Genomic DNA, 288,358 nt, shown 5'->3' with positions numbered 1-288,358 from the left:
ATTTTACGAGTCAGTTGAAAAGAGCTTAAAGAAGACTCGTCTTTTGAGGAACGAGTGATAAACAGGGTTAGCAGCTGATTCCAGGTACAGGTTGGAATTTTCCAATCACGGCAGTGTCACAAGGATGGCTAGGTGTAATCACTCTTCGCAGCTGTTCCTCAAAATGGGTAAACAATCATATGGAGGTGAACGATCAGCCAAATGAAAAGTGGAGGTGACGGTGCAAACACGACCAAGGCTTTAATGGCTGATGATATTACATTCACAGTGGTTATTTACCGGGATAGTTCATTTTTTAACGAGCTTAAACGCGGGAAAACACTTGCTCGATCTTATGTTTATTTTTTAACAATCATGAACTATGTGCTAAAACTGCTCGGATATTGCGTTTATTTTATAACGAGCATGAACTGTGTGCTAAAACTGCTCGATATTATATGGTCAAATTTTGATTTTTTACCATAACTAGCTTTGCCCTTTTCAAAGATAGTACTGTATCCTCAATTGCTGCATCAAACTAGTTAGAAATGAACAACATTTGCTTGAAAATGAGATTAGAACCCTAATATTTCGCTTTGAACTACGTAAAAAGCTTAAAAAGTGTTTTTACCTCTCATTTTACCATTTCATTTGAACTTGGTTTATTGGAGCTTTGGAGGTGCCTCTTCCCCCTTGATTTTCATCAGCTGATTTAGGGAGATTCTGCAGACGATTTTCAGCGCCATTTGGACCAGGTAGGAGCTAAACCCTAGCTCTTTCTTTTCATGGTTTCGTTTTTCCATTCTGTGCCTGTTTTCCTGTTCCCCTGAGCCCCTGGGGTTTTGTTAGGGCGCTCTGCCATCAGCGCAGGCAGTTCACTCGAAACCTGCGTTGAATGTCAAGCTGCATGAAGGCAGTTTGACCTTCAACGCAGGTGGAACACTAGCCAGTTGCGTTGGGCATAGAAAAATAGTTCTGTTGCACAGTTTTTGATGAAAATTTTTCCAGTTTCTCATCAAAACCAGGATCTTACTCTTTCTCTTGTTTGTTTTGCAGGGACTTTTGAGCAAAATGACCCTTACATGGCGAGAACGAGAACATGAAGAAGAGGACATGATTGCCTCCATGACCTTGTCACGGTGAACGCGCTGCGGGACTGTGGCCTGCTGAAGTTCTTCCGTATCTCTAGTATGAGAGCACAGATCTCCTTACTGCAGTATATGCTTGATGCTTGGGATCCTATCAACCAAGTATTTCAGATCAGGAGAAAATCCATCCCTTTGACCGTGGTAGACATTTACTTCTTGACTGGTTTGTCGAGGCGGGGTGCCCCAATTTCTTTGTCAGGTTCGGCTCGAGGGAATGACTCCGTGAGAGATTATGTCCGCCAATATTGCAGGGAAGGATCCCAGCCGAGTAGAGACGGCAAGTTTGTTATCTGTGAGATTACCGACAGGTCTCTCAGGTCCATTCTGTATACTATCGGTAGGATGGCCGGTAGCGCATCTCTTCATGTTGCCAACAGATCCTATGTGCAGCACGCCTTGGAGTGCCTCCAACCGAAAATATTCAACTGGTGTGATGCAGTACTTCTTTAGATGAAAAGTCAGTTGAACAAGGTAAAGGACGGGAAGCTGAAGAACTTTGGATTTGGTTCTATTCTGACTGCCTTTGCCTTGGAGAAAATACCACTGATGCAGCCTCAGTATATCGCACTCGACTTGCCTTCTCCTACCGAGCCACGCATGCAGAGATGGGTTGATCACATGTCTAGGCATGCTGGTCAATCTCAGATTTCTTTCACTGATACCTTCTTCAGGTGGTTCGAGCGTCAGGAGATGGTCTATTCCGAGTATCCATATGTTGGTATGGATTTCCGAGGTGATCCGGACTTGGTACTGCCGGATGGCAAACAGTGGGGCGCTATTGGTAAAATCTTCGACCATATCACTGTTTACTGTTTTTATTTATAATTTCCTTGTGCTTTATTCTATCAAGACTTTAATCAAACTCATGTGCGCATGCAGATGTTGGTCCTGTTCGTCCAGCAGTTCGCCCGAGAGCGCCAGTCGCTGCCCCAGTAGGGGAGACTGCTGGGAGGGTTATTCTTCGCGACCTTGACGTGGCCGAGACCCTTACAGCTATGCAGGAGCAGGTTGAGAGGCTTACTCTCGGCATTCCCGATGTGAGGATTGATGAGTTACCTTTACAGTTGCAGCGGCATACTACTGGTGTGCCTAGACGATGGACTCGTCTCTTGCGCATGATTGCACAGGCCGTGACGTGCTATCATGAGCATCACTAGGCTAGGGTGCCCCCTAGCATTTTGAGTTTTTGGGTCATGCGACCGATTTTTGTCTTGGTTACAAAACATTATGTACAAACGATAAATAACTTATATATATATTTTGATTTTCGGGGTTTATTTTGGTTGAGTTATATGATCCATATGTACAACATTGATGATGTGTCTCTTTTTATAAATGTCGCAAATGTCTATCTAACACATAGTTTGCTAATGAGTCGGTTAATGTGTTTAAGTTTCTGGAAATATGCTGATATTGAATTAAATCAAATTGTCTTTCCAAAATCTTAACCCTTAGAAACATGCGATAAATAGCTGGGTTGCGGACGGAATATATACCATTGAGTTGTAGTATTACGAGTTGTGAGTCTAGCTTGACGATTAGTCGGCGTATACCATGGGTGATGGCATCAGAGAGTAGCTCTATCAACGCGCTATACTCAGCGATGTTATTCGTTGATTGTCCAATACATACACCTCTGAAACTTACTAACTCACCGCTTGGATCAAAAATGGCCCAGGCTGCGGAGGACAGGTTCCGCGAACTACGACTCGCTCCGTCGGCATATCCAACACATGTCTCCAGAAGGTTTGACATTTGCAATAAATGTAAAAAGGTGGATTACTCGATCAAAACAAACACTTTAGCGAAAAAAAAATACAACAAAAGCATACAGGTTACTATTTAAGCATAGTAACGCTTGAGGTACAACCCATTACGGGGTTGCGCCAGTGGAATTCCGTCATAATCCATTAACTCGTAGGCTCCTTTTGCTAACACTCGTTTAACAATATAGGGGCCCATCCATAAAGAATTAAATTTACCTGCTCCCAATTTGTCGGATTCTTGGTCATAAAGCAAGACCAAGTCACCTTCTGAGAAGACACGGGGTTTGACATTTTTGTCGAACTGCGCCTTGACTCGTTTCTTATGGGCTTCATTAGCCAAAGCGGCGTCACGACGGGTTTCATCCAATTGGATTAATTCCAAGAAACGGGCCTCTTCTTCCGAAGTTCCGGAGAGGAGATCAATTGCGAGTTTAAGAGACGAGATTTCACACTGGGTTGGCAAGACTGCTTCCAGGCCATACACCAGTTGGAAAGGTGTGAACCCGGTCGCATTCCTTACCGATGTTCGGTAAGCCCACAAGGCTGAGTACAGGATTAGGTGCCAGCTTCTTTTGTGAACTCCGATCATCCTTTGCAACATACGCTTCAGGACCTTGTTGATTGCTTCAACTTGTCCGTTGGCTTGCGGATAATACGGGGTACAGCTGTCGTGAGATAGCCCTAGCTTGGCAGCTAATTCAACCATCATGTGATTGCGAAAATGTGATCCATGATCTGTAACTATAGCCTGTGGTACGCCGAACCTGGCGACTACATGATTGAAAAATAAGAGGGCAGTTGTTTCACCAGTGTTATCTAATGTAGGCATCGCCTCGGCCCATTTGGTAAAATAGTCAACGGTGACTATAATATACCCATGCCCCCCGGTCGAGGTGGGGTTACATGTCATGAAATCGATGCCCCATTTGGCGAAATGCCCAACAGCAACTATTGGCTATAAAGGTGCGGGAGGTCTTCTGGTTTTGCTATCGAAAATTTGACAAGCATGGCAACTTCTGACTGCGGTTATGCAATCTTTGAACATGGTTGGCCAGAAGTATCCTTCTCGTAAGATTTTCTGTGCTGTAGCATATCCAGATTGATGCCCCCCACACGTGCCTGAATGACACTCATTCAGGGCTTTTTCGGCCTCTTCATGGGTAAGGCACCTCCTCAGAACTGTATCGATACCACGACGGTAAAGCGTATCACCGACGATCATGTAGTCTTTCGCTTGGTATCGTATACATTTTTGTTCTGATTGAGAGGTGTCAGGCCTGAACTTTTGGGTTTGGAGATAAATGATTATATCTCCATACCACTCATTGCTTGTAGATATCAGAAACAAACTTTCGTCCACGATTGACTCTTCGGATGTTTCATCGTTGGACGACGATGGGAGATCGCACAATAATTCTGCGAAAACTAAAGCTTTCTTTGATTTGGATTTTACAAATTCCAGATCAAACTCTTGAAGGATCGCTATCCATTTTGAATATTTTCCCCCCAGCAACTGTCGTGACAATATATAAGTCATGGGGTTGCAATCTGATAGAATGTAGTTTTCCGAAAGAGGAAATAATGTCGAAATCTTTGTATCGCTTGAACAGCAGCGAGTGCTAGCTTTTCAACGTAAGAATATTTGCTTTCTGTATCATTCAATTTTTTGCTTAAATAATATATAGGATGTTCAATTCCATCAACTTCTTGAACTAAAACCATCGCAATGGTCATATCTGCTGCAGCCAGATACAGGTTAAAATCTCTTTGATAGTCCGGGGCATACATTAATGATGCTTTTACTAGAGAATCTTTCAGAGCATCAAAGGAAGCTTGCGCCACCTGATCCCAGACAAAAGGTACATCCTTTTTCAAAAGACGAGTATAACCTTTAGCAAGTTCTGCGTAATTTGGAATGAACCTCCTCAGAAAGTTTGCTTTCCCTTGGAGTTTCTGAATCTGAAGCAAATTGGAAGGTGGAGGCAAATTAATGATTGCCTGAACCTTGCAAGGGTCGAGACGAATCCCATCCTTAGAGACTACAAAGCCAAGTAAACGACCATAACCGACGCAAAACACACACTTGTGTGGATTGAGTCTTATCTTGTAGTGTCGGCAACGTAGAAATATCGCTCTTAAATGCTGCGGATGATCAGTCCCCTTTCGCGAATGAGCCGGAAGGTCGTCGTGATAAGGTTGAACGATGTTTTTGATGTCATGGAAGGCATAATTCATTGCCCTCTGAAACATCGCCCCTGTGTTCTTTAAACCAAAGGGTAATTTTCGATAAGCGAATGTGCCCCACGGACAAATGAATGCAGTCTTTGACTGGTCCTGTGGGTGGATATTTATTTGATTATACCCGGAAAATCCATCCATGAATGAAAAGATTTCACATCCGGCGCATTCATCAATTATCTGGTCGATGAAGGGTGTAGGGTAGTTGTCTTTCGGACAAGCTTGGTTTACATCCCTATAATCGACACACACTCTAATTGTCCCTTGTTTCTACATAACAGGGACAATATTCGATACCCAATCGGTTAGAGGAACCGGGTAGATGAAACCAGCATGGAGGAGCTTTTCAACTTCTGCTTTAATGGCAGCGGCTTTCTTGGGGTGCACCTGCCGAAGCCGTTGTCTTACTGGTTTGACATCAGGATACATCTTAATTTCATGTTCAACGATACTCGAGTCAATGCCTGGCATTTCATCATATGACCAAGCAAAGACATCTCTGAATTCGCGAAAAAGAGCGTTATATATTTCCAGTTCTGAAGGAGAACAACCTTTGCCGACATAAATATTCTCTACAACATTTGTTTTAGTCGAGATATTTATGGCTATAGTCTCTTCAATATTGGATAAGTTTCGCTCGGAATCCACCGTATTTACAGTATTTGATAGGAATTCAAAAACTGAAGGGTGATAAAGGTCATGTTGAGTATCTTCTTCATATTCTGGAAGAAGGGAACGATGGTGGCAATCATTCCATGGTGCCCCCTCAATCAACATTGATTGTAGGATTCCTTCGTCAGTCCCATGTACTTTCGACCAAGGATCTAATGGGGTACCATATTCTCTGGACCTATCTACCCAAACGCTTGAGGAGCGTTGATTTGGGTTCGCCTCCCATGCTTGAAACATTGATTGCTACAATATTTCTATTGGGCTTGGGGGCAAAACCATTGCATGATCCATGGCGATATCGTCTTCTGAGATCTTCGTGGAAGATATCATGTTGCAGGCTCCTACCAATGCTACTTCTCCTATATAGATTGGAGGTGGAAGTGCGAAAGTTCCCATTAATGTGGGGTCTTTTAGTAGGCCTACTCCGATATCTTGAAGCGAATGGTTGCTTCCATGGATCATGGGAATGCTTCCTGTAACTTGTGAACCATTAGGGAGGAAGTCTTGTTGGTCGACGATCGTAATCCCTCCTTGAAAAGGGAATGCGATCTTCCTAAAATAAGTCGACACAACAGCTGCCATGGCATAGATCCAAGGTCTTCCTAGTAGGATGTTGTAGTCAAGATTCCCATCGATGACTTCAACATCTATTTCTACTGTTTTTCCTCCCAGTTCAACTTTCAAGTTATTAAGGATACCGCACGGGGTATATGTCCTTCCGTCGAATGCTTTCAATGTCGTCGAAGATCGCGACAAGGTCGGAGACCCTAAAGTTTTCCAGAAACTCATCGACATAATACATGTAGATGCCCCCTCATCAATAATTGTTCAGTGAACAGTTTTGTTGAGGGCTTTCACTTGAATAAGGAAAGCTAGTTGAGCTGGTAACTGAGGATCATATCCTTTGTGGTCGAAGGATACAAGATTGGAATCCTTAGGGTCAACCCCACCAATAGCCGATAACAAAGCCTGCCTTTGGGATGGGCAATTTTGTAGTACTTCAAGAGTCGACATAGCGGATGGCGATTGGGCCAAATCTTCCATTATGTTATAATGCTGCGCCGCTCTGGCACGAGGATTAAATGTTGACTTGTGTACTACTCCCTTTGGCGGTTTTATCATTAATTCAGGAATGATGGGCGATACAACTTCTGTTGAAGTTGTTGTCGAACTACTTGGTTGATCTTTACCTTTGTCGTTCGACAGCTGCAGATTCCCGTAATCTTTGTTCCTTGTTGAAATCAAAGCATCATTCTGCTGTTTTGAAACCGACAACATAAGCACTTGCGACGGGGAAGCATTTCCACTATCAACCAGATTTTGACCTGGATTGGGAAACGGATCAGTTAACACAGCTGAGGTTTGCGAACTTTTGAAGAACCTTTTAAGCTCAGCTTTGTACGGACATTCTCCTGTCCAATGATCCTCATCACATATTTGACATGGATATTTCAGTTTCCTATTTCCAGGAGGGTTTGAAGAAGTTTTTTCAGGAGATGACTCACCCTGTTTCTTCTTCTTCCCTTTGTTTTGCTTCTTCTTGCTCCCTGGTTGTTTGGTTTCTTTGCCCTTATCTGCTGATACGACATTTACTTCTGAAGCAAGAATTTCTTCTTTTGCATTTTGATCTGAAGTCTTATGGGCTTTCTTAGATGAAGCCTTTGTCGATTTCGTGTTTGCCGTGCCAATCACACCATCGCCGGCATGAGAGTCACTATTTGATTTAGGAGGAGGAGGAATTGAGAATTTCGGTCTAGGGGCGTCAGGTATTTTGTCGTAGAGCGTGCCAGACTGAGTGTAGACTAAGTCTAGATATTGTGCACGAGCAATAACTTGCTCCTCCGTTACGACTCCCCCCTTGGCCACATCTTCTGTTATAGCAGGAAGTAACGACTTTATAAACCATTCAACTAACAGCTGATCGGCAATGTACGTTTTTACCATCCTACGACGACGACGCCACTCATGTATATGATCGGATATATGAGTGGCCGTAGTCTGCTTGAAGTTGGTTAAGATTTCCGTTCCCATTTCATACCTTATCGGTAATTGAAAATGGGTTAAGAAAGTCGTGGCTAGGGAGCTGAAATTGTCGAATGAGGCTCTAGGTAATTCAATATACCATTTAGCCGTTGGACCCGTTAACATCCTCTGAAAAAGGCGAAGCCTTATCGAATCATCGTTCAGGGTGTTTGATGAACACCACAGATGAAAAGTCATCACGTGATTCGATGGGTCTTCACCTGGATTTCCATTGAATTTAGGAATGTCAGATGGAAGTTTGTGAGGAATCGCTGGCCACCAAGGGGCGTAAGCAATCAGATCGTTGGTTAACCGGTGTAAATCGAGTAACTCTAAAGTTTCCACGAATGGTAACTGTTGATTCAGGTTAGGTGAAGCATACCCAGGGTACGATGGAATCGCTTGAGTAGTGGGCCTTTGCATACCAGCATAATGTAATTGATGTTGGTATGACTGATACGGTTGGTGGACTTGACCACTGTAAAGCGGTTGGTTTTGACCGTTTTGAATATACGGTTGTCCACTGTTCGCAAAGATCTGCTGCTCAGAACCTTGGTACAATTGCTGGAATTGTGGTTGTTGGTATTGCACCAGCCACGGTTGTGAAGCCATGTTCTGTTGCGCTATATTAACCGTTGGACCAAGGTGTGGGGTGATTGTACCCGTTTGGACCTGTGTTGCCCCACCAGTAGGCGATTGTGGTTGAGTCACAGGGTCAAGGGGCTGTTGCATTACAACCTGAGAAATCTGAGGTTGACATACAACAGGCAACGTTTGAACTTGCGACACTGTCACAATGGCCGGTGTGGTCGGGATGTTCGACATAGGTACACACTGTTGCATTGAATATACAACCCTTGGTTGTTGAGGTAGCATAGGTACCCAACCACTTGATGTAACTCCAGTATAACCTGAATACTGTCGTGAACTCCCGTATGGATACCCTCCTGGAGGGGGTAATGAAAGGGCATACCGCCCCCCATACGGTAGCAACCCGGAACTCAAGGGGATTGTTTGTCCTTGGGGACTGGATTGCCCAAATTGACCTCCAAATGGATCAATCTGGCGAGTCTCAACATAAGAGTTGCCGGATATTATTCCGGAGGAACAAACTGGAACGGACCACACTATCGAAATAGTCCCTTGGTAGACTCCTTCTAGCGGTTGTGAGCTAGTCGGGACAGATGGTATGCCGGCAAACATTGTCGGAGTGACGACAGGGGCTTCTGATGTCGCTGTGTTGACGGTTGTTCAGACATTTTGAGTCTATCCAATAGATTGCCTAGCGATTCTACAGGAACTTCCACTAGTGATGGACTAACTTCTAATGTCGAAGGAAATAGAGTGACCCCGACCCCAAAATGAGTTGGAGTACTTGCTTGCGGATCTTCTACAATTTCCTCTATCGCAATCAAGCCAGGTGGAAGGGGAAGACCGTCAGGTCCGTAAAATATTTTTGGTGCCGAAGAAGGGGTTGAATCGACAGTGACAGTTGTTTGAGGAGCAAGACTCTCTGAACCGGTTATAGATGGAACTGGTTCAGTAACGCAAGTATTTGCTCCCAGACTAGGATCAGTGTTACTGTCCCTATGTGGCTGTTGAACTTCTTCTATAGAGGCAGGGTTTCCAGAAATGTTTGGAGTAACCGGAATCTCAGATGTTGTTGGAACACTTGTTCTAACTTTGATAGGAGATTTCGAACCGGTTAAACGAGTTCGCTTTGTCCGTAATGTTTTCGATTTTGGAGACAAAGACGGTTGACTCGTAAGCCTCCGCGAACGACGGGGTTTCAATTGACTTTCTTCCACGATTGCGGATTACTCGATCAACCAAAATACAAAGGGGAAAATGTGTTTCTGAATTAAATGAATTTTTAGACGCTTTTAGACACAACTTGCTTTTTCACTTTTAAAGATTCGAGAAAAATCTAAAGATGACTCTAGTCTCCTTCGATGTTTTAACGAGCCCGAAGCGACAAATGCTCGAATGGAATTTTTCCGTTATAGAGTCTGAAAAATGCCAAAAGGAACTGCTCTGGAGTTCTAGGCAGAGGGTGTGCCAAACTTTTCGTAAAACCGCAGAATACTTTTTAGGGTACGGGTGGTCGATCTTCCTGAATGCTGTGTTCAGTGCATTGCGATCAGTAGGGTGGCCGACATGGCTTCCTAAGGATAAAGGTTTTATGGCTATAGGGGTCTCCCAATATATACGCGACGGTACGTGGGAGCACAATCCGTACTGGCGCTATCGTCCCTCAGGAGGAATCACCCACCATCCACGAGATCGACAGTCACCAGGCTTTATGACGCCGGAACACGTCTCTAGCCTAGACCTCTATGTTGTGCGTTATATTGCAAAGCGTTGTTAAGTTCAATCAATTTATTTTGGGTTGATCTTTTTAGAAGTTTGCCTTTCAAGGTTCACCACGAGATGTATGATACAATTCCTAAATGAAGTCTACAGATGATAAGCAAGCTTTATATCTTTTCAACTTTGAAAATCCTAGCTACTAAGGGAAAAGAAAGACACCATCTTTTCTCAAAGAGCAATCACCACACTCTAATGCACTTTTCCTAAATCAAGCATGCAAACTATCAAAATGCAAATGCACAATGCAGGTGTTTGTTTTCCGCTTTCTTAGTATTGATTCCTACAAAGAAAGCTTTTTGTACAACTTTGAATTTTCTTTTAAATGACAAATACAAACAAGTTTACTTTTTCGAAATCAGAGAGGGTAGAAGAGATTACAACACTTAACGATTTTCGAAATGAATACTTGTTTCGACACTTAAAAGAGACAAACTCAAACCAATAAGCAAGAGCAAATATATAATCAACTGTAAACAGCCAATAAACTCTCTCCTAAGATCACAATCAATAGATCTGAATCAAGGGCTACAGGATGACTATTTCACTCATGCAAAGGAAAACTGTAAATGATGCCACAAACACATAAGAACACTCACAGTCTTTTTGTACAAAAGGAGGTGAAATTTAAGCAGAGAAAAGGAGTTATCAGACTGGTACCTATGCTGGTTACAGGCTGCAAAAATCAGAGATCAAAACAAGGCAAAACAGAGCAGAGAACCCCAGCTGCACAAGGCCAAACTGGTTCAGCGCAACCTCAACACAGGGGTTTTGACATTCAGCGTAGGTAGCCTTCACGGGACCTACGTTGAAATGCAGAATCCCTTCACTGGGTCTGCGCTGAAGGAGAAACTCTCGTTTCCCACAGGTTCTGGGTCACAGATTGCTATTTAATCTGTTGTTTCAGGCCAAATAAAAGCAACAAGCAAGGTGCAATCAAAGGGATGTTTTGAGGGGGTACTAAGATATATCACAAAGGATCATCAAATCATTTGTGAGTCCATTGTTCAGATCATAGACAAGTCCAGTGATTGGATCAAAGCAGCAACTGTCTACTTTGCATCTGGGAATAGCAGATGCAGTTCGATTGTTGCTGTCAAGTCTATGAAACAAACAATGATAGAGATACAAATAAAATGACTAAGCAAATCTCCCCAGTGGAGTCACCAATTTGTTGTGGGGAAAAATGCCTATGCAGGATGATCCTATCCACCTAAGGTGTGATAGTGCCTTAGCAACAAACAGAGACAACTATTCTAGTATTCTTCCTTTATGAATTAAGAATGAAGAGAGAGATAGATGGATTAACCGGTGTCTTCCGTTTGTCCCTCGATTCGGCTTCTCTTCTCTTGGAGAGTTCCCAGCTACTTGCCTTCTCGCTCGCCCAACTTCAAGAGGTTTCTGCAAGATCACAAGAAGAGAACACTACACAAGACATGGATTCATATTCATAACTAGTTCAGGATTAGAAATAAACTAAACATACTAATGCAATCATACATCAAAAATACATCAGTATATATGAGAAACCAAGATAGCTTTATTGATGAATAACAAGGTTCAGTAAGAGATACAACCCAGAGGGCTCCAATCCAACATCTCCTTCCCAGCAAATGGAATTCCTATCTTCACCCCCTTCAAAGCATTAAGCACCCAATGATTCCAATCTCAAACAAACAACAATTCTTTGCAATAACAAAATTCCAGCCTCTAGATCTCATGGAGGAGAGATCCATATATAGATGTTTGGAGAGAGGATGAGTCAGCTTGAGATCTGACTAGTGTCCTCTCCCTCTGTCAGTTCTTGATTCCACTTGGAGGTTCCTGCTTCCACTTGGAGATTTGGAACCTCTTACTCATCACCAGTTGAATTCCCTGAGGCAAGTGTCATTTTGGAAGCTTCCTGGTTTTTGACACCTTGAGAAATGAACTTGCCACATGTCCACTCTCGTTAAACGCAGGTAGCCAGTGTTCCCTTTGACATTCAACGCAGGTAGCCAGCGTTGGCTTTGACATTCAGCGCAAACAGCTAGTGTAGCCACTGAAATGATCCTGAATTGACTTGTTTTTTAGCAGTTTCTGGTGGAGAACTTCTGTGAATTGCTGTGGTTTGTTAGCCTTGTTCCTCTAGGGGTAGGAACAACATGTTTAGGGACTTTGGATCCCTTAGATTATGGACATTTCATGCTCAATGCTGTAAGGCACAAAAATGTCTATAACAACATGTCTCTCAAAAAAACCACCAGGAGGAAAGAAAGACCTAGATATCTACTGTTGTGGGTTGTGCTCTCTATAATCCGCAGCCACTCGCGCCACCCGCCTCAGAAGGCGGTGCATCCTAGGTTCTACTCCCACTGTATGGATCTGAGATGCTATGGGGACCTCCTCTATCCCCTGGTAATCTGGAATCCCTGACAGCAAGCCCTCGAGGTTCCGTATCACAGTCTCCATCGTATCATCTCCCGGAGGAGCCAGGGCCAGAGCTCCAATGCCCTGTGCATCCCTCCGCGCCTCTGGGGCCAGGCCAAGGGGTCTCGTCAGTCCTACATATGCATACCATAGCATTCATCGTTAGGACATGTACATGAAAAAATCAAAAACATCACAAAATGAAAAAATCAAAAAATGAGATCAAGTGTCTTACCACCGTCATCCCACTGCTCTCCAGCAGGCAACGGCATGTCTGGGTCTCCACGAAAGTCTAGGCCAGCATATGGCCAGTCCTCCACAAAAATAGTCTGCCTCTCCAACCACTCTCGGAAGTATACTTCCCATGCCACTGGTCGACCGCCACCTCCTCATGGCATGACGTGGCCCTATCGTGTGGTCCTCGTCTCTCGAGGGCCTCTAGGTGGGTCCATGACCATATCCTGCAGCTGCAATGCTGGTACCCGCTCCAGCATGAGCGGGACTAAAATTGACCCGTAGCCAAACTGCTTCGACTCACCACGACGGCAGTTGGTCAGCTGTCTCTTCATACTGGTTGTTACTACCGCTGCCCAGTTGAATATGGTAGGATTCAAGCTTTCGAGAGCCAATCGAAGATGGACCTTCGAGGCCTCGTGATTGGCCAAAGAGCCCGCTGCCCGAGTCACCATAAAGAGTATAGTTCGAAGGATGATGTCCTCCACTGTAGGAATAACTACCTTCCCGCTCCATGTCTTGCGTGCCTGTGGGCACACCTGGGCCATCAGCATGTCTAGAGTATCACCAACGGGTCGCTGCCCCTCCAGAATAGGCATCTCACCTCGACGTGATAACCCGGTCAAAAAATAGATATCTGTGTAGTCCAAATCGATGTCTCGGCCTCGGATCGCAAACTTCCCATCAGTGGGATTCCAGGCTCTGATCAAGAATTCAAGAAGGTCAGGCTGTGCTCGCAGGCGCGGAGTTAAGAAGAATTTAAACAACCCGCACGATCGCAATGCATTTCGGCACCCAGCATCGGAAAATGCCGCTATGTCCTCATTATCATGAGCTTGCTCCTGCCAAACGAATGCCATTTTACCCTGCATGATCAAAAAATTTCATTAGGACCCTGTCCATAAAGTTTCATATGTTCAATTTGTCAAAAAACTTGTTGCGCGGCGTCAGCGCGACTGTTTTTAAAACAGTCGCGCTGATCATGGCGCCCTTTGATATTTTTTCTGGGTCAGCGCGGAAGTACATCACTCTTCCGCGCTGATCCGGGAGTGGTTAGTGGAAGTTTTTTTCGATCAGCGCGGACCCGATAAGGAAATCCGCGTTGACCGAGAGTGGAATGAGTTTCAAAAAATCCGCCCAAACCGCCACTTCCCACCGTTAAAATGCAGCTAAAACACTTCAAAATGGAGTGTAAAGGAAGATAAACCTACCTGGAACAAATTGCAGGATGGTTGATGCACGTACAAGGTGGAATTTGGCTCATCAACCTCACAGCTCCAAGTCGTTCTCCAAAGCTCCAAATGGTAACAATGGTAAAAAAATTTGTTTACCCCCTTATTTATGGTAAATTTTGAAAATTAAATATTATTTTTCATAAATGTGGGTTTTTTATGATGGTTTTTACCATGTGCTTGGTTCTGATATAGTTTTTCTATGTTTTTATGCATGTGGTCCATATTATTTCGAACAGGTTTACGCGTGCAGTGTTCCTTGTGAAGATTCTCATGCTGGTGGAATTACGACAGTTCTATGCACACTTGGTCCCGAAACGTCATCTTTAAGCTCTTTTTCGACGTGAAATAAGAAAAGATAGCCGAGTCTCCCTCTCGACTCGTTAAAGCAAGCAAGAGGCGGTCGCTTTTAAGCTCTTTTTTCGACCGTTTAAAACTTAAAAAGATCGCTGGGTTTTTTGTCGTTTCGAACTCGTTATTGGCTACAAAACAACGTGCTTCTGACCGCTTTTTTACTTTTTCGGGTCGGAGTCACTACCTACGAAAGGTACTCCTTGATCATACTGGTCAGGCGGTTCTTTCGAGCATCTTTTTATACTTTTTTGGGCTCGAGAGACACAACTTTACGAAAAAGGACCCCCCTGGAGTTCACTTTTCTGCTGTCTTTTCAGACTCTCTAAACAGGAAAAGACGCCGAGTTCTTCCTTTGTCAGACTCGTTAAAACTTAATGACATCGAATGACGCCTTTCAAGCATATGTTATCCCCGTCAAGATTGTCATCAAAAAATAACCAGGGTACTCGCCAGCAATGGTGGGGAAAATGGAACCACAATCATTGTCGTGTCGGCAGTATGTCGCTCTTGAACATGGCACTTGTCTGCATTCGTGTCTGGGTGGGAACATCTCATCTTAATTTTACACTTGCCTCCATGGGTTTGGGTTATCTTGTTTGACCTCTCATCTGCTCACTGCCTTGTTGCCATGACCCCTGATCATTTAATGTCAAATACTGCCAAGTTCACTGTTGTGCCTTTGATATGTTCAAGAGAAGTTGACCTCTGCAAGAATACTCAACCTCCCTCTGATACCTCACACAAAATATCTTATCCTTCTCTTTCTCGTGTCGATGATGTGGGAAACATTATGGCCCACCTTCGATCAAGGTCACTTCCTGTCGACTTTAGCTCATTATCCAGGAAATTGACCTAGAGATTCCCTTCACGTACCTTGGAGCCTGCATGCCTCAATGGCGGGTTCTTCGTGTTCGACGCGAGGTTTTCATCATTGGCCTCCGATCGAATGATTCTGCGGGTGTTCGACGTCAGCTCATTGATTCACACGCCGTAGATTGTACCTATAGTACCTTAAGGACCATTGTCATTATTGGTGGTACCTCTCGCGTTTGTTAACAGTTTTCATCATTGACTGGTAATCAGACGATGTTCTTGCATGTTCGACTTCAACTCCCATATTCACATGTTTGAACTTGTACTTTGTTCGGGTCGAGATGGAGCACAAGACCCTGGATTTTGTCTCTTGAGATCCAGGTTGCGATTTTGTGGATTATTATGATCATTACATGACTCATTGATGGATGGCTACGCCCATACCTGAGTCTTCATGGATGGCTGCGACCATACCTTTACTATCATTATGGTCTCATCAACTGGGTGGCTGTGTCCATACCACAGACCTCTTTCATATGTCTTTTGGATGGCTGCACCCATGCCTAGACTACATGTACTGGTTACCAGAGATATCAGTTGTACATACGTGCAGGTTCTTCCTGGTGGTGTTCCAGTTCAGTCGGTTTCATAAAGCATTTCACCCCTCCCACTCTCTCGGGCTTCATGCTTTAGGGGGCATCTGTTACACAGTAATTTGTCACTGTCTTCCTACCAGTCGTCCTACTGTGTCATGATTCCAAATCATCCATGATCATGCTCTCTAATGTTGCCAAATGACCCACTTTGCCAAAGTTTTGCCATCATCGCGACTGTTGTAAAAATAAATGCACTGATGAGCGCTCCAAAACAGACCGAATGCGCTACCAGCGCGGAAGTACACGTGATTCCCGCGCTGATCGAATTTCATGAGACAGCACGTCTGTTATTTATATCTAATCGCGCTGACATGACTTTCTTCGTTATTCAGCAGCGATGTCAGCGCTCCAGAGTAGCTATGCACCCGCGATGATCCAGTCTGGGCGAGTTTGTTCTAACAGCCAGCCTTCCAGATGACTCCAGACTTGGTTGTTGGCCTTGTAAATGTCGCCCTCCCTTCTCTGGCATGTCTGTTTCATCATTTGAGCCACCTTCCTTGGAGATAAGCTCATCTTCCCACCATTCATGGAGACTCCTTCTCCTATTTAAGCCTCCACCATTGCCATGAGCTGCTAGTTTGGAATTCATAGTGCTTGGAGTGTTGCTGCTAGTGTGTGAGCTTGATAGGTAGCTGGTGTGACAAGTGTGGGATTGCTAGAGAGCTTAAGGAAGGTTGTCAAGTGTTTCTTTCTTGTGTAAACTTGTGTGAGAGAGAGCTTTTGTCTTGGGAGATCTACCTTCAAGGGTGAATGCTTGAGAGACTTGTTGGCTAGACCCTCTTGAGAAGGATTTGACGTCAGAACTATGGTTGTATTCTTCTTTGTTCATTAATAATAGACGACTATCATTATGGTTCCACTCTTATTGTCTTTATGATGGTATTTGAGTTATATCCTTTCTGACTAATATATAGTTGCATTTACTGGATTTTATGCTTGTGTTTGTATCATTCTTTACATGTGCAGGTGTCCTTGCACGAGGATCGTGAGGATTGTGACCAACCGGGGCAAAGGAATGGGAGCATCAACTATTCTACAAGTACTAGCATTGGAATCCAGGTAGGCCTTCATCATTTGTCTTTTATTTGTAATTAGGAACCTGCGTGTTAGCATTGTTTGATTGTTGCTAGACCTTGTTTGGACTAGTAGGGATCGCCTCTGTCCACAGAGGGGATTTACCTCCACAACAACGAGAAGGTACTTGGACATGAGAAGAAGGATGTTGATGACCATGGGTCAGCAAATCATGAAGGTGGTGGAGAAGAGCCTCCTCCCTTTCCTTTTTCAAGTGATAGTTCTCATCACTCTCATCAAAATTCCAAGTAGAAATCTAAGAAACTATTCTTCAAGTTAGACGTAAAGTTTGACCTGCCCATGTACAATGGAGAGTGTAGTGCAGAAAAACTTAATAAATGGATAAGGCAGATAGAGGTTTACTTCTCGATCCAGAAGATCAAAGAAGATAAGGCAAAAGTCCAATTAGCATCTCTTTGGCTGAGCGGCACTGCTCTCGTTTTATGTGAGAGTAAGTTGCAGAAGGGAAACACAAAGTCAAGTAACCTTCTGTCCTCTTGGTCTAGTTTTATTTCTGCATTGAAATACCTTTTTTACCCTTTGGGTTATAAACAAAAGGCACTTATGGAATGGAAATATCTAAGGCAAGGTAAAGGCCAAAATGTGAAAATCCTCACTGAATAATTTCAGAAACAAGCATTTAATTTGGGCATCTCATTAGATTCGCTCGAGAATGTAACTACGTATGTAGGTGCGCTACATAGTTACATAAGACACTCACTGTTACTATTCAGCCTACTAAAATTAATGTGGCCAGCATAAAGGCTATTCATATTGAAAGCCGAGGCAAGAATGACAGAGATGATCAAGCCAATAAGATGTTGTTCAAATCTCAGCATGGTAAATTCCAGAAGAAAGGTAAAGGGAAGGATAATGAGACAGTCACAGCTAAGAAAGGGGATGGAGAAACACCATCTTGCACTCATTGCAAGAAATATGGTCATGACGAGTACCACTGTTGGAAGTTGCATCCGGAGATAAGACTGAAGAGATTCAGCAGAAAGGGGAAGTAGAAGACAATGGCAACAATGCAGGACCCTCGATCAAATTCCAGTGACGAGACATTGATCACAACTATGGGCGCAAGAGGTACTCTTTCTGTTAATGATAGTTTTGATTCGATTTCAAGTACTAGTTATTTGAATGAGCCTGTAAGTAATGAGCGAAAGAGAATTGAGTTATTCCACATTAGAGTTGTTATAAAACATACAAAGGTGGAAACTTTGTTCGATTCAAGTTCCCAAGAAAACTTAATCTCAGAGTCCTTAGTGAAAATGTTAGGCCTTGAAACTAAGCCTCATCCGAGTCCATACCCGCTTGGTTGGTTAAGCGATAAATCCAAACTACAGGTAACCAAGAAGTGTAGGGCTAGATTTATTATTTCTTCTAAATTAGTTGATGAGGTAGAGCTAGATGTTGTGCCTTTGGACATCAGTGGAATCATCTTGGGAAGCCTGTATGTATATCACAAAAAGGTAGTTTTCTTTCGACATGAAAACAAATACCACCTCACAAAGGATGGGGTAAAGTATATAGTTAGAGCTCAGCATACAAAAGTTAATGCTAGCCTCGTAAGCATAGGGTAGATTACATGACTGGTTAATTCTAACAAAGGGTGCATGCTCATGATAGTGAGAGCTAAGGAAGCCGAGATGGTTGACACTTTCAAAGGTTGTAATCCTGATCATAAGAAAGAATTGTTTGAAATTATTTTTTATTATGATGGACTGTTTCAGGAACCGAGGGGATTTCCCCTGAATGGGAAATCCAACATGAGATCCATCTACAACAGGATGCTCCTTGACTGAATTTTGGCATGTACAGGATGGATTCTATCGAGATGGAGGAGATCAAGAAATAGGTGTAAGAGTTGTTAAATCAGGGAGTCATCAGACCAAGTTCTTCTCCTTGTGGCTCACTGATTGTGTTGGTGCCAAAGAAAGATGACACATGGAGAATGTGAGTAGACTATAGGGTGATAAACAAGATTACGGTGAAGAATCGATACCCTCTCCCTCGCATTGATGAATTGTTAGATCAGTTGAAAAATGTTGTTTATTTTACAAAATTGGATTTGCGAAGTGGATATCACCAGGTTAGAATTGCAGAGCAAGATATTTGGAAGAATGTGTTCAAAACCAAACAGGGGCTGTTCAAATGGATGGTGATGCCATTCGGACTGTGCAATTCTTTGACAACGTTTATGAGGGTAATGAATGATCTATTTAGGCCTTTTCTTGATCATTTTGTGCTTGTATATCTCGACGATATTCTTGTTTATAGTAGTACATTGGTGAACATGTATTTCATGTGAAGAAAGTGCTTGATGTTTTGAAAAATGAAAAATTGTATGTGAAACTATCAAAGTGTGAGTTTGGGAAGATCTCTCTAGTTTATTTAGGCCACATAGTTGGTAATGGGAAATTGAGGATAGATCCCTCTAAAGTAGATGCGATTATGAAATGGCCTGAGCCCACAAATGTTACAGAGGTCTAATGTTTTCTGGGTGCATTATAGTATTAGAGAAGGTTCATTGCGAACTTCTTTGTTATTGCAACCCCCTTACACACATTGACTAGTGTGATGCAAACCTTTCAATGGGGAGGGAAGTAGCAGAAATCCTTCGACACATTGAAAGATAATATCAGCACAACACCAGTGCTAGCCTTACCATACTTTCACCATCCTTTTGAGATTGAAACAGATGCCAGCAGATATGCCATGGGCATTGTATTGATGCAACAAAGAAAGCCTGTATGTTACCATTCAGAGACTTTCACCCAGGGTGCTGTGAATTATCCCACGTATGATAGGGAGTTGTATGCATTGGTTCAGAGTGTAAATAAGTGGAAACACTACCTGATCAGTGAGGAGATTATCATCCATACGGATCATCAGCCCTTGCAGTACCTGTTATCACTCCAGGAAACTCTCCTAGGTTGCAGCTCGGAGATGCCTGGTAACGTATAATATTCAATATTATTCTCAGAACTATTGGAATGGATGATGGTTTAGGTCAAGTTAGATGACCATTTCATCTCTATTTTCACTCAAGACATGCATGAAAACCCTCAACAACACAAGGCTTTAGACCACTAATGCTCAATAGTTTGTAGATTTAATGGATAGTTGGAGAATACTGATAGTACCAGAAGATTACATACATGAACATATATGAATGGCTAGCTACATGCAGCAAATGATCTTACTGACTATACTGGTAGATGCATGTATAATAACACATATAAATGGCTAGCTACAGACAGTAAAGAAGCTTGCAAGTCTAATTTATCAACACAGAGATAAGATGACATTTTTCTTTCATTAGATCTAGAAGAAACATGAATAAACTATCAGGTGCAAGCTTAGAATAGAAGATAAATGGACATTGAACATATAACAACCAAAGAAGCTTGTATTACTAAAGAATGCAGATGAGAAGATAGAGGAGTAGAGTCTCCACAGTCTCCAAAGGTTGAACCCTTGTTACATCTAGTTTTCAAATATTTATAGCCTTTACAATTATATTCAGCCTTCTGAGGCTTGAGAGGTCTTAATCGATCACTCTGTCTTGTTTAACTGTTTGATTACCTGAAGGCCAGCATGGCTTGGAGGTTTTTCTCCTTCTGACAGAGGAATAACCGCATTCAAATATTTTGGATAGTTTGCTACGTTGTCTAGGAGCCTTCTCATGCTAGAGATGCTCCATAATGTTTGTTGGTGTGGCTGTTGCACTGTTGATGCCTCATGGCCGATTCTGTTTCAAGCTAGTTGTGCGTGCTCCAGGACTGCTTCTGTGTTGCGCTGTCTGTGCTCCCTGATCACCTTCTGGCTTCTGCTTTGTGGTGGAATGGCTCTTCGGGCCTATGAAACCCCTCTAAAATGTGGACAACAACTGGTTTTTGTTTAATACATAAAAATGATGTAATACTGTGAACTCCCACCTTCTCTGTGTACTTTGGAAATACATGAAAAACATTGAAAAATAGGAAAAATCGGAAAAATCGGCCTCGACAGACTTGAATATATATATATATATATATATATATATATATATATATATATATATATATTGCTTCCCGAACCCTTTCGGGTCTGGGCTTATCGCTACCACAATGCCCCAAGGATCCTTTGTATTTCGTTTAAACAACGAAAATACACAAAATATATTGAAAACAGGCCTTTGGCAGATTTGAAAGATTATAAAATTTCATTCTCGAATCCTTTCGGGTCCGGGCTCCATCGCTATTGGCGCGGTCTTCCGTTCCCTTTGTATTTTGTTGACACAACGAAAATACACAAAAAAGTGAAAATTCTTGGGCGCGGATCTCAAAATTTATGAATTCCCAACTATGATGTCGTCGAGTCCGGGCCATCGAGCCGCCTGTATGTATGTGCACAGGCCCGCCCATGTATTGTCAATGGGACATAGCGATGCGATAAATCGCAATTGCTAATTGCTTAACGCCTGGGCCTTGATACATATTACAAATGCTCCCTACTGATCCTATCATCGACAATCACTGATCGGCGGTGTCATGCGCCTGCCTTTAGACTGTCCCCTCTGCTCAATCGATATGTGATTTGCCGCTTAGATCTGGGCCGTTGAGCGGCTAGATCTAACAGTTGTTGTGCGATGCCCAGTTTAAGCCTGCGATAATGGTTTTCATGGTTTTAGAGTGTTTTGAGCCTCCCGATAGAGTATTTCCACCCTTCCAAGGGCTTTCCTCCTGTGACCATTTTGACTTTGAACAATCCTTAAGAGGATTTTGAAGAATTTTGGGGCATACTTGGATCGTTTTTGGACCATTTTCCGACAAGGCTAACACTAGCTCCCTCTGGGGATGAAAGCCTCCCTGTGAGGTTTCAAGAACTACATATCAATGCCTTTCCTGTAAAAACAAAAATTAAATCTTCCTTCTAGTGTTCCATTGGGCATGGAGTCTATTTTGTAATGAAATAAAATTTGGAAAAACATATTTACAATGACAAGGCCTTAAAGCCTTAAATGAAATAAAGTTTCAAGAACCACCCATTTACTGGGCTACCAAAAGTATCTTCTCCTTCTAGACTGTGCAGAATGAATGTATTGTTCTGCTGAGCTTGAGCAATGACAAAAGGACCTGTCCATAAGGAGTCAAACTTTCCATTATTTCCTCTCTTTTCCTTAAATGCGTCCTATTTAAGCACTCAATCACCAACTTGGAAATTGTCCACTTTTGCCTTCCTGTCAAAGGTTTCTTTGATTTTCTTATAATGAGTTTTTGACTTCTCAACTAGTTGTTGTCTGATCTGCTGTAGTTCAACCAGGTTATTCATTCTTCTTACCATATCATTCTCGTCATCTTGTTCTTATTGCAAGAACTTAGCCACAGGGAGAATGAGCTGGATGGGGAAAACAACATCAATGCCATAGACTAGTTTGAATGGAGAATTCCCTATGTACTTTTTGATGGTAACTCGGTCAGCCCATATGTAAGAGCCCTATCCTAGGGTCTACTAACAGATCTACTTTCTTCTGAAATTCAATGTGATCCGAGGCGATAACTTACTTACTTACACGACTTTTAAACAAATAAAATTTTATCATTTCATTCTAATCAGCATAAATTAAGGTGAATCTTTCATTATGATAAATGTACAAGAGTAGTCTATGGAGGAATACCTGTACCGGTGGCTGATGGAGATACCTTTGTCCTGCTGCTCCTGTTGAATGCTCATCTTGACAGACCCAATTGGATTTACCTCCCAATCAACTAGGAAATAATCCCTAGCCCAAGAAACCTCCACAGGTTCCCTAGCCCTCTGAGCCAAGTCCAACCTGATGTAGTGTGTGTGTCCAAGATGAATGATCTAGACCAAGATAACAATACTTCCCTCATCTCAACAACCCAAGAAACCTCCACAGGTTCCTAAGGTCTCCAAAAACACAACAAGTCCAAACAATCACAACCAACCCCACAATCATAAGCAAGACCCAACCTCCCCCTTTTCTTCCTTCCCCCTTCCCTTTTTATACCCTTTCTCTCTTCTCTATCTTAACCACCCCTCATTGATGTCATTAACTTCTCATCCATCCTTATAGTTGACTTGTCTTCTCCCAAGTAAAGCTGGGAGTACATTTGGAAATGTGACATGGATATAAAATTGGGAAATTAATGGGAGAGGACTATGTCTTCTCCTAAGTAAATCTGAAAGTACATTTGGGAATGTGATATATATATATATATATATATATATATATATATATATAGATATATATATATATAATTGAATGGAGAGGACTATGTCTTCTCCCAAGTAAGTGTGAGGGTACATTGGGGAATGTGAGATGAATATATATATTATTTGAAGTAATGGAACCATACCCTACCTAAGATTCAATTTGAGAAGGTAAGTTGGGAATTTGAATAATAGAAATCATGAATTTCATATTAGACCAATATTTCTCAATATTGTCAGATAATGTAAACATTAATAAAATTTGCAGGATTAGATTTAAGTGGGGCATTACATACACCCCTCCTTCATAAAACTTCGTCCTAAAGTTAGAATGAAAAAGATACAAGGAGTTTGAAAGCATAGCAAACCAGAGAGAGTTATAACATTAAAATTTGATAAGTCAGACAATGACATTACTTTCCATCAAGAGTCTCCTACTGATCTATATCCTCCTATCCATCTTGGCCTACTTCCATTCCTGCCCTATCCGTCCTCCGCTACTTTATTAGTGGAAATGGCCATACTAACCACTGATAAAACTGACATGGTGGAAGCGTCGTATACATTGACCTAACTTCCCCAGCAGGCAACTGGCAATCATCATCACACGTCTAGGGGAGCATGTCCACCACTGCCCTCCCATGATTCCAGGTTTCAGAGGATACACAGTAGGAAATGCCTCCACCCCTCCTTTAGAACTAGTGTCCACACCCTAATATGGACCACACTACAGAGCTGGTTGGAATTGTCATCGAGTAATCCAGTCAGGTCGTCTTGCCACCTGCCATTTTCATTTTACTCGTGCCATAAGAGTGCATATCAAGTATATACCAAATGTAATAGAACAATTTACATCGTACCTTTCCTCATTGGTCGTTTCGACCTTCCCCAATGGAATAGTAGATCTTGGTTATCACACAGTTCTTTCCAATCTATAGTTTAGTTCTCATCCATGCATATATATAACCACAAAATAGATATAGATAAATGATATTAAACATCATGTTTATTAAGCCTAGTGTTCACGTGTCAATTTTTATTGTTCATACTGGAAATAAATCTTACATCAGATAAATCATAATTTCACTAAGTCATTGATTAGATAAATCATATCTAGATAAGCCTATACGATGCAACAATAACTCTAACAAGTCATGCACTAGATAAATTGTAACCAAGTAAATCATACATTTGGTCATACATCCAACATTTCCATCATCAATACCAAATCCATCAATTGATTTTCACGTGTCCAACCAAATGTATATATTGTTCATAAATAACAACATGGAACTACAAAATAGAACCTTAACATAGGTGGCTATCTACATTAAAATGGGCATATGTGCTCATGTGACATCCTTGTGGAACCCTTCAATAACAATTAGAGTTGAAACAAATTCAACTATCCGTCATGGAAAATAGCATTTGAATCTGGATATGCTATAAGGTGGTACCAAAACCAAAATAATGGCAAGCAACAGATTAGTGCACTATCAATTCCACTAGAAGGTGCTAGTATAAGTTTTATGCATATAATTTCTTTAAAACTATAGTGAATATAAAAGTCCCACTCTTCCAATTTGATGGTTTTTCATCTTCCAAACCCATTTAGTTAATCTTGAAAGTAAAAGACTCAAAACTTCAGAAATTGTTTCCAACATGATCTTCATAGTTTTTTTTTTGTAAATTGAGAGAAATGTCCTCTAAATGCCAAAAGGTTCAAATTTATTATATTTTTATTCATTTTTTACTAGTACTAAAACAGTTTCATGATATATACTGCAGCTCACAATATGACCAAACTAATGAGAAATAATTAAATGAATGGAATAATTTCCTTTGCCCTGCTACTATTAGTACTTCCCTTCCAAATGGCACCGCATCCCTAAAGACGCCTACTCCTTTCACAAGTGGCCAGTGACCACAAAAGTTGCGAAGAAAGTTGAGGGTCCTTTTATTCAAAACTAGAGACACATTATTTTTCACGGCATTTTTATTCAATACTAGAATAAGGATAAGAGTGTATTCTAATATTTTCACTGTTCTTTTATTGACTAAATAAGCTTCCATTTTAAAATCCCAAATCCTTGGAAGGTTCCTCAAATCAGCATTTGTTTCCAACTGTGATTTCCCAACAATATGGCACAATTGGATGGGTATTTGAAAGATTTTTAATCATTTGCAAGCTGAGGAAAGCTTGCTTTGCATGCACCAATACATTTTCTCTTCTTTCATATCACTGTGAGGGCATAAACTATGAGGCATAAGCATTGTTTTCCTTTAAACAAGGACCATTGTCCTCCCCCTCACAAATAGTAGCATAATGAAGAGGTGTTTGGCATTCTTGTTTTAATGTTTTATCTTTTCATGGCCAACAATGGTGTCTTATCCACATGAGCAATCCTTTCAAACATTGACAATAAATGAATACAATGCAAGAGAGAAATAAGAATTAACATAAAATATTCCTTGAAAGAGTTTGATTCAGTTATTTCCCTATCTCTACAACCAACATCAAACAACTATTGATAAAAATATTTAGCATTTATCAACTCAATCATAACATTAATCAAGTTATGAATCTCTGTCAGGTTGAGATTTAGGACGGGTCTTCTTAAGCTTAGTCCTATGCTCAACAGAGTGATATCTTCCAAGATTGTCTCCACCAACTCTCATGTTGCCCCATTAATTTTTGTCTGGAAAACACTTTCTTTAACACCTGAGCTTCAATTTCCACATGTCTAATACAAGGCATGTTCATAATTTCTGATATTTGAAAGACCATCGTTGATTCGTTTTCTTGTTCCTAGGCATTTTGCTTCCATCCATTGTTATTCTATTCAAGTCAGATCACTCAGTGGATATTACAAATCTCCATGACCACCTTAATTTACCAATTTTCTAGGTCTCACATGATTTTTCTACCTAGCTCTTGATTCTCCTTGAGTTGCTTTATATACAAGTGATTTCCTTGCTCTCAGATCACATCTCTCAAGTCAGAACTATGTATCTTATTGTCCCAACCTAGGGTTTTTATTTGGTGTACTCTACTCTTTGAGTCGGTACGTCTGTACTACTCATTATCAATACTATCATGGATTTTTATTCTCAAGTCATATATACATATATGCGTGCTCTCAGGTGTCACCTGGATAGATTTTCACTACTAGATCCATGATATTCCATTTCTATCATTGTACTCCCTAGAACAACTCTTGTTATTGTTAACTTCACTTTTCATGATATTGCATGGTTTCTTTTGACGTACTCGCTTAACCCTCAGACTCTTAATCAATTATATGGATAGTATTTATCAGTTCATGAATGCTATTATTCTTGAATTGGATTGATATATTTCAAATTCTCTACTCTGGCATTCCAATGCATAATCTTAATGCATACTGTTCTTGGGAAGAAGGTCTAATTTGAACAATAATGCGTAGCTCTGGTATCTTCTGACTTGTGCTATTGATTCCCTATCAATATGCCCAGGTTTGTACACTTTGAATTCATTATTCTTGTAACTGCCCCATTCTTGTGCAAATTAAGTAACACATGTTGCAGTCTGACTTTTGCAACCATTCTAGATTCACTTATTTGGAAGATTATGTAGCTCATCGTAACTCGTAACTATGCATTCCTCTGCCTCAGGATTATTAATGCCATTTTGTAAGTACTTATTGATATATGTAACGTTCCACACAGGTCTAAAGACTAAGGCAATATTTCCTTTGAATAGTAATGGCTTGGGCCTTCTCTTCCTAGGTAATAACTCTGTCAATACAAATGTAGATGCCAGACTGTGTAACGATTCATGCCAATATAGTATTGGCCAGCGCTGGTTTCATAACATTTCTACTACCATGTTGAATAATGCTAACACTCTGATCCATGCAACACTACCATTTCCATAACATTGTCATCTATGCCTACTAACCCAAATTTAGGTTGTAGTGTTTTTAGAGTGAAAATTATCGTTTCTAACACAGACTTGCCCAAATTCTTTGGTAGATTCTATGTTAATATGTGGGCAATGTGATTTGCCTAATTCCTTTGTGTTTTATTTATTTGAGACAAGGGAGTGTCGTCGTCATCTACTTTATCTAGTTCATCACCATTAGATTCATCGTGTACATCTTTATTCTCTGTTGACCTACTGCTTTGGTCATTGGTGGACATTAAAATAATTAGATTTCATTTATCTATGTCTATAAATGCAATATAAAACTCACAACAGAGGTCTGTTAAGAGTCTAGACTGCTGAATATCAACAAACAAAATGTATGTCAGATTGAGTAAGACTTTAACTGGATATTAACAAAATTGAATTCGATAAGTTTCTATGCCTAATTCCATTCAATGACTCGTATATTGTAAACATAAACACCAAGTGATCAACCACTCTCAGGTAGGCTTCCTATTGTGGATTTTTCTTTATCCATCATTATCTAGAGAACTTACTTACACAGGGAAAACAGACTGCGTTGGGGTTGGATTTGCAAAGAGTTGATCTTTGTCTTTGATATTCAACATATGTTTTACTTGTAATCATCAAAAGGCATGGATAATGAATGAAGGTTGGGCACCTGGTCTATAGATTTCCTCTCTATTTTGTGTATCGATCTCTATTATTGATGTTTACAGCCTTCTCATTCAAATCTGATTAAGTCAATTTTATGAGATTGTGTGGGTCTCTCTCCCCTGGTTTAATGGAATTGTTATGAATCTGAGCAGTTTTCCTTCACCACAAAGGTTTGTAGCTTAGGACATTTGCCCCTGATATGAGTTTGAGTGACCAGGATAGGACTTTTCCCTTGCCCATGATACCACTTGTAACAACCTACCCTTGGGATACTTTTCCTTTTCTGTATACATATACATATATCTCAAGATGTAATTTAGTTGATGGCATACAAGAAAGTAGGTGAAGATATTCCCCTTAACCTTCAACTTTCCCTAATGGACAACCAAGCAGATTTAACCCAACCATTGACCAACAAGTAGAATGCCCTAGAAAGGTATGTCAAAGGAAACCCTAACCCTGAGGCGGTATTAATAAACCCAGCAACATTTACTTCAATGGGATCTCATTACTCAATAAACTAGCCAGAAGTTTGCTATGACTCTAGATTAGTATTTGCTGCATGTGACTAGCAAATGCCTAGATCAACTTTACTGGCACTTTGTAGTATGTAATCTCTCACAACTCTAACAGTAATCTGGAACACCAAGATGTTACACATGGGGTACGATAGAAAACTCAACCAGTGCACACAAGGTTTATTTCTTGCAAACAATGTTTTTATATCCAACCAACTAATCCACTGGATAGACCAGAACCATAACAGAATTCTAACCCTTATTTGTAATTATCTGTACATGCCAACCAACAATTTGCAATCTACTAGAACTCAGTCTATCTTCAATATATATATATATATAGCCTGAACCATAGTAGAAAAATAAAACCTTAGTTGGGTCAGCTATAAAAGTTACTGTGTTTATTTTAGTGAACAAGGATGAGTAACACATTTCTGATCTCCTCCTATAGACAATACTGTCCATATAAGGTTCATGACGAGAAGGATTACACACCTTTGAATAAATTGCAGAAAAGTGGCTTGGCATATCTCTGAGTTTAGTTACAAACTACTTGTAACTCATTAGTCTTCATATTGCTACAACTGCATATATGATGTGTATGATCATACTGTGTTTCAAGGACAAAGTCTAGCTACAAGAGTAGTCACAATCAAGAAATACAAAGAATTGTAATTATTGGTAGGAATACCAGTTTTAGCTATTCAAACCTTCCCATAGCCAGATTCAAAATCTCGAAGCAAGCCAAAAGCTCAATAATAAATCTAAAATCTAACCAACTACTAGAACTAATCCTTGTAAGGGTTAATTGTAACAGTTCGAAAAGATAGTTCATGGACAGTTAATAGTTGAGAACTCAAGGAATCACTTATGAGCTTGAAAAGCATGTCAATATCGGTTTCCCTACTAACAAATTTAATTTTGATCTTGCTACATAGACAAGGTGAAATAGCCTACAGTAACAGATGATTTTTTTTTCATGATATTTCTTTGGATTAAATATATTTCTAAATAGGTACAATGAAACACATGAGCAGGGTCCTGGAAGGATTGCAGAGACTCATGCAAAGGAACATCAGCTCTTTACATGAAAATAGGAAGGCTAGGAAGATGTTCTCAACATGCAGGAATTTTTAGATTGGTTATTTTTGCAAACAGGTCGAGTAGAAGAAAACTGCAGAAAGAAATGCATGCGGTTGTTCAGTTCAATATGTGAAGCTTTGCCTGTTGGAAAAAGTGCTCATTGGTTCAAGTCGAAGTTAACTGAATGTGTAAATGGTTTAATTAGTGCCACAACGACACTGCAATAACTGAAATCTAATACTTGAATGTTGCTGCCAAAGTGGCATTGGTATGCCCTACCTACAAGCTGAATGCTAGAACTAAATTTTTCTGTGGATATAAGCCAATAAACAATATACATGGACTGTCATGTCGCAAATGATTTAAATATGGTCATGGAATTTTGAATTCTTTGAGGCATTTCAACGAGTTTTTCTTAGTGAAGCATCTACAACACTTTATTCATCTCTTTCTGCAGCAATTTTATATGATGCTGGTCCCCTTGTCCTATGATTTGCATGTGGAATGTTTCAAACTTGGCTTACTATGGATTAATTCTTGTTAAATGAACAACTTTATGTTATATGTACTGTTCATAGGCACACTCTCACAGTAGATTTAAAATTCAAAATCATCTCCACATCTTGTATCGCATACACTTGTGGTCCAACGGAATGAAATTTGGTGAAATTAACATTTCTCTTGTTGACATTACAAATCTGCAACACTCAAATAGCATTCTCGTGGTTGAATGTTTTTTTTTTATAGTTTTCATATATGAATACCTTGCTGATATCAGATTCTGAAATCATCACCATTTTTGGCACCCACGTGGTCATTATTATTTGGGGAATTAATGAGGATCATTTTGCTCTATTCTCAAGTATTTCACATAAATAAAATTTTCAAATTACATAGGCATCCATTGGGGGGTTTGGACCTTCACTCTGGGAAATTTTCTTACATTTGATGTTAGATCCTTGAGGGAGCTAGATAGGGTTTGGACATACAAAACTTGGAAAACCGGATCTCTTGTGTAAAATCTCTAGTACCCTAAAGCAACTTAGAGTTGTGAAGTCATTCAAATGAAATAGATAATTTATAATTAGAGTTGTTATCTCAGAACTCAAAATTAATCACTTTGTCGTTTGGTTCAGAATATGCATACACTCTCAAGGTGAATGAGAAAAGTGACATCTACAGTTTTGGAGTGGTGCTTCTGGAGCTAGTGACAACAAGCAGCTAGTAATTCAGGATTTTGAGGAGAGTAAAGACCTTGTAATGTGGGTGCGCACTAGAATTGAGAAGCAAAATGATTGGTTACAGGACATACTGGATTCTAGAGTAATGGTAGATTGCTTCAGGGAAGAAATGGCTGCAGTCCTCAAAGTGGCTCTTCTCTGTACCAGTGCTTTTCCCATCAATCGGCCATCTATGAGGAGAGTGTTGGAGTTGCTGCATGAGGCTGGCCAACTGCACAATGCTAAGGATGTTGTTTCCAAGGATCTAAATCTATACCATGTTAATTTCCAGACCATGAAAAGCAGATTCTGCACTTGGAAAGAATAACCTAACTCCAACTTGAAAGCTTCGATGAAAATAGCAAATCTATGCATGCTAAACTATAAACACATACTGCTGAATATTCAAACAGTGAATACACATCTGAACTCTCAATTACATCTATCTTCTATCAAATACTGAAAGAAGTAAATACATTGCAATAGCTCCAAACGAAAAACTCACTAACCAACATGGTGGTGCAACCTGCATCTCCTTTATAGAATAGAAGAAGAGGGAAGATACAATGTATCTGATCACATGCATCAGTGCTCAAGATGACTCAGACCCTCACCCTAGTCTAGTCACCTAAGGCACCCTAGTTGCAGGGATAAGAATTCCGAGCAAGTCCACCTCAAATGGAAGACAAAATGCAAGCATATATCCCCTTCATAGAAAACCAGAGTGTGCTTGATCTGAACCAAGGATGAACCTTAGCGGTTGATGAAGGATAAGATCTAATGATGGATCGAGATCTTAAGGCTTGAAATGAATTATCATTATGTGGTTTGATCATGTATAGCCTAGATCTGAATACTGACTCATGTGTTATTCTGTAAATATTATGAACATGGTATAACTTAAGTTTGGAATAGCTGCAGAATTATGAATTAATATTTGCAAATGTATACGCTGGTTGGCTTTGATAAAAGCACGTATACATGCAGGTTTGACACATGGAAGTAGCATATACCTTATAAAGTATGTTTCAGTTTTCTTTTGCAAAGTTCTAGGTTCTGGTTACTGTATTCTGGTGACAGTATTCTAAAATGATCAGATTGATTGTGATTTAATGATGGGTTGTCAAAGTGATTGATTGATTCAGTTTTGATTGATTCAAGAAGTGATCATTGAGTCTCATTGATTGGTTGATGCAGATGTATTTGATGATTGAATTGCAGTTATGATGTTGTTGATGGATCCAGTCTGAAAATTTATGAAACGTGGTCCTTGGAGGAAGAAAGAATGTCGTAGCCTTCTGTAGGTCACCACCTACGTACTAGTAAACATATAAGCTAGTACAAGAGTTAGGGGGTTGTAGCTCCCTTCCAGTAGAAGCTGGAGAATGAGAGAAGGTTGTAACCTTCTGCAGGTAGAAGGTTGTGTATTGGTATAAGCCTGCACCAGTACAAGATTGTAAACATATTTTCTTATTATTAAAAGAAGACATAGACGACAGCAGCAGATGGTTTTTACCGACATTAGGTTTCCACCTTATATCTTGGTGTTCATGTGTGTTGCTTATGTGTGATTCTTTATTCTTCTTTTATTGTATTGTCTAATAAATCTCTGATATACTGGTTAAAGTTTAATGCATGATAAATTAGTTAAATCAAAAGTTCTCTACATACACGTTGGTTGCTTTAAGTACAATCGTGTATATGCACTAGTTCACTTAGCTGAAGTAGCATATACAAATCTGTTTGGGAAATTAAATTATTGATTTGATAATACTGATTCACCCCCCTCTCAGTATTATTTCCAATAATTGGTATCAGAGCAGGTCCTTCAGAAGAAGCTTGATCGCTTGAAGGGATATCCATCATCATGAGTAATCAAGAAAGTGTGGGATCCATCAAACCACAAATCTTTGATGGGAGAAACTTTGTTTATTGGAAGATAAGAACCACAACCTATCTACAATCTCTTGGAACGGAAGTTTAGGAAATCATGGAAGGAGGATATACATTTCCATCAGTAATTCCTACAAATACGGCAGGTAAAAAGAAATATGAAACTAATGCCAGCGCTATCAATACATTATTGGGAAGTCTGTCACAATTAGAGTTTGTCAAAGTTATGCAGCTCAAATCAGCCAAAGAAATATGGGACAAAATCATTCTGAGCTATGAAGGAGACTCTTAGGTAAAACGTGCTAAACTTCAAACTCTCAGAATTCAATATGAAACTCTTAAGATGCACAATGATGAAAGTATAACCAGTTACTTCTTACATATAGATGAGTTTGTTAATTGTATGAAGAATCTGGGTGAATATATACAGGAAGTTACCTTAGTTGAGAAAGTTTTAAGATCCTTGTCTGCTAAATTCGAATCAAAAGTATCTGCCATAGAAGAAAAACAGGATCTGCAAACTATCACTATGACACAACTTCACAGAATCATAACTGCTTTGGGATGAGAAAAGGAGACCCATCAGATATGAGACAAGCCACATTTAAAGCTTTAGTAAAAGGAAAGGAAGAACTAAATGAATCAGGACATATTTCAGAAGAAGAAGATGAAGTAAACTTTATCAAGAAGCTTCAACGAGGTCCTGGAAGATTTAGAGGTAAACTACCTTTCAAATTTTTTGCCTGTGGTAGGGTCGGTCATTATGCTGCCAAATGTCCTCATAAAGATAAATATGATAAATGAAAGGAATCTGCAAAATGGAATAGAAAACAAAGTGTAAGTAAAAAGAGTTACTATACTCATGAAGATAGTGATGGTTTATCAAATAGTGATGAAGATGAAAACAATAATGACTATAGACTTCTAATGGCTTATGACGATGATAATTTTTGGGATGCTTTAGAAGAAGATGACCTTGATGAAGAAATCTCTAAACTCAAAATCTGTTTAGAAGAAAAGAATATGATTATAGATACCTTGACATACCAACTTGTTGAAAAAGAAAAACACAATGAAAAACTAGAATGTGAAATTGTGGGTCTAAGAAAGGATCTTGAGAAATCAAAATCTCTCAATCTTAGATTTGCTAAAGGATCAGAAACATTAAATGAAATTATCAAAGTGTAGCGTTCTCCTCTGATAAAGACAGGTCTTGGATATATTGAAGAAGCATCTCAATCACAGAAGCCGTCAACCTCCACTAAAAGTTATCTTGATGCAACAAAGAACAGTGAACAATATGACAATCATTAGCAAAGGCATAAAGCAGATCACCAGGTAAAACAGGCTCAATTTGCTTCAAGGATGAATAAAAGTCACAACCAACCTTAAGTAAATCATACTCAATTTGCTCCAAAGATGAATATCAATAGAAACTACAATCACCAGGTCAATAGATTCGATAATCGCAGGAACTTCTTTAATGGCCAATGTTTCTCATGTCATAAATTTGGACAAAAAGTTTCTCAACGTGTTGCTTACAAAACCATCATGAATAGAGAAGTATGAAATCAAAGAAATGTGACAAGGATCAAGAAAAGTTCCTATAATAACTTTTCTCTTATTGAAAATTAAATAGAATGCTCAATTTGTAACAACTTTGGCCATGAAGAATCTGAATGTAGGAGCAAATTTCGGAAAACATCTCAAAAGGAGCAAACTCCATCAAATCCCAAGATATGGAGAAGGAAAGAACCTCAAATAGAAAGATGTGGTATAGCCTTATATGCAGAAGGACAAGAAAATCAGTGATACATCGACAATGGATGCTCAAAACACATGAAAAGTGACAAAGAAAATTTTTACTCATATAATGCCTTAGAAAAGGAAAAGAGTGTCTCATTTGGAAACGAAACTCCTGTTGTCATAAAAGGTAAAGGCTCTATTTTCTTAAAAGAAAAGGTTAAAGCTGGGAATGTTATGTATGTAGACGGTCTAAAGCATAGCCTGTTGAGTGTCAGTCGAATGTGTGATCAAGGAAACGAAGTGGTGTTTAGATCAAACGAATGTGTTGTTCGTGAGCTTGATACAAGAGAAACCGTGATAGAGAAACCGTGATCAAAGGTACAAGAACTCCAAACAACTTATACATACTCAAGGGAGGACAACAACAATGCTATCTAAGCAAAATGATGAAAACTGGATATGGCATAGAAGATTGGGAAATCTAAGCTTTTCTCATATAAGAAAAGCATGCATATTCCAGGCTGTTTGTGATCTTCCAAATATTAGCATTCCTGAAAATACAATATGCAAACCATGTCAATTCGGTAATCAAACCAAATCTCACTTCATTGAAAAGGAAGGGTCAGATAGTAAGCCTCATGAACTTGTTCATACTCATTTATGTGGACCATCAAGGAAAAAATCACCTCGTGGAGAAGAATACTTTATTTTGTTCATTGATGATTTTTCTAGAATGTGTTGGATAGGTTTTCTAAAGCATAAATATGAAGCATTTGAAAAGTTAAAAGCCTTCAAAGCTTTGGTTGAAAATGAATCAGATTGCAAAATCAAATGCCTCAAATCTGATCGAGGGGAATTTACTTCAGTTGAACTCTTTGACTTTTGTGAACAACATGGAATAAAAAGGCAGTTCTCCACTACAAGGACTCCTCAGCAAAATGGAGTGGTAGAAAGAATGAATAGAACTATTCAACAAATGGCTCGAGCTATGCTAGATGAATCTAGAACTCCTGCAACCTTCTGGGGTGAAGCTGCATTCGCCGCCGTAACTATTCTCAACCAAGCAAATGTTCGAGTAAACATCACTCAAACTCCACATGAACTTTGGTATGGTAAGACTCCTACTGTAAAATACTTTAAATATTTTGGAAGCAAATGTTATATCAAAAGGACTAATGAAAAACTTGGTAAGTTTGAGCCCAGAGCAGATGAAGGTATTCTTCTTGGTTACTCTTCCTGAAGTAAAGGATATAAATGTTATAATAAAAGACTTGGGAAAATTGTTAAAAGTATTGATGTTGTAGTTGATGAAGCATGCAAAAATCCAAAACAGATAAAAACTAAAGATTATGACAATGAAGAAGATGGGGATTATTTTCCCACATCAAATCACAATGATTCTGAAGAAGAAACCAATGAATCACCAGAAGAAGAGATAATAGTAGAAGAAAATACTTTGTCCAGGTATGTTTAGAAAAATCATCCAGAAACTCAAAAATTAGGGGAAAAAGAGGCAGGTGTACAGACAAGAAGAACTATTACAAAAACCTCAAGCTATCTAGCATTACTATCCTCCACCGAACTTTAAAATGTAAATGAAGCATGAAAAGAAGAATGTTGGGTCAAGGCCATGATTGAAGAACCTGAGCAAATTGAAAAGAATAATACTTTGGAATTAGTTCCTAGACCTCATGATAAAAATATCATAGGAACTAAATGGATATTCAAAAACAAGCTGAATGAAAATGGAGAAGTTATTAGAAACAAGGCCAGACTTGTTTGTAAAGGTTATGCTCAACAAGAAGGTATAGATTTTGAAGAAACCTTTGCACCTGTTGCTAGACTTGAAGCCATAAGGATGTTTCTTGCTCTTTCTAGCTTTCAGAAATTCAAAGTATACCAAATGGATGTAAAATATGCGTTCCTTAATGGATATTTAGAAGAAGAAGTCTATATTGAAGAACTAGAAGGATTCATTCTTGGAAATGATGAAAAACTTGTATGTAGACTCAGAAAGGCTCTCTATGGTCTAAAATAGGCTCCAAGGGCCTGGTATTACCACCTTAACAAATATCTACACCAACAAGGTTTTTTAAAAGGGTCAGTAGATAGCAATTTATATACAAATATTGGCACTGATAAATTGCTAATAATTGTTGTTTATGTTGATGATATCATTTTTGGTAGCAATGAAGAATCCATGAGTCAGAATTTTGCTTCAGTAATGCAACAAGAATTTGAAATGTCCTTGCTTGGTGAACTTACCTATTTTCTTGGTATACAAGTTCAACAAAATAAAGATGGTATTTTTCTTTCACAAAAAAAATATCTCAAACAGATCTTGAAAAATTACGACATGGAAGATTCTAAACCTATATGTACCCCAATGGTAACAAGATGAAGTCTTAGCTCAAATGATGAATCAGCAGTAGTACATCAACCAACTTACAAATCCATGATTGGCAGTATACTTTATCTAACAGGTACCCAACCTGACATCATGCATGCAGTAGGAATAGTTGGAAGATTCCAAGAAAATCCAAGGAATCACACCTTCAGGCAGTCAAAAGGATTTTCAAATATCTTCAAGGAACACAGAACTTTGGTTTATGGTATCCTAGAGATATAGATCTTACTCTTCATGCATATATAGATGCAAATTGGGTAGGAAGCGTTGATGACAAAAAAAACACTAGTGGTGGTGCATTCTATATGGGTTCCAGGTTAGTGTCTTGGTTCAACAAGAAACAAAGTTCAATTGCATTATCTACAGATGAAGCAGAATATGTGGTTGTTGCATCTTGCTGCACACAACTACTTTGGATGATGCAAAGATTGCAAGACATTCAAATCACATGCACTCCACCCATCTCCATTCTATTTGATAATACAAGTGCCATCATTATTTCAAAGAATCCAGTCGTGCACTCCAAGACCAAGAACATACCCATCAAATACCATTTTCTATGTGAACAAGTGCTTGAAAAAAATGTTAAATTAGAATATGTTCCCTCCAAAGAACAGGTTGTTGATATATTGACTAAACCACTGCCTATAGAGACATTTGAATATCTCAGACAAACGTTGGGAGTAGTTGCTGCATCATCCTGCTGTTAAATCAAACTTTTCAGAGAAAGGTGATTATACGCGTGTTTCCTGAAGTGTGGTTGCGTACACACGCTGGTTTCTATGGGTCAAGGATTGTATATGTTTTTTCAGTCAAGAAAAACAGTGGGGCAGGCTCTGATATGGGTGATTTGACTGATATTGATGATTAATATGCTCTGTACATTAATTTTATCTAACTAACAAAGATGCCTTGATCTTTGACCTATTAACAATGCAACTCCATCTCTTCCTAGATGTATTTGTTTAGGTAGCCGCAGTATTTAAGTACCAAATGCAACTCAAAATCTTTGATACCCAACTGTGTGTGAAGGGTATGAAAAATGTTTGTGAATTCCACCACATTTTGGTCCTTTGCCTGCCACGACGTGGTCCACTTTATGTATTTGTCCTCATAGCTTTTGACAGGGTAGTACTGCTCCTTGATGGCATCCCGGAATGAATTCCAAGTGGGTGCAGCTGAAAATAGTGAGCACGTGCTTTCATTCTTTTGCTCGCAGTAGGTTTCCCACCAGTCCTTGACATGGGGGGATGCTTTGAGAAGAGCGAAAATAATCTTTTCCCAATTGGAAAAATCATGAACAGAAAAATAACCCTCTAATAGATTTAACCATTTATCTACAACATCTGCGTCTAGACCCTCGAATATGGGGATTTCAAAATTAACTTGTACCTTAAATGGTGTGGCATTTCCAGAGTAGCTGTTGGAAGCCGATGCATCGCCTCTGGGTAGCCATTGAAGGATCTGGCAAAGCTGTCCCATCGTACTTCTTTGTCGCTCGAGGGCTTCTTCGAGCAAGATTTTGATAGGATCTCCTAACCCCTTGTCTTTCTTTTCATTCGCCATGGGAGGCCATTAGGATTTGTGAGGCTGGTCTTGCAAAGGTTCGACCAGTTCAAGCCCTAACTCCTTATATCCCGATCTCGTTGGGGACATGTAAAGAAAAATAGAGAAAAAGCTAACCGCTCTGATACCACTGATCCATATTTAAACAAGAACACAACAAATTACAGATATAACAATAAATACAGAGATGCAGCGGAAATAATACTTCATTTCATTAATGTAAAATACTGAAATATGCTTACAAACAACAATGGAAATAAACCAGCTAGGGTGATGGTAGCTTATCTCTGAGAAGAGATGTGGTGGCTACATGCCTCTGAATTGTGTTACAATGATGCTCGAAGGCTTATTTATTGTTGAGAAACAATGGAAAACCCTAAACATCCAAAACCTAACCCTAGAAGATGAAATGCTAAACTATGGGCCCCATTTGGGTAAATTGGTACATCAACTTCCCGGGGTCGTAACTTTGGCATGCGATCTTCATTTGATGCGTACAATAGCTCGTTAGAAAAATCTATCCGAGAACTACAACTTTGGGAAGAGAAATATCAATCCATGGACCCATGTTACTCCCAGATTTCCCAAAAAATGTCGTTTAGGGCCTCAAAATGGCTTCAGAAGTTCAGGACCCGAAAAACTACTAAAAATAGCAAATTGTGCTACAATTACGGAAACTGAAAAACTAAAAGAGACAGATGTGGGGTCCAAGTGGGATTGGTGGGTGGCCACCAACATCCACCTGGATCATCCCTTGGTAGAGGCAAAGATAGAGGAAATAGAGGAAGAGGTCAAAGAGGCTTAGATCATCATCAAGCAGAACAAAGAATAACATAAAATTAGTCAAATCGCCCTAAACACTCTCAAAATCAAAGGAAATGTAGAAGATGGACAAAAAAACTGAAGTCCAATGTTAATACTACAAAAAGTATGGACACTGAAAGTGAATGTAGAAAGAAATAAGCAAATTTGAAAAAGGGTAGAGGTAATGTCTCCAACAATATAGAAGGGACATCTGAGATGATGTATATCTCATGTCAAATCAATGAAGAGGATCAAAACAATAATCTTTGGTTTCTAGGCATTGCTTAGAAAAATCATATGATAGGTAACAAGAAGTAATTTTAGATTATTGATAGCTCTATTCAACAAAAAATTACTTTAGGAGATGATTATCATGTCAAGGCCTTAACTAAAGGTGTTGTGCTAGTGTTAACCAAACAAAATTAAAATAAGGGCATTATTGATGTCCTTTATGTACACAATTTTATACATAATCTAATAAGTAATAGAAATTTAAGTCAACATGGTTATAATGTCAGATTCAAAGACTCTATAGGCACAATCTTAGATAAGTCACCTAGTAGAAATCTAATTGGAAAGGTTCAAAAGAAAAATAATAGAATGTTCCCATTAAATCTAAAATGTGTAAATATGTCACAATCATATACCTAAAATGTATTAAGCATAGAAGAGACTTCATTGTGCCATCTTAGGTATGGTCATCTATATTTCAGGTGTCTTATTCTCTTGTAAAAATAGTAAGTGGTTAAAGGAATGCCTAAGTTGAATGAATAAACCAACCCTTGTGAAAGATGCATTCTTGGGAAACATCAAAGAGACAATTTTCTAGAAGACTTCCACAAAGTTGAGGACCATATAGAACTTGTTCACACAAATCTACATGGATCCATGCTAACTTATTCCATTAAAGGAAGATTTTATTTCCTAACATTTATTGAGGATTTTAGTAAGAAAGATTGGATATATTTCCTCAAAAAAAAATGGGACATTCGTAAAGTTCAAAAAAATTAAGGATGTAAAAGAAAAGCAAAATGGAAAATATGTGAAAGTGTTAAGATCAATGGAAGATGTGCGTATCATTCCACACCAAATAGACTACACAACAAAATGGAGTGGTTGAAAGGAAGAATCAAACCATCATGAACATGGCAAGGAGCATGATCAAAACAAAATATTTGACCAATGAGTTTTGGGTTGAGGCTATTACTTGTTCAATCTACACACTAAATATATCTCCAAAACAATGTGAAAGGTAAAGTACATTAAGAAGCATGCAGTGGCACCCGTGTCTCTCATTTTATAATTTTTAGTTGTATTTCTTATGTCCATGTCCCAAAAGAGCTAACGACAAAACTTGAAAGTGGGAGTGAAAAATGCATTTTCATTGGGTATAGTAAAAATTTCGAAGCCTATAAATTATATAATCTAGTCACCAAGAAATTTGTGGCCAGCAGAGATGCAAAACTCTTGGAGGAAAAAAATTTGGAGGGGAAAATAAAATGGAACAATGGAAAAAAAATCATCTCTCCAAATAGAAGAAGAACACGTGGAAAGGTGAAGAAAACAAGTCCGTCCACCAATATTGTCGAGGCTACCACAAGTACAAACATAAGACAAAAAATAAAAAATAGTTCTTCATCTAGCAGAGAGTCAAAAAAATTATTGAGAGTCAAAAAAATTATTGAGAAATTAGACAAGTAATACTAATACTATTCTAAAATATATTTTTTAACCAACTTGTCTGTGCTGCTTGTTTGCCCTAAAATAGCAGGAGATCCGTGATCCCAGCAAATCTTGGAGCATAAACAGCGGCTTAAAAACCGCATGATAGTTGATTGTGGTTGTTGTTTGCCCTAAAATAGGGAGGGGAGCTGTGACCCCAGCAAATCTTGTAACATAAAGCAGCCAGCTGAAAACCGCACCAGAGCCGTAGTACTTCACGTCATGAATAAGCGTACTGTCGAGTCCCAGACAGCGTTTATGGCAACGAGAAACGCTCTGTGTCTTCCATTCTGCATTCTGTCACAAAGAGAGGAATGGCAGGCCCATACTGTCTGCCTGCACTTTTACGGTTCATTGGGATTCTCGACTGTTTTCTTTTTGTTGGTTGCCATTAAAATAAATCTCCCAGGAATCCACCAACGTTGAAAAAAGTAGATGAATATGAAGGGTAAGTAAGGAATCCACCAACGTTGAAAAAAGTAGATGAATATGAAGGGTAAGTAAGGATGGGCGTAGAGTAATCGGTCTCTGTGGAGTTTAGTCCTAGGCCATACGTTAAAATGTTTTTTTCAGAGAGAAAAAAGCTTATTATATTATATGAGGAATATAAAAGTCTAAAATTTGCTGAAATATATCTAATAGTTCTAATTCTGATCTGTATGCTGCATAGTTTTAAAAATTCCTATGTTCTATAGAGAAAACATAATATCTAAGTAGCCATAAAAACTATCTGCTATCAAAATCTCTGTAATTAGTACAGAGAGGACATGATTATAGAGAGAATATCATCTGGTGTGGCTAAATTTCCAAAACAGAGCACTAAAAGTCTGGTAAAACAAAATCTTGGATCTGAAAAGTGGATCCATCCGAAACTATCTCAAGATGCCAGAATCCAGGTGAGGAGGAAAGACCCATTTTAGAAAGTGCATCGGCTGTAGAATTTTTGTCCCTGCTGATGTGCTGAATAGTGCTATTCACCATGCGGCTCCAGTAGTAGTTGATCCTGTCTCTCCAACCGGTCAGGTGCTGCGCCAAAATGGTATTTCTCCTGTTTACCGAATCAACCAATAACTTCGAATCTCCATAGATAGCCACCTGCTGTATGTCTAGGAAAATACAAAATTTTAAAAGTCCTGTGAGAGCTAAGGCTTCAGCCAAATTGTTGGAGCCATGACCTCCGTGCCAGAATGAAGAAAATTGAGAAGATTCATTTATCTTGATGTGGAAACCACAACCACATTGTCCCTTTTGTGCGGCCCCGTCGAAGTATGCGGTCGGCTGAGAAAGCTGTACAGTTGATGACCTGTCTGGGCAATTGTTCTGGTACTTGATTTTCTTCTGAGGAAGAGATTCCAAACAAACAGAGATAGAATCCAAAGTTTTTGCAAATGAAAATTTTGAGCTGTCGAAGACGCAGTGGTTGCGCCATTTCCAAATATACCACATGGTTAAAATACAAATTCTATGCCATAGGATATGGCGCTCACTGCATTTTATGAACCATTTCTGGATCGAATCCTGCATTTCCAGCTTAAAGCCATAAACTTTATCTAATTCCTGCCAAATAAGATATCACTGCTTGCATTTAAGAAATATATGCAAGTTTGACTCTGGCTTTATCTAATTCCTGCCAAATAAGATATCATTGCTTGCATTTAAGAAATATATGGAAGTTTGACTCCTCGTCATCTCTGCATAAAGAACAGATGTTAGGTCCATTCCATCCCCTCTTCATTAAGTTCTCCCAAGTAAGGTTTCGATTGTGAATTGCAAGCCATGAAAAGAGAATCATCTTCGTAGGGCAACCATCTTTCCAAAAAATTTGTGGGAAAATTATGAGCAAGGGTTGATGATGGCATAAAGAACAGATGTTAGGTCCATTCCATCCCCTCTTCATTAAGTTCTCCCAAGTAAGGTTTCGATTGTGAATTGCAAGCCATGAAAAGAGAATCATCTTCGTAGGGCAACCATCTTTCCAAAAAATTTGTGGGAAAATTATGAGCAAGGGTTGATGATGGGATTTATTTTTGAGTAATTAAACTATTTCAAGAAATCAAATTTCACATAATTTTCATGATAATATTTGTAGATAGAAAAATTAATTTTTTATTAACATTGGGGTTAACCTTATCTAACTTCAACTTAATTTAAATGAAAACAAAAAAACAAAAAAGGAAATAATAAGGATAGTGATAATCCCCAGTTTTTTTGGTTCATTTATGTATTTGCTGCTTTAAAAAAACTCCAGTAAAAACCTGCACAATTTTTGCAAAAGTAGCTATGAAATTATGGCAACAAATACGTAGTCTACTAATAGAAAATATAACAAAGGCATATACGACCAAAATCATTTAATGCCCATGAACGAATTACTTATTTTCAATGTAAAATTATTACTTAGCATGAAAATAAATAGAAAACATGCGAAGGCGTGCGTACATGGACTTATCTCTAAGCTGCTACTGTGGATTGACATTATGAAGGGTTTGAAGATCTTTTGCTGCTCCACGTAGTTTTCATGGTTGTGCAGTACAGACTCAACCTGCATAAGTAGAGGTTAGATGTGAAAGGAAAGTGATCTGTTTTTTCCTAATTTGACTATTAAATATTGAAAATTAAATATTTACGTTATCATTGGCATCTATTTAATCCTTAAAATAGTTAAATTAATGGTTAAGGTGAAAATCTACCCATATCTATAGCGTGGGGTGCTATTGAGCGTATCGAAAAGTAGTGTAAGAGGAGATGTTTCGTACTCTATTTAGTGCATTTTCATTGAATCACTATTCTGACACGACACCTCTCAGGATACCTTTGAATGGTAGTTCATTGAATCATCATACCTTTGAAGGGTAGTTACTTTAGTTTAAATGGTAAATGCTATATAAATCATGATTATTACAGATACTCTTATTTAATGAATGAAAATATGATTGAAATGAATCAAAATCACTGAACTTATTTGTAAATTTATTAGTAATAAATTATTGGGCGAATCGATCCTAAATGTTTAATAGGTAAATGTTTAACATTTAACTTATTTAATCTAAAGTTAATGTTGGTTAATTATAGGGGTATATTGGTTAATTATAGGGGTATATGTGTATGAGTAAATGTGAGCAAAATTGAAAAAAAATAAAACATTAAAAGCAATTAAAAAAAAAATAATATAAAAGCCTATGCTTGTAAATATTTAAATGATGACTCAATTAATAATGAAAAGTTAAAGTTAAATTTAATTATATTTTGATTTTGTTATTAACTTGTGAATAGGCTTTGTTATTATACCATTAGCCAATACTCTGACTTATCAATACCACATGCCCAAAAACCATAACTTATTTCACAATCAAAATACAATATGACAGGATTCTTAACCATGGATATTCACCCCCACTTTAGTTTTATTTTAATTGAATTTTATAACATTTTTTTAGTTAAATCTAAAGGAAAAAAAGTTATCATTACCGGTAAGGTATATCTAAACCTTTTATCCTCACTACTATTAAAAAGATTCTCATAGAAATTAAATCAAAGTTTCAATAAAATTAAAAATGAGAATACTTTTATATATAATGATGTGAAATATAGGGGAAGATGTTCTGGGCTCTGACGTGGCCGCAGGCGGGCAAGTGGCACGTGCGCATCCATGCACCTGCACAGAGACAGAACAAACATTAACTCAGTAAATCTGGCACCCACAATAGTTGTTACCCTACCATATCGACCTGTCGACATCCGTTTACTGTGCGCACGGTCAACTATCTTCCTGACGGTTTTGGTGGGCGTTTCTGTTAATGGAAGAGATGGATATCGAAGAGGAGGCCCTTGATTATTCCCAGGATCCGTTCAAGGGACAAACCATATTTGGCAGTTGAAGCCCTAACCCTAACATTGACAGCTCTACTTCTCCTTACCCGGGTTCTTTGTCAATTGTCGCGCTTCCGGGATCCTTAGCCTTATCACGCTTACGAGATCCTCAGCCTCGCTGCTACGCTTTGGATCTCTCTCTCTGGAAACCTCGAGACTTGATTGCCTGTTGCTCTCCCCTAACACTCTCGAACTCCTCACTGCCATATTGCCTCCCTCGCCTGCATTCAATCCGCTCCCTCTGCATAACCCGGCACCCCCCCCCCTCCGGTTTTTGCAAACCCTAAAACCCTCCCTTCGGGTTGTTTCGACTCTCTGGTCATAAAATAAAAAACGGTGACTCCCCTGAAGAATGTGGGCTCAGATCCATTGACGAAACACCCATCGACGCCAAGAACAGGGAAGAGAAAGGTCAAGTGTGTGAAGACTTCAGCAAAGGACCTTACCATCACATTTGGTGAAGACATACCAATGGGCGAGGTGGTGGACAAGGCCAACAGAGTACTTGTTGGGCATGTGAGAGGAAGCGCTTACTCAGCAACCAGGCTCACAAATTGGGAAAAAATGATCTGGGGTGGCATTCTTCAGGAACTCCCAGAGATTCAGAGCCTCGCTCGGGGTTGATTTGCCCTACATTTCTCAAAGGCAGACTATACTGATCTGATTCTTGCAAAATAATGGCATTGGTCCTCCTCAAGCGCTAGTCACCGCTATTTGATCCGGAACATGAGCAAATTGGAGCAGGACCTATTTGGGTGCGATTACCAGGTCTTCCTCTACAATTCTGGTCTGAAGCGGTCTTTATTAGGATTGGAAATTCCCTAGGGGTGTATCTGTAATATGATAAGACCTATGTTCAGACAAAAAACCATGCGCTGGCAAGAATCCTGGTTCACTTGGACAGGAGGGAAGGTCTGGAAGAGAAGATCACCCTAAAATGGAGGCATTACACCAGAATACAGATCTTGGATTACGAGGGTGTTCCATTCCGCTGTAGAAGGTGTCACAAGGTAGGGCACGTATTCAAGGAATGTCCTCTGCTCGCGAAACCAGCTGATCCCCTCGGCTCTCCACCGCCACAAAAAGGAAAAGCACCTATGTTGGCAACTCGAGCTCCTGTGACGGCATCGCGAATCAGCATCCCGGTCCCAAATCTATGTAACTTGGGTGAATCCTCAAAGGATGCGGAAGAAGCCTACAAGCTGCCCTCGCCCCCTATGACTCAGGCAAGAGCTGCTACTACTGCGGAGATGGCGCGAAAATCGGGTACTACTCCTTTCTCTCCCCTAACCTCTCACTCAACTACATTATCACTTTCCGTTGTTTCACCATTGGATTTTAATGCACCTTTGGCTCCTGCTATTACTTGCGTGATTTCCATTCCTCTGCCCATCATAGCTCCCTCTTCCCTTACTATCCATTCGACCCCATCCTCACCTGGGGTTTCGACCTCTTCTCACCCGGTACTGCCTCACTCCTACAACCTTCGCTCTAGGCACATACCAGGTCCTTACTCGCCATCTGGGCTGGGGCTAACCTACCCTGGATCCCCCGGCACAATCTTCCCGAGGACGTAAATCTTTCCAGGAAAAGGCCATTCAAAAATCCGGCGCCAAGGTTGCATCTGGAAAACAATCTACCATGGAAGGGGTTCTTAGAGCATTGCAAACCCTAGATGGGGTTCCACCATGAAATGCCTCTCATTTAATTGCAGAGGTCTGGCTAGTACCTCCAAAAAACTAGCCATGCAGAGGTTGATTGAGAATGAACCGATCGATATCATTATGCTGCAAGAGACTTTGGGCAATGCTGATTCTATTGAGCAAACCCTATTTACCATCCGACCCAGATGGCACTTCCATGCACTGGATGTCGTAGGTAGAGCTGGGGGCTTAGCCATCGGATACAATCCCCGGACCATTAACGTATCTGCCACCTAGGGAGGAGTGGGCTTTATAGGTATGGATCTCTTCTCAGCTAAGCTAGGGGAGACCTTGAGGATTATCAATGTTTATGGCCCATGCCAGCGGAGAGGGGAATTCTGGCAATATTTTCTTGGATTAAACTTGACATCTATGGATCAGGTTATCATAGGGGGCAATCTAAATTTCTCCATGGGATATGGGGAATCCTGGGGATCACATGCCCAAGTTGACCCATTGTCTAATTTCTTTAAGGACATTTTGTACCAGCACCATCTTGCAGACATCCCCATGAACAAGCCTTTGCCTATTGATGAGCCCCAACAATGTACAATTATTTGGGCTCATTCAACTTCCTAATTTGACTTAATCCACCATTCTCATTTGTTTATTGCATGTTTGTGATTATTTTTATGTTAATAGAGTGAATTTGGTTAGTCATTATGCCAACAAGTCTAATGGGTGCTTTGTGTAGCCTTGTTGGTCAACTTGGAGACAAAATTGAAGGTCTTAATGAGCACTTGGCAGCCAAATTCGTGGGAGAACAAGCTAAAGGATTTGTAGGAAGGTGTCCCCCTCATTTATGGACCCTTACCTCGAATTCTCCACCATCAGCTCGGAGTTCAAAGGCCACCAAATTAATGAGCACAAGGGCAGCCAAGCAAGTCAAGTTGGACTACTGTTAACTCCAAGTCTTGGGCAGCCAAGTCCCTAACTTTTAGGAGGACTGTTGGGTCCTCAAATTGTATAAATAAGAAGGCTTGGGGCCTCATTTTGGTTAGCTAGTGGTTGGTCATTTTTGTTAGCTAGTTGGTAGTCATTTTTGTAGCTAGTTAGTCATTTTGTTTTAGCCATTAGTTAGCTAGCTTGTAGTTCGATTTTTTATGCAATAGATTAGCTTTGCTTTCAGCTCATTCTCAAGCTCTCCTTATGGACAGTTTTGATGTACTTTTCATTTCTTGATTAATAAAGATGGATCCAGCTTTGCACCAGCTCTAAATATTTCTTGGGAGGCTGTAGTTCTTGGGGTTGGGCCCATCTCAAGCGCCCAGTACCTCCCTTGTTCATCCTTATGTGTCTTTGCTGCATTCTCATAATAAAATTTGCTATTTAGATTTAAATGTTGTGTTGTTGTTTAGGTTGCTTTTGATGATTAGAAAAGGTTTTTAATGTTCAGATTTGCTTGATAGGTTAACCACAGGGAATATATTCAGAAAAAGGCTACCAAGTACTTTGGATCTCACCTCCCCTTCAGTGGAATCATGAGCTGGGACCAATGTAACCTTGCTGCCCACAAAAACACTTTCTTTGCTTCACCATGCAATCATTAGTGTTTGAATCTCATTTGCAGAACTTGATATCAGTTTGGATGCATGTTTGGGTTTATAAACACTTAGTTTCATAATTGTTTCACATAGGTTTCATTTCTTGTTTTCCATTTCTGTTCATAGGTTTCATGGCACAATCATCATAGGTTAATGAATTTCTCGTTTGGATGCATAAGTCATTTGTTTCATTTGCGCTGCTACTTCTCAAACCATTTTCTTCTTCTTCTTCTTCTTGATCTATCCTCAAGTCCTATTTAACCTCTGTCTCACTCATTTACCCTCCAAACGTCTCATTTCCCACATAGCTCCATCTCCTTCAACTTTCGTTGACATAGCCCTTTACCTTCCAACCTACTCCCTACACTCACTTCCCATCCTATTCTTTCACTTCTAAAGCCATCACCAGCCTTATTCCTACCTCACACATCTCCCCCTACCATTCCATTACTCCTCCATCACTCCAAACACTCACGGTAGGTCATCCTGTAGCCATTTGTAGACATCATGTAGAAAACAGAGTATCCTGTAGGATCCTCTGCAGGCATCCTGTAGGAGGCCACTCTCTCGGTTGCTGAGCATCTGAATGCGAGGAACCTCTGTGGATGGATGCTAAGGATCCCTAGGGACCTCTCCTAGCCTCCCCAACCTGTCCCACGCTTTCCTTCCTTCTCCATCCCATCTGCACAACCAAACCCTAGTTAGCACAAAATCACAATCATTCCACACACTTAAAGGAAAAATACAAAAACATAACTTTCATGATGCAAGTAGGTTAGATCCATGCATTTTCATTTATTAGAGGTAATGACAGCATTGGTAGAAGTTGCATTTACATTCTTTGCATTGTAGAGGTTAGACTAGTCAAATTAGGGTTTCCTAGGTTTACATGCTTTGATTTGCTTTCAGTTCATTTTTGTCAATTAAAGTAGCTTTCCTTTGAGATTAGCTTTCGTCCATCAATTAGCAAGCTTCTTCTGAGAGCCTATAGAAGTTGGCTTGAGCCCTAGCGGACTTGTGCCAGCTGACCAAGTGACAGCTGCGACAAGAGCTAGTACTTGTGCATATAGCACCGCCGCTTCCAAGTTTGTACGAACTACCGGGTTGATAAAATTAAGAGACAGGAAGCCCCAGGAGTTGTAGCATTATTGCTACAATACTGGAGCTCACCATCTTTTTGGCGCCGTTTCCGGGGAAGCGGCAGAGTATTGGTGATTGTTGCTATTCTTCTATTTTCTACTACAACCTTCTTCTAAGTAGTTTATTTCATTTCCATTATGCAATTTCATTTATGCAAAAGTAGATTAGCCTTTCTTGCTTTCCTAGATTAGTATTTCCTGCTTTCATAGATTAGCATTTCCTGCTTTCCTAGAATAGCCTTTCAATTCCGCATTTCAATTCTGCAAGCGTAGATTAGTGTTTCAATTTCGCAAGCGTAGCCTAGCATTTCATTCTTGCAATTTCATTTGAGCAAAATAGATTAGTCCTTCCCTGCTTTCATTTCAATTTCGCAAGATAGTTAGTTGCAGTTCAATCTATTTCATGCCTTGTAGGAGTAGAGATAAGTTAGAAAAATGATTGCACAACACCCCCACTGCTTCACACAGCCAACGTTCTTCTTCGATGGCTGTGATGAAAGAACCCCTGGGTGGACATCAAGACATATCTGAAGGACCTATAGGGGAGAAGAAGAAGAAAACATTCCTCTGAAGCAAATGGCTACAAGTAGAGATGTTGGGAGCAACATCTTGTCCAAAGATGAATTTGAAAATCAGATCAAAGATTTCAAGAGTATATGAGGCAGTTTCTTGCCATGCAACTGGATACCTTGCGGATCCAAAAGAAGCAAGAAGAAGCCAAGAGGGATTTGGTCATTTTTTGTCCTAGGTGCCTTAAAAAGCATCCTAGGAACGAATGTCCAATGCACTCCCTAGAAGTGTGTTTTGTATGTGAAGAATACCATCCTACAGATCAGTGCCCTTCCTTGCCCAGAATCAAAGTTGCATATCAGAGAGCCAAGGGAGCCACTGAATCACTCTATTATATGAACCAAAGGAGGCCACATGGACCTAGATCTTACCAGCAGGAACTGCAAGGGATACCCGAGACCTATTATGACCCTTATCAAGCCACTTTCATGCCTTCTTGGGATCCCCCTGCTCATCCTTCCTGGTCTACACCTCCTCCTTGGTCATATCCTCCTGGTTCCTTCACAGATCCATATTATGCCCAACCAGTTTCTCATTCATTTCACTCTTATGCTCAGCCACAGCCTCAGTGGAATGCACCTTATCAGGGGTGGAGCCCCCAGTACAACTCTCATCCCACTCATTTTCCTCCACCACCTGCTCATCCACAACCATCGCCTCCTCCTCCACCAAGGCAACCCCAAATGCCTACCCAACCACAATGCCATCCATCTCCATCTCAATTTCACACCTCCACTCAGCTACCCGTACCTCCATTTCCAAAACCATGCAATGGAGTAGCTCAATCCAATTGCAAATCTGAGGCACAACATGTGCAAATGATTCCTCGTGAGCTCAATGATGTTCACCAAAGCTTAGGAAAAGTAATGCAAAAAAGAGATCATCTTGAGAGCATTGAAGGATCACATCCAGCAAAAGGAGATTCAAAAGAGGAGATCAAAGAACCATGGGCTGCGCTTGATGAAGAAAAGAGATCAGAATCAGAGATCGAGAAAGCTTCCTCATGGTCACCATCAAATCCTCCATGTACTCAAGAGAAAGATCAGCAAAAAGAGGAAGATCAGAAGGTCATGATAGAAGGTGACATGAAGAATGATCCAAATCAGCAAGATGACCAAGGATATCAAAGCTATATTGAGATATGGTTTCAGAAGGTCACTAAGTTGCAGCAGCACTCTCCTCCTCAGCTATGTTTTGTACTCTCAAAGTCAGATCATTTTGTCTCTGAAAGTTGGATAGTTGTCCAAGCATGCATTTCGAGCCTTCACATCATTTTTTCCCTAATCTCGATGTGGACATGGCTCCATTGGAAGTATTATTATACTTGAGAATGAATTTGTTTTTCAAGTAGGGTAGGGTAGAAAAAAAAGAAAAAGAAAAAAAAGAAAAAAAGGAAAAGAAAAAAATGAAAAAAGAAGAAAATAGAAATCTAAGGTGAAAACCCCCTCGGAGGCGCCTTAGATTGGCTCATTGATTGAAAACCTCCATGAGGCGGTAAATGGGTTGGAAAGAAAAGAAAATAAAAGAGAAAAAGATCTTTGGGTGAAAACCTCCCTTGGAGGCGCCCAAGGCAGGAAATTAGGGTGAAAACCTCCATGAGGCGCCCTAGTTGTTTTTCAAAAAAAAAAAAGAGAAAAAAGAAAAAGGAAAATAAAGCTAATCATCATTGAATAATTTCATGTTGCAGCAATGACATTGCAGGTTAAAGGAGGACGTTTCATGATAGGAGGAGCACTCAAATCAAAGACAAAGGAGTTTTTGTGCCTTCTACAGGAAGTTTCGTATCTTCTACAGGAAGCTTACAAAAAAGCCAAATTGATCTCCAAAGAGGACCTGAAGGCTTGGAATATGTCCATGAGGCCTACACTCATCTATGTTTCCACTCCTCACCCCTTTTCCATCATTCTTTTCATGTCATTATGCTTCTTTCCTCCAAACTGTGTTTTCTATAGGATGCTCTATATTTCTACAGGAAACATCCTGTAGAACCTTTGGACGAGCCAAATTCAATCTCAAAAATGAATCTAATGGTGGGAATCTGTTGATTAGGCCTACAAGCACTGGTGTGTCCATCCCTTGCCTTTCTCCATCATTCGTCCACCTCCTTGTGCCTCTCATTGTGCTTCTACAGGATCTTCCTGTAGAAATTGTGGGAAACTAGGCATGCATTTCAAAAAGTGGTTTTGCAAGCATGGTAGCTTCCTCAAAGGTTCAAGAGTCCTCCTGCAGTCTTCCAACTCATCCTCCATCATCTCCATACCTGCATCACAGCAAAAATTCATTTTGTCATACCATGCAAACACATGCAAAATGCCTTGAAGCCAAAAACACATAGAGCAGAATTTGTTTTTGCCATAACTTGAGAACCATGCATCCATTTGACAAACCATTTTATGGGGGATTGTACAAGGTCGATGACAACATGCCTGAGCAGTTTCATGCAATTCCGGTGCACGGTTTCCAAGAAATCAGCCTCCATCACCATCAGCCATTTTTGCATTTTCTCCATAACCGTGCATCCGTTTCAAAACTTGTTTCATGGGGAGATGCACGTGGGTGATAGTAGCCTACCCAAGTAGTTTCAACCAATTCCGATGCACGGTTTCCGAGAAATCGAGCTCTGAAATCTTCAGCCATTTTCCAATTTTCTCGAAATCCGTGCATCCATTGATCACGAATTTGCTATGGGAGATGCATAATTATGGTAGGAACATGCCCACCAAGTTTCAGCTCAATCTGGTTTGCCTTTTGGGAGAAATGGCAAAAAGAAGTTCTGGTTTGGTGAAGATGCAGCAACAGCAGCTTGAATGTGCAAATCTGAACGTGGAAATGAACTTTTGTTGCATGCATCCGTCCAGAGGGCACCTGCACAAGAGAAAACAGCCATAAATCATCAATCAAGCTACCATACATGCAGCAAATGAAGATCAACACATGCATGCAGCAAGACGCTTCACAAAGCAACCACGCACGACTTGCAGGTACGTGACTTAACCTTGTTCCTCTGTTGCATGAATGTAATTCGAAGCATTGCATGAACGAATGAGATGGTTGTGGTTAAGAGAATCGGTGGCCAGCCAACTGGACACCCTCATCTAGTTCAACAGCGCTCGGTGGGTGGATACGCCACGTGTGCTCAGCCAACTCAGGAAGAAAATTGAAAACGGGCAGTGGTGAACAGTTAAACTTCAGCGTGCTTGATGGTAAGTGATTACAGGCAGAGGACTACAGTTCATAGTTAAACACTGCAGTGGAGATAACCAGTTGCATGGGCCAGCACACGTATGTGCCACCTCACTCCAAAAAAATCACGCAGAAATCCGAGCGCTCAGCTGTTGGTCAACTTGCACTTGCAACATGATTCACTCGAAGTGTATTCAAATTCAGGTATTGCTTCCCTTTTTGTGAAGTTACATACTCTGAAATACGAGCTCTCTCCTTGTGGAACAATGACCATATAGTCAGTTTGATAGCTCAAAATCGCAGTGTTCTTCTTCTACTAATTTATGAAGCTTTGGAAAAGAATACTCAGAGCCATTGGAACCAGACAGTTCATGGTTTGACATTGAATGTGAGAAAGATGTTCAGGGAAATGGATAGTGACCTTTCTCATGAGTGTCGGTGCATATTTCAAGAAAAGCAAGCAAAAGCGAAAGAAAATGAAGAAAAACGTGAACTGATCTGGAAACGTTTGGAAGAAGCTGCGGAGTCTAAAAGTGGAAGCAAAGAATCCTTTCCAGCCATTCAAGCATTAAAGATTCGAGGGTCAGATTGAACCAACTTTAAATGAGCAAGTTGATAGTTAACCTGATAAAGGAAACCCTTTAAAGTTGGTGAGATTTTTATAAGGACTTTGTTGTAAACCTTAACATGTTCAATATCTATGGAAGTCCAAAGAAAGCAGGCCTGGAGGAATGTGCTCTTCTTAAGATTGTCTTGTGAAAGAAAAGTGGATGGGCTGTTCTAATTTGAAGGAGTGAAAGGTCATGATCAGCTTGGCTTGTTGTCCAAGTGAAGGAGAATGTAATGTATCAATCTTGTCGTGTTCAGGTATGAATGGATTTCCATCACTAATTTTAGAGTATTGGTTGCAGTGTTCAAATTTGCTATTTCGGAATTTCTGTGCTGACAAATAACAAAGGCACTGCTAGCAGGCTATTGATTACAGATCACCCTTCTCATCTAAAGAGAATGGAAATTTCACATTTTGGGCATGGTAGGGCTGTGGATGAAATCATAAATGCAAGACCACGCATGGAAAACCACTCAGCGATAGCTAATGTTGGCAAGGGCATACTTTCAGGTTCTCAAGTAGAGTCCTATTGCCCACAACAATGCACAGCATAATGGTGTTGCTCCCACGTGTATTGCCCTTCCTCAAACAAGCTGTCAGGAAGAAAAGAGAGAATACACCAGAGGGGAATTTGCATGCCTCTTCCATTGCCGAATATGATCCTAATAATGAATCTTGTGGTCAACACCATGCAGTTAGAAACAAAATTGGGAAGTCTTCAGGGACTTGATAGCAGAAAGTGAAATGAAAGCCCTCACCTATGATATCAGTCCTTCTAACAGTGAGGAAGAGGAGCAGAGAAGGGGAGAAGATGAAGGTTGCCACAGCAAAGCTGAAAGGAGAAGGAACCCCCAACCAAGCAGACCAAAACAGTTGAAACGATTTCTACAGGAAGCCAAAACTCAGCTACAGGTCTGTTTCTACAGGAAGACAGAGTCTGTTTCTACAGGAAGACAGAACAGTTTCTACAGGAAAGTTTGAAAAGAGGGAAGCCAAAGGAGAAATCGGCCGAAATGCTAGCCAAGGAAGTCACCAAGGCCATCAAAGACAAGGGGAGAGATTCAGTTGCTCAGAGGATGAGCAACACTTTCAGTAGGGGGGTGATGATGAGCCCCAACAATGTACAATTATTTGGGCTCATTCAACTTCCTAATTTGACTTAATCCACCATTCTCATTTGTTTATTGCATGTTTTTGATTATTTTTATGTTAATAGAGTGAATTTGGTTAGTCATTATGCCAACAAGTCTAATGGGTGCTTTGTGTAGCCTTGTTGGTCAACTTGGAGACAAAATTGAAGGTCTTAATGAGCACTTGGCAGCCAAATTCGTGGGAGAACAAGCTAGAGGATTTGTAGGAAGGTGTCCCCCTCATTTATGGACCCTTACCTCGAATTCTCCACCATCAGCTCGGAGTTCAAAGGCCACCAAATTAATGAGCACAAGGGCAGCCAAGCAAGTCAAGTTGGACTGCTGTTAACTCCAAGTCTTGGGCAGCCAAGTCCCTAACTTTTAGGAGGACTGTTGGGTCCTCAAATTGTATAAATAAGAAGGCTTGGGGCCTCATTTTGGTTAGCTAGTGGTTGGTCATTTTTGTTAGCTAGTTGGTAGTCATTTTTGTAGCTAGTTAGTCATTTTGTTTTAGCCATTAGTTAGCTAGCTTGTAGTTCGATTTTTTATGCAATAGATTAGCTTTGCTTTCAGCTCATTCTCAAGCTCTCCTTATGGACAGTTTTGAAGTACTTTTCATTTCTTGATTAATAAAGATGGATCCAGCTTTGCACCAGCTCTAAATATTTCTTGGGAGGCTGTAGTTCTTGGGGTTGGGCCCATCTCAAGCGCCCAGTACCTCCCTTGTTCATCCTTATGTGTCTTTGCTGCATTCTCATAATAAAATCTGCTATTTAGATTTAAATGTTGTGTTGTTGTTTAGGTTGCTTTTGATGATTAGAAAAGGTTTTTAATGTTCAGATTTGCTTGATAGGTTAACCACAGGGAATATATTCAGAAAAAGGCTACCAAGTACTTTGGATCTCACCTCCCCTTCAGTGGAATCATGAGTTGGGACCAATGTAACCTTGCTGCCCACAAAACACTTTCTTTGCTTCACCATGCAATCATTAGTGTTTGAATCTCATTTGCAGAACTTGATATCAGTTTGGATGCATGTTTGGGTTTATAAACACTTAGTTTCATAATTGTTTCACATAGGTTTCATTTCTTGTTTTCCATTTCTGTTCATAGGTTTCATGGCACAATCATCATAGGTTAATGAATTTCTCGTTTGGATGCATAAGTCATTTGTTTCATTTGCGCTGCTCCTTCTCAAACCATTTTCTTCTTCTTCTTCTTCTTGATCTATCCTCAAGTCCTATTTAACCTCTGTCTCACTCATTTACCCTCCAAACCTCTCATTTCCCACATAGCTCCATCTCCTTCAACTTTCGTTGACATAGCCCTTTACCTTCCAACCTACTCCCTACACTCACTTCCCATCCTATTCTTTCACTTCTAAAGCCATCACCAGCCTTATTCCTACCTCACACATCTCCCCCTACCATTCCATTACTCCTCCATCACTCCAAACACTCACGGTAGGTCATCCTGTAGCCATTTGTAGACATCATGTAGAAAAAAGAGTATCCTGTAGGATCCTCTGCAGGCATCCTATAGGAGGCCACTCTCTCGGTTGCTGAGCATCTGAATGCGAGGAACCTCTGTGGATGGATGCTAAGGATCCCTAGGGACCTCTCCTAGCCTCCCCAACCTGTCCCACGCTTTCCTTCCTTCTCCATCCCATCTGCACAACCAAACCCTAGTTAGCACAAAATCACAATCATTCCACACACTTAAAGGAAAAATACAAAAACATAACTTTCATGATGCAAGTAGGTTAGATCCATGCATTTTCATTTATTAGAGGTAATGACAGCATTGGTAGAAGTTGCATTTACATTCTTTGCATTGTAGAGGTTAGACTAGTCAAATTAGGGTTTCCTAGGTTTACATGCTTTGATTTGCTTTCAGTTCATTTTTGTCAATTAAAGTAGCTTTCCTTTGAGATTAGCTTTCGTCCATCAATTAGCAAGCTTCTTCTGAGAGCCTATAGAAGTTGGCTTGAGCCCTAGCGGACTTGTGCCAACTGACCAAGTGACAGCTGCGACAAGAGCTAGTACTTGTGCATATAGCACCGCCGCTTCCAAGTTTGTACGAACTACTGGGTTGATAAAATTAAGAGACAGGAAGCCCCAGGAGTTGTAGCATTATTGCTACAATACTGGAGCTCACCACCTATGTGGAGGAATCGGAGAGTAGGGGATGCAGCCCTGGCTAGAAAACTCGACAGATTCCTGATCAAAATTCCCCTGCTACAAAGATTGACTAGATATAGACAATGGGTGGGGTCAGGGGGAAAATCAGATCATTCTCCTATTTACCTGGAGATTCTTGGACATGATTCCAAGCCAAAGGCACCCTTCAAATTCAATCATGTTTGGCTCCAAGATGAGGGATATACAAATCTAGTCAAGGACTTTTGGGTCACCCACCCTATAACAAATCACAGAACAACGGCGGAAGGTTTCTGCCACAACCTTTCTCAGCTAAAACAACTAACCATGGCCTGGGTAAAGGAGAAGAAGTTGAAGGATGATCAGAAGATTTTGGCCATTGAAGCTAAGTTGGAATTATTGTTGGATGACAAGAATCTTGGTTTTACCTCAGCAGCAGAGAAGACCAAGTTGATTGAGCTTGAGAAGCAAAAAGACAAGATACTCAAGGGGAGGGAAGAATCATGGAGACTGAAGAGTAGGGCCATTTGGTTAAAGGCGGGAGATGAAAACACCAAATTTTGCCAAAATTTTGCCAAGGGAAGAAAGACTACAAACACAATTTGGAAAATGCCACTTCCTAATGGAGAGCAAGCTAACAATTTCCAAAATCTCTCTAGACTGGGCACCTCCCACTTTCGGACTCTGTTTAGATCTCCCCATGAGGTAAATCTAGTAGATATCATACAAGTGGCTAGACTCTTCCCTTGTTTTGTAGGGGAGGAAGAAGCAAATGAATTGATTTCACCTGTCACTCTAGAGGAACTTGAGGGGGTATTAAAGTGGTTCAAAAAGGATAAAAGCCCAGGACCTGACAGGTGGACAATCAAATTCTATTTGGCTTTTTATGATCTATTAGCCTTGGATCTTCTACAGGTTGTGCAGGAATGCCGATCATCAGGTAGATTGTATAATGCTATCAACTCTACCTTCATCGCCCTCATCCCAAAATCTGATTCCCCTGCCTCCTTTGATGATTTTCGGCCCATCTCCCTCTACAACTGCCTTTATAAGATCATCTCCAAAATCATTGCGAATCGTATCAGGCCTATCCTTTCTTGGTATATCCTTTTTTAGTCAATTTAGTGTTCCTAAATTGATGTCATTAATTATCAACCCAGGGCTCGTAAGCTGATGAAGTGAGGGTGTACTATATGTACTTAAGCAACTTTCTTAGAGCTTTTGTCGTTTGGGGTGTTGTTTATGGTTAACTTATCTTCCTAAGATGGAGTGATGATTATAGACAGATGAGTGCAAGTGTGTGAAAAGTGAGTTCTAGATGAGTGAAAGTGTGTGATTGGTGATTTCTAATTACTTGCTGAATTTGTAAAGGAAAAGAACTTGAAAGAAATGAATAAATTGAAATGACTTGAAAGTAAATGACCACGTTCTAATGGCATTAGTCTCTATCCATATTGCTGCAAATAAAAGAAACAAGAAAATCACTTCAAGGATTGATGATAATGGTTATCTCCTCCTAACTCCGTGCTTCTACCAGATAGTACTGCGTAAAACACAATTAGGAGGTAGCTGAAGACAAATCCAAGAATTGATAAAAACTCTAATTGACAAATTGTAACACTACTAAGCCTTTTCCATCATACTGCTTCCTACATATGTGATTATGTGTAACAAGTGGAAAAAGTATTAGTGTCACAAGCCAAGACTACTCAAAGACAAGCTGCAATTAATTAGTGTTCTGTTCTCTTGAAAGATAAGCCATTCATGATAAAGAGAGCATAAATTAGTTAGCATCCAACTTGTAAAACTAAGCTAAAACTAATCTAGAAAACAGAGTAAAAAGGGCAGCATTATGAACAAGACAACTGCAACTACCATCAGATATTAAAGCAAATACAACACACTCAATCCCGGGTAAAAACCTGCAAAGAAGCAAATCTTATCAGTGAAAATAAAGGCTGCAGCAATGAAAAGAAATCAAGTTGTACATAACTCAAGAAAGGAAATTCTGTATGTAAAATAAAGAAATTGCAGAAGTATAAACATGAAATACTTTACAAGGCTAATACGAACAGGGGCCCTCCATTCATATCATCCCACAGAAAACTCAGATTCTCTAAAACTTCAAAACAACACTATTTCCATTACTTCATGTGCAAAAATACATAGTCAAAAGTGCTGAAACAGCTCTATAAAAACAGAGTTCAAAAACGTGCTAAAATTCTCACAAGTTCATAAACTACAACATCTAAAAAGTTAACATAAGCGTACGCAGACGCAAGTATATATAGGCATCTGCAAGATGGCCTAATGCGTAAGCATAAAACAGAAAATAAACTGACTGTCATGCGTATTAAAGGTGCAGTTAACACGTCATAGGCTTCATGGTCGAGCTGGAGGTCCTGGTCGATATGGGCAATGAATCCAGCATTAGATCATGTTCCCCACGGCTTTCAAAACACAGACAAGTCACCTTTTCCACCGACGTGATCAAACAGCTTACGTATCAACGTTAAGCTGCCTTTATTTGACCGTAACTTGACCCCCTTTGATCGGAGGTACAGATGACGTGGCTGGCTGAACTGATGGCACAGGAACCTCGAGCACATATATTCCAACATGCCCACGTGGCTCGTTCTGCAAAATAGCACGTGGAACCTTGAAATCAACAAAATGGCTGCGGGATCATCAGATGGCTGCGGAATCAGCAGATGGCTGCGGAATCAGCAGAAGGCTGCGGAATGCCTGCAAATACGTCAAAAACTAAGCAAAACAATTACCCATTAGCAAAGCTCACTTGATCATGTTTAATGACAACTAATGTAATGATCTGGGTGGAAAATGAGGCAAAAGAGAGAGGAAAGTGATGAAAACAGTAGGTAATGATGGATGATAAGGTGTAAAGTAGAGACTCTACATACCCCCACTACGAGGGCATTGCATGTCCTCATGCAAAAACACTGATCAATCAACCTGCTGTGATGCCTCTGCCAAGACATCCAATCTCCTCTTCTTTCGCTGTGTAGACACATTGACCCTTGGCTTCTTTACTAAGCATCTGAACTTTAAGTTGATCAAGGCTCTGTTTAGCTTTTTGCATTTCTTCCTTAACTTTTTGTTATTTCTTTGCCACAGGCCCAAATGTAACATGGTGTTATCATGAATCATCTTATCCAATTTAGCTTGCTCTTTCAACTTTTCATTTTCTTGCATGATATGTCGATTTAGAACCTCAATCTCAAAAATTTCCTGTTTCAAGGAGTGGACTTGTTGTTCTAAAGGTTGAACATTGCTTGGGCCAGCGGCTGCTTGCTCTAATGTTTCCAGATAATTATACACTTTTTGCTGCTCCGGGTCAACCTCAGGTGACTTTTTGGGACTTGGTTCATAATCAAATTCAGATCCATGTTCATGCTCAAGTTCATGTTCAAACGGACTTTCCTCACGTGGAGGACTAGTCTCAATATGCTCAGCGTGTGAAGGACTTTTCTCTAAGTCAGGACTTGTAGCACCTTTTTGAGGTGAGCTTAAGTCAATGAAGAATGACTGTTTACCCTTTGTGGCCCCTACTTTTCTGTTTTGTAATATGCTGCTCCTTCTTACAGAGGTGGTACTCTGTTTTTCTTTTGGTACTTTTTGCTTTTGTTTTTCCTCCTTTTTGGAAAGGGCAGTTTTATGAAGTTTGGCCATTCTTTGAGCTAAGGGCTGAGTGTCTTCCTCACTAGTATTCTCAGGAGTGAGGTGAGTTTCTTGGACTACAGATTTACCTTTATCTTGCTTTCGTTTCTTCCTCCCTTCTTTTCTTTTCTGAGCAATTTCTTGAGCAAGTTCTGAAAGAGTTTCAGAGATAATTCCTTGGGCTGCTTGGTTATCATCTTCAGTAAATCCAGGATCAATTTCCTGTTCAGGATGCTGTATATCAGTTTCCTCATCAAACTGGTCTTGAACAGTTTCCTCTTGGGCAGTTGTTTCAGGCATTGTGGTATCAGGAACAATGGTTTCTGTTTGGGCAATAGTTTCTTGGTTAACCCCCTCTCCTCTTTTTCTTCTACTTCTTTTTGGTACTTGAGGGGATCCTACAGAAGTTTCTCCTAATTCTTGAAAATGATTTCTTATGAGAAACCTCTCCCATGTGTCTCTTTTTGATTTTAATTGTTCCTCAACCAGCAATTTCACAAGACCGTGATGATATAAATGTGCTTCAATATTTCTGGGGTTCTTTTGGACCATTGCACACATTTTCTTAAGACTTGAAAATAGAAAGTATGGGAGGTTAATATCATCTCCTAGAAAATGCATCATAACCTTTGCATGATAAACATATAAGACCCCAAATCTTCCCTCACAAGTGAAAAATTTTTGCACTAACAAGAGTAAAGTGGTCCACTCCTCCTTAACATAAGAAACAGGAATCCCTTTGGTAAAGATACTGGTGTCCATACCTGGGTTTTTTAAAATTCATTTCCACTGCTGATCTTGAACTGACCGGTTCTTAAACCACCTTTCTCTGGTCTGTGGAAGTGAGGTAGCTTGTGCTATGCTGCTTTCATTGACTGTGAATTGTAAGTCCCCTATCTCCACGTGATTATCTTTTTCTCTGAAGGACCTTGCAAAGGCCTTTGTAACCTCCCTATGGTAGCCTCTGAACTTCTGTACGCATTGTAACCAGTTTGCCTTTTGTAATGCCTCTTTGACCTGAGGATAACCCTCCAAAAACTTTGAACCCTCCGGTTCTGCCCTTAAAAGCTTCCCCATTGGCTCTTTACGGCTCTGTTCTATTTAAAACACGGCTTAAAAACGGCTTTACACAGTCAATTCACGGCTTTGGTTTCAGAACACGGCTTCAAAACGGTCTTACACAGTCAATTCACGGCTTTAGCTCTAGATACGGCCGTAACAGACCTCCACTGGTGTTTAGAATTAGCGGAGAGGAAAAAAAACAGAGTATGGTGAATGGCAGCAGCGTAGTGAGCACAACATAACAGAGTGTGGTGAATGGTAGCAGCGTAGATGGAATGAAACATGTGAGTGGAAATGGGAGTGAAATGATATGAGTGTAAGAGGGTAGAAGGGTTATGGAATAATGAATGAAAACGGCTATGTCCTTAGATCTCGGTTTCGGAATTACACTTGGCTGCGTGAGTTAATGTCGTAGAGACGTAGTACATTAGGTTACATCACCTAAGTACGAGATCTTAATGGAAGAAGCAGCCGTAAGTGAAATTTAAAATCGTGGTAATCAAGGACTGATAGACTTGGGAGATACGTGGGTATATGGTCGCATGACTGGTAATCATTACGTTTAGTGGCAAGAAACATAACCTAGAAAACTTTGCATAACGAAATAACTGTAAGCTTAGGATTTGAACCATACCTCAGATTCCCGCTTAGATTTGCCTTTGATGACTTGCCACTAACCCTTCACTGATTTTTGCATGACTATTTTCCATTTATTATTGATGACTACTGAGCTGTAAAGAAATTTCAAACAGAATGTGTTTTTTTTTTTTTTATGCAGGTACAGAGAGCTGCGGAATCATTAGATGGTTGCAGAATCTTCAGATGGCTTCGGAATCTGCAGTAGTACCCTCCGGCTGCACAAACTAATTTTAGTTGTAAAAAAAAAAATGACTTTATTGATGAGATGGAATGTAGTGAGTGGATGGATGAATGAAAAAAAAAATGAGGTGGAGTGGAAAATGAATGAAATGGTGGATGAAATGGTAGTGATGATGAAATGAAATGAAATAAGGGAAGAAAGAGATTTATTTTTTTTTAGAAAACATGAGGTGTCAGGTGACCCTGATTTTCACCTCAGGTTTTCTGTATGAGACTGCCAATCAGAGATTGGTTTTCAGGCTCATACATTTATTCTTTTTTTTTTTTTTTTCCAAAAAGCAAAGCTTTAGGCTGATGGAGGAGAAGAATCCTTCTCCGCCAGCCTGATTGCAGAATCTTCTTTGAACAATCTGACAAACTCTTCTTTTGAAAATGGCTTTTGATAGATTTTCAAGCAGTGGCCATTCACAATAAGAGGAGTATGAAATTCATCGATAGTTTTTACTCGAACTGCTCCATTGCTAAAGACTTCATCAATCTCATATGGCCCAAGCCAATGAGTTTGAAACTTTCCTTTGAAGTCTTTGAATTTTGAAGCAAACAATAGAGCCCAATCTCCTTTCTGAAACTTTCTTTCCTTGATATGACGATCATGCCATTTAGATCTTTGGTGCTGAACTAGATCGGTCCTTAGAATTGCATCTTGTCTTATTTCATCTAGCTCATTTAGCTGGTCCATTCTATGTCTTTGAGCTTCTGAGAGGCTCATTCCCAACTGGACTGCCATCGTGAAGGTCTTGATTTGGAACTCAATAGGAAGCAGGACTTCCTTCCCATAAACAAGTTCATAGGGAGAATGTCCTGTTGTGTTCTTCCATGTGGTTCTATAGGCCCATAAGGCTTCAGGGAGCCTTTCCGCCCAATCTCTTCTATGAAGATGAACAGTCTTGGTGATAATGCCTTCAAGAACTTTATTGGTAGATTCCACTTGACCATTGGATTGCGGATGGTAGGGAGTAGATGTTCTATGCTTGATCTTATATTTCTCCATCAGCTTCTCCATCAAATTAGATGTAAACTGGCTGCCCTGATCTGTCACAATTTCCCTTGGGACACCAAAACGAGTGAAGATATCCTCAAAAAGAAATTGAACAACTGAATTTTCAGTGGCAGAAGGCAATGCTTTTGCTTCTACCCACTTAGTAACATAATCAGTACAAACCAGTATATATTTCTTTTGCTTTGATGGTGGATTAATTGGTCCGACGAAATCTAGAGCCCATTTCTCAAAGGTTTCGATGCATACCTGAGGCTGTAGAGGCATTTCATTTGAAGGAGTTGGTTTCCCAACTCTTTGACAGCTGTCACACCTTTTAACATACTGCTTTGCATCTTTAAAGAGAGAAGGCCAATAATATCCTAGAGAAAGGATTTTAAAGGCTGTCCTCTTGTCCGCAAAGTGCCCGCCGCATGGTTCATCATGACATGCCTTAAGGATGTCAGGCATTTCATCTTCCCGAACACACCTTCTGATTATACAATCTGGCCCTGTTTTGAACAATTCATTAGAAATCCAAGAATAATGTGAACTCTCCCGAATGATTTTCCTTTTCTCATTAGGAAATAAGTGTAGAGGAAGTTTCCCTGTAACAAGATAATTAGCCATATCTGCATACCAAGGAGTCTTGGTAGTCACTGCAAACAAGTATTCATCTGGAAACTTATCTTCTATTGGATAATCCTCATTAGTGTTTTGGATTCTAGACAAGAAATCAGCTACGGTGTTTTGCTTTCCAGGTCTATCTAACACAGTAATGTTGAATTCTTGCAAGAGTAAAAGCCATCTTGTAACTCTACCATTAGTGACAGGTTTGTTCATTAAGTATCTTATGGCAGAGTGATCAGTATGGACAAAGGTTTCATAGCCGGTTATGTAATGTCTAAACTTGTTGATTGCATGTACCACAGCTAAGAACTCTTTTTCTGTAACAGTATAATTTAACTCAGTAGGAGTCAAATTCTTACTTGTGTAATAAATGGCATAAGGGATCAAATCCTTTTGTCCCAAAACAGCTCCTAGAGCTGTATCTGAAGCATCAGTAGAGATGTGGAAAGGGAGTTTCCAATTTGGTCCCCTTAAGATGGGTGCTTCAGATATTCTAGACTTTAAAGCTTCAAAGGCAGATTGACACTCAGGATCCCATTTAAACTCACAGTCTTTGGTAAGCAAATTGAAAAGAGGAGATGCTATCCTAGTGAAGTTTTCAATAAATCTTCTGTAATACCCAGTAAACCCAAGAAAACTTCTAACATCCTTCTGGCAATTTGGAACAGGTAACTTAGAGATGACTTCAACTTTGGATTTATCGACCTTAATTCCATCACCTGAAATATGATGTCCTAAAACAATCCCTTCAGTAAAAATCATAAAACACTTTTCATGACTTAAAGAAAGATTTGTTTCCTTACATCTTACCAGTACTTTTTCCAAATTTTCCAAAGCTTCTTCAAATGTATTACCATAAACTGTGAAATCGTCCATGTATACCTCTACACAATCATGAATCAGATCTGAAAATATTCCTAATACAGCCCTTTGAAATGTAGCAGGTGCATTGCACAATCCAAAAGGGAGTACTCGGTAGGCAAAAGTTCCCCAAGGACAAGTAAATGTGGTTTTGTCTTGATCTTCAGGTGCTACCTGAATTTGATTGTACCCACTAAAACCATCCAAGAATGAGAAATACTTTTTACCTGCTAAAGTGTCTAGTACCTGATCAATAAAAGGTAAAGGAAAATGATCCTTTAATGTTGCCTTGTTCAATTCTCGATAATCAATGCAAACTCTCCATTTACCATTCTTTTTGGGCACTATAACCAAGGGAGAAACCCATTGGCTATCTGAAATGGGGTAAATGAAGTTTACCTTGAGCAATTTCTGGAGTTCTTCTTTCACAATTTCCCTAAGGTTTGGATTCATCCTTCTTTGTGGTTGCCTAATAGGCCTGCTATTCTCTTCAATGTAGATGTGATGAATACAAGTCTTAGGATCGATTCCTTTCATGTCAGTGTATTCCCATGCAAAGGCAGTGGAATGTTTTTGCAACAGTTTAGTTAATTCTTCTTGTTGTGATCTTCCCAAGTTTTTGTTAATGTTTAATGTTTTTCCTGGGAGGATTTCAACTGTATAACTACCAAACTCTTCCATTGAGAAGAGAGACATTTGTCTAGAGGAGAGATATTCAATGTCTGCATCTATCTGAACATGTTCAGAGTCATATTCTAAAGATACTTCAAAATTTTCTAATGTATTTAGAATTTGACTATCCTCACTGATCTCAGAGATGGTTAGAACTGGTTGTATAGTATCTTCATCCTCTACCCATTCATCTTCTCCTATTTCTGTTATAGCTTTTGCTGGGGGATACAAGTTGAATTTCTTGGTGGAATTACCATCTGATATATACATGTCTCCAGACCTACAGCTTATGAAAGCATCAGCTGTGGCCAGCCAAGGTCTTCCTAAAATAAGAGGATGTCCTCCTAGATTGTTCTTGGGAGTTAAAATCATAAAATCAACTGGATATTCCCAAGAATCTAGAGAGACTGGAATATCTTCCAATACACCATCAGGTTTAATGATTGATCTATCTGCAAGCTGCAGCAAGGTAGGTGTAAAGAGAAGGTTAGTAAGCTTTAACTGATCCATGGTCTGTCTACTCATGATGTTGATCGCGGCCCCTAAGTCAATCAGAGTATTTGGGATTTCAACCCCATTAATATGAGTTTTGACAATAGGGCTACCGGGATCTACATACTTTTGCATGGTAATCTTACCCATCATTATGTCTGCAATTTTTCCAACTAGATGTATCCTTTTAGTATCTCTGGTTCTTTTTACTGTTTTCTTCAAACTCAACTCCTTTATTGTCTTCGCTAGAATGGGAATTTCCTTAATGGCTTGTAACAAGGGGATCTTGATACATACATTCTTCAATTCATCTAGGAAGTTATAGTCAGGCACCCATATCTGCTTTTCCACCCCTTTATCAATTTGCAATCTTTCAGGAAAGGGAGGTGTAGCTGTAGGTGTAGGTTGCTCAACTAGGGGAGTTGTAGAGATTGATTCTTTTTCTTTTTCTTTTTGGATATTTTGGTTTTGAAGTGATACTTCAGAACCTTTATTGACTTTGAGAGATTCCTCCTCAGAAATGCTTGGTTGTTGAACACTTGTGGAAGGTTGATCTAGGATTCTACCTGATCTAAGTTGTACTTCATTAAGAGGAACAACCATATAGGTAGGGAATGGTTGACCTTCCATCATGTAAGCATTTTGAGGGTTCCTATTATTTGGATTTGGTAATGGCTGAGAGGGAAGTTGATTAGATTTCTGCTGGGATTGAAGTGCTAATTGAGAATTTTGATTTTGTGGAGGAGGTTGTTGTTGTTGAGGGTATGGCAATGATAGTTGTTGGCCTTGGTTTGGAAGTTGTGGAGCTTGCTGATTCTGAAATGATGGAGGATATTGATAGAATTGTGCAAATCTCCCATAAGGATTTTGCATGCTTTGCATCCATGCTTGGAAAGCATTTTGAGGTTGAGGCCACGGTTGTTGCCAAGGATTCCAACTTGGTTGGGATTGAGAATTCATAGAGTTGTTAAACCCTTGATTCTGTTGTCCTTGCCAAGGTCTCCTTGCAATAAAACAGAGAGATTCAAGTGTATCTGGATCCTCTTGAAAGACTGCTTTGAGGCCAGGGATTGAAGGACAGTCCTTGGTCTCATGAGTTTCTGAGCAAATTACACATGTTTCTACAACGTGTGCATCTAAGGGACATTCCCTTAAAGCATGTTTCTTTCTACATTTCGGGCAAAAGATAGCCAAAGCCTCAGCTTCTGCTTTTTGTTTATTGTGAATCTTAAGGGTATCAAGTTGTTCACTAAGACTCCCTAAGATGTCAGTTTTAAATTCATCAAGCATACTGCCGATTTCAGCCCTACTCACTGATCCTGTTGCAGATTTATTCGCCCTAAGGAGAGAAGGATCTCTAGGCCCTTTTTGAGTTTTTGATTTGCCCCTTGAGAGATGGATACAAAGTTCTGCTATGTCATTGAGAGAAAGTTGAGAAATATCCCCTTTCCCCATCATGTTTAAGATGTCTATCCATTCATCCCTGATGGCCTTTAATAAGAGGGCTTTTAAGGTCTCTTCATCCAAGGTATTCATTTTTGCTCTTTTCAAGTTATATTGAAATCTTTCAAGTAAATCTTCTAGACTCTCATCTTCTTTTTGTACCATTTTAAAAACCTCGTCCTTGTGATTAGTAGGCATGCAATAGTCTAAATACCTATCCAAAAATGTTTGTTTCATCTCATCCCAAGTCCTAATGGATTGAATGAGTAACCCCATGAACCATTTCAAGGCTTGATCCTTCAGTGTTGAAGGGAACAACTTGAGTTTCTGAGAGTCATCCAGGTAGTCATAAGTTCGACACACCACTTCAAACTCAAATAAGAATGTTTCAGGGTCCTCAGTCCTTAACCCATGGAAGTTAGGGAGGACAGATGGTGATATGTTTTTCATAGTGGCTCGGGAATCCTCATCAACAATGGGAAACCCAAATGAATTATCACCATTTCTATTTCCTCCTCCAATGGGACCTCTACCTCCATTATTGTTATTGTTGTTTCCTTGAAGCAGATGGACTTGTAAAAATTGAACTTCGAGCTCTAGCTAAAAACCGTCCTCTAGAATCTCTAGCTCTATGCATGTCATTTTTATTTTTTCCTTCAAGTCAAGTTAATAGTTCTTTTTCTGATCTTCCAGTTCACTTCTAGGTGCAAGAAGAGAGCATACTCAAGAAACTACTAAATCAATAACTTTCTCCTTTCTGATCCTCCAGATCACTTTGAAGTGCAAGAGGAGAGCATACTTGGATAGGTTATTAACTTCTTTCCTTGAAATTTTTATATTTTTTTTCTCTAAGTATGGCTACTTAATTTCACTTCCCCGGCAACGGCGCCAAAATGTTTAGTCAATTTAGTGTTCCTAAATTGATGTCATTAATTATCAACCCGGGGCTCGTAAGCTGATGAAGTGAGGGTGTACTATATGTACTTAAGCAACTTTCTTAGAGCTTTTGTCGTTTGGGGTGTTGTTTATGGTTAACTTATCTTCCTAAGATGGAGTGATGATTATAGACAGATGAGTGCAAGTGTTTGAAAAGTGAGTTCTAGATGAGTGAAAGTGTGTGATTGGTGATTTCTAATTACTTGCTGAATTTGTAAAGGAAAAGAACTTGAAAGAAATGAATAAATTGAAATGACTTGAAAGTAAATGACCACGTTCTAATGGCATTAGTCTCTATCCATATTGCTGCAAATAAAAGAAACAAGAAAATCACTTCAAAGATTGATGATAATGGTTATCTCCTCCTAACTCCCTGCTTCTACCACATAGTACTGCATAAAACACGATTAGGAGGTAGCTGAAGACAAATCCAAGAATTGATAAAAACTCTAATTGACAAATTGTAACACTACTAAGCCTTTTCCATCATACTGCTTCCTACATATGTGATTATGTGTAACAAGTGGAAAAAGTATTAGTGTCACAAGCCAAGACTACTCAAAGACAAGCTGCAATTAATTAGTGTTTTGTTCTCTTGAAAGATAAGCCATTCATGATAAAGAGAGCATAAATTAGTTAGCATCCAACTTGTAAAACTAAGCTAAAACTAATCTAGAAAAGAGAGTAAAAAGGGCAGAATTATGAACAAGACAACTGCAACTACCATCAGATATTAAAGCAAATACAACACACTCAATCCCGGGTAAAAACCTGCAAAGAAGCAAATCTGATCAGTGAAAATAAAGGCTGCAGCAATGAAAAGAAATCAAGCTGTACATAACTCAAGAAAGGAAATTCTGTATGTAAAATAAAGAAATTGCAGAAGTATAAACATGAAATACTTTACAAGGCTAATACGAACAGGGGCCCTCCATTCATATCATCCCACAGAAAACTCAGATGCTCTAAAACTTCAAAACAGCACTATTTCCATTACTTCATGTGCAAAAATACATAGTCAAAAGTGCTGAAACAGCTCTATAAAAACAGAGTTCAAAAACGTGCTAAAATTCTCACAAGTTCATAAACTACAGCATCTAAAAACTTAACATAAGCGTACGCAGACGCAAGTATATATAGGCATCTGCAAGATGGCCTAATGCGTAAGCATAAAACAGAAAATAAACTGACTGTCATGCGTATTAAAGGTGCAGTTAACACGTCATAGGCTTCATGGTCGAGCTGGAGGTCCTGGTCGATATGGGCAATGAATCCAGCATTAGATCATGTTCCCCACGGCTTTCAAAACATGGACAAGTCACCTTTTCCACCGACGTGATCAAACAGCTTACGTATCAACGTTAAGCTGCCTTTATTTGACCGTAACTTGACCCCCTTTGACCGGAGGTACAAATGACGTGGCTGGCTGAACTGATGGCACAGGAACCTCGAGCACATATATTCCAACATGCCCACGTGGCTCGTTCTGCAAAATAGCACGTGGAACCTTGAAATCAACAAAATGGCTGCGGGATCATCAGATGGCTGCGGAATCAGCAGATGGCTGCGGAATCAGCAGAAGGCTACGGAATGCCTGCAAATACGTCAAAAACTAAACAAAACAATTACCCATTAGCAAAGCTCACTTGATCATGTTTAATGACAACTAATGTAATGATCTGGGTGGAAAATGAGGTAAAAGAGAGAGGAAAGTGATGAAAACAGTAGGTAATGATGGATGATAAGGTGTAAAGTAGAGACTCTACATAATCTGATTCCCCTGCCTCCTTTGATGATTTTCGGCCCATCTCCCTCTACAACTGCCTTTATAAGATCATCTCCAAAATCATTGCGAATCGTATCAGGCCTATCCTTTCTTGGTATATCCTCCCTGAACAATTTGCTTTCCTTGAAGACCGCCACATTCATGAAGCTATTGGCAATGCTCAAGAAGCCATTCATTCCATTCGTGCCTGCAGACTAAAAGGTATCATCCTCAAAATTGACCTGGCCAAGGCTTTTGATAGAGTGAATTGGCTTTATATCAAAATGCTTCTTATCCACCTGGGCTTCCCCCTCTCATTTACCAATTGGATAATGGCTTGCATATCAACCCCCACCTATAGTCTACTCATTAATGGCTTTGCCTCTCCTTTTTTCCATGCTGAAAGGGGACTCAGGCAAGGTTTCCCACTCTCACCTCTCCTCTTTCTGCTTGTTATGGAGTGCCTGAGCAGACTCATTTATCATGAAAAGCAGAATGGCAGATTGTTAGGTTTAAAGATTATTGATCAGTGTTACTTGACGCATCTCCTGTTTGTGGATGATGTCCTCATCTTCTTGGACGGAAGTATTCGTGATTTGATCCCTCTTGATAAGATCCTTGCCACTTTTTATAGATCCATTGGTATGTCGGCAAACCACACAAAATCTTCTATTTCCCAGGCATATAGTTCTGCACAAGAGTCCAATCTTGCTTTGCATCGATTCCCATATAACCCTCAACCTCTAGACCAGGGCTTCAAATATTTGGGTTACTGGATCAAGCCTTTGGTACACAAGATAGCGGATTGGACTTAGATAATCTCCAAATTTGAGAAGAGGATTTCTCATTGGAGCCATCGCTTTCTATCCAAAGTGTTATCACCAAAATAGGACCCTGATAGGCTGCTGATCAGACTATCTCAGTGTAACTATTTCAAACCAACTTTTGGCTGAGACTTAGCCTCCTCAACCTGAGAGGGCTCTCTCAAAGGTTAATGATTTTGATAAAGATTAGATGGCTAACTCTATGAAACAAGTATGAAAAATATGAATGGTTGAACATGATCAGTAAAAATCCATTGGGCTTATGGAGTCAACAACACCTCAATATAACAATGAACTCAACCTTACATGGAAGTCAGGGCATTCAACGTTTAAATATTCAGAACATAAACTCATATGGGACACACAGTTTATGCATGTATACAGGAAGTCAGAGCACATTCAGTGAATTCTGAGTGATTATACATCCATACCACTGTAAGAATTAAGAAAAAGGACAACATCACATATTCTGAACATGAAAAACCCTTCATGAATCCTGAGAAGCAAAGTCAAGCATGTATTATTGAAAATGAGTCATACATATGCCAAATACAAGTTTTTCCATAAAAATTTCCAACCCTTTGTACATCAGATGTTCTTCTATATATAGAGCTCTTTACATGCTTGGATTCCTTCCTCCATCATGAGGGGAATTCGAATTTACCATCAGTGACACCTATTCTAACCATAAAACAAGACTTTAAATGCATTTGACACCTAACTAGCAGTCCTAGAGACCTAATACAACTAGGAGTGTAACTCCTTATTATGATTACAACAAACTTATCTAAACATTTAAAACATTCTTTGACACCTAACACTCCATGAAGTCGAATTTGATGAAGCCTCCCACGTGGTCACCCAACTGCTGATGAAAAACCCTAGACAAACCCTAGAAATTAGGGAACATGTTTCCCTGTTTTTAGGTTTAGATCCTTGAAAATTGCAGAGCCTTTATCTCTTCATCCGTGGCACATTTTACGAAACTGAAGGAGGTTTTTGTAGCCCATGTTGTCTAGAACAAAAGAATTTCCTGGTTTTTTAAAACATTCCTCCAGCTATTCAGAATCTGTCTTTGAAAAACACGTGTCAAACAGGAAACTGTCCCTTGCTCTGTTCTGGCTGAAAAATAGGTCTTGGGACAGAGGTCATAACTTCTCGTAAAAAATGTATTTGGAAAAACTGAAGGAGGTTTTTGTGAAAAAATCCGTGCTTAACAAAAACCTCTCTTGGTTTTTTGAAACATCTTTTCTACCGCCCAGAATGAGTCTTTGAAAAACAGGTGTAAAACAGGAGATGAAAAACTGCACCTACAGCAGTTTCGTAGCGCAACTTTGGTCCTTCATTTCTCCAAGATCATAATGGATTTGAAGAAAGTGGAAGAGGTTTTTGTACTTTAGTATCTTAGGAATAAAAAACTCTTTCAATTTTCAGAGATGAGTTTTCAACTGCTCAGAAAAGCTTCTGGAAGTTAACTAGTAAAACAGTTTTTTCTGCTGAAACAGGCTGCTACAGGGGTTTCGTAGCGCTATGAAAACAATGATTTCGTAGTGCAAAACAAGATTTTTACACTGTCTGCGCTACAAAAACGTGGATTCGTAGCTAGTTTCAAAATTTCTCCGAAATTATGTGAGATATGTCTTTTAAACACATGGTGAGGCTTCTAGGACATGGAATGAGGCTATCAAACTTTATTTGAAGATGGACATGAGACTCTAACCCTATGACTTAGACTCTAAAACATAAAAATGACTTCACCATGACTTGACCATGACTGATACAAGAATTGAGAAACCATGTAAGTTGTCCAAATTTTTTAAGGAAGTTTTACAGTGATAACAGTGGCTCCACTAGGGATAGTGTGCCCTTGTGGTACATTAAGAACCTGTAGCTCCAGTGCCGCTATCCATCCTCTAGAAGAAAACTTTGAAATTCTGCCCAATTTGCTCCTCAAGCCTTGAATGATTTTTTGTAAGAAGAATTCAAACTGTACCTACTGAAATAGATGCTCAGTCAACCTACCCCGAGCTTATTTGCACATTCCTACCTACCCTATCAGCTGCAAGCTCCACTTGTAGCTCAAGCAACATGATATTTCCAATAAAGCCAATCAATTGTCCTTTCTGATATGGAAGGCTCTTGACTGCATTCAACCTCAAAATAACCATGATAGTGAGATGACCAAATCAACTTATAATGTACCTGATCTTCATAATGCAAATGAAAATGAAATACTGGTGTGCAAAGCTTTGCCATGTATTCACTTATAGGGTCAAAGAAGACATGGTTATTTTGATGATCATAAGAACACTCTACATCTTTAGACAACTGATTCTCAACCACACAAAATTCTTTTGATATGCTATCCAACTGCTTTTCTGCATGATTCTCATAGACAATGCAATTTTCCTCACTATTGTGATCATTATTTGAAGTAAGCTGCTGCAAGCAATTACAAAATTGAACAATCTTTTCCTCTGCCTGAGGGCTATAAAAGCTATTTTCCAGTACTTCTTCTTGCTGTGTATAATCATTTTTATCTTCATTATGATTCGAAGACTGAGAATATTGCTGCATCTCTTCATTCATATCAAAGGATAAAACATGGTTTTCACAAGTAAACCCCTGCTTCTCTTCATGGTGCGTTTCATGGGATGTTATACTTTCTTCTTGGTGCTGGAATGCATTGTTATGAAGAGCCTCTAAAATTTCTTCATCCATAAATTCATCATCATCATAACAATCCTCCAAGTACTGAATAAGATTTAAAGAATGCCTACAGCAATCTTTAAGCAGCAATAAGGAAGGATAACATTCTTTATACATGTCATAGAACACATCATGAAAACTAGCAAGCGAATATATTGAACCATTTTCCAAACTTTTATACCAAGACCATGCTTTTCCTTCTAAAGTGGTCATGAACATCCTCATGAGACAATCCTCAGGAAAATGAACCTTAAGACTGCGTACATGCATATGGAATTTAACCAAATGAAGAGCAGCATTATCCTTCTTTTCATCTTTGAATATTGGAAGATCATCTAACCAATCAACCTCTGGCATAGGATTTGGAAAACCAGGGATATGAGACCGATTCATAGGAGCATACCTGGCATTCATTCTTGCAGTGGAATTCATCTTGAAACTTCATCAAGCTACTGATCTTCTAGCAGTGGAGTCACCTTCCAATTTCTTATTCGATGTGTGGAGTCGCCAAGGTAGTTTTGCAGCCTCAAAAAGATGTCTGAGCTCCTGCTACCTTCAGAAGTTCAGCCATTGATTTCGGGAATGAATAATCTTCAGACTCCCGGCAGATGCACCAAAATTTTATCACCAAAATAGGACCCTAATAGGCTGCTGATCAGACTATCTCAGTGTAACTATTTCAAACCAACTTTTGGCTGAGGCTTAGCCTCCTCAACCTGAGAGGGCTCTCTCAAAGGTTAATGATTTTGATAAAGATTAGATGGCTAACTCTATGAAACAAGTATGAAAAATATGAATGGTTGAACATGATCAGTAAAAATCCATTGGGCTTATGGAGTCAACAACACCTCAATATAACAATGAACTCAACCTTACATGGAAGTCAGGGCATTCAGCGTTTAAATATTCAGAACATAAACTCATATGGGACACACAGTTTATGCATGTATACAGGAAGTCAGAGCACATTCAGTGAATTCTGAGTGATTATACATCCATACCACTGTAAGAATTAAGAAAAAGGACAACATCACATATTCTGAACATGAAAAACCCTTCATGAATCCTGAGAAGCAAAGTCAAGCATGTATTATTGAAAATGAGTCATACATATGCCAAATACAAGTTTTTCCATAAAAATTTCCAACCCTTTGTACATCAGATGTTCTTCTATATATAGAGCTCTTTACATGCTTGGATTCCTTCCTCCATCATGAGGGGAATTCGAATTTACCATCAGTGACACCTATTCTAACCATAAAACAAGACTTTAAATGCATTTGACACCTAACTAGCAGTCCTAGAGACCTAATACAACTAGGAGTGTAACTCCTTATTATGATTACAACAAACTTATCTAAACATTTAAAACATTCTTTGACACCTAACACTCCATGAAGTCGAATTTGATGAAGCCTCCCACGTGGTCACCCAACTGCTGATGACAAACCCTAGACAAACCCTAGAAATTAGGGAACATGTTTCCCTGTTTTTAGGTTTAGATCCTTGAAAATTGCAGAGCCTTTATCTCTTCATCCATGACACATTTTACGAAACTGAAGGAGGTTTTTGTAGCCCATGTTGTCTAGAACAAAAACCTCTCCTGGTTTTTTAAAAAATTCCTCCAGCTGTTCAGAATCTGTCTTTGAAAAACACGTGTCAAACAGGAAACTGTCCCATGCTCTGTTCTGGCTGAAAAATAGGTCTTGGGACAGAGGTCATAACTTCTCGTACAAAATGTATTTGGAAAAACTGAAGGAGGTTTTTGTGAACCAATCCATGCTTAACCAAAACCTCTCTTGTTTTTTTGAAACATCTTTTCTACCGCCCAGAATGAGTCTTTGAAAAACAGGTGTAAAACAGGAGATGAAAAACTGCACCTACAGCAGTTTCGTAGCGCAACTTTGGTCCTTCATTTCTCCAAGATCATAATGGATTTGAAGAAAGTGGAAGAGATTTTTGTAATTTAGTATCTTAGGAATAAAAACCTCTTTCAATTTTCAGAGATGAGTTTTCAACTGCTCAGAAAAGCTTCTAGAAGTTAACTAGTAAAACAGTTTTTTCTGCTGAAACATGCTGCTACAGGGGTTTCGTAGCGCTATGAAAACACTGATTTCGTAGCGCAAAACAGGATTTTTACACTGTCTGCGCTACGAAAACGTGGATTCGTAGCTAGTTTCAAAATTTCTCCGAAATTATGTGAGATATGTCTTCTAAACACATGGTGAGGCTTCTAGGACATGGAATGAGGCTATCAAACTTTATTTGAAGATGGACATGAGACTCTAACCCTATGACTTAGACTCTAAAACATAAAAATGACTTCACCATGACTTGACCATGACTGATACAAGAATTGAGAAACCATGTAAGTTGTCCAAATTTTTTAAGGAAGTTTTACAGTGATAACACAAAGCAGGAAGGCTGGTGCTTATTAAATCAGTCTTGGAGGCTACACCTGCATTTTGGATGGCTTTAGCCTGGATACCTAGAGGTATTCTAGCTCGTCTCAAGCAAATTTGTTGCAGATACCTTTGGAATGGAGGACAGGATGAACAAGTTTTTGCATGGATTAGATGGGATAATACTGCCATGCCTAAAAAGTGGGGAGGATGGAGTCTTAAAGATCTATCATCCTTTGCACATGCTCTGGCTGCGAAAATGGGATGGACATTACTTACCAAGAAAAATCTCTGGACATCTATCTCATACCACAAATACATCTGGCCCCTACAAGTCATGGATTGGATTCGACTGCCTGGTTGGAACAGAACAGGCATCTCATCGGTTTGGAAAGCACTATTGTGCTCACTCCCCCTCATTCGTAGCCATCTTACTTGAAGAATCAATGATGGAACCAGGGCTCGCATTGGATTGGACCCATGGACCAATGGAGGAGGGAGATGTTACCTCCCTCGTGAGCTTATTCAATTACTTGATCAATAGAACATAAAAGTAATCGCCCATATTGCGGACCATGAGCATTCATCCATCTTCACACAAGCATGGAAATCGGTAGCGCAGCTAAATTTTCCACCTATCTGGCACCACAATTGGGAGGAATACACAAGCGCATTGAGTCAATCCCACATCCACATCAAGGAAGGCCCAGATGAGCTCATGTGGAGCAAGGCTGAATCTGGATACTACTCCACCAAGGAAGGTTACCTATGTCTGATTAATATCAAACAACCAAAAATCACTCAGAATTGGTGGAAGCTCATTTGGCAATTAAAGACTCCACCCCGAACCAGACTCTTTTTCTGGTGCATTCTCCGAAATAAGGTACCTACAAGGGACTTGCTTATGCACAGATCCATATATGGTCCCACTTGGTGCATACTCTACAAAAAACACTCCGAATTGACAGAACATCTTTTCCTTTCCTGCAATACCACAAAACAAATATGGAATGACGTGGCTGATGAAATCAGGTTCATGGGAACATGGGATGGTGATAACATCACAACAGCATGGGATGCCTGGAACCAAGCACATGCAAGAACTAAACTCCCGTGTCTTCCTCTCATCATTTGCTAGGCAATTTCGCTGGCAAGGAACAAATTGATCTTTGAAAATGGCCCGATCTGCTGGCAATCCATTATCACCAAAATAATAGCATCATATAACAAATTGTCTAAATATACTCTTCCTCATTCTCACAGCCAGCTACCCTCGATCCCATAGACCGCTCCTCACCATGGGCATTTTTCGATGGAGCTTCTCAACAACACAGATGTTTGGGGGGGGGGGTTTCATTCTATATCTATTAGAACAACATTATTACAAAGTCAAGATGGGCCTAAGCGTAGGAACGAACAACTTTGCAAAACTCATAACTCTTCGTCATCTTATGCATTTTGCTTTAAATAATGAATGCAGAGACTCACAGATATATGGTGACTCAAATATTATCATAAATTGGATCAATCAGAATACTAGATGTCACACTCACACACTCTTAAATATTCTGGACAAAGTAATGCATCTCAAATCTCAATTTAATTCCATTCTTGTTCGTCATATCTACAGGGAGCATAACCATAGTGCAGACGGATTATCCAAGGAAGCCACACACCTGCCAAGAGGACAATGGATAATCCAAGAAAAGAGGGGTACCTCACAGTACCAATACTACCATAGGCCTTATATAGATCAAATCTGCCATCATGTGGATGGTCACTAAATTTTTGAAGAACTATCGAACATATATGATGATGTAGATAGTTTAGTATTATTTATGATCAGCACCCTGCGAGGTGTAAATACGTTTATATAGAACACTATTACAACATCATCCTGCGTGATGATTTTTTGATTTTTGATACAACATCATCCTGTGTGATGATTTTTTGATTTTGACACAACCATTTACAGGAATGGTTTGTAGATATTATAGATATATGGGCTCAATTCGCATATGCTGAACAACATATACTACATGTAATTTTTCACCATATAATGAAAGATTACGATTTTTCCGGTGGGAAAAAAATAAAGATGTGAACTATATATAGATATAGATATAGATATAGATATAGATATAGATATAGATATATATATATATATATATATATATATATATATATATATATATATATATATATATATATATATATATATATATATATATATATATATATATATATATATATATATATATAGAACCAACATATATCCATCTTAACTAAGGATCCAATCGATGAGAGCAAACAAATTGAGTAACAATAATAGGGGTAAGATAATGCATGATTGTTTTAAGTTTTTCATTATTGTACTTTCTTTGATATGATTGATCCAAAATATAGGTTTAATATTTTACAATCAATTGATTTATTTATTTATTTTTTTAATTTAGATACTTTCTTAAACACAATATCATGGAATCAAATTTAAGAGAGAGAGGGGGGGAGAGATTAACAAAGCTTGAGGGCAAAGAAAGAGAAAGAGAGAGAGAGGGAGAGTGATGGGGGGAGAGAGAGAGAGGAAGGAAGAAAGAGGGGAGGGGAGAGAGAGAAGGAGAGAGGGAAAGAGAGATGAAGTTGGAGGGGGAGAGAGAGGGAGGAAATAACAAAGACATAGAGAGATATAGGTGGAGAAAGAGAGAGATACAAGGGAGAGACAGGGAGAGAATGAGGGAGAGAGGAGGGAAGAGAGAGAAGAGGAAAGGAGAGAGATAGGGAGAGAAGGGGAAGAGAGATAGAGTTGGGGGGGCAAGACAAAGGGAGGTGGGAGAGATGTCAGAGAGAGGAAGGAAGATAGAGAGGACTCAATAGAGAGAAGGAAAGAGAGAGAGAGAGGGAAAGAGAGATGGAGTTGGATGGGGGGTTGAAAGGGAGGGAATAAGAATGATACAGAGGGAGAATGGTGGAGAGAGAGAGGAGTGATAAGGGAGAGATGGAGAGAGAGTGAGGGAGAGAGGAGAGTGGGAGTAGTTTACAGTGCTGGACCCACCAACATGTCAGGGGATCTCCCTAGTAAGAAGTGCCAACTAGACTTCAGACCGTTTGGAGTAGGAATCCTAGCATTAGGTAATACGATATTGCCTTGACTGCGATTGTGCATAGAGGTAAGTAATATGTCCTTGTTGGAAGCAAGGGTCTAAACTTGTGGCGAGTCAACGAAGGTGCATGAAAGGCTCTAGCACATGGAAGGGGAGAAGAGTGCACCCCTCAAAATCCTGTGATAGCATGTAGCTTGAAAGGGAACACACGAGCTGAAAGACATCCTGAGATGGAAAGAAGGATAACGGATGATACAAAGTTATGAGTTATACTAACAATACGCTTCGATAATATTCATACAAACACATACAGAATAGTCCATAGATACATGTGTAAATTAGAACTACATGCATAGTTAAAGTAACCAAGATAACCGAACTACAATAACAATAAATGCATGAAATGTGTTGCCTTTGTTATATTAAAAGAGTGAAAGATCCAATCATACATACAACCATGACAACCACTAGCCCCGATAGCGAAATGTTACAGTCATTACCACCTGCTCCTCCAAAGAGATGTACTCGCTCTGCACTGTGGAGAAGCCAAGGCTCGTTACAATACACTCCAAGCTTTCTCTAAGTTATACCTATCAGAAGCTTGGCTCCCAAAAGCCTGTACAATGAGTTATGAGGTTCTATATATAGCAAAGGGTGGGGTGACCCTTGACATTCCCCTTTGTGACTCTTTAACTACCCTCATGACTCTTCACTACACGTGATTGTTTACATGTTTACAATACAATCCACACATGTACCCAAGTGAAACAAAAATGGGCTTGAGTAAGCCATGTAAGACATCACTGAGACTCGGACATCTGTGGAAATATTAATTCGTTGACATCCTCTTGGTGATTGATGGTGGCGAACTGATGCCAAGCTTGGTAGTTTGTTATGGTGTCCATGTACTCTGTGGTGAGATCCTTCTGAAAGTGAACTCTTGCCTCTGTTGCATCCAGGTACACTGATTTTTCACATATGTCCAACTCATTAGATAACATGCACATCATGGTCTTGAGTGCAACCAGACCAGTGACATACTAGTGCATAGTGTCTGCGTTCATCTACAAATATGCGTTGGTGGTTATACACATCAACTGCTCAAAGTACATGTCCAACTCCAGTCAAACATGGTTCTTTTATTTCACCTTGGTGAGTGTGCCAATGGATGGATGGTTTGGAGAAGGAGTCCCAGCAGTAGCTAGTACGGTATTGCCTTGATTGCGGTTGCACACAGAGATAAGTAAGATGTCCTTGTTGGAAGCAAGGGTGTGACCTTGTGGCGAGTCAACCAAGATGCATGAAAGGCTCTAACACATGGAAGGGGAGAAGAGTAAAACCTTTAGAAGCTAGTGACAACACATAGCTTGAAAGGGAACACACGAGCTGAAAGACATCACAAGATGGAAATAAGGATAGACGATGATACAAAGTTATGAGTTATACTAACAACACGCTTTGATAAGATTCATACTAACACATACAAAATAGTCCATACTGTTGTAGCGGCTACAACCACCCTCCAAAATTTTGGCTTGCATGAAAATTTTGGAGCCTACCTCAGATCCTGCAATCGATTATCCTTGGTCACTTGTTGATAAGCTGATGATTTCAAGCTCCCCTTCTTGATCCTAAAGACTTTTCTGCGTTCTCATCTTATGTAGCATATGTCATTTTCGGGCATCGAGGTTGTTGTTTATCATGCAAAGGGAATGTTGTCTTGCTTCAAGGGAATTGTGTGTGTATGAGTGGTTGTCATCACATAGACATGTTTCACACTCACCTCATGCACTCACATCACGAAGGTTGTTCCATCAAGAAAAGTATGTCCTATGTATTCTTGATGGTCTACGTTGTGTCACTAAGTGTCTGTGTGCGATCACAGTCGAGTCCTATCAATGTTTGCATATGTTTCATTGATCTCACACTTATCCATTTTCCCAAGCAACCTAGCCTTGTCCAGATTCCTGAAACTATGCACTTTGTTTTTGCAACCATCAAGATTCCTCCCTTTCTTTTTGAAACCCCACAGTGCGCAGAGACACCAACCTCCCTTGCCTGTTGAAACCCCACGGCTCATAAAGGCCCCAGCCAACACTACTCCCCATAAATGCGGAGAGCAGTCCAGCTGCACTGCACTCAGAAATTGTGCAGAGTTGTCCTCTCGGGACCCTTGTCCCGAAGCAGTGCCATGAACCTAAAAAATGTGCAGTGTTGTCCAAGTTGTCTTATTTGTCTTGCATGCAAAAACTGCGCAGACGGGCCTCCCGGGACCTCATTCTAGCAACAGTCATTGTCTGCTGAAATCACACAGGTATACCTCTGAGTGACTATATGCAAAGGTGACATGCTAAAATTGCTTCCAAGGAGTTGGGGAGAAGGACCAAGGAACTGGGTAATGGAAAATATTAGGACCGCGTGCAAACTCTGCCAGATGCATGATAATATTGACGATAATTATGGTAAGTAAAGAACATCTTCTGAAGTACGTCTCTTAGTTGAGTTTGCAGGATTGCTTTTCATTGTCATATCATCATGTCCTCAGTAACATGCATGTGTGAAATCACAAAAAGTCACTTTATGTGTTGCTTCTACATGTCTTGCTTCTTTTTCACTTGTTCAACCAATTGTCGTCTTTTGCACGTTGATTGCTATGTCATGCTTGCGACCATGTTCTGGTCATGCACAAGGTCTTCGCTTCATGTGTACATATTGTGTTCACTATGTAAACATTCGGCGTGCTCACACTCGAACTTGTATGCACTGTCCCGCAAGCATCGCCGTGGTTGTTCAATGATTTATCACAAATGTCGCGCTTGTCGCTCGCACCATCAGTCAGTCATGTTGAGCATGTGTGTCTTGATGGTTTGAGGAGTCTTGTCATTAAGTTATGTGAGTGTGTGCTTGCAAGGCCGCATATGCACAATTTCTCTCACTCACACACTTAGTCATTTTTTTTCTGAAGTTCTGATGACTAGATCACCCTCTAATAGCTAGACCTTTACCCCATCATCGACTCAATTGACTGTCATCCAAAACAGCGCAGAAGCATCCAATAAACCATTCCAAGCTACTCTTCCTGCAAGCTGATCAATCAACCCTCCTGCTGGTCAATCAGAGAGTTTGACTGGGTAGTCACCCCGGGATTGACTCCCCTCAAAAATTGCGCAGAGGCTGCAGACCTTTCCTGCTCCACTGACTTAGAAAATTGTTCAGACAGGTCAGACAATCACCCAGTGCCTGTCCTTGTCTCCCTCAGAAAACTGCACAGTTTTCTCAACCAATCACCTAATCTTCCGACCAACTGCTCACCCATAAAACTGTGCAGATTTCATGAGCAAGCCTCATGGAGCCCGGCAGTCCACTCAGCTTAGAAACTATGTAGAGGTGGTCAGCAGGTTAGCCTCCCAGCAACTGCACAGTTTTTCCCGCCAGCAGCTCCTAGCAACCCGCTACTAGTTCCCTCTAGAAACTACGCAGTTTTTGCTGCCAAGCTCCTGTAGCCCGCTGCTAGCTCCCTCCAGAAATTATGAAGATTTGTCTGCCAAGTCTTCCTGCAGGCCACACTGATTCCCTCAAGGAATTGCGCAGATCTATTCCCTAGCCGAGCCAGACCCTGCGAATAGTCACTGCCAATCGAGATTGCCCGTCTCCATCTCCCAGTGACTTCTGCGCATTTTTCACCAAAACTTCTTGGAGCCCGCATCCCAGCCCAAAACTTGCCTCGTGCGGTTTCGCAACCTTGTCCGCTCTCTCGGTCACCTGCATTCGAAAACGATCATGCATCATGGTAGGCTAGGATATTTTTGGATTTGATGTCATCTCGTCATGAGTGATTGTAGATACAGGTACATGAAGGAACATGACACGATGATAGATGGGATGAATAAGGGGAGTACATGAAAAAGGACATGTTCGCAAACAAACGGACAAAAGATGCATGCGAAGAGATGTCTTCACAAACAAATGACATGCGAATATGTTTTCGTGGATGGATGGATAGATGAACATGCGAAGATGTGTTCGTAGACAAATGAATGGACGAACATGCAATTTTCATGAAAGGATGAACATGTCAAGCATGCCAAAGCACAGGCAAGGAGCAACATGCACATGCAACATCAAGCGAAACCAATGATCATCAAGGACTCCGCACACCTGGCCATGCAGAGGTGAAGTTGTACACCGAGAGGACATCCATCACTCAGCAGCACTGTAGCTTGACATGCACACCAACAACAGCATGAACATACCAGTGCTATCATGTCGAGTCGTGTCATGAGTCATGTCAGGCCACATCACTACTGTAGGCCATACTGTGTAAATCAATGTAATGTAACGTGGAAGTCTAAGAGACCTGCTTTTAATCTAAAGGGTCATGAAAGTCAAACAATCATGAGGGAAGTTGAACTGTCACAAGGGCTAGTTTTACCCTTGGCTATAAATAGCCCTCATTTGTACATGCAAAGGACTTTTCACCTTGGCTCCTCCCACATAGCCTTGAGAGTCTGTAATCTTTTCTTTGAGGAGTGAGTAGTGGCTCCAATGTGCTACCCATGGGGTTAGTGATGAAATGGTGTACCAATGTGTCTTGGAACTTTCTCTTAATTCAGAAACCTGCTAATAGGCCAGCACGTTTTCACACGTGTTGTAATTGTTTGTAAGATTTATCATGAACATTTGTAATACATGTTGCTTTAACCTGTGTTAAAAAATTGAACTCATTCAGTTGTTCTAATACATGTATTTATGAAAATGTGTTGTATAAGTTGTTAACGTCGTCCTGCCCATGTTGGTTACCTCCCTGGACATCAAACAAAACCTTTCACGTAAACCTGTTATAACTGTTGGGTTGTGTTATATTCTTTCCACGACTGGCCCCAATAGTTAAGCCAGGAGGTTAAGGGGGGGCGGAACCACCCCTTCATTGTGCCAGGCACAACAGGGGTATGAAGGGGGCGGTAGGCCCCCTATGCCGCCCCGAGATTTTTTTTTTGACCCTATGTTAGGTGGGCCGACCTACCTATGGTTTTATGCATGGATTTTGCACATGGTTTTGGGTGCGATGGTTTTCGGTCCATGGTATTTTGTAGATCTGGTCAAGGGAAGTACGGTTATGTTCTAATCCATGGTTAATGGATGCTTCAACATGTATATATATGTATTGTAACATTGAAAGGAATATAATGAAAAATCAATCTGGTAGTCCCGATTTTGGGATCCAAGGGAAATCTCTGTGTATATTTGTTTTATGTGTTATGCTCTCGCGATTGTTTATTTTCTATTTTTAGAATTCGTATGCAGGTAATTTATGATCTATGGGGTTAAAACCTACAATAATGACCATCGCACTTGTGCGGACTGTCCCGTTGGGTGTTGTACGTGCTATCTTCCCTTATGTGTTGTGACTGTCACTTCCGTGTGGATTGCTCCTCTGGAATCTACGCATGTCCTGTTGGGTGTTCCTAACAGAGTTGGGCTTCCTACCATTTGACTTGGGACTGACTCCCACCCTCTCTCTCTATCATGAAAGAACCTTAACACAAGTAACACTATCAATCACCAGGCACATAAACTTCGTTGTTCGAAGACAAAGCAGACCACTCTCACGTGCTGACAAGAAAGAGCTAAGGCATATCTTTAACATAATGGCAACCAGGCCATTGTGTCGGATGGGAGTCCTACACCAAACGGTGTGAGGTCTAGTTAGGACTTCATACCCGGGAGATCCCCTGATGTTGGCGGGTCCAGCACCATCAACATTATCACACTAGAAGGAGGGCTAAATGATAAGTTGAGCCCTTACATCATGTTTTTAATCTTCACATATCTATCATGGATATCATTAGACTCATCCCTCTGTGATGTTTCTCTTATGAAAAAACTCTCAACATTGCAAGGAAGTTTTTTGATCTCTTGTCATAATGCATGTATGAAGGTGAAGGCGAAGTGGCCTAGCCTGAGTACTTACAAGACTTCTGTGCATTTATTGATGAGGCATATGACTTCTCTGATGAAGAGACCAGTTTCTTGATTTCACACACACTTCGTGAATCCCCACAACGATGGTGCAGCAGCCTTCCACCCGATAGCGTGCACTCACTTGAGCAGTTTTGTGATCTCATTGAATCTACTTTCCATCATTTTGATTCAGAACCTCTTGACAAAAAACTATTAAAAAAATGGAAGACTCCGCAAGAATCGCCTATGGATTTTTGGCAGTGCTTCCATGTATTGCAGTTTTAAGCTCTGAACTGTTAGATGAAATTTCAGTATCTCATGCACATATTTGAATATTGCCTTACCGAATCACTCCATCCCAAGATGAAGTTGAAGTTCAAACCCCGCTCAACATACTTTGGTGATGGAGTTGTGTAATCATAGATGGACATAGTCACTGTCACAAGTGACTGTCCGCCATCCCCTCATCAAATAACTTCACCACCGTAGAGTGATGTGAGAGAACATGCACACACGTATGTTCAACCGTCACATCAATCCAACATCACTTCTCTCAATTTTTGCACAAATTTGGTTGCGAAGCCCATGGGTTGTCACATGCATCTCTTACCTCAACCTCCGTCTTCGTGTTCTACTGATCCTCCAGATAGGACTATCTTGTGTTCTTCTGTTCTGGACTCTACACCTGTTGTGAATGAGGATCAATCCATTGATGGAGTTGGTGTTGCACAACCAACCTACACTGGAATTCATGAAGAGTATGACTGGGAGCCTGAACATCAACCCGCGGTGAAGGATGAACCCCTTCCGACCACGCATCCTCCACTTTTCCTTGACATGTTCGGTGATTCTTCCATCCCTGATTTTTCTTGTGTATCCCCGTCTACGGGTGCACCCATTGTTGATCACTCGTAAAACACACCGGATGACAGTCCATCATTTGACAGCGGAGACGACAAATCGTTCATTGAACATCCACTTGATTTTTCATCTACTTTTTCCAGAAATGCAAAAAGTGAATATTCTTGCTTCTCATCTACCCCTCTATGTGATTCATCAAATCATGAGGATGTTGATAAACATCTTGAATTTTCTGATCTTGGTTGTCATGATCTTTGTGCTTCTTCATCTAATCATGATGTTGATTCACTCGTTGTTAATCTATCTAAGACACTGGTATTTGATGATTTATCTATTGACGAGGTGGGAACCCCACAGGCTATCGAGGCACTTCAGCCTGAGCTGATGGTTATGTCAAGCCCTCGATGTTTTGAGGTTAGTTCCATTTCTAATCAGAAAATTTGCGAAACACCCGAGGCTCCTCATCACTCATCTGTATGCACTAAAGTAAATCCAACACTCAGATTTCGCTTCCTCCACTTAAACTACATGATCCTGTCGCTCATGCATTGGAGGAATCTTACACAGCAAGCACATGTGCACAATGCAAGTTGTCTTTGTTTCTCTCGTTTTCTTGCATGTCACAAACAAGAGTATGCGTATGCTTAACATCTACACATAGTGTCGCACAACACCATGGTAAGTCCACGAATTTCATGTCATGCACTTGCACTCACTTATGTTCTGTGGATGCATTTAAACTCAGAGTGTGTTTGTCTTCATTGTTATATATTTCGTATTTACTGCTTCGCACGGATGTGCTATTCACAAACCATGCCTTCACCAACGTGGGTCGGCTAATGCGCCGATGGCTGCATTGGAAGTATCACTTTACATGAGTAGAACCATGCACTGTTTAGCATATGAGTAGGAGTAGTGTTTTCTTCCTTTCTTTTCTTTGATTTTCATTTTGGTTTGCGTGTTTGCTTGCTTTCTTGCTTTTCTTACTTGTTTTTCCTTCGCTTTACTTCTGCTTTTCTCTTTTTGATTTCTTCGCTTTCTTGTACCCATAGGTTAGCCTCTTGTGAAACTGTGTTTGGCTCTTAATACAAGTTAGGTGAATCTAAGAGGACTTGTACATCTATCAACATTTGGTTATCTGTTGTCCTCTCTCTTATGAAGAACTTGTTGTCTTCAGTCGATGATGCCTTGATGAAAAATATGTTTTGTTCAGAGTAAGTCTTGGTGAAAATGCAAGGCTTGTGCTATAGCTAGTACCACCTACTCTAGTCGATTGTTTTGGGTTAACCCTTGTCATCTCAGTTAAGTAGAGTAAGTTGAGGGGGACAACCTTAACAGGTATTTTAGATGTATACATAACATACTTCTCTGAAGGATCAACCTCTTCTGCTCTCAATAATTCGGGATCCCTCTTCCGCCTATGAAATAAATAAGTGCCTACTCACAGTTCTTTAAAAAAAAGGAATAAGGAAAAAGAAGGAAAGGCTTCCTGTGCAGAGAGTTGATGCAAGTAATGCTGTCAGGGTACTTACCAAGCTTGCTGGTAGTAGAGTGATGCTTGTGTTCCTGCATGACTTCGCTGGGGTACTGTCCAAGCCTGCTGTTGAGCATTAGAAAAGGTATGTAATTGCCACCTATTTCCTTATCTTTTCCTTTAATTCATAGCTTCTTTATATTCTAAGATGGGCATATGATGAAGGATTATAGTAAAGTTAAAGAGATTTGTGATTAACATAAAATGACTAATTATTTCCTTTTTCTATGCAGAAAATAAAGAGAATGGAAGATCACCATTTTGGAGGAAAAGACAAGGCAAAACCAACTGCTGTCCCTTTGACAGGAAATCGCATCCAGACGAGGAAATCGAGATTGGAGCGCATGGGCTAGAAAACGGAAGAAGAAATGCCATATCAGCACAAGAGGACGAAGAGATAACTGAAGAATAACAATATGGTGAATCCCTTAGGATCCTTTGATCCTGAGGGATCGCTACCTTGAAACTATCTATATTTTTGGTATTTCCACCTGGCCACTATAAAAAGGGGTAGTGCTGCTAGCCCAAGGGGTGGATTGTGGTTGATTGATATAATTTGTTGTTCCAATTTGAACTTTGATCATCGACTCTCTTTAAAGAGCGATTACTGTAACTCTGTTTTTATGATTAATACATAAACTTCGTTGCTGTTCCATCTTTGATTCTGGAGTAACCGTAGCAATGCATCCCTGCTGGCTAAGGGCCCGGCCCTAGTGGATCACTTGCTTCCTATATCACTATTTTCCAATTACAAGTCGTGTGTGGTTTGGTTTTCTTTCCTTGCTTCATTCAGTAATCTGTTGTTCCTTGACATTTCGTTTACTGGTTTTGTTATATTTAATTCATAATTGAATAGTAAGATTATCATTTGCAGCTGAAATGTTATGCTATTCATTCTGAAATCATATCGCATTGCCATTCATTTACATATTAACATCACTGTGTAACATTGCTATTCATTTATAGATTGGCATTATTGTTCGTTTACAGAGTAACATTTCTGTTCATTTATACATTGGTATTGTTCTTCATTTAGCTACAGTTTACCTATAATTGTGATTGTTGTTCATTTGGATTACCATTCCATTGCAACTACAATTACTATTCCCTTATAACTGTGGTTAACATTTATTATGCTAAACTCAGATTACTGATTCCATCATTCTAGATTCGCTGTGTGTTTACATTTGATTTAGTTTGTTGTTCAATATTTCATAGATTTACTTAAGCTTGTTATTCCATTCTTGGTTTGTTGTTCAATTCATTTACTAGCTAAAGATTGCTGCTCAATTCCTTTAGATTACGATTGCTGCTTAATTCATTCCTGTAAGTTAAAGTTTGCTGTTCAATCTTTTCAATAGACTAGTTGTTGTTCCTTTTTCTGTTAATTGAATTGTGATTTCAGTATTTTCTTTGGCGTGAACAAAACGATCTGCAACTGTAGCAAACATTGATTATTGTTGTCTGGTTCCTAGATTGGAGATCTTCTCTTTGATTGCTTTTCGTTTGCATCAGTTTACAAAGGAAAGAGTTATCATTATTGCATCCTTGACTGATGATTGTTGTAGTTTCTTAAGTGAATGATTTAGTTACAAAGTATTTCAGTTTCTTGCTATTACATTTAGAGTTTGTTCCCAACATTTGTTTACTTTTGTAAAAGCACTATACTACTAGCATTACTCTTGACAAGTGACCGCCTTAGACTAAGTACACTCTTGAGATAACCAATCGTACCTGGATTGATAATTAATGTAGGGTACATTGAGGTTAAAAGGACCCTTTTTAATGACCAACATTTTGGCGCCGTTGCCGGGGAAGAGTGCAGCCATTTGTTTTTTTTTAAGAGAGAGTAGTGCAAGTACCTGCTAGGAGAGAATTGGGTTTTAAAAATGGAAGGTAAGAACCTGAGTACGGAGCATGTAACAGCCCTACTCCCCCTCCCGCTTTCCTGCAGATTTGTTGTTAGTTTGGGTAGAAATAAGCATTTTATTTGTGTGCATGACTAAGCAGAAAAAGCTTGAAAAGAATATTAAACCTCTACCCAAGCTTGATAAAGCTAAGGGGCCGGTGACCCTTGGCCGATCGACCTTTATAGACGAAATCCTTAAAAAAACAAAATCTCAACCTTCAGTAGGACCCAGAAAAGTTGTTTCTAGACAACCTACTAGTTCCCTTCAGGGTAAAGGATCACCATCTGTAGCCTTTGCTGAGGTGCACAACCAAACAGAGAAGCAAGATTTTCAAGAAATTGAGAATTCTAGCTCAAAATCATTACGAGAAGGGAACCTTAGTAATCTCTGCGAGGGAAGAGGAGAAATAGGGGAAACTGAAGAACCAAGATCCCCTCTTGGAATAGTTCAACCATTAAGCAGCTGAGATAAGGGAAGTGCTGTAAAAATCATCTAGAACGAAGCTGAAAAACATGAAGAGCTAAAATCCCCCCAGGCATTAATTCAACAAGGAACTCTCATCATCCCGGACAAAGGAAGTGTTGTTAAGGCCATTCCTGCTCCTTCTAGCTAGCCTAGGAATACCCTCCTAGAAATCCCAAAAAGCTATTGGAACATATTTGACCAAATGGCCCAGAACCAGCAAATCCCCCAAACCTCCACACTGCAGTATCCCATTGTAGATACTACAGTTAACACACCTATGAAGGCCATTCCTCTCTAGCATATCCCTACATTTCATGGCTTAACATTGGAAGATACAAACACATTTTTGTTTGAATTTGATGTGTTGTGCAAGGAGTACGGCTATACCACTGATCCCCAAAAGCTGAAATTATTTCCCTCTACATTAAAAGGGGATACTTTACAATGGTTTATGGGGTTAGGTGGAGGTGTCATAAATAACTGGGATCAAATGAAAGAAGCTTTCTTGAAGAAACATCAGGATTGTTATAGGTTTAGAGAGTTAAAGGATGAAATATTTCAGATGGTAGCTAGACCTAGTGAGACACTAGAAGAATATGTTGAGCATTTTCAGTATAATCTTCAAAGATCTCCTTATGCATCATTACCCTTACCTAATAATGTATAGAAAACAACATTAATTAAAGGCATGAAGGAACAATGGGATGAAACACTAAATATTATGGGAAAAGGAGACATTTATCAAGAAAATTTTGCTGACATTATTGACTTATGTATCAGGAGTTCGCGAGGCAACACAAGACTAAAACCAGCAGAACATGATAGGTTCACAAGGGACAAAAAAATCTCTGGAGAAGGAGTAACTCGTGCAGAAATTGGAAATTTATTGGAGAATTTCAAAACTGATATATTGGGGACTCTGAAAACGCAACTCGATATTATGCAAGTGAAACAAAAACAAGTAGAAGTAGAGCAAAATCTGGCAATATTCTGCCCTAGATGGAGAAAGAAACATAGCCGCAAAGAGTTCCCACTAGATACAGTTCAAGTCTGCGTTATCTGTACAAAAGACCACTCTACAGAAAACTGCCCCTCACTTCCTGGTCTGAAAGTAGTATACAAAGAAGTGGAAGAAGAACCAGAACCGGTGTACCTACTTAATCAGCACCGTCAATGGCAGCCGCGACAATCAGGTATGTCTCCCGATCCATCTTCTTCTTTCCAGCCTCCGCAATATTATGCTCAACAATATAATACAATGTGGCAAAATCAACCTCCCTTCTCAAATTGGTCACAACAACCATTTCCTTCATCATCACCATGGCCGAATCAAGCAAGCCAATCTAATTGGCCAAATTTTCCCTACGCTCCACCATATTGGCAAAACAATGCATATCCAACACAATGGTCCCCTCCCACTTCGCAGAGTCAAGCCTGGCAGACAAACTGGCAAAGACCGATGAATCAGCCAACAGGAACCATTCCACTCCCTCAACCTACACTGCCAGCACTACAACAAAATCCCCAGTCCAACTTAAGACCGCAACTCCCAGCCCAACCCAACCCGAACCCAAATAACAGACCAGTTCAATCCGTTCAAATAATTGAAACACTAGAACTAGAAACCGATCTAAGGGAGTGCAACGACCTTCAATTAAGATCTGGGTGCATTATAGAAACCGAGGGAGATAAAAATGTTCAAGTTGAGAATCAGTTACCCGCAGAACAACCATTACAACAAGAAGATGCAGTCAGAAAACAGACTCATGACCAAGCAACCATATCGTCCCCCCCATTCCCAAAACAATTAATCATACTGCGCCCTATAGAACATCCTGACTTTGATATTCTGGGAGAACTAAAAAATTTGTACATAAAAATCCCACTCCTCTAAGCTATCCAAGATATCCCAATATATGTAAAGACCATCAAAGAGCTATGTATAAAAAACAAAGGAGGAGAATAACAAATAACCCAACAGTCCAAGTATTTGGCACCTTATCCAATCTATTATTAGGAAGAGAAGCACCTATCAAATATGAAGACCCAGGAAATTCAATAGTGACAGTGCAGATTAATGGTCAAACCTTTTCAAATTCCTTAGTTGATTTAGGGGGCTGCAATCAATATTTTAACAACCACCACTTGTCAAAAACTGGGCATTACATCAATATAACCAACCTCCACCTTATTAGAACTGGCCGACCGATCAGTAGTTAGGCCAGAAGGTACACTACATGATGTCATGGTATCTATTGATTCCTAGGAATATCCTGCCGGCTTTTTGATAATAAACCCAAAAAATCGACTCGATGGACACCCATTAATTTTAGGCAGACCTTGGCTTGTGACCGCTGATGCTTACATTGGCTGTCGACAAGGCAGCATGACCATAACTAGAGAAAGTATTATCAAGAATCTAGCTCTATACCCTCCAGCCCAGCCAAGTGTAACAATAATAACAACTAACAAACATCCTGTATCATACCTCACAAAAGAACATTAGATCCCCATTAACCATAGAATATGTCCTCGATTTTAAAGATCAGACAAAGGATGATGTTATTAACAACTTCATTAACTATTAGGTCCCTATAATAATAGTGATTACCCCATTACTATTGCAGTTGTATCCCTTATTAATATTGTTGTGCCCCTGTTGTCCCCATATTGTTATTACTATGCCCCATAGAATCCCTCTATTATTATTTTTTTGCCTTTATATTATTATTGTTAGGTCGGCTGGGTTATATTGTGACTCCTTAGACTCCTATATATAGGAAGGAGGTTTTGTCATTTGAATCATCAAAGAATCATTAATTTGTGTAATGTAAAGGAGGTTTCCCCCTCGAAGAGGCTGAATTCAAAGGCGTTGATCTATATTTTCTATCCTTTTATGAGCTGGTTTCATAACATTTGGTATCAGAGCTTTGGATTCTAGGTTTTCGCTGCTCCAAATAGGTCATCGTGGAATTTTCGCTATAAAATTTTCTCTGCGATGTTTCAGAAGCGAAAACAAAAACCCATTTGAGATGAAATCTCACTGAACCTTAGGTCCGAGTTGCAGATATTTTCACGCTATATTCGTGGAGATATGATCTGAGGAAGTTGGTCTTTTTGCAGACTTCTGAATTACATTCCAAACAGGTGACCTGGGGAAAATCATCATAACATTCTCTCTGAGCATAGGATTGAAATTTCATAAAAAGGCACAAAAAGAGGACAAACTATAGTTTCTAGTATATATTTTTCTGAGCCAAAGGTCGAAACAGGGACACGTGGCACGTTGTACAAGTTCGCTCTACTGAACTAATCTATAATCAGGTCACTATGAGAGATTTGGCATAACTCTTCCTTGGAGAATCCAATTGGGATCAAACTGGTGGCATTGGAAAGAGGAAATAGAGGGCTACTATAGGTAGCAATTTCAAAACTGGATGATGCAAAATTCCAGAGATATGTCGAAGGCAATATCGAGCTCCTACAAAGTGAAAAAAGGTGTGTAGATTTTTTTAAATTTTTGCTTAAGCTTGGTTTGAAAAATTATTTTGAAGGAATTCAAAGGGCATAGTAGAGCATTATTATTAGTAACTGATGCCCCGAGTAAAGAAAATGAAAAAACACCTAGTAAGAAACCTGAAAGCTCTAGCATGACTCATGAAGAAGGGGAAGAAATGCTACATGATATCAAAATTACAAGACCAAGTGAAACAAATTTCTCTCTCACAAAAGCTCACAGAAGCTAAGATAAATGGCTTGGAATCTAAGATAAAGGGCATGGAAGCTAAGTTGAATGGCATGGAAGCTAAAATTGAGGATTTGAAGATAGATTTGAAGACAGATTTGACAAATTTTCTACAAGAAATACTTACTAATGGTGAAAGGGTAGCAAAGGAAACTCATGATGCAAACAAAATAAATGTTAATCATGATTTCATAGACTCTAATGTTGGATTGAAGACCCACCATATTCCAAAAATCCATATGAGGAAGTTTGATGGAAAGGATCCTGCAACATGGATATTACAGATGGAACAATTTTTCGATCTCAATAATGTGCAAAACACACAAAAGGTACATATTGCAACTTTATATTTGGAACCAAATCAGTTTGTATGGTATCAATGGCTTTGCTCTCGTAAACAAATTATCACTAGGGAAATTTTTACGGAAGAATTGACAGCACATTATGAGGATACAAAAAGCAACACTTTTTTTAGCCAATTAATAAGTCTCAAACAAAAGGGTTCAATAATGGAGCACATTGAGGAGTTCCAAAAATTGAACATAAGGCTAAAAAATATTCCAGAGGAGCATAGGATTTATGTGTTCATAGGGACTTTAAAGGATAATATCCAACATGATGTTCGCCTTTGGGAACCTGATTCATTAGAGAAGGCAATCAGGTTAGCAAGAAAAATGGAAAGCAAAATTATGGCAACCAGGAAGGATACCACTCACAACTATAAAGATGGAAGTGTTGTTGCCCCTAGTCTTCCACAACCTATAAGGTTGACACCACAACAACTGGAAGGAAAAAGAGCAAAAGGGCTTTGTTACAGTTGTGATAGCAAATACACTAAAGGTCATAAGTGTGCTGAGAAGAAATTATTCTACATAGATTGTGAAGAGGAAGAAGAAAAGGAGCAAGAAAGGTTAAAAGAAGAGGATATACTCCAAGAACAAAGCCTAGATAAAGAAGAAATTAATCCGACCATATCTTGTAATGCATTGGCTGGAATTACCACTCCTCAAACCATCAAGATAGAAGGACAAATCAAGAAGAAAAAGGTAATAGTGTTGATTGATTCAGGAAGTACCCACAATTTTATTCATTGTAAGGTAGCAAAAGAATTGAATTGCTTCCTATATCCAACACCAGAGTGTCAAGTGATGGTTGCAAATGGAGGAACAATAAATTGCTCTGGAAAGTGCCATAATATCAAGCTATCCATGGGAGAATATGTATTGACTATCCCATTGCTTTCCATTCCAATGGTAGGTGCTGATGTTGTACTAGGAGTCCAATGGCTACAATCCTTGGGTACAATAGCTTTTAATTTTCAAGAACGTTTCATAAAATTTTATGCAGAAGGAAAGGAAGTTGAATTAAGGGGTATTGCAGGGAAACCAAGAAAGATAATTAGCTCTAACGGTGTGACAAAGCTTCTAAAAAAGGAACAAAGAGGTATAATTGCACAATTATGTTCACTAGATGTTTCCACATCGAAATCATCTATTTCTCCAGATCTTCAAAAAGTATTGGACAATCATTCCAAGGTATTTGAGACTCCCAAAGGTCTCCCACCTATTCATGATCATGATCATACTATTCATCTGATTCTAGGAAGTGTTCCTCCAAACATCAGGCCGTACAGATATCCCTATGCCCAAAAGAGTGAAATTGAACGTATGGTTGCAGAAATGCTAGAGGCTGGTATAATTCAACCTAGTCAAAGTTATTTCTCTGCTCCAGTAGTATTGGTGCACAAGATGGATGGATCATGACACATGTGTCCAGATCATAGGGAGCTCAACAAGATCACTATTAAAGATAAGTTTCCCATTCCTGCCATTGATGAATTACTGGATGAATTGCATGGATCAATTTACTTCACGAAGTTGGATCTTCGTTCAAGATATCATCAAATCAGAATGAAGACTGAAGACATTCCGAAAACAGCATTTAGAACTCATGAGGGTCATTATGAATTTTTGGTCATGCCTTTTGGCCTTACCAATGCACCTTCTACATTTCAAGGTTTGATGAATTCCATTTTCAAACCCTTCCTTAGAAAATTTGTGTTAGTATTTTTTCATGATATACTAATTTACAATAAGTCTTGGAAGGATCATGTCAAACATGTTGACAGGGTGCTACAACCAAAAAGATCCAAATGTTTCTTTGGAGTACAAGAGGTGGAATATCTGGGTCATATTGTATCTCATGAAGGAGTTAAGGTAGACCCTAGCAAAATTAAAGCCATTAAGGAATGGAAAATACCCACATCCATAAAGCATCTTGAGGATTTCTAGGGTTGACAGGATATTATCACAAGTTTGTTAAGAATTATGGGAGAATAGTAGCACCTCTAACAACATTATTGAAGAAAGATGCATTTTCATGGACTCCAGAAGCAACAAAGGCCTTCGAACATCTTAAAGAGGAAATGTGCCAAGCAGCGGTCTTGGCTATACCGGACTTCACAAAAACCTTTATTGTGGAATGTGATGCTTCAGGAAATGGAATTGGTGCTATTTTAATGCAAGATGAAAGACCCATTGCTTTTGAAAGTCATCCAATCAAGGGAAAGTTTTTACACAAAGCTATTTATGAGAAGGAAATATTGGCAATACTACATGCACTTAATAAATGGCGACCCTACCTAATGGGAAGACACTTCAAGGTAAAAACGGATTGTGATAGCCTTAAATACATTTTAGAACAAAGATTATCCTCTGAAGAGCAACAAAAGTGGGTCACAAAGATGTTGGGTTATGACTTTGAAATCATCTACAAAAAAGGGAAGCAAAATGTGGTGGCAGATGCACTCTCAAGAAAGGATGAGGATGCAGAAGCATTGGTGTGTGCCATTTCTATTTCCAACCAGATTGGATAAACGAAGCAAGGGAGGAATGGAAGAATGATGAAGAAGTGTGGGAACTTATTCGAAAGTTACAACAAGATTCCAGCACATCTGATACATTTAGTTGGAAAAATGATTCATTATGGTACAAAGATCGCTTATACCTCTGTAAGAATTCCCAACTCAAACAAAAGATTCTTATGGACTTGCACACTTCTCCCTTAGGAGGGCACTTAGGATTTTTAAAAACTTACCACAAGGTTAAGAAGGAATTTTTTTGGGATGGCCTTAAATTGGATATTCAAAAGTTTGTGGCAGAATGTTTGGTTTGCCAACAAAATGAAGTTGAAACAATTAAGACCCCGGGTCTATTACAACCTTTATCCATTCCAAGCCAACGTTGGGAGGAGGTTTCAAATGATTTTATCATAGGTTTACCCAAGTATGAGGGAAAGAGTTTCATCATGGTGGTAGTTGACAGACTTACCAAGTATGCAAACTTTTGTGCATTATCACGTCAATTTAAATCTAGTATAGTTTCTACTGCATTTATGGAAACAATTCAAAAGCTACATGGAAACCCAAAGATTATTGTAAGTGACAGAGATCCCATTTTCAGTGGAAATTTTTGGACAGAATTATTTTCTTGTCTCAGTACTCAGTTAGCTCATAGCTCATCTTATCGTCCTCAATCTGATGGGCAAACTGAGATAGTAAACAAATGTTTGGAAGGATATCTTCGTTGCTTTGTATCTGATAAACAAACACAATGGGTCAAATGGTTGCCTCTGGCTGAATGGTGGTATAACACTTCCTTCCATACAACAAAAAAAATGAACCCATTTATGGCACTTTATGGATATCAGCCACCATCCATCACATCATATTTAAGAGAAAATTCTAAGTTTCAAGCAGTGGAACATCACATCGAGCATCAACAAGAAGTCCTCAAACTCTTAAAGGATAACCTCGTGTTGGTGCATAATAGAATGAAACAACAGGCAGATCAACATTACAACGAAAGAAGTTTTGATGTAGGTGATTGGGTATTCCTACGGCTACAACCATATAAAAAAATGTCCCTCAAGCAAGCTAAGAAGGATAGTAAATTATCACCAAAGTATTATGGCCCGTACAAGGTGTTGCAAAAGATTGGTACTATGGCATACAAATTGGAGCTTCCTGCAGCTTCTTGAGTGCACCCAGTTTTCCATGTTTCATGTTTAAAGAAGGTTATAGGCAACAAGCTTCCAGTTCAAACAATATTTCCAGAACTTGACGAAGAAGGAAAAGTTATATTGGAACTTGAAGCAGTCACAAAAACAAGAACTCGATAGCTACGAAATCGTTCAATTTCGGAGTATCTCATCAAGTGGAAGAACTTATCCGCTGAAGATTCGACAAGGGAGGATGAGAATTTTATACAAAAGCATCCAGAACTACTCAAGCGTTGAGGACAACACTTTTTTGAAGGAGAGGGGCGTGTTAGGTCCCTATAATACTAGTGATTACCCCATTAATATTGTAGTTGTATCCCTTATTAATATTGTTGTGCCCCTGTTGTCCCCATATTGTTATTATTGTGCCCCATAGAATCCCTCTATTATTATTTTTGTGCCTTTATATTATTAATGTTAGGTTGGCTGGGTTATATTGCGACTCCTTAGACTCCTATATATAGGAAGGAGGTTTTGTCATTTGAATCATCAAAGAATCATTCATTTGTGTAATGTAAAGGAGGTTGCCCCTCCGAAGAGGTTGAATTCTAAGGCGTTGATCTATCTTTTCTATATTTTTTGTGAGTTGGTTTCATAACATTAACCAATATGAATCTAGGTCCCATATACAATGTCACATGATAGAGGCAGCATTTGACAATGAATTAGAATAAGATCCTCTCAAAGACACTCATGATCAAACAATACACACTACCTCTGTTTCAAACAACAAAACTATAGATATAGAGCCAGGAAAAACCTTGAACATCAATAATAACCTAATTCCCAAACAAGAAGAAAAGTTGGTCCAACTACTGAGAAAATATAAGGAAGCTTTTGCATGGGATTATTCGGACATCAAGGGAATTGATCCCCAGCTGCGTACGCACCACATTTATACAGAAGAAGATGTTAGACCCATTCACCAACCCCAACGGAGACTCAACCCTCACCTGAAAGACATTGTGAAAGCTGAATTACAAAAACTTTTGGATGTAAACTTCATTTATCCGATCTCAGATAGCAAGTGGGTCTCTCCGCTAGTAGTGGTGCCAAAGAAGAATGGAAAGTGGAGGATTTGTGTAGATTATAGAGAATTAAACAAAGCAACCCAGAAAGACCACTTTCCCCTTCCATTCATTGATAAGGTATTAGACACATTAGCAGGAAAGAAATTCTTTTCTTTCTTGGATGGCTTCAGTGGATACAATCAGATTCAGATTGCCCCTGAAGACCAGGACAAAACCACTTTTACCTGTCCTTGGGGAACATTTTCCTACAGAGTCCTACCCTTTGGCCTATGCAATGCCCCTGCCACATTTCAAAGGGCCATCCTCAGCATCTTTTCAGATTTAATAAATGAAGGGCTCGAAGTATACATGGATGATTTCACACCATACAGAGATGATTTCGACCCAACACTTGACACATTGGAAAAGGTGCTGCAACATTGTATCGCCACCAGGCTTAGCTTGAGCCATGAAAAGTGCTATATGATGATGAATGAAGGACTCATCCTAGGTCATTATATCTCAACGGCTGGAATACAGGTAGGCCCGGCCAAAATTCAAATAATTTTGTTAATACCTACTCCTACCACACAGACAGAGGTATGCAGTTTTCTTGGATTTTTTGGTTATTATAGGAGATTTATAGAACATTTTTCTCAAATAGCTGCACCTCTGTATGACCTAACAGGGAATGTTGATTTTTTTTGGACAGATAAATGTGACCGTGCTTTTGAGGATCTTAAAAAACTTGTGTCAACAACCCCAGTACTCAGAGGTCCAAACTGGGACCTGCCATTTCAAATTTCATCAAATGCTTCAGACACAACTATTGGAGTAGTCCTTGGGTAGGAAGAAGACAAAAAACCATATGCAATCTATTATATTAGTAAGAATTTGTCTCCTACTGAGCTAAACTATACTATTACCGAAAAAGAGTTTTTAGCTGTAATACATGCTATAATTAAATTTAGGCATTATATCACTGGATATCCTGTTGTTTTATATACGGATCACTTTGCCATAAAATATTTAACAAATAAACCTATTACAAACGGTAGAGTAACAAGATGGTTGATTTTATTGCAAGAATTCGACATCACAATAAAAGATCGACCTAGGAAAGAAAATCATGTAGCTGATTTTCTCTCACGAATGCCGAAGCTAGTGGACGCAGCAGTAGTCGAAGATCAATTTCTAGATGAACATTTATTTGTTGTTACTGTCAAGACAACCTGGTACGCTGATGTTGCAAATTATTTAGCAGTAGGCAAATTACCAAAGCATCTAACCCCCAATGAACGAAAACATATTGTGCAACATAGTACCCGATTTTCTTGGATTGGGGGCTACCTATTTCATACAGGGGCAAATATGCACATCAAAAGATGCATCCGTGAAGATGAAATATTCGACATTCTGAAAACCTTTCATGACAGACCGTGTGGCAGTCATTTCGCAGATCGAAGAACTGGTCACAAAGTTCTGCAAACAGGGTATTATTGGCCCACAATCTTTAAAGACGCGAAGAAATTTGTTCAAGCCTGTGACAGTTGCCAAAGAGCAGGATGCCTCGGACAATCCGACAGAATGCCTTTAAACCCATAGCTATTAATCGAACCATTTGAGCGTTGGGCGCTCTATTTTGTTGGTCTGATCAACCCATCATCAAACTAGAAAACATATATTCTGGACGCAACTGAGTATGTGACCAAATGGGTTGAAGCAAAGGCACTTCCAAGAGCTACAGAGGACTCTATCATTCATTTCCTGTTCCAAATATTTGTGTGATATGGCCTCCCAAGAGACATAATCATGGATGGAGGACCACAGTTTGCAGGTAATAAAATCACTAAAACATTAAAAAACTATCATATTCAGCACAAAATTACCACTCTGTATCACCCACAGGCAAATGGCCAAGTAGAGAGCACGAATAAAGTGATAGAGGAAATATTAAAAAAAACCATTGCGTCACACAGATGTGATTGGGCTACAAGATTGCCAGAAGCCTTGTGGGCATACTGAACAACGTGGAGAAATACCATCAATTATTCACCATATCAGCTAGTATTTGGAAAAGAACCCATCTTTCCAATAGAGTTCGAAATACAAACGTTGAGAAAAACACATGACGTTGGTCTAGATTTAAATGAGGCCTAGACTAATAGATTACAGTAAATTAACGAGCTAGATGAAATTAGGCTCTTGGCTCTTCAACATACTGCATTAATCCAATAGCAGAGAGAAAAATGGCATGATGACCTTATCAAAAATAAAATCTTCCACGAAGGAGATTGGGCATTCATATACGATTCCAGGTTTCAGGATTTTTCGGGAAAACTTCAGACTCACTGGCTTGGACCGTATGAAATCCAGAAAGTGCATGACAATGGCACTATCACTTTGACTACTATTGACGGATCTAGACATATCTTTAAAGCAAATGGCCACCGAGTGCGACTGTACCATAAACCGCTTACTCGGGAATCCTTCTGCCAGCAATTCCGGGAAGATTCTGACATGCAAATTCTGGCTGAGGAAGAGAATTCTTCCTTGCCTTCAGTTCACTAAGTAATTTCATTACTTTTAAATTTTGTACATAACATTTTCTGTTCTATTTGTGTAAATTATTTTCTATATAGATATCTGCATTTCTACAATTTTTTTTACATTTTGTTGTTCCTTTCCGAAGGAACAACATTTTTTCCATTTTGCTGTTCCTTTTCGAAGGAACAACACTTTTGGATTTTGTTGTTCCTTTTCAAAGGAACAACATTTTCGCCATTTTGCTGTTCCTTTTCGGAGGAACAACACTTTTGCATTTTGTTGTTCCTTTTCAAAGGAACAATATTTTCGCCGTTTTGTTGTTCCTTTCCGAAGGAACAACACTTTTTGCATTTTGCTGTTCCTTTCCGAAAGAACAACATTTTCACCATTTTGTTGTTCCTTTTTGAAGGAACATCACTTTTGCATTTTCCTAGTCCTTTCCGAAGGAACAACATTTCCACCTTTTTTCCGTTCCTTTTTGAAGGAAAAACACTTTCATGTTTTGTTGTTCCTTTCCGAAGGAATAGCACTTCCACATTTTTGCTGTTCATTACGAAGGAACAACACTTTCATTTTTTGTTATTCCTTTCCGAAGGAACAACTCACCTACATTTTTGTTGTTCCTTTCCGAGTACAACATTTGTACATTTTTGTTTCGCGCTTGCTTTATTTGCTGTTCTAATTAAGGAACAACTGCTGTTCCTCTTAAGGAACAATAGTTCCGAGTATGTTTTTATTTTGCTTGTTGTTCCTCTTAAAGGAACCGCGGTTTTTGTGTACAAATATTCTTTTACTGTCCCTCTAAAGACACAACAGTTGTTCCATCTAAAGAACAACACTTTTTGAGTGCATTTTTCTTCTCTTTGTGTGATTTTTGTGAGCAATGGTCATTTAAGGCACAACTATACATTTATGCACGAATACAAAAACTAGAAGGATACTGAAATTAGAAAACTAACAAAAAATTGTTATCTTTAAAGAAATTGCTTTGAATTGATAAGAGAAAAAAGGAAAGGACACAACTATTTATATCACTTTGCTGTCTTTATTTTCACTAACACCAATTTGATTGATTATTGTTATCATGATGGTTTTTCCTAAATCCCCATAATTCTCTTTGATCATTATTATTGAATAAGAATACGGGCATATTTTCCTCTATTGAGATGTTCAGAATTCTTCCACCATCCCTATTCTTAAGGAGTGTTGAGCCACCTTCTGTATATAAATAGGAAAGTGCTATATAAAAGAAAAGAAGGAAAAGAAAACATACATATCTATATGATTACTAACATGATTTGTCAGATGAAGGATAGGGGGTCTCATCAAGAGCCAGCCTACCATGATCATAAGGAAGAAAGTGAAGTGGCATTCCCACTATGGCCACCACACCAGGGATATGATCCAAGAGGCACATCAGAAAAATAAAAAGTCCTTGGAACAGGAGGTCTCATCATGAGCCGGCCTGCCCATCTTTCACTCATTCCTGGTGAATGGCATTATGACTCATCTGGTTACCAAGCCAACACAGTGGCCTACAATCTGACATCACACAACACTTTCCTAGGCATACACAAAGGATTATGGTTCCAAGGGTGAAATAAGAAACTCTATCAAGGTTATGGACACCTGTGGGCAATAGAGCTTTGCCAATGGTATTGAAGTCATATTTTTCATACACCAATAGTCATTATAAACCCTTCTTCTTATATCTTTATAGTGATTTCAAATGAGATTATGTCATATAATCCTTTCAAACCTTTGATACATGAAACTCATTTACAAATCAATCATGATGGTTAAAGTGGATAATAACAGCATAAGAACTTTTACTCATGTCAGCTGTCCTATCCTTTATTTTTTGCATCATATCATGGCATTTCCATATTTATTAGTGATTTCCATCATAAGCCTCAATTTCAGTAATCTGCTCATTTTTGTAAACATGTTATATATCTATATGATGTTCCTTTATTCCACCGTATGATTGTAGTTCAGCATGTTGCTCCTCTATTTGACGACCGAGGATGGCCTATCACATTGTAGGGGGGCGCGGGTGATCTCCATAATTCACTAGCATACGTGTCAGCTCATTATTCAGAGGTATTATGACTTCACCAAAACTCGGGAATAGCAAGTCTAACGGTATTGTGTTTCCCAATATGCATGGCTTGCTGTTCCAACGCCATTTTCGTGTTTTTCTCTATAAAAATTAGCAGTGAGTTATAATTTGAACAGCTTGTTGTTCCATCATCTCCTCTGTGTTTTTAACAGTGAGCTAAAAATTTAAACAGCTTGTTGTTCCATCATCATCTCTGTGTTTTTATAGTGTGCTAAGCTTAAATAAGATGGGAGGAAGATCAATTCGCAGTGAGCCACAGGTGTTAATGGTCTCTGATGCTGCACACAAAATATTAGCAAGGGCAGGATGGATAACCTACCTTAACCATCTACAACAATCTAATGAGACAGTGGCAATTGAATTTCTGTAGAACTTGCAAGAAAATCATTCCATTGTAAGAGGGAGACAAATAGCAGTAACAGATGACATAATTGTTGAAGTTTCAGAACTGCCAACCATTGGACCTATATGGACTTTGAAAAAGGTGAGACTGCAAGACGCCATAACTATCTTCCAGGACGAAGGGCAGAACCTTACTGTCAAAGGAAAAGGAGTCTTGCCGGCAACCCTGGGAGAGCCTTGGGCAGAATTGGCTAGAATTATCCAAAGCTACATCACTTGCGATGGCAGAAAAAACATGGTAAGACCACGCCATCTCAAAATATTAGCTGTATTAAAGAACAAATGTGTTTTGAAATTGCCTGCGTTCTTAAATTTTTTATTACATGATGTTGCCTCAAGCATAAGAAAATCTCGCCATGTAGAATCAGTAGTAAGCCATCATGGTTTAATTCGGTTGATAGTCAGTTACAATCTTGCCCAACAACAGAGTAGTTGGGAAGAATTGATTTTCTCGATAGATGGGGGACTGGCCTTGCCAGCCCCAAAATGAAAACACATTGCTAGCACATCAATTAGACCATCAAAACGAAGACAATCTGTCAGATTGGCAAGAAGTAGAGGAATGCTGGGAAATGCCCAGGGAAACAGTAGCTAGCTTGTAGAAATACATGATTGAGAAGATGAGTAATCCCCACAACTTGAAGGAGGGGAAAATGAAGAAGAATTAGAGGAAAACAAAGAAGAGGAACCGGAAGAGGAAACTAAGCAATCCAGTCAGGAAGAAGGGGAGGAAGCATAGAAATGCAGCGAAAGTCCACTGCAAAACCCTCTACAAGAAGATGAATTGGCCCGAATTTTGGCCAACATGGGCGAATATGTCCAACCTTACAGCCCACTCAACCCCGATTAATAAAAATTTAATCAAAAAATAAATATTTTGGATTAATTTCCCCAAAATTTTGACTTTGACTTAACCACCAAGGTCCAAGAGCTCATTGTTTCTTAAAATAACCATTTTTTCCTTGGTGGGGGACCTCCAAAAATTAACCTCTTTTTGAACCATGAATTTTTCCACATAGAGAAATTAATTTCTCTATAATTATTTTTTGACTCTAAATTAATTAATTTTCTAGCTTAGAATTTAATTTTATTTTTGCAAGAAAAATTAATCAATTGACACTAGAGGGAATTATCTAATCTTCCACCCTCAAATATTTTATCCATGGTGTCTAAGTATGAGGGAACATGCACTAGAATATTTTTTAAATCAAGATATTACAATAATTCAACCCTCAAAGGGGGAATACCTCTTTACATATATACCCTCAAAATAATTACTCAATTCTACGACACAATATGATCCAGTAGACAAAGTGGTCTATATAGAATAATTTATCCAAATAGCTTAAATTGTTCCTAAACCACTTTTACAAATACTCAATATAATGCTAGGACTCACCTAAGACTTTGACTATGAACTCCACCCTAGCTTTGGGGATTAAGCTGGAAGGAAAAAACTTTGTTGATTATTCGTGTTTAGAAACACACATAATTCAGTGAGGTTAAAAAAACTCCTAGGATGAAATTCATTGCCAAATTCAAAGGCTTACCTAGGTTGTTACATAATTAAACGGTCATACTAGCATCATTTACATTACAATTTGCAGAATTTGGGTTTACAATGATAGATCAAAGTGTTGGTTGATGATTCTGAACTTTGAAAAAAATTGTACAACTTCATCCTTGGACTTGTGACAAAATAGGTGCAATAAGGCTGATAGTGGAGACCTTTCAGGATTCGAATAAGTGAAGGCCCTACCTTTGGGAAGAGGCTAGAGATTCTAGAATTCATGGCCTTGATTAGATATTATGAACTCATGTTCAAGTTGGAGTGTGACGATTTGATCCTATAGTTGTTTCAATGCTTCTTCAGCATTAGGAAACATCATCCTGACATGGTCATAACGCACATGCAGTCTATTTTGTCTTTGGTCATGGGAGGATGTGATGCCATTTGCAGGGATTTATCATCTATATTGTTGCCCATTTGGAGGGAGGAATATTTGGCTTCACCTACTACTTATGAACTAGTCGAAAGGTTGGTTGAGAAGAACATTGGGTTGTTCAGGAGACGAATGACCAGGAGGGATTGTAGTGGACTTGTTGTGACCAACCATGCAGCAAGAATGAGCTGAGGAGGAAGGGTCTTTGCTTCATTTGCAATGAACCTTGGGGACCTAACCACTCATGCTTTAGTGATGTGTAGGAGATGGCAGAGGTAGAGCAAGAGAATAATCCTTTTTACTTTCAAGATGAGGATTCTTCATTGGATGAGTCAATGTGAGTCCATGGGGTTAGATGAGGATCCCCCTAGGGAGCATGAGTAGTCATGTGGAGTTGTTGAAAATGGACCATATTGATATTCTAGTGTATATAGTGAACACTCATTGGACCCTATGGGAGACATTCAGGGTGATGAGTCACCAGTGATTGTTCGACATGAGCAGCGTATGGTGGAGAATGAGTCACTTGAGGAGGATGATATGAACAGTATGCATGATGAGCCTTTTATGGAGATCTAGTCTGGGATTCATGTTGAGCCCATGATAGAAGAGGATGAGCATCCATCTTTTGCACCAAGCATTGATGAGGAGCATACAGATGCACAGGCAGCTAGCAAGGTTGTAGTACTTGCAAACACTTATTGTTAGGGGGTGTTAAATTCTGACTGGATAGCTTTGTAAGAGGTTGGTATACTAGAGGATCATGGAGATCCATGTTAGGTGAGGGAGATGGTGGAACATCCATATTTGGGTCTACCCATTGATGGGGTGAAACCAGATGCAACAACATCGTGCAAAGTTGTAGGATTTTTGAGGTCCCAGGGGAGTTTTGAGGGGCTTTTATGGGATTCTATGGAATTCACTTAGCATATTCCATCATCTACACGACTTGCTTTTCGTTCTGTTACATTCCAACAACTTTCAAAAAATAGCATTATTATGGGGCCTAACTTAATTAATTATGCTTGAGGTGGCATTCTGGGAAGATTATTTGATGGAATGCTTTAGTTTAATAGCTTATTGGAACTGGAACGAGAAGATCTACAAGAAGGGATGCTAAGAAGTGACTTCTAGTGGTTGGAGAGAGTATGGTGACAATTTACCATTTTCCTTAATTAAAAATTACTTTAATTAGTCATTTAATTAAGTTAAAATAATTAATTGGAGGAAAAGGGCCAAAAGTGACTTAAGTGAAATAAAATTAAATTAAAAGGTTACTTAAGATAAATTAAATGGAGGGGCTTCTAGAACAATACTAAATTAAGATGCTTCTAGAGGCTTGGAGATCTATCATTAGATATATAAAAGAGGAGGAGGAGGTAATTTGGAGGCATCTTGGATTTGAGTTTTCTTTCTTGTGTAGTGGTTTCGAGAATCAAGTGTTACTAGCTTCAGTAGTAGTCCCAGGACAAAAAACCTCGGGTGATTTAGTGAGAGTGGGCGAGCACCCAGCTCTTCCCTTGGTGAATTCATCTAGAATTCACAAGTTGTGCTTAGCAGTTCAATTATTTTGGTGGCCTGATTTAGTGTTGTGGCAAATATCTTTTGAAGCCATTTCCAGTTTTGTACCAACATTTCTATATTAATAAAATAAGGCTAAGTTCTACTACATGTGCATTCTGTCAATTTTCAATTGTAGTTCATATTTTCATGTTTCCTGATTAATGTTATGGTTTCAATTTGTGAAATGTGTTTGGGAAATTAACAACAAAAATTATAAAGCAAATTTTCTAAAAAAAAAATATTTGGGATATTACAAAATGCGAATTTATCTTATATTTAGTGGTTTCATATGGATTTTATGGTTATAATTTCGTTATGTTATATCATTATTAGCATAAATGGAGATTTAGGAGACAAACCAAGCTAATGTCCCATATTTCCAATTTATTTATTCATTAAAATAAAAATAAAAATAAAAATAAAAGGCCTAATCAAATGGATAAATAGAGGGTCCCACCTATTAGAGTCAATTCCTTAATTAAAATTTATTTATAATCAGTCTTTAGAAGTCTCTCCTCTTTCTATCTAATCAGACTTACTAGAGATACAATTAATCTAATCTTTTAAAATTGAAAACTTCCAAAACTGTTTGGAGCCTCTTTAAAATGAGGAGAGATCCATGAAGTTAAAAAAGAGAAAAATGTTATGGGAGAGGTATGCTATAAATTTTTGCTTGTTATCTTTCCGCTGATTTTTATTTTTATTAAGATTTTGGGGCTAATCCTAATGGTGATAGCAGCCTTATATCACCAAGGGGTGACAAATTAGGTGACTCCATTGAAATTGCTAAAAATTTAAAAGGTATCTTGTAGCTTTCTGATTTGTTTATTTATGTTTGAAGGTTCTATTGACATGGCGAATTTTCTCTATACCAACAAGAGGAACTAACTCGATCATAGACCCCAATTAGATCTGCTTTCGTTTGGGATGGCTAGCTCCAATGGGTTTTAAAGGACCTCGTAAACTGTTAAAGGTGTTGAGAGTTTGCTTCCTTGAGGAAGACTTCAATTAAATCAACAAAAGAAACAACTAACTTATATGTATCAAATCCTATCTACACTACTGTTAACTACTCTAAGCTAGTCCTAACTATCCTAATCTATCATGCAGGAGCATAACAAAAGAGGTTAAACATCATATATAGATTCCAAGTCCAAATGAATCAATTACTAGTTCAATAAGAACAAGGTTGTATTAAATCCTAATTGCAATCCAATTACTTATACAGGAATATACATTCCCTTTCTTACAAATAACACTTGCAAATGATGTTTAACAAAGTCTCGAATCAAAAACCTTTCATGAATTAACAATGCTATTGAATCATATTCAAATAACCAGGAATAACCATGAATTGCTTGTTATCAATATGCACAAAGCAAATCAGATTTATCTTTATGCCAGCAACAACACATTGATTCTAAACATATAAGAGAAAAGGAAAATAGATCTGAAACACCAAGCTCCTTCTTGAACCAAACATACTTCTTTATTCATAATAAATAAAAGTTGTTCTCTCCAAACAAAAAGCCTTGATCTCATCTCTGGAGGTAATACTTATGCGGCCAGGAATGACTTTTCGTCTTCCCCTCTTTTCACCTCCTCTCTTTTCAATTCACAAATTAGAATATACAATCGTAGAACAGTCGGTGTAATCGCTGACACGTAAAGACCACATCTGCTAGAGTGTTTCATTTCCTGGGGAAATGAATAGATGTCGATTGAAAGGGGGAGGTATGCATGTCATTTCTTCATGATACAGACCGAGGCCACATATCCTTCATTACACATAGGTAACACATGGAAACATGACCGCCAACACCTAAAGCCAAATATTTAAATAAAACATATCAGTATATATAAACTCATCGGATCCGCTCATGCATATTTTATCTTAAGCCATACTTAAAGCTTATGCATCCATTCTTCGACCTCGCTTGCCTTCTCTTGGTCCTCACCTGCAGAGATAACCAACATCGGTCATACTTATGCAAATATGATAAAAATACTTAAAAAACACAAATCTTGCCTTCATGAAGTGTTTATAACATCAAAAGGAACAAGTGTGAAAGAATCACCCCCTAGTTTTTAACCCATGCATTGATTAAGTCCCGCAAGCGAAAATCCGATTTACACTGAAATCATTGCATAACACCAAACCGGATCCAAAATCTAGACTTGAAATATTATAGGCGGGGGACCCATACCCTATCAGGTCTGCGAAATACTATTGCATCGCATCGCGCCGTGTGGTTGAGCTCAAAGCTCTTCTAATTGCGACTTGCGATTGGCCGGACCCAAAACACATATATGTCATGGTTCATAATCCTTTGGGTTCACTGCATAAGACTTCCCTTTGACAAAATCCAACCCCAGCGTATTATCAAAAAAATGGGAAAACACGGGAAAACCCCATGGCTGAGCCATAGGGCCAGACTTGAAAAATTATGCACCCGAATTGATAGTGATTGGCAGGTCCGGTATATAGTGGTGTGCCTTATATATAAGCCTCAGAACCCATCGATTGCGATACGTGATAGGGCTCCAAACCCGACGTATGTATGTATCTATATCTATATCTATATCTATATATATATATATATATATATATATATATATATATATATATATATATATATATATATATATATATATATATATATATATATATATCTGTGTGTGTGTGTGTGTTAATACCACTGGCGGGTCCGCAATGTTAGACTTCCCTTTGAAAAACCCCAACCTCAATACTTTTCGAAAAACACAGGAATATATGGGAAAACCCGCGTCCGGCCATAAGGCCGGACTTGAAATAATATGCATCCTGGTCTATAATCATCGTCGGGTCCAGGTGGTAGCGGTGTGTCTTATATAAAGGCCCCGGACCCTGCCGATTGCGATATGCGATGGGGCTCCGGACCCGATATATATATATATATATATATATATATATATATATATATATATATAGATATATGTATATATATCGCCTAGGAATCCCGCCGATTGCGATATACGATGGGGATCCGGACCCAAAATATATACATTTTGGTTAATACAACCGTCGGGTCCGGTCCATGTTGCTTGGGAGCGGGGAGCGGGAGAGAAAACGGGAGCGGGAGCGACCATTTTCAGAAGCTCCCTGTTTGGGAGCGAATCCGGGAGCGATTTTTTAAAAATATATAAATTTTTTATATTTTTTAATTTTTGATACATATATGTCAACAAAAACATGTAGAATGATGAATTAGACATAAAAAACATAAAAAAACATAGATTGATCATTGAACCATATCACATCAATCATCTATAAATTATAATCGTCATCAACCATGTCCACAAGTTAGTAAAATACATATTACAACTGCAACATATTGAGTCTCATGAATCATGATTCATCAAATTCAATCTTAAAGTTTCAACTTCAAGCTTTCAAAATTGAAAATTCAATAACATTTATCATCATTGATCACCAAAGTTGTACTTGTAAGCTAAGTTTAACCATTACAAGAAGTAATATCTAAGATATTTCTAAATCCTAACTTCTAACTGTTAACATGATATGAAATGTTATAAATTTATAAAATGAAACATGAATAATGAAATGAAATGAAACAACTTTAGTCTTTCACGAAGCATCATATTCATAATTCACATCATTACCAATGAGTTATAATTGCCAAGGCCCAACTTCAAACTTCAAATTTTCATTGTCACAGTGATATATTGTTTACAAAAAATATCATTATGATATGAAAGAGTCAAGAGTCAAGAGTCAAGGACTCAAAACTCAATAGTTATGAAAACTAAAGTCTAATAGAAACTAAAAAAGACAAGTAAACTGTAAATCAGAATCTACATGTGGCCCTTGCCACGAGAGTCTCCAGGAGTATAAGCAGGTCGTGGTGGTTTTCTAGGAGTCTCCCGCACAGACCAACGACCAGAACTAGAACCTCCACGTGAGGGTGTAGATGGAGGTGGCGACAACAAAGGAACAAGACTCGGACCTTGAGCACTGCTACTGGATGGTGGAGGTGGAGGTGGAGGTGGCATGGCTGCTGCAGCTGCTTCAGCTTCATCCCTTACAAGTTCCTCTTCCAGTTCTTCAATATGTACAATGCCATCCTCCAAATTGTCATCCTCTGGGTGATTGTCTCAAATTTTATATGTGGGATCCTCATAAGCCCGATCACAGTAATGACTCAACAACCTAAAGTTGTAGTGCGCATAAACCAGGCTTTCTGCTCGGTTTTCATTGAGTCTGTTTCCTTTTCACATTATGTATGTAGCTGTAGGTGCTCCAACACCTCTCTGCAGAAGAAGTATTTACAACCTGTGAAAGAACTTTTTTTGCCAATTTTGGCAAAAGTCCATGTCCGCCATATGTTTTCCACCATGTGAGAGTATCAAATCTATCTCTGTCATCAATTGCATGGAAGTTACCATACAAACTAGTGCCACTGAAGTATCTGCCTATTTCAAGGTGCACAGCTGCACATTCCTCCCTGTCAGGTACCAACTTTTCTAATGCTTCCAAATATCCTTTAGTTACCTCTGGATCTAAATGGGGTTTGGTCCTAACTTCACCCCCTGCTACAGGTTGGCCCAACCAAGATGTAGAGTAGTATTTTGGCGTAAGGATATACGCCAAGCAATGTAGTGGAAGATTAAGCCTATTCCACCGTTCACACACACAATCATGAATCAGTTTGTACAAGTTGGGATCTCTATTATGAACAATGTCTTTTATTTCCCCCAACATGGTATCCATTTGCTCATACACCTCGCCAACCATTGGTTTGTCTGTATCTGCAAACCGAATCATGTGATAAATTGGCTTGGTGAAATCCAATACCTCCCTCACAGTTGTCCAAAACTGCCCATCAAGAGCGGCCTCCTCAACCATTTCAAAACCTGCCATGTCAGCTACATTTGTAGCCCTTTCCTTTAATACCTGCCAATGTGGACTTGATACCATGCTAGCTAATGCCTCTCTTACCTTCAAAAGGCACCTGAAGGTGAGGTAATAGCTACCAAATCTGGTCTTCGCAATCTTCAACAACTCCAATCTCGAGTGATTGCGAAAAAGGCCATGGGTATTGCTATGATTTGTAAAAAAATTTATCATTTGTTTGCCTTTCTTGTACAAATCACCAATCCATTGGTATTCTTCATTTTTGTTCTTGACAATATCATGCAACAGAAGGTTCAATGTGTGAACCAAACATCCAGACCAAAATATGTTGGGGTATTTATCCTCAATAATTGCTCCCGATGCCTTACAATTAGGAGCATTATCAGTTATGACTTGGATGACATTGTATGGGCCAATACGCTCAATTGTTTCAAGTAATGCTTCTGCAATGTTGATGGTGGTCTTGAACTTGTCTAAGTAATCATGTGCAGCTAGAAAGATGGGGCCACTAACAGACACAGCAAGAACACTTATCAATGGCTTGCCTTTTACATTTGTCCATCCATCAGATACAATGGACACCCCATGGTCAGTCCAAGAACTTGTCATTCTATTCAAAGAATGTGATATTTTTGCTTTTTCATGATCAAGGCCAACGGTTCTTGCCTTGTCATACCCAGGGCTCTTGTATCCTTTAGGGGCATCATTTATGGCAGAAACCATTTTGTGCCAATAAGGTGAGCGAAGAACATTGAATGGTATCCCACATGCATAGAGAAACCTGTAAACCTTTGAATCCACATCATTGCAACACCCCTCATCAAGGAAATCTGATATGGTTCTACGCCTTAAAGATGATGACCCTGTGTGTTACACAAATTTGTCACCATGACTATTTGCAGTTAGTATGGCTCTATCAACTGTCATACTATCCTCCTTGGCAAGCCTCATACCTCTGCTCTTCATGTCAAACTCCAAGAAAGAGAGAAAGTCTTTAAAAATCTATATATCTTTGGGTACGCAGTTTCTCTTAGCCTTACCTGCGTGTACGCACCCCAAGTTCACAATACCTGCATACTTGTACGCTCTGTCTGTAAAGGGGAGGGTGCGTACTCCTGTAAAGGTCAAAAGGCGCAAGTTTCACTCCAAAAAAGTTACTTGTGGTCATTTCTAGAGCATTCTAGAAGCTTGTTTGACGTGTATGGAGCGCCTCCAGATGGTTCATGTATCCCTATGAAAGAGGAACTTATCCCATCAAGAGGGGCTTATCCCATTGATGGTGGACCTGAATAACTTCCTCTAGAGCACTATAAATACAGGCATTGGGCCAGAGGGAGGGGAGGTTGAAAGCTGAACATTCCTAAGGGTAGATGCTGCTGGAATTAGGAATCCCTTGTAAAGCTTGAGAGGAGAGATTCCCATCCTTTCCTAGCCTTATTTGGAAGTGGGTGAGCTAATCAAAGTAAAGGAAAACTCTTGCTGGACCCTAGGAGGGACCTGCACAACACCAAGGCTCAGGTTGTAATGGTTTCTTTTGTTTCCACTTAATACAAATGAACTCATTTTTCTCAACAGATTGTTATTCATGATTTGTTTCATATACTCCTTGGTATGTATGATGGATATGTATTATTTTATAAGTTTATCAGGTGCTATTTAATATTTTGGCTTGTTAGTGAATGCAGGTTTCGAAGAGAATGAGGAGCTCATCCGGATCGGCGAGGCTGGACTACTACAAAGCGTTGGACTAAAGGTATGTTATAATCACCTGATTACTTGTATTCTAAATGCATGTTTAGAGAAAGGTAGTGTTTATTTGTCTTGTTTGTCACTAGAAAGCCTTAGCTTCTAGGGAGGTCGGTTTTGTCCGCATTATCGACTCTTTCCGCATGACAAAATGGCGACTCCACTGGGGATCCATTGATGTGAATGATTTTTCCTTTGTATGAAACTTTGATCTGAGAAAAGTCGTTTGTTTTCTGGTTTTTGGTTGTTTGACTGTGTATTTGGGTGGGCTAGCTTAGGGTTAAATTAGATTTTAGTTTTTCTTTGTTTTGCTAGAAGTACGCAGCCTCTGCGTTGAGCAAAGTGCGTACCTGTACGCACTGCAGCTTTGTGCACAGAGCGTACACGCACCTGTGCAAACAGGTTGCCTGCGTACCCTGTAAAAATTGAGAAAATTTCAATTTTCTTCTTTTTTGCCTTTTAGATTTTGTTTTTAATTTCTTTTTTCTGCCTAGATCCACTGGTTACCTACCATAAATCTTCACCTAAGCTTGTTTCGTCAGTGTCGAGAGTTTTAGTGAAATTCATAGAGATTTTGCCCTAGGGTTTGATTTTTGCACTGGTCTTGTAGTGACTTTGACTTTAGAAGTTGTAAAACCTTGGATCTCCCTAGTTTTGTTCAGTCTTCTTAGGAGTCGGACCTGTCATAGAATCCACCCTTGTGAGAAACCTACCTTTGTGTTGTCTCTTTGCCAAATCTCGAAAAATTTTGTTGATTGAACTTTGAATTTTATTCTTGAGAAAAAGAACAAAAGATTTTGATTTTTGTTTTTGACTGGTTTTTTATTCTGCATTAACTAGTCCTTAGTTACATTTTGACTAAGTAAAACATCCGGGAATCATACTTGATAGGCTTTTGCCTCATTAGATTTACTTTTAAGTGCATTTCTCTTGGATTTGCTTTTGAGTGAAATTGAGTTGATTTGATTGCCATAGATTTTTAAACTTTGATTTCTGTTAAAGTCAGTTTTACATGCTTTGTTAATTAAGAAAAAATACAAAACACTCTTTTGAAGAAAAGTTTGCTTTGGTAGCATTTGAGTCTTTGAAAGGAAAATGAATTTTCGTGAAGTAATTAGTGGTCATGTGTTGTATGTTTTGGAAAAGATAAAGAGTTTGTTTCTTTGATTTTCATTGCCAAGAAAGTTGTCTTTATATCAATTTTGCATTCTCCAACTCTCTTAGCTAGGGAATTCATTGAAAAAGAAAATTAGTATAAATCATCCTAAGTGCATCTTTTTAGTGGATTTGAGTGGAGTCTACACACCATCAGTTTCATCTCCACTACCTTTTGTCCTAAAGAAAAACCATAAAAATTAACGCTTAAAGTAAAATCAACTTAGTAACTTTTTATTTACTAGGGCTCTGAAACACCAATATAGATCAGGCTAGTGTCTTAGAGTAGGAGAGTAATTAACTCTCCAAGACAGTAAAACCAAACAAGTAGCTCATCTTGTGGTAGGATAAATCCAACTATTTCATTTGTACTCTGGGAAAGCTCCTCTTAAAGGAGAAGCACGAGACCGTGTCCGAACCAGTGAGGGGATCAATCCTCCTTCATTGGGAAAGACGCCAGATACGCACGTACTACAAACGGTAAACCTCGGATTATTGTCGAGGAGCCTGGGGTCACTTGTCCGTAAACCTTGGATTATTGTCAAGGAGCCGACAAGGGGATTGAGCTTGTTACTCTGCCCTTGCATGCTATCGGGTCGTAGACTGTTCCCCCAAGTATATTTGTTGCTGTTGGTAACCTTAGTGACCATTATCTTTAGGATTCTACCGAGGTGACGGTGGAGGGAAGATCCCACTGTACCTGGAGCAGACGTCGGCTAGACTCACTTGGATTTTCCGGGGGGTTCACTTCACTCGAGACGGTTAAAGTGGAGGAACTTGTGTCGGTCTATTCATTAAGCAGGTTGCCGGGGTAACTGTTCCACCCACCACTTCTGTACTGAATTCGGCGATGTTGGGTTTCATCTCCAACTAGTGTTTTCGGTCCGGAAGGCTACTGTTTGTGTATGGTTTGACGCCCTAGATTCTTTAGGCGTGTGATTCGAATTTGTTTGGTTCTTTAGAGACTTTAGGCGGTTTTCTTTGAGATTTTACTTTGTTTGCGTGTGTAGTAGTTAAAAGTTTTTAACTGTGGCTGAATTACCGAGACAGTCCCGTAGACTTCGGGGCAAGTCTCCTGAGATTGTTACCGTTGCCGATTTGTTGAGGAAGCCCCGTAGACTTCGGGGCAAACCTCCTGAAGAGGTCCCGGGTCATTACGAAGGTTTGAAAGTCCTTGTAACTCCTAGTGGCAGTAAAGTAGGTTCACCTGAAGAAGGAGAGTCATCGTTGGTAGTCCATCCAGATTACCAAGGTCTAGAAACAGGTTATAATCCTGAAGCTATTGCAGTTTCCGAGCTTGCTGGTAGTTTTTCATCTACTAGTGATATAGGCGAAGAACCTGAAATATCTGAACCTGTTACTCCAACTTCTAGTGCTCCTGAATCACCTAGGGTAGAAAGAGTCATCACCGAAAATCTTCCTGCTGGTTTGATAGCTATTGAAGAACTTGCTCCAGAAGAAGAATTTGGTGTCTCTATCCTTGAAGATCAACCTACTATTGATCTAAGGGAGCGTGAATCTATCTTTTACAGTCCTCCTAGAAGTACTACTTGGTACCTTTCGTTAACCAATTATTTGGACAACTCAGGGTCAAGTTTTTCTCCACCTCGTACTCCTTTTCCACCTGGAGGTATTTATACTCCTGTAAATATGTCTGGTCAGTCGTCCGCGTTCACTCAAACTCCTGAATCTTTCTTGTACGACAGTCCTTCTGTTCCCTCTGGGTACCAGTCTCTTTCTGGTACTTTTGCCGGAGCATCTCCTCAACCCGTTGAACATGGGTTATTAGCTGGAAACAATGGTAATAAACCGTTGGGTGTAGGAGACATTTACATGATGTCAGGTTCAGTTCCTGGTTCTCAACCTCAAGGTGGCCAATTACCGCCTGGGGGCAGCCTCAATTAACGCCTGGGGGGCAACCTCAAGGTACACAAATTGCGTCTGGGGGGCAACCTCAAGGACAGTATGTACCCATAGTACAATACATTCCTCAAGTTCAACCCCAACCTCAATATGTACCCCAAGGTCAACCTCAGTATCAATTTATAACTCAAGGTCAACCCCAGTATCAGTATTTACCTCAAGGGTATCTACCTCAAGGTCAATACTCGAGTCAAGGTTATCAACCACCCCAAAGTCAATCTTATGTTCAAGGTACGGGAAATGTACCTTTCAATTATCAATCCTACCCTCAATCCGGTTATGGATCTCAATATCCTCAACCTGTCATGGGTCAATACCCCGGAATGAACATAGTGTGGGATCCATCGCAAGTTCAACAGGTATTGCAGCCAAGCGTACAGTTGTCATCTCAAACTGGACAACCCTTAGTGTTGGGTGTGGAGCCTGATTATCTTCTATATTCAAAGGTATCGCCACATAGGACCCCAGTTCGAAATGGGGGCGGCAACGCCGCCCGTACAATATTCGCTGTAGGGGGGTCCAGGGGGGGCGGCTGCGACCTTTGGGAGCGCCCCGCTGGCAGGGGGTTTCGGGGGCAACGCCCCCGAAGCTAAAAACAACTGTAAAATTGCCTTGTAAAAGTATAGTAATTTCTAGTCAATCTGGGCCGTTCATTAGGCGGATGATCTGACGGTAGAACTTATGTTTAGTTTAGGGTTTTTTTCCCTAGAAGGAAACCCCTCTCTTTGTATGAGGGTATTGTATTTGAGGCTGTAAAAATAGAAGTGTATTCTGTGAGCGAGAAACAGAGAAGTGAGCCTGTGAGAGAAAACAGAGGATATTACAGCAGATTTGCTGTAGGTTGTGTCTCTTCATTTTGCTGGATAATAAAAAGGAAGGACTGGCTGTTCGGGGTGGACATAGCCCAAACTGGGTGAACCACGTATATCTGTGTCTCTCTTGTTTTGTGCGTTTTCTGTGTTTATATTTCTACAATATTTTATGTGTTCCATTGCTCCGTAATACATAATTTTCTAACAACTGGTATCAGAGCCGAAGGTCTATTTGGCTGATAAACTCGCAGGAAAGAAGGGTTCCTGGTTCAAGTGGGAGCAATGGCGGAAGATGGTAAGTTTAGGGTCGAGAAATTTAACGGCCAAAACTTCTCGCTGTGGAAGATGCAGATGGAAGATTATCTGTATCAGAAAGATCTATACCTACCATTGGGCGAAAAAACAAAGATGCCGACGGGTATGAAAGACGAAGAATGGAACCTTCTCGATAGAAAGGCACTCGAAACAATACGGTTGTGCCTTGCTGCATCAGTTGCCTTCAACATTTCGAAGGAATCCACGACAGAGGGTTTGATGCAGACGTTGTCGAAACTATATGAAAAACCCTCGGCCTCAAACAAGGTATTTCTTATGAAACGGTTATTTAATATGAATATGTCGGAAGGTGGATCTGTTGCAAACCATTTAAATGATTTTAATACAGTTACAAGTCAGTTAAGTTCTGTAGGGGTAAACTTTGATGATGAAGTTAGAGCTCTGTTATTCTTGTGCTCATTACCAGAAAGTTGGAATGGTTTGGTAATGGCCATTAGTAACTCTGTTTCTGGATCTAGTACTTTAAAGTTTGATGATGTTGTCGGTGCTATCCTTAGCGAGGAAATGCGACGGAAAAGCTCCGGTGAGACATTGGGAAATGCTTTGAGTGCAGAGTCTAGAGGAAGAAAAATGGAAAGAGGAAAGAGCTCAGGATATCGCAGTAAATCAAGGAAAGGCAGATCCAAGTACAGATCGGGGATAGTGTGCTGGAAATGTGGAAAGAAAGGACACCTAAAGAAAGACTGTAGATCTCGGAAGGGAAAAGAAGGAGATGCATAGCAAGAAAACAATCATGAAGCAAATGTGACAGGTGAGGTGTTACAAGATGCTTTGATTCTTTCTTTCGAAAATATTACTGATTCCTGGGTGGTAGATTCAGGGGCTTCATTCCATGCCACACCTGATAAGAAATACTTTCATGACTATGTTCAAGGAGATTTTGGACAAGTTCGTCTAGGTGATGATAAACCCTGTAAAATCGTTGGAATGGGTAAGGTTCATGTAAAACAGCAGAATGGAAACCAATGGCTATTAAAGGAGGTAAGGCATGTTCCAGATCTAAACAAAAATCTGATTTCAACAGGGCAGTTAGGCGGTGAAGGTTGTGTGACAACTTTCACAGATAAAGCTTGGAAGGTCACTAAAGGAGCCCTGGTAATAGCAAAAGGCGAAAAGGTTGGTACATTGTATTTATGCAATGGTATTTCTAACTCTGTTAATGCTTTAACTTCCAAAAGAGCAGATGCAGCATTATGGCATCATAGGCTCAGACACATGAGTGAAAAGGGGATGAAGATTCTTCACTCAAGGAATTTGTTGCCGGGTTTGAAGAATGTTGATTTGGACTTCTGTGAGAACTGCATTTATGGAAAACAGAAGAGAGTCAAATTTCTCAGAGTTGGGAAAGAAAAGAAGAACGAAAAATTAGAGCTTGTGCATACAGACGTATGGGGACCTGCTCAGGTATCATCTCTCGGTGGCTCTCATTATTATGTTACTTTTATTGATGATGCAACTAGAAAAACTTGGATTTATTGTATTAAGAATAAATCTGATGTATTTGATACTTTCAAGAAATGGAAAGCTTTGGTTGAGATTGAGACAGGAAAGAAATTGAAGTGTCTTAGATCAGACAATGGAGGTGAATATTGTAGAAAAGAGTTTGATAGATACTGTTCAGAGCATGGAATTCGCAGAGAGAAGACAGTTCCAAGAACACCACAAGAAAATTGTGTGTCAGAAAGGATGAACAGAACAATCATGGAGCGTGCAAGGTGCATGAGATTGCATGCAGGATTGCCTTTACAGTTTTGTGCAGATGTTGTAGATACTGCTGTTTATCTAATAAACAGAGGGCCTTCAAGTTCCTTGGATGGTGGTGTTCCAGAGGAAGCATGGACAGGTAAAAAGGTAAACTACTCTATTTTAAAGCCTTTTGGTTGTGAGGCCTTTGTCCATATTGATAAAGAAAATAGAACAAAGCTTGAGGCAAAGTCAAAGAAATGTACCTTTATTGGATATGGTGTTAATGATTTTGGTTATCGCTTATATGATTACAAAAATCACAAAATCATTAGGAGCAGAGATGTAATATTCAATGAAAATGTCTTGTATAAGAATCAGTTGCAGGAAAAGAAACAGGAAAAGGAAAACAAGGAATACGCAGTCCTTGATGAAATCACTGAAAAAGTAAAGGTGCCTGAAAATAATAATAATCAACAACCACAACAACAACAACCACCACAATAGCAACAGGCACCCCAAACACCTGAAAGTGGTGTTAGAAGATATACCAGGATAGGTAGACCCCCTAAACGATACTCTCCTTCATTATATTATTTATTGTTGACTGATTCCGGTGAACCCGAATGTTATGAAGAAGCAATGCAGGTTGAAAGCAGGAAGAAGTGGGAGGTAGCCATGGAAGAAGAGATGGACTCCTCAATGCATAACCAGACTTGGGATTTAGTCAGGTTGCCTGTAGGAAAAACTACATTGAAGAATAAATGGGTTTACAGGTTGAAGGAAGAAGATGGAGGAAAACAGAGGTATAAAGCTAGACTTGTGGTGAAGGGGTTTGCACAGAAGAAAGGTATTGATTTTGATGAAATATTTTCTCCTGTTGTTAAAATGACTTCAATCAGAACTATTTTAAGTCTTGTAGCAGCGGAAGATTTGCATCTTGAGCAGTTAGATGTAAAGACAGCCTTTCTCCATGGGGATTTGGAGGAAGAGATATATATGCAGCAGCCACAAGGATATGAGGTGAAAGGGAAGGAGAAACTAGTGTGCAGGTTGAAGAAGAGCTTGTATGGCTTAAAACAGGCTCTAAGGTAGTGGTATCTAAAATTTGACAAGTTTATGTCTGAAAAAGGTTATACTAGATGTCACTCTGATCATTGTGTTTATTTGAAAAAGCAAAATGATGGCAGCTATATTATATTGTTACTGTATGTAGATGACATGCTTGTTGCAGGATCTAACATGCAGGAAATAAATGTGCTCAAAAGAAAATTGGCAAATTCATTTGCAATGAAGGATTTGGGAGCTGCAAAACAAATCCTTGGTATGAGAATAACTAGAGACAGGAAAAATCGTAAATTAACATTGTCTCAGAATGAGTACATACAAAAGGTGTTGAAAAGATTTAACATGCACAATGCAAAACCAATTAGTACACCTTTTGCTAGCCATTTCAAACTTAGCAAGGAAATGTGCCCAAAGACCTAAGAAGACATGGATTATATGTCTAAAGTTCCATATGCATCAGCAGTTGGAAGCTTAATGTATGCAATGGTCTGCACAAGGCCTGATATTGCACATGCAGTGGGAGTTGTAAGCAGGTACATGAACAATCCAGGAAAGGAACATTGGATGGCTGTGAAATGGATTCTCAGATATTTGAAAGGTACCACAAATCAAGCATTATGCTTTGGTGGTTCAAACATCTCCCTACAAGGATATGTTGATGCAGATATGGCAGGTGACAGAGATAACAGGAGGAGCACTACAGGATATGTATTTACTATTGGAGGAACAGCTGTCAGTTGGGTTTCAAAAATCCAAAGTGTTGTTGCACTTTCAACAACAGAAGCAGAGTATGTTGCTGCTACAGAGGCTAGTAAAGAAATTATTTGGTTACAAAGGTTTATGGGTGAATTGGGTAAGGAGCATGATATGGGCACGTTATACAGTGATAGCCAAAGTGCCATTCATCTTGCAAAGAACTCAGCATTTCACTCCAGGACTAAACACATACAACTCAAGTACCATTTCATACGATCAGTGTTGGAAGATGGAGAGTTGAAGCTAGAAAAGATACACACTAGCCAGAATCCTGCAGATATGCTAACAAAAGTTGTAACCAGGGAGAAACTGAGAGTATGCTCAGTTTCAGTCGGTCTTCAAGGATGACGATGAAGATGAGAAACAGCCAGGTCCAAAGAGGAGTCATTGTCCAGCAAATGGAGCAGCGGTGGAGTTGCTACAATCAGTCTCCAAGTGGGAGATTGTTGGGTGTGGAGCCTGATTATCTTCTATATTCAAAGGTATCGCCACATAGGACCCTAGTTCGAAATGGGGGCGGCAACGCCGCCCGTAAAATATTCGCTGCAGGGGGGGTCTTGTATTTGAGGCTGTAAAAATAGAAGTGTATTCTGTGAGCGAGAAACAGAGAAGTGAGACTGTGAGAGAAAACAGAGGATATTACAGCGGATTTTCTGTAGGTTGTGTCTCTTCATTTTGCTGGATAATAAAAAGGAAGGACTGGCCGTTCAGGGTGGACGTAGCCCAAACTGGGTGAACCACGTATATCTGTGTCTCTCTTGTTTTGTGCATTTTCTGTGTTTATATTTCTACAATATTTTATGTGTTCCATTGCTCCGTAATATATAATTTTCTAACACTTAATTTCTGGTTCACCCCAGCAACCAGTCCAGTCTAATGTTCAAAATTCTGTACCGTCGCTAGTTACTCAGTCGCCCATTGCACCTAGTACTCCATCTCAAACGACTACTGCAACTACCGCAACATCTGTTCCTTCCACCACACTTACTTCTGGAGTATCGACAGCTCCGGTTTCTACTGTCTCTGCAACTACTCCTCATACATCTTTACCATTGTCTGGATCTACGATTCAAACTACGGTTCAGATGCCTGTAGGACAACCTGGTTTAAGTACTGTTGTTATTAGTCAACCACAATTCGTTTATCAACCGTACCAGGGACAGTACCAATACGGGCCTGCTGTCCAACAGCCAGTTTACTAGCATTAGCCGTATCCTGGGTACACTTATCAACAACTTCAACAACCCTAGTACGGTCCGGTTAATCCTAGTTTTCCAGGAGGATACAATATCCCGAATGCGATTCATATTCCAAGTTATCCTGGATATCCTCCTCCTGGGACTGGTCTTGTGACCCAGAGTTTTAGGGATCCTAATCGACAATTACCGTTTATCGCAACTTTGGATTTACCGGACTTGTCGCGCCTAACGAACGATCCAATAAATTATCTTCTGTTTTGGCTGCCAACGCCAAATAAGTTGCCCAGTGATATACCCAAGTTTGAGGGTAAGTCTGGAGAGGATCCGTCAAATCATGTGATGACTTACCACCTTTGGTGTGCTTCAAATTCCATCTCGGATGATTCGATCCGCTTACGTCTTTTCCAGCATACACTCATTGGTCTCGCGGCCAAGTGGTACATTGAGTTACCACGGGCCTCTTTTTACAATTTTAGTTAGCTACCTCGTTCCTAACTCATTTTTAGTTGCCGGTCAGATATGATAATGGCACGGAGCTACTAACTTCACTAAAACAGTCGACGTCCACTTATATTTCCGATCATATACATGAATGGAGACGTCGAAGGCGATTAGTGAAAGTTTTTATCCCGGACCAAATCTTAGCTGAATGGTTTCTTAAATCATTGTTACCGAAGATTACTGAAGACGTAACTAAGGCCGGAGTAGTTACTGAGGAGCAAGTGATTGCTCAAGCGCAGTACCTTGACTTAGTTTACACTCAGTCAGGTACGTTACACGAAAAGATCCCAGATCTTCCAAAGTCAAATCAAATCGCTGCTGCTCCTTCGGGATCTCATGCTGCTGATGGCATGATTGGTACGGTAAATACTAAAAGCAAGAAGAAGTCTTCAAATAATTCTTCGCCCATAATAACCTTACCAGACTCCCCGACAGGAGAGTCTTCTCCTGAAATTTCCGCTGATATCCACGCTGTAGAGTCATCTACGGCTAAATCCAAAAACGGTGGGAAGAAGAAAAGTAAGAAGAAGAATAAAGTAGACAAGACTCCAAAGGAGAAAATAGAAAAGTCGGAAACCAATGACGAAAAGCGCAAACCTCGATATCCTTGTCTTATTTGTGAAGAGGATCATTTTACAAGAGATTGCCCTCATCGGGCCGAGGTTGTGAAAATCGTCAAGGGTTCCCCAACTCCTGCTGTTTTGAAAGATCCATTTCCAAAGCAGGAGAGTAAGATGATAGGTTCTTCCTCGAGTGCCACTGAAGAACCCATATTGATGATGTCTCATGTAAGGATTGTGACTCGATCGCAAGATTATGGTAGTAAAAGTCCTGTTGATGGATCGAAAGAAGCAGAATCTTCTCATTCAAATCCATCAACCTCAGCTCCCGGTTCCGATCCACTACAGATCGAGAAACCTAACCCTGAATTAGTAATCAAACCGCCCGCCAAGGGTGTACTTCGAAGGTCTACTTTCAATCCACATGCGAGAGCGGCCCAGAATTACAACATTGTTGAGGATTTAGCTGTTTCACCCTCAACAATGTCAGCTTTAGAAGTGCTGCAATCATGCCCAGCACAGCGAAAATTACTTTTGTCGGCTATAGGAGCTGTTGATGTTCAGGACCCGAACCTAATAATCTTTGATCTAGAAAATAGTACACCGCGTTTGCCTCATCAGATGGCTTTCCAGATCCCAGTGATAGTAAAAAACAGGCCTATTCATCGGATTGTAATTGATGAGGGAGCTTCCACGTGTATTATGTCGATACAGTGTTGGAGATCACTTGGTTCTCCTTCACTAAATCAATCCCCGACAATTCTTAAGGCCTTTGATGGCCGTGGGTTCCATCCGTTTGGCATTCTACAAGATTTTCGTATAGGGGTTGAAGGAAAAATCGTTAGTCTAGATGTGGAGGTGGTTGATGCCCCTCTAGACTACAACCTTCTTTTGGGTCGAAGTTGGTCTTATGCTATGACAACGGTCGTTTCATCGGTCTTCAGAGTAATAAAGTTTCCACACAATGGCAAGATCGTAACCATAGACCAGCTGGCTTATTTTTCATCCGACCCAGCCTCTTCAGAGAGTATCCAGCATGTCGGTAAAACGACTATCCCTTACAGGGATGTTGGCGTAGGATTAGTTAAAGATGCTGGTTTACTGGGAACTTTTCCTTTTCCTCCAATCAACACCATGTCTTCATTTACATCTATTCATATGATTACTTCAGACACCATTATTTACGACGATCCTTGGATCGTTCCTTCTGAATCTAAGATAGACTCATTCGGTGATGCAATGCCTTTGAGTCCATATGAAATAGCCTATGAAGCCGTGCAGTCTTTTACTGACCCGAGTTCAACCAAAATCGACCAAATGAATGTGGTCCGTGAGGAATCCCTTTTCGCGTCAACCTCAGAGTTAATAACGTTTCCCGAAGTTGTGTCATCTGACGAATAGCTTTGTGAAGTCCTGTGCGTAGACGATTTACCATGGGAAGATCTCCATCATAGATCTTCGTTTTTACTTGAGGATGATCGTTTTGAAAACAATTTCTCATCAATCTTTACAGCTGAATATGTCAAAGACGCTCAGAGTCCAATGAAACATCCTGATTCAGAGCTGAATCTGGGAAACATTTCTCGTACTATTCCCATTGACATTTCAGTCAAGCCTGGAATTGTTGAGCACATTCATATAGGTGCCTCGTGTTCAGATGACGAAATTCAAACATACAAGGCCCTATTTCAAGAATTTCGCGACGTGTTTGCCTAGTCTTACGAGGAAATGCCAGGAATTGATCCCGCCATTGTTGTCCATGAGATCAAGACTTACCTGGACGTTAAACCCGTCCGGCAACATTTGCGTCAGATTCACCCACGAAAAGCGGCTGCGATTAAAGCAGAAGTTGAGAAACTGTTGAAAGCAAGTTTCATTTATCCGATCCCGTTAACGGATTAGGTATCGAATATTGTTCCGGTTAACAAAAAACAGGGAACAATAAGAATATGTATCGACTATAGGGATATCAATCGTGCTTGTCCCAAGGACAACTATCCAACACCCTATATCGATCAAATAATTGATGATTGTGCCGGCAGTGAAATATTTTCCTTTATGGACGGTTTTTCCGGTTACAACCAAATCAATATTCTACCTGCCAATCAACCAAAAACGGCTTTCATTTGTCCATGGGGGACATTTGCTTATTGCAAATTACCTTTTGGGCTTAAGAATGCCGGAGCCACTTTTCAAAGGGTGATGTCTTATGCATTTCATGACATCAAGCACATTGTGCAACCGTATCTCGATGATTTGCCCGCTCACTCCTTACATCGAGCTGATCACCTTATCCATTTACGAGCAATTTTTATGAGGTGTTGGCATTATCGTATACGGTTGAACCCACACAAATGTGTCTTCTGCATAGAAGTGGGACGATTGCTAGGATTTGTAGTTTCAAAAGCTGGCATCCGCATCGATCCCTCGAAGGTAGAAGCTATCATCAAATTGCCTCCTCCTTCGAGTCTTCGCCAACTTCAAAGTTTGCAGGGGAAAGCAAACTTTTTATGCCAATTCATTCCTAACTACGTCGAGATTAACAAGGGTTTTACCCGGTTGTTGAAACAAAATGCTCAATTCTCTTGGGATGAGATAGCTCAGAAATCTTTTGATGCGCTCAAGCACGCGTTAACCCATGCACCGTTGCTGCATCCTCCCAATTACAACCTGGATTGCTTTTTGTACCTCGCCGCCGCTCATTCCACCATTGGAATGGTCTTAGTCCAGGAAGACGAATTCGGAACAGAACATGTGATCTATTACCTTAGTCGGACGTTAAATCCCACTGAGCTCAAATATTCACATGTGGAGAAATTGGCCTTGGCAGCCGTTCAAGCTGTCCAGCGTTTTCGTCACTACATTCTTCTCCGTAAAAATACAGTTATTTCGGATTGCAACCCTATGATCTACATTTTGGCTAAACAATTGCTAGGGGGCAAGTACTCTAAATGGATCATTATCCTGCAAGAGTTCGATTTGGAATTTGAAAAATCTAAGTCTAAGAAATCTTTAGTTTTTGCAGAGTTGATGTGTGATTTCCCGCGTGCTGACACGGAAACTGTGGCAGAGGAACCCATTGCGGACAAATCTCTGTTTCTCATCAGCACTTTAGATCCGTGGTATGGGGATATAATTGTCTATCTCCAAACCCAATCCTTTCGGCCTGAAGTTTCAAAGTCGGAACGTCGGAAAATTCGATTCCAGTCCCAATAGTACAAAATTATTGGAGATACTCTTTATCGCCGTGGGGCGGACTTGGTTTTTCGCCGTTTCTTAACTCACGAGGAAGCTGAAAGGGTTTTGAATGACTGTCACTATGGAGCGTGTGGCGGTCATATGTCTGGGTATGCCACAGCCCAAAAGATATTGCGCGCTGGCTACTTCTGGCCGTCTTTGTTTAAAGACTGTATTATTGCGGTCTGGAAATGCCACAACTGTCAAGTGTTTAATCGCAAGATGCGCGCACCACCTGCTCCTCTCCACCCTATAATTGCCATTGGTCCTTTTGCTAAATGGGGTATCGATTTTATTACATGTAACCCTCACTCGGCCGGGGGGCATGCGTATATCATCCTTGCGGTTGATTATTTTACTAAGTGGGCCGAGGCGATGCCTAAATTCGAGGCAGATGGCAAGACAACTGCGATTTTCGTATTCAATCACATTATTGCTAGGTTTGGTGTCCCACAAGCGATAATCACTGACCATGGGCGCCATTTTTGAAACGTTATGATGACAGAACTTACAGGCCAGCTTGGTTTGCGTCACGATAGCTCAACTCCTTATTATCCACAAGCTAATGGCCTGGTTGAGTCTATCAACAAAGTTTTAGTTATCATGATCCGACGAATCATTGGCATTCATCAGTCGAATTGGCACAACATGTTATTTTCCGCGTTGTGGGCGTACCGAACCTCAGTGAAAACATCAACAGGGTTCACTCCTTTCCAACTAGTTTATGGTTTGGAAGCAGTGCTATCCATTGAATGCGAAATCCCGTCACTTCAAATGGCTGTCGAATTACTTCCAGCTACTTCCGAAGAGGAGAAGCGTCTATTATACTTAGCTCAATTAGATGAGACTCGACGTGACGCTGCATTGGCAATCGAGACTCACGCAAAACGGATGAAAGCTCAGTATGATCGTAACGTGACCCCTCGAAATTTTTCGGAAGGAGACCTAGTGCTATTATATGATCAAGCTAATGATAAATTAGGTGTTGGAAAATTCGTTCCTATGTGGCATGGGCCCTACATTGTCAAGCGAAAGCTAGCAAAAGGGGCCTATGAGCTGGTAGATTTTGATGGGGACTCTTTGGGTAAACCCAGAAATGGATTTTACCTAAAGAGGTATTATGCTTAAATGATGGGTATGGAGATTTAGTTAGCTTAGTTTTTCTTTCTAGCTGGTGTGTTTGTTAGTATAGACAGTGTGCTTAGCTTAGAGAGTGTGTTTTTCGTCATTATTCTGGCTTATCTTGGTTTTACTCTTGATATTGCAGATGTCGACGCCTCTCTAAACATACATTGGATTCGTTGATGGTGCTTGTCGTAATACACGGAATATCTCTTCCGCATCTTGGGTTATCTATTCGCCCTCTGACGAGTTAGTTTCTATGCTTGGGGTGAGCCTCGGTCAAACAACAAATAACATTGTAGAATACAGTGCAGCGATTGAATTATTGTCTGAATCTATTTCGTTTGGGATTCGGAGTTTGATAGTAAGGTTAGATTCTGAACTCGTTGTATTACAACTTAATAGAGTGTATGCCATTAGAAATCCAGTGTTATTAAGGTTATTTTTGAGAGTGCGTCTCTTGGAACGTGAATTTGATTACATTGAATATTAGCATATTCCAAGGTCTTTAAATACATTAGCAGATGCAATTGCTTCTCGAATGTTAGACAACCATTTGCGATAATCATACATGTAAATTTAAAAACATTTCATCACACATGTTTAACAAGATAAGCTGGTAATAATGATATATATAGATAGGAGTGTGTCAAAAATACATCGTCTTCGATCATAGGTTGAAAAACACCTTATGATCGGCAAAAATGATAAGTACAAAAAATCAAAATGTCACATGTGTCTACAAAAGTGGCCAGCCAGTCACTGGTGGTGCTCTCTATACGACACCACTGCACGCGCTACCCTACACAAGAACCTCCTAAAAGGTCCTGGGACCGCAACCACATAGCGCTGAAGTCTGATAGGAATATCGTCTATAGTCGTCTCTGGTATGTCTGCCGTAAGACGCTCTAGGTCTTGTTCCAACTCAGCTAGGGTCTCTACGGCCGCATCCTGTGGGGCCGATGCTGGTGCAATTGGTACTCTTCTCTCGAAAGGCCGGAGATTGGCCGGATGCTGTGGGCCTACATATGCATTTTGAAAATTGTCACTATCAGTTTTGAGACGATATAAAAACAAAAAAAAATAGTAAATAATTTAAAAACTTGTGGAAAATGAAGTACCTGTGTCGTCCCACTGTTCTCCCGGTGGAAGAATCATGTCCGGATCTCCGCGAAAATCAACTCCGGCATACGGAAAATCCTGTATTGAGAAGACCTGGTTCTCTAACCAGTGAAAATACTCCGGTCTAAATCGGACAACCTCCGTGCCCTCATCAGGATGACGGGCCATCACCGCAACCCATCGCATCAACTTAGGCTCTCGGGGAGGCCTAACCTCAACAGTGAGATGTTGTGGGATCAACATCGGAACCCTCTCTAGGGCAAAACTCACAACTAAAGGCCCATAACCAAAAGTCTTCAGCTGTCCGTTTTTGGTCCTAGTCAGTTGGCCCTTTAAGTTGGCCAACACAGCATCGCACCAGTTGAAAATGGTGCCCTGATAGCAATCAATCGCCATCCGCATCTGGGATCCAGTGGCAATGTGCAAAGCGGCATCCCCGCAAAGTCTGGTAACTGTAAAGGCAATTACCATAAGTTCAAGTCGAGATATCTTTTTGATTTCTATCCCCTTATCCTGGTTTTGGTTATTACACCACTCTAGCTGGAGGCTAGCAATGGACTGGCCACCCGGCCTAGTCCCGGACAGAGTCAATTGTTCGCCCCTCTTGGGCAAACCAGTGAGAAAGTAAATATCAGAGGGCTCTATCTCGAGCTGGTGCCCTCCAATGTAAAAGCACTGATCCTGAACGTTCCACCTTTCAACCAGCCACTCTAGAAAGCGCACCTGGGCCCTCATGCCAGGTATGGCCCAGTATTTGTAAAGACCGCATGCCTTCAAAGCATCAATGGAAGGTTGATGATTAATCACGGCCAAATCAACATCTTCGTGCTCTCTCTCGCGCCAATCAAGCATGGTGGGCAATCTACACACCATAAAACATCTGTTAGAGTCCATAAAATTGAAAGTTTTTGGTTCATTTTGGAGAAATTGGAGTTTAAAAATCCACTCCGCGGTGTACGCAGCCAGCCCTTTAGAGACAGGGCGTATGTACGCAGGGTCTCTTAAGGCAAGCTGCGTACGCCCGGCATTTTCCCAACTGAGAAAATGTCGGGGTACGCAGGTCACCCATGGGGCACCTGCGTACCCCGAAAAGCGGACCTTGAAACCCCCAAGGCCTCCAAAAAATAAAACTAAAGCTTAAAAACAAATTCTAAACGGATGGAAATGCAAGGGAGGATGTTCTAGAATACCTGATGAGACGGCGTTCGGTTTCGACGGTCGGATTCTCCGCAATGTCCACAGGAAGTTTCTTGCCAAAAGCCCTTTTTCTCTCCTCAACAGTAAAATGGTAAAAATGAAATGGTAAAAGCCCTTTTTATAGGTTTTTTGAGTAAATGAATGTTAAATTTGTTTATTTTCCACCATGAAAAGGTATTTTTCAAGTATTTTTATCTATCTTTAAACAGGTATGAGTAATGTGTTGGTTTTTGCGCAGGATGAAAGGATTTTCAGGGAAAATGTCATTTTTTCACAAACAAAAATATCAGAGTCACCTTTTAAGCCCTTTTCTGACTCCTAAAACATGAAAAGATTGCCGAGCGTTTCTTTTACACTCGTTAAAATGGAATTAAAAGACGGTCCCCTTATAGCCCTTTTTCTGACCGTAAAAACAGGAAAAGATTGCTGGATTTTTGTCGTTTCAAATTCGATACTGGAAATAAAACGACGTGTCCTTGATCGCTTTTTACTTTTTAGGTCAAAGACACTAATCATGAAAGTACTCCTTGGTCGCAAGATCAAGCGGTTCTCTCAAGTATTATTTTATACTTTTTCGGGCTTGGGAGACACAACTTTACGAAAAAGTTCAACCTGGAGTCTTCTTAAGTTTTTTCAGACTCTCTAAAAATGAAAAACGCCGAGTTTCTCCTATACTGGACTCGTTAAAATTTCACAGTAAAGGACCTGTTCGATTACAAACAGGAACGGACCACTCCTTCTTAGGGTTCGAATCAAAACTAAGTTGGACTCATCCGAAGGATGAGCTTATAATCAAGCATATGTTATCCTCCTCAAGCTTGTAAAAAATAAAGAGGTACTTGCCAGAAATGGTGGGGGAAAAGAGAGAAAAATGAGCCTATTTGTTATCTTTTGTCTCAGAAGAAGCCTTATCACCACTCTTGAACATGACACTTTGCATTCACCTGGGTTGGGAAATCCTTTGCCTCACAGTTGATAAAACCACATTGAAAGTCTTCAGCCGGGTATTAACTTTGGGTCAAATGTCTCCAAGCCATCTGTTGTGTCGTTATGTGTTCAAGAGGTCACTGCAAATAAACCATTCATCTGCAAAATACCCGTCATACATCTTGACCATCCTTGAGTCAGTCCTTACAGCTACATTTCTTCAACTTGATCTATGATTTCGTGTTGTGGGCTTGCCTGCAACGGGTCGCTTTCTATCGACATCAGCACATTATCTAGAAAGATGACCTAGAAATTTTCAGTACCTTGAAGTCTGCATGCATCAATGGCAGGTTTCTCGCCTTTGACGACGGTTTACATCATTGACTTTCGATCGAAGGATTCTGTGAAATGTTCGACATCAACTCATTCATTCACATCTCATGGATTGTACTAGGTACTTTGAGAACCATTGACATCACTGGTGGTCTCTCTCACACTTGTTAACAGTTTACATCATTGACTGGTAATCAAGTGGTTTCTACCATGTTCGACATCAACTCATTTATTCACATGGATAGAATCGTATCTTTTCGGGAAGTAGAAATGAAGACCCTGGATCTAGTTTTCCACCATCCAGGCTGCGAGGAGTTTTGTATTCATTATACAGTAGACCAATCATAAACAGATGGCTGTGCCCATACTGTGTCTACAAAAGTCTATGATTATGATGTACTGCGAAATCATTCCTGTATCAGAGCAGTAGATAGTTTGTTAGTTAAAGTTTTCAATCTGAGTATGGGAATGCCTACCTCAGCGATGATATGATCTTATATATGTATTTTTGTTGAATACTTGCAGGTTCCGACTGGGCTCTCCACAAGATAATCCTTGAAATGATAAAGTACTTCACCCTTCCTAGATGATATGAAACCCTTATCTACTACAGGCTTCTCACTTTAGGGGGCAATCTGTTACACTAAAATTTGTCACCATGACTATTTGCAGTTAGTATGGCTCTATCAACTGTCATACTATCCTCCTTGGCAAGCCTCATACCTATGCTCTTCATGTCAAACTCTAAGAAAGAGAGAAAGTCTTTAAAAATCTATATATCGCTGGGTACGCAGTTTCTCTTAGCCTTACCTGCGTGTACGCACCCCAAGTTCACAATACCTGTGTACTTGTACACTCTGTCTGTAAAGGGGAGGGTGTGTACTCCTGTAAAGGTCAAAAGGCGCAAGTTTCACTCCAAAAAAGTTACTTGTGGTCATTTCTAGAGCATTCTAGAATCTTGTTTGACGTGTATGGAGCACCTCCAGATGGTTCATGTATCCCTATGAAAGAGGAACTTATCCCATCAAGAGGGGAGCTATCCCATCCCAAGAGGGGCTTATCCCATTGATGGTGGACCTGAATAACTTCCTCTAGAGCACTATAAATACAGGCATTGGGCCAGAGGGAGGGGAGGTTGAAAGCTGAACATTCCTAAGGGTAGATGCTGCTGGAATTAGGACTCCCTTGTAAAGCTTGAGAGGAGAGATTCCCATCCTTTCCTAGCCTTATTTGGAAGTGGGTGAGCTGATCAAAGTAAAGGAAAACTCTTGCTGGACCCTAGGAGGGACCTGCACAACACCAAGGCTCAGGTTGTAATGGTTTCTTTTGTTTCCACTTAATACAAATGAACTCATTTTTCTCAACAGATTGTTATTCATGATTTGTTTCATATACTCCTTGGTCTGTATGATGGATATGTATTATTTTATAAGTTTATCAGGTGCTATTTAATCTTTTGGCTTGTTAGTGAATGCAGGTTTCGAAGAGAAGGAGGAGCTGATCCGGATCGGCGAGGCTGGACTACTACAAAGCGTTGGACTAAAGGTATGTTATAATCACCTGATTACTTGTATTCTAAATGCATGTTTAGAGAAAGGTAGTGTTTATTTGTCTTGTTTGTCACTAGAAAGCCTTAGCTTCTAGGGAGGTCGGTTTTGTCCGCATTATCGACTCTTTCCGCATGACACTGTGCCTCCATATCCACTGCCATGGGAGGATGCTGAAGGATTTCTTTGTGATTGTGAGCTTGGTTCAAAGAAACCCCTTGATTTTTTTGATCTGTGTTGGGCTTCTTCCTCTTCCCTTATGTATTTGGCTCTATCCGCCGCTGACACCACTGTACAAGTTTTGATTCCTATTTGTTTGTCTCCATCCCATGGCCTTTTCCCGCAGAGGTGTCTTCTAGCACGGGTATATGAACCTGTGTAATCAGTGTTGCAATGGGGGCAATGAAATTTAGTGGTTCCACCCCCTCTCCCTGTTTCAGCCCTGTTAACATATTTCCACAATGGAGTTTGGTCTTGTTTAGTTTTTTGAGGGTCATGTTCACCCTCCTCCAACTCCTCCTCACCGGGGTTTTCACCAATTTGACTTTCTCCAGCTTCTTCATCCCCCTCTTCAGCTTGGCCCCTTCCGTTTCCTACTCTCCAGCACCATAATAACCATAAAAGGGACCAGGAAGAGGAAAATGCCAAGAAATATAGCCAGGTCCATGGTGTTTGATGTTTGTAGGGTTTTGATTATTGAATCTGCAAATTAATTTAATTTATTGGGATTAATTAATTTAATTTATTAATTTAATTTAAATTTATGATTTTTAAACTCAATAGACTAAATTAAATTAACTAAATCACTACCTAACTAACTAAACTAACTAAATTACTAAGTTGCTTACCTCTGCAGGCTTGCTCCTCGCTCCTTGGCACTTGCTCCTCACTCCTCAGCACTTGCTCCTCGCTCCTTTTCTCTTGCTCTTGCTCCAAACTCTTGCTCAATGAAGTCACAATGAAATTTTTCTAGGCCCATTGGGCTTTTAAAACCTTCTTTTTTTTTTTTTTTTTTTTTTTTTTTTTTTTTAATTTGATTTTTTTGGCGTCCGCGGAAATTTTTTCCGCCGGATCGCTCCCGGCCTCCGTCGAAACGCTCCAGGAGCGATTTTTTACACCCGGGAGCGTTCGAGGAGCGATCGCTCCCCGATCGCTCCCGGGCATTAAAAATCGCTTCGAGAGCGACGGAGCGATCGCTCCCCGATCGCTCCCGGGCGTTAAAAATCGCTTCGAGAGCGACGGAGCGATCGCTCCCCGAAACACTTCCGAACAGGGCAGGGAGCGTAAATTTTTTTAGGGAGCGCGCTCCCAAAAATCGCTCCCATCCGAGATCGATTTTGGGAGCACGCTCCCGAGCCGCTCCTGAGCCGCTCCGGCCTGGAGCGCGATTCGGGAGCGAGTTCGAGGGGGGGGGCGCTCCCCCGCAACTATGGGTCCAGTGTATTACGGTAAGTATTGTGTTTTAATGTTGATTGTGGTTAAGTGAAAAAAAGGGTAAGTTGTGCATTTTTTTGAGTATTTCTATTATAAAGAGTTATAATGGGAATAAAGATGCGATAGAAGGTTTTGGGGGTTGAAAAGTCTGGATGAAGGGTATGAATGAAGGACTTAGAAAGGGTTATAGATGAATCATGCGGCAAAGGTTTATTAAAGGGGCTTAACCATTATGAATTGAAGATTTGACTCCCCAGAGAGTTAAAATCCCTAGGATAAAACAGATCATTCAGAGAGATGCAAGATCAACTTATAGGGGACCAATTCAAAATTGCTACCAAGGAAAATTTTAATAGGGTGGTGGTTGTGGCCACAACAGGTTCATCTTTCTTTTCCAGTGCTAACAACCATTGTTTGCAAAAAGAAATTTTCCCAAATATTCACCCACACGAAGAATTTCATTTGTATGTTATTCTCGCTTGTATGGTCTTACTACATTGCAGTGGTCTATGATTGGGTCAGTCAAAAGCTTTCGTAGAAGCTTTCCTTTTCAGGATTTTGGTTGTATTCTTTCTATTTAACAAAATCAACTTTTTATCTTTCAATTTTATTACCTAAGTGCCTCTTTGTTTTTAAACTCAATCTGATTTCAGAATTTATTTTATCGTTTTAACATCTTATGCTCTATAGGCCTTAAGGCATATGTCCAAACTCTAATTAGTTTGTTGTCCTAAAAATATGATTGAAATTTCTGGTTGCTTTTCTTTTTCCTTTTTATTAGTTTTATCATAAACATTGTAACTCTATTTATATAGTGTTCATGTCTTTGCTAATGGAAATATTTTGTTTTTGGTTTTCTTGCATATGTGTGAAATAAAATAAAAATATTTTAAACAAAAAAATAAATTCACCTAATTCTTGAGCACACTGTCTCATTATCTCGTTGTGATAACAAGATTCGAGGAGAGTATTTGTTTAAAGTCTGACAGTCTTAAAATAGTCATCAACATCTTTTGGCAACCATACTGGGGAGGGAGATTTTTTTTTTTCCTTAGTATATTATTTTGTTAAGCATGTGTGCTTCCTTTCATATTCTGATTGATAATTTTCCTTAACATCTTTACCCAAATTTCACTGATTCTCCTAATGAATCATTTCACAATCTTGTCATTGAGTTCTTAATTTTTTTTAATTTTGAAAGGGTTCATGACCTTCATACTGATTCTTGCCTATTTACTCTCATTCTTTTCAGAGAGATAGAAGACTGGTACCCTAATATTTTCGGGCCATCCTACTTTAACAGATTGATCCATGATTTCCCCCATCACCCAAGCCTCCCCAACCCCAGTTCTGGTGTACCTTTTGTGAGAGTGCACATGATCCTTCAACTTTCCAAATTCTCATCGAAGCTAGGAGTCGATACAAACTAGAAAGAGACAATGTTGTCGCTTCATATGGGTTCCAATATGCATATTTTGAAACCCCATTTTCTTATGGGTTCCAATATGTAGATTCCACAACATTTTCCTATAGGTTCCAATATGCAGATCTTGAATCTGTGTCTCTTATTATTTACAAAGAGACTGCTCCTCATCCTTGCCTGATTGGCTCGGGAACCTTATGTGATATCTTATCATTTAATGACTCTTTTATCCAAGAAAATATTGAATGTCATGTATACAATGACCAGTCTAAACCTCAATCCAATCTCAAACTTATTTGTCCTGAAGATGATGTTATCTGTATTGACTCTTATCAAAAGGTGTTGAATCATGGTGATGATTATACCCTTCTTGATCTGCATGACCAATATATTTTCTCATCTTCTAATGAAGAGGTTCCCACTCTCAATCCTAAGAACCCCCCTCATTTCTTGGATATCAACGATGATGACCATGTTATTTTTTATGCTTATGATGAAGATAGGTCTAATATTAGTCATTAAGAATGATTTCATGATATGATTGAAGATTAATTATTTCATGAATCTCCCATATATGATAAATACCTTGATCTTACGGTTAGTTTCGACCTTATTTATCCTAGTTGCAGTGTTATATATGATGATTCAAACTCTGGTTCTCAATGGTGTTTCCATGATATGAAAGACACTTCATCCTTGAATGAACCCCTCCCTAACAAATTCCTTATGAAGAATCGAGTCTTGAATATAAATATCCATGTCATGACATGAAAGATGATGAGTCATTTTTAAATCAATATGAAAAAATAACTTTCTGCCTTTGGCCTTGGGAAGGAATCTCATGTTCATGAAATGGATGATGAGACGTTTTGTGATGAACTCAAAAGGAAATCCACCTTTTTCCACCCAACGGATGCCATGGCTATTGTTATGATTGAATTTTAAGGATCTAAATTTGAGATTCCTAAAGTGATTTGCAATGCAAACATCGTCAATGATCATTTTCTAAATTTTGGCATTGTGTGCATAAATTACCTTGTTTACCCATTATGGTTTGTCATTGTTGTTGGAAACCATGACAATACTAAGAAGGGGTGTGAATTAGTATTATAAGAATTTTTTATCACTTTAAAAAATTTCTTTTGATTTGTGCAAGAACAATAGGACACCATTAAATACTTCAGAAACTTATTTAAATAAGCATGATAGGAAACAATATCGAAAATCAATGGAACAGAAAAGGAACAACTAAATTCTTTAAAACTACTCTTTAATTCATTTTCAAGGCAAGCTACAACTTCTTGTTACAATTCTTTGGCTACAACCAGCAAGAAGCTACAACTCCCTAATTTATTAGCAAAACTAAATAGAGCTACACCCCCAACTATTTATCAGCAGCAACCCCTAATTTTGCAAGCTACCACTTGCTTGATACTCAATGGTTAATTTTTCATCCATTTTCGCTCTAGAGCCATGAATGCATTCTCTATTTTAAAAATAAATTAATTTCCACAATCACCAATACCTTCAGCAATCTCTGATCACTGAGAAAACACTAGCAGCTTCACCATACCTCACTCATAGAACTCATATATGTTCATAGCTACAGTTAGTTTGCTCAATCCTACTTATATAGAATTTTGGTCGATATTTTTACCTTCTTTGTTTTTCTTTTATTGTTGCATGCATTCTTAGTTTTTGCCTTTGTCATGTTCATTTTAGTCCTCTAGATGTATTCACCAAGTTCTTAACCTTCAACAACATTTTTATATAAGTTAAATTGAGTTATTTCACTAATTTTGGCAATTCTAGCCTTTTACAAGTTTTAGAAATGCTTCTTCTAATTTAATATGCAATTATATTTGGCTTAACTGCCAAATTTTCTTCCAAACTTATAGCTCTTCCATTTTTAGATTAAGCCCCTTTCGTTGGTACCTTTACCTATTTTTTTTACCCATATGACCAGGTCTTTTTTACCATTGGATAGGCCTTCAAGTGCTTAGTATGTTTAAGCCCTTCGCGGGCCAAATCCCTGTGTTAATGGCTCCACACTATTGGTCTTCTTTCTATGCGAAACAACCAAAGACAAGCGCTAAGGTCGAAGCTCCCAAACCCGCCATTTTTATTTCTTCCCATTTGTTATTTTATCAAGCCCTTGGTCTATTTCTCACAAAATGACCAAGGGTTGGGCTTAGCCCATAGCCACTCTATCCCGACACTTTTTAAACTTGTGCCTCTTTATATATCCATTGGGGTCTATCCATCGGGTTGACGTGTCCCATGGAAACCTCCCACCTGCTCTTTGATTGGTTGTCGTTATCCTCCATGTCCCAGTATCTCTTCTCTCCTAAAACTTCTGCTTTGTGCACTTTAACAATCCTTTGAGATGAGCCTTGTGGGCTTAGCTATCTTGCGGGGTCCTCTTGGCTTCATTTAATTTGTTTTCCCTTGTTGACCTATTAATGTTGACATGTCCTAGCATTCCATCTACGTGAAACTTCCTCTCTATGCACTCTTAAAAAACTGTCAAGCTCCATACAGTAGGATGATTTCACATTGACATCACCTATACCACATCTCAACCAATGATTAGTGACACATGTCACCTAGAAATGGGCCTTTTGGTATCCCAAAAGTGGAAAATATTACTACCACGTGTCCACCGCTAATTGACCTATGTTGATGTCATCACTTGCATCTTATGGGCTAATTGTATGTTGCCACGTGTCTTGTCAGAGGAGAGAGAAAGGGTCCCTCAATCCTTGGTTTTGCAAGCGATTTCCTTTGTAAAACAATTTATAAAAAAAAACCATCGGGTTCATGCCATTTTTCTTTTTTTTTGTCAGGTCAGTGCTCCACTGCACTGCCTCTATGTTATGCCTGTGAGATTTCTTCTTTAGGCTCACCCTCAGCGAGATGAGTTGTCCGAGTGGGGATTGTTAGCCCTGTGGGCAAATGGCCCAAAAATGGATCCAAATATGCTCTTGAAGGTCTCCATAAACCAGTAAAATCATGCCAATGGATCCAAATTTGCTCTTCAAGTCTTCAAAATATTCACTAAGATCATTCAAAGAGTGAAACCATCACATGTCGAGAGCCCTTGGAAGGGCGGAAAAACACTATCGGGAGGCTAAAACACTCCAAAATAGTGAAAAAACAAAGTATTGCAAGCATAAACATGGCAATGCACAGCTGCTGTTAGATCTAGCTGATCAACGGCCCAGATCTAAGCGGCTAATCACATTAGCGGTGGCCATCGGAGGTAGTTGGAGTAGAGTCACGATGAGATCGGGCCGAGCAATATGCCGATCATCGATATCAGCAATATCGCTATCGGCGGGGAGCATATGCCATGTTATATGAAGGACTCGGGGAGTGAGCGATGCGCGATTGTGATTTATCGCATCGCTATATCGCATCGGCACTATACCATGGGTGGGGCCTATGCACAGGCATATGTGCGACCCGATGACCGGACCCGACGGCATTATATATGAGAGTTCATAAATTTTGAAGTCCGCGGGAAGGCCTGTTTTAAACGCATTTTAATGTATTTTGTTATATAACGAAATACAAAGGGGAACAAGGCAACGCCGATTGCAATGAAGCCCAAACCCAAAAGGGTCGGGAAGAAAAATATATATATTTTCAAATCTGCAAAAGCCCATTTTTTAATGTATTTTGTGTGTTTTTGTTGTTTAAATGAAATACAAAGGAACCTTTGGCCAGCGCCGATTGCGATGAGTCCCAGACCCGAAAGGGTCCGGGAAGTGAAATATATAATATCTGAAGTCCGCCAAAGCCATTTTTCATACATTTTCAGTGTTTTTACGTATTCCAGAATACAAAGAAAATACACAGGGCCAGGCCATCAGCGACTCGCGATAGTGACCCCAAAGGCGGACCCGATGGATATAAACCATTTTTGAGGACTTTTGAAGTCCGAAAAGGACACAGAGGGGTAGGATTTCTTAGTGTTGCTATGTTTTTTGTTTAAAATAGAAATATTCATTATTTTCAATAGAGGTCTGCAATAGGGCAGTGTTGTTCTGTTTTAACAGAAAGCATGCATTGTTAAACCATTGAAAGGGCCACAACACGCGTAGTTCCTCCTGAAACTGACATAGAGGTTGAGAAGCAGTACAATGCATCAATAGCCCAGCGCAGCTCATCAAACAAACATCATGGAGCATCTCTAGCACGAGACAGCTCCCAGACAACACATCAAACTACCTGAAGGTGGTTATTCCTCTGTCAGAAGGTGAAAACCTCTGAGCCATGCTTGCCCATAGAGGGAATCAAACAGTTAAGGGACAGATCAGACAAGATTAAGACTTCGAGCCTCTTAGAGCTTAGGAGCATTGTAAACAGGCTATAAATAGTTGAAAGTAAGATGTAATACAGGTTCAACTTCTAGAGATTGTTCCTCCTCTGTTCCTTCAAGCTTCTCATCTTCATTCTAGCAATATAAGCTTCTTTTGCTATTATATGTTCAATGTCCATTCTCTTTGTTGTTCTATGCTTGCACTTGAATAGGTTATTTAGGTTTTCTGCTGTGTCTAATGCCAGATAATTGTCATCTTATCTCTGCATTGATAAATTAGATTTGCAAGTCTCATTTACTTCTTGTAGCTGGCCATTCATATGTGTTTATGTATGCAATTTGCTGGTACAGTCAGTATTCTCCATCTATCCATTGAATCTATAAATTATTAAGCATTAGTGGTCTAAAGCCTTGTATTGGTGAGAGTGTTCATGCATGTCCTGAGTGAGAATAGAGCTGAAATGGTTATCTAACTTGATCCAAACCATCATCCATTCCAATAGTTCTGAGAACAATATTGAAGATTATATGTTACCAGGCATCTCCGAGCTGCAACTTAGGAGAGTTTCCTGGAGTGATAATAGGGACCTCCCACTCATTTTTCATTAGATGGTGCTCTTCTACCATGTCCTGACACCCACCACCCAACTCCTCTTTATGCGCTCTTTGTAAAACTATGCGGTGCACCCACTGGGGTAGGTTCGCTAGGATGGTATCACTCTTTGGCATCATCCTACTCATTAAATTTGAGGCCTATATAACAACATATGGGGTTTATCTATCGAGCTTGCTCCGTTGGGCCATGGTGTCAGATGGGCCTTGCCTATGCCAATGAGAATGATCCTATTTTTTGCGTTGTCCATCCATGTCATCCCATAACTCTTTTTCCTACTCGGCCTCCCTTGCCATCGGATTTGGTACTTCTGCCAACTTTGGTTATACACGAAGACTCACCAAACCACCTCTTATCTCTACTAAATTTGACTTGAGGTAACCAAAATTTGACTGGCTCTATCTTTTGATTGAGTTAAGTCTGCCAAACAAATCCCTACACTACTAGCACTTTTGGCATCAACCTAAGGAGTGCAGACTAAACTCTCACCCGAAGAAGTATGGGGGGGGTGATGTAACCAAGTTTTCGCACCCAGAGATGAGTGTGATGTTTTTTTATGCCCTAAACCTGTCTTCACGCATATCGATAAGCCTTTAAGGCTTATCAATATAACTTCCTTTAACCAACCTCTAGACCTTCGCAAAGGTCTATGACTGTCTTTCCCGGACCTTAAACAGGGGATTCAACCACTTACGTGCTTCTGCAACTACTCCTAATTTCGTATTTACTCAGATCAGCTTACATGTAAAATAACTTTAACATGCAACAAGATATTCTTCACATAAACAGTTATTATTACTTGCGTTCATATGGAAATATAAATCATGTAGAATCCCGCATCAATACTGTATTAATTCATAAACCCATCATTCAACATAACATAATAGTGCATTCATTCATAACAGAAATAAACAGCCAAAACATTGGAATTACTAGAATAATCTCTTTATTAATACTTCAGTTCTGCTTACAGACTCAAGACTTCCCTGTGCACTCAGATGCAGGGGTCCACACAGTCAACTGCGGATTCTACTCTAGGCCTTTGCGCACACAGCTGCAGGGCCTATCTTCTACTCTAAGACTTCTTCACTCTTACTCTTAATGACCCATTACATTCAACTTCATTCTTCATTACTTCTTAGACTCTCTAAGACTCTCCTTTTTATACAATCCCATGATCCGCATACCATGGGTAGGTCTATACAAGCCGACACAACTTACATAAAAGAAGGGTAAAACCCTTTATGACACTTTACCATCTACACGCTCCGCGACCACACCTTATGGAGACTTTACACTTTTTACAATAAGACTTGGGCTTTTGCTTCGAAATTGACCTTAGGGGACCCTGTCCCAACAGGCCCCCAACACAAATATCATGAATCACCCTCAAGTCACTCTATTTGTGCAAAGATCTTACTGCAGAAAACTCCCAGCTCTAATTGGGCTACTGCTACCTCAGTCGCGCTCTGCGTGGCTGCTTGTTTGATCTGTTCCACCAGCTACTCTATTGTTGGTCCTGCACTATCTTCCTTTATCTTCTGTTGCGTTCTCTACAGGCTTGCCAACTTTTCCTCAATGGTGGTAGATATAACATAGGCCTCATCTAGCCAAGGCCCCAATCTAGCCTTTAGGACCACCTCTTTCCTTTGCGCTGCCTCCACCTTTTCGAGAAACTGTTTGGCCTCATGCAGCTTGGCCTGTCGCTGTGATATAGCGATGGTGCACGCCATCATTCTTGCTTCATCATATTGTTGCTATAATTCAAGGGCTTTTGTGTTCAACCTCTGTAATTTAGCATCTTCCTAGACCATCATGACTACCTCCATGGACTGCTCAAAGAGCGCAGTGCAATCTACCACCACGGCATCTACTACTGCAACTCCATCCTTTACAGTTGCTTCGCATTGTTCTCTGACCTCTGGTGGAGTTGAAGGTTGTGACTTCAACTTGAGCTTTGTTATCTTCAAGTTCAATTCAAACTGAACCTTGGCCACTTCTGTTTTTTCGTCGCGCACACCTACAACCAACTTCCTGATCTTTGCATCCACGACACTTCCTCCAGGATATGCAGTTTAAGGACTTTCCTGCATGCCTTAGCCACTACAGTGGGAGTTTGTTCATTTTGCAACCAAAACTTCTTCCATGCTTCCAGCACTGTTGTTTTCTCCACGAACATATGTTCATTGTTGACCTTATACTCATTGATCATGCTCAACGCACGCTACTCTTGGGCCTTAATCTCTGTGATCAAACCTACTTGCAGTGTGTGAAGGAACTCACTGGTGAGCGCAACCAAGTTAAGGCCCACATTCTTCAAAGTGATGACAATGGACTTGTCAGCAATCGCCTCCATGCTCAAACCTCTATTAGGTAGCACAACTTTCTGGAGATCCATTGACCAAACCAGCTCTGCCGGTTGAGTGGTCTTTGGTGCCAAACTGGTTGATGCAGCGGTGCTCTGTCCTGCATCTTCCTGGAGTCAAGTTGTTTGGATCTTCATCTCACGGAAACCCATCTGTATGGTGACAAGTGCCTGCTTTTTCAACTGCTCAAACTACTGCAGAAGTTTTGTTGTTGTATCCTGTACCTTATCTCCAATATCATCCAAGTCACCCTTCGTCAAGGTAATTAGATCTAGCGATGACTTAGTGGCTTTTGTCTTTTTGTTTGGTCCTCCCTTTTCCTGCTCCCTATACCACTTAACTCGGAAGGGAGTGCTCTCCTACTAATTTTCGTCGCCTTGGTATGACCACTCTTCTTCCTTCGTTTGGGGTGAAGGAGATTTCTGACTTCGGTCAGAGCCACGCTCCTCTTTTTCTGCATGTTCCTTTGCAACACACTCCACTTCTACCTGAGCCTTCTCGTCGACCTCTTTCTTCCTCTTCTCAACCAACAACGAAACCTTTTGTCTGGCTGCTTCCTTTTCTTTTTCTCTGCAGACTTGCTAGTCCCGGTGGTCTCATCAGATGCAACATGCCAGCCTGTTGGCCAGTGCTTGATGACCTCTACAATAGCATCATCCATGGCTAGGTATGGTAAGTCGTACCATTTCTGGTCAGGGTCATTGCACACCTAGATGTAAATATGGTGGAAGTCCACTTTCAACTTCGCGTACCCTGACAGTTGCTCGAACACTGTTGGTGACAACCACGGATTTTGGTTGATGGTCATGCGAATACTCGCCTCCATCAACACCCAAAAGCCTTTTCATTTTTTTACCCATATAGCATCTTTGGTGGCCCAAAGAGATGCGAACTTTGCTGCATCTGGTAAATCCTTCTCCACAGGAGGAAATTGGCTATCCTCCAGCAAATCCCACATGACTGGCACAATTGAAAGCAACAGCCATGAATAGTGGAACGTATTACTGGCATTTTGTGCCTCTCTGCAGTTTGCAAGGAACTAGCTACACAGGTAGCATGCCCAATTGAACTATACACCTTCCGCGCACTGGATTGCCAATGAAACCATTGGTGTCGGCAGTTCGTCCATGCGGCACTTCGCATAACTCTTCCAGCCAGAATCTGCGTGGAAATATTGACCACGGGGTCAGTAATGCTGGTAATTGAATACCCGCACGGCTTTTTGACAAGTTTAAACTTGTCATTCATCTTCTTAGTGAGGTCACGCTCACTCATCTTTCTGCCAAACGCCTTTGCCGGATTCAGTCCAAAGTACGGTAATAATTTGATTCAATGGATCAACATATGTGATAGGGATCATCTCATTTAACCATAAGCACTCGTCATGCACCAGGCACAGCAACTGCTTAATGAAAATTAGGTTGATGTTTGACCGATGATAGTGTGGCACCCATAACAGGTTTAGCAACCCTGACTTGTTGACTCTGCGAATCCATTCCACCGGCTCCAATGCGGTGACACTAGACTCCTTGTAGAAAACCCTCTGCATGAAGGTGTTAGTAGCAAGGTGGGTGAACCGCTCGTGGTGCAAGAAATCCCAGTCTTCGAGCTTCAACAGTGGGACCTGCGCCAAGCACGAACCTTCAAAGGTGATATTCTATGGAAATAGAGGTGTGATGAGGGGGAACTATCTGGCATATGGGTCCTTCGGGACCTTCACCTTGTCCTTTCATGGAGGGATATACTTTGGTAGCTTAGAAATAGGGTCCACCCCCTCAATGTCAATATCTTTTGCACCCTCCTCTGTCTCCAGATCGACCACCTTCCCTTCTCCTTCACACTCAGCTTTTCTTTTCGTTGTCCCTGTGTAGCTGCATGCTTTCACGGTGACTCCCGCACCGACATTGACTTGTTTTTCTTATCCTTCTTTGGCCTGGGAACCTCTCTTGTTGGTGTGGGCTTCAACCTAGGTGACCTCAGCACCATAGGCACGGTTTCTGGAACCTCCATACTCACAACCTCAGGAGCAGCGCCCTCAGAGGCAATAGACCCTCCAGTGCTGGAAGTTTCTGCGAGACCGGGTCCTAACATGATATCGCGAATAAGCTTTCTGTCTGACTCAGAATACTGACCGAACATGGGACTTGCAATCAAATTCTCAAAGAACTCACGGTTCATGTGCAATAGACAACACAACTCAGAAATTCTCCAAATGCAAAGAGTATCTCATTGGACGGCCCCCTGTAATTTATAGGTGAATTTGAATTCAAATTCGACTGTTCCACCCAAAATTTGTCCATAAATGTTAGATTGGAGGTGGATTTCCAAATATTTCACTCTTAATTTTAGCCTTAAATGCCTTAAATGTCAGTCACCTGCTCCTCTTAATCGTCTTCTGGAAGTCAAATCGTGAATAGTGACAATAATGGTCACTTTCTAGCTGCACTGCGCGTGTCGTGGCGGAAAAAGTCGTTTGTGCGGACACAACTGACCTCCCTAGGAGTCTAAACTCTCTAGCGACAAACAAGACAAAATGGAGTGATCTTTCTCTAAATATACCTTTTAAAACATGAAAACTACAAGTGTTTAGGCTTACCTTATTCCAAAACGCGGTTGTTGTAGTCCGTCCTTGCCGATCCGGATGAGCTCCTCCTTCAAGTCAATTCCTGCAACCACAAACAATCAAACAATTACCAAGCACTTGCATTTCATATAATAAAACATATATTCAACATGCAGACCAAGGAACACATGAAATAACTCATTAACACAAGCTATTGAGAAAAATAAACCAGTTTGTATTAATAACGAAACAAAGAAACTCTTACAACCTGGCCTTGGTGTTGTGCAAGTTCCTCCCAGGGTCCATCAAGGGTTTTCCTCTACTTTGACAAAGCTCACCCACTTCCAAGTAGAATCAAGCAAAGACAATCTCTCCTCACAAGGTTCTAAATGGGAGTCCTAATTCCTGCAGCATTTACCCAAAGAAAATGTATAGCTCCAACCTCTCCTCCCTCTGGCTCAATGTCTTTATTTATAGTGCTGTAAAGAGGTTATTCAGGTCCACCATCAATGGGATAATCCCCCTCTTTGGGTGGGATAGCTCCCTTATTGATGGGATAAGTTCCTCCTTAATAGAGATACATGAACCAACTGGAGGCGCATCCAATTCATCAAACCGACCTCTAGAAAGTTCTAGAAGTAACCACAAGTAACTTTTTTAAGATGAAACTCGCGCATTTTGCCTTTTACAGAAGGACGCACCTGTCCCTTAACATACAGAGCGTCCAAGGACGCACCTTTTGTGAACATTGTGAGCGTCCCCGCAGGTAAGGCTAGAGAGAACCTGCGACCCCAGAGATAAACATATTTTTGACAAGACTTTCTCTCTTCTTTGAGTTTGAGATGGATAGCAGAGGCATAAGACTTGCCTAAGAGGGTAGCATGACTGTTGATTTGAGCCATACTAACTGTAAGTGGTCATGGTGACATTTTTTAGTGTAACAGATTGCCCCCTAAAGTGCGAAGCCTGGAATAGATTTAGGGTTTTGTAATTCTAGGAAGGGTGAAGCGCTTTATCATTTCAAGGATTGTCTTGTGGATGGCCTGGTTGGAACCTGCAATTTTCAACACAAAATACATGTATAAGATTATATCATCACTGAGGTAGGCATTCCCATACTCAGATTCAAAACTTTAACTAATGGACTAACTATTCTGATACAGGAATGATCTTGCAGTACATCATTTTTATAGACTTTTGTAGACACAGTATGGACGCAGCCATCTGTTTATGATTAGTCTACATAGATAATGAATACAAAACTCCTCGCAGCCTGGATGGTAGAAACTAGATCCAGGGTCTTCACTTCTACTTCTCGAATTGGTACGATTCTAGCCATGTGATTAAATGATTCGATGTCGAACATGTTAGAAACCACTTGATTACCAGTCGATGATGCAAACTGTTAACAAGCGTGAGAGAAACCACCAGTAATGTCAATGGTTCTCAAAGTACCAAGCACAACCCGTGAAATGTGAATAGATGTTTTGATGTCGAACACTTCACGGAATCCTTTGATCGAAAGTCAATGATGTAAACTGACGTCAAAGGCGAGAAACCTGCCATTGATGCATGCAGACTTCAAGGTGCTGTCGATTCCTAAGTCATCTTTCTAGATAATGTGTCGATGTCGATAGAAAGCGACCCGTTGCAGGCAAGCCCGCAACACGAAATCATTGTTCAAGTTGAAGAAATGTTGCTGTAAGGACTGACTCAGGGATGGTCAAATGGATGACAAGTATTTTGCAGATGAAAGTTTTTGCTTGCAGACCTCTTGAACACATAACGACACGACAGATGGCTTGGTGACGAATAACTCAAAGTTAATCCCCGGAACCCGGTTAAAGACTTTCAAAGTGGTTTGGTCAACTGTGAGGTAAAAGATTTCCCAACCCAGGTGAATGAAAAGTGTCGTGTTCAAGAGTGGTAATAAAGTTTCTTTTGAGACAAAAGGTAACAAACAGGTTCATTCTTCTCTCTTTTCCCCCACCATTTCTGGCAAGTACCTCTTTATTTTTAACAAGCTTGAGGAGGATAACATATGCTTGATTATAAGCTCATCCTTCGGACGAGTCCAACCTAGTTTAAATTCGAACCCTAGGAAGGAGTGGTTCGTTCCTGTTTGTAATTGAACAGGTCCTTTACTGTAAAAGTTTAACGAGCCCAGTATAGGAGAAACTCGGCGTTTTTCATTTTTAGAGAGTCTGAAAAAACAAAAGGAGACTCCACGTTGAACTTTTTCGTATATTTGTGTCCCTCAAGCCCGAAAAAGTATAAAATAATACCTGGGGGAACCGCTTGATCTTGCGACCAAGGAGTACTTTCATAATAGTGTCGTTGACCTGAAAAGTAAAAAGCGATCAAGGACACGTCGTTTTATTTCCTTATCGAGTTCGAAACGACAAAAACCCGGCAATCTTTTCCTGATTTTGCGGTCAGAAAAGAGCTAAAAGGGGACCGTCTTTTAATTCCGTTTTAACGAGTGTAAAAGAAACGCTCGGCGATCTTTTCATGTTTTAGGAGTCAGAAAAGGCTTAAAAGATGACTCTGATATTTTTGTTTGTGAAAAATTACAATTTCCCTCGAAATCCCTTTGTCCTGCACAAAAGCAACACATTACTCATACCTGTTTAAAATAGGCAAAAATACATCGAAAAACATCTTTTCATGGTAAAAAATGAACTAATTCATCCAAAAAACCTATAAAAAGACCTTTTACCATGTCATTTTTACCGTTTCACTGTTGAGGTTGAAAAAGGAGCTTTTGACAAGAAACTTCCCGTGGTCGCTGCGGAAAATCCGACCGTCGGAATCGAACGCCGTCTTATCCAGGTATTTTACACATCCTACTCTGCATTTCTATCCGTTTAGAATCAATTTTTAGGTCTTAGTTTCATTTTTTTGGGGGGTTTTGGTTTTGGAATGCGCCTCTCGGCGGACGCGGGTGCCCTTCGGGTGACCCGCGTCCCCCGACTTTTTCTCATACGGGAAAATGGTCGGAAGACGCGGCCCGCCTTCAGGCCAGCCGCGTCCGGGCGCCCTGTGCTACAAAGCCGGGGTGCGTCTTCCGAGAAGTGCGCATTTCAAAACCCCAACTCCCTCAAAAAACCACCAAAAATTCCCAAATCAATTTCTAATTGCTATTTTTGATGTGCAGGGTATTAACCATGTTAGATTGGAGAGAAAGAGAGCATGTAGAGGATGATGAAGTTGCAATAAATCATCAACCTTCCCTGGATGCCCTAAGAGCATGCGGATTATACAAATATTGGACCATACCGGGCATGAGGGGCCAGGTAAGATTCTTGGAATGGCTGGTTGAGCGATGGAACGTTCAAGAACAATGCTTTTACATAGGAGGGCACCAGCTCGAGATAGAGCCCTCGGATGTATACTTTCTCACTGGCTTGCCGAACAGAGGTGAGCAACTCAGTCTTGCGGGGACTAGGCCGGGTGGCCAATCCCTTGATAGTCTCCGCGACGAGTGGTGCACACCTGGGGCTCACCATTCAAAAGGCATAGAGATAAAACACATCACTTTGTCGGAACTCAAAGTCATAGCGTTCACGGTTACCAGAATTTGCGGCGCGGCCGCTTTACACATTGCTTCCGGATCCCAAATGCGGATGGCAATTGACTGTTACCAAGGCACCATTTTCAACTGGTGTGAAGCTGTGTCGGCTCATATGAAGAGCCAACTGACCAAGGCAAAGAACGGACGACTAAAGACTTTTGGATATGGGCCTCTAGTCGTGAGCTTTGCCTTGGAGAGAGTTCCAATGCTGATCCCTCAGCAACTCACTGTTGATATCTTGGGTCCTCGGGAGCCAAAGCTGATACGATGGGTTGCGGTGATGGCCCGGCATCCTGACGAGGGTGCGACAGTGGTTCGATTCTCAGATAGTTATTTTCACTGGTTAGAGGACCAGGTTTTTTCGATACAGGACTTTCCGTATGCCGGAGTGGATTTTAGAGGTGATCCGGACATGGTTCTTCCACCGGGAGAACAATGGGATGACAGAGGTACTTTTATTTTCACAAGTTCTCTAATTATGTATTTTTTTGATTTTTCATATATATCGTCTCAAAACTAACAGTAAAATTTTCAAAATGCAGATGTTGGTCCACAGCGTCCAGCCAACCTCCGGCCTTTTGATAGACTACATCCAGCTGCACCGGTACCGGCCCCACAGGACGCGGCTGCAGAAGTACTAGCTGAGTTGGAGCATGATCTAGAGCGTCTCACGGCAGATATACCTGAGACTACTATGGATGACATTCCTACCCGGCTTCAGCGCTTCGTAGTCGCGGTCCCTGGACCGTTTAGGAGATTTTTGCGTAAGGTAGCCCGCGCAGTGGTGTCATACAGAGAGCACCACCAGTGATTGACTAGTCACTTTTGTAGTCACATGTGACATTTTGACTTTTTGTACTATCATTTTGCCGATCATAAGGTGTTTTCAACCTATGATCGAAGACGATGTATATATTTTTTGACACACTTCTATCTATATATATCACTATTACCGGCTTATCTTGTTTAACATATGTGATGAAATGTTTTTAAATTTACTTGCATGATTATCGTAAATGTCTGTCCAACATTCGAGAAGCAATTGCATCTGCTAATGTATTCAAAGACCTTGGAATATGTTGATATTCAATGTAATCAAATTCACGTTCCAAGAGACGCACTCTCAAAAACAACCTTAATAACACAGGATTCCTAATGGCATAAACTCTATTAAGCTGTAATACAACAAGTTCAGAATCTAACCTCACTATCAAACGTCGAATTCCAAATGAAATAGATTCGGATAATAATTCAATCACTGCACTGTATTCTGCAATGTTGTTCGTTGTTTGACCGAGGCTTACCCCATGCATAGAAACTAACTCGTCAGAGGGCGAATAGATAACCCAAGCTGCGGAAGAGATGTTCCGTGTACTACGACAAGCACCATCAGCAAATCCAATATATGTTTGGAGAGGCGTCGACATCTGCAATATCAAGAGTAAAACCAAGATAAGCCAGAATAACGACGAAAAACCACACTCTCTAAGCTAAGCACACTGACTAAACTAACACACTTGCTAGCTAGAAAGAAAATCTAACCTATCTAAAAATTTCTCCATTCCATCATTTAAGCATAATACCTCTTTAGGTAAAGTCCATTTCTGGGTTTACCCAAAGAGTCCCCATCAAAGTCAACTAGCTCATAAGCCCCTTTTGCTAGCTTTCGCTTTACAATGTAGGGCCCATGCCACATGGGAACGAATTTTCCGGCACCTAGCTTATCGTTAGCTTGATCATATAATAGTACTAGGTCTCCTTCCGAAAAACTTCGAGGGGTTACATTTCTATCATACTGAGCTTTCATTCGTTTCGCGTGAGTCTCGATTGCCAATGTAGCGTCACGTCGAGTCTCATCTAATTTAGCCAAGTACAATAAACGTTTCTCCTCTTCGGAAGTAGCTGGAAGTAATTCGACAGCCATTTGAAGTGATGGGATTTCGCATTCAATGGGTAACACAGCTTCTAAGCCATAAACTAGCTGGAAAGGAGTGAACCCTGTTGAATTTTTCACTGAGGTTCGGTATGCCCATAGCGCTGAAAATAACATGTTGTGCCAATTCGACCGATGAACACCAATGGTTCGTCGGATCATGATAACTAGAACTTTGTTGATAGACTCAACCAAACCGTTGGCTTGCGGATAATAAGGAGTAGAGCTATCGTGGCGCAAACCAAGCTGGCTTGTAAGCTCAGTCATCATGACATTTCGAAAATGGCTCCCATGGTCAGTAATGATTGCTTGTGGGACACCAAACCTAGTTATGATATGATTGAATACGAAAACTGCAGCTGTTTTGCCGCTTGCGTCGAATGTAGGCATCGCCTCGGCCCACTTAGTAAAATAATCAACCGCAAGGATGATATACGCATGCCCCCCGGCCGAGTGAGGGTTACAAGTAATAAAGTCGATACCCCATTTGGCGAATGGACCAACGGCAATTATAGGGTGGAGAGGAGCAGGTGGAGCGCGCATCTTGCGATCAAACACTTGACAGTTGTGGCACTTCCTGACTGCAATGATACAATCTTTAAACATAGACGGCCAGAAATAACCAGCGCGCAACACCTTCTGAGCTGTGGCATACCCAGACATATGACCGCCACATGCTCCAGAGTGACAATCATTCAAAACCCTCTCAGCCTCTTCGTGAGTTAAACAACGTCGAAAAACTAAGTCTGCCCCCCGGCGATAAAGTGTATCTCCAATAATTTTGTATGGCTGGGATTGAAACCGAATTTTTCGACGTTCCGCTTTGGAAGCTTCAGGCCGAAAGGTTTGGGTTTGGAGATAAATGATTATATCCCCGTACCACGGATCTACAGTACTGATAAGAAACAAAGATTCGTCCGCAATGGACTCCTCTGCCACAGTCTCTGTGTCAGCACTCGGGAAATCACACATCAATTCCGCAAAAACTAAGGATTTCTTAGACTTGGACTTCTCGAACTCCAAGTCGAACTCTTGCAGGATAACAATCCATTTAGAGTACTTGCCCCCTAGCAGTTGTTTTGTCAAAATATAAATCATAGGGTTGCAATCCGAAATAACTGTAGTTTTGCGGAGAAGAATGTAGTGACGGAAACGCTGGACAGCTTGAACGGCTGCCAGGGCCAATTTCTCCACATGCGAATATTTTAGCTCAGTTGGATTCAAGGTCCTACTAAGATAATATATCACATGCTCCGCTCCGAATTCATCTTCTTGAACTAACACCATTCCAATGGTGGAATGCGAAGCTGCGAGGTATAAGAAGTAGTCTTGGTTGTAGTTGGGAGGATGCAATAACGGTGCATGGGTCAACGCGTGTTTAAGTGCATCAAAAGATTGTTGGGCAATCTCGTCCCAAAAGAATTGTGCGTTCTGTTTCAACAACCGTGTAAAACCTTTAGTGACCTCGGCGTAGTTTGGGATGAATCGGCGTAAAAAGTTCGCTTTCCCTTGCAAACTTTGGAGTTGGCGCAAACTCGAAGGAGGAGGCAATTTGATGATAGCCTCGACTTTCGAGGGATCGACGCGAATGCCGGCTTTTGAAACAACAAATCCCAGCAATCGACCTGTTTCTATACAGAAAACACACTTGTGGGGATTCAACCGAATTCGATAATGCCTACACCTCATAAAGATTGCTCGTAGGTGGACAAGGTGATCAGCTCGATGTAAAGAATGAGCAGGCAAATCATCGAGATAGGGTTGCACAATGTGCTTGATGTCATGAAATGCATAAGACATCGCCCGTTGAAAAGTGGCCCCGGCATTCTTAAGCCCAAAAGGTAACTTGCAATAAGCAAATGTCCCCCATGGACAAATGAATGCCGTTTTTGGTTGGTCGGCAGGTAGAATATTGATTTGATTATAGCCCGAAAAACCATCCATGAAGGAAAACATTTCACTTCCGGCACAATCATCAATAATTTGATCGATATAAGGCGTAGGATAGTTGTCTTTTGGACAAGCTCGATTTATATCCCTATAGTCGATACAGATTCTTATTGTTCCTTGTTTCTTGTTGACCGGAACAATATTCGATACCCAATCCGTTAACGGGATCGGATAAATGAAACCTGCTTTCAACAGCTTTTCGACTTCTGCTTTAATCGCAGCCGCTTTTCGAGGGTGAATTTGACGCAACCGTTGCCGGACGGGTTTAGCATCCGGGTAGGTCTTTATTTCATGAATAACAATGGCAGGATCAATTCCCGGCATTTCCTCGTAAGACCAGGCAAACACGTCGCGGAATTCTTGGAATAGGGCCTTGTAAGTTTGGATTTCTTCTTCAGTACATGCGGCACCTATATGAATGTTTTCCTCGATTCCGGGCTTCACTGAAATATCAATGGGAATAGTACGAGAAATATTCCCTAAATTCAACTCTGAATCAGAATGTTTCGTTGGATCCTGAGCGTCTTTGACATATTCAGCGGTAAAGATAGATGAAAAATCATTTTCAAATGCATCATCCTTAGGTAAAAACGAAGATCTGTGATGGAGATCTTCCCATGGTAGATCGTCTACACTTAGGATTTCGCGAAGTTGTTCGTCAGATGACACGACTTCGGGAAACGTTATCCGTTCTAAGGGTGAGGTGAAAAGTGACTCTTCACTGACCACATTCATTTGGTCGACTTCGGTTGAATGAAAGTCAGTAAAAGACATGAGAGCTTCATAAGCAATTTCATATGGACTCAAAGGCATAACATCACCGAGTGAGTCTATCTCAGAGTCAGATGGGACGAACCAAGGATCATCATAAATAATGTTTTCTGATGTAATCATATGAATGGTTGCAAACGAAGGATCTGCGCTGAGTGGAGGGAGAGGAAAAGTTCCCAGTAAACCGGAATCCTTAACTAAACCTACACCAACATCCCTATAAGGGATTGTCGTTTTACCAACATGCTGGATACTCTCTGAAGAGGCTGGGTCGGATGAAAAGTATGTCAGCTGATCAATAGTCACGATCTTACCGTTATGTGGAAACTTAATTACTCTGAAGACCGATGAAACGACCGCTGTCATAGCATATGACCAACTTCGACCCAAAAGAAGGTTGTAGTCTAGAGGGGCATCAACCACTTCCACATCCAGACTAACGGTTTTACCTTCAACCCCTATAGGCAATTCTTGTAGAATACCAAACGGACGGAACCCACGGCCATCAAAGGCCTTAAGGATGGTGGGGGATTGGTTCAACGAAGGAGAACCAAGCGATCTCCAACATTGAATCGACATAATACACGTAGAAGCTCCCTCATCAATCACAGTCCGATGAATAGGCCTGTTTTTGACTATCACTGGAATTTGGAAAGCCATTTGATGGGGGAGACGTGGTGTACTATTTTCTAGATCAAAGATCATTAGGTTCGGGTCCTGAACATCGACAGCTCCGATAGCCGACAAAAGCAATTTCCGTTGTGCTGGGCATGATTGCAGCACTTCGAGTGCCGACATTGCTGAAGGTGAAACAGCTAAGTCCTCAACAATGTTGTAATTCTGGGCTGCTCTCGCATGTGGATTGAAAGCAGACCTTCGAAGTACACCCTTGGCGGGCGGCTTAATCACTAAGTCTGGGTTAGGTTTTTCGATCTGTAGTGGATCGGAACCAGGAGCTGAGGTTGATGGGTTAGAGTGAGAAGATTCTGCTTCCTTGCCATCAACAGGAGCCTTACTACCATAATCTTGCGATCGAGTCGCAATCCTCACATGAGACATCATCAAAATGGGTTCTTCACTGGCATTCGAAGAAGAACCTATCATCTTATTCTCCTGCTCTGGAAATGGATTCTTTAACACAGCAGGAGTGGGAGAACCTTTGACTATTTTTACAACCTCGGCCCGATGAGGGCAATCTCTCGTAAAATGATCCTCTTCACAAATAAGACAAGGATATCGAGGTTTGCGTTTTTCGTCATTGGTTTCCGACTTTTCAGTTTTCTCCTTTGGAGCCTTGTCTGCTTTAGCCTTCTTCTTTCCTTTCTTCTTTCCACCGTTTTTTGGTTTGGCCGTAGATGACTCTACAGCGTGAATGTCGGCGGTGAGTTCAGGAGAAGACTCTCCTGTCGGAGAATCAGGCAAAGTGATAATTGGAGTAGTTGAAGCCTTGGAAGACTTCTTCTTGCTCTTCGTAGTCACGATACCAATCATACCATCAGCGGCATGAGATCCCGAAGGAGCAGCAGCGATTTGATTCGACTTTGGAAGATCCGGAATTTTCTCGTGTAACGTACCCGACTGAGTGTAAACTAAGTCAAGGTATTGTGCCTGAGCAATGACTTGCTCCTCAGTAACTACTCCGGCCTTAGCGACATCTTCAGTAATCTTCGGTAATAATGATTTGACAAACCATTCAGCTAAGATTTGGTCCGGGATAAAAACTTTCACTAATCTCCTTCGACGTCTCCACTCATGAATGTGATCAGAAATATACGTGGACGTCGATTGTTTTAGTGAAGTTAATAACTCCGTGCCGTTATCGTATCTGACCGGCAACTGAAAGTGAGTTAAGAACGAGGTAGCTAACTGGCTAAAGTTGTAAAAAGAGGCCCGTGGTAACTCAATGTACCACTTGGCCGCGAGACCAATGAGTGTACGCTGGAAAAGACGTAAGCGGATGGAATCATCTGAGATAGAATTCGAAGCACACCAGAGGTGGTAAGTCATCACATGATTAGACGGATCCTCTCCAGACTTACCTTCGAACTTGGGTATATCACTGGGCAACTTATTTGGCATTGGCGGCCAGAACTGAAGATATTGAATTGGATCGTTCGTTAGGCGCGTCAAGTCGGGTAAATCCAAAGTTGCAATAAACGGTAACTGCCGGTTAGGATCTCTAAAACTCTGGGTCACAATACCAGCCCCAGGAGGAGGATATCCAGGATAACTAGGAACAGGAGTCGCATTTGGGATATTATATCCTCCTGGAAAACCAGGATTAACCGGACCGTACTGGGGTTGTTGAGGTTGTTGATAAGTGTACCCAGGATACGGTTGATACTGGTAAACCGGTTGTTGGACAGCTTGCCCAGGTTGGTACTGTCCCTGGTACGGAGGTTGAACAAATTGAGGTTGAGTAGTCACAACCGTACTTATACCAGGCTGACCTACAGGCATCTGGACCGTGGTTTGAATCGTAGATCCAGACAACGGTAAAGATGTCTGAGGTGTGGTAACAGGGACAGTAGAAACTGGAGCCGTCGATACTCCAGAAGTAAGTATGGTAGATGTAGCGATAGTTGCAGCAGCCGTTTGAGATGGAGTACTAGGTGCAATTGACGGCTGAGTAACTACCGAAGCTACAGAAGTTTGAACATTTGGCTGGACAGGTTGCGGTTGCTGGGTTGGACCAGAAACTACGGGTTGTCCAGCTTGAGGAAGCATCTGTACACTTGGCTGCAACACCTGTTGACCCTGTGAGGGATCCCACACTAACATTCCAGGGTACTGACCCGTAACAGGTTGAGGGTACTGAGATCCATAACCAGATTGAGGGTAGGATTGATAATTGTAAGGTGCAGTTCCCATACTTGGAACATATGACTGACCTTGAGGCGGTTGATAACCTTGACTTGAGTATTGACCTTGAGGTTGATAACCTTGAGGTAAATACTGATACTGGGGTTGACCTTGACCTTGAGGTTGGTACCCTTGAGGTTGATAACTTTGGGGTTGATACCCTTGAGGTTGCCATCCTTGAGGTTGATATTGATACTGAGGTTGACCTTGGGGTACATATTGAGGCTGAGGTTGACCTTGAGGCAAGTATTGCACCATAGGTACATACTGACTTTGAGGTTGCCCCCCAGACACGATTTGTGTACCTTGAGGTTGCCCCCCAGGCGTTAACTGCGGTTGCCCCCCAGGCGGTAATTGGCCACCTTGAGGTTGGGAAACGGGAACTGAACCTGACATCATGTAAATGTCTCCTACACCCAATGGTATATTACCACTGTTTCCAGCAAATAACCCATGATCAATGGGTTGAGGAGATGCCCCCGCAAAGGTACCAGAAAGTGACTGATACCCAGTGGGAACAGAAGGACCGCCGTGTAAAAAAGATTCAGGACTTTGTGTAAACACGGACGACTGACCAGACATATTTACAGGAGTATGAATACCTCCAGGTGGAAAAGGAGTACGAGGTGTGGAAAAACCGACTGAGTTGTCTAAAAAATTGGTTAACGCAAGGTACCAAGAATTACTTCTAGGAGGACTGTAAAAGATGGATTCACGCTCCCTTAGATCAATAGTAAGTTGACCTTCAAGGTGAGAGACACCTATATCTTCTTCTGGAGCAAGTTCTTCTATAGCAATCAAACCAGAAGGTAGATTTTCGGTGATAATTCTTTCTATTCTTGGTGAATCAGGGACACTAGAAGTTGGAGTAACAGGTTCGGAAATTTCAGGTTCTTCGCCTGTTTCACTGGCAGATGAAAAACTACCAGCAAGCTCGGAAACTGTAACAGTTTCGGGATTGTAACCTGTTTCTAAACTTTGGTAATCTGGATGGACTACCAAGGAAGATTCTCCTTCTTCAGGTGAACCTACTCTACTGCCACTAGGAGGAGTTACAAGGACCTTTAACCCTTCTAAATTACCCGGGTCGTCTCGAGGAGGAGATCCCCTAAGTCTACGGGATCTTCTCAACAATTCGGCCACAGAAACAACTTCAGGAGACTGGCCCCGAAGTCTACGGGACTGTCTCGGTAATTCCGCCACAATTAAAGATTTTTAACTACAACACACGAAAACAAAGTAAAAATTTCAAATCAAACCACCTAAAGTCTTCTAAAGAAGCAAACAAATTTGAAGCACACGCCTAAATAATCTAGAGCGTCAAACCACACACAAACAGTAGTCTTCCGGACCAAAAGCGCTAGTTGGTGATTAGGCCCAACCTCGCAGGATTCAGTACAGAAATGGCGGGTGGAACAGTTACCCCGGCAACCTGCTTAATGAATAGACCGGCACAAGTTCCTCCACTTTAACCGTCTCGAAGTGAAGTGAACCCCCCGGAAAATCCAAGTGAGTATAACCGACGTCTGCTCCAGGTACAGTGGGACCTTCCCTCCACCGTCACCTCGGTAGAACCCTAAAGATTATGGTCACTAAAGTTACCAATCACAACAATTACACCTGGGGGAACAGTCTAAACTCCGACAGCACGCAAGGGCAGAGTAACAAGCTCAATCCCCTTACCGGCTCCTTGACAATAATCCAAGGTTTACCGATAAGTGACCCCTGGCTCCTCGACAATGGTTAATCCGAGGTTTACCGTTTGTAATACGTACTGTCTGGCGTCGTTCCCAACGAGGGAGGAATGATCCCCTCACTGGTTCGGACACGAGCTCGTGCTTCTCCTTTAAGAGGAGCTTTCCCAGAGTATAACTGAAACAATTGGATTTAATCTACTCAAGATAAACTATCTGTTTGGTTTTGTAGTCTTGGAGAGTTAAGTACTCACCTACTCCAAGACCCTAGCCTAAGCTATGTTGGTGTTTCAGAGCCCTAGAAAAATAAAAATTACTAGATTGATTTTAATTTAAGCGTTACTTTTAAGGTTGTTTCTTAAGTCAAAAGGTGATGGAAGTGAAACCAGTGGTGTGTTGACTCGACTCGAAACCACTACAAAATGCACCTAGGATGATTTACCCACTACTTTACTTTTTCGATGAATTGCTTAACTAAAAAGTTGAGAGAATGCAATCTTTATAAAAGCAACTTCTTAATTGAAGACAATCAAAGAAACAATTCGTTTGTCTTTTCCAAGCATAAAAAACATGACCGCTCTTTACATGCACGAAAAAACTCTTTTTCTCTTTCAAAAACAAAAAGCTACTTGAAACAAGACTTTTAAAGAAGATGTTTTTGTATTTTCCTTTTAATAAAGCAAATAAATCTAATATAACCAAAAATCAATCTTAACAACTAATAAAATCTATGAAAATGCACTCATAAGCAAACTAAAAGGTAAATTTACTCTAAGCAATCTTAACGAGGCCAAAACCAACAATGATTATTCTAAGGTGTTTTACTTGATCACAATCAAATCAAGGACTAGCTTATTGCAGAACCAAAAACTAGTCAAAACAAAACTCCAATCTTTTTGTTCTTTTGTAAAATGGAAATCAACACTTTATAAACAAGTAATTCGAAATTTGACCCAAAACAACTTAAATGGCAAGCTGCTCACACAAGGAGACTTTACGACAGGCCCGACTTCTAAGAAGGCTGACTAACCAGAGAGATCTAAGGCTGGACAACTTTCTACCGTCAAAGTCACTACAGGACCTATTGAAAAATCAAACCCTAGGCCTAAACTTCGTTGAAATCCACTAAAACACTCAAAGCTCACAAAACAAGTTCGGGTGAAAATTCTTGACAGGGTACTAAAGGATCTGGGTAGAAAACACTAAGAAAAATCAAAATCTAAAAGCAATTAAAGCAAAAAATGGAATTTTCCTAAATTTTACAGGAAGACGCAGGCAACCCGTTATAACAGGTGCGGGCCCGCTCTGTGCAAACGGCAACAGCGCGTCCAAAGACGCACTGTGCAGTACTCAGAGGGTGCGTCCTTCTGGAAAAGTTGAGAAAAACCAAATCTAACTAAATCTAAAGCTAAGCCACCCAAATACTAATTCTCACAGTCAAAAACCAGAAAATAAAAGTGATTTTCACAGAGCAAAGTTCACACAAAGGAAAAGACTCTCTCATTAATGGATTCCCCAGTGGAGTCGCCAATTTGTCGTGGCGGAAAAAGTCGTTTGTGCGGACACAACTGACCTCCCTAGGAGTCTAAACTCTCTAGCGACAAACAAGACAAAATGGAGTGATCTTTCTCTAAATATACCTTTTAAAACATGAAAACTACAAGTGTTTAGGCTTACCTTATTCCAAAACGCGGTTGTTGTAGTCCGTCCTTGCCGATCCGGATGAGCTCCTCCTTCAAGTCAATTCCTGCAACCACAAACAATCAAACAATTACCAAGCACTTGCATTTCATATAATAAAACATATATTCAACATGCAGACCAAGGAACACATGAAATAACTCATTAACACAAGCTATTGAGAAAAATAAACCAGTTTGTATTAATAACGAAACAAAGAAACTCTTACAACCTGGCCTTGGTGTTGTGCAAGTTCCTCCCAGGGTCCATCAAGGGTTTTCCTCTACTTTGACAAAGCTCACCCACTTCCAAGTAGAATCAAGCAAAGACAATCTCTCCTCACAAGGTTCTAAATGGGAGTCCTAATTCCTGCAGCATTTACCCAAAGAAAATGTATAGCTCCAACCTCTCCTCCCTCTGGCTCAATGTCTTTATTTATAGTGCTGTAAAGAGGTTATTCAGGTCCACCATCAATGGGATAATCCCCCTCTTTGGGTGGGATAGCTCCCTTATTGATGGGATAAGTTCCTCCTTAATAGAGATACATGAACCAACTGGAGGCGCATCCAATTCATCAAACCGACCTCTAGAAAGTTCTAGAAGTAACCACAAGTAACTTTTTTAAGATGAAACTCGCGCATTTTGCCTTTTACAGAAGGACGCACCTGTCCCTTAACATACAGAGCGTCCAAGGACGCACCTTTTGTGAACATTGTGAGCGTCCCCGCAGGTAAGGCTAGAGAGAACCTGCGACCCCAGAGATAAACATATTTTTGACAAGACTTTCTCTCTTCTTTGAGTTTGAGATGGATAGCAGAGGCATAAGACTTGCCTAAGAGGGTAGCATGACTGTTGATTTGAGCCATACTAACTGTAAGTGGTCATGGTGACATTTTTTAGTGTAACAGCGCGGTCTCCCCTTCTATAGTGCAACTGATCCGGGTGGATATTGGTGGCCACACGCCAATTACACTTGGACCCCCACCATTTCTTCTTTCTATTTTTCATTTTCCTTAATTGTAGCACAATTTACTATTTTTAACAGTTTTTTGGGTCCTAAACTTCCGGAGCTGCTTTGAGGCCCTAAACGACGTTTTTTTGCAAATCTACTGCCAACAACTTTCTGTCTAAAATCATCTTTTCCGTCGTAGTCCTCGGTGATATTTTTCCAACGGGCTATCATGCACGTCAAACGGAGATAATATGACCAAGTCATGACCCCGGGAAGTTGGTTGTCCAACTCACCCCAACGGGGCCCATAAACTCTTGGTGTTACATCTCCTCGGGTTAGGGTTTTGGTTGTTTAGGGTTTGCTCTTATTGTTCAATAATAAAAAGGCCCTTGAGCCTCATTGTAGTTGAGTTCAGAGGCATGTAGCCACCACATCTCTTCTCATAGATAAGCTACCATCACCCTAGCTGGTGTATTTCCATTTCTGTTTGTAAGCATATTTCAGTATTTGACATTAATGAAATGAAGTATTATTTCCACTGCATCTCTGTGTTTATGGTTATCTATGTAATTTGTTGTGTTCCTGTTTAATTCTAGATTAGTGGTATCAGAGCGGTCCACTTTTTTTCTTTGTTTTTCTTTACATGTCCCCAACGAGGTCGGGATATAAGGAGTTAGGGCTTGAACTGGTCGAACCTTTGCAAGACTAGCCTCGTAAATCCCGACGGTCTACCATGGCGGATGAAAAGAAAGATGAGGGGGCAGGAGATCTTCTCAAAATCTTTCTTGAAGAAGCCCTCGAGCAACAAAGGAACGTGATGATGGATAGCTTTGCCCAAATCCTTCAACGGCTACCGAGGGGTGATGCATCGGCTTCCAACAGCTACTCTAGAAATGCCACACTGTTTAAGGTACAAGTTAATTTTGAAATCCCCATATTCAAGGGTCAGATAGATGCAGATGTCGTCGATAAATGGTTAAATCTGCTAGAGGGTTATTTTTCTGTTCATGATTTTTCCAGTTGGGAAAAGATTATTTTTTCTCTTCTCAAAGCAGCCCCCCACGTCAAGGACTGGTGGGAAACCTACTGCGAGCAGAAGGATGAAAGTACAGGCTCACTATTTTAAGCCGCACCCACTTGGAATTCATTTCAGTATGCCATCAAGGAGTAGTACTACCCTGTCGGAAGCTATGAGGATCAATACATAAAGTGGACCACGTTGCGGCAAGGAAGAGATCAAGACGTGCTGGAGTTTAAGTTGGGTATCAAGGATTCGGAGCAGCATTTGGTACTCAAATACCATGGTTTCTTGCACAAGTACATCCAGGAAGAAATAGAACTCCTGAACATCTCCTCGCTCGGCACGGCATACTGATATGCCATCAAGGTCAAGAAAAAATTTAAACAAAAGAAGCGAGACTTTGGATCTGCGAATCCAAAGCAAAGGAAAGGTGCCTGTTACACAGCAATTTGTCACCGTTTGTCACCGTCCCTGTTACCCCTCACTTGTACACTGGAGGACTCATTCCGGGACCTGTGAGAAGTGACATGACCTGAAACCACTTGCATTATATTCCTCTGAGTATGAGTTTCATTTGCCCTGAAGACATCTCCTGCAAAATACTCATGAAAACAGCTCTTTTTGCATTAGCGCGGGTCCGCAGTTCACTGCCCGCGCCAATGAGGGAAATCCTCTAAAAAGGGCGCGTTGTTGGCGCTCTGTCTCAAAGTCGCACTCGCGCCAACCGAATTGAGTAAAGTTTTCAGCCACCAAACTCCCGAAGGTTCTCTTCAACCCATTCACCAACTGAATCTATGTTGAGCTAGGATGGTTTGGCTTCGAATCTCCATAGAAGGGAAAGTGGTTTTCCACCTTTCATGGAAGTTTCCAAGTGATAAAGCCAATCCCATGAATAATGTGGTTGATCCTATCTCTTTCCTCTCTATCTATAAAAGCTTGCCTCTATGCCTTGAGCAAGCTAGTGATAGTTGCAGTAGTTCTAGTCCCAGCATAGTGATAGAGAGTTTGAAGCTGCAAGAGCCTTCTTTGCACCCATAAGGCCAAATCTGAGTAAGGAGATTCTTGTTACCCAAAGAGAGAGAGGCTTTTTCCTCACCCCAACAAGCTTTGCAAGACTTGTGTAGCTGACTACCCAGCCAAAGGAGGATTTGACGTCAGAACAATGGTTGTATTCTTCTTTGTTATTTATTAATAATAGATGACTATCATTATGGTTCCACTCTCATTGTTTCATGTTTGATGTTGAGTTATATCTTTTTTGACTGATATATAATTGCATCTACTAGATTTTATGCTTGTTTTCGTGGTGTTCTTTGCATGTGCAGGTGTCCAATCACGGAGATCGTGTGGATCGTGACCGGCCAAAGCAAAGGGACGAAGGTGATATCTCTTCGACGAACACTAGCATTGGAATCCAAGTAGGTTCTCACCATCTACTTTTTATTTGCAATTAGGAACTTGCATGATAGCATTGTGTGATTGTTGCCAGACCCGGTCTGGGCTAGTAGGGATCGTCTCTGTCCGCAGAGAGGATTTACCTCCACAAAAATTTGGCGACTCCGCTGGGGAGATCTTGTTGTTTGATTTGTAAACTTTAGACGGAGCCTGAAGTACGGCCAGGTAGCCTTCGAAACGCTATTGTTTTGCATTAGCGAAGTAGATCAACGCCACTTCAGTCAATCTCCTGTTTGGTTTACGAACTAAACAACTTGGATTTTGTCTTGTCTCTTTGGTTTTTCTTGCTTTGATTGCTTAGATAGCTTTCTGGGTTGGATTTCTTGCTGTTTCTTGATTCCTGGTTTGCCTAGATACTGTTCTCAAGCCCTGAGTCGCTTGCTTTTGTTTTTGATTTAGCAAACTTGATTAGCGCGTTTTTTAGCCTTACAGTTGCGCCAATTGGCGTAAGTTGCTCAAAAACAACCCGCGCCAATTCCATAAAAGCGCAAGTTGCAGCCTGACAGTCGCGCCAGGCTTGTCAAACTTTTCAGTTTGCTTGTCCTTAAGCCCTCTGAGCTTGGATTTGTGTCTTGCTGTGTCTTTTTCAATTACTGGAGTGTGTTTGATCCTGGTTTGACTGGTTTTAGACCTTCATCTTTCGGGTGTCTGCCTTTTTCTATTGATTTCACATTTTAGCCCTAGGGCATCTAATGGCTTTGTGCGTCAAGCCTCCCGTAGGTGTTTTGTGTTCTTTGATCATCCAGTCAACATTGTGATTATCCTTTTTCATTCGCTCAGTAGTTGTCAAAGCTTTTTCTTGTTATTCAAGTGATTTGCTTCTTCTTCTCTTGGGTTTCACTTGGCTTCGTTTGGGCTTGGATCACATAGATCATAGAGGTCTTTGTACTTTTTTCTTGGTTTGAAGGACTGTTTTGGTGTTTTGGGGATTCGATTGTGTTCTCATTGAGTGAAATTGATCTTTTGCTCGGTGTTACTGTCTCTCAAAATTTGTTTAGTGCACTTTGCCATTGAAAAGAAAAACGTAATCTCTTTTGCGTTGCATTAGTTAATTGAAATTAGAAGCTTTTCATTGATTAAGTGATTTAAAACAAAAGAAAAGTTTCGTTTATTTGTCATTAGCTGCATTAGAGTGCTTATTGTTTGTTGTCATTTTGTTTGAAAAATTCTCAACTCTCTCGTAGTTAGTATTCATCAAACGAAATGATATTCTTTGGCATGTAGCTTGCATTTAGGGAATTGTGAGAGATTACATACGGTAGGACCTGGAAACTGAAACTTAACTAAAGATCAACCAAACAATGAACTGAATGAACTTAAAAACGCATTGGAACATAACGCTCACTAATTAGAGGTCTAGGCTAGAGACGTGCTCCGGTGTCGTTAAACCTAGTCACTGTTGTTTCACACTACGGTTGGGTGATTCCTCCTTTTGTGACTCGATAGTGGTCTAGCACGGACTTGAGCTCCCACGTACCGTCGCATATATAGGGGAGACCCCACTAGGTTATCATCCTTTATCCACAGGAAGCCGTGTCTGCAGCCTTACAAGCCGTAACGCACCGAACACAGCATTTGGGAAGATTGACTGCCGTACGGGAAGTCCTTGGTTTTCATATGACTGCCAAGGTGTATATGCAGTTTTACGGATTTGTTTGGTAAACCCTTTGCCTAGTCTCTCCAGAGTAGTCACTTTTGATCCTTTTCAGACTCCTTAAAAGAAAAGGCTCATTTGAGCAGTTTGTCACTTCGGGCTCACAAAACATTCGAAGGCGACTAGAGTCACCTTTTTGTCCTTTTCTCGACTCTTAAAACATGAAAAGGTCAAGTTGTGTCCTTGCGTCTTAAAATTTATTTGGCCACGATTAACATTACCTGGTTATATCTTGTGTGCGTTAGTTTGAGTAGGGTCCTTTATCGTTAGATTCCCTTAGGTTTTGTTTGAAGTCTGTCATCCTGGCTGAACCGTCGACTCTCGTTCCAAGTGATCAAGGGTCTCCGTCTTCCGTTGCTCCTGAGGTACCGGTTGTAAGTGATACTCTTCCTGTTATCCCGAGTATCCAACCGATCAACTCTCGTGCTGCGGACGACGAAGGTTACGAAATTCATTGGAATCCCATCTGGGAGCCCGACGAGGACGATATTCCTTTTACCCCTCCTGGTGTTTCGTCTCCAATGTCTACCTCTCACATGGATGAGACATCTCCTAGAGTGAGTGAGACAACTGTGTTGTCAAATATCGACACTCCCATCCCAGCTACTTCTCCGCTCCCCCCACGCTATCAGTCGTTGAGGGATAGGGTAAGTGCCAAGACCCCTGCTTCTACCATGTGGGATCCCCATATCACTCCCACCACGGGATCTTTTGTTTCACATGTCCACACTACACCTGTCACTTTAGTTCCAACAAACCCAACTGTTTGTGTAGCGCATTCAACTCCGGTTGTGAGTGTCGTTACAACGTCTTCAGCTCTAAATACTGGTGCTGGTCCCCCTCACGGTCAAGTGAGCAATGGCCAGCCGGCACACTCACCCAAAGTTGTTCACCCTGCACAAAGTGCTCCACCCTCTTCTGGTCCCGTCCCAGGAGGGGGGCCATATGATGCTTATGGACAAGCTGCTCAGGATCCGAATGTGCAAGGTCCATTCTTTTATTACGATTCTAATGGTCAATACCTTCAGCTTTCTCAACCCTTGCCTACTCAACCTTTTGTTGAGGTTTCAGTACCATTATCCATTGCTTGGAACCCTGGTACCACATCCTTCCATGGGGGCCAAGCAATGCCTGCACAGCTTTAGGGACCACCTAACCAAGGCAAGCCATCTTATGTGCAAACCCCCCAGGGGCAGCAATATTATGGCCAGTCTTACCCAGGACAACTTGGGGGCCTAGAAGGATAACCCTATCAGGGACAACCTTCGGCCGCTGGCGGTCCATCTTTTACTTATCTAAATCAACCTTCTGGTTATCCGCGGCAACCTGGTACTCAGCAAGGTTACCCGTCTGGACAACCAAGACAACCTTACATCCAACAAGGCCAACCTGGTATCCGGCAGGGTTATCCCTCTGGACAAGCTGGACAAACTTATATTCCACAAGGTCAACCGACAGTCCAATAGGGGTATCCTTCTGGGCAAGGGGGGCAGCCTTACATCTAGCAGGGCCAACCCACTGCTCAGCCTAGTCATCCTTCTGGGCAAACGGGCCAGCTCTCTGCACAACAAGGCCAACCCACTGCCCAGCCTAGTCATCCTTCTGGACAGGCTGGCCAACCTCAAGGTCAACCGGCCGTCCAACCCGCTCAACCATCTGTTCCGAAAGGACAACCCTTGGTTGCTCAAGGACAACCTGGAACCCAGCAGGCACACCCTTCTGGACAAACAGGTCCGTCCCAAACCCAACCAGGCCAACCTTCCGGCCAGATGGTCCAAGCTCAACCTGTTCAAGGACATCCTTCTGGGCCCCAGAGTCAAATTGGTTATCAAATGCAAGGTGGGCCACGACCCCAACCTTCTTACCAAGCGCAGCATTCTTATCAGGCTCAGTATGGAGCTCAGCAAACGTATGGCTACCAGCAACCCCAAGGGCAAACTCAATTTACCCCTTATCAAAATTATCAACAAATGCAGGTCACTCCTTACCAGAATTATCAGCAACAGTATGTTGCACCTGCAGGTCAAGTTGCTAATCCATGGGGTGCTGGGGGGCAGACCCAGGGTCAACTGTCTGCTTATGGACAGAATCCATATGGACAGAACCCCTATGGGCAAAATCCCTATGGGCAGAACCCTTATGGGCCAGGCCCATCCGGACAAAGTCCATGGGGGCAACCACCACCTGGTTGGAACCCTGGTACTACCTCTCTTCCACAGCCACAAATGTCCTTTAATCCTCAGTTGCCTTTCTTAGCGACGTTGGAACTTCCAGATGTGTCCAAGTTGATGAATGATCCCATTCTTCATAATCCATATTGGCCACCAGTTCCAACTAAAATACCCGGTGATTGCCCAAAATTCGATGGCAAAGCTGGTGAAGACCCTCAAGCCCATGTCATGACCTATCACCTTTGGTGCTCATCCAAATCATGGCTTGATGGCTCCATTCGGCTCTGCCTCTTCCAAAGGACTCTCACCGGCTCTGCCGCTAAGTAGTATATTGAGTTAAATCGCGGAACATTTCAAGATTTCAACTCGCCGGCGATGGCATTCCTAACTCATTTTCAGTTACCCATTCGGTATGAGACAGGGACACATCTCCTTACGTCTCTCAAATAGGAAACGGCCACGCATATATCTGATCATATACATGAATGGAGATGGCTTCGTCGCTTGATCAAGTTTTGGATTCCTGATCAGCTCCTGACCGATTGGTTCACAACTTCCTTTGTCCCTGCAATTGCACGAGACATCGCCATGGGAGCTTGTGTAACTGAAGAGCAAGCTATCGTGCGTGCTCAGTACCTCGACTTAGTATACTCTCAGTCAGGAACTTTATATGATTATTTTCCAGACGCCCCGAGACCCAGAACATCCAAAGCTCCACCAAAACCATCTGTTGACGGAGTTATTGGCTCTGTAAACACGTCATCAAAGAAATCAACTGCGAACCCTGGGAAGCAAAAACAGAACGCTTCTAATGGAAATACTTCTTAGGGTCAATCGAATTCTAGAAGTACCTCCGAGGTCAACACCGTTTAGTCCACCGCGGCGGATAAATCGTCGAAAGGGAAAAAGAAAGGGAAAGCCAAGAATAAGACCGAACAGCCCAAACAGGACTCCCCTAAAAATCCACCCGAGGAAGGAGCCAAACGTAAACCCAAGTATCCTTGTCTCATCTGTGATGAGGATCACTACACTAAAGACTGCCCCAGGTGGTCCGAAGTTAGTTTATTATTGAAAGGCGCTCCTGGGACTCCTGTTGTGCTTAAAGAACCTTTCCCTTCACAGCAAACTCAAATGGTGGCAGATCCATCACAACCCTCTTCTTCATTCGGCTCTCAAGTCTTCATGGCTGGGACGATTCTCATCCATGTATCTATGCGAGCAAAAGAATATCCATCTCATGCCGGGAAAGAGTCGGAGGTCCCATCCAGCGCTCCTCCGTCCAGTTCTGGTCCTCTCCACATCGAAAGACCTAGCACTGAGACGACTATCCGACCCCCTCCAAAAGGTGTACTCCGGAAGTCTTCTTACAACCTGAATGCTCGTGCTGCTCAGCACTACAGCATTGTTGAGGACTTAGCCCAGGCTCCGTCTGCTATGTCCGCTCTAGAAGTGCTCTAGAGCTGCCCCTCCCAGAGGAAGTCCTTGCTATCGGCCATCGGTGGCATAGACCCGGCTGACTCGGATCTGATTTCTTTTGACCTCGAGGGCTATACGCTGAGACTGCCTCACCAAATCGCTTTCCTTATACAGGTCATCATCAATGGTAAAACGATTCATCATACAGTCATCGATGAAGGTGCCTCAACTTGCATCATGTCTGTTGCTTATTGGAAAGCTATTGGTTCTCCAACATTGAGCCAGTCTCCTACGACGTTAGAAGCCTTTGATGGAAGAGAGTCCCGCCCTTACGGTATCCTCCAACGCTTGCCCATCTCCTTGGAAGGGAAGACGGTAGAAGTGGAGGTTGAAGTTGTCGACGCTAATCTTACTTACAACCTCCTCCTCAGACGTAGCTGGACATACGCCATGCAAGCCGTGGCCTCCTCCCTTTTCTGTGTCATTCGTTTCCCTCATCAAGGGAAGATTGTCACGGTGGACCAGCTCTCCTTCTTCGCCTCTTCTTCCGAAGGTAATGTGTCGTTCGTGGAGCATACCTCCAAATCATTCGAGAGTGTGGGAGCCGGACTCTTTAAGGATCCCGCTCTAATGGGTGTCTTTCCCCTTCCACCTCCGAATCTCGCCCCTATTAACATGATTTCCGTGCATTCTGATCCGTGGGTCCTTCCTCCCGCTAATCAGATAGAATCCTGGGGTGCTATGATGCCATTGAGTCCTGTCGAGCTCAACTACGTCGAAATCATTGCTGCATGGGCTCCCCCTCCCGAACCTGCTCTTCCGAGTGGTGTTCCCGATTCGTATGTTCATTTCCCTTGGCTTGGAGATGATGCTACTCCGGATCCGTTAAAGGAAATATTTCCTTCCGATGAAGCCATCATAGAGACCATGTCTCTTGAGGAGCCCCCTTGGTCAGATCATCACCACCGCTCCTCGTTTCTCCCTGCCCATCAGGAAATGATCGCGTGTCTCGAACAGTTTGCTTCGCGTATCCCATCCTCGCCCCTTCAAACACCTATTCAAATCTACCAAGTATCTTCTGAGGGCAATATGGGAAACATTACGTAGACCCAACCCATCGACATCTCTGTGAAACCAGGGATTGTCGAGCACATTCACATTGGAGTCACTTGCACTCCAGAGGAAGTTCGACTTTACACCGATCTATTTCGCGAATTTCATGATGTCTTCGCTTGGTCCTACGAAGAAATTCCCGGCATCGACCCTAACATAGTGGTGCATGAGATACCTACGAATCTAGGTGCTAAGCCTGTTCGTCAATGCCTACGCCCTGTGCACCCCCGAAAGGCCGCAACCATTAAAGCAGAAGTCGAAAAGCTTCTCAAGGCTGGTTTCATTTACCCCATTCCATTGACGGATTGGGTTTCTAATATAGTCCCTGTGAACAAAAAGCAAGGTACTATCCGAGTCTGTGTTGATTATCGTGACATTAACCGTGCCTGTCCTAAGGATAACTTCCCCACACCTTTCATTGATCAGCTTATTGATGAGTGTGCATGAAGCGAAATCTACTCGTTTATGGACGGTTTTTCTGGATATAACCAGATCAATATTGCGCCTGCTGATAAACATAAGACCGATTTTATCTGTCCTTGGGGCACTTTTGCCTATAAGAAGCTCCCTTTCGGTTTAAAGAATGCCGGCGCTACCTTCCAACGTGCAATGTCCTATGCCTTTCATGACATTCGTCACATTGCACAGCCCTACCTGGATGATCTTCCAGCTCATTTAGTCAAGCGTCAGGACCATCCTTCCCATCTTCGCGAAATCTTTCTCCGCTGTCGACACTACCGTATTAGGCTTAATCCCCATAAATGTGTCTTCTGCGTTGAATCAGGCCGATTACTCAGGTTTATCTCTCCTCTTTGACAGCTTCCAGCTACCTACTCCCTTACTTGCCCAGCTTCACCAAGTTCCTGCAATATCACAGAAGAGGAAAACTACACAAAGACATGGATTTATATTCATAAATAGCTTAGGATCAAATTTAAGCTAAACATGCAAATATAACAAAACATCATTGGTACACAAGCATGTAGTAGAAACTAAAATAGTTTTATTGATATAACAAGAAGGTCCAGGAGGAGTTACAACCGATGATTCCTGATCCAGCATCAACCCCCCAGCAAAGGAATTCCCTCTTCACCTCCAACGAAGCATAAATCACCCAATACACTGATCTCTATCTCAAAACCAACAGCAATTCTCTGCAATGTACAAAATTCCAGCCTCTGGATCTCTGGGATGAGGGATCCATATATAGATGTATGCAAAGAGGATGAGTCAGCTTATGATTTGACTAGTGGCTTCTCTCTGTCATTTCTTGCTTCCACTTGGAGACTGAGAGCCTCTTACTCATCCTTGGTCAAACTCAGTGAGGCAAGTGTCATTGGGGAAGATTCTGGAAGCTTCTATTGTCTGTCCACCTCGCGGAATGACACTACCATTTGTCATTTCCCGCTCAGCACACCCTGGTAGTGAATTTAGGTGCGTCAGCGCACCCTGGTAGTGAATTTAGGTGCGTTGCAACACACCTAGCTAGTGTACTGGGGTGCTATGCAACGCAGCTAGCTAGTGGAGCAGCTGAAATGATCCTGATTTGACTGATTCTAAGCAGTTTCTGGTGGAGAACTTCTGGGAGAAGCTGTAATTGGTTGAACTTGTTCCTCTAGGGGTAGGAACAACACTTTTAGGGACTTAGGATCCCTTGGTTTATGGACATTTCATGCTTAGAGCTGTAAGGCACAAAAATGTCTATAACAGTTGCCCCCTAAAGTATGAGGCCGTTTATCGGGTGAAATGCTTTATTAGGAGGATCCGAAGTTCTTTCAATGCTGGGAGGAGACCTGTAATAAGATACAATACAATACATTATCTTCATACTGTTTTCATGATCTAGCTGAGGCGGGCATTCCCATGCTCAGCTTTATAAATTCATTTTTATGTACACAGGACAGACAATCGTCTGATGGTAGACTGATGATTCTGATGAAGTCATCATCCTTTTGGTAGGATGATTATCTGTGCTGCAATGTTGTACATGTCAATGTCTTTATTTTTCCTGAATATATATCGCAGCCCGGATGGATGAAACTAGATCCGGGGTCTTTAATCTCGTCCGCTCTTCACTCGAAGTACAAGTCGATCCATGTGAGAAATGTTTTGCAGTCGAACATGGAAAGACATCGCTTGATTACCAGTCGATGATGTAAACTGTTAACAAGCGCGAGAGGAATCACCGATAATGATGATGACCCTCAAGGTACTGCAGTACAATTCACGTGGTGTGAATAAAGGACTTGGCGTCGAACACCACGCAAAATCTTTCGGTCGAAGTTCATTGATGTATACCTGTCGCCGGAAGTGAGAAACTTGCCATTGAGGCATGCAAGCTTCAAAGTACTGAATGGGGTGTTCCTAGATCAACTTCTTGGATAATGAGCTGATGTCGACAAGAAGTGATCCGTCAAAGGGGGGCCTTGATGAATCCCACATCAATGACACGGAACGGAGCAAATGATTTTGATGGAGGTGAAAACGATCTGATGATATATGGTTCAGGATGGCGGTCATGAAGGAATGAAGTATAATGTATGGTAGTGGATGGGACACGGGTGACTTCTCTGGATGACTTCTCTTGAACATGCCGGCGACACTTATGTGATGGATTGGTAGCATTTACCCCAAATTTGGATGGTATGGCGTGACCATGGTGATGTGACCGGTGAATGAAACAACCCAACCCGACTCAGGCATGGAGTGGAAGTGTCATGTTCAAGAGCGACTTGCTACCAATAAAGATTCTTTGAGTTTCTTCCCAATTTTTCCCCAGTCATTGTTGACCAGTACCTCTTTATTTTTGTCAAGCTTGAGGAGGATAACATATGCTTGTTCTATAATTTTCCCTTCGGGCAAACCCATCGCTATGTTTTAACGAGCCTAGCGATAGTGAAACTCGTTCTCGTCTAAAGACAAGTTTGTCGCTATTAATCTTTTTAACGAGTTTAACGACAAAGATAACTCGGTCCTTTTCATTTTTAGAGAGTCTGAAAATGTACGTAAAGATAACTCTGAAATTCCTTTTTCATCATCTAATCCCTTAAGTCCGAAAAAGTATAAAACAATACAGAAGGGATGAATTTTCGATAATTTTAACGAGCCGAACAAAACAAGCGCTCGATCTTTTTGTGCAATAATCCCTCGGGTCCAAAAAGATTAAGATCTAGAGGAGGGATAGCACTTCCGGTCGCTTTAACGAGCTGGAAGGACAAAACTCGGCAATATTTTCATATTTTACGAGTCAATTGAAAAGAGCTTAAAGAAGACTCGTCTTTCGAGGAACGAGTGATAAAATGGGTAGCAGTTGATTCCAGGTAAGGGTTGGAATTTTCGAATCACGGCAGTGTCACAAGGATGGCTAGTGAAATCACTCTTCGCAGCTGTTCCTCAAAATGGGTAAACAATCAAATGGAGGTGAATGATCGGCCAATGGAAAAGTGGAGGTGACGGTGCAAACACGACCAAGGCTTTAATGGCTGAAATGCTTCATTCACGGTAGTTATTTACCGGGGAATAGTTCATTTTTTAATGAGCTTAAACGCGGGTGGAAACACTTGCTCATGTCTTATGTTTATTTTTTAACGAGCTTGAACTATGCGCTAAAACTGCTCGATTAATCCAATCATATGATAAGAATGTCTCATATAAAACGACAACTTTTAGATTTTTGCCCCACATCCTTTTTTTATGCAAGTTAGGTGACGACTAATCCTACAAGTTTAAAGGGCTAGAGGTCCTAAAAATTTAAAAAATAAATAGCTGCCCCTCGCTTGCACTCCAAAAGGTTTGCATGCCCCCAGGTATAAAACAGAGTTTCGAGGTCTCCCTCTATTCGAGCTGACAAAACATTAGTTTTATCAGGAAGGGTCACCCTTTATTCGAGCTGACAAAACATTCGTTTTATCAGGAAGGGTACTACCTCTTACAGGTTACCCAAAGATTGTTCTATTTACAGCGTAAACAAAACACTTCTCTGGCGATGTCTACCGAGATAAACAAAGGTGAGCGACGATGCCCGCTACTCACATAACTTTGACAAGAGAATCTTATTCTAGAATAACCCCTCTTCCAATCACGGACGGGGTACAGACTAGTCATATTCTCCCGCGGAAACCTACCCTATACCCGAAGTTTTCCTGCCGAAGCAGACCAGGACGCATGCCCCCTGGGTTTCAGTCATATCCCTCTGAATTACTCGCGCTCATCGGGAGGACGGACTGGAGATTGAGACATTTCTTGCGTGAAGAGACCATTTAGGGATGGTATATGACTATTTGCTATGCGTGATCCAGGAAATGAAAGCTGGTCCACGAGCTTGACCACTCTTCCTTCGTGCGGAAAACACATTACTCTAAAGAGTGAGGAGATGATGGCTCCCATGCAATAAATATAGTCTCATCCAAGGAGTAGGTTATAATCCAAGGGTCCTTGAACTACCATTACGTTCATTTGAACTGTCTTCCTTCTCAATGTTATGGGCACATCGGGAAGGATCCCTAAAGGTCGACTGGTTCCTTTATCAAAGCCTGTTAGATTTCTCATCTCAGGCAAAAGCAATGGCGAACCAAGCGCTTTCCAAGCAGTAGAGGAAAGGATACTCACAGAAACCCCCTCATCTATGATGGTACCAGCCATGACCATTCTATATATTTGAACGATAATTCGGAATGGTATGCTTGCTGGTAAACGGGGTCTGCCTAGTAGATTCCAGTCGAGGGAGACAACTAGGTTGCTTGGAGGTGGGACCGAGTATACGACCGGGTATGGCTCTGACGAACTTCCCTCCTGCGGTAAGGGAATGGGTAGATTGCCCCCATGTTCGTCGGAGTCTGTGTTGATGAAGAGAATTTGGACGGTGTCATCCTTGTTCACTTCAGTGACTGTATCATCCGAAGATAAAACCTCTGAAGGCAAGACCGGGTCAGCTGCCGCCTCGACCTTTTGACTTTCGTCTGGTATGGATTCAGATGGTTTATCTTCGATGATAGGCGCTTCAGTCGACCACTTGAGTGGGCCAGCTGGATTCTCAACTAGCGACGGACTTGGCAAGAGTTTTTTATATCCAGGAGGAAGTCGTAACGGTGAAACCGGATGATCATCCAAAACTCTTTTCGCTTCGTCTAAGAAGGGACAACGGTGGACGGCATGATTGCCTTCGCACAGTTTATAGGGAAATCTAGCTTTCCCTTTTTGTCCTGGGGCTTCACTTTCGCTAGTTGACAGTGTGCTTTCAACATGATCATTAGAGGTTGATGACACCGGATTGTCCAAACGAGGAGACCAGTCCCTTAGTATCCAAGGGATGCAAGGACAATCTCTGTGAAAGTGGTCTCCTTTGCAAATGACACATGGCGATTTAGGCTTGGTCGGTGCAGTGTGTGGATTTTCATTAGACAACACTCATTTTCCCCCATTCGCCTTTGGCTCCTTATTCTTCTTCTCTTTCTTCTTCTTCTCCTTCTTCTCCTTAGGAACTTGGCTTTTGGCTTTGCCAGCCCTATCAAGCGAAGATGAAGGAGGAGAGGAAGAATTAGAGGAAGTAGACGGTTGGTGGGCAACTCTGGACTCGTCTAATTGCTGATTCGATTGTTCAGGAATAGTGGTGTTCTGAACGACATTGGTTGAGAAGAGCCAGACTGGCAAGCCAATTGTCAGTCCTGGAAGTGACAATGTGGCCATATGGGGTGCACCAACATCTCCCCAAGAGGAGAAGGGACTAGGATTTCCACCAAGGGGAATTCCTTGGTTTGTAGACTCCATTTTCTCAACCTAAGATCAATGTAGGAAAAGGGGGTGAATATTCCGTTTAAAATAAATTTTAAGACGCTTTGACACAACTTGTTTTTTCAATTTTTAAGAGTCGAGAAAAAACAAAAGATGACTCTAGTCTCCTTCGATTTTTAATGAGCCTGAAGTGACAAGTGCTCAGATGGACCTTTTCCGTTAAGGAGTCTGAAAAGGAACGAAAGGGACTGCTCTGGAGATCTAGGTAGAGGGAGTACCAAACCAATCGCAAAACTGCAGAATACTTTTTACGGTACGGCAGTCAATCTTCTCGAATGCTATGTTCGGTGCATTGCAATCAGTAGGGCGGCCGACACGGCTTCCTATGGATAAAAGGTTTTAAGCCTATAGGGGTCTCCCAATATATACTCGACGGTACGTGGGAGCACAAGTCCGTACTGGCACTTATCGTCTCAAAGTGGAGGAATCACCCAACCATCAGTGAGGACAACAGTTACCAGGCTTTACGACGCCGGAATACGTCTCTAGCCTAGACCTCTAAATGTTGTGCGTTAAGTTTTAAAGCGTTGTTAGATTCATTCAATTTATTTTAAGTTGAGCTTTCTTAGAAGTTTGCCTTTTGGGATCACCACGAGATGTAGATGTAATTCCTAAAATGCGATCTAAAGATGATAAGCAAGCTTTTATCTCTTTTCAGCAATGAAAATCCTAGCTACAAGGGGAAAAGAAAGACACAATCTTTTCTCAAAGAGCAAAGAGCACACTGTAGATGCACTTTTCCTAAATCATGTCAAACAGACTATCAATATGCAAATGCACATATGCATGTATTTGTTTTCACTTTCTTAATATTGATGCCTAAAAAGAAAGTTGATGTACAAATCTGAATTTGCTTTCAAGTGAAAAACACAAACAAGCTTCTTTTCGAAATCAAAAGGTAGAGAAGATTACGACACTTTATGATTTTGAAATAAACACTCGTTTCGACACTAGAAAGTGACAAATTCAAACCAAAGACAAAAGTAAAAGCATAATCGACTGTCAACAGCAAATAAACTTTCTCCTAAGATCAAAATCGACACTTACGACATATCTAAATCCAAGGACGACAGTATGACTATTCTACTTTTTCAATGGAAAACTGTAAATGATGTAACAAACACACAAAGAACATCTACAGTCTTTTTGTACAAAGGAGGTGGAATTAAGGCAAAGAAAAGGGGTTTTTAAACAGACACACATTGATCACAGGCTGCAAAATCAGAGACAAAACTGAAAAAATGAAGCAAAGAACCTCAGCTGCACAGGGCTAGGCTGATCAGCGCACCTGTTACATAGAGAAACGGGATTGCAGCGCAGGTAGCCCTCTCGGGAACTGCGTTGAAATGCAGAATCTCTTCACAGAGCCTGCGCTGGGGCAGAAACGAGAATTCCTTCCAGGTTCTGGGTCACGGTTTGCAGTTTAATCTATGGATTTTGGCCGAGTAAAAGCAATCAGTAATGCACAATCAGAGGGTGGATTTAAAGGAGGTCTAAGAGCTATCACAAAGGGTAATCAGATCATTTGTGGATCAACTGTTCAAATCATAAACAAATCCAGTGAATGGATTGAAGTAGCAGGTGTCTACTTTGCATTTGATAATGGCAAATGCAGTTCGATTGCTACTTCTGTGTTTATGAAACAAACAACAAGAGAAACACAAACAACCTAACTAGACACGTTCCCCAGCGGAGTCGCCATTTTGTTATCGGGAAAAGTGTCTACTCAGAACGCCCCTATCCCACTAAGGTGTGACAGTACCTTAGAAACAAACAAGGAAAACTACTTTCGTATTCTTCTTTATGAACTATAAACGAAGAGGAATAGGATGAACCAACCTGTGTCTTGCGCTAGTCCTTTGATCCGATCTCTCTCCTCGTTGACAGCTTCCAGCTACCTGCTCCCTTACTTGCCCAGCTTCACCAAGTTCCTGCAAGATCACAAAAGAGGAAAACTACACAAAGACATGGATTTATATTCATAAATAGCTTAGGATCAGATTTAAGCTAAACATGCAAATATAACAAAACATCATTGGTACACAAGCATGTAGGAGAAACTCAAATAGTTTTATTGATATAACAAGAAGGTCCAGGAGGAGTTACAACCGATGATTCTTGATCCAGCATCAACCCCCCAGCAAAGGAATCCCCTCTTCACCTCCAACGAAGCATAAATCACCCAATACACTGATCTCTATCTCAAAACCAACAACAATTCTCTGCAATGTACAAAATTCCAGCCTCTGGATCTCTGGGATGAGGGATCCATATATAGATGTATGCAAATAGGATGAGTCAGCTTATGATTTGACTAGTTGCTTCTCTCTGTCATTTCTTGCTTCCACTTGGAGACTGAGAGCCTCTTACTCATCCTTGGTCGAACTCAGTGAGGCAAGTGCCATTGGGGAAGATTCTGGAAGCTTCCATTGTCTGTCCACCTCGCGGAATGACACTGCCATTTGTCATTTCCCGCTCAGCGCACCCTGGTAGTGCATTTAGGTGCATTGCAACGCACCTAGCTAGTGTACTGGGGTGCTATGCAATGCAGCTAGCTAGTGGAGCAGCTGAAATGATCCTGATTTGACTGATTCTCAGCAGTTTCTGGTGGAGAACTTCTGGGAGAAGCTGTAATTGGTTGACCTTGTTCCTCTAGGGGTAGGAACAACACTTTTAGGGACTTAGGATCCCTTGGTTTATGGAAATTTCATGCTTAGAGCTGTAAGGCACAAAAATGTCTATAACACTCGGGAGACACAACTTTACGAAAAAGGACCCCCCTGGAGTTTTCTTTTTGCTGTCTTTTCAAACTCTCTAAACATGAAAAGATGCCGAGTTCTTCCTTTGTCAGGCTCGTTAAAACTTAATGACATCGGATTCTGTCGTAATGACGCCCACAAGCATATGCTATCCCCGTCAAGATTGTTAAAAATAACTGGGGTACTCGCCAGAAATGGTGGGGAAAATGGATCCATAATCGTTGTCGTGTCGGCAGTATGTCGCTCTTGAACATGGCACTAGTCTGCATTCATGTCTGGGTGGGGACATCTCATCTTGTTTTTACACTAGCCTCCGTGGGTTTGGGTTATCCTGTTTGACCTCTCATATGCTCATTGCCTTGTCACCATGACCTCTTCTCATTTTATGTCAAATACTGCCAAGTCCACTGTCGTGCCGCCGATATGTTCAAGAGAAGTTGACCTCTACAGAATTACAACCTCCCTCTGATACCTCACATAATTTTGAATCACCACAACATTCTTCCTCTGTCTCGTGTCACTGATGTGGGAAACACTATGGCCCACCTTTGATCAAGATCACTTCCTGTCGACTTCAACTCATTATCCAGGAAGCTGATCTAGAGACTCCCTTCCGGTGCCTTGGAGCCTGCATGCCTCAATGGCAGGTTCTTCGTGTTCGATGAGAGGTTTTCATCATTGGTCTCCGATCGAATGATTCTACGGGTGTTCGACGCCAGCTCATTGATTCGCACGCCGTAGATTGTACCTATAATACCTTGAGGGCCATTGTCATTATTGGTGGTACCTCTCGCGTCTGTTAACCGTTTTCATCATTGACTGGTAATCAGACGATGTTCATGCATGTTCGACTTCAACTCATGTATTCACATGCTTGAACTTGTACTCTGTTCGGGTCAAGATGGAGCGCAAGACCCTGGATTTTGTCTATGAGAATCCAGGCTGCGATTTGTGGCTTATTATGATTATTACATGACTCATTCACTGGATGGCTGCGACCATACCTACGTCTATTTATTGATCCTCTTTGGATGGCTGCGTCCATGCCTTGGATCTAGATTCTTATGTACTCTATTATGGATGGCTGCGCCCATACCACATACATCATGTATTTGAGATATCAGTTGTACTTCTTTACGCAGGTTCTCCGGCGGCCGTGTTTTCAGTCTCGCATGTTCTTGTAAAGCATTTCACCCCTCTCTCTCGGGCCTCATGCTTTAGGGGGCATCTGTTACACAGCAATTTGTCACCGTTTGTCACCGTCCCTGTTACCCCTCACTTGTACACTGGAGGACTCATTCCGGGACCTGTGAGAAGTGACATGACCTGAAACCACTTGCATTATATTCCTCTGAGTATGAGTTTCATTTGCCCTGAAGACATCTCCTGCAAAATACTCATGAAAACAGCTCTTTTTGCATTAGCGCGGGTCCGCAGTTCACTGCCCACGCCAATGAGGGAAATCCTCTAAAAAGGGCGCGCTGTTGGTGCTCTGTCTCAGAGTCGCACTCGCTCCAACCGAATTGAGTAAATTTTTCAACCACCAAACTCCCGAAGGTTCTCTTCAACCCATTCACCAACTGAATCTATGTTGAGGTAGGATGGTTTGGCTTCGAATCTCCATAGAAGGGAAAGTGGTTTGCCACCTTTCATGGAAGTTTCCAAGTGATAAAGCCAATCCCATGAATAATGTGGTTGATCCTATCTCTTTCCTCTCTATCTATAAAAGCTTGCCTCTATGCCTTGAGCAAGCTAGTGATAGTTGCAGTAGTTCTAGTCCCAGCATAGTGATAGAGAGTTTGAAGCTGCAAGAACCTTCTTTGCACCCATAAGGCCAAATCTAAGTAAGGAGATTCTTGTCACCCAAAGAGAGAGAGGCTTGTTCCTCACCCCAACAAGCTTTGCAAGACTTGTGTAGCTAACTACCCAGCCAAAGGAGGATTTGACGTTAGAACAATGGTTGTATTCTTCTTTGTTATTTATTAATAATAGATGACTATCATTATGGTTCCACTCTCATTGTTTCATGTTTGATGTTGAGTTATATCTTTTCTTACTGATATATAATTGCATCTACTAGATTTTACGCTTGTTTTCGTGTTGTTCTTTGCATGTGCAGGTGTCCAATCACGGAGATCGTGTGGATCATGACCGGCCAAAGCAAAGGGACGAAGGCGATATCTCTTCGACGAACACTAGCGTTGGAATCCAAGTAGGTTCTCACCATCTACTTTTTATTTGCAATTAGGAACTTGCATGATAGCATTGTGTGATTGTTGCTAGACCCGGTCTGGGCTAGTAGGGATCGTCTCTGTCCGTAGAGAGGATCTACCTGCACAACAGTGCCAACAAACCGTAGAACAAAGAAAAAAGCCAAGGCGGGGTGGCCCAAGACAACCCGCCAAACCTACAAGCAAAGAACAGTGTTGTGAAGCTGAAAAAGGACACGGGAAATTGGTGTGAGTTCCATAAGAGCTCCACTCACAACACAAGTGAGTGTCGGGCCAAGCAGTCACTAGTGGCCGAGCTAAAGGTTTCAAAATCAGATGCATGTTCCGACTCTGAGTCAGAACCCAACAAGGGGAATGACAAAGGGAAGAAGATTATCAATGCGAAACCCAACACCACTGTTGCCACCACGAAGATCCAGAAGGAGGAACCCGAAGATCCAGAGGAGGAGGAGCATCTCTTCCACTCCCAAATGTGGGTAAAAGGCTCCCCACTATAGTTCATTGTTGACAGCGGGAGCCAAAAGAACCTCATTTCAGCAGAGGTCATGAAGTGGCTAGGCTTACTTGCCCTCGAGTCAATTGGCTGGCACGGTGATCTTGCTGCGAAGATCCCCCAACTCCACTTGCACAACTGCAACCTCGACAGCACTCTACATAGCTACCTGCTTAACCTCTTCTACGAGTTTCTCTGTAGCTGGTCCATCCATGGCCAGCTTGATCTTTTGCTATGTTTGCTGCAAGCTCATCAGCTTCTCCTGAATGTTGGTTGAGACTTGGTAAGCTTCTTCTAGCCAAGGTCCTAAGCTGGCCTTAAGCACAGCCTCCTTTTTCTGTGTTGCCAGTACCTGTGTGAAGAGTTGCTTCCCCTCCTACAACTTGGCAAGGCACTACATTGTAGCAATTGAGCACTTCGTCGCCCTGACCTCGTCGTACTGCTTTTAGAGCTCATGAATATTTATATTCAAGATCTGTAGGTTTGGGTCTTCCTGCAGAGTCATTATCAACTCCATCACCTGTTCAAACAAGGTTGTGCAAACAACAATTTCGGCATCTAAAGTGGCCATCCCTTTCTTGATGGCAGCTATGCGCTGCTCTCTGACGTCAGGCGAAGTTGTAGTCTATAATTTAATCTGCAGCTCTGTGATCTTCATATTGAGTTGAATTGAACTTGCCCAACTTCCACCTTCGCCTCGCATACTCCTGCAGCTAATTTTTGGATCTTGGCTTCCAGCTATGCGTCCTCTGGGATGTGCAACTCCAGCACTGTTCTACATGCCTCTGCTACTGTGGCCTCTAACCTAGAGGTTTGTGCCTAGATTTTTTCTTTTTCCTTTAATTCCTGCATCTTCTTGGTGAACATCTATTCGTTGCTGACCCTATGTTCACTGATCAAATTGAGAGTGCATTTCTCCTTAGCTCTCACTTCCTCTGTCACCCCTGTCTGTGGCGCATGAAGAAATTAATTGGGGAGCGCTACAATTTTCAGCACGATGTCCTTAAGGGTACTTAGGATGACTTGGTCATCAGCCAATTCTATGCATAGGGACCCTTATGGTAAAGCAACTATGTGAAGGTCCAATGTCCTTACCAATTCTGTAGCCTGACCTGTCCCCGGTGCTAGGCTCACTTATGTTATGCTCACCTAACTTGTGCCTACCTGTATCCTGTTAGTTTGGATCTGCAGCTCACGCAGATCCTTCTGGATGCTCCCTAGCATCTACATAAACTATTGCTTAAATTGTTGCATCAGTTAGGTTGTAGCATCCCGTACTTTGTCATCGATCTCATCAAGATCACCCTTGGTTAAGATCATGGGATCACTTTGCACCTTATATGATTTTTGCTTCTTACGTGGACCCTCCCGCTGCTCCTGTCCATGCTTCCTTAAAAAAAATTGGGTGCTCTTCCCCTCATTTTCGCCGCTGCCTTATTCATATTTTTCTTCCTCCTCTGTCGCGGGTGAAGGGGATTTACCACTCCTTTGTGATTCGCATTGCTCTTGCTCAGCCTGCTCCTTATCAGTGCGCTCTTCCTCCATCCAAGCCTTCTCCATGACTTCCTTATTCCATTGCATGGCCAACTTTTGTACAGCCTTCTTTGTTGTATCCTTCCTTTTCTTTTCAGCTGAGCTACCCACACCATTACTAGTTCCAACATCCAAATCTGATGGGGTGTGCCACTCTGCTGGCTGGTGCTTTATCACCTCCTGAATGTCATGATTTGTGACCAAGTATGGTAAATCATACCATTTTTGTTGTGGGTCCTTGCACGCCTGAATGTATACGCGGTGGAAGTCATCTTTGAACGCACATGCGCTGACAACTACTCGTACAAGGTTGGGGACAACCTTGGCCCTTGATTGATGGCCATATGGAGACGCATTTCCATCAACTCCTAGAAGATATTTGTTTCGGTGACCCACGTGGGGTCCTTCATGGCCCATATGGAGGCGAACTACGCAGCCTCCAACAACCCTTCCTTCAACGAAGGAAACTGGTTGTGCTACCATGCGACCAATACGATGGAGATCAACAACCATGCATAATGGAATGGTTTGGTCTCATCCTAGACCTCACAGAAATTCGCGAGGAATTTGATGCATAGGTACCTTGACCAGTTAAACTGCACACCCTTCACGCATTGTGCAGCTAATGATACCACAGGTGTCGGAACTTCGTCCACTCAACACTTCCTCATTACCTTTCCTTCCAAGATTTCTGTGAAAATATGCATCATGGGATCGTTGATAGACGTGATTGAATATCCGCGCAGCTTTTTCACAAGTGCAAACTCATTTTTCATCTTATCTACCAAATCTTTTTCTCCTTCCTTTCCACCAAACTCCTTGGCCGGATTCAAACCCTCATGTGGCAGGTGCGTGATCCTATGGATGAGCATGTCAGTGATGGGTATAGGCCCTCCAAGCCATAAGCACCCATCGTGGACTAGAGTAAGCAACTGATGCACACATGTCATGTTGATAGTGGTGCGGTGATAGTGGGGCACCTACAATAGGTTCAATAACTTAGAATTCTCCACTATGTGGATCCATTCCACCATTTCAAGCTCAGTGTAACCTGAGCCTGGGTAATAGACACGCTTCATATAATTTTTGGTTGCTAGGTGAAGGAACCACTCACGGTCTGCCAGGTCCCAATATTCCATCTTCATCATGGGGATCTGCACAAGGTGTGGACCTTCAAAGGGGACCTTCTCCGGCAACAGGGGCGTAGAGATTATGAAATTATCTGAGTCTGGATCCTTGGTGACCTTTGCCTTCCCCTTATGCGGAGGGATATAGTCAAGCAATTTGCTAACGGGATCCACCCCCTCAGCATCAATGTCCTCAGTGCCTTGTCCTTCCTCGGCTTCCAGATCGACAACCCTCTCGGGATGCTTGTCTTTCTTCTTCTTTTGAGTTGTGGAATGTTTCATGGGTGACTCGCACACCGGCACCGGCTTTTTATGTTTATCCTTCTTCAGCTTCTAGATTTCTTGAACAGGTGTAGGCTTCGGCCTAGGAAACCTCGGTGATGTAGGCACATGAGTTGGGGCTTCCATATTCACTACCTCTGGAGCAACTCCTTTAGATGCGATATCTCCCCTAGTGTTTCACGGAAAACTAGTGTCTTTTCCATCGACTAGCCCTCTAGACCCTAGAAACAAACAGTTTAAAGCAATTTGTGATTTCCTCTATGGATAACAGATAAGAGAGAGGCAAAGGAACCAACCTGGATCTTCCGCTTAACTCCTTGCTTGATCTCTCTCCCCCTTGACAGAGCTTGCACCTCCTCTCCTACTTATCCCACTTAGAGAATACCTGTAGAAACAAAGTAACAAAACACCATCAAATCATCTTGATCTATTATATCATAAGCATTGCAGAATCTGAAATACAATGAACATACAATGGCATTCACAAATAACAACACTCACAAATACACAATTGTATGGAGGAAAACTCAAAGAACTTTATTAAAATAGAAGGGAGAATTACAACACAGTTGTCTGATCTAACATCATCCTCCCAACATCAAATGTTGTAGATCTAACCCGGAATATATGAGAAATAACAAATATACCCAATAAGAACAAGATCAAAATAGATAGAAATGCTTCTTTATTATCAAAACCCTTAAGGTAGGGAAACACCATACATTCACTCCTTAAGGAAGGAGAACACTCCACAAGCCATATGCCTGTTCATACAATAATCCTTCTCTTCATATCCTCCATGTGGAGTCTCTAGCCTTTATATAGGTCTCATACATACAATACCATGTATCATTACCATGGTTCCCTCATACCATCAAACTAATACCATGGGCCCATTACATTATTATTAACTACTTGTGGTCCCTTACATGACATGGGTTAACCACCTTATTTATTACTATGGCCCATCCCATTATTACATTATTACCTTGGGTACCTCCCTTGGTACCCCATATTATCCCCCCTAGGTATATAACATTCCACTCCCCTAAGCATGTTTCGTCCCTGAAACATGGGAAGAACATAAATAATAAGATCTACTCAAAAGAGTAGTCCACTGGTACCATGCACGTGCATCTAGCCATCCAAGAGAAAAGTGAACCCTCGATCTCGCTGGTGTCTCGCTCGCTTGAGAGGGAAGTTGACCGTGGCAGCTCTTCTGTGTTGATGTGGAGTAGGTGGATCTTCTCTCCTCGCTATCCTTCATGTGACTACTTGTTTTCCATCTTGATGGTTGTCTTGCGGGGTGATGTGGGTGATGATAAGTTGAAATTTTAATCCACGATGGCTTTTTCTTGACTTCACTCTGTTGTGGTGCCTGTTGTGGTGTCTTCTTTTTCAATATGACTTCAACAACTGAGCCCTCCTTTGATGTATCATCACCTGTAACCTTTTCTTCTGCAGCCTCTGTTTGTGTTTGATTGTTGATCATCAGAGGTTCATCATCTGATGTGTCAGTCCCTTGAACATCTTCTGCTTCAGCCTCCTTGGACTCTACCTGCTTATTAATGGAAATATCCTGTAATGTAATTTTCTTCTTTTTATACCAGAGCTTCAGGAATTTCTTTTGCACATTAATATTGATAGTACCCACTAATTCCATCCAAGGGTATCCCAAAACAACATCCATGTTATTCATCTCTGTTATAGACATTTTTGTGCCTTACAGCATAGAGCATGAAATGTCAATAATCTAAGGGATCCAAAGTCCCTAAACATGTTGTTCTTACCCTTAGAGGAACAAGGTCAGCAAACCACAGCACTACAAATCAGTTCTCCACTGGAAAACACTCAAAAACAGGTCAATTTTGGATCAAAGCAGCTGCTCCAAAGGCTACCTGCGCTGCATAGCAAGTGCAACAAAGGCTACCTGCGTTGCATAGCAGGTGCAACAAAGGCTACCTGCGTTGGGCGTACTTGGACATGTGGAGGAATCTTTTTCTCAAAGTGCCAGTGCCCAGGAAGCTTCTAAAAAGACACTTGATCATAAGATTCGCCTAATGATGAGTTAAGAGCTTCTAAAACTCCAAGTGGAAGACAGAAACTCCAAGTGAAGGACTGAAGAACAACTGGAGATGAAGAGGACAACAAGTCACACATCAAGCTGGCTTATCTTCACTCCAAAACTCTATATAAGGATCTCATCCCATGGGATCTGAAGGGCGGAACTCAGTGCAAAGAATCGCTGTTGGTTTGCAGTTGAGAGTATTGGGTGATTGCTTGAGGGAGGTGAAGAAGAGATTTCTCTCCGTCGGGAAGGTGATGCTGGATTGGACCTCGCATGGTTGTATCACCGCCTGAACCTTACTTCCATATATTAATAAAGCATTTGAGGTTCTTCTATTCGCATGTGCTTCAATGATGTATTGTCTTACTTGCGTTTTTGATTTATGCTAATCCTTGAATCATTTATGCATGCATGCTTCTCGTAGTTTCCTTTTCTTGTCTTATTTGCAGGATCTCGTGTAGCTGGGCCCGTGAAGAGACTTGGAGCTGGGAGCAAGAGGCAAACAAAGGAGATTGGATCGACCATTTGCGCAAGACATCGGTAAGTGGATCCCTCCCTTTTATCTCTTGCATGTCATAAAGAAGAAACTTTAGATAGCTTTGCTTTCAGCTGTTGCTAAGGAACTGTCACCCTTAGAGTGGGTTAGGGTCATTCCGAGTTGGATACTTTCCCCCACAACAGACTGGCGACTCCGCTGGGGGCAAGCAGAAGGTATCTAATGAAAACCCACACACAGCACGGACCGGGCCCAAATCGCCATGTGTCATATGTAGAGGGAACCACTTCCACAGTGATTGTCCCAGTATTCCCTGGATACTAAGGGACTGGTCCCCTCGTTTGCACAATCCGGAAGCGTCAACCTCTGACAACCAGGTTGAATGCTTACCGTCGACCAGCGAAAGTGAAGGTTCTAGACGACAAAGGGGAATGAGATTCCCCTGCGAACTGTGTGAAGGCAATCACACCCTTCGCCGTTGTCCCTTTTTAGACGAAGCAAAGAGAGTTTTGGAAGATCGACCGGTTGCACCGTTGCTACTTCCTCCTGGATACCAAAAACTCGCGCCAAGTCCTTCATTGGTCGAAAATACAGCTGCCCCGCTCATAGGGCCAGCTGAAGTGTCAGTCGCTGAAAGTGAACCTACTGAATCCGGACCGGACGAAAGTCCAAAGGTCGAAACGGCAGTTGACCCGATTCTCCCTTCAGAAGTTTCATCTTCACATACCACAGTCACTGAGGATTCATCTTCAGTTGACACCCTCACCGAAGAGAGTAAGGATGACACCGTCCAGGTTCTCTTCATCAACACCGATTCTGATGAACATCAGGGCAATGTTCCCACTCCTTTATCGCAGGTGTTGGAAATAATACTGAGGGGGGGGGAATCAGTATTATCTAGCAATTTACCAAATCTTCCTTATTTGATCTTTTGAAATATTCTTGCATATCAGTACCATAAAACAATGAGCATGAATAAAGAAAATAGACAGTCACACCAAAGAACACAAGATGTAAGGTGGAAACCCAATGCGGGAGAAAAACCACCTGCTGCAATAATGTCTCTATCTTCTTTCAAGAAATTCTTTTTACAATGATTTTGTACTGGTGCAGTCCTTTACCAGCACGCAGGCTGCAACCTGCAAAGAGCTACAACTCTTTCTTGTTTTCCAGACTTCTCCTGGAAGGGAGCTACAACCCCCTACTTCTTTTCAAAATGATCAACAAGTATACAACAGATACAGTCTACTACAGATATCAGATCAGTAATTACAGAAACAACCCAGAACACCTTATGAACAGAAATATACAGTTAACAGATCATCTTGAGACAGGGACGCATATTTTCTTTCTGTGGCCTGCGACTGGACGCAGTATACCTTATGCTGTTCTGCGTGCAGACGCACTGTTCCTTTTTCTTGTCTACGACCGACGCACACATCAACACTATCGCGCCGCGTCTTTCGCTTCAGAGACGCACCCAATACCACAGTCGCGCCGCGTCCTTCGCTTCAGAGACGCACCTGATCCTTTACTGTACTGCGTCCCGGCGCACTTTCCCTTCACTGAATCTGCGTCCCTTTAGATATAGAAGATAAGAGGACTTCAGAACCAACCCAAACACTCAGATCCACAGATCTGATCATGCGCCATATAGATCGTAGTCCATTAGAAGATTTACCCTTAAAGATATGGACTAGATCACTCCAAGAGATGATCAACCAAGATGATGCCTAATCCAAATGAACTCCTTTGCTTTATATAGGCAAGCTTCTCCCCAAAGCGTGGAACAATACCACGAGCCGACACCAGAGAAACACGCAACCGTCGGCTAGATACCACACAAGAAGCCCCCACGAGTTTTTCTCTACCTTGAAATGTGTGCACTGGGCGGACGCACCTTCTGAACGGCTGGCCGGCGTCCCTAGACGCGGGTTCTGTATGGAATACCTGCGGGGACGCGCTTGTTAAACAAAATTTCCTGCGTCCTTCTTGATTTACCACCTGAAGGCGTTTGCCATCAAGTACAACACCTGAATCATAATGCCAACAAACTCCCCCTTTGGACTTGATGGCAACCACATAAACTTTCAGCTTCATCATTCTCCCCCTTTGACATCAAGAGCAAAGGGTATGCTCCCCTATGCTCATGCTTCTCCAGAATTGTAACCAGAAATCCATCATGAAGAAGACAGAGACATATTGCAGCTATTTCCAAGATCTCCTTCTCCATAATGCCAACAATGCATTATGTGCTCCCCCTGAGCCTATACCATCAATAGGAAGATGGTCAACAGTGAGATGATGCATCAACAACCCCCAGCTTTTGCCTGAGGTATTCAAAAGTGTCCCTGGGCAACGGTTTGGTGAAAATATCAGCAACTTGTTCCTTAGACGGAACATACTCCAACTTGACCTTCTGTTCAAGTACTTGTTCCCGGAGAAAATGGTACTTGATTGGTATGTGCTTGGTTTTTGAATGCATGACCGGATTCTTTGAGATGCTGATTGCACTTGTGTTGTCACATAAGATAGGAATAGGAGGTGTACAAGTGATTTGATAATCCTGCAAAGTCTGCATCATCCAAAGAAGTTGGGTGCAACAAGATGCAGCCGCAACATATTCCGCTTCAGCTGTAGACAAGGCAATTGAACTCTGTTTCTTGCTGAACCAAGATACCAGTCTAGAACCCATAAAGAATGCACCACCACTTGTGCTTTTCCTGTCATCCACGCTTCCGGCCCAATCTGCATCTGTATAAGCATGAAGAGTGAGATCTGGATCTCTAGGATACCATAGGCCATAATTTTGAGTCCCTTGAAGATATTTGAAGATTCTCTTTACTGCTTGAAGATGAGTCTCCTTTGGATTTGCCTGAAACCTTCCAACTATTCCAACTGCATGCATGATGTCTGGTCGGGTACCTGTCAAATATAGTAGACTTCCAATCATAGATCTGTAGGTTGGTTGATGAACTGCTGCAGATTCGTCATTTGCACTGAGACTACATCCTGTGACCATGGGTGTACATACTGGTTTTGCATCTTCCATGCCATATTTCTTCAAAATCTGCTTGAGATACTTGGTTTGAGATAAAAGGATTCCTCCTTTCTTTTGTTGGATTTGCAAACCAAGAAAGTATGTCAGTTCTCCTAGCAAGGACATCTCAAATTCTTTCTGCATGACTGAGGCAAAGCTTTGACTCATAGCTTCTTCATTACTGCCAAAAATAATGTCATCTACATACACAACAAGTATTAGTAATTTGTCATTTTCAACTTTTATATAAAGATTGCTATCTGCTGAACCTTTTGAGAAACCTTGTTGATGAAGATATTTGTCCAACCGGTAGTACCAAGCCCTTGGAGCTTGTTTGAGACCATAGAGAGCCTTTTTTAATCGGCATACAAGATTTGGATCGTTTCCAAGAATGAAACCATCTGGTTGTTCAATGTACACTTCTTCATCCAAGTCTCCATTCAGAAAAGCTGATTTCACATCCATTTGAAATACTTTGAAGTTCTGACAACTTGAGAGAGCAAGAAACATTCGGATGGCCTCAAGTCTTGCAACAGGAGCAAAAGTTTCTTCAAAGTCTATTCCTTCTTGCTGTGCATACCCTTTACAAACAAGTCTGGCTTTGTTTCTAATTACTTCTCCATTTTCATTCAATTTATTTTTGAACACCCATTTTGTTCCGATAACATTCTTATCCTTTGGTCTAGGAACCAGCTCCCAAGTATTGTTCTTTTCGATTTGCTCAAGTTCTTCATCCATTGCTTTCACCCAACATTCATCTTTGCATGCTTCTTTCACATTTTGTGGTTCAGTAGAGGAGAGTAATGCCAAATAACTTGAAGCTTCTGCAACTGTTCTTCTAGTTTGTATACCTGCTTCCTTTTGTCCCATGATCTGAGATTCTGGATGGTTCTTTTGAACATATCTGGATGGAGTCTTTTCTTCTATTCTTGTTCTTTCTTCTGCTTCTTCGTGAGGTCCGTCTTGAAATTGTTCTTGCGGTTCTTCTTCTTCATCATTCTGTCTTTGAGGGTAGCTTTCATCTTCTTCAATGTCTTCACGATGTATTTGCCTAGGAATGTATCCTTTCTCATCAACCACTACATCAATGCTTTCAACAATTCTGCCAAGTCTTTTATTGTAGCATTTGTATGCTTTGCTATGTGGAGAGTAGCCAAGAAGAATTCCTTCATCTGCTCTAGGATCAAGTTTGCCAAGCTGCTCCTCAGTATTTTTGATATAGCATTTGCTCCCAAAGATTTTGAAGTGCTTTACTGAAGGAGTTTTACCACTCCAGAGCTCATGAGGAGTTTGAGTGCTGTTCACTCGAACATTTGTCTTGTTGAGAATAATAACTGCCGCATGTGCAGCTTCACCCCAGAAGGTTGCAGGAGTTCCTGATTCATCAAGCATAGCACGAGCCATTTGCTGGACTGTTCTGTTCATTCTTTCCACTACTCCATTTTGCTGAGGAGTTCTAGCTGTAGAAAATTCTCTCCTTATTCCATGTTCATCACAGAAATCGAAAAATTCATTTGAAGTAAATTCTCCACCTCTGTCGGATCTGAGGCACTTAATCTTGTGACCTGATTCATTTTCAGCCAAGGCTTTGAAGGATTTGAATTTTTCGAAAGCTTCATCTTTGTGCTTCATAAGTCCCAACCAAACAAACCTGGAGAAATCGTCAATAAATAATATCAAGTATTCCTCTCCTCTAGGTGTTCTTTTTCTGAATGGTCCACATACATCTGTATGTACTAGCTCCAGAGGCATACTGGCTGATCCTTCTTTCTCTGGAAAGTTAGTTCTAGTCTGTTTTCCAAACTGACATGATCTGCACATGGTGTTGTCAGGAATTTTGATATCTGGAAGATCGCGAACTGCCTGATATTTGCAAGCTTTCCTTATTTGTGAGAAACTTAGATGTCCCAATCTTCGATGCCATAACCAGTGCTCTTCATCCTTGCTTAGATAGCATTGTTGTTGTTCTTCATCAAAAATGTATAGATTATTTGAAGTTCTTTTTCCTTTGAGAACTATTTTACCTGTATCAAGATCACGAACAAGACATCCATTTGATCTGAATATAACCTCGGTTCTTTGATCACACATCTGGCTTACACTTAGAAGATTATGCTTTAGTCCATCAACAAACAAAACATTTCCAGCCTTAACATCTTCTTTTAAAGGAGCAATACCTTTTCCTTTTATAGTTGCAGGAGTATCATTTCCAAAAGAGACTTTCTTTCCCTTTTCTAAATTAGAATAAGATTCAAGTTTTTCTTTATCACCTGTCATGTGCTTTGAACATCCACTGTCAATGTACCATAGATTTTCTTGTCCTTCTGCATAGAATGCTATCCCACATCTTTCTGTTTGAGGTTCCTTTATTTTCCATGTTTTGGTGCCTGAGGTTTGTTCCCTTTTTTCTTCTTGTACCTTTCTTTCCGGAAACCTGCTTCTGCATTCAACATCTTCATGTCCAAAATTATTGCAAATAGAGCATTCAACTTCATTTTCAAGAGCTGAAAAATTGTTATAGGTCCTTTTTGTATTCCCTGTCATGCTTCTTTGTTTTTGAGCTTCCCTAGTCATGATTGTTTTATACGCAACACATTGGGCTGCTTTGTGACCAAAGTTATGGCAAGAAAAGCATTGTCCATTGAAGAAGTTTCTGCGATTATTGAATCTACCAGCCGACTGATTGTAATTTCTATTTTCATCTATTCTTGAACCAAATTGAGAAGGTTTTACCTGTGGCTGGTTGTGGCTTTTGTTCACCCTTAAGCTGGATTGCCCCTGATAGTTTGAAGTTTGTCCCTGCTTTACCTGATGATCTTCCTTGTGTTCTTGCTCATTTCTTCTTGCGGCATCAAGATAACTTTTTGAAGTGGAAGCTTGAGAAGTTTCTCCATTGTAGCCCAGACCTGTTTTATTTAGAGGAGATCGCTGCACACTGATAATCTCATTCAACGTTTCAGATCCTTTGACAAACTTGAGATTAATAGTTTTTGTTTTCTCAATTTCTTTTCTAAGACCAACAATTTCACCTTCTAATTTTTCAAGATGTTTTTCCTTTTCATCAATCTGAAATTGTAGAGTATCAATAATCATGTTCTTTTCTTCTATACATCTCTTGAGTCTAGTAATTTCATCATAAAGGTTATCCACATCTATAGCATCCTCATAATTGTCATCTTCAAATGCCATTAACAATCTATATTTGTTACCTTGTTCATCTTCATCACTGTTTGATAAGCCATCGCTATCTTCATGGGTGTAGTAGCTTTTCTTATTTGTACCCTGTTTCTTGTTCCATCTAACTGGTTCCTTTCCTTTATCCTTATAAGAGCATTTTGCAGCATAATGACCTACTCTTCCACAAGCAAAACATTTGAAAGGTAGCTTACCTCTGAACCTTCCAGAACCCCTTTGAAGATTTCTGACAAAGTTTGATTCTTCTTCCTCTTCTTCTGGAACATGACATGCTTCATAGTGATCTTCTTTGCCTGATGCTTTAAAAGCAGCTTCCCTTCTATCTGATGGACCTCCCTTTCTCATTTCATAAGCAGTTAGAATTCCATGCAGCTGAGACATAGTGAGAACACGGAGATTTTCCTTTTCTTCTACTGCAGATACTTTAGATTCAAACTTGGGAGATAAAGATCTTAGAATCTTTTGAACTACTATAGTCTCTTTTATTTCTTCACCCAAATTTTTCATACAATTAACAATCCCATCTACTCGAAGAAAATAATTAGCCACACTTTCGTCATTATACATCTTGAGAGTCTCATATTGAATCCTGAGAGTTTGAAGTTTAGCTTCTTTTACCTGTTCATCTCCTTCATAGCTAGTGATCATTTTGTCCCATATCTCTTTTGCTGATTTGAAGTGCATGACCTTCATGAACTCTGTTTGAGATATACTTCCTAATAGAGTGCTGACTGCTTTTGCATTTGTTTCATACTGCTTTTTCTCAGCTGGATCTGTAGGAGTAACTGAAGGAAAGGCATAGCCTGATTCTACAATGTTCCAAACTTCTGTACCAAGAGATTGAAGATATGCAGTAACTCTTACCTTCCAATAATTGAAGTTTGTTCCATCGAAGACGGGTGGCCTGATTGATGCTTCTCTCTCGTAGTTGCTCATGATGAACGATCTACCTTCAAGCGATCAAGCTGTTCTGAAGGACCTGCTCTGATACCAATTGTTGGAAATAATACTGAGGGGGGCGGAATCAGTATTATCTAGCAATTTACCAAATCTTCCTTATTTGATCTTTTGAAATATTCTTGCATATCAGTACCATAAAACAATGAGCATGAATAAAGAAAATAGACAGTCACACCAAAGAACACAAGATGTAAGGTGGAAACCCAATGCGGGAGAAAAACCACCTGCTGCAATAATGTCTCTATCTTCTTTCAAGAAATTCTTTTTACAATGATTTTGTACTGGTGCAGTCCTTTACCAGCACGCAGGCTGCAACCTGCAAAGAGCTACAACTCTTTCTTGTTTTCCAGACTTCTCCTGGAAGGGAGCTACAACCCCCTACTTCTTTTCAAAATGATCAACAAGTATACAACAGATACAGTCTACTACAGATATCAGATCAGTAATTACAGAAACAACCCAGAACACCTTATGAACAGAAATATACAGTTAACAGATCATCTTGAGACAGGGACGCATATTTTCTTTCTGTGGCCTGCGACTGGACGCAGTATACCTTATGCTGTTCTGCGTGCAGACGCACTGTTCCTTTTTCTTGTCTGCGACCGACGCACACATCAACACTATCGCGCCGCGTCTTTCGCTTCAGAGACGCACCCAATACCACAGTCGCGCCGCGTCCTTCGCTTCAGAGACGCACCTGATCCTTTACTGTACTGCGTCCCGGCGCACTTTCCCTTCACTGAATCTGCGTCCCTTTAGATATAGAAGATAAGAGGACTTCAGAACCAACCCAAACACTCAGATCCACAGATCTGATCATGCGCCATATAGATCGTAGTCCATTAGAAGATTTACCCTTAAAGATATGGACTAGATCACTCCAAGAGATGATCAACCAAGATGATGCCTAATCCAAATGAACTCCTTTGCTTTATATAGGCAAGCTTCTCCCCAAAGCGTGGAACAATACCACGAGCCGACACCAGAGAAACACGCAACCGTCGGCTAAATACCACACAAGAAGCCCCCACGAGTTTTTCTCTACCTTGAAATGTGTGCACTGGGCGGACGCACCTTCTGAACGGCTGGTCGGCGTCCCTAGACGCGGGTTCTGTATGGAATACCTGCGGGGACGCGCTTGTTAAACAAAATTTCCTGCGTCCTTCTTGATTTACCACCTGAAGGCGTTTGCCATCAAGTACAACACCTGAATCATAATGCCAACAGCAGGAAGGAGCGTCGTCAGGATCATATCCGGCCGTATATTCGGTCCCACCACCAAGCAACCTAGTTGTGTCCTTTGATTGGAACCAACTAGGCAGACCCTGGTTACCAGCCAGTATACCATTTAGAATTATAGTCCAAATATACAAAATGGTGATGGCTGGAACTATCATTGATGAAGGGGCATCTGTGAGTATCCTGTCCTCTATTGCTTGGAAAGCACTGGGTTGCCCGGCGCTTTTGCCCGAGACAAGGCATCTCTCGGGTTTTGACAAAGGAACCAGTCGACCATTAGGGATTCTACCTAATGTGCCTATTGCACTGAAAGGGAAGGTTGTCAAGATGAATTTGATGGTCGTCCAAGGACCCTTGGATTATAACCTACTCCTTGGACGAGACTACATATATTGCATGGAAGCAATAGTCTCCTCGCTCTTTCGAATAATGTGTTTTCCATACGAAGGAAGGATGGTCAAGCTCGTAGACCAACTTTCACTTCCGAGATCACGGATCGCAAGTAGTCACATACCGATCCTCAATGGTCTATTTGATCAAGAAAGGTCTCTACCTCTGGTTCTTCTTCCTGATGAAGGCGAGTGATTCAGGAAAGGAAGGCCGGGACCCAGGGGGCATGCATCCTGGTCTGCTCTGGAGGCAGAAAAAACCTTGGGTGTAAAGTAGAATTTCCGCGGGAGAATATGACTAGTCCGTACCCCATCCCCTCCTTCATCTTTGTGAATCTTCCTCTGAGCCATCTTCATGGAGAAGAAGGACAAGAAGACAAAGAGAGAGATGGGCTCTCAGAAGGGGTAATTGGGAGTGGGGTTGTTCTGGAAAAAGATTCTTTTGTTAAAGTTAAGTGTGTGGCGGAGCATCGTCATTCACCTTTGTCTAAATAGGTAGGCTCTACCATAGAAGGGGATCCGTTTGCGGCAGCAAGTAGTAACCATCTTTGGATAAAAGGCAAGCCTCACCCATTAAAACAAATGTTTTAGAGGATAAGTAGGGGCAGCCTCCAAAGAAAGGGATTCAATTGCTGCAACAAATTGTAACCATCTTTGTGTAACCTAATGATAGACATCGCCGAAGAAAGCTTCTGTTTGAAAGAATTAGCAGAGCAATCTTTGGGTAACCTGAAAGAGGTAAGCCTCACCTGTTGAAAACAAGGGTTTTTGACGGAAAAGTAGGGGCAGCCTTGAAATTCGACTTACACCTGGGGGCATGCAAACCTCTTGGAATGCAAGCTCGGGCGGCTTTTTAGTTTTAGGTAGGACTAACCCCGCTAACCCGTAGGATGGGCCGATACCCAGCTTGCATGAAGAGAGGATATGGAGCAAAGCGTAGGGAGATGAAGCTCCTTAAAAAATAGGAATCTTCCATGAGACCTTACTACTTTATGACTGGTAAAAACGAGCAGTTTTGGCAAAGTTCATGCTCGTTAAAAAATAAACGCAAGATCCGAGCAGTTTTAACGCGGAAATTCATGCTCGTTAAAAAATAAACAAAGCTTGTGAGCAGGCTTCCCCCAGTGTTCAAGCTCATTCAGAAAAAATGAACCGGTAAATAACCATTTGAGACCGTAAATTCATCAGCCATAAAAGCCTTGGTCGTGTTTGTGCACCGTCACCTCCACTTGTCATTTGGCCGATCATTCACATCCACTTGATTGTTTACCTATTTTGAGGAACAGCTGCGAAGAGTGATGCCACTTAGCCATCCTTGTAATACTGCCGTGATTGGAAAATTCCAACCTGTACCTGGAATCTGCTGCTATCCCTGTTTATCACTCGTTCCTCAAAATACGAGTCTTCTTTGAGCTCTTTTCACTGACTCGTAAAAAATGAAAAGTTTGCCGAGTTTTGGCCTCCCAGCTCGTTAAAAGGACCGGAAGAGCTATCCCTCCTCTAGATTTTAATCTTTTTGGACCTGAGGGATTATTGCACAAAAAGATCGAGCGCTTGTCTAGTTCGGCTCGATAAAGATATCGAACATTCATCCCTTTTGTATTGTTTTATACTTTTTCGGACTTAAGGGATTAGATGACGAAAAAGGACCCCTGGAGTCTACTTTGTACACTTTTCAAACTCTCTAAAAATGAAAAGGACCGAGTTGTCTTTGTCGCTGGACTCGTTAAAAATATTAAATAGCGACAAACTTGTCTTTAGACAAGAACGAGTTTCCCTATCGCTAGGCTCGTTAAAACATAGCGATGGGCTTGCCCGAAGGGCAGGTTATAGATCAAGCATATGTTATCCTCCTCAAGCTTGACAAAAATAAAGAGGTACTGGTCAGAAATGACTGGGGAAAAATTGGGAAGAACCTCAAAGCTTAATGGTAGCAAGTCACTCTTGAACATGACACTTTTGCCTCCGGAAATATCGGGTTGGGTTATTATCATTCACCGGTCCCTTCACCATGGTCTCGCCATACCATCCATACATGGGGTAATGCTACCGATCCATCTCATCAGTGTCGTTATATGTTCAAGAGATGTCATTCAGAAAGTGTCAACCGGGTCCCATCCACTACCGTACATCATCTTTCATCCTTCCATGACCGCCACCCTGAGTCATATTTCACAGATTGTTTTCACCATCATCACTAGCTCCGTTCCGTGTCACTGATGTGGGATTCATTAAGGCCCTCCTTTGACGGATCACTTCTTGTCGACATCAGCTCATTATCCAGGAAGTTGATCTAGGAACACCCCCTCAGTACTTTGAAGCTTGCATGCCTCAATGGCAAGTTTCTCACTCCCGGCGAGAGGTATACATTAATGACCTTCGACCAAGAGACTTTGCGTGGTGTTCGACGTCAGATCCTATATTCACACCACGTGAATTGTGCTGCAGTACCTTGAGGGTCATCATCATTATCGGTGATTCCTCTCGCGCTTGTTAACAGTTTACATTATTGACTGGTAATCAAGCGATGTCTTTCCATGTTCGACTTCAAGAAATTCTCACATGGATCGACTTGTACTAAAGTGAAGATCGGACAAGTTTGAAGACCCCGGATCTAGTTTCATCCATCCGGGCTGCGATATATATTCAGGAGATAAAAACATAGACATGTGCAGCAGATGATTATCCTACTAAAAGGATGATAATTAAAAGCAGAGAATTATCCGTCTCTTATCAGACGATCGTCTGTTTATGTACGGCAAATGTATTTATAAAGCTGATCATGGGAAATGCCCGCATCAGCTAGATCATGAAAAGAAAGTATGAAAAGATAATGTATTGTATTGTATTTTGTTACAGGTCACCTCCCGACGATTTGAATGAACTTCGGATCCTCCTAATAAAGCATTTCACCCGATGAACGACCTCATACTTTAGGGGGCAACTGTTATAGACATTTTTGTGCCTTACAGCATAGAGCATGAAATGTCAATAATCTAAGGGATCCAAAGTCCCTAAACATGTTGTTCTTACCCTTAGAGGAACAAGGTCAGAAAACCACAACACTACAAATCAGTTCTCCACTGAAAAACACTCAAAAACAGGTCAATTTTGGATCAAAGCAGCTGCTCCAAAGGCTACCTGCGCTACATAGCAAGTGCAACAAAGGCTACCTGCGTTGCATAGCAGGTGCAACAAAGGCTACCTGCGTTGGGCGTACTTGGACATGTGGAGGAATCTTTTTCTCAAAGTGCTAGTGCCCAGGAAGCTTCTAAAAAGACACTTGATCATAAGATTCGCCGAATGATGAGTTAAGAGCTTCTAAAACTCCAAGTGGAAAACAGAAACTCCAAGTGAAGGACTGAAGAACAACTGGAGATGAAGAGGACAACAAGTCACACATCAAGCTGGCTTATCTTCACTCCAAAACTCTATATAAGGATCTCATCCCATGGGATCTGAAGGGCGGAATTCAGTGCAAAGAATCGTTGTTGGTTTGCAGTTGAGAGTATTGGGTGATTGCTTGAGGGAGGTGAAGAAGAGATTTCTCTCCGTCAGGAAGGTGATGCTGGATTGGACCTCGCATGGTTGTATCACCGCCTGAACCTTACTTCCATATATTAATAAAGCATTTGAGGTTCTTCTATTCGCATGTGCTTCAATGATGTATTGTCTTACTTGCGTTTTTTATTTATGCTAATCCTTGAATCATTTATGCATGCATGCTTCTCGTAGTTTCCTTTTCTTGTCTTATTTGCAGGATCTCGTGTAGCTGGGCCCGTGAAGAGACTTGGAGCTGGGAGCAAGAGGCAAACAAAGGAGATTGGATCGACCATTTGCGCAAGACATCGGTAAGTGGATCCCTCCCTTTTATCTCTTGCATGTCATAAAGAAGAAACTTTAGATAGCTTTGCTTTCAGCTGTTGCTAAGGAACTGTCACCCTTAGAGTGGGTTAGGGTCATTCCGAGTTGGATACTTTCCCCCACAACAATATCTGAAGCATAAAAATCACCATGAAACACATACTTATCCATAGAAAGCTTCAAATCCTTATAGATTTGAACATCCTTATCATCAACCTGTGTATGTTCAATTTGTTTTGCTGGGACTTGCAATTTTTTTGCCAAATTAACATTGATAAAATTATGCTTGCAACTCGGATTTATAGACACAATGATTTTCTCCTTCTGAATCAATCCATGAACCTGCAATAAGGATATACCAGTAGGAAATAACCCCACATGTTTCTCCTTATCTTGTTTTCTAGCATGAGACCATCTGTCTAAAAGTAATTTTTCAAATTCTTCATCGGGCAGGTTGGAACACTTCTTTTGGTTAAGTAATCCCCACCATGTGGTAGCCTCATCTCTAAAGTTCTGCACTACCCACCATTTCCAACTTTTGTCCCATACTGACTTTTTTTGTTTTATGTATTTTTCAATAGTAAGACCATTATCTTTCCCTGTAAAATATAGCTTCTCCATGAGAAAAATTCACTTACTTGGCGAAAATTTGTAATTGTCACAGTTTCATCAATATTGCTCAGAATCCTTATTATGACCTGTTTTTAGAAATGGAACAATCATTCTGCATCTGCCCATGTGATAGAAATCCTGATCCAGGCACTAGAATTCCAGATCTGCGCTGCAACTCTCCCGCCGTCACCAAAATCTCTGCAAAAAGAGCTGATTTTAAATCAGCGATATCTCCCTCATTCAGACTCCGATTCGACTGATTTTTTTTTGAAATTGGGTAATTTTTCTCAAACAATTCAGATCTACAATTAGATTTTGTAGATCTTGCACCAGAACGTCGAGATCTGCGCCACAAACTCGCTGCCCTGAAAATTGTCTGCAACCCCACTGATTTTTAAATCAGCGATATCTCCTTTATCCGGACTCCGATTCAACCGATTTTTTTTTTGAAATCAGCTATTTTTTCACAAGGAATACAGATCTGCAATTAGAGTCTGCAGATCTTGCACCAAAACGTACAGATCTGATCTGCAAATTCGCCACCCAAAAATCCCTGCAAAAACTAAAAAAAAAATTCTCCACGGTTTGCCCAAGAAAGTGCTCTGATACCAATTGTTGTAGATCTAACCCAGAATATATGAGAAATAACAAATATACCCAATAAGAACAAGATCAAAATAGATAGAAATGCTTCTTTATTATCAAAACCCTTAAGGTAGGGCAACACCATACATTCACTCCTTAAGGAAGGAGAACACTCCACAAGCCATATGCCTGTTCATACAATAATCCTTCTCTTCATATCCTCCATGTGGAGTCTCTAGCCTTTATATAGGCCTCATACATACAATACCATGTATCATTACCATGGTTCCCTCATACCATCAAACTAATACCATGGGCCCATTACATTATTATTAACTACTTGTGGTCCCTTACATGACATGGGTTAACCACCTTATTTATTACTATGGCCCATCCCATTATTACATTATTACCTTGGGTACCTCCCTTGGTACCCCATATTATCCCCCCTAGGTATATAAAATCAAAGCCCTCTTCACCTCATGAAAAGCAAGATCACCCAACAATACAATGTTCTTTCTCAGACACAAACTATCAACACTTCCTTACCAATTACTAAAGTCCAGCCTCCAGATCTCTCAGCTGAGGGATCCATTTATAGATGTATGCAAGGGTGTGAGTCATCTCTGGGTTTTTGCTTAGTGTCATTCCACTTGTTGTTTTTGGTTCCACTTGGAGATTTCTTAGATCTATTACTCATCCCTGGGCAAATTCAGAGAGGCAAGTGTCATAGGAGAAGTTTCTAGAAGATTCCATGAGCATCCACTTAGCAAACTGTCTCGGAAATTTGTCCATTCTCGCTCATCGCACCCCACAGAAGGCCTCTTCAGTATGCATCACACCTGACTAGTGTAGAAGTTAGTATGCATCGCACCCTGACAGTGGAGCTTTCAGTATGGTCCAGTTTAGACCAGTTCTGGATGGTTTTTCAGGTGGAACTTTTGGGGAATGATGTAATTAGTTGACCATGATCTTTTAGGGTATGAAACAACACTTTTAAGGGTTAAAGAGCCCTAGTTTATCGACATATAAGATTGGGGTTGAAGTGCCCAACTATGTCTATAACACCTAGCGCTCACAGTCTCAGAGGGGCTTAGACCTAACATGGTGTCAAAGATAAACTTCTGGTTCAACTCTAATAAATTGGAAAATGTCAGGCTCGCGACTAAGTCCTCAAAGAACAAGTGGTTCATAAGCAATAGACAACTCAACTCAAAAACTCTAAGTGTGCAGGGTGTTCTCTGTTTGAACGACACGCCTAATTTATAGGGGTTTTTGAATTCAAATCTGACTGTTCCCCCCATAATTCAATTATTAATGTTGTTTTGGCGGCAGATCTTCAAATATTTTAGCCTTAAATGCCACCATCCCGCTCCTCTTAACCATCTTCTAGATGTCAAATCATGAACAATGACTCCAATGGTCACTTTTCTATTGTGTTGCAAGGCACCTTCCTCCATAGCGTAGCTCCCTTCGTGTGGCTTCTTATACTGTAACTTCACCATTTTCTACGTAGCCCACCTGTCGCAAAGTCCACCCAGCCTGGCAGTGTAATCTATAGTCCCGTGCTCCCTTACAACTACCTGGAGCGCTAAGACTGTCCTGTCATCATATAGTCATTGAGCCAAATCCCCTGTATATGGCTTCAATCAGCTGCCATTCACCCTTCCCGGAAAAGGTTCTCCATTCATCTTCACGAGCTGAACTGCGCCTCCATCTGTAATCTCTTTGATAACATATGGCCCAAGCCAGTGCATCTAAAATTTTCCTGGAAACTTAGTGAATTTGCTATCATACAACAATACCAAATCATTTACCTTGAATGTGCACAGCTTGATGTGTTGATCGTGCCATCCTTTTTCACTCTCCTTTTGTACTTGCTGATGGAATCCAGCCAAGAACATGTCTTATTCAAGCTCCATCAACTACACGAGCCATTATTCTAAGGCTTCACGATCTGACATACCTGTGAAAGTTTTTATGCATATACAAGGCACGATATATTCCATAGGCATCATAGCTTCTATGCCATAGACCAATCAAAAAGGTGTATGTCCTGTCATCTTTTTGCAAGTAGTCATGTGCGCCCACAGCACTACAGGTATGCGCACATCCCAAACATTTCGTTGCGCGTTACAAATCTTCATTAGCGCATTCTCCAAAATTTTATTAAAGGCCTCAATTGTTCCATTAGCATGAGGATGATACAATGTGCTCTTCTGATGATAAACCTGGAACTCTTCAGTCAACGCGCTAATGATTTCATTTAGGAAGTGCGTACCTAGATCACTCATCAACAATTTTGGGTAGCCAAATCTAGTTAACAAATATTCAAACAATAATTTCATTATTGTAGGCCATGTACAATCCTTCACTGATTATGCCTCCGCTCATCTGATCCGATACTCCGTTGCAGTGATGATATAGCATGCACCTGTCTTCTTTCCTAGGGACTAAATTGGCCCAACAAAATCAATTGCCCATTTTTCAAATGGTTGCAACAATACTTGAGGATTCAGTGGAAACGTGTCCCTCTACAATGGTTTTCCCATCCTTTGACATCCCTCGCATGCCCTACAATACAATTTAGAATCTTTATGCAGTGTAGGCCACCACAGCCCTACGTGCAAAATCTTTTGTGTTGTCTCCTTTCCTACATAATGTCCTCCTGCAGCCCCTCCATGAGCTTCAATGAGGATTCTATTCCACTCAAAATATGGCACATATCATCGCAATATCTCGTCTCCACCCATATTATACAAATGTCCTACAATCACCGAGAAATCCGCCGCGCACACTTCTAGTTCCTTCTTCTGCTGATTGTTATATCCTTCTGGCACCATCACTGTAGTCAAAAAGTGGATAATATCTGCAAAGTGATTATCTGATACACTCACCGTGAAGAGTTGCGCATCAGGCAATCCTTCCTCAAAATTAGTAGGCTCCTCTCCTGTTTCAATCCGTGATAGATGGTCAGGTCCTGAATTCAACTATCCTAGCTTTACAATCACCTCAAAGTCATACTCCTAGAATAGAAACAGCCATCGGCAGATCTTCCCCCCCAACACAGGCTTATTGACTAGGTATTTCAAGGCAGAATGATCTATGTACATTTTGAAATGTCCGCCCAACAAGTAGTGCCTAAAATTTTGAAGTGTGTATACCATAGCCAATCCTTCGCGCTCTGTCGTTGAGTAATTCTTCTTGACCTTTGATAATTTCCTACTCGCGAAGGCTATAGGGTGGTCCATCTCTCCCTCACTGACCTGTGTTAGCACTACTCCCAACGCAATGCATGAGGCATCGACATGTACATGGAATTCCTTTTTCCAATCTGGGAAGACCAAAATCGGTGTGGTGACCATCTTCTCCTTCAATACATCCAAACTGTGCTGACATTCTTCATCCCAACAAAATGTAGCATCCTTCTTCAGCAGTTTTTCCATGGGCGCGATAATCTGAGCATAAGCCTTGATGAATTTTTTGTAATATCCTGTATGTCTAAGCGTGGCACGCAACAGCTTGACACTTCTTGGGGCCTCCAAATTCACTATCACTGCGATCTTGGTAGGGTCCACCATCAGTCCTTGTTTGCACACCACATGACCCGGCAAGATCCCAAAGGGGAAACAAAATAGACACTGTTTCAGGTTCAGTGTGATCTGGTATTTGCGGCATGTATCCAGCATCAGGTGCAAACATGCTACATGGCACTTCAATAAGCTGAACACCATCTAGTCATCAAAACACACCTCCAAGAACTTATGGATGAACTCCTTAAATGCTGGTATAACTACATGAGAGAATGTCGCAGGCGCATTCTTGAGTCCAAATGGCATGACATTATACTGAAAACAACCCCATTCAGTCGTGATTGCTTCTATCCTTTGGTGCGATCTTGATCTAATGGTGTTGGGTGCAGGAATTACACTTAAGCAAACTCCTCAACACTTAATTTGTCAACCCAGGGGATCCGTAGAGACGAAGCACAGGCAATGCCAGAGATGGTATGAATATTTCTAATATAAATCCCTACTTTCTTTAAAGGAAAGATTGCAGAATCAAACTAAAAAGAGAAAAAGGCAACTTGAACCATCAAAATAATCTAAGACTGGAACAAGGAAGAATGCATTTGCAAGAGGGAATTAAAAATAAAGGGCAATCACTCTAGCTAATTATTGTTTAACTATTGAGTGTGTGTTTTTCTTTAGCAGAGACACTTAGCAGTCTCATCAGATGGGCCCTTAAACCTGCTCCTTTAGAGATTTCCTTCTTGCACTAATTTGTCGTGTACTATTGCAGTCTGATTGCACTAGTGCGGGGACAAATATTTATGCAAAAGGTATAAATGGTGTCCTTACTAAAGGGATTTTACTTCCTGCAAGGGCTTGAACTTTTCCAAGTTCAAAGAACTCAGATCCCGTGGTAAGAAACTAGTTCTTGCACCGGATTAGAGCTTCTTGCACTTAGCATTTAATTCTTAAAATGAGTGCTTGGTTATTGCAAGTGCTATTATACTGTTAAATCAAATTGCACACATAAAAATGAATGTTTCTGATCTTGACAGAGTGCAGGAATAAAGAAACAATCCATATACATTTATCCTGTCATAAGCATTTAATGAAAGAAAGAAGATTGCGGGAAGTAGACTAAGAAGGCTTGTTGCATCACACCAATGTGCACTGGTGCAGGTTCATTTCTCCTGCTTGGACCAGGTGGGAAAACCAACCAAACAGAACTACAGAAAAGGAAATATCACACCAACGTGCACTGGTGCAGGTTTATTTCTCCTGCTTGGACCAGGCAGGGAAAACCAATCTGAAATCAAGTGCAGGAAAGGAAATTTATCTACTTCACACAACGGATCTGCTTTCACTCAAACAGGAATGCATGTGCTTAAAAATTAAATCACACTTGACAATGTAAACACAAATTACAAGAAACAAGAAATAGGGTAAACACGCTGGGTTGGCTAGGCCCTAGCCAACCAGCGTGTTTCCCTTTTAAATAAAAACGTTGCTCAGTACTTTAATCAATTCATCAACTCAAATACAGAAATGTGATTTATAAAACATGAGGCGAAGCTCCCTTATTATTACTACACTGAGGCAACTACATACGTTAATACATCGTCCAGCCCAAATTCGGGCGATAACAAAATATAGCAACCTGTTACCGCCTCTCCGGTTGTGTCTCTGTTCAATCAAAAAAAATCCCTTAGTCCTATTTACATTCTACATTATATAGATCTTTGGCCAAAGGCCAAAATAGATCATTCAACCGATTACATAACCAACTGCAGAATTTAGCTTTTCGGTGTTTAAACTTAGACAGTTAGCAAAACTAGCTATAGCCAATCTCCAGCTTTTGTTCTTCACAGATTTGATCTTGGCTGCCTTTGGATCAATCTTGCTGTCATGGTTGAAGCTGCTCAAAATAGGGTGATTCAATCTCAACTACCTTTGGATCGATCTTGCTATCGTGGTTGAAGTTGCTCAAAATGAGGTCATGATCAAGGAGCTTTGGATCTACTACAAGGATTTGTTGTGCTGGCTGGTGATCTCCAGTATTGCAGCAATAATGCTACAACTCCTGGGACTCCCTTCTTTACTTTTATCAACCTGGTAGTTCATAACAAACTTGGAAGCGACGGTGTTGTATGCACAAGTACTAGCTCTTGCCGCAGCTGTCACTTGATTAGCTGGCACAAGTCCGCTAGGAGCTTAAGCCAACTTCTATGAGCTATGAGAAGAAGATTTTTAACTGATGGACGAAAGCTAACTCAAAGAAGGCTGATCTACTTGCAGAAAGAAACTGGAAATCTAAAAGGAAACGTAAACCCTAGCAAACCCTAATTTTACCAGCTATCCCTACCGATGCAAGAAAGAGGATGCAAGCTACTAAAAGAGATGCCATTGACTTCTAGGAAGGTAAATACATGTATCTAAGCTACTTCTACAGTAACATCTGAAAAAAAAAAAACCATCTTTTTGTATTTTTGAATAAGTTGCCAAAAATATCATGCATGCGATTTGACTGTTTTTTACTGTGCAGAGGTGGAGTGGCGAGAGGAAATGCTTGGAGGAGGTTGGGAAGGTTCAAAGAGGGCCTAAGGGGTCCCTAACAACCTTCCAGAGAGTCTCACAGAGTTTGGCTATCAAAAAACCTCATTCATGAGCCTCTACAGGAAGTCTGTAGGGGTTCTACAGGATGTCTGTGATTTTCTACAGGATGTCTGTAATTTTCTACAGGATGTTCATAAATGAGATTTTGGAGGATGGATGGAGAGAAAAAGGTGAAGGAGTGATTATGGAGGTAGGATAAGGGGTTGAGGTGGTCCAGGACTTGGTGAGTGATGTTGAGGAAAGGTGTAGATGGCTGGATTTGTTCAAGGAGGACTGAAGCAATGTTGCACAAAAACTAGGGTTATGTGAGCAAATGGCAAACGTAAGGCAAGAATCTGAGTTGAGGGATGGAGCAGATGGGTTTGATGGATTATGGACAGATAGAGAAGTGGTACATGTGCTCTGCAAGTTGTTTTTCCAACTGAACCAACGAAGACTTGTAAAATCAGAGACCTAGTTACGTTGACCTAATCTGATCTAGATGACAATAAAGAGAATGAACAAAAGTTTGAACTGCAATGAAACCATGTATACTAACTATGCAACTAAGCAATCAAGAATCTGAACATGTAACCAACTTCTGCAAATGAAAATCAAACACTAGTGGTTGCATGGCAAAGCAAAGTCATTATTTTTGTGGGCAGCAAGGTCACCTTGATCCCAGCTCCTGATCCCACTGAGGGAGAGGTGAAATCAGAGGTGTTTGATGGCCCTTTTTTGAGATTTTCCCTGTTAACAACCTATCAACTCAATCTGAACATCAAAAGTATTTCTAATCATCAACAGTGACCTAGTTAATCAGCAATATTTAATCTACTTAACAGAAATGATTTTGCAAATACATAAAGAACAAATAGAAATACATAAAGGAGGCCTTAGCACTCAGGTTGGGCCCAACCCCAAGAGCTGCAGTCTCCTATAAAGGACTCAGATCTGATGCCAAGTAAAACTGCTTCTCATTACTCAAAAATAATCATCACAAGAAAGTTATACAGTAGTAGCTACAAGAAAACGAGTTGAGAAAAGGACAGCACTATAGTGAAAATACCAAGAGTTCCAAAAGTAAACTACGAAGGCTGAGGCCTTCCTATTTGTACACTACGAGGGGCCTAGCAGCCCTCCTAAATTCAAGGGACTCGGTTGTTCCAACTACTAATAAACAGTCACTCTTCCCAAAGTTGCTCAGCTGCCTTTAGAATTCGTTTTGGTGGCATGTTGAGCTCGGAGTTGAGGGTGGAGATTTCGAGGAAGGGCCATTTAATGCCAAATACAACCTTGCTACGAATCCTCACCTCAAGCTTGGCTGTCACCTGGGCCATAATTGCATGGTTTTGCTCCAAAATTTGTCCAAAAAACCTGAAATGACCACGTATTAGCCTCCTTGGTAGAGTGACCACCCTTATTCATTCAAATAACATAAACATACTAAAAAAACATGCATAATCTATGAAAAATGGAGGATTGAACAAGGACAATTAGGCAAAATGAGCCCAATAAGTTACCCAATTCGGGGCTCATCATCACCCCCCTGCTAAATGGGTTGCTCATCCTCTGAGCAACTAGTCCAGCTCATCATCCTTTATGGCTTTGATCACCTCCCTCATGTCCCAGGCCTCTACGGTGATATCCTCTTCCCGGTCGTGGAATCCTACTTTCCTTTCCACTTCCTCCCATTGTCTACCTTCCTCCTCTTTCTTAACTCCTTCTAGCAATCCCAAAAGTAAAGGAGGACTGAATTTCAGGCCAATCCAATTGGCCTGTAAATTCTGCATCAACTGTTTGTAGAGAGGCACCCTTGCCAAGGCTTCCCTCATCCTGGTGGGAGAGTGGTATTCCTTTATCTTCAGGCTATGAGGTAGTGTGTTCCACCACCTTGTGCTGGCATGCAGGTAGTTTTCTCCCAACAGTCTCTCCATGTCCTCAAAGTGGGCGATAGCTTGAGCCTGTTGCTCAATGTATTCCGGTAGATCCTGAGGGTTGTTGGCCAAGTGCTGGTGGGCGCTTATCACTGCCGAGGGGTCATCTGGCTCTGCTCTGATCATGAGTGGCTCACTGAGCTCTCTGCCTATGATACTGCGGACCTCTGCTGCTCTCTTCTCCTCATGACTCATCCAAGAGGCCATGGCCATAAGCTGGACATCTCCTATCACCGTGTTGGGATCCCATGCATTCATTTTCGGAAGGGCGAAGTTGTGCAAGTAGAACTCTGATAATTTGGCCCTATCCTTTGATGAACTATTGCCACATAGAGCTACAAACTGATGATAATTTTGGAATGGGGTGATGCCCCTTTGGGCCAAGGTATTGATCTGAAAATGTAACCACTGATCCTTGAGGTATAGGGCATAGGATTTGGCAGGCTGCCTACACAGCAAGCTTCCACTGCCCAACTGGACATGCAGGCCAGTTGGGCCTCCTTTTCTTGTACCTGCTATTTCAGAGACTGTATCTCCAAGCCTGCTTGCAATTCTTTTTCCTGTAGCTGTCGATTCAGTGTCTCAATTTCAGCCTGCATCCCTTCCTTTCTCTACTGTTCATCACAGGTATCTTTGGCTGTTGTGGGCTCCTCCTGTTACTGTTGTTCTCCCAAGATATGAGGCATGTCTTCCTTCCTTTGTCCCTGTAACTGTAGCTGCTGTCTAAGTAGCTCATTTTCTTCTTGTAGCTTGACCCGCTGGCTGCTCTCCACATGTCGTACCATAGCCAATTCCCTTCTTGCCTCTTTGAGTTGTTCCTCCAGAGGACCTATATCTGCCACACCCTTGGACTTAGCGATTTTCATCCAAGTGTGGGTCCTCACTCTCTCTTCTTCTAGTGCAAGGAAAAGTGGCACTGTGAATTTTTGAGGAATGATCTTTCCGGCCTCTAAGAAGTTATAGTAGGAGCCCAAGCTGGGCTGGGGGCTAGGTTCCACAATGTTCTCCACCTTTTCTTCCTCCTGTGGTGATTTAGCTGCCTCACTTTCCATTGCTTCGGTCTCCTTTAGCCTAGCCAGTGTTTCCTGTAGAATAGTCTCAGCATCCTGTAGAGAGGCCTTTGTGTCCAACATTTTCATTCTTTCTCTCCAGGTGGATGTCTTCGGGCTTCCCCGTTCATAAGTGATGGATGCCTTGGAGGGGGACCTCTCCTTTTGTGTGGCAGGGGTGTCTAAAATTGTGATTGGTTCTTTTGACGGTAGCTGGGGTCTGCCAGTCTTAATCCTCATGCTCCTTCTTGCCTTAAAATACAGGGAAGGCTCCCTCTTTCGCTTCCCCTTCTGCTTGGGAGATGTGCTTAGGGTGGCCAGCACAACTGCTGCCTCCCTGGCTAAAATCTCTGGCGATTTTTCCTTTTGTTGCCCTTTTTCCAGACTTCCTATAGAAAGTCTTGTGCTGATTGTTTTCTGTCTTCCTATAGAAACGGTTTTCTGGCTTCTTGTAGAAACGGTCTTCACTGTTTTGGCCTGCTTGGCTGGGGGTGCATTCTCTTTTAATTTTGCTGTGGTTTCCTTGGGTGTGCCCTCACTTGCTTGGACTTTTTCAGTCCTTTCTGCCCTGATTTGCAACTGTTTCTCCCTTGGTGTTTGTGCCTTTATTTCACCCACAGTTCTGGGCTTAGCAGCTTGGCCTTTCTCTTATGTCTCTTCTTGCTCTTTCTGTGGTGGTCTGTCCTAGGTTTCCTTACCCTTGGCTTTCTCTTCTGCCTCAATGTGCTCCCTTTCCTCACTGCTGGATGAAGTGAGTTCCTCGGCCAGAATTCGGATATCATTATCCTTGGACATATTGCGGAAAATCTCCCAGGAGAGAGGGACAGTATAGGTATGGAGGGCATCTTCCACTAGAAGCTTGATAAGCCCATGATGAGCCAGCTGGTCCAGTGTCCCTTCCTTCAATTTTGTGCCACACTCCATTAATGATTGTAGGAGGAAATATGGGATGCTTAACTTTTGTTCTGTGGGTAAATCCAACTTATGCCTGAGTTCAGTTAGCAACCGGAAGTGATAACTATATACAATACTGAACCGCCCCTCACAGGTAATGTATTTCATGATCTGAAGGCTGACCTCGCTCCAAAATGGATGTACGCTGGCTCTCCAAACCCCATTTTTATCCTCTGAAAACTTTTCCTCTAGTAGGAAGAGTTCCTTTTTGGCTTTTTGGCCCAATGCCCTCTCCTCTTTGCTCCAGGGTATCCCCAATGGCAGATCAGTGACTCGACTAATGAGTTGTGAGGTAAGCTTTAAGGTCAACCCTCTGAAATTTACAGTGGCCAGTATCTTGGATTTAGGCTGCAGAGACATCAAGAACTCTTCTGTTACCTCATCATCATGACCTTGAATTCTTTCATAGAAGGTCATTCAATTGGCACGGGTAAATAGGTCTACCACCTCAGGAGTTTCTCGCAATTTCCTAGAATCCGAGGGTTCCTTTCTGATAAACCCTCCTGGCATGGTGAGAATACTCTGTTTTAGCTTGTGTTCTGATCAGAAGGGGAATTCTGTGTATGGTTTCCTCCTTTGATTCTTAGGACAGGGTTTCTCAGATGTTTGTATCTCACTTTGCACCAATTCCCTAGTTATAATGCTACTGCTACCCAAAACTCGACTATCAAAAGGGAATTAGGCTCTCACAAACAGAGTGCAGAGCTTAATTTTCACACCATCCACATATAAGTCACATTCTTCTGCACAAGTTAGCCCTTACAGTGGTTTATCGTTTCTACAAGAGGGATTTGTTAACAGGAACCGTGCAGGAGAATGTGACGCAGAACCAACTGAAAAAAAAATCTCGTGTATCACACAGAAAAACTACCATTCTTGACCCACAGGCAAACTTGTTTTTAATTCTCTTACTTCGGACAGTTTAATTCACTACCTTTCGAAATATCATGCATGGGAATGGTGTTTTCGAGCCTACCTCTCTTCGAAACTCCAACTTCGACGTAGAAAGTCCAGGTTTTTCCGCTCCGAGAGGCTATGCCACGTTTCCTGTAGAGCTCATTCCTATAGAGAGCTTGCCGGCTTCTGGAGGGTGTCACGGCGCTTCTAAACGAGCCTGGGACACGGGAGGGTTTTGAAACGGGTCGAGCAGCTCGGGCTAACAAACTGCAGAGGAGGAGTACGCGTACTTTGCTAAAAAACGGTTGCAGCAGTTGTCTTTGCAAACTGCTTCTAACAACCAAGTCACATTGTCTAATCCTCTCGCTTCCCAAACCTCTTCAATTAATGCCGTCCAATCTGATAACCCCAAAGGAAATCAAAATTCCAATGGGAAAAAGAAAGGACGTGGTAAGAAAAGGAACTCGGATGGGAAGCCAGATGCAAATAAATCCGGCAACAACGCCGGTGGTGGTGGAAATGAGTCGAGAAAGAAAGTTAAGTTTCCTCGCAAATTATGCAGTGGAGACCATCTAACTCATCTCTACCCTAGGATTGAAGATGCTCAGCGCTTGTTAGGACAGCAAGGGACTTCTAGTTCCCAAGCTGTGTTAACTAACCCTTTTCCTCAAGGGCAGCAACTTCTTGCTGGCGCGAGTTCGAACCCTGGTACCTCCTCAGGGGGCAACCAGGAAGGGGACAAGTCATCGAATGTTTTCATGATGGGTGCTCACGCTAATGTGGCCACACGGTCACGCGATTATGGTGAAAGTGAAAATTCTAAGGGTAAATCAGTTCTCGAAACTAACAACCCACTTCATATTGAGCGACCTTCTGTTGAGACTATACCTCGGGTGCTGAAAGGTTCCGCAAAACGCGCGACTATCAGCCCTAATATTAGGGCAGCCCAGAATTACTCCATTGTTGAGGATCTGGCCCAGAGTCCATGTGCTATGTCCGCATTAGAGGTGCTCCAGTCATGTCCTGCTCAACGAAGTGCCTTGCTATCGGCAATGGGGGCAGTAGATCCAAGTAACTCCTTAGCTCTCACTTTTGATATGAGTAATGTCAAAAAGAGACTTCCTCATCACATGGCTTTCCAGATAAAGTCTACCTACCAGAAAACGAATATTTTTCGGACGGTTGTAGATGAGGGAGCTTCCACGTGTGTCATGTCTATGTCATGCTGGAAGGCCATTGGATCACCGTCGGTTGTTCCTTCACCCACCCTATTGACAGCATTTGATGGTCATTCTCATAGGCCATACGGGATTATCCCGACTTTTCCTGTATGTGTTGGAGGAAAGGTCGTTAATATTGAAGTAGAGGTCATAGACGCTAACCTAGACTATAATCTCCTATTAGGAAGGAACTGGGTATACGAGATGGATGCCGTGGTTTTGACTCTGTTTCGTGTCATTTGCTTTCCTCATGAGGGGAAAATCGTTAAGGTTGACCAATTGGACTATTGTCCAGTTGATCCTCAAGAAAACTCTGACTCTACTATTCCTTTAGTGGGTAACCCCCGTCTGCCTACCGAGAGTCTAGGAGTCGGTATGTACTCTTCATTGATGGGTACGTTTAATCTTCCCCTCCTACAGCTGGTATAGATACAATTTCATCCTCCAAGGATCCTTTACGGAGAGAGTTTGTCCAAACTCCTTATTCTTCGAACCCTGGAACCTTAGCTTCATCTGCGACCACATCAGGTGACGACAAGGTGGGTGGAATAGAATCTCTTATATCTACAGTGGAACCTAGATGCGAATCTATCGATAACTCTGTAGATAACCATTCTACTATTTCCTTTGGGAAAAAAATAGATGGTGATGTGGCTCATTTTCGGACCCTTGATTCCACCTTTGCATCAGATTGCTCGGATATTGTTTTTCCATCGGATGAAGCGATATTCGAAGCAATGACGGCCGTAGATCAACCTTTGGAATATTTACATCGTCGGTTACACTTTTATGCCCGTGTGTGTGAAGTCGAATCTCAGTCCTCCAGTTCGACTAGTGATAATTGTACGGTCCCTTTGGCTCCAACACATTCATTTGCCGAAGAGAGTATATTGATTGGTTCGATCGTTGTACCTATAAACATCCCTAGGAGTCAGTGGGCGGAGTCCCGAAATGGGCTCTACCTAAAGAAGTACTTTGCTTAGTTCAGGCTGGGCAATGACTTCTTTGTACTTTATGTATATATTTATACATATATCGTCGAGTGTTTTCTGATATCAGTGCTTTTTGATCTGGTGTGGCAGGTGCTGATGGATGATTTGGTCTATTTTGGGTTCGCCAATGGTGCTAGTCGACACACCCGGAATCTTGCTTCCGCAGCTTGGGTACTTTATTATCCAACTGGTCAATTGATGGTATCGAGAGGCGTGTGTATCGGTCCTGCTTCAAACAATACGGCCGAGTATACAGCTGTTATCAATTTATTATCCGAGGCAATCTCTTATGGGATCGACTCGTTGGTAGTATATCATGATTCTCAATTGATAGTGTCTCAATTAAATAACATTTATCGGGTTAGGGATCCATTATTATATCGCCAATATTTAAGGGTGAGGTTGTTGCAAAGATCATTTATTTACATTAATTATTTGCACATTCCAAGATCTCAAAATTGGTTAGCTGATTCTATCGCTAATCAAGCATTAGACTGGAATATCAATCATTCATCATCATAAAATCATACATCAAAAAGTCAAACTGTATATATATATATATATATATATATATATATATATATATATCATAAAACGCCTCGAGTGTACATATGTGTGTCCAAAAATATACAAAATTGGGACTCAAATGCCCATAATCGTGTCAGGCATATCTAACGCCTCGGCTCAGGATGAGTGTCTAAGTATGTCACTATAGCGTGGGCCACGCGCCGAAAGATGCGAACCCAGTCACGTGGCATGCCAACCACATGACGCTGCATATCCGGAGGAAGGTCCTCTATCTCGGCCATCGGTACTCGGCAGCTCAGTCTCACCAAGTGTCGTTGGACGTTGTTCAGGGTCCGTTCTGTATCCGTAGCCGCCTCTTCGGCTCCTCGGCCACGCCGTCCATGCCGCAGGAATCCATCTGGTCGTACAGGCCCAATGTCTGGAACATGATCATCATATTAGTCATTTGAATCTCATCAAAAAACATTTTTCAAAATTCATCATTATATTTGAAAAAATCCAAAAAATCATAAAATAATAAAAATTCTTACCAATCTCGCCCCATGCTGCATCCGGTGGTAACACTAGATCAGGATCTCCTCGGAAATCCAGCCCAGCATAGGGGTAGTCATCCACGGCGATGATCTGCTGCTCCCACCAAGCAAAGAAGTCATCGTCAAATGCATTCCTTGGGACTTCCCCACCCCCCAGACGTTTCATCAAGTCAGCCCACCAGCCCATGTGTGGATCACGTGGACTACTGATGGCAACTGCTACCCTGGGGCGGAGTGCGGGAACCTTCTCGAAGAAGAAAGTGCACAAGATGGTTCCGAACCCAAAGTTCTTGGTCTGTCCCCTCCTGATAGAAGTGAGTTGTTCCTTCATGTTGGCAAGAAGAGGAGTACACCAGTCAAACACAGTAGTGAGACAGTCCACTGCCACGCTCATGGTTACCCGTGATGCCTGATGTAGTGAGGATGATCCGTTCACTCGTGCTATGGTGAACAAGATTATCCTGAGTGACAAACTCTCCACATGTGGGATAGAGATCTGGCTCCCGACCTTCCGATGACCCGGGCAGTAAAGTTGTACATAGTCATCTACACTGAGGCTATTCCGTGTTCTGCCCCGGGAATGTACTACCTCTCCCCTTCGGGAAAGGCCCGTGATAAAATATATGTCTTCCAATTCTATCCTGAGTGGCATCTGATCAATCACAAATGCTTCCTCATCGACATCCCAATAATCAATGAGCCTCTCGAGGAGACGCGTGTTTGCTTTCATATTTGGCAATTTGAAGAATTTTAGCAACCCGCATCCCCGTAGGGCATATAATGCCTCATCATTGCCCATAACTTCATTATCCACGGCTGAGTGCTCTCTTTCACGCCATGTGATAGTCATCCTGGAAGAAAAAATCATTTTCATCCGTTAGTTTTGTGTATAAAATTAGTTTGCTGCACACGCGCGGGTTCATCTGTATACAGTCGCGTGTAGGGCCGTCGTATATGCGAGTTCTATATTGCCAACCTGCGTGTACGCCGCGAAAGAATTTTTTGCAAAAATCCAACGGTAAAAAATCAAATAAAATTCCTAAAAACTATCACAATTAATTGCAAGACAAGTTTGAGGCTTACCTGGAAGTTTTCGGCAAGTTTGAACGGTTGAATTGATCACAGGGAAGTTTGCTCCTTTTGCTCCACAATTTTTGCTCTCCAAGTCAAATGGTGAAAATGGTGAGTCAAAAATGCCTTTTATAAGTTTTGAAAATGCAAAATTTTTTCAAAATTTTATTTTATTTTGCCTCATGTGACTTTTAACTTGGGAGCTTGGAATGTCGAGTTTGGTTTGTTTTTCAAGACATTTTGGACATTTTTCGACAGTTCGAGACGTTTCCATGACCGCTGACCCGTCATGGAAGGTATCGTGTTTTCATTGGCATATAGGTTAGGGACACCATTTTTCCGTTGCATTATGCATACTAGCCTCCATTCTGACCGATACATCTGCCGTAGGGTCCACCCCATCGTGTTATGGTTCGTAAGCCATTTTCACTCGCCGATTCTTTAAATCATGACACGATGGTAGAGCCATTCCTTTACATGGGCATCGTAGTTAGCACCTCACTGACATTTGTTGCCCATGCTGCTTCGTTTTGAGTAGGCTCGGGAGTCCTCTGTAGTCCCGCCATGACTTATGCGTTGAAGACTCATTCCTCTTTGCTTCTTCGCTTCGTTCTGGCCTTATACCCTAGAGGCTCTTATGTGTGTTGAGTTGTACTTCTGCATTGCATGTTGACCATTTGCACCTTTTGGCCTAGAGCCGGCTTCACTTGGACTCGTGTTTAAGCCAACTTTTGACCATGACGTCTGCAAAAATCAACCTTGCATACCTTTGACTTCTGCAGCTTGACATACCCAGATCCGTGGAAAGAACATACCTCTGAGTGTCACTGACCAGTTTTCACCTCTCTGCATTGAGCATAGGAACGTTCCTTTCCCAGGAACTAGATCATCTATTTCACCTACACTCGTTCTTTCCACTGTACCATAGCATTCTTTTATTCTTTTTCCGGCTTAACAGAAAAAGACAAAAAAATTAAATATTCCAAAAAGAGCGGGAACAGGGACATTATTTCCATTTATTGTTGGCAGCTAGAGTCAGTCGTGTCGCCCTTAAACAAAGCACTCAAAACAAAGTCTCCTCCACATGGGTGGGATTTAGTTTGACTTAGGTATGCCATAACCTTGTTATTGAGTCAGTTCTCCCCCGATTGGTTATCTCTTCCAATCATATGGAGGGTTCGTTCGTGCCTCCTGCATGGCGAACTTATAAAGAGTCATCATATGCTGCCACATAGTCACATTGAGTCGTGCTTTTGTTCAAGGGAAGTTAGCCTGAGTCGGCCTCTCTATGGTGTCTCTTGACTCATTTTCAGTCGGCCATCCCTGGTTGTCAGTATCATGTCTATCATCACATCAGTATATTGGTCCTTTACTCGTGCCAGTTTGAGAAGGTCCTCATTGACTTCTTGCTGGCAGGTCTTGTCCTTATCGACGACGACACCTTGCTCTGAGGATAGGCCTAGAGCCGCACCCTGGCCCTATTTTCATTATTGATAGGTCACCTTGTGCTCAGCATCAATCAGTATCATGGGTCTTTGACTGAGTGGTTTCCCTTGTGTTCGACATCAGCATACATTATCACACATTGGGATTCGTGTAGTAACTTGGTTTCCATTTGACCCTATTGGTGGATACCTCGCCTCTGTGTCAGCTTTCATTATTGGTTGGTTCAGAGGGTTTCTGCCGTGCGCTAGCCACATCTTTTGTACGCCAGAAACGTACTTCGGTTGGGTTACTACATCTTTTTCGTCCGATTCCTCCCACATTATTGGCCTATGGGTTACACTCGTGCTAGATTGATGGAGGATGCCTTAATGCCTTCCTTCTAGCGGATCTTTCCCTATCGACTCCGACTCATTGCTCTGGGGCAAAGATCTAGAGTCCATTTGGTAGTACCTTGGGGTTTGCAGTCATTAGTGGCAGATTCCTCGCTATCGACAGTGGGAAACCATCATTGTCTCCTGATCGATAGATTCTTACAGGTGTTCGACTTCAGCTCATTTATTCACACTTGTTAGATTGTACTGGGTACCTTGACGCTCATTATCATTATCGGTGAGTAGTCTCGCGTTTGTTAACGGTATACATAAATGACCGGTAATCAAACGATTTCTCACATGGTCGACTTCAGATCATTTATTCCCATGGTGTAGAAATGTACCACGGCGGTCGGTGAAGACCTCGGGTTGTATCAGCATTCATTGGTTCACTTGATAGTTGCTCCTGTTGCTGCTAGTTGATACCACTCCACCTTATATGTTGCAGTCAGTCACGGCGACATTCTATATGTTGGCACCTGAGTTTGCAGTGTAGTACCATCCTATTCCATCATGTTCAGTTGGTACCTTTTGGGATCAGTCTTTGATATCAGTGATCCGTTCCATCTTTCAGCATCATTGACAGTCTTATATGTGATATTCAGACATGTACTTGCTCCTTATGATCAGATGATCCATTATGTATCTTCCAGTCATTTATACTTGTATACTTAGTGGATCCGCTTGTACTTGATATGCAGACATGCTTTACTTTTTCTGAGCATGGGTATGCCCACCTCAGACAGTGTTTCTTTCTGATCTCCTTTTGGTGGCTTGGCAGGCTGAATTCTGGTGAAGTCCTCCTCGGTTTTTCGACAAGACTTCCTTTCCATGTTCTTACATAATATATTTTGGCCATCATGTTCCCCTTCTGACCTCATACATTAGGGGGCATCTGTTATAGCTCCAAATCTCACTCTTATGGTTTGTGATGCTGCACTCATGGCCTAGGGAAACCCCTCCTTCCAGACCTGGTCCTAAAATTTAAAAAACAGTGTTTTATCCCCTATACGCGACATTGCCCTGAGTTAAACGCGTGTACACGCGGGTCTGTGTATACCCAACCCGCGTGTATGTATTAAAACACTTAAAAAAATAAATAATTCCTTATTTTCGGGCGGAGATCGCGGGTTTTACCTGCTGATCACCTGTTAGTGCCCGTGGCCCAACTGTTCCCAACCAACTCCTAACTAAAAAACTACTTTGGAGATGGTATAAAAAGACATCAAAGGGAAGGCCTAAGGGAGAGAGAAAAGAAGAGCAAGATTATTATGCTAAGATTTTCCCCATAGACCAGGTCTGAAGTCCTTGGTGCCTTCTGCACTTCCCCCATTTTGTATAGGAAACCCTTGTTTCCATGTGTATTGGTGATCATTCATCCTTTATATCACCATTGAGTAAGACTTGGAAGGAGCTCTTGTTGGAGGCTTGAGGCTGGAACGAATCCGGGAGGAAGCTTTGCTTGGAGCCTGCTGAAGGTGTTTCAGGTGAAATCTTTGCGTTATATGTACTTTACTTGCCTTTATATAAAGAAACACGTCTTGGTTCCCGAAACAATCTTTCTTTATGCTTATGAGATTCTTGTCTTGAATTCTTATGCAAGTAGTTACTCAAAGATTTTTGTAACTAACTTTATAGCATGAATATGGTTTTCATATAAGTATTTGTCCATGTACTGTTGTGCTCTTTGATTTGTTTGTTTTACAGGTCAAAGGAGAAGAAGGGAACTCCAAGAAGGGTTTGGACCCTAAAGCCCTTCTCGAACGTAGGACCTTAGGTACGTACCCTAAACATTAGAATTTGCTTATAGTAAAGATAATGGTTGTGTGTGTGTTTCTTTGAAGAAGCAATTTTCGGTCTGGTAGAGTCTTAACCTAAAGGACCCTAGGGGTACTTTCCCCTCAACCAGACCGCCATTTCCTTTCTCTGCCATTACCCACCGTCATCACTGCCAATCCACCAATTTTCCCCGACTGGACACTTTCCACGTGTCGGCTCTTCATCCCTTTGGCGGATTCGAGCGTAACCGAGCTCGTTCAGATCCCACAAGGCCATTCGACTGACTGTGGGTGCCCAGTTGACTGGCCACTGAATTCGTTCAATCCGCAACATTTCACAGACATGCAGTTTTCAGAGTATTTTCTATGAAATTTGACGAATAAGGTTAGACACTTACCTGTGTGGCCATGGACGTGTTCTGCAGGCTTCGGGACATGGAACGATGGCTTTTCTCACTGCTGCTTCGTGCAGAGGTGCTGGAACTCCTTCGTTCATTGGCTGATGCTAGATGCAAGGCTTCGGGACCCAATCCTCTGGTAGTGAACGCTACATGCACGGATCTGTCTTTTCTCAGCTGTCGAGGAGGTGTTCACATTCAAGCAGATCTGGTTACATGCCTCCTGCATCGATTTCAACTGCTATTGGCTCCATAGTGTGTGCTCCAGACGGATCAGCTGCTACAGGATTCCTGTAGGACATCCTGTAGCTGCTTCTCCTCCTGGGATGCATGCTGAAATGAGCAGGTTTGTATTCACGGATGAAGGGTCTTGATGGAGCTTTGACAGGTAGAGTGTGTGAGCCTTTGTGTATTTGATTTTTCACTTGGGAAAAAAAATTCAATCTGATGAAAACAGGACTCTTTGCATGGCTGTGCAGGAATGCAGGACCAAATTGTTGTAATGGTGGTGGAAAGAGATGAAACTGGTGATGGATGGAAGAGAGGGGTGGCTGCAGGCCTCATCAACAGACTTCAAGCTTTAAATCCCTTTCCAGAATCGATTTTGGCCTGCTCGAAGGCTCTACAGGATGTTTCCTGTAGAAATGCGGAACTTCCTGTAGAAAGCCCCAAAACTTCCTGTAGAAAGCTCAGAACTTCCTGTAGGAGGTTGAATCTCGACCCAAATGTGTTTGAATCCTGGAAAAAGTGGGTGGCCATGGAGGGGGTGTCTGTGAGGATGTCTGGTAGCTTGGTACAGACCCCTGTCCTCATTTTGCATGACCTTCTTTATCTGCACTGTATTCCCTGCAACCTGCAATAATTCCAGAGATTAGACCTGTTTCTTTTTCTTCTTCTCTTTTTTCTTTTTCTTTTTTTTTGCTTTTTTTCTTTTTGAGAGACAGCAGGGGTGCCTCCATGAGGTCTTCACCCCCACTATCTGCCCTGGGCGCCTCAGAGAGGTTTTTGCCCAAGGATCTTTTTTTATTCCATTTCTTTATTTTCTGAGAGACAGCTGGGGCGCCTCCATGAGGTTTTCACCCTCACTGTCTGCTCTGGGCGCCTCAGAGAGGTTTTCACCCGGGGATATTTTTATTCCTTTTTTTTATGATCAAGGTGTGGCTGGAATAGAGGCAGAACCCTGCTCTACTACCAGCACTGATTTTTCCACAGTTTCAATGAGCTCCTACCTCGAAAGGGGTTTCTTGTAGATTTTCAATCGATGCCCATTGACAAGCATGGGGATGGCTTCTTCATCAATGGTCTTGATAAGGATTGAACCATTGTCATTGCATTTCTCCACTGTATATGGTCCTAACCATCTTGTCCTCAGCTTTCCTTTGAAATCCTTGTATCTTGAGTCATACAGCAGCGCTGAATCTCCCGGCCGGAATTGCTTTTCATTAAGGTGTCGGTCATGCCACATCTTCCTCTGGAGTTGAACTACTTCTGAGTGGAGGAGGGCTTGCATTCTGTGTTCATCTAATCCATTCAGCTGCAATAATCTTTCACGTTGAGCATGGCTGAGATCTAGGTCCAGTTGAGCTGCCACCCTCAATGTATTGTACTCGAACTCTATGGACAGCAAAGCTTTCTTCCCATAGACCAACTCATAAGGTGTGAAACCTGTTGTAGTCTTCCACGTGGTGTTGTAGGCCCAGGTGGCCTCAACCAGGCGATTTTCCCAATCCTTTCTGCTGCTACTCACCACCTTGGTCAAAATCCCTTCCAATGCTCTATTAGTGACTTCCACCTGCCCATTTGCTTAAGGATGATATGGGGTGGAAGTCTTGTGCTTGATCTTGTGATGAGCGAGCAAATCTTCAATCAAGTTGGAGGTGAACTGGCTTCCCTGATCGGTGACTAACTCTCTTGGGTAGCCAAACTTGTAGAAGATATTTTCCCTTAAAAACTCAGCCACCTTTTCTTTCGTTGCTGCTTTGATTGCCTTTGTTTCTGCCCATTTCGTCAGATAGTCGGTGCACACAATGATGTAAGACCTTTGCTTTGAAGGAGGGTTGATAGGACCCACAAAATCCATGCCCCACTTCTCAAATGGCTCGAAGGTCACTTGAGGTTGGAGAGGAATTTCATCCCTTGGAGTTGGTTTCCCCATCCTCTGACATCGGTCACACTGGCTGATGTATCTTCTGACATCTTGATGAAGAGTAGGCCAATAGTAGCCTGCCTGTAGAATTTTGAAGGCAGTCCTTTTTGCTGCAAAGTGGCCTCCACAAGGTCCGTCATGACAGGTTAGGAGGATGTCAAAGACTTCCTCCTCCCTAACAAAATGCCTCAAGATCTGATCTGGGCCAAGTTTAAATAGGTTGCCCCCGATCCAAGTGAACGAGGCACTCTTCCTTACAATTCTGCTCTTCTCCTTTGAGGATAGATGCGGAGGGAACTGTGCTGAGACCAAGTAATTTGCTATATCAGCAAACCATGGAGAGAGTACTGAGATAGAAAACAGATTTTCATCTGGCATCTGGTCATCCACTGTTCCTTCCTCACCTGTAGGCAAATCCAATCTAGACAAGAAGTCAGCAACAACATTTTCCTTACCTGGCTTGTCGATAATAGTCAAATCAAATTGCTGCAACAAAAGTAACCATCTAATGATACGAGCATTGAAATCAGGCTTATTCATTAAATATCTAATCGCAGCATGATCAGTGTGTACAAATGTTTGATAACAAGTGATGTAGTGTCTGAACTTGTTTAGGGAATGGACTACAGCCAGGAACTCTTTCTCGGTTACAGTATAGTTCATTTTTTCCTTGGATAGGTTTTTGCTGACGAAGTATATGGCATATGGTAGTTTCTCCTCAACTTGTCCTAAGGCTGCCCCTATGGCTTTGTTCGAGGCATCAGTGTGGATGTGGAAAGGTAGGGCCCAATTTGGACCTCTCAAGATCGGGGCGGACACCAGCTTATCTTTCAACTCATCGAGAGCCCCTTGACAGTCGTCAGTCCATTTGAACTCAACATCTTTCCCTAAGAGGCCAAACAATGGCGAGGCTAGCTTGTTGAAGTCTTTAATGAATCTTTGATAATATCCTGCTAAGCCTAGGAAACTCCGAACATCTCTTACCTTTTGAGGAGGTGGGACCTTTTGGATGATAGCAATCTTATTAGGATCCACCTGTAATCCTTGCCGACAAATGGTATGACCTAGCACGGTCCCTTCAGTCATCAGGAATTCACATTTTTCGGGACTGAGGGACAGGTTCATCTCAATGCACTTGGTTAGGACTTTTCCCAGATTAGTCAATGCTTCTTGGAAGTTGGACCCATAAGGAGTAAAGTAATCCATATAGATTTCTACCGAATCATGGACCAACTCAGAAAAGATGCTCAATACTACTCTCTGGAAAGTGGCAGGAGCATTGCATAGCCCAAAGTGAAGGACTCGGTAGGCAAAGGTACCCCATGGACAAGTGAAGGTGGTATTATGTTGGTCTTCCGGGCTTATTTGGATCTGATTATACCCGCTGAACCCATCTAGGAAAGAGAAGAACTTCTTCCCTGCCAGTCCATCCAACACTTGGTCTATGAAAGGCAAAGGGAAATGGTCTTTCTTGGTGGCTTTGTTAAGTTCTCGGTAATCTACACAGATTCTTTACTTCTCGTTCTTCTTGGGCACAAGCACTAGAGGTGAGACCCACTCACTATTGGAGATAGGGTAGATGAATCCTGCATCCAACAATTTTTGCAATTCTTCTTTGACAATGTCTTTAAGGGCTGGATTCATTCTCCTCTGAGGCTGCCTGACTGATTTACAATCTTCTTTAATGTAAATGTGATGGGTACAGACCGAAGGATGGACTTCTTTCATCTCCTTATAACTCCAAGCGAAAGCATCTAAATGATTGTTCAGTAAGCTGCACAGCTCCTTCTCCTGGGAGGGAGATAGGGAGGAGCTGATCTTTAAATTTCTTTCGGGACCAAACTCCACGTTCTTAACTCTGGGAGAGGTTGGATCAGTCACACAGAGTTCCACTAAGGTGCTGGCTTGGGTATCTTCCACCAATTCCTCTAAGGACAGTGCACTGGGAGGTGGATTTTGAATCAAAGTCTCAATCAGATCATCCTCGGTTTGAGGGCCTCCCCTAGTGGTTTCTACTATGCACAATGGTGCAGAGTAGACCTCATTCTCATCTCCTTCTTCCAACCAAAGTGGTAAGTCATGTTCTAGCAGAGGTTGGGCAGGAGGATATAGGACTAGCTGCTTGGACATAGGCCCATTCTTGATGGTCATGCTTCTAGCTCGGCAACTGATGTAAGCATCCGCAGTGGCTAACCAAGGCCTTCCCAAAATGAGGGGGTATCCAGTGAGCTTTGCCTTTGGCTGAAGGACCAAGAAGTCCGCAGGGTACTCCCAAGAGTCAACATAGACCAAGACATCTTCCACAATCCCTGCGGGAGTCACGGTGGAGCGATCTGCCAACTGCAGGACTGTCAAGGTCTTACTTAAGGAGCTCTGAAGGTTGATTTTAAGCAGTCCCTGGTCATCACATTAATGGAAGCCCCTAGATCAATCAAGGTATGGGGGATTATGGTGCCATTGATGTGGACATCAACTACAGGGCTCCCAGGGTCCAAATACTTTGGACAGATTACTTGCCCCAACATTAGATCGGACAGTTGTCTGATGACATTGATAGTCGAGGCATCTCTCTTTCGCCTGCCTGGGTGCCTGAAACACTTCTCCTTAATCAATTTTTTGTATATCGGTACATATTTGATGGCCTGGAGAAGTGGTATTTTCACACACAACTGTTTCAGTTCTCCCAAAAGTTCAGTCTCCTCTGGGTTTGGTTGCGTGGTTACTGTTAGTCGCTCAGGAAAGGGTGGAATGGCTTTGGGTTCACTTTCCTGTGTCTCTTCCTCGTCCCCTGGGGGAGGAGGTTGGCGATCTGGAAGGGTCTTCCCGGATCGCAGGTTGATCTCCTGGATCTCCACGGCATAGGTAGGACATGTTGTCTCCCCAGTGTATACATGCTGGGCCTGTCGGTTGTTGGGGTTTGGGTTCGGTTGAGCAGGCATCTAGGGTTGTCTTGGAGGAGCAGGAGGTAATGGTTTTGCCTGAGCCAGTGGTGGAGGCAAAATGGTGGAAGGAGAGTTGTATTGGGGCCTCCACCCCGGTTGAGGTGCATTCCACTGAGGCTGTTGATGGACATGTGAGTGAAACGAATGAGCAGTGGGTTGAGTATGGTATTGAGGTTGATAAGACCAAGGAGGAGGTCCAGACTAGGAAGGATGAGCAGGGGGACCCCAAGAAGGCATGTGAGCAGATCGGTTGGGGCTATAATAAGCTTGGGATGTCCCTTGCATCCCCTGCTGGTAAGGTCTGGGCCCATGCGGCCTCCTTTGGTTGAGGAAGTAGAGAGGTTCAGTGGTTGCCTCAGATCCTTGGTACATGGCTTTAAATCGAGGCAAGGTTGGGCATTGGTTCGTGGGGTGGTTCTCCTCACAAATGAAACATACCTCTATTGAGTGCAATGGACACTCGTTCTTAGGGTGCTTCCTCGTACATCTGGGACAAAAAATGGCCAAAGCCCTCTCAGCTTCCTCTTTCTTTTGTTGGATTTGGAAAGTATCAAGTTGCATGGCAATGGTCTGTCTCATCTTACTTTTGAGGTCTTCCATCTAATTAGCAAACTCATGCTTGGAGAAGGTAGTACTAGCTGAAAGTGGATTACCCCTACCTCTTTTCCGGGCTGCCCTAGAGTGGTTTCTAAACACAGTCTTTATGTCCTCATAAGGTAGTTGGTAGATGTATCCTCCAGCTAGCATGTGAAGGGTATCTAGAAGGTCTTCAAGGACTCCTCGGAGCAGGACCAGCTTTAGAGATTCAGGGTCAAGTGTGCACCTGGCCCATTTATAACTAAGTTGGAACCTTTCCTCGTAGTCTTCTAAAGACTCATCATTTCCCATGGTCATCCGAAAGATTTCTCCCTTTGTTTCCTTTGACCTACAGTATTCCCGGTATTTGTTGTTAAAGGCTTGCTGCATCTGAGCCCAAGTGGTGATACCGTTTCCAGGTAACCCCATGAACCAGCGTAATGCTGCATCCTTGAGGGTAGAGGGAAAAGGTTTCAACTTTTTCTCGTCTTCTGCATAGTCATAAGTTCGACAAAGGACAACAAACTCGAACAAGAAGGTATCAGGGTCTTCGGTGGTCAATCCATGGAAATGAGGTAAGGCTAAGGGACTTATGTTCTTCATCTTCATGTCCCCGTTGGTCTCTCAGATGGGGAAGGTACCTTCTATTCTCTCATCATCGTTTCTACCGTTTCTGTTTTCAGCCATGGTCTTAGAAGGAATGTTTTCTTGCTCTTCTTCTGTTATAGGATCTTCATATATCTCAGGAGGTTCACCTATAGGTTCTTCTGGGTCACTGCCACCAAAGAAGAGAGAAGGGTGACTCAGTGAAGTGGTGGGGGTGTTGGGTAGGAATTTTCCGGTATTATCTCTGTTCCTACGAGGCATGAAAAGATTTTTGGTTGCTTTTGCTTTTTTTTCTGCTTGTACCTGCAAAACTGAAACAGATGGAATTGCAACTAACTAAAATCTATCTTGCAGAAATGAAAATGCGGAATTGAAATGAAAGCAGGAAAGGACTAATCTATTTTGCTGAAATCAAATTGCGAGAATGAAATGCTAGACTACGCTTGCAGAATTGAAATTCTATTCTACACTTGCAGAATTGAAATTGCGGAATTGAAAGGCTAATCTATGAAAGCAGGAAATGTCTAATTTACTTTTGCAGAAATGAAATTGCAGAATGGAACTGAAATAAACTACTTAGCAGAAGGTTAGAGTAGGAAAATAGAAGAAAAGCAGCAATCACAAATACTCTAACGCTTCCCCAGCAATGGCGCCAAAAAGAGTGGTGAGCTCCAGTATTGCAGCAATAATGTTGCAACTCCTGGAACTCCCTTCTTTACTTTTATCAACCCGGTAGTTCGTAACAAACTTGGAAGCGATGGTGCTGTATGCGCAAGTACTAGCTCTTGTCGCAGTTATCACTTGGTCAGCTGGCACAAGTCCGCTAGGAGCTTAAGCCAACTTCTATGAGCTCTGAGAAGAAGCTTTTTAACTGATGGATGAAACCTAACTCAAAGAAGGCTGATCTACTTGCAGAAAGAAACTGGAAAGCTGAAAGGAAACGTAAACCCTAGTAAACCCTAATTTTACCAGCTATCCCTACCGATGCAAGAAAGAGGATGCAAGCTACTGAAAGAGATTCCATTGACTTCTAGGAAGGTAAATACATGTATCTAAGATACTTCTACAGTAACATCTGGAAAAAAAAAAAAAAAAAACATCTTTTTTTATTTTTGAATAAGTTGCCAGAATTATCATGCATGTGATTTGACTGTTTTTTACTGTGCAGAGGTGGAGTGGCGAGAGGAAATGCTTGGAGGAGGTAGGGAAGGTTCAGAGAGGGCCTAAGGGGTCCCTAACACCCTTCCAGAGTGTCTCACAGAGTTTGGCTATCAAGAAACCTCATTCGTGAGCCTCTACAGGAAGTCTGCAGGGGTTCTACAGGATGTCTGTGATTTTCTACAGGATGTCTGTAATTTTTTACAGGATGTTCAGAAATGAGATTTTAGAGGATGGATGGATCGAGAAAGGTGAAGGAGTGAGTATGGAGGTAGGATAAGGGGTTGAGGTGGTCCAGGACTTGGTGAGTGAAGTTGAGGAAAGGTGTAGATGGCTGGATTTGTTCAAGGAGGACTGAAGCAATGTTGCACAAAAACTAGGGTTATGTGAGCAAATGGAAAACGCAAGGCAAGAATCTAAGTTGAGGTATGGAGTAGATGGGTTTGATGGAGTATGGACAGATAGAGAAGTGGTACAGGTGCTCTGCAAGTTGTTTTTCCAACTGAACCAACGAAGACTTGTAAAATCAGAGACCTAGTTACGTTGACCTAATCTGATCTAGCTGACAGTAAAGAGAATGAACAGAAGTTTGAACTGCAATGAAACCATGTATACTAACTATGCAACTAAGCAAGCAAGAATCTGAACATGTAACCAACTTCTGCAAATGAAAATCAAACACTAGTGATTGCATGGCAAAGCAAAGTCAGTGTTTTTGTGGGCAGCAAGGTCACCTTGATCCCAGCTCCTGATCCCACTGAGGGAGAGGTGAAATCAGAGGTGTTTGATGGCCCTTTTTTGATCTTTTCCCTGTTAACAACCTATCAACTCAATCTGAACATCAAAAGTCTTTCTAATCATCAACAATGACCTAGTTAATCAGCAAGATTTAATCTACTTAACAGAAATGATTTTGCAAATACATAAAGAACAAATAACAATACATAAAGGAGGCCTTAGCACTCGGGTTGGGCCCAACCCCAAGAGCTGCAGGCTCCTATAAAGGACTCAGATCTGATGCCAAGTAAAACTGCTTCTCATTACTCAAAAATAATCATCGCAAGAAAGTTATACAGCAGTAGCTACAAGAAAATGAGCTTAGAAAAGGACAGCACTATAGTGAAAATACCAACAGTTCCAAAAGTAAACTACGAAGGCTGAGGCCTTCCTATTTGTACACTACGAGGGGGCTAGCAGCCCTCCTAAATTCAAGGGACTCAACTGTTCCAACTGCTAGTAAACAGTCACTCTTCCCAAAGCTGCTCAGCTGCCTTTAGAATTCGTTTTGGTGGCATGTTGAGCTCGGAGTTGAGGGTGGATATTTCAAGGAAGCGCCATTTAATGCCAAAGACAACCTTCCTATGAATCCTCACCTCAAGCTCGGCTGTCACCTGGGCCATAATTGCTTGGTTTTGCTCCAAAATTTGCCCAAAAAACCTGAAATGACCATGTATTAGCCTCCTTGGTAGAGTGACCACCCTTATCCATTCAAATAACATAAACATACTAAAAAAACATGCATAATCTATGCAAAATGGAGGATTGAACAAGGACAATTAGGCAAAATGAGCCCAATAAGTTACCCAATTCGGGGCTCATCACTGGCAACGGTGCAAGATCTGATCCTACACTAGGATCAATGGTCACGTTAAGTACTATAACTACCAAATAAACATTGGAGATATTGATAAGTTACAAAGAGTGATTAAAAGTAAGAAATCATGTAATAAATGATTAATTAATGCTAAGTTAAGTTAAAAATATGAAAAATAAAGTTTATACGAAATATGTCACCGTGCTTGGACTTGTGCAAGATGAGGGTGTATAAGAGAGGTAAAACAGCGGTAAATGGTTATGATTTAGGAAGGGGGAAATGGCAAAAAGAGAGTAAATTAGGGGGCTAACAGATGGTACCCTGAAAACCCATCAGTGAATGAGTAGGCCTCCTTCCCGCCAACATTGTCCAATACCTCATCAGTAAATGGTGTCAGGAAGGGATCATGGATGTAGGCATCATTAAGCTTCCTTAGATCTACAGAAATCCTTATTTCTCCCTTCGGTTTCTTCCCTTGAACCACCATCAGGCTCACCCAATTAAATTCTCTCACTAGTTCGATGATGTCTGCTTCTAGCGTCTTATCCAACTCCAAGCAAACCTTTTCCTTGTATTTGGGATTAAGGTGATATTACCTCTGCTTAATGGGCTTCGCGTCTGGTCTCAAAGTTATTTTCATCACACCCAAGTCACCTATGATGCCTTTTAGGTTTGAAAATTTGGTAGGAAAAAGACCCTCGCACTTGCAACAACTTTATCCATTGTGGCATCATCCCAGTAGTCTCCAATATTTGCACATTTTGGCTCCGCTTAAGTACCAATGTTTACTTTCTTACTTTTCAATGGCACAATGATGTTCGGGTTCTCTATTTGCATACCTTCGACCTCGCGATGGCCTTCTGCCTCAAGGATATTGATATTTCTTGGATCTTCATCCTCCTCCTCAGCAGTCACATTATAGCATTCCAGCGCATGGTGCAGTTGGGTGCTCCAATCTGGCTTAACCAACTCCAAAGGATCCTATGGAATTCTAAAGACCATTGCCTTAACCGCTTGTACAGCTTCATCAATGTATTCGAACCCATCTTCAAAACTGAAGGTCAATAGGAATCCTTCCCTTAATGTATACCACTCTGCAGTGCAATCGCGGAGCTTCGTTTCCAAGTACCAATTCATAGGGATTGTATCCAAAGTATGATAGAATAAGTTCACCCACTCCAGTTGCGGCTCCATTCCATAAACTTTAGTCCACTTCACTAAATGATCGCATTGATCATTTCTCCCATCATACTTCTTAGTCAGTCGAATTTTAGGATGACCAAATCGCAACCTCGTCATCCTTCTGTAATCTTGCCATTCATCGAAGTTGTCCTTGTGCGCACCCCACCATCGTGCTGGCGTAGCGTACAGTGCCAAATCCAGTGCTTAGAAGCGATGATCCTTAGGGACTTCTCATTCAAAGGCATCCAAAAACTTATCTACATCAGTTAAACCATCATAATAGGGTAAATTTCGTACCTCTGATGACACATAGCACAGCGATTTAGTCATCATGTTGCAACACAGCGTAGGTAGTTCATGCAGCCTATTCTACCAATGCTCCAATTCTTCATCTGAATTTGAGGTACAGGAAATTTCTCGGTCCCATGCAATCCTTCCATCAACTGTTGGATTAATCCAGTCTTGATCTCGTGCTGTTATTTTGTAGATATGGTCCAAGTCATCATCACTCTCTTCGTAGTCACAGACTAGTTCAGTATAGCGCGATCCTTCTGTAGGGTCCAATGGTACTATAACCCGAAGTGATTTCCTCTCAAACGACATTGTTCTTTTCTTCAATTTGATGACTCCATTCATATCGATAGCCCAGCTAATTCCAAGGAGCGTGGGGTATGGATTGTTGGAAGTCCACAATTTCTATTACTTCAAAATCAACCAGCGCGCTTACACCTTCTATATCCACTGTTACTCCATTTAGTCGTCCCATAGGGATGATCTTCTGTTGGTTCTCCATTCTCAGCTGGATTGGAGACCATTGCAGTGCAAGTCTCCCCATTCTTTCCTATGTATGTTTAGGAAAAACATTCGCATCAGACCCCAAATCTAGAATGGCCTGGTCCATCTCATAATCTCCTATCTGTGCAACGAGCCTCATCTCGCGCCTTGTTCTTGCCTTATTTTTGCCAAATTTTCTTACTACGCAGTGTCCCTCGGGATCGTTTTCTTTACCAGCACACTTTTTTATCAATTCTTGCAGACCTTTCACAGCATTTCTATCACACAGAAGTTTCATGCAAGTTTCGAGGAACGTGGTAAGTACAGAGGGGTCAACCTATGTAGGCACTCTAGTTTCTGGGACTTTGTTCTAGCTTCCTGAGGTAGATGCCTCAGCGAAGATTTTCTTGGCTTCCATAAAATTTTCCTTTGCGTGCTCCAGATCGAACCCAACTTCCTTCTTCGGGGCCTTGCAGACCCATCCGTCATTTTCAGGTTGTTTTCCCTTATTGGCCCCAATTGTTATTCCACTTTTCAGCACGATAGTCACATTCGGATCTTCCTCGCGGGGCTCAGCTCTCATCATTTGTAAGTTTTGCGTAGGTTGCTGAGGTTGCGCCTTCTTCTCCTACATCTTAGTTATCAATACAGTGCATTCTTTTATAGAGTGGCCAAACTGACTGCAGTATTGACAAGACGGGTGTGTCTGGTTCCGACACTCCTGCGTGTAGTGCCCTGGTGTCCCATAGTTATAGAAAATAACCTAATCGCAACATCTACTAGGTCCTCCTCCTGCTCAGCCCGTCCTCTTCCTTGATATCCTCCACGCACTCCTCCGGCGCCCTAATCTGGAGGCTAAGTTTCTACTTGCATTCAGTAGTTAGGCATTCTTTCCATCATCAGTTCATAGCTACGACAGTGGTGCTCATCGTGGCGCATTTATCGTAGAAATCGCAGAACAATTGTTATGGTGTCTGAACGAAATTTTGTAGCAAATGAAAATTATTTGCTACATCTTTTCCAACAACCTGACAAATAGCACACCATAGTGCGGGCCCTGTACTCGATCCTGATGGAGCTTCCTGCCTCACGGGGTCGGTCCCCCCTGTAATATAATTTACGAAGATAGGTAAGTGGTCTTTATCATGCCCCTGGCTTTTACACTTGAGGCACCAGACTTCCTTGCGCACCTCTGGCCTAGCCTCCTCTTTTTTCAAGCTCTGCAATTCCAAGCAGAGGTTCTGCAACTGCGAGTGAATCTATTGGACTCCCAAAGTCGTGTCCTGAATAGGTGTCTCATGCAATCTCATCACGATTTCCAGGGCTTCTGCCTGAGTTCCTATCTTTTGTTGTGACAAAGCAATCCTCAGGTGGGGTAGAAGCGAGGCTATAAACCACTCACGGTGCTGACCATCTGTGAGCTGCATATTAGCTTTGCGGATCACACATTTCAACCTTTGATCTAACTCCCAAGGCATCTCACTAGCCCTCATCATGATTTCCTTAAATCCAATGACTGACTGTGAGTCAGACTTAGGCTTACTAAACTCCTTGTTTAAAGCATCCTTAGTTTCTGCTAGTGTTGCTAAAGGATGATCAGCACAGTACTTAATATACCACATCAGCGTGCGATCCTATAGAGCAGTAACCAAGTGCGCCTTCTTTATGTTGTCATCAGTGATCTGCTGCATGGTCCACACAGCATTCACAACAAACCAAAATTGATCTATATCTTTGCTCCCTATACCCTTGAAAATCGGTATCTTTATTGAGTTTGACATGTTGAACAGCGGTGGTGGTGGCAGCAGTGTGGTGGTGGCAGCAGTGTGGGTGAAGGTGTATGTTGTGGAGGTGAGGGTGGAGGTGGGGTGGATGGATGATGTATCCATGGAAAACCTTGTCTTATCAGCTGGACCACACTTTGTGGTGAGACCTGTGTCATTCCCTCATCATCGCTTGAAGGAGGTCGAATCAACGGGCAATATTCAAGGCCTGATTTTTCCTGATTTCTGGAGATCCATCCACTTCACATAGATTTGAACATCAAGGCAACAGCATAACCAGTTTCTCACACAAGAGCATCTTAATCCAAGTATTCAAAGATCTCAAAGACATACCTCACGGTCCCTTGAAGAAGCGTCGCTCCGCTTTTTTGTAGCTAACTAAGGTATCAACTATGAACTCTGTAACAAATACTCCTTTAATTCGATCGAGCCAGTGGTCAACAGTGCGTGTGATCTTGTCTTCAGAAGCTTCCAACCTTTGCACTAGCTTTGGAGTCCACACTATTCAACTGTCAATCCTCCACCTTCCTTGGCCATCTGCCAACTTAGCTATCCACTCGTATAGTTCATTCGGGAAGGTGCAGAAGAAAATTTCGTGTATTTATGTGTACAAATATGTGTCGAGACATTGCTCCTTTGACAAACACAGATTCATTTTCTCTTGCACCATGAATTCGTGAATCTTCCTATCCAATCACTTCTCAATTTCCTTCTTGGTCGGATTCCAGTGATGCAACATCACACATCTCCTTATGTAGATCTCGGTCCTGGCAACAGAACCATTTGTTGGCTTAGTGGGTCTTAACCCAAGTTCAGAGTTAGTTGCACCAAAAAAAACCCTACACTACTAGCCTTTTCGGTATCAACCCGCGTAACGCAGGATGAAGTCTCACCCGAACTAATATGGGGGGATGTTGGAACCAAGTTTCCACATCCAGAGATCAGTGTGATGTCTTCGATTGCCCTATTGCCCTAGATCTGCCTTCGTGCAAATCTATATGCCCCTAAGGCTCGGTACTTCAACTTCCTTTAAACAGCCTATAGACCTTCGCGAAGGTCTATGATAGGTCTTTTTGGACCCTTAACAGATGAATCATCCACTTACGCACACCATAAATTAACCCTAGATATGAGTTCACATAGATATACTTAAGTGCTTAATCAACATTATACAATGTATTATAATGTTCGTGTAAATACTTAACATGCATTATGTTCAGTTAATAAGACTTATCCAATAGAGTCACGCATTAATACTTCATTATTTCATAAAGACATTATTCCATCACAGCATATATCGCAAAAATAAATAACAGAAGTAAACAGATAAACACTTGAATTTCTTCAATCGTCTTCTTTATTGATCTTCAATATGATGTTACAGACTCAAAACTGCCCTACGCACTACGCTATAGGGGTCTGCACACTCAGCTACAGACTCTACTCTAGGCCTTTGCACACTCAGCTATGGAGCCTTTTCCCTTCTATCTACCCATTGTTTACTTGCCCTTTTTCCTCAAACGTAGACATAAGCATCCCATAGACTCTCTTAAGACACACCTATTTATAACTTTTTACATACAATCCCATGGTCCGCGAACCATGGGTGGATCTCAAAACCAACTCAACTTTACATAACAAGGGCGCTAAAACCCCTTTTGACTTCTAACTATCTACGCACTCCGCCTTCATCATTCACTGAATTTTTCAAATAAAATTGTATAATGCACACTGTCTTTTCTATCAAACCCTGACCAACCAACCTTTTGCACATTGAAATTCATGAAACATATACAATTATCTCATCCTTGGACTTATGAGGTCAAGCTCAACCATTTCCCTAAAGATAGAGTCACTTACATTAGATTTAGAAATTGTCCGCTAGGAAATAGGGACCAAATTTATGGAAAATAGGGGTCAAACATTAGATCATATCTCTCGACTCATGACAATTTTTATAAAAAATAAGGAGTCTTTTGTTAATTCACTTGTTATTTAGAGAAACCTCTCTCCATTTTTGAAAATTATTCTTCGGCTCCTCTACAGGTGTGCCAGTCACTAGAAGAAAAGTTTTTATAAGAAGAATAGCCCTCTTCAAGGTCTCAAAGCCTAGTGGTGTTCTCCCTCTAAACCCTCATTTTACTCACTATTTTGCTACATCAAGTTAAATATTTCATAACAGTCATTGGAACACTCATAAAAGTTTCCCTAATAATTCACAAATTGCTTTACATACTAAGAAATTAATTGCACATATAGGGACTTCTTTGTTTGGGCAAGTTTCACATATTTCATTAAGTGTCATCTATGTTTGGAATGCATCATAAGGTATGGAATAATAACAGTGACATTTCCACCATTAGAAGGCCTAATACATTGAAAGGGTGGTGATTTGAAAAGTGTTTTTTGCATTTGGCTTCCATCACTTGCATTTGGCATGCATATGCATCTCACACATTACATCTAAAGTGCTATAAAGTGTTTTAACTCTTTGTTGTCATAAAACTCATTTATTGCCCATTTCAATAATATTGGAACATAAGTAACATAAGTTTCTATTTTTCACACTCTAATAAGTTCATTGTCAAAAATAGTTGCTTCATTGTTTTAAAGTGTTATTTTTTTATAGCATTGGATAAGGATACTATTATTCTCTTGCATATTGTAAGAGTTTCATGATCTCTAAATTTATAAGTTTGCAATAATAAGCTCACTCTCTAAAGAACTTAACATTAATCTCAAGAATATCTTGTTGAGTATCTTGTGTTACATCAATTGTCTCTTTGGAAATCTAATTGTCTCTATCAATCTAATTGGCATTGAAGTAACATGTTTGAAGGAGCATTAAATCATCTAAGATCTAAGTGTTCTTAACTTGAAAATTTGTGGAATATCTCTTGAATAATTGGCATTAAGAAATCTAATTTGGAAAGCCTCTAATTACATAAGAACATTGATAATCTCATATTGTCTCATTGGCTAATTGTTATAAGTGGATAAGTGCTCTAGTTTCTTTACTTTTTATCATTGTCATCATTTCTTGGTTAATATCGTTGTGGATGATAACTTTATCTTGAGCATATTGGTGATTTTCTATTCAAGAGATTATTAAGAAATTGTTCTATGGATATGTCTTTTATATTTTTGGCACTTGTTAATTTGGCACATATTCTTATGGTTGAGATTGTCCCTTATTTATCATTGTTAAGTACTTGATGACATAACTCAAGATCAAATCTGAATTAATTACTTAAATAAATGTTAACAATCTCACCTTAAGAAACACGCATTCACCTTGCATCTCATTCTAGAGCTAATTTTTTATTTAATAATTTACCTTCAAGCATAAGCTTGGTTGATAGAGAATAGGATCACCTTTCTCATCTACCTTGAGGAACCTAGCACTTATTTAGTGGTTAACACGGTGAACTTCCAATCATCAAATCCATAGTCTCTACAATGTTGGAGGCACCGGTTTGTTATTTCCTAAGGGGAGGTATCGCTAATCAAGCATCATCTTGCTTCCATTTGGCCTCTTTCTCACAACCTACTATAGATACTAGCCTCAAAAAAGTTAAGAGGAAGGATACACCTAGAATAGGAATCTAATTAAAAGCAATCAAGATTCCTACATCACACCTAAGTATTAGGATCTACATAGCATATAGGATAGTTAAGCATTCAAGTAGTGGATGTTCATCTAGTAACTTGGTCTTTAATTGATATAAAGCAAGAAATTGACTCGATAAGGCACTAGTCTCACATCTAAATCTAATCTAATCTATAAATATTGTTAAATAAACCAAGTGGCTAGGTCATTCAATCATGCCTCCCAGACTCATTGGTTACCAACTTGTCTTTCATTTCCATCTTCTATTAGGGACTACCCCCCATAGCCTGTTGTTGTGAGACAACTAGAACATAGAGGTCAAGGATCAAAGTGATAGACCCCAACCTGAGTCATCGCACTGTGCTTGTACAATATGAGCAACAACAAGTTGTAGATAAAGGAAATGGAAGCTTGCTTCTTTCTCAACCATGAGACTAGAAATTCTCCAAGAAATAAATCACCACCATTTATGCTTTTTTTACCATCTACATAACCTGCCCAATCATCATCAGTATAAACAGATACTGAAAAATATTTACCTCTGGGATACAACAGTCCATAATTCTCTGTTGCTTTGCGATATCTCAGAATTCTCTTGGATTCTAATCGGTGGATTTCCCTAAGAGCGGCTTGGAATATTCCAACTATAGAAATTGCATGCATGATGTCTGGTCTCGAAGTGTCAAATATAAGAGGCTTCAAATTATGGATCTATATAAAGTACAATCCACTGCTTGAGATTCATCCATCTTGCTAATATTGCAATCTATCACCATTGGAGAGCTCACTATAGATCATTCTTCCATACCAAATTTCCTCAACACTTATTTGAGATATAAAAATTCCTGTGGGGGAAATCTGTAATCCAAGAAAGTAGGAAAGCTCTCAAAGGTTAGACATCTCGAACTTAGCCTTCATATCAGTTGAAAATTCATTGGTTAATAAATTTGAATCACTGGAAAAATATGATATCATCAACATATACAACCACAATCAATTTGTCATATTTTTCTTTGACATATAAGTTGTCAGTTGCACCTCTTTTGAACCCACACTTGAGAAAGTAGTTGTCTAGCTTTGAATACCAAGCCCTACGGGCTTGCTTGAGACCATATAAAACCTTCTTAAGTCTGCAAACATAATATGGTTTCTCTGTCAGTTTAAAACCTTCTGGATGCTCTATGTACACCTCCTCATGTAGTTCCCCATTGAAAATAATAGATTGTACATCCATTTTATAGATTTTGAATTTCTTAAAGCAATAAAATGCCAAAAACATTCTTATTGCTTCTAATCTAGCAACAGGAGAAAAAGTTTCATCAAAGTCCAGTCCTTCTATTTGAGCATAGCCTTTGCATACCAATCTAGCTTTGTTTCTTACCACTTCTCCACGATCATTTAATTTATTCTTGAAAACCCACTTTGTGTCAATGACATTCTTGTTAGTAAACTTTTGAACAAGTTCCTAAGTCTGATTTTTCTCTATTTGGTCCAATTCTTCATGCATTTCTTTTAACCAATGTTGATATTTACTAGCTTGTATAACATCCTTTGGTTCCTCCATGGATAGCAGGGAAACATGTGCTTACACAGGGGGATTTAGTATTTTCCTTCTTGTTTGGACACAATATATAATTCACCAACAATTTGATCAGCTGGGTGGTGTTTTTGTACATACCTTGGGGGATATTTGGCTTGAGAACTAGGTGACTCTTCATCATCTTCTCTGCAAATGGATCAATGTATTTTTCACCAATGCTGACTAGTTCATCAGCGCTTGTTTTTACTGATTGTTTCTATTCTTTCTCAACGTGTTCATCCACCTTGACATCAATACAGTAAACAATCATCTTGGTATTTTTATTATAGCATATGTATTCATTATTGTTGTTTAAATATCCCGGAAGAATACCTTCATCTTCTCTTGCATCAAACTTGCCATTATTCTCATCATTTCTCTTGATATACCATTTGCTACCAAAAAATTTGAAGTGTTTAACTATTGTAGTTCTTCCATGCCACAAATCATAGGAATTTTTGTCACTATTCGGTCTAAAATGAGATTTGTTGAGGATAACCACTACTATATGAATATCTTCTGCCCAAAACCTCTATTAAACATTCCTTTCGTTCATCATGGCTCTGGCTAATTGTTGCACCAATCTGTTTTCTCTTTCTGGTACAAAATTTTGCTGGGGAGTCTTTGCTATTGTAAATTACCTTTTGATGTCATTAATTTTACAGAATTCATCAAATTATTTTGAAGCGAACTCACCTCAATTGTTAGACCTTATGCTTTTGATTTTAGAATTAGTTCCATTCTCATTCATGGCTTTGAACTCTTTAAACTTCTAAAAATCTTCAGATTTCTCTCTAAGGAGGGAAACCCACATCATCCTCATAAAATCATCAATTCTTAGCATAAAATATAATTTACCTGTGGGCAGCTGGGTTCTAGATGGCCCACACAGATCCATGTGTACCATCTACAATGGATTTTCTGATGATTTATCTTTGGCCTTAAATGGAACTCGAACTTTCTTTCCCAGTTGGAAAGATTTACAAATTGTGTTCTGTGGTTTTGAAAGCATGGGAAAATCCTTAACAGCATGTTTCTTTCCAATATTTACTATCAGATCAAGGTTCAGATGTCCAAGCTTGTATGCCATAACCAACTCTCATCAATCTTTTACAAGCAACACCTTTTTGTCTTCTCTTTTAGCACATAGTCATTATTATTTGTTCTCGTAGCTTTATCAACTATATTACATGTGCCTATGGACTTGATTTGACAGTTTTTGGATTTAAAAATCACATCATAGCCTTGATCACACATCTAAGATACACTAATCAGGTTATGCTTCAACCCATAAACATATAAAACATTTTTGGCTTTACCTTTTCCATTTGATAGGTTGACCACTCCTTTTGCAATTATCTTTCCTAGAGGACTGTTGCCAAATTCACATTACCTTTGTCAACTAGATTCCAAGTTAGAAACTTGATTTTGTCTCCTGACATGTGCCTGGAAAATCCATTGTCCACATACCAATGGCTCCCTTCATTCTGTGCATACAAAGCAATATCACATTGCTATGATTTTTCCGTTCATTTCCAGGCCTTGGGTTTTTGCTCAATTGTTGGTTCTGTCTTCTTCTCCTTTAGCCTGCAATTGACTGTTGTGTGCCTTAAATGTTTACATTTAAAACATTACACCATATAATTCAAAGGAAAAAAAGAATTATTATACCTAGGTTTGATTTTTCTCTATTGAAATCTTCTTCTGGATCTGAGCTACTTGTAGGAAAGATTAACTCTGCGATTTTTTGCTCTGTGACCATAATTTTTGCATATGAAACAATATCCTAGGAAAATATCATTATATCTGGAAGGTTGAATTCTACATTGGGTTGAATTATGGGTAGTTTTATTTGCTTAGCCAACTTTTTTCTTTTGTTGTTGTTGATTTTTATGGATCTAATTTTTGGGTTGCATGTCTCCCTTTTGTTGTTGTGTAGTCCTTTTATTCGTTGTTGAAACAAAGGTAATTTGTTTCTTTCCATTTAATTAATTTGTTGTGCTAGACTTAGCTTCAAATCTAATACCACAATGATCTGAAGAGACTCGTGCTTCCAATATCTCATTCAAATTTTTAGTCCCTTTTCCAAATTTTTGGTTGAAATTGAGTTGTGTTTTATCCTTCTCCAACTCTTTCTTGAACAACACAATTTATCCTTCCAGAATATCACATGATTGAACTCTACCATTCAGCTATTGGTTCAGATAATTTTGAATCTTCTTACCTTCTCATATTTTCAAAATTAATGGCTCAACAGCTTCAACTTTTTGTTTTATCAAAGACTCCTCCTGGGTTTTTTTTTCTTTCTTAGCCTCTCTATTTCCTCAAGTGCACTTAACAATTTTCCTTAAAGGTATACTTCTCCCTCTTCATAATTATAATTAATAACCTCAACTTGTATGTTTTTTATGGCCATCATCATAAATTCTTCAGGGCTCTTATCATCTATGTCCTCATCTGAGGATTAGCTAGGTTCACTTTCTGAGGAGCTCTCTTCTTGAACATAGAAACCCCTCTTCTTGGCCTTCATTAGGGAAGTTTTGAGGTCTAAAATGGGCCTCCTAAGGAAATTATAAAATAATAGTGGAAATAATAAAATAAGATTAGATTACATCATCAAATTTTAGAGGAAAAAAAAGAAAAAACTATTTACTCAACTTATCTCCCTATGGGTTTACTCAAATTCGAGCGGAAACACTCATTGGATGCATAGTTTGATTCCTCATCCAAGGAGAACCCATGTTACATACTTTCGATGGACAATCACGTTTTTTCATGTATTTCTCATTTTTCGTGTAGCAGGGTCCATTGAAAGTATACAACATGGGTACTATATGGATGAGGAATTAAAATTTGCATCCAACGAGTACTCCCACTCGAAATTTGAGTAAAACCTTAGGGAGATAAGTTGAAAATACGAGTTGAAAAAGTAGTTTTATTATTTTATTATTTTTTAATCTTTTTACTTTTTTACTCCAAAAATGGTGAATCATCCCCCATGGTTGACATCATCATCTTGAATCTTATTGGTTCTTATAAAGTTTATTTTGGTTGTACATTTTTCTTAGGAGGCCCATTTTAGACCTCAAAAATCCCCTATTGCTTTTTGTCCTTTTGAACTTTGTTGAATTTTTCTTTAGGATCATAATATTTCTTCTTATTTTCAAGACACTTTGATGTATAATGACCAACTTTTCCACAATTGAAACACTTAAAGGGAAGCTTACCTTTATAATTTCTTGATCCTCACTTAAGCTTCCTCACAAATTTGGCTTCTTCTTCATATATTTCACAAGAGTCATCATGTTCTTCTTTGCATTTCTTTTCTTCTTTCAAGGTTGATTCTGTGGCTGCAGTCTTACCTTTAGAAATCCTCATCTCATAGGAAGTGATCGTAACAAGTAATTAATCTAGAGTAAGAGTATTCAGCTTAGACATATCTTTAATGGTAGATACCTTGGGATTGAACCTTTCAGGTAAAAATATTAACACTTTTTGAACTATGGCAACTTTATCTAGCTCCTCATCAAGCCCTCTTATGGCGTTGACAAGTTCATCAACCCTTAAAAATTAATTTACAATATCTTCATCAGCATGCATACTTAAAGACTCAAATTGCATCCTATACCCTTGAATTTTAGCTTTATTTACCTTCTTGTCTCCTTCATAGCAGTTTCTCATATTGTCCCAAATAGCTTTGGCAGATGTGAAGTCTATTAATTTGACAAGCTCTGATTCAGGGAGGCCCGCAAGTAAGGCATTCATTTCTTTAGCATTGCATGTGAATTCCATCTTTTGATCTTTGGTAACCACTACTCGACGATTTTGATATTCTTCTTCCATGGTATCCCACACATCAACCCCAAGTGATTGAATGTAAGTCTTCATCCTCACTTTCTAGAACACTTAGTTTGTTCCATTGAACATGGGTTTCTTCTTGGTAAATCCTCCTTCCTAGTTTTCCATGGTCCTCGATCTTACTTCCAATTGTTAAACTGATCTTAAGTAATTGGCTCTGATACCAATTATTGGAAACTACGATAGCACTGAGAAGAGGGGGTGAATCAGTATTGTAAGAATTTTTTATCACTTTAAAAATTTTATTTTGATTTGTGAAAGAACAATAGGACACCATTAAATACTTCAGCAAATTATTTAAATAATCATGACAAGAAACAATATCAACAATCAATGGAACACACAATAAACAACTAAATTCTTCAAAACTCCTCTTCAATTCATTTTCAAGGCAAGCTACAACTTGTTACAATTCTCAGGCTATAATCAGCAGGAAGCTACAACTCCCTGATTTATCAGCTATAATTGAATGGAGCTACAACCCCATTTATTTAACAACACCCATTGGAAGGAGCACCAACCCCTGATTTTGCAAGCTACCACTTGTTTGACACTCAATGGTTCATTTTTCATCCATTTTCACTCTAGTGCCATGAATGCCTTCTCTATTTTCAAAATAAATTAATTTCCACGATCACCAATACCTTCATCCATCTCTAATCACTGAGAAACCACCAACATCTTCCCCACACCTAGCTCACAAAACTCATATATGTTCATATTTACAACCAGTTTTCTCAAGCCTGCTTATATAGAATTTTGGCTTGATATTTTTATCTTTTTTTCTTTTCTTTGATTTTTACATGCATTCTTATTTTTTTCCTTTGTCATGTTTATTTCAATCCTCTAACTATTTTCACCAAGTTCTCAAACTTCAACAACCTTTTCCTAGTTAAAATAAGTTATTTCATTAATTTTGGAAATTCTGGACTTTTACAGGTTTTAGAATTGCTTCTTCTAATTTTATCTACAGTTTTTTTTGTTCACTTACTGGTTCACGGATACCCGGGTCAGTGGGTAGCTGCTACGTCCAGGGTTTTAAACACTGAGTGGATGCCACCCGAAGGGCATCAACACCCCTCGGCCTATTTACTGACCTAACCCCAAGAGCTTTCGGGATTCGACCCTGTGACCTCCCATTGGCGAGGCACTTGATTTGACCGATTGAGCTAACTCTTGGGGCTACTAATTTTATCTACAGTTATATTTGCCTTAACTACCAATTTTGCTACCAAACTAATAGTTATGCCATTTTCCGCTTAAGCAAATTTCATTGGAGCCTTTACCTATTTTTTTACCCATATGACCAAGTCTCCATGAGCACTGGCTAGGCCTTCAAGTGCTTCGTCTATTTAAGCCCTTCGTGGGCCAAATCCCTATGTTAATGGCTTTGCGTCATTGGTCTTGTTTCTACGCGAAAGGACCAAAGATTGGTGTCAAGGCTAGAGCTCCCAAGCTCAACACTATTTATTTGTGCCCCTTTTTTATTTTTCTATGCCCTTGGTCTATTTTTACGCGAAATGACCAAGGGTTAGGGCTTAGTCCATAACCCCTCTATCCTGACGCTTTTTAAACTTGTGCCTCTTTATACATCTCCAGGGGCCTATCCGCTAGGTTGACCTATCATGTGGGGACCCCCGGCCTTATTTTTGATTGGTTGTCATTTTCCTCCATGTCCCGATGCCTCTTCTCTCCTAGCTCTTTTTCTTTGTGCACTTTAACAATCCTCTAGGCTAGGCCTTGTAGCCTTAGGTATCCTACGGGATCCCCCTAGCCTCATTTAATTGGTTGCAACCTACCCACCTATCAATGTCGATGTGTCTCAGCACTCCATCTACCCTAAACTTCCTCTTTGCACACTCTTAACAAATCGTTGGGCTCCATCCAGTGGGATGGTGTCACCTATACCATGTGTCGACAAATGATTGGTGACACATGTCACCCAGAAATGTGCATTTTCGTTTCCTAAATATTAAAAATATCACTGCCACGTATCCACCGCTAATTGGCCTATGCTAAAATCATCACTTGCATCGTCCGAGCCAATTGTATGCTGCCACCTGTCCAATCGGAGGAGAGAGAAAGGGCACCTCAATCCTTGGTTTTACAAGCGGTTTCCTTTGTAAAAAAATGCCAAGTTTAAGCCAGTTTTCTTTGTTTTTATTGGCTCAATGCTCCACTGCACCGCCTCTATGTTATGCCTCTGGGATTTCTTCTATAGGATGGCCCTCAGTGGGCTGAGCTGTCGAAGTGGGGACCTCCCACTACATTTTCATTGGACAGCGCTCTGCGGTCGTGTCCCAGCGCCCATTGTCTGACTCCTCGTTAGAGAAATTTTGAGGTCAAAAATGGGCCTCAAAACAAAAATGTACAACTAAAATAAAATTTTAGGAACCAATAGGATTCAATATGATGATGTCAGCCATGGGGGATTATTTGCCATTTTTGGAGTAAAAAATAAGAAAACTATTTTTTTCAACTTGTATTTTAACTTATCTCCCTACGATTTTACTCAAATTTTGAGCGGGAGTACTCCTTGGATGCAGAATTTAATGCCTCATCCAAGGAGTACCCATGTTGCATACATTCGATCGATGGACCTTGCTACATTAAAAAACATGATTTCAATCACGTTTTTCATGTAGGAGGGTCCATCGAAAGTATGCAACATGGCTACTCCTTGGATGAGGAATTAAATTTTGCATCCAAGGAGTGCTCTTGCTCAAAAATTTGAGTAAACACGTAGGGAGATAAGTTGAAAATACGAGTTGAAAAAGTAGTTTTGTCTCTTCTCCTTCTAGAATTTGATGATGTAATCTAATCTTATTTTATTATTTCCACTATTATTTTATAATATTCCTTAGGAGGCCCGTTTTAGACCTCAAAAGTTCTCTAATGCCTCTTTGTGTTCTCTTTGCAAAATTCTAGGTCGCACCTGTCGATGTAGGTCTGTCGAGATGACGTCATCCTGCTCATTAAATTTGACCTCTATATAACAAAAATTGGGGTTTATCCATTGGGCCACAGTGTCAGGTGGTATCTGCATGTGCCAATGAAAATGCTCCCCGTTGCTACATTATTTATCCATGTTAGCCTCTTTTGGTTTCTCCGCCACCGTTGATGTCGGTTTTGGCACTTCTACCAACTTTGGATATGCACTAAGACTCACCCAACCCCTCTTATCTCTCATAACTTTAACTTGAGGTCACCAAAATTTGATTGGCTCTATCTTTTGATCCAGGAGGCCATTTTCGAACTTCCTCATATCAATAGAAATCTCTTTCCAAGATCTTTCCATCTAAGTGGGGTTCACTTGTATTTTAGGTGGTCTGATACACAAAAACTATCTCTAAATTCCCTACACATCTCTCATCCATGTTGTTCCTTAAGTCTTCTTCTTGTGCTTGGAACTGGATCTCCTAAGACCTTCTTTGACACATGTGTCATCTAATGACATCAATGAACACCCAGTTTCCATCAATGACAACAAATTTCCAACAACTGTCAGCACACACTTGGATGGCATGTCATGCATGACGGCCAACAATACTTTTGGCTTTTCGTTAAGCCATTTTTGTTGGTTCACAAGGTAATCACCCTTGCCTAACTACCATCCAACAAATCATGATATTTTCATGCATGATTCATGACGCATTAGTATATCCACAATTTCATCTAGCATGAGGATCAAAATTCATCACACTTCCTCATGTAAATAAAATAAAATAAATAAATAAAAACTCAACAAACAAAAAAATTTCTTTGCTTTCCCCAATTTTGACCTTTATTTAATTTTCGTATCAATGTCGCTTTTGACTTTGTCTTTTTCCACTATCACTTTGGTTTGCATTTCATTTACGAATTTCCTTTTGTTTTTGTTCTTTTTATGCTTTAGTTGACTTTCAACTCTACAATCTTTAACTTTGTCTACTGTTGTGTTTTCACAGCCCCTGATATTTATGGACAACAAGAAATCCTTTTGCAAGTGTTATGTTTATGGTAACATTTTTCTGTGAATTACTAGCTGATATTTCCTTATTTAGTAATAATTTTGCAGGAAGCAATATATCTATAACTCCCTACTCTCAAATGGGTCATTCTGGTATTGTTTAAACCTGATCAATTAACTGCACAATTCCCCTAAGGGAATGCCTTCAACATGTCGCTTCTTACATCCCTTTCTTCCCACCCCACATAATAACTTGTAGCCTACTCTCTAATAGCAAAATAATGTCAATTGTTACCACAAATTATCAATTCAAGCTTTCCTTCAAGCAAGCCTCTGTGTGGAGTCGCCAATGATGACATTAGTCAACAAAAGACAAAGCTTGCAAACCATTGTGAATGCTTATCATTAAAAAAAAATACCCCTCTGTTATCGGGAAATCTAGTGTCCACTCGGAGCTGTTAGTCCAACTAAGACTGGTAGCTATCTTAGAAACAAACAAACTAAAACTACTTTCGTTTTCCTTTATGAGAAGTAGATAAGAGTGGAATGAAGGACACCAACCTCAGTCTTGCGTTTGGTTCCTTGCTCAGTTCCTCTCCCTTCTGACAGATCCTTGCCGCTTCTCCTTCGTCTACCCAGCTTCAAAGAGCACCTGTGGAATCAAAGCAGCATAATACTATCGAAGAACAGATATCTACAATCATAAACAATATAGGACCAGATATATATTGACCACACAAATGCATATATCATCAAACATACAAGAATATGGAGGAAAACTTGAATAGCTTTATTAATATCAAGAATAGCAAAGAGGATTACAACCAATTGTTCTGACCCAGCGTCATCCTCCAGCATGAAAGCCCTTCTTTCACCTCATGAAAAGCTTAGATCACCCAACACTATGATATTCCAACAAGAAACCAACAGCACTTCCTTACAAGATACAAAATTCCAGCCTCTGGATCTCTTGGATGAGGGATCCATATATAGATGATTGCAGGGGGGTGAGTCAGCTTCTGGGATTTTGATTAGTGTCCTCTCTCTGATAGTTCTTGGTTCCACTTGGAGATTGATGATCTCTTACTCATCCTTGGGAAAATTCAGAGAGGAAAGTGTCATAGGAGAAGTTTCTGGAAGATTCTATGATCATCCACCTCGCAAACTGTCTCTGCCATTTGTCCACTCTCGCCCATCGCACCCTACAGAAGGGATTTTCAGTATGCATCACACCTTTTACACTGGGCAGGTGGGATGCATCGTACCCTTAGCACTAAGCAACCTGTATGGTCCAGTTTTGACCAGTTCTAAGCAGTTTCCTGTGGAGAACTTCTGGGAGATGATGTAATCAGTTGACCTTGTTCCTTTAGGGTATGAAACAACATTTTAGGGACTTAGGAGCCCTTGGTTTATGTACATGTTTGATTTGGGTTGCAGTGCCCAAAAATGTCTATAACAGTTGCCCCCTAAAGCATGAGGTCATTAATATTTTGATGTTAGGTGAAATGCTTTATCATGAGGATCCGAATTTTTTTCGAGCTCGAAGGCGACCTATAATAAGATACAATACAATACATTATCCTCATAATATTTTTCATTGTCTAGTTGAAGCGGGAATTCCCATGCTCAGCTTTATAAATTCATTTTCATGTACATAAGACAGACAACCATCTGTGCGGGAGACTGATGATTCTGATAGAGTCATCATCCTTTGATTCGGATGATCATCTATGCAGCAACAATGTACATTTGATGTCTTTATTTTCCTGAATATATCGCAGCCCAGATGGATGAAACTAGATCTGGGGTCTTCAAACATGTCCAATCTTCACTCGGAGTACAAGTCGATCCATGTGAAAGATGTTCGGGAGTCGAACATGGAAATACATCGCCTAATTACCAGCCAATGATGTAAGCAGTTAACAGGCGTGAGAGGAATCACCGATAATGATGATGACCCTGAAGGTACTACAGTACAATTCGCGTGGTGTGAAAAGGGACTTGGCGTCGAACACCACGCAAAATCTTTCGGTCGAAGGCCAATGATGTAAACCTGTCGCTGGAAGTGAGAAACTTGCCATTGAGGCATGCAAGCTTCAAAGTACTGAAAGGGTTGTTCCTAAGTCGACTTCTTGGATAATGAGCTGATGTCGAAAAGAAGCGACCCGTCGTAGGAGGGCCTTAATGAATCCCACATCTACGACATGGAATGGAGTAAATGATTTTGGAGGTGAAAACGATCTGATGATACAGGGTTCAGGGTGGCGGTCATGAAAGAATGGAGTGTGAATGTATTGCAGCGGATGAGACACGGGTGAATTCTCTGAGCGACTTCTCTTGAACATACCGGTGACACTGACATGGATTGCTAGCGTTAACACCAAATATGGATGGTGCGGTGGACCAATGGTGATATGACCGGTGAACGGAACAACCTAACCCGACTCGAATGCGGAGTGAAAGTGTCATGTTCAAGAGCGACTTGCTATCGATAAAGTTTCTTCAAGTTTTCTTCCCAATTTTTCCCCAGTCATTGCTGAACAGTACCTCTTTATTTTTGTCAAGCTTGAGGAGGATAACATATGCTTGTTCTATAATTTTCCCTTCGGGCAAACCCGTCACTATGTTTTAACAAGCCTAGCGATAGTGAAACTCATTCTTGTCTGTATGGACAAGTTTGTCGCTATTCAGTTTTAACGAGTTTAATGACAAAGATAAATCGGTCCTTTTCAATTTTAGAGAGTCTGAAAGGGACGTAAAGGAAACTCCAATAATCCTTTTTCGTCATGTAATCCCTTAAGTCCGAAAAAGTATAAAATAATACAAAAGGGATGAATTTTCGGTAATTTTAACGAGCCGAACAAAACAAGCGCTCAATCTTTTTGTGTAATAGTCCCTCAGGTCCAAAAAGGTTAAAATCTAGAAGAGGGATAGCACTTCAGTCGCTTTAATGAGCTAGAGAGGCCAATCACTCATAAATCTTTTCATGTTTTACGAGTCAGGTGAAAAGAGCTTAAAGGAGACTCATTTTTGAGGAACGAGTGATAATTTTGAGTAGCAGCTGATTCCAGGTAAGGTTTGGAATTTTCCAATCACGGCAGTGTAACAAGGATGGCTAACATAATCACTCTTCACAGCTGTTCCTCAAAAGGGGTAAACAATCAAATGGAGGTGAATGATCGACTAAAACAGAGTGGAGGTGATGATGAGAACACAACCAGGGCTCAAAAGATGATGATAATGTATTCACAATGGTTATTTACTGGAAATTGGTTCATTTTTTAATGAGCTTAAACTCTGGGGGAAACATTTGCTAATTGCTTAGGTTTAATTTTTAATGAGCTTGAACTCCACATAAAAATTGCTCGTGATAATGGTCATCGATTTAATTTCACCATTAATCACTTTGTTCCTTCAAAGGTTGTACCGCTTGTTCAATTGCTTCATCAAACCGATTAGAAATGAACAATATATGTTTCAAAAATGAGTTAAAACACTAATATTTTACTTGAATTACGTTAAAAGTAATTTAAAAGTGGTTTTTACCCCTCATTTTACCATTTAATTTGAACTTTGGTTTGTTGGAGCTCTGGAGGTGCTTTTCCCCCTTGATTTTCACCAGCTGATTTCGGGAGATTCTGTGGACAATTCTCGGCGCCGTCTAGACCAGGTAGGAGCTAAACCTGAGCTCTTTAGTTACATTACTTCCTTTTTGAATTTTGTGCATGTTTCCCTATTTTTCTAAGCCTCTAGGGTTTGAAAAATTCGCCCTGGCTCCATCACACCCTTCCTACATCGAAAGGTGCGATGCATACTGGCTTGGCCATTGGCCAGTCAGTATGCATCTCACCCAATACACTATTGGGGGTGCGATGGGCGCGAAAAGGGAAATTTTTGCATTGTTTTCTCATGGAATTTTTGCCTGTTTTTTTCCAAATCAGGATCCTGACCCTTCTCTTGCTTGTTTTGCAGAGATTTATTAGAGAAAAATGGTTGTTACATGGTGAGAACGCGAGCATGAAGAAGAGGACATGCTTGCTTTACATGATCCGGTTACGGTAACTGCACTGCGGAACTGTGGCCTATTCAAGTTTTTCCGCATCTCTAGCATGAGGCAACAAATAAACTTGTTGCAATATCTTCTTGATGCATGGGATCCTACCAACTAGGTCTTTAGATCAGAGGAAAATCTATCCCATTGACTTTCGTGGACATCTATTTTTTGACCAGTTTATCAAGGCGTGGTGCCTCTCTTTCATTATCAAGTTTCGTCCGTGGGGGCGAATCCGTGAGAGATTATATTCGCCGGTATTGCAGAGAGGGATCTCAACCGAGTAGGGACGGCAAGATCAACATCCAAGATGTCAATGACCGGTCCTTGAGGACCATTCTGTTCACTTTTGCTAGACTGGCTGGTAGTGCAGCTCTTCACGTGGCTAACAGGTCCTATATGCAGTACGCCTTGGAATGCCTTGAACCAAAGGTGTTCAACTGGTGTGACGCAGTAATCCCTATGATGAAAGAACAACTGACCAAGGTAAAAAATGGAAAATTGAAGAACTTCGGCTATGGTTCTATTTTGACCGCTTTCGCCTTGGAAAAGATCCCACTAATGCAGCCGCAGTATATTTTACTTGACTTACCTCCACCAACTGAGCCACGGATGCAGAGATGGGTCGACCTTATGGCCCAACATGCTGGTCAGTCCCAGGTTTCCTTTTCTGATACCTTCTTTGAGTGGTTCAATTCTCAAGAGATGGTTTTTTCTGAGTATCCATATGCTGGTATGGATTTCCGGGGTGACCCGGATTTGGTGTTGCCAGCTAGTGAGCAGTGGGGTGTTATCGATAAATTTTCTGACCATATCTATGTTCATCGTTTCTTTTTATAATTTTCTTGTGCTTTCTTCTATCAGGACTAATCAAAACTCATGTGCTCATGTAGATATTGGACCAATTCGGCCAGTAGTACGTCTGAGAGTACCAACTGCCGCTCCAGCAGGAGAGGCTGTGGGAAGGGCTATCCTTCGCGACCTTGATGTGGCCAAGACTCTTTCAGCATTGCAGGATCAGGTCGAGGGCCTCACTCTTGGTATTCTGGATGTGAGGACCAACGAGCTGCCTCTGAGGTTGCAGCGACATACTACTGGCATGTCGAGTCGATGGACTAGGCTTTTGCACATGATTGCACAGGCGGTGACTTGTTATCACCAGCATCATTAGACTAGGGTGCCCCCTAGCATTTTGAGTTTTAGGTCATTTGACCGATTTTTTCCTGGTTACAAAACATTATGTATGAACCATAAACAGTTATATATATATTTTTGATTTTCAAAGTTGTATTTTGGTTGAGTTACGTGATCTTGATGCAAATATTTGATGAAATGCTTCTTTTATAAATGTTACAAATGTCTATCTAACACATAATTTGCCAATGAGTCTGTTAATGTGTTTAAGTTTCTAGAAATATGTTGATATTGAATAGAATCAAACTACCTTTCCAAAATCTTGACCCTTAGGAACATGCGATAGATAGCTGGATTCCATACGGAGTAGATACCAGTGAGCTGTAGGATGACGAGTTGTGAGTCTAGCCTAACGACGAGTCGGTGTATGCCACACGTAATGGCATCAGAGAGGAGCTCTATCAACGCATTGTATTCAGCAATATTGTTCGTTGATGGACCAATACATACCCCTCTGAAACTCACTAACTCACCGCTTGGATCGAAGATGGCCCAAGCTGCAGAAGATAGGTTCCGTGAACTACGACTCGCTCCATCGGCATATCCAACAAATGATTCCAATAGGTCTGACATCTGCAACAAACGTAAAAGCGGATCACTTAACCAAAACAATTACCCTTAGCGAAAACAAAAATGTAACAAAAGCATAGGGGTTACTATCTTGAGTCAAGCATAGTAATGCTTAAGGTACAACCCGTTGCGAGGTTGCGCCAGTGGAATCCCATCATAATCTACTAACTCGTAGACTCCTTTTGCTAATACACATTTAACAATATAGGGGCCCATCCATAAGGATTTGAACTTATCTGCTCCCAATTTGTCGGATTCCTGGTCGTAAAGTAAGACCAGGTCACCTTCTGAGAAGACACAGGGTTTGACTTTCTTGTCGAACTGCGCCTTGACTCATTTCTTATGGGCTTCGTTAGCCAAAGCAGCATCACGATGGGTTTCATCCAATTGGATTAGTTCCAAGAAATGAGCCTCCTCTTCTGAAGTTCCAGCGAGAAGGTCGACTGTGAGTTTGAGGGACGAGATTTCACACTGAACCGATAAGATTGCTTCCAGGCCATACACCAATTGAAAGGGTGTAAACCCAGTTGCATTCCTCACTGATGTCCAGTATGCCCACAAGGCTGAGCACAGGATCAGGTGCCAACTCCTTTTATGGACTCTAATCATCCTATGCAGCATTTTCTTCAGGACCTTATTGATTGCCTCAACTTGTCCATTGGCCTGCGGATAATATGGAGTAGAGCCATCGTGGGATAGTCCTAATTTGGCAGCCAATTCAACCATCATGTGATTGTGGAAATGCAATCCATGATCTGTGACTATGGCCTGTGGAACGCCAAATCTAGAGACTACATGATTGAAAAAGAAGAGGGCAGCAGTTTCGTCGTTGTTGTTTAATGTAGGCATCGCCTCGGCCCATTTGGTAAAATAGTCTACTACGACTATGATGCCGCTTGGATCAAAGATGGCCCAAGCTGCAGAAGATAGGTTCCGTGAACTACCATTGGCTTCGTCAGCATATCCAACAAATGATTCCAATAGGTCCGACATCTGCAACAAACGTAAAAGCGGATCACTTAACCAAAACAATTACCCTTAGCGAAAACAAAAATGTAACAAAATCATAGGGGTTACTATCTTGAGTCAAGCATAGTAACGCTTAAGGTACAACCCGTTGCGAGGTTGCGCCAGTGGAATCCCATCATAATCTACTAACTCGTAGGCTCCTTTTGCTAATACACGTTTAACAATATAGGGGCCCATCCATAAGGATTTGAACTTACCTGCTCCCAATTTTTCGGATTCCTGGTCGTAAAGTAAGACCAGGTCACCTTCTGAGAAGACACGGGGTTTGACATTCTTGTCAAACTGCACCTTGACTCGTTTCTTATGGGCTTCGTTAGCCAAAGTGGCATCACGACGGGTTTCATCCAATTGGATTAGTTCCAAGAAACGAGCCTCCTCTTCTGAAGTTCCGGGGAGAAGGTCGACTGCGAGTTTGAGGGACGAGATTTCACACTGAACCGATAAGATTTCTTCCAGGCCATACACCAATTGAAAGGGTGTAAACCCGGTTGCATTCCTCACCGATGTCTGGTATGCCCACAAGGCTGAGTACAGGATCAGGTGCCAACTCCTTTTGTGGACTCCAATCATCCTTTGCAGCATCCACTTCAGGACCTTGTTGATTGCCTCAACTTGTCCGTTGGCCTGCGGATAATATGGAGTAGAGCTGTCATGGGACATTCCTAATTTGGTAGCCAATTCAACCATCATGTGATTGCAGAAATGCGATCCATGATCTGTGACTATGTCGTGTGGAATGCCAAATCTGGAGACTACATGATTGAAAAAGAAGAGGGCAGCAGTTTCACCATTGTTGTTTAATGTAGGCATCGCCTCGGCCCATTTGGTAAAATAGTCTACTGTGACTATGATATACCCATGCCCCCCGGCCGAGGTGGGGTTACATGTCATGAAATCTATGCACCATTTGGAAAATGTCCCAACAGCAACTACTGGTTGCAGAGGTGCGGGTGGTATTCTGGTTTTTCGATCAAAGATTTGACATGCATAGCAACTTCTAACTGCAGTTATGCAATATTTGAACATTGTTGGTTTTGGAGAGGTAAATCCCCTCTACGGATAGAGGCGATCCCTACTAGCCCAGAATGGGTCTAGCAACATTCAATCAATGCTACTGTGCAAGTTCCTAATTGCAATTAAACAAGAGGCAAAGAACACCTACTTGGATTCCAACGCTATTGTTTGGTGAAGAGATGCCGCTCTCGCTCCCTCGCTCTGGCCGGTCACGATCTTCCACGATCTCCGTGAATAGACACCTGCACACACGAAGAGACAGACAAACACAAGCGTGAAATCTAATAAAAGCAATTATACATCAGTCAGAAAGGATGTAATTCACATTAACCATTGCAACGACAAATGAGAATGGAACCATAACAATAGTCATCTATTATTAAATCAATAACAGAGAAAGGTACAACCAATGTTCTGACGCTGAGTTCTTCTCTTGAGGGTCCAGCCAGCAAGTCTCTTAAGCATTCACCCTTGGAGGTAAGTTCTCCCAATACAAAAAGCTCTCTCTCACACAAGCAATACTCACAACCTTCCTTAAGCTTCCTCTAACAAAACCACGCTTGTCACACCAACTACCTACTAACAGCAGCAATCCAAGCACTATGAATTCCACACTATCCAAACTATTCTAACTAGCTGCTCATGGTAATGGTGGAGGTTTAAGTAGAGAAGGAGTCTCCATGAATGGTGGGAGGACAAGCTTATCTTCAAGGAAGGTGGTTCTAAATGACGAACAAACATGCCATAGAAGGGAGGGCGATACTCACAAGGCTAACAACCAAGCCTGGAACCATCTGGAAGGCTGGTTGTTGGAACAAATTTGCCCAAACTAGATCAGCGCGGGTGCAACACTGAACTGACGCGCTGACAGCACACCACAATAACAGTGGAAGCTGTGTCAGCGCGGTTTGATATTTTCATAGGTTGCGCTGGCGCACAAAATTCGACCAGCGTGGGAAACCCGTGTGCTTCCGCGCTGGCAGCGCACCAGTAACACTATAAGCTGCCCGTCAGCGCGGTTATTTTAATAACAGATGTGCTGATGCAGTAAACTTTGGAAAAGTGGGTCATTTGGCCAGTTTAGAGAGCATGAGCATGGTGCATTTGGTTCCAGGAGCCATTAGGGAGACTGACAAGGAGACAGTGACAAATTACTGCGTAACAGTTGGCCAGAAGTATCTTTCTCATAAAATCTTTTGTGCGGTAGCGTAACCAGATTGATGCCCCCCACACGCGCCTGAATGGCAATCATTCAGGACTTTTTCGGCCTCCTCGTGGGTGAGGCACCTCCTCAGAACTGTATTGACACCACGACAGTAAAGTGTATCATCGATGATCTTGTAGTCTTTTGCTTGGTATCGAATGCGTCGTTGTTCCGAGCGAGAGGTATTAGAGCTATATGTTTGGGTTTGTAGATAGATTATTATGTCTCCATACCATGGATTGCTTGAAGATATCAGAAACAAAGATTCATCCACGATCGCTTCTTCTGATGTGACATCGTTGGATGACAATGGGAGATCGCATAGTAACTCCGCGAAAACTAGGGATTTCTTCGATTTGGATTTTATAAATTCCAGATCAAACTATTGTAGAATTTCTATCCATTTTGAATATTTTCCCCCCAGCAACTGTCGCGACAATATATAAGTCATGGGGTTTCAATCTGACAGAATGGTAGTTTTTCGAAAGAGGATATAGTGTCGAAATCTCTGTATCGCTTGAACAGCTGCGAGACCTAGCTTTTCAATGTAGGAGTACTTGCTTTCTGTATCATTTAAGTTTCTACTTAAATAATATACAGGATGTTCAATTCCATTGTCTTCTTGAACTAAAACCATTGCGATGGTCATATCCTCTGCAGCCAGATACAGGTTAAAGTCTTTTTTATAATCAGGAGCGTACATTAATGATGCTTTTATTAGGGATTCCTTTAAAGCATCAAAGGAAGCTTGCGCGACTTGATCCCAGACGAAGGGTACTTCTTTTTTCAATAGACGAGTATAACCTTTAGCAAGTTCGGCATAATTTGGAATTAACCTCCTCAGAAAGTTTGTTTTCCCTTGGAGTTTCTGAATCTGAAGAAAATTTGAAGGTGGAGGCAAATTGATGATTGCCTGAACCTTACATGGGTTGAGACGAATCCCGTCCTTTGAGACCAAAAAGCCAAGTAAATGACCAAAACTGACATAGAACACACATTTGTGTGGATTGAGCCGTATCTTGTAGTGTCGGCAACATAGAAATATTGCTCTCAAATGCTACGGATGATCAGTCCACTTTCGCGAATGAGCCAGAAGATCATCGAGATATGGTTGAACGATGTTTTTGATGTCATGGAAGGCATAATTCATTACCCTCTGAAATGTTGCCCCTGCATTCTTTAAACCAAAGGGTAGCTTGTGATATGAAAATGTGCCCCACGGACAAATAAATGCAGTCTTTGACTGGTCCTGTGGGCAGATATTTATTTGATTATACCTAGAAAATCCATCCATAAATGAGAAGATTTCACATCCGGCGCATTCATCAATTATCTGGTCAATGAAGGGTGTAGGGTAGTTGTCCTTCGGACAAGCTTGATTTACATCCCTATAATCGATGCACACTCTAATCGTTCCTTTTTTTTTCATTACAGGAACAATATTCGATACCCAATCGGTTAGAGGAACCGGGTAAATAAAACCAGCATGGAGAAGTTTTTCAACTTCTGCCTTGATGGCAGCGGCTTTCTTGGGGTGCACCTGCCGTAGCCGTTGTCGTACCAGTTTGACATCTGGATACATCTTAATTTCGTGTTCAACTATGCTCGAGTCAATGCCTGGCATTTCATCATACGACCAAGCAAAGACATCTCTGAATTCGCGAAAAAGAGCGTTATATATTTCTAGTTCTGAAGGAGAACAAGATTTTCCGACATGAATATTCTCTACAACATCTGTTTTGGTTGAGATATTTATGGCGATAGTCTCTTCAATATTGGACAAGTTTCGCTCGGAATCCACCGTGTTTACAGTGTTTGATAGAAAATCAAAAACTGAGGGATGATGAAGGTCACTGGGAGTATCTTCTTTGTAATCCAGAAGATGGGAACGATGGTGGTAATCTTCCCATGGTGCCCTGTCAATCATCATTGACTGAACAATTTCTTTGTCTGTATAATGTACTTGCGACCAAGGATCTGAAGGGGTACCATATTCCTTAGACCTATCTATCCAAACGCTTGATGAGCATTAATTTGGGTTTGCCTCCCATGCCAAAAACATTGATTGCTACAAGATTTCCATTGGGCTTGGAGGCAATACCTGCAGATGATCCAGGTTAATATCGTTTTCAGAGATCTTTTGTATAGAAGATATCATATTGCAGGTTCCCACCGTTTCCACTTCCGCCAGATTGATTGGAGGCGATATGGAAAAAGTCCCCATTAATATAGGGTCTTTTAGTAGGCCTACTCCAATATTTTGAAGCGAATGAGGGCTTCCGTGGATCATTGGAATGCTTCCCGTAACTTGTGAACTGTTAGGGAGAAATGTTTGTTGGTCGACAATTGCAATTCCTCCTTGAAAGGGAAATGCAATCTTCCTGAAATAGGTCGACACAACGGCAGCCATAGCATATATCCAGGGCCTTCCCAGTAGGATGTTGTAATCGAGGTTTCCGTCAATTACTTCAACATCTATTTCTACTGTTTTGCCCCCCAGTTCGACTTGCAAGTTACTTAAAATCCCGTATGGGGTGTATGTTCATCCATCAAATGCTTTTAATGTCATCGAAGATCGCGACAAGGGTGGAGATCCTAAATTTTTCCAGCAACTCATCGACATAATACATGTAGATGCCCCCTCATCAATAATTGTTTGATGAACAGTTTTGTTGAGGGCTTTCACTTGAATGAGGAAAGCTAGTTGAGCTGGCAACTGAGGGTCATATCCTTTGTGATTAAAGGACACAAGATTGGAATCCGTTGGGTCAATCCCACCTATCGCTGATAATAAAGCCTGCTTTTGAGAGGGGCAATTTTGCAGTACCTCAAATGTCGACATAGCGGATGGAGATTGGGCCAAATCCTCCACTATATTATAATGTTGTGCTGCTCTGGCACGAGGATTAAATGTCAATTTGTGTACTACTCCCTTTGGCAGCTTTATTGTTAGTTCAGGAATGATGGGTGGCACAACTTCGGTCGAAGTTGTTGTCGAACTACTGGGTTGATCATTGGCCTTGTTGTCTGACAGCTGTGGATTCCCATAATCTTTATTCCTTGTCGATATCAAAGCATCATTTTGCTGCTTCGAAACCGACAACATTAGCACTTGGGACGGGGAAGCATTGTCACTAGCAACCAGATTTGTTCCTGGATTTGGAAACGGATTAGTCAATACTACCGAGGTTTTTGAATTCTTGAAGAATTTTCTAAGCTCAGCTTTATACGGACACTCTCTTGTCCAATGATCCTCATCACATATTAGGCATGGACGATTTGGTTTCCTATCTCCAGAAGGGTTTGCAGAAGATTTTTCAGGGGATGACTCCTCTTGTTTTTTCTTCTTCCCTTTCTTTTTCTTCTTGCCTCTTGGTTGCTTGGTTTCTTTGCCTTTGTCAGTCGATATGGAATTTACTTCGGAGGCGAGAATTTCTTCATTTGCATTCTTACCTGTAACCGTATCGGCCTTTTTCGACTTAGCCTTTACAGTTTTTGTGTTGGTCGTTCCTATCACGCCGTCTTTGGCATGAGAGTCTTTGTTTGATTTAGGAGAGGGAGGAACGGAAAATTCCAGTCTAGGAGCATCAGGGATTTTATCGTAGAGTGTGCCAGACTGAGTATAGATCAAGTCTAAATATTGTGCACGAGCAATTACTTGCTCTTCAGTGACGACTCCTCCCTTTGCCACATCTTCCGTAATAGAAGGTAACAATGACTTAATAAACCATTCAGCCAACAGTTGATCAGGAACATATGTTTTTACCATTCTACGACGACGTCGCCACTCATGAATATGATCGAATATGTGAGTGGCCGTCATTTGCTTGAAATTGGTAAGAAGCTTTGTTCCCGTTTCGTACCTTATGGGTAACTGAAAATGGGTTAAAAAGGTTGTGGCTAGGGCACTAAAGTTATCAAACGAAGCTCTAGGCAATTCGATATACCATTTTGCTGCCAGACCAGTTAACGTTCGCTGAAAAAGGTGAAGCCTGATCGAATCATCGTTTAGAGTGTTAGATGAACACCATAGATGAAAGGTCATCACATGATTCGACGGATCTTCACCCGGATTTCCATTAAATTTAGGAATATCTGATGGAATTTTATGAGGAATCGTTGGCCACCAAGGGGTGTAAGCGATTAGATCGTTTGTTAGCCGGTTTAGATCTGGTAATTCTAAAGTTGCCACGAAGGGCAATTATTGATTCAGGTTCGGCGAAGCATACCCAGGATAAGATGGGATTGCCTGAGCAGTGGGTCTTTGCATACCAGCATAGTGCATTTGATGCTGATAACTTTGGTAAGGTTGATGGGCATAACCATTATGAAATGGTTGATGTTGACCATTTTGAATATATGGCTGCCCATTACTTGCAAAGACGTGGTGCTTAGATCCTTGGTAAACTTGTTGGAATTGTGGTTGTTGATATTGCACCAGCCATGGTTGTGAGACCATGCGCTATTGTCCAATACTGGCTGTTTGACCGAGATGAGGGGTAATGGTACCCATTTGAGCCTGGGTCACTCTAGTTAAGGAGCCACTAACCGATGATTGTGGTGGCGTCGCAGGGACAAGGGGTTATTGGATTGCGACTTGAGAGACTTGAGGTTGGCATACAACAGGTAACGCTTGTACTTGCGACATCGTCACAATAGCCGGTGTAGTGGGGATGTTTGACATAGGCATACTTTTTTGCATTGAGTATACAATGCTTGGTTGTTGAGGCAGTATTGGTATCCAACCACTGGATGTAATTCTACCATAACCTGAATTCTGTTGCGAACCCTCGTATGTTTGACCTGCCGGAGGAGACAATGAAAGGGCATATTGCCCCCCATACGACGGTAGTCCGGTGCTTAATGGAATTATTTGCCTTTGAAGATCGGACTGCCCAAATTAACACTATGAAGGATCAATTTGTTGGGACTCAACATAAGAGATTCCAGATATTATTCCGGACGAACAAACAGGAACAGACCATACTGTCGAAACAGCCTCTGGACGGATTCCATCCATCGATTGAGAGCTAGTCGCGATAGATGGTAAACCATCGAACATTTTCAGAGTAGCAGCAGGAAGTTCTGCCACTGCTATGTCAGATGACACATTCCTAGATGTTGATGGTTGTTCAGACATATCAGGTCTATCCAAAAGGTTTCCTAGCGATTCTACAGGAACTTCCAATAATGGTAGACTAATTTCTGATGAAGAGGGATATAGAGTGACCCCAACTCCAAATTGCGATGGAGTAGTAGATGGTGGATCCTCCACAATCTCTTCTATGGCAATCAAACCGGGTGGAAGAGGTAGACCGTCAGGTCCGTAAAATATTTCTGGTGCCGAAGAAGGTATAGATTTTGCAGCGACTGATGTTTGGGGAACAACACCTTCCGAATCAGCTACAGATTGAGCCGGTTCAGGTATACTAGGATCAGTTCTATTGTCCTCTAGTGGCTGCGGAACTTCTTCTGTAAAGGCAGGGGTACCAAAAATGTTTGGAGTAACCGGAGTCTCTGAGGGTGTCAGAACACTTGTTCCAACCCGACCAGGGGACTTTGAGCCGATTAAATGAGTTCGCTTTGTCTGGAATAGTTTTGATTTTGGAGACAAAGACGGTTGACTCGTAAGCCTCCGCGAACGACAGGGTTTCAGTTGACTTTCTTCCACGATTGCAGATTACTCGATCAACTAAAAATAAAGGGGAAAAATCTTTCTGAATTAAATGAATTTTAGATGCTTTGACACAATTTGTTTTTTCAATTTTTAAGAGTTGAGAAAAAACAAAAGATGACTCTAGTCGCCTTCAATTTTTAATGAGCCTAAAGTGACAAGTGCTCAGATGGACCTTTTCCTTTAAGGAGTCTGAAAAGGAACGAAAGAGACTACTCTAGAAATCTAGACAAAGGGATTACCAAACCAATCGCAAAACTGCAGAATACTTTTTACGGTACAACAGTCAATCTTCCCGAATGTTGTGTTCAGTGCATTGCGATCGATAGGGTGGCAGACACAGCTTCCTATGGATAAAGGATATAGCCTATTGTGGTCTCCCAATATATACTCGACGGTACGTGGGAGCACAAGTCCGTACTGGCACTTGTCTCAAAGAGGAGGAATCACCCAACCAACAGTGAAAGCAACAGTTACCAGACTTTACGACGCCGGAATGTGTTTCTAGCCTAGACTTCTAGATGTTATGCGTTAGGTTCCAAAGCGTTTTTATGTTCATTGAATTTATTTTACAGTTGATCTTTCTTAATAAATTTTCCTTTCAAGTTCACTGCGTGATGTAGATATACAATTCCTAAAATGCAATCTAAGATGATAAACAATCGTTTAATCTTATTTTTGCAATGAAAATCCTAGCTACTAAAGAAAGAGAGACGGTAGAGCACACACTAGATGCACTATCCTAAATCAAACCAACAAGTAGTCTAAATGAAAATGCACATGCATGTATTTGCTTTCAGCTTTCTTAATGTGTGAATGACAAGAAGAATGCTAAGTACAAATCTGAATTATCTTTTCAAAGCGACAGTATTAACAAATTTCTCTTCAAAAACAAAAGGAAGATAATGACAACACTTTACTATTTTGAATTGAAAACTGCTTTCGACACTTGAAAAACTACTAATTCAAATCAAATACAAGAGTAACTGTATAATCGGCCATCAAGAACAATAGAATTCTTTTCTTTGACTCAAAACGACACTTGCGACACTTTCAAATCAAAAGACGACAGTTCGACTATGCTGCTACTTTGTAAAAGAGAACTAAAAATGGCGCACAAGACATAAAAACATTCACAGTTCTTTGCACAATGGAGGTGGAAAGATGGAAAGGAAGGGGGTTTTGACAGTGGTATACTGATCATAGACAGCAAAACTCCTTAATAGAGCTGAAGAGGGTGAACACATAAACCAAAATCTGAGAGCAGAAGAAGTCTTGTCTAATCAGCGCCCCTGTAACACAAGGAAAGTGCGATGCAGCGCACCTACTGCACACGGGAGGTGTGATGCATCCAGATTCCCAAGAGGAGAAGGTGCGATGGTCCAGGGACGAGACTTTAACTGGGTTCCGGGTCACAGTTTAGAGCTCAGTTCAGGGATTTAGGCCGAGCAAGTGATGTTCAGTAAATATAAATCACAAGGGCTGATCTAATGATGTTATTAGAGCCACCACTAGAGCAATTAGAAAGTTTGCAAGTCGATTGTTCAGTTCATAAACAAAACCACAGAATTGATCTACTTTCCACTTGCATAGCAAATGCAGTTCGAAGGCTAGCTGGCTTGACTTCAGCTTCCGTCTGTAAGTTTATAAAACAAACAAATATAGACAAGCAAACAATCTATTCGCTCCCTAGTGGAGTCGCCATTTTGTTATCGGGAAATCTAGTGTCCACTCGGAGCTGTTAGTCCCACTAAGACTGGTAGCTATCTTAGAAACAAACAAACTAAAACTACTTTCGTTTTCCTTTATGAGAAGTAGATAAGAGTGGAATGAAGGACACCAACCTCAATCTTGCGCTTGGTTCCTTGCTCGGTTCCTCTCCCTTCTGACAGATCCTTGCCGCTTCTCCTTCATCTACCCAGCTTCAAAGAACACCTATGGAATAAAAGCAGCATAATACTATCGAAGAACAGAGATCTACAATCCTAAGCAATATAGGACTAGATATATATTAACCACACAAATGCATATATCATCAAACATACAAGAATGTGGAGGAAAACTTGAATAGCTTTATTAATATCAAGAATAGCAAAGAGGATTACAACCAATTTTTTTGACCCAGCGTCATCCTCCAACATGAAAGCCCTTCTTTCACCTCATGAAAATCTTAGATCACCCAACACTATGATATTCCAACAAGAAACCAACAGCACTTCCTTACAAGATACAAAATTCCAGCCTCTGGATCTCTTGGATGAGGGATCCATATATAGATGATCGCAGGGGAGTGAGTCAACTTCTAGGATTTTGATTAGTGTCCTCTCTCTGATAGTTCTTGGTTCCACTTGGAGATTGATGATCTCTTACTCATCCCTGGGCAAATTCAGAGAGGCAAGTGTCATAGGAAAAGCTTCTGGAAGATTCTATGATCATCCACCTCGCAAATTGTCTCTGCCATTTGTCCACTCTCGCCCATTGCACCCTACAGAAGGGCTTTTCAGTATGCATCGCACCTTTTACACTGGGCAGGTGGGATGCATCGCACCCTTAGCACTGAGCAACCTGTATGGTCCAGTTTTGAGTAGTTTCCTGTGGAGAACTTTTGGGAGATGATGTAATCAGTTGACCTTGTTCCTTTAGGGTATGAAACAACACTTTTAGGGACTTAGGAGCCCTTGGTTTATGGACATGTTTGATTGGGGTTGCAGTGCCCAAAAATGTCTATAACACCCTCAAATAATGTCATTCATCAAATTGGATGATAGACAAAAAGGCTTAATAGGTGGGACCCCTCTTAAGAGAAAATACCTAGCCAGAAGTTATTAGAATGTCACTATTGGGATATGACTACTCTCCACTGCATATATCATATGTTTTTTGGAATGATAAATCACATGCTTCTCAAAATAAATGGACCACTCTTTGAATACATACACAAATTTTTGGAGCAACACATGTTATTATTATATACTTGCGATATTGAGAAAATTTTAGGGTATAAGTTTTGGTTTCATATTATAGCTCTTTCACCTAATATAAAATGTTTGCTTATATATTGATCTAAATCCCAATCGAAATTGATGTTGGTTTATTAAAAATTTTAAAAGTGTATGCATGTAATTAAAAACCTCCATTAAAAAGAGCTCAATTCAAAAGACATAGGAAAATTGAAAGGAAATTGCAGCAAATAAACATTAACAACAAACCACACAAGAGACAATGACACCAGCACGTTGGTAATGGTGTTCGACTATCTTCAAGCCTACGTCTTCTGGACCGGTCTTTAGTGGGGAGTCCTTTTTATTAAAATGCTCACAATGCGTGTACATACAAATATAAGCTTCATCCCATCAGAATAATGCCACTAGTGCATTTATAAGGCCTTAAAACCCCTATTTCGACTCTTTTCGTGCTCAAAACAGTCTCCAAATGGTTATACTTAAAAGAATTTGGCATTGTAAATCAAACAACAAAAAGAGCTTTTGGCTCAATGGTTGAGCACCCAGGTTATAATGGTAGAGGTTCAACGTTTGATCCTCATTGAGCATGATGTTAGAGTGATATGAGGGCGGCGGTTATGATATATTTGGAATATATTAATTTTTTCGAAAGTTATGGTGGCGGGGTCTATGGACCCGCCACCCCACACCGTAACCATAAACCATATTATTGTTATGGCTTGTGATGCAGGAGCATCAAGACCGTTTTTCCATTTGTAAATATGTGATTAGATGGGGTGTGACAATTTTTAATATTGTGTTAATTAATTTGTTATTTTTTATAAAATAGGAGGAAGTGAGGATTTTGTAAATATCCTTTTATTAGTTAAGAGGATATGAGAGAATTGGTTAAGGATATGAAGGGATAAGATTCTAGATAATAGGGTTGTTGAGATATTCTAGTGGTGTTGAGATACTAAGGAGATTTAGCATTTAATTTAATGATATTTTTAAATTGTATATACAGAAGAAGTTTTGGAGAAAAAAGATAGAATAGGAGAGAGTAAGTGAGATAGAGTGTGAGGTCACTGGTTGGAAGCCTTCGGGCAAATTCTAAAGGCCATGAACATTGAAGATCTGGCCAAGAAAAAGTTTGTAAATAATGGTTTTATTTTAAATCTCATATATATAGATTAGATGACTGTGAAATCTCTGAGCTTGTCTTGTGATTCCGTCATTTCCATGATTGAGGAAGGTCGCTTAAAATTATGAAGCGCTCTGTGTATGGGGAAACGGATGTATCGTTGTGTTATAAAGTCTGCATTTAACCACAGTAGAATCACTGTGTTTTGTTTCTATGGCATGGACAGCGGGACTGTATTGTGGGATGGTATCGACAACACCCGTGGACAGCGAAACGTGGATCAAGCCTGTGCATAAATGTGTTGGCGCGTACCATAAACACATTTGAAGGCTAGAATATGTAATTGTGTATCAAATTTTAAGATAGCGTGTTCCTTCCTGCAGGTGAAAGACAATTGCTCACGGATTTCGATCGTAAGTTCGAAGGCGTGTTATAAGCGTGGAAGGACGGCATTCATATTATATTTCAGCATTTGAAACAACCTCGTATTGATTCTGGCTACAAGGAGAGGTGAATCGCGGTGAAATGCATGTAAGTGTTACATGCATTTACTGTGTATGACTACCGTGGGCGATGGGGTAATACAGGTTCAGAACCGGTTTAAATTTCCGTGACAGTCATTTACATATATTGTTGGTTGAATAATACAGGCTGCATGATATTTGTTTTGGCTATAGGTAATAAGCTCTCTATAATGGAAAATTTAAAGACGACCAATTCCTAAGCAAGCGCCATTAATGGAACTGTTTTGATTGTTTGGTTCTAAATCATGAAAAGCCTTTATATAGTTTGTGCAGTTCCGGGTTTTTATGTGGGCAGAAGCGTTTGTATTCAGGGTTGATGACCGGTTCAAACCATAGCCTGTCTGCGGCAGCGGGGTTATTACCTTATGAATGGTGTGATCGCATCTTAGTGTCCATCGAATGGTGATTCTACCAAGACGTGGGTGTCGCAAGCTCAGGGAGCTCTAGGAATTTTCAAACCTTGTTAAACTTTCTCTAAATTTGCTGTACATTCATATTAAATGGTTGTGGACTGTGTTTTCTTAAATTCAATGGAGAGGACTTCGGGGAAACTTGGAGCGGAGTTAAATTGATTCTTAATTCAATTCAGAATTGTATCAAGTCCGAAAGTCCGAATCGGCGTTGTAGATCGGTGATGATTCACCTAACATTCAGTTCTGGCAATCACCGATTCCAATTTGGATTGGATCGAAACTTTGGAGCGGAGGAAAGGGCGAGACTTTGTTTTATTCTTTGAATGCAATTATGGTTTGCGCGCATCGAATGACAGATGGTGGACATCGGGTTTTTCCCAACACGCAAATATTGTTAACCATTGACACGTTGTGATTCCAAGTGATTTTACATCATGTTATGATTATGAGTTCGTGGCGAAAGGATTATTGTTTTGTCACTTATGCGGAACTGGGGTTGCGGATCGGGGGTTTTCTGATTTAACCTTGTTCTAAGTTTCCGTTTTGCAGTAATGAGCTTTTGAATGTCTGCAATTAAAAACCTCAGACATGCACAGCTGTTTGTATTGATATATCTCAACTTATGTGTTAATACTTGCAACCGTGGCTATTACTAACCCTGTGGTCGATATCTTTGTGTTATTGTTCCACGTGGAGAATGATCCAATGGCAGTGGACGCTAAATTGAAGACAGGTTCAATCATTACCACGTAATAAAAGAGTTTTAATTGTTATGTGAGATTTGAGGCACAGGAGGTTCGAATCCAAGTGGAAGGCGCGAAATCTGGAAAGAGAATTGGGTTTTATAAGATCATAATATGATAAATCGAAGTTGCTTGAGAAATGCTGAGATGCTTTGTGATGAGCGTGTTTAAAAGATCCTGGTTTTGCAGGCTAGCGGAGCCTGCGTCAATTTTTGGTATCAGAGCCGGACGGCTCTATTGAAATTGAAGATGTTTGTTTTTATGAATAATTGCAGGATGGCTCTGTTGAGTTGGAAATTGCGTTGAATAATTATTACACTGTGTATAGAAAGGCTGGAATCGCCTTCCCATTCAGTAGTGATGCTTTTGCTGCATATTGATGTGTTTTAATTGTTATATGTGATTTCTGAGTGTTATATCATTATTGAATGGCGTGAATGCAAGTGAAGAGGCGATCTGAGGCGAGTTTTGGAATTTGAGAACGGTCTGATATAAACTGTAACATATATGGACCGTGGAGCAGTTGCTAGCCGAATAGCGGAATAGCTCTGTTTGAAGGAGGAAGTTTTTTTAATTGCATGTGATAAGATCAGATTTTGAGACTGATGAATGATTGCAGCATAGAGATGTCGTGCAGGTGAGAGATGAAGCGAGATCAATAGGATCTTGAAGGTGAAATGATTTTTTTTTTCTGATTTGACATTTGTGATGAGAGTTTATGGTTGCAGAGAAGATGGCATTGAACCTGGCATTCAGCTAAAGGCTGAATAAGGAGGACAATTGTAGTGTCCTGAAGAAGAACGTGAGTTGAAGAGACAGCCTAGAGAGTGAGCAGAGGAGAGTGCTCAAAAAGGTTCCAGAGGCATTGAACCAAGTACTTACCAAAAGACTGAGTGAGGAGAGCTTGGTGAGGTAAGTGACAGCAGAAGAGATTGCTGTCGTAGAGGCTAGTGCAACTCATGGTAAGTGAGAAGATGATCATGGAGGATCAAAGAAGTGGTTCAGAGGAATGCCACAGCAATGAGATGACTGCAGAAGTCAGAGAAAGAGAGATTGCACTAATGAAAGTACAATTGCAAGTACTAGAGGAATGGCTGCAAGAGCAGGAAAACCAGAATAGAGGATGGATCTTTCCACTGAAGGGAAAGAAAGTGAAGTGGCAGAGGCTACAATAGAAAAGAGATCGATAGATAAACATGCAGTTAACAGAAGAGCTGAGAAAGCTCGAGCAGATAATGGATGTACAATTGAGACGTGAAGAACTCAGGGCAGCTGAGTTGGAAGAGGAGGAAATCATTGATGATTTCTTGAACTATTGGGCAGATCCAGATCAACTGGATAATGTGAACTCTTGTGTTTTTATAGCTGACAGTTGTAATGTGGTTACAGGTTTTGTTGAAGAGGAAGTTCATGTGAATAAAGAAGATAATCAGCTGGAAGAGCTGGTATACGAACCGAAGATTAAAGCTGTTGAAACTTGTAGTTTTCAAACTGACAAGTTATGTATGAATGCAGGGACTGTAAGTGATGATGATGTTATGCTTCAGCAATGTCACAGAGAAATTGCATTGCTGGAATATTTGTTGAAGAATTCGGAGTATGAAAGAGAGATGGCAGAAGAAAGAGTTCAGTACAGTGAACGAGTGCCAAAAGATACCATGGAAGCAGATGATGTGGGTGAAAGACTGGTTGACAGTCTTGAGAATTCTTCAGAGGGTTCTTTGGGCAAAGAGAATCAGCATACTGATGTGCTGATAGTGGAGGAGACTTCAGAACAGCATACTGAAGTGCTGGTAAAGGAGGACAAGGCACTGATGCCTTCTGATTTTTATTCTAACAAGTGTTTTGTGAATGCAGGTACTGTTGCAAAACATTTGACTCAATTGAGAAGTCAAATGAAGGAAGAAGAAGTTTTCTGTTCTAGAAAACAAGAGGGCATGGATGATTGGGTGGCTGTGAAGACTGAACAAGTCAGAACAGAAACAAGCAAAGAAGTAAGAAGTCAGCAAGTGACAGTACATATAGAGAAAGTACAAACTGAGCAAGCCGTCTTAGCTCAGCAGACAGCAAGAAAACAACAGCCGGGAGATTTATTGGACCGAGAGATTGAAAGTATCAGAAGACTAATGACAAAAGAATCCCAGAAGAAACCAGCAGTAGCAAGGAAGAGAAGCAGCAGAAGCAGCAAAATTAAAATAGAGACAGATTGTGAAAGTGCAGCAAGTGGAGCAAGACAGCATAAAGTGTGGGATCCAGGCGGACAAAGATTTAAAAACGCATGATCTGGAGATCATGATCATTTTCTACCTTGGGAGTCTGATGCAGGAGCATCAAGACCGTTTTTCCATTTGTAAATATGTGATTAGAGGGGGTGTGACAATTTTTAATATTGTGTTAATTAATTTGTTATTTTTTATAAAATAGGAGGAAGTGAGGATTTTGTAAATATCCTTTTATTAATTAAGAGGATATGAGAGAATTGGTTAAGGATATGAAGGGATAAGATTCTAGATAATAGGGTTGTTGAGATATTCTAGTGGTGTTGAGATACTAAGGGGATTTAGCATTTAATTTAATGATATTTTTAAATTGTATATACAGAAGAAGTTTTGGAGAAAAAAGATAGAATAGGAGAGAGTAAGTGAGATAGAGTGTGAGGTCACTGGTTGGAAGCCTTCGGGCAAATTCTAAAGGCCATGAACATTGAAGATCTGGCCAAGAAGAAGTTTGTAAATAATGGTTTTATTTTAAATCTCATATATATAGATTAGATGACTGTGAAATCTCTGAGCTTGTCTTGTGATTCCGTCATTTCCATGATTGAGGAAGGTCGCTTAAAATTATGAACCGCTCTGTGTATGGTGAAACGGATGTATCGTTGTGTTATAAAGTCTGCATTTAACCACAGTAGAATCACTGTGTTTTGTTTCTATGGCATGGACAGCGGGACTGTATTGTGGGATGGTATCGACAACACCCGTGGACAGCGAAACGTGGATCAAGCCTGTGCATAAATGTGTTGGCGCGTACCATAAACACATTTGAAGGCTAGAATATGTAATTGTGTATCAAAGTTTAAGATAGCGTGTTCCTTCCTGCAGGTGAAAGACAATTGCTCACGGATTTCGATCGTAAGTTCGAAGGCGTGTTATAAGCGTGGAAGGACGGCATTCATATTATATTTCAGCATTTGAAACAACCTCGTATTGATTCTGGCTACAAGGAGAGGTGAATCGCGGTGAAATGCATGTAAGTGGTACATGCATTTACTGTGTATGACTACCGTGGGCGATGGGGTAATACAGGTTCAGAACCGGTTTAAATTTTCGTGATAGTCATTTACATGTATTGTTGGTTGAATAATACAGGCTGCATGATATTTGTTTTGGCTATAGGTAATAAGCTCTCTATAATGGAAAATTTAAAGACGACCAATTCCTAAGCAAGCGCCATTAATGGAACTGTTTTGATTGTTTGGTTCTAAATCATGAAAAGCCTTTATATAGTTTGTGCAGTTCCGGGTTTTTATGTGGGCAGAAGCATTTGTATTCAAGGTTGATGACCGGTTCAAACCATAGCCTGTCTGCGGCAGCGGGGTTATTACCTTATGAATGGTGTGATCGCATCTTAGTGTCCATCGAATGGTGATTCTACCAAGACGTGGGTGTCGCAAGCTCAGGGAGCTCTAGGAATTTTCAAACCTTGTTAAACTTTCTCTAAATTTGTTGTACATTCATATTAAATGGTTGTGGACTATGTTTTCTTAAATTCAATGGAGAAGACTTCGGGGAAACTTGGAGCGGAGTTAAATTGATTCTTATTTCAATTCAGAATTGTATCAAGTCCGAAAGTCCGAATCGGCGTTGTAGATCGGTGATGATTCACCTAACATTTAGTTCTGGCAATCACGGATTCCAATTTGGATTGGATCGAAACTTTGGAGTGGAGGAAAGGGCGAGACTTTGTTTTATTCTTTGAATGCAATTATGGTTTGCGCGCATCGAATGACAGATGGTGGACATCGGGTTTTTCCCAACACGCAAATATTGTTAACCATTGACACGCTGTGATTCCAAGTGATTTTACATCATGTTATGATTATGAGTTCGTGGCGAAAGCATTACTGTTTTGTCACTTATGCGGAACTGGGGTTGCGGATCGGGGGTTTTCTGATTTAACCTTGTTCTAAGTTTCCGTTTTGCAGTAATGAGCTTTTGAATGTCTGCAATTAAAAACCTCAGACATGCACAGCTGTTTGTATTGATATATCTCAACTTATGTGTTAATACTTGCAACCGTGGCTATTACTAACCCTGTGGTCGATATCTTTGTGTTATTGTTCCGTGTGGAGAATGATCCAATGGCAGTGGACGCTAAATTGAAGACAGGTTCAATCATTACCACGTAATAAAAGAGTTTTAATTGTTATGTGAGATTTGAGGCACAGGAGGTGTTATCACAAAATCAGTACTAAGGGCTGCAGCCAAGCAAGATTTCATGTAACTCTTTCAACCAGACTTTAGACTAAGGATTAGCCTCCTTAATCAGAGAGGGCTCTCTCACAGACTTTTGATAAAAATCAATCACAACAACAGATGGCTAACTCTTCACACATTTATGAAAACAAAGCTGGTTGGACACATATCAAATTAGTCTTCATTGGGCTATGGAGTCTCACACATTTAGTAAACAAAAGCACAGTCATTTCATGGAAGTCAAGGCTCTTTGCATCAGATGTTCAAACATACTTTACATAAACCACAGCTTGCCAAGCATACAGGAAGTCAGAGCATTAAACATGAATTCTGAGTGATTATGCTGTAACAAGGCTGTAAAAGAACATTAAGAGAATAAACCACCATCACATTTGAACAATATAATCCATTGAGAATCTTGAGAAGAAACAACAGCTGTTTTACTATTACTGTAATAAGTCTTTTACATTGGCCCAAATAAAACTCTGTTTTTGTATAAAATCTCCAACCCCTATTACATCCTAGTTTTCACCATATATAGGAAAACCCAAAACTATCACTATCTTGAGTCTCCTCAACAAGCATGAAGGGAGAACTCGATGATCCACCATTAATTATCCTTATCTATTTCTAAACCAACTAATTAAATACATGAAGTGTTGGGCTGTAAATACATAGAAATATTTCAAATCCAAATCCATCTCCTCGTATGCATGATTCTCCTTGGATCCTTGACAGCTGTACAATTTCTGTTGTGGCTGAGACATGTTGAGGAACATTCACTGAACGAGCTGACCCTCGGGTGCTAGCTGTATAGATAACTCATTAATTGGCAAACCTGCACACCCTATTTTCATGGTCCCTGTCTTCCATTTTTCTTTACCATTTAAAGAGCACACTCCAAGTTCTTTAATACCTTTAATAACCACGCATAACACCATATGCCTTATGATCTGGATGCTTAGTGAACTGAACAGGTGTCTGAAGTTGCTTGTTGGCCCTTAATATAATATGTTTTCCATCACCCTCAAATATAGGAAACTGTTCCTGTTTGTCGGTCTTTGATTTGCCTCACCATATTCGAATCCAAAAGAGCTTGCCTTTGATCTTTAATTGATCAAAATAGAGCGGACTGCCACATCTTGGATGTTCTGTAGGCTATACTGATAGACAAGTGTCTCTCTTTCAAGTTTCTCAATCATCTCACCAACATAGCTGCTCTGCGTTTAAAATCATCACCTACAGCAGTTTCGTAGCGCGCTACGAAACTGCTGTGTGATTTAAAGAAAACACAGTCTTCCTCTGCCAAGCTTCAAATTGTCATACATCCTCACTGTCCAGTTTATTCTGATTAATGTGCACATGAGACTTCAAATCTGTATGCATAATACACCTAACCCATTGCTTGGTTGATTTCAATTATCATGCATATCTGGCATGAGATTAACATTCATAAGAAACCCAGGGTTCTCTTTTGCCAGATTATAGTGTTCTGAGGCATATTTTGACCCACCATGTTTACCAAGTGGCATTGGTACAGGCATGCCAAAGTGCTCTGAGTTGACAACTTGCTGAGAACTAAGACTTGGCTCCTCAGTGCTCTTAACAGGCAATAGTACATGACTCTGACCATCCACTGACTTTTGATTATTATCGGACTTCAAAATTGCATCCGAAATATCCCCTGTCTTCTCTTCAGTCCTATTTAAAACTCCTGTGACCAGCTTCAAACAATAATGCTTCTTGGGAGACACAGTCATGAGCATGACACAGTGCTTTAATTCTTCAAGTTTTTAAAGGTGAAATCCAATCTCTTGGTATCCTTAGCATATTCTGTAACATCAACCTGAACAGCAAATTCATTTTGATCCTCTTCTACATGAGATTTTGAATCTGAGCAGATAATATTACATATCTTCTCTTCTACCTGATTAATACATTCTAAAGTGGATCATATAGAGCTCCAGCTTGATTACACACTGCTCCAATACCGCCATAGCAAGCCAACGAGCAATTGGAGAAACATCCTCTTTTCCTCTACCCATGCAAGCTAACACCACCGCTAATAACTACTCTGGAATATCTACACTCTCATTTGTCTTCTGACATGCTTCTTGCAATGCTTGAAATGTCTTGAAGTTCTTTTTCAGTAGTGATAAGTTAGCCTTTTGCCTAAAGATCACCCCTAAAGTCTTATTCTTACAATTAAAACAGAGGCGAACCATGCCATCCCATTCATATAATATGACCGAGTATAGTTCTGAACATTTCCTGTAGGAGTAATGTCAAATTTCATATGTAGCCTTCCATCCACAGCTAAGTGTTGCTTGACCACATTTATATGTTCATGGTGGAGATCTTCGAAAACTTGTAACCGTTTTCTACTGCACACATCATACAGAGCAACATGTTTTGAATATCCACTAGCAAGGAAATAATTATCTGTTTCATTAATATGGACAGATGTTAATTTCTCAAACTCTTCATATGTGTAAGTGGCAGGGTTTCTACTGCTGCTGCCTGCACCATATCTGGAAGGAAGAACAGTTGAGCGCATTCGGTTCACATCATACAGTTGTAATGTGCCATTGTCAGAGCCAGCAATAAGCTTGGAAGGGTCCTTGTTGAACCAACAGAGACCAAGAATACTATGATTTGCTCCAACTGACTGAACATGTCCGACAATTTTACCACTTTCATGGTTGATCACAACCACTTCCCCATCCAAAGTCCCGAAGACCATCAAACTAGCATCAGATGGATGATACTCAAATTGTCTGGGCCGAAACTTCTTGTTTGTCCTTAAGCATGTTGTACAAAACAATAAAAAAGTCGTCCTCCAATGTTGTCGACGCGCACAACCACAGCATAAAACTTGTATATAAGCACACCATTTCCCTTTCCACTCATATGATGCTTGTAATCTAACTCTAGATTGTCGACGAAAGTATCAGAAAACAAATCGGTGCTATAAAGGATGGAGTCCAGCTTTGAGCTCTCGTTGCTCTAGCACGTTTCAGGCCTTCCTTCTTAACTAGATGTTTTCCTTGAGAAGATGTAGACTGCTTTGCAGATATCCTTCTGCTTCGAACTCTCCTATCCTTCTAAACGTTGTCTCGTTCAGCAAAATATTCATCTTCCACACAAAGCAATTCCTCTAGCTCTGCCATGGTATAAAGATACGGAAGACACTGCTGATCTGGATTGCATTCACAAAGCCATTCTGCATGTTGTAGACAGACAAAAGCACCTGGTCGACAGCTACACACAACAACAACAAAATGTAGAAAATATCGACATATAATACATTCTGGATCCTCTTCAGTGCCGCCAACATGCTCAGGATACTTTAGAGAAGTCATTCGAGAGGCTCTCACAACACCCTTTCTCCAAAGCTGTTCTCTATGGATGTGCTCAGTATTGATTACACGAACTTTCTTCAAAAAGGGCAGTGTCTCTTTACTACAACCACTCTTTGCCACAGCATATAACAACTCATCATGCGACAAAACTGCAGACTTGTGATACAAACGATACAATTCCACCGCAAATCCACCATGTGGTAACCAATCTGCAAGATCAAAATTCACAACTTCTGCACAATTCAATCCACAATTGAAACCCCCAAAAACGGGCCTCATTTTTCCATATCTGAAAGAACTCTAACCAGAGGCATTTCAAGAGATCGAAGGACCTGAACAAAAACCCTCTGATCTGATTAACTTCCACAGAATGGAATGTAGAGCGCGCACCTGAGCAACACGACGACAGCAGCAATTGTATGATACTCTCTTATCTGTAAAATATTCCTCAAGATCAACAATTTGCCCGAAAGACGGATTCTGGAAAGCCCTAAACTAATTCTTGCATACTAGAGAAGCGCCATTCTATCTCTCCTCCAAATCCAACCTTCCTTTTGTTTTTATTCAATGCGCACTCATCTTTTAACGACACCAGTCAACATAATTCCAGCCCTTGTGCCACATCTCTATCCCGGTGTCACTAATCATGGCGGCCTTGTGGCAATCAAATCCTTATAAAAACCACTTGACACTTGGCATTTAATCACTGCATTCCATAAGAGAAAATTCTAATGCTGATATTGTCAAACAGTTTATGCGCATTCTCCATGCTACTGCACATAAAAATCAAGAGTAATTTTAACGTTTTGACCAAGTTCAACTTTACATAGGCATGGATCTACACTTGCAATTTCCTGTGCCAAAGAAAGATTTGTTGAGCCTGAAGATAACGCACGTTCACGGACATGGCAATGTAGAGCATCTATTCGTGCCTCATGATCAAATGCGCAGCCTTCCAAGAGGCCACGAATTCTGCGATTCTGAATGTTAAGATAATGCCAAACTGGATCTGACTCGGGCTCCAACTCCAGTAAAAACCTGATGGTATTCTCAAACTAAGTGGACAAGATATATCAGATGCAACAAGCAGGGTATTTACTAATTTTATCCATTTCAGACACCAGCATTTCACCAAAGGATAGAGGCAAAGAAGAAATAGCAAACGCTGATCCACTGCGTTCAAGAATAGATACTGGCACCCAATATTCATTATTGACAATATCTGATGTAATCATTTTCATCCAAGAGCAGAGCCTCAATATGAACACCTCCATAACTTCGGTTCGTAATGCAAACAATGTTTGTACTGCATTCAAGGGTGCGCAGTCCTTCCCTTAGTTTCACAAACAGATATAATGTCCTGTACCACTCCAGCAACTTCCTCCAAGGAATGATTTGAATCCTTTACGTTACCAAGGCCGTCTTCAAAGGAGAACATTAAACCAATACAAGTATACTTCAATTTAACTATCAGCTTTATACACAATCAATCCACTCAAATCATTTTTTCGGTGCAGAGAGGAACAAAGGATCTGAATTTCTCTTGAAGTTCATAACAACCGACATTTTCCTTTGTTTGCCAATTACAAAAGCTTCACGCTGGCTTGTCATTTGGGTGTAAGCTACAGGAGTAGTCGAGGTGAATATACTACTTGCCACATGCCATGTTGTGTCCAGAGCCCATTCTAATAGCTTATGCATTACCACTGCATTCCCTTTTTGGTCTTTGCATCACTCTGCTCCTCATCTAAATTTAGTATATGAACCTTCTACTGAAAACCCGAGCAAATCCCTAATTTCGTAGCGCGCTACGGAATCACTTGAAGCATGTTGCGCTGTGAAACTGCTAAAAAGAATTCATGTGCTGCGAAAACACCCTGTCTTTAGGCTAGGCAAAAAAAAAAATTGGTAACAGAATTTTCAGTGATAACAGGAGGTTCGAATCCAAGTGGAAGGCGCGAAATCTGGAAAGAGAATTGGGTTTTATAAGATCATAATATGATGAATCGAAGTTGCTTGAGAAATGCCGAGATGCTTTGTGATGAGCGTGTTTAAAAGATCCTGGTTTTGCAGGCTAGCGGAGCCTGCGTTAGCTTGTAGGCCTTATCTCCTTGCATTAATTACAATGGATAAGGCGGATGTGTTATACGCTAGCAGATATTGATATTTACCTTAACAGATATGACAGAGCACCAATAGCTATGGTGGGCTCTGCTTTTTTTTTCCCAAACTATAATATATACACTTTAAATAAATGTGGCGTTGATAAATTAAATAAGGATCATATGTGGTGTAATGGTGAGGTGCAGAGTTTGTTGCCGAGAGGTTGTGGGATTGAATCCTGTCTAGTTCATTGAAACACAAAACAAATATTTTGACCAGTCTTACAAGGCCACGTGTCACCCTCTGATAGTGTTATCACTCAAAACTTTTCCTTAGAAGTTTTGGAAGAAGGGAAGGCTTCGAGGTAACGACAAACCAACTTTTAAGCATAGGCTCTAGCCAACCTATGGCTTAGAGAGGGCTCTCTCTATATAATTTAGCTATGTTTGCTTAGATATTAGGCTAGTTCTAGAGTTCACAGGGGTTTTTTATTTGTATGAAGATCTGGTGGTGGAATCCTTAAAACAGGCTGATAGGTTGATGTCTTTAGGCCATTGGTCAATGGAGTCAAAGAAAAGGCAGCAAAGCCGGAGTTAAATCACTAAAGGGAATGTTCAAGAGGCAAGATAGCAAAGTGAAGTACAAATCCTTGGACTAAATGGTGAAATGGGTCTTAACAGGGGTGAGAGGGCAATCAAGAATCCTCATACTGAGGTTAAGATGGGGGAACATCAGTGAATCATGAGTAAAGGGCACTTAAGAATCCTTTACTATAGACTAGAGGAGAAACTACGGGAGCTAAGCAGCAGTTAAGAATTCCCTAGCTAACATAGTTTAAGAGAAAACATCAAGAATGTATAACAATAAGACAGAGTGCAGTTAAGAAAATTCTGAAATAATATTCAAGTTAAACATTTAGACTTCTAAAACATTTAAGATTATGAAACAACTTTAAGGGAGATAAACAACACAAGAAAATTACTCATTTTTACTCCGCTTTATACATGAATCCCTTGAGATATCTGATCTTTATTCATCAATCCAACATGCTGGCCCAGTCAGTGATACAAAAGCTTTTACAGTCTTTGAACAAAATTCTATTGAAAGTATAAGAATCCAGACCTCATACTTTGAAATATGAAGGTATATATACAAAAATATTTCCAAAATATCTCAAAACAACTTGAGACTTAATCTAGGGAATAAAAATAGCCTCTTGCATGAAGATAGAGACAGATGTTGAACTGCTTCATGTTGTCCCTTTTATTGTGGTGTTGTTGGCTGTTTCAGTTGAGTTGGAGCCCTTTAAGCTGGCTGATATTTGTAGCATTTCTATGTTGGAACCTTCTTTATTTTCATCTTTCAACTGATACTCTTTGACCCTGTTGCTCTGCTTTTACCTGTTTTAACTAGTTCTTCACTAATTTTGTCTGCTCAAATATAACTTGAATTGATGGCCAAATATCATTGACAGACTCAATGATATTGGCCCATAGCATTTCTTTGGTTTGTCCTAGTGGTTTCTGTAGTGTTAAATCTTTCTCCATGATTTTGATTCTCTCACCCATTCTCGGTGCCTTTTGTGTTTCTTCTTTTTGCTGGAGTTGGGCAAGTTTACAATCAGTTTCCAGACTTGCTACCTTTTCCTTTAGTCTCTTCATCTCTATAGCCTAGATAGACATCTCTTCCATGGCTTTTACTAATTCTGCTGCTTTCTCTTCCTGTGTACCTATTTTTGTTGTAGATTCTCTTGTTACTAGCAATGTTGTGGCAAGTGGAGCTATGGGTGCCAACGATGCTGCCAGTGTGGAAGGAACTGTTGTAGATACTGTGGGGATGACAATTCTAGAAGTTGTGGCCAAGTCACTTTGCTTTGACTGAATTAAAGTGTCCAACTCCTTCTCTGTCTCCTTGAGTTGATTGTTCAGCTTTAGGACCAAGTCCATGAGCTCTTCATGTCCTTGTGCTTCTAGGACTTCCTTTTCCTGTGGGTGATGCAGTTGGGGTATCTTTAGCTGCTTCTTGAGTGCAGTAATGTCATAATTTTTCTTTTTAACCAACTGCTCTATAGCTTTTACATCTTTGGGATATTGTCCCAATTCAATCACTAAGTCCTCTAAGGACTTGATTCTAGTATCCTTGGCCTGCGAGGAGGCCTTCTCCAACTAAAATTGTGCTGATATATTGTTTAGGGAGTTATGTAATTGGTGGGTAGCAATGGCCTTCCCTGTTAATGTGGAGTAAATAATATCCCCTATTTGCTTGTGCAGTTCAATCTGGTCAATGGGATGAATATCCCTTGCCAGTACTTCAGATATTGGGCATATGTTTGGGCCTTAAGCTTCTCATTTGTAGCTTTGATCTCTTTGTATCTTTCCTTAATATCTTGGTCCTTATCTACAGGCATTCTGAAGGAAGATACCTCAACACTTTGTTGCCTCATCAAAATCTGAGTCTGTGATGTGGAAGGCTCCTGCACACTACCAAATGAAGTGGTGGGCCCGCTTCTTTCAACCTTTGTGTTGGTGACCTCAGCTGAGTCGTCGGTGAATTCTTGCTCAGAGGCTGGATTGGGATTTTTCCTTTTGTTTGTGTTGGCTACATGGGGCTTGACCCAAGTTCAGCAGTGAGTTTAGCCAAGCAAATCCCGGTACTACTGGCCCTTTCGGCAATAGTCCATGAAGCGCGGACTGAGGTCTCACCCAAAGTAGTATGGGAGGGTGTTGGAACTAGGTTTCCGCACCCTAGGATGTCTTGATGAGGGTTCTGAAGGTTCGTGATCCTAATCTCCGCAGTGCATTATTCCGCGCATCTTTCTATTGTTTGCAACCCGTGCGCACCTTTGTGAATACAGTATTATTCCAATCTTATCCTTACTATGCTATTATATTAGTGCTTAAATTAGTTTGTATGAGCCCAATATTCTTATTACTTATTCAACTTTCATATTAGCGCGCATACTCGAAAACAGTATAAATGCATAAAGATAACCAAAACATAGAAATACATATCTGCAAATAGATGCACAATATTCTGAATCAATCTTATCTTTATTAATACTCAAGTTCGGTTACAGATCCAACTCTGCCCTGCACACTCAGTTGCAGGGGTCCACGCACTCAACTGCGGACTCTACTAGGCCTCTGCGCACTCAGCTGCAGAGCCTCTACCTACCACTACGACCCAATATACTTCAGATCCACTTTTATCTTCTAACCATGCCTTCGCATCTATCTCTTATTTGTCAAAACTAAGATTTCCTTACACTTAGAGCCTCGCTCTATTTATACAATCCCATGGTCGAAGGACCATAGGGAGGCCGACATACTATACATTAAATTACATTATTTTAGGGTGGACAACCCTAGACTCTTGCGCTCCACGCCCGCATTTCGCGGGGTCTTTACATTACAATTGACCAAAACTCGGGCTTCAAGCCCCAAAAACATGCTATGGGGGGATCCGTTGTCCAACAGGCCCCCAACACAATCATCGTGACACGTCCTGAGTCACTCTGCTGGTGCAGTGATCTTTGCATGAAATCCATCCAACTGTGCCTATGCGGCGTGAGGTCCACAGTGTACCATTCTGTCGTCGACTGGATCTGCTCCATTTCTGCTTCTGAATCATCTGCGTCTGACTTGATTCTCTACTTTGATGTCGGCTTCTAGTACCTGTGTTTATAGTCCCACACCTTTGTCCAAATTTTCGGGTCGCGAAGACTGTGCTTTGGTCAGCTAGTCAAATAGCCATCCCACCCGTGTAGGGCTTCAGGTGACTACCATTTACTCTTCATAGGAAGGGTTCTCCATTAAGTTTGACTAGCTGGACCACGCCTCCGTCTGTGACCTCTTTTACCACATATGGTCCCAACCAATGCATTATGAATTTTCCAGGAAATTTTTCGAACTTGTTGTCATACAACAACACTAAATCATTTACCTTGAATGTGCACAACTTGATATGGCGATCGTGCCAGGCTTTCTCGTACTGTTTCTGTACCTGCTGATGGAATCCCGCCAAAAATTGTTCTTCCTCAAGTTCTTCCAATTGCGCGAGCCTCTCTTCCAAGGCTTCGCGGTCCGACATGCCTGTAAGTGCTGCTATCCACAAACTGGGTACGATGTATTCCATTGGCATGACTGCTTCCGTGCCATAGACTAACCTGAAAGGTGTCTGACCCGTCAATTTTTTGCACGTGGTTTTGTATGCCCATAATATGGTAGGTATGTGCAGGTCCCAGTCATTTTGCTGCACGTTACATACTTTGGTCAGCGCAGTCTCCAAAATTTTGTTAAATGCTTCTACTATCCCATTAGCTTGTGGATGGTACGGTGTACTTTGCTGATGATACACCTGGAATTCCTCGGTGAGTGCACTGATGGTTTCATTAAGGAAGTGTGTTCTGCAGTCACTCATTAAAATTTTCAAGCACCCAAACTATGTCAACATGTTTTCGAACAAAAATTTCACAGTTGTAGCGGTCGTGCAATCTTTATCCGACTGTGCTTCCGCCCATCGAGTCAAGTTCTCTGTCACGGTGATGATGTAGCGTGCACTCGTCATTCCTTGAGGTTTGATTAGTCCCACAAAGTCAATTGCCCATTTTTCGAATGGCTATAGCGTCATCTGTGGATTGAGTGGCATCTCATCCCTTCGTGATGGTTTCCCAGTCCTTTGACATATGTCGCAGGCCCGACAGTGTGCTTTCGAATCTTGATGCAAGGTTGGCCACCATAGCCCAACACGAAGAATATTTTGTGCAGTCGCGCGTCCTTCATAGTGTCCTCCTGCAGCCCCCCCCCCCCCCCATGTGCTTCCGCAAGGATCTGTCCTCGTTCAAATTCATGTACATGTCTTCGCAATATCTCATCATTTCCCATTTTGTATAGGTGCCCCGCAATGACAGAAAAGTCCACCACGCGCACCACCAATTCCTTTTTTTGTTGGAATAAATATTCCTTCGGCACAGTCCCTGTGGTTAAAAAATGAATTATATCTTCAAAGTGGTCGTCCGCAACGCGCACTGCAAAGAGTTGTGCATCCGATAGTTCCTCCTCCAAATTTGTTGGTTCCTTGCCTGTCTCTCATGATAAGTGATCTGGTCCCACATTTAAGCATCCCAGCTTTACGATGACCTCAAATTCGTATTCTTGAAACAGTAACAGCCATCTGCATATGTGCCCCCCCAACACAGGCTTGTTCACTAGGTATTTCAACGCGGAATGATCGGTATACATCTTGAAGTGCTCGCCAAGTAAATAGTGTCAGTATTTCTGGAGCACGTACACCATTGCCAACCCTTCGTGCTCAGTAGTAGAGTAGTTATTTTCGGCTTTGGATAGCCGCTGACTTGCGAACGCGATCAGGTGATCCACGCCTTCCGCACCTTCCTGTGTAAGTATGGCTCCTAGCGCAATACATGACACATCAACATGTACATGAAATTCTACGTCCCATTTTGGAAAGACCACGATGGGAGCGAATGCCATTTTCCCCTTGAGAACATCCAAACTTTTCCTATAATCATCATTCCAAAAATATGTAGCATACTTTTTCAATAGTTTTTCCATTGGTGTTGTTATTTGTGCATAGCTCTTGATAAACTTTCTATAGTAACCAGTGTGCCCCAAAGTAGCGCATAGTTGTTTGACACTTCGCAGCACTTCCAGATTGAGAATAACAGCAATCTTCGTAGGGTCCACCATCAGGCCTTGTTTGCAGACCACATGGCCGAGAAGGTTTCCAAAGGGGACAAGGAAGGTTCACTTCTAAGATTCAGCACAATCTGGTGTCGTCGGCAAGTATCCAGCATCAAACGTAAGCTCACTATATGGTGTTTAACTAACCCAAATACTATCTAATCATCCAGATAGACCTCCAAGAACTTGTGGATGTATTTCTTGAACACAACCACCACTACGTGTGAAAATATTGCTGGTGCGTTCTTTAGTCCAAAGGGCATAACGGTGTATTGAAAGCAGCCCCATTCGGTTGTGAAGGTTGTCTTGCTCCTATCTTCCGGTGCGATCTTGATCTAATGGTACCCTGAGAAGCCATCCGTGAATGAGTAAGCTTCCTGACCGCCAACATTCTCCAATACTTCATCTGTGAATGGTGTCGGGAATGGATCGTGAACACAAGCGTCATTAAGCTTCCTGAGGTCCACACATATTCTAATTTCTCCCTTCTGTTTTTTCTCCTGTACTACCATAGGACTCACCCATTCGGATTCTTCCACTGGTTCAATAATTATGGCTACGAGCATTTTGTCTAATTCGTTGCAGACCTTTTCTTTATACTTTGGATTTAAACGGTAAGGTCATTGCTTGACTGGCTTCACGTCCGGTTTCAGAGTGATCTTCATCTTCGCGTTGGGAACAAATCTTGATATTCGCAGAGTAACTCGATGACCTTATCTACCATAGCATCATCCCAATAGTCCCCAAGCATTACGTACTTTGGCTCCGCGTCTGTGCCAATGTTTACCTGCTTTATTTTTAGCAGTGCAGTGATGTCGGGATCCTCAATTGATGGTCCTCAAACCTCGTGACAGCCTTCATTTTCTGTAATATTAATATTTCGAGGGTCATCATCATCCTCCTCTACTTGCATGTTATAACATTCTAGGGCACTGCTTAACTGGGTTGCCCATGCTGGTTGAACTACTTTCAGTGGCTCCTGTGGTATTTTGAAGATGGTGGCTTTTACCGCTTGCAGTGCATCATCAACAGTATCCAACCATCAGTCTTCAAATGTGAATGTTAATAAAAATATCTCGCACAAGACATCCCATTCACCCATACCATGTCGGAGTTCTGTCTTAGTATACCAATTCATGGGTATGACATCCAGGGTATGGTAGAATAAGTGTACCCATTCAGGTTGTGGTTCTTCCCCATAGGCTTTGGTCCATTTCGCGAGGTGCGTGCATGGGTCATCTCGTCCATCGTATTTATCTTCTATCTATAGTTGCAGTTTCCCAAATCATAGGTGCATCATCCTTCTACATCCGCACCAGTTCTCAAAATTTCCTTGGTGTGTTCCCCACCAGTGCGCAGGTGTTGTGTGCAGCGCCCACTTCAACGCATCGAACCACTGTTGTTCCGGTACTGCGCTTTCAAACTTGCTCAAGAATTCATCCACCATTGTCAATCCATCATATGTTGGTAGATCTCGGGCCTGTGTTGTTACACAATGCAGTGATCTAATCATCATGTTGCAATTCAGTGTTGTCACTTCATTCAACCGATTGTGCCAGCGCTCATCTTCTTCATCTGAATTCGAGGTGCAGGAACTTGTGCACTCCCACGAGATCCTTCCATTTGCAGTTGAATTCACCCAATCCTGATCTCGCGGAGTTATCTTGTAAATACAATCCAGCTCATCGTCACACACAGGTTCAGTGTAGTGTGCTCCTTCAGCTAGTTCTAGCGGGACTACTACGCATAGGAACTTTTTCTCGAATATCATCTTCCGCTTCTTCAAGTTGATGACTTCATTCATATCAGTGGCCCAGTCTATTCCTAGTAACGTAGGATAAGGATTGTTGTTGGACACCTAATCCTCTAAGGGTTGGTGTGGAAGCTGAACAGCCAAAAGGAGTCCAAGAGACCACTTGGAATATGAATCAAGGGTCACATCATGTACTATAAATGTATATCATTTGTTAATAATAAATGTACTCTCCTATTTATCTTTCCTATTCTGTTGTTTCCATGTGTGTGTTTAACATGGTATCAGAGCGGGCGATATCCTGCCCTGCTCATATTTGAGCCGCTTGTTTTATGGCCTTTCTATGTAGGTCAGTTCTGCATTTCATGAATGTTTTCTCAGCTAAATTCTAGCTGCAATCTCTACCCACAAATCATTGGACATGTTTCTCTTAATTTTTCTGAGCAAATCAAGTCTATCTCTCTACACATTTTATAACTATACCTATCATATTTTTGCCCAGGCGTTACTCTACCACACTACATCTAACCATTAATATTCTCTAACGCTGACATAAAATATCTTTGTTTCTCGCTAAGGATTTGAAGAGACGATTCATATTCCCTTGAACAGTGTTGGTCTGTGTTGCATACAGTTTTGAAAGCCAATTCAAAATCGCTCTCTGCCATTTCTGTCCTGCCATTTTGAATCTGCTCAAGCGTTTCTCTGTAGTAATTTGCTAAAAAAAATAACGCCTTCCATAATACTCACAGTTATGTTGTCATAACAGTTACGTTGTCCACTATTTGTTGTCATAACAGTTACGTTGTACGCCTCCTCTTGATGATCTTTTGATGGCAGGAATGTTCTCCTCCATGAATGATGTGCTGACATTTCTGGATCTGTGAATGCTCTGTCAGAGGTTGAAGGATCTATTTGCTCTATATCCTTATCAATTAATGTCCTACCATGAATTTGGAGCCTTGGAGCAGCGTTGAACATCCTCATTGAGCGCAGGTCCAAAATTGATGTGAGTGCATTGAACCCTAAAGTCTGTGGAATGAAAATTTGATAAAAACGTTGATACCAATGTGAGAATGCAACAGATGTGGTCGATTTGAGCGTTGAATATATGCGTTTGTTTTGGTGAATGAATTAGTTGTGGTCAAAACCCCTGTGAGCTTGGGTAAACATGTGGTGAAGCTAACTTGTGAAGCAGATCTGCAAACAATCATTGCGGCAGTGCTTGGTTCATATACCACTCCATTCCACTGTTTGGTTGCAAAGGCTATCATATCATTCAACATGGTTTCCCATACTCTACTACCGCCACTCCTTCTGCTACATTGATACCACGCTTCCTGTCCATACCAAGCTACATTCGTACCTCCCTCCTCTTAGATACATGTCACTGTCGGCCCAATTCCTCCCGTTTTAATATATAACTGCCATATAACGTGACTCCCGAGTTCTCTAATACCACTTTTGTATCACCTCCTTCCCAACACTCCATTCATATGTTTATATATACCAGAACTTGGCATCAACAATAGGGTCAAAAAAAAAGGTTTGCAGCAATATCAAAATCTAGCACTATCCTGTGGGGAATAACATCAATATGTGGCAGAACGTTATTGGTTTAACGCGCAACATTTGAGAGTACAGGAGATCTCGGGGCATATAGGACACATTTTCTGAGATTTTATGCATTCTTGATGATGGGGATGTTGGCCTTTTCTTAGTCGAATATTATTTTGAAATCTCTAGGCTCCTGCTCACTGTTATAATCATCTCTGATGTTGGGCTCTTGGTCATTCATTTCCATTTCTATTGAAGCTCGATTTTAAATGAGTGGATGGTTTGAATATGCATTCAAGTCTCTTCATCTTCTGATATATGTGCGATTATCGATGAAGCTATTGTAGTGTTGCATAAATAGAATTTAGGTACAAATATCTTGTTTTCAAATCAATTGAGCCCAGTGAAAGTCATTCAATCTCTGTATCTAGATTACAATTCTACCAAAAGGGATGATGGACGCATGGAAGAAGCCCTTTTAAGGAAGGCAATGACGAGTCTGGATGATGCATTCATTGGCAGTATATGCCTTGAGTTTCTATAATATGCCTGTCGAAGCATTTGCACAGATTTTCCAGGAATATTTTCTTCATGGTCATTATTTGTGAAAACGGAATTGAATTCACAAGATTTGGGTTGTTCATAGTTCTCAGAAGTTTTCTTCACACTGCAGCAAATGGCGGCGGAGACTATGAGGAGAAATATGGATCACACTTACACGATGATTGATCATAATTATGTTGACTTTATGAAGCGTTTTTCATGGCAGCAGAAACAACAAGTTTGGGACTTGTTGGAGGGGAGATAAGTGTTCCTAACTTCTTCTGCTACGCATTCTTGTCCAAAAGAACTCAATGACTCAAAATGTTTTTCAATTGAACTCACTTCTTCCCTAACTGATTGCAACAATGAATGCTCAATAATACTTGCGGTATTTTTCAATTAACATAATTTTGTGGCGCTTGTGTGTTATGTGAAATACAAGCAACATGTAGATTTATAGGTCGAATGGATTCCTTGTTACTTCAACTGCTGCATAAGAGTTTGGTGGGGTGAGAGAGGCAATGATTGTTTTGGCAATTAAAAGTAGTCTTTTGTGGAGGAAATTTTAGTTGTTTGTATTATCAGAACATATTGCATTCTATATGTTGGTCATGAGTGAACTCTTATTCTTATGTAATACAGTAATTGGTGCTTGCTGGTTGCACATTGGTCAATTGGTGCACATTTATAGAGGATATTGTTGTGTCTTTGTATTGTGAGTGGGTGTTACTTTTATACATTGGGTCATAGTCGTGATCAGTTTTTAAAAGGTGTAATTTTGACAATGGAGAATATGGCTCAAATTACTGAAGTATTAGAATTCCTAAAAACTTTGATGCATTCTACTGATCATGATACAGTGAAAATCAGCGAGAACACCCTCTGTGATATTAAAACCTATCTGCAGTATACACAAGAAAAGATAGAATTTTTGGAGCTTGAATCTCAGCTAGAGCAAGAAGAATTAAAACAGAGGAGTCATCATTCTGAACCTGTTTCTATTCAGAACATTAAAACAGACTCCCATAAGTAGTAAGTTGATTCAGATCCAGTGACCAATAAAGTAGCAAGGTTACATGCAGAAGCAGAAATTCAGTCTGCATTTCCCATGCCAATCATCAGACCTTGGGAAGAGCTTGTCCATAACAAGCACAAAACTGGTCTTGGATATGAGAAGGACTTGTCCTTTCATATTCTAGATTACTCAAAGCCCATTCAGTTTCAGAGTGTTGGATTCCTTCATGACAGTTCACCTTCAGTTGTTCTAGATTCTGCCCCTCTTCCACAGCAACAGATTGTGAAATGCCAACACTGTGACCGAGTTGGCCATCTAAAAGATCATTGTTTTGATCTTCATCCATGTAAGCACTATCATAAAACCAGTCATTCTTCAAACAGATGCTTCAGAAACAAACCTCCTGCAAGAACAAAGATTCATCTTGGATGGATCACTTCTTGGCAATGGGCATCAACAGCCAAGAAGATATTCCAGTCATATGTCAGAACTTGTTCTAGAGTATTGAACAGTCTTGCAGTTGAGTTTTCTCCATCATCTCACCTTGTATCTGACAAGGGGGGAAATGATGGTCATCTACAAGCTTCAAAGCCACATCAAGTGAGCCTGAGCCACAACCTGCCATACTAGATTCAGAGTTGTAGCCAGAGACAAAGATGCCCCTGAGCATGCCTTTAGTTTGTGACACCTCTTCAAAGAATTGGGGACACTTCCTCTAGCAAAAGACTTTAGCTTCTTGCCAGTTTTGGAAGAGTTCCAGGAATTGCATTAAGCATTCCAGAGTTGTTGGTCATCCTTAAACCATCACAGGTTGAGACCTCCCTTTTTAGGTTGAGGTTCTCCCTTTTATGCGGGGTGAGACCTCCCTTTCATGGTTGAAGGTTTCCCTCTTCAAAACATCAGAAGCACTTCCTCTAGCAGAAGGCTTGAGCTTCGTGCCAGACTTGGAAGAGTTCTGGGAACTTCACTAAGTGTTCCAGTGTTGGTGGTCATCCTTAAACCACGACCCTTTATACCAACATTTCAAAGAGCACATTCAGACTAGTGTTGCCATGCATTTTTGCATGTTTTGTATTACACCTCTCTTCTTGGACTCATACATAACCCTTCGGATTAAGGGGGGGAATGTTGGACACCTAATCCTCTAAGGGTTGGTGTGGAAGCTGAACAGCCAAAAGGACTCCAAGAGACCACTTGGAATATGAATCCAAGGGTCACACCTTGTACTATAAATGCATATCATTTGTTAATAATAAATGTACTCTCCTGTTTATCTTTCCTATTCTGTTGTTGCCATGTGTGTGTTTAACAATTGTTGTAATCGACAATCTCTATTACTTCAAAGT

This window comes from Pinus tabuliformis, chromosome 2_2 (genome assembly GCF_031772625.1).
Source record: "Pinus tabuliformis cultivar Carrire ecotype Pingquan chromosome 2_2, CPIR1, whole genome shotgun sequence".
Classification (NCBI taxonomy): Eukaryota; Viridiplantae; Streptophyta; class Pinopsida; order Pinales; family Pinaceae; genus Pinus; species Pinus tabuliformis.
The sequence above is the reverse complement of the archived record's forward strand: the minus strand, read 5'-3'. Positions refer to the sequence as shown.